Here is a 288,358-nt window from a genome sequence, read left to right as displayed (position 1 = left end):
GGGCGGACCCCCGACGTGGTGCCCAATGGGCTGGAGCCACGCGGCTCCCCTCAAACCCCGACTCAATTGGGGGTGGTGGAGGAAAATAGCAGCCCCTGGTGAGTCGGGACAGGGAAATACAGAGGTTGCTCCCTGGAGGTTATCCTCTGGGAATGAGGAGATGACAGCCCCAGGGGCAGCAATGATGTCACAGGAGGTGGAGGGGACAGAGACGGGGTTGACATCAGGGGCAGGGCAGGGATCCAGAGTAGGACAAGGGCAGGGGTCGGGAGCAGAGTCAGGGAGAGGGGCAAAGGCAGGAGCCAGGTCGTTGGAAAATGGCCTCTCTCGATCAAGCTCAGGGAGCTGAGGGGGTGAGAAGGGGGCCCTCCGTGATGCCGGGCTCTGGCACCATGGCCGGCGTAGTAGCCATGGCATCTTCAGTGGGGTCCCCGCCTGGGAAGGAGGTTGGTTGCCCCATGCCCACGAGGGACAGCCCATGGGGCTCGGGTCCCACCCACACGGCACCGGCCGTCACCTCAATGGGCTCGGCGGCCGACAGCAGGGTGCCACCAATGGCCAGGCAGATGGAGAAGCCCAGGGAACCCTTGGAGGTGGGAGCGGAAGCAGCGGTCAGAGGGAATGAGCATGGAGAAGGGGGGGCCGGGGTGAGGTCGCTCAGATCGAGGCCTGCTGGCAGAGGGTCGTCCTCCCCCTGGGTGACCGGGATCAGACCCAGGGCCTTGATCTCCTCACAGATGGAAGGGAGCTCTCCTTCCACCACCCTGGAGGTCTCCCCGCCAGTGCCCGAAGCGACGCTCACCTCGGGGCTCACAGGGGCTCCGGATGGTAATGGGGCAGGAGAGGCTCCATCGGGGGCCTTGGAGGGAAGGGACTCCGATGGAGGGACGGTACTGCCCTCCCATGCTGCCACGTCTTCTGCAGCCGGTACCGGTGGGTGGAACGCACCCGCGGGCAAGGCGGAGAGCTTGGCATCGGTGCTCCCCTTTCTGGTCTTCTGGGGGGCTTCTGCATCAGTGGAAAGGAGCAGAGCTCGAGAATTCTGCTTGCTCCACTTCCCCTGGACTAGGGCCCAGCCCTCCATGGCATCATCGGGGGGCCGGCTAACAGGGGTTGGGTCGGGGGGGCAGGGGCGATGGCTCAGGGATTGTGGGAGGCAGCGGTGGGGGGTCATGAGGGGCAGGAGTGTGAGAGGGAGGGAAGGGAAGACATGAGGGAGGGAAGATTCCCCCTGGAGCAGGCCCTCTCCCATGCTCAGCAGTATCCCTGCCGCGCCCCCCTCTAGGGGCCCCGCCCCCCTCTAGGGGCCCCGCCAGATTGCAGGCAGCAAAGGCGGGGCTCTCCCGCTCATCTGGGCGTGCTGGGGGAAGCACCCCTTGAGCCCGAGCGGAAGCACTGGTGGACTGAGTAGGAGGAAGGGCAGCTCCAGGAGCCGGGCAGCCCGGGGCACTGGCAATGACAGGGCCGTTGCCCTGCTGGGGCCCAGGGGTCCCGGATGCCTCTCCTTGCCCGGCCAAGGGGCAGTCCCTCCGAACGTGCCCCATCGCCCGGCAGAGGTAGCACCGGGCCTCCTCCATTGAATAATGCCCCCGTTAACAGGACCCCTGGTAGGGGACCAAAAATGACCCCTCAAGAGCCTCTCCATCACGCACCGCCGGCAGCAGTTGAAGCTGCACTTGCCAGCAGAACGAGAGGATTTGACGGAGGGTGGGGTCCTTGCAGCCCAGTGGGAGAGGGCTGACAACAGAGATGGGTTTCCCCAGGGTGGAGAGGACAGGAAACAGGGCGGCATTGGGAAGAAAGGGAGGGACGGAGGTCAGGACCAGGTGGATGCCCAGGTCATCTAGCGGCTCTAGGGCAATGACCATGCCCCCCACTGCCAGGCCCTTCTCCACTGCCTCCTGGGTGGCAGCCTCCTGTGCCAAGAAGAAGACCACTTTCCCGTACATTTTGGAGGCCGCCACAATGGCTGTGGGCCCCAACGCGCACACGTAGGTCTCCACGTGGGGTGAGGTAGGCACCAGGAGGCAACGGACACCATGCTTCCTGGTCATGGTGGGAAAGAGGCCCCAGCCGCTATAGATGGTAGTGGAGGCGGTTGGCAGGAGAGATGACATAGCGGCAGGCGGGGGGGCTGCCGCCACCTGGGCATATGCCCTGGCGGCTGGGGGAGGGACACACGCAGAGCTGGTGGAGAGAGCAGCGGGTAAGGATGCTGCGGCTGGTGGTGGGGCCACGGCAGTGGGGGCAGTCCCTGCCATGGAGGGCCTGGTCTTTTTAGTGGGCCCTTCCCCTTCTTCTTACCCTGGCCCTTCCCACCGGCTGTAGGGGCTCCCCCAGAAACTGAGGGGGCGAGGGACATGGCAGCAGCGGAGGTCACCCCGGTGCCCGCCACTGCTGGTGCCCCAGTGGGGGCGGTGGCAGGTGGTTTGGCAGTGGTGGTTGAGGTAGAGGTTTGGGGGGTGATGGAGGGGAAGGCGGGAGAGGGGCCAGGGTGGGGCAAACAAACAACTGTAGACAGATGCAATCCACAGGGCCCTGGGCTGGAACCCGGAGTAGAGGGTGGGCCTGGGTTCCCCCCAAACTCCCTACTTGATATCGGAGGAGTTGACCTGGACTGTGGATTCCACCAGAGAGGAAGGTGGATCAGCAGAGACTGCGGGCATTGTTCTTCTTCCTTTTCCCCGTGCTGGCCAGTGATGAGGCTAACTGAGTGAACAGCAGTTTTGAGCCACGAAAGTGGCCAAACTGAGAGCTGCTGTGAACCTCTGAGGCGAGCAAATCTGCCAATAAGCGTAGGACCCACTAAGGCAGAGGAGGAACTTTGTCACAGAGTATATAGTTTTGTTTGAAGTAAGGTGTAAGAGCCACATGCTTACAGTAATATGTATAAAAATACTATAAATACAGGTTGTCCCAATTTCTCCTTGTAAGAGGTATCTGCCACAATTCAAGATGGTGTCAGCACCCTGTGATTTTTGTCACGTTGGTACAAGTGTAGGGTGAAGGGTTCAGTAATAGGTCTGAATCGGTCTGAATCTGCCTGAACGCTGTATTTGGTGACACCTACTTCTCCTTTCCAAGCTGATAGTGCTGCCTGCCACACCTGCCCGTCTGACAACTAACCCCCTACAGTCTGCCATTTTCCCACGGACGTTAGTGTTCAAACCAGAACTATGTAAAAGTGACTGACTGCAACATGATATTGTACAAACCCAAATGCAGGACTGTATTTTGAAAATAGGGGCACCGTCTAACCATTTTTGGCTACTAGGTTAGAATTTCAGACTCAGAAGGAGTTACAATTTTGTGTTCGCTTTCTTCCCACTCCCACCCCATACCCCCACCCTGCACACACACCTTTGTCTTGTTTGACTCTGACTCTGGGTTGGTGGTTTTATCTATGCTCAGAAGCAAAATAATTTTCATTTGGTGTTTTGTTTTATTTTTTAACTATTTCTAATGCATTTTGGTCCCTGAGGTTTGGCTATTTCAGGTGAGCTTTGGCGATCTTGTCCAAACTTTCGACATTGAGCCACCACTAAATCTAAAGCCTTATTTACACTGGAATTTTTTTTTGTTTGTTTCAAACCAGGATAAGGAGTATTGATGCACATGTAGAACATGCCTAAACTAAGGGTTTGCATCTGTGTTAGCTACTTTGGTGCAAAATACCCCAGTGTAAACAAGAACTAAAATATTCATTGGCACTACCCAGAATACTTACAGTGAACACTTGTGTTGTCTTGTTTCACCAGTTTGTTTAGTTTTTACAGTATGTTAAATGGAGGAGATGAAAGAGAGAGAGATCAAGCCTGTGGGGTATTCTTAACCATGATCATTTCTGGGTAGCAATCAGTGCAGCTTGAGTAGCTGGTGGTTCCTGTAAGACAATACTCCTTTGATGTTGTGCAACAGCAGCAGGAAGAGTAGGAGCAAAAGTTACTCTTGTGATTTTGCTTCAGTTAAAAGACCTTTATTTTAGGTTTTAAAATATTTTAGTTATTTCTGGGGTTATTTTTCTTTTAATGTGCCTGCCTGGATTTTTTTTCCCTAGTTTCCAATCATCCAAATGAAAGCAGCTGTCACAATCTATAGCAGATCAGCCAAGTCACAAATATCTGAAGGGAACAAATGAATGAACAGGAAAGGAGACCTTTCTCATTTGTCTCCTGTGGCAATCAGAATTAAAATCTTGAGCTAGGTGTCCACCCAGCAGCAAGTTTCAAAGGTGGTCTGTGGGACCTCATTATCCTTCAGATTTACAGCCAATTTTGTGTAGGAAGTGTTTTTTCTATACCATACCTCGCAATGCTCTTCTTTGTGAGGGGAAACCCCTCAGTTTATAGTCAAGTACTCCCCTTCTCTCCCTTGATCTGATATAAATCTAATTTTATTAGTGTAAAACTTTTTACACCAGAAAACTGAGGTGGTAGAAAAAATCATTTTCTCCAAAGTAGTAGTAGTAATTTACTATTTCTAATGTGGTAGCACTGACAAGCCCTCGCTAGGGATTAGGACCCATTTTGCTAGACACTGCACAAACACAGAACAGAAAGACAATCCTTTCCCCTAAGAGTTTACTAATTAATTAATCAAGAGCGTCTTCATTAATCAAGCGTTTTGTTTTTCTTGTCTCCCTTTTTTATTTTTGGACTATTGGCCTAACGTTTAGTCAGATCCTGTATATTGCATACTAACTGCCTGTCATTGCTATTTAAAATCTTCATATTTCCCTTTCAGCCTCTAATATAATTTTATATGCAGAGCCAGTGAGTTTTATTATGCGCAAAATGTGATTAAATCTTAGTATTCATATTTTTTGTAAATCTTCACTCTTACAACAGTAGGTGAAAGGAGGACATAAAACCACACAGTGATGATCCATTTGTGAGACTAGAATGAGAAACAGCCCGGTTGTATGACAGTCGCATCGCACTTCCTAAGATAGCTATCTTCTTACCCGCCTTGGCTTCCATACATAGAGGATGGAAGGAATGTGTAATATAGCAGATTAATAAAGATTACCTCACTCAACACAAAGACAATTTTGCTAACATTTATAAATCCTCATAGCTTCTTTTAATGTGTTTTCCCATTCCCCTCCCTGCCTCTATTAATTGATTGTCGCCCTCTTATCAATTGGCTTGCAGAACTCGAGCCTCACTGCAGTAGGTGCCCTTCATCTCCTCAGGTGCCCTCTAGCAGGCAAAATTTTCCAGTATATGAGAAGTTAGAAACACAACTCTTCTTGATATGGGCAATATCTCAGTAGTGCTGAAATTATTAGTAATTGTGGCATTTAAGTACTATAAAAATAATACTATAGCCTTGTGTTGTTTTCTTTAGTGCTGGTATATGGGCCAGATCCTCATCTGGTGTAACTTGGCTTGGTATCATTTAAATCACTAGAGCAATGCTAATTGACAACAGCTGGAAACCTGGCCCCTAATTTTTACACGTTACCAAGCTAATAGTTATTTCAAAATGATCCACAGATTTGGTTCCTGAGACCAAAGGGTGGGTCTCTCCTTTATAAAAAATAAATAAAGAGTTGCACTTTTTTAAATTGACTTTTCCATTTCAGAATGGAAATCTTCATTTGAATGTTGTTTAAATAATGGTTTTCCATCTGTTTCTTCTTCTGGCTGGTAAAATATTTTCATTTTTGCATGAAATGCTGTCTATACACACACTAATTTACAGTAAAATATTCCCTGTTTTTGGCAATTAAGACCAAGGAGCACATTTGTGACATTATTAAAGCATCATCAATGTACAAATTAGTTACCTTTATCCATTCTCTATCTGCATAATCCTCCTACCCCCGTCCCCATGTTTACAAATCCAAATGAATTCTGTGCAGCCCAGATCTAATTAATTTTGGATTAGCCTTCCAGACACATGTAGTGCTGATCAAAACAATCTGTATTCTCTCTTTTCTGATTAGGGTGAAGCCTGACCCCTTGAGTATGCTATTCATCTTGGGATGTGCTGGAACATGAATATCAACAAGCAGGTTAATCTTTAGTCTGTTATTTTTTCCTTATATACAGCATCCTGGCTTTTGTAAGTAGAAACCTTGGGAATTTAGGCAATGCCAGAGAGCAAATCAGGCTCAGGCAGACCTCAGCAGAGATTGATATATGGCCAGACATTTAATGAATCCAAGATAATACATAATGAAAATAATCCACTGAAATGTCTTTAAAAAGAGCTAGCAATTTTATTCCTATTTGTCCTTTACTCTTTTTTGTTTAAAGGAGCCAACTTGAAAAAATACATCAAAACAGTGACGTCAGCTGCCAGTAAATGTCAACTCAGTAATGAGTTTACATTAGTCACCAATTATTTGGTAACTTATTTACATTTATACGTACTATTTAAAAGCTTTTATCCATATATACTCTGCCATGTATTAACAATTCAAGCTAATAACACAAACCAAAATAAATGTGGAGGCCTCCTCTAAGCCAAGAAAAGGGGAGGGGGGAGGAGGGTGGAATTGCCCCAGCCATGGATCCCAATGCACAAATCCGAGTCCTCTGCCCTGTTGTTGTTGTTGTTCTATGTTTTGTAATGCTAATTTCTCCAATTTTTTGTCATTTAAAATAGGAAAATGTCATATCTTCATTTCACGTAGACATTAATTTAAATATCACTGTTTGATTGAAAACCAAACCAAGGAGCTTTCAGAACTGAGGCTCAGTTCCTGTAAACATGTATGCATGTACTAAACCTGATGCGTGACAGTCGTCTCTTCTCAATATTGCGCTATTCCCATGCATAATGTTAACTTGTGCCTGAGTGTTTGCAGGATTCAGGCTTTAGGATGAAGTTCACCTCTCTGCAAAGAGCATGTACAAGCCTCTATGCACCATATAATTCCTGTTTAAACCTTGAACATGGACCTTATGTGATGCATAGAGCCCTAGAATTTTACAACACTGAGCTCTGCAGAAAGTTGCAGTTAAAGTAATCAAACTCTTTTAAAAGATATATAAACTGAAATGTTTTCAATATTACTGTACAGCCTTTCCTACAATTCCTGGGCTCTCCCTATGCTGTAAATGCTCTTATATAACTGTGGAGTGGGGAGATTTGCTCCTTTGCACACATGTGACCATGTGATTTGAGTTTGTTTAATTTAGAACTAGTGCTTGACCTGAGCTACTCAGGAGTTGGAGCAGCAGCCTTACCCTTGTGTTCGAGACAGCAGGGCACCCTACTGGCACATCTGAGTAGATCTGATCATTGTTCTGAGGTACTGAAGACAGATCTAATACAATGCACTTTGCCGGGCAGGGGTATTTTGGAAGAGACTTTAAAAGACGCTCTGCACATGCTAAAGATTCCATGGCACTTCTTGGAGTGTAAATGTTCTCCAGGGACCTTATGCTACAACATTTCTTCCCCCTCTTGTACTATTGTTTGCAGAATTACCTAGTTCTATGCCTAGCCACCTCTCCATACCTCAGAGATGGCTGCATGTCTGTGGTTCTGTGGCTATAGACCTCTTTGGAGTTAAGGATACAAAATGATTAAATTTCTATGATTTTTTTTAAAATACCCTTAATAGTAAAATGATCTTCTAAAAGATGTTCTTTGCAGACCTTATTTGCTGAGAGAGAGCTCTTTGCCAACAGTAAATCATTTTATTGCCAACAGTAAATCATTTTATTATAGTATTTACTGAACATTCAGGAAGCTTCCCCCGACCCCAGAGCCCCATGACGTCTCCCAAGCACCAATAAAACCTGTTTCCTTAACTGGTCAGTCAGTTTTTTAAATGGGAGAAGTTAGGGGTGGGAAGGAAGTCAGCTGGAATGGGCAATCTGTCCAAACCTCTCTTCCTTCAGGTTTTATTTGGGCTCTGGAGTTGGGGGGGGGGGCGAAGCTACCTGAAGGTACAGTACATACTATAATGAAATGATTTACTGCTGGCAAAGAGCTCTTTCTCCGCAAATAAGGTCTGCAAATAACATCTTTTAGAAGATGGTAATCCCACCCAGAGACTACAATAGTCTGCAGCCTGGGCTGCAGCCGCCAGGAAAGATATAGTGGGTAAGGAATAAATGTTTTGCCTCTCAATGCAGATTAGATCTTGTTGAGCGCCCTTCCAATTTCCCGTTAAACCTTCTTCATTATCTGTGTCACTCAAGCATGTTCCATCGAGGTAGAGGGCTTCTCCGCTCTGACTTAGGGTCACCTGATGGGTCACCGATACCAGCACGAGCCTCTTACCAGCTTCAGGAAGACAGTTGGTGTCAGTGATTGAAGGGCTCCCCCCTCCTTTTTATAAAGCCTGAAGTATCTAGTTTCTAGATCAATGTCTGTTCTTTATACTCTTCTCCCAGCTACATAGAATGTACCATGACAAGGGAGCTTTATTTATCTATCACTGGGGGGGAAAAAACCCATTGAACAGCTTTCTCTTTTGTCCGCCTTGTTAATGAGTTATTCTCCCAGGTTGGAAATTTACTGATTAAACCAGTGATACTGGTGCCTTTGATTGGTGATACGTCAGTAACCCTGTCAAATGAGACCTTGCAGATCTTTCCAGTCTATACCTCAATTAAGCTTTGCTTTTGTTAAACACACAAAGGCACCTACTAGGCAAGAAGCTTTACTTTTCTGAAGCCTCACATCTTTTTCCTGACATTAAAGCTATAGTTACAGCAGGCTGCATTACATTTTGCACAGTGTATACAGAATTGAATCCATCTGGGTGGTGCTGAAACGGGCTGAGCTAGATTTTGTAAGGTATTTTGGCACCTAAATACCTTAAAAATCTGGCCCAAAGGCCCCGAGCCTACAAACATTTAAGCAGGTGCTTCATTTTGCAAAACCGAATAATGCCAGTGTGAACTCAATGGAGCCACTCATGTGCAGAAAGTTAAGCACATGAGCACATATTTGTAGGATAAGGGCCTAAGTGGAAACTGCTGCTGTAAAACTGAAATGAACTGCCAATATGACAGAAAGTGCCCATCACAGCTGTTAGAAGACCATGAGTGAAGTACTTTTCCAGTTTACAGCAGGGATTTTTTTTTCTTCTGAGTTTGAGGTGGCACTTTTAAATAGAAGAAACTACAAAACAAAAAAGGCTCTAAAAGCAGTGTATAGTAATATGATAGCTAAAAATAAACTGGAGCTGGTAGATAGTGGTCATTCTTCCTTTATCCAAGCTATTGTGACCCAGGAGGGATGGCTGGGAGGAATGATGCAAGAAAGAGACTGAATTGTTTGAGGCTGCGCACCGTAAGCCTGCTCATCACTGCCAGGCTTATGCTATTTGAAGTGGCTTTTCTTTCCAGGACTGTCACACATTCTGTCTGCAGTAACTAGAAGAAAAGATGGAAACAAACTGCTTTGCTCTCTTTCAAGAATATTTGTTCCCATCCTCCCACATAAAATAGGAAGACTGATATCCCATCTCTTTGCATGGTGGGCTGACGGATTCGGGTCATTTTATATTACCAAGGATCTTTGGCTATGAAACCATTACAATTAGAAATGTTTTGTTACCATAAAAAATCATGCTATCCAAATTAGGGCTGTTAATTAATCTCAGTTAACTCACACAATTAACTCAAATTAATTGTGATTAATCGCCGTTTTAATTGCACTGTTAAACAATAGAATACCAATTGAAATTTATTAAATAGTTTTGGATGTTTTTCTACATTTTCAAATATATTGATTTCAATTACAACACAGTATACAAAGTAGACAATGCTCACTTGATGTTGTTGTTTTTTATTATAAATACTTGCACGGTAAAAATGGCTGTGATGCATGGCCAGAAAGGGTTAAACATCCTGCGAAATAAATAACCCTCAAAAGACATGTGGAGGAATAATGTTTGTTTTTTGTGTATTTACATATGTATGGGTAGGGTCGACAATGTAATCAACTATAATAATTGATTCAGTATTTGTAGTATTTGTGGTATTGTAGCACTAAGGAGTCCTAGTCCTGGACCAGGACCCCCTTGTGCTAGGTAATGTACAAACACGATCCTAAGGACAGTCCCTACATAGTGCCATAGGTGTACACACCCGGAAAAAAGACTCTGTCCCTGCCTTGAAGTGCTTGCAATCTAAACTGGTTACAACAAGGATGAGCTGAGGAAGATGACAGAGAAGGGGAATGGGGGAGGAATACATAGAGTGAAGGTATGGGGTCGCTTGGGAGGCACAGTAAATGTGTATTCTTTTAATATTATGTATAATTTTTTTTAATCAATACTCTTTAATATTACAGGGACCACCGCTAGATGCCCTGGTGGGGAAAGATCAGCCTTTTCAAACAGTCCCAGGAGAGTAAGACTTGTTCCTGGTGCCTAATGAAAGAAGGATGAAAAGATATTAACACTTCAATCCCCCCATGCTAGATGAATGTCTGTAATGCTGATAGTATCAGACAATTCAATTTTTTTTTATCATAACAAAATGTGCTGGGATTGCAGTAGCTTTACAGCTGTGGCTGTCTCATGAACAACTTTGTTAAACATTCACTTGAGGAACAATTCAGCTCTATGCCACTGGAAGTGCCTTCTCAACTGCAACTATGGCATCGCTACCACAGCATTTTAATATTTCTCTTCCCTTCTTCTCTACTACACAAGAATATTAGCATGAAAACGAGGACTTTGTTTCTTAAGTGCTCATCCATTCCTGCTACTCATTCTCCCACCTGAAGTCCTAATCTGTGGAATCAATGAGTCATAGTGCAAATTAATTTGATGAGGCTGTTTAAGTGCAATCCTCTTTGATGTTATATGCAATAATCTCTCTCTAATTACAGAGCACCCTTATTATTATAACATCTTTTAACACTTTTGAAGTTCCCCCAGGCTGGTAATTCAGCTTCATTGACCAAAAGACAAAGAAATCCACCAGCTGCTTAATCAAAATTATGATGCTGTTGGCTTTAGTCTCCTCTTTAATCATTAAAATACAAATTAGCTCTTGTATTCATTGCCTCCCAAATAGTTTTCTCTTCTGGGCCTTTCTCATCCATTCTGTAGCCTCTCTAACAGCTCACAACTGCCATCTGGCTTCCTCTTGCTGCTTGTCTGCCTTACAGAGAGGATTCCTTCCCAACTTTGTCAGGAGACAGGCCATAGACAGCAGGGAATAATGGCAAGAGGGTTTAGAAGGAGCCAGTTGTGTCTCGGTAGGTAGGTAGACCAAAGAAGAGAGAAAAAGGGTTGTCTCCACCAAGGAGTGCCTCTCTACTGCATATGCTTCACCAGCATCATTCTTTATCTGAGCAAGTGAAAGAGCTGTCTTCGGAGCGTTGCTGAAGTCTCTAGCCATCATGGAAGTGGCACACAAGGTACCAGCTTTATCCCTTCCTTTCATACAATTGAAATTGTCGATGACAAACCCCGGAACAGACTGCATGTAGGCTTTGAACTGGACCCACCCTCACGTTAGTGAAGCTATTTTTGGTACATCAAAGGAGCAACGGTTTGAGTGATGAACTTTTGTTCAGACTGCTGGACAGTTCCTTCTCTCTCTTATTTATAAATGATGCATTCGGAACTTGATAAGATCCTGCTATTTGTTATAACCTGTAAAACTGGGAAACCTGCACTTAGAGTAAATTCTCTAAGTGCAGTCTTCTCCCACACATGGCTGTTGCTAAGGTTCATACATCAGGACTGTTTAGCCCAAACCCAAGATCTTCTGTCTCTAAAGAGCAACTCTTGTCCCCATGTAGGTAGGTGGGTGAAATAAAAAAATCATCTGCATCAGTGAGTGAGCAAAACTGTTGTAATCCTTTCCTAGCAGGAGCAATACCTACCAACAGGAATGGAGTATTTCAGGGCACTAGGTTGGAGGATTTCAGGCAAGCACAAGGCACAGTAGGTCCCAGTCCAGCAAAGCACTTACTCGTGGTTGTAGCTTTGAGTACATGAGAAGTCCCATTGACTTCACTAGGATTCCTAATATGCTTAAAGTTAAGCACATGCTTAAATGCTTTGCTAGAACATGGCAGTTGGATCAACAGGAAAAATTGGTTGTGTTTACAACTGAGCTACTTGAAGTGGAAGAAAAACATAAGGCCGTGGAAACATCTAATAATGAGGAGCAGGGAAATGAATGGCTTTAGTGCTATATACACAGTCCTAGTTAAGGAGAGTGCCTGACTGGTAAACTAGGAACGTTGAAAGAAAGGGAAATATGCAGTTTAATCATACTATACCGAATTATTAGATGTACAAGAAGATTGCAAAAAATGACAGGATCTGTCACTTGACTAAAATCTTGATTTGTCATACCAACATCATTCCGCTCCCACTTTCTAAATACACCAGACAGAGTCCAAAAGTCCAAATCAGCAACAAGAAAAATGAATGGATTTTTCTACAACTTTTGAATATGATAATTTAGTTTGTGGCTAAATTTAAAAAACCAACCCCACAAACAAACACTTTGGATAAAAATACATCTACCATTCCTAATGTTGCTCAGGCTATGTGAATGAGACATCTGAGGCTGTAGCTGGATTAAAACCAGACTTTTGTTCAAAAAAATGCTAAAGATGCAACTTTACAGTCTGCCAAAATGAGTTATTTATAACATCTCTAAATATACGTTGCCTCACTTTGACAATGCTAAGAAAATCTTGGGCTGCTGTACCATAGATACTGAATGAGTGGAATTGGCTGCAGATAACTTGCATTGTATCAAAAAGGCCTCGATTCCTTTATACCAAGGAATACAGAATAAAAATGAATAGAAAGAACGACATCAGGAATCTGCCATAAAACTGGTGTTTCTGGTGATCGTTAAGACATTCACAGATGTTCCCTGTTAGACAGATTTGCTATATTCTGCTGTGATTCTTTGTCAGAGTCGTGCCAAGGCTCAATTCCAGTGCTTCAAAGAAAGATCCCAGAGTAACTCCCACGACTGGAGGTGAAATGAATTGGAACTGAACTCCCAGAAGTATGTGGGGATGTCCTTTCCAATACAAACTTAAATCTAGATCTCTCTTCCGGTTTTTACAGCCAGCAGCCCTGTTGTAAGGTGGAGTGTATGGAAGCAGATTGCTGCTGGGAGTGCTAGGGGAGGAGGTGCCAGAATGGGAGCTGTCACACCTTTTGAAAGTCTGTAGCATTACCTCCCTCTTGTGATGGCCTAGCTCAGAAGGGAAGCAGTATCCGATATTGTGGTTGTCTGTTGCAAAGGTGAATGCGCTTCCCACCCCTTGCAGGGATATCAACAAACCATTCATATTGGCACCAGTTCAAAATGCTGGGAAGGCAAGTCAAGAACTGACTCTCAGTATGATCTATTGCATGAGTATGTGTTCAGCCTACCAGTAAAAGACAGTGGGTCAAATTCTAGTTCCACTGAAGTCACTGGCAAAATTCCCATTGACTTCAGTAGGGCCAGGGTTTTCACCCAACGTGTTTTAAGACAAAGCAAAAACCCGAATGCATAAGCTTTCGCAGCCACTGATATTTTCCCCCTTTATTTTAATTTGACTTTTCTTCTGTCCTTAATGAGGATTCTATAGAACTGCATAAGTATTTTAAGATCAAGTAGCATTGTGCCTTTTAATTGAAAAAAAATTATTGGCCCCTAACTGTAACACGTATATGACTGGAGCTGCTGAAAATGTACTGAACGAAAGCTTTTTTGTTACAAAAATGGTATATTTTAAATTGACAGTGTTTATAAAAAATTAACATACTTTGAAATATATCATAATCTTTGAATATTTTCTTTAATTTTCCCCTCCTTTTTTCTCCTTCTCTTTTCTTTTATCTCTACTCCTGCCTCCCACCACCCAGTCATTTTTGAAAATCCATTGTTTTTAAATGTGGGGAGAAGTAAAGAGGGAAATGGAAGCAAAAGGAACAAATAAAGACTAAAAGATAAAAAATGGGAGGGAAGTAAAAAATGATAAACATAAATTTTCAATGATGAAATTTTTCCCTTGACCCTGTTAGGAGGTGCAGATCCTACCTTTGCATTATAGTTAACATTAAACAGGAACAGGGCTCTGCTGTCATTGAAGTAAATGGGAGGTCTGCATATGACTTCAGTTGGATCAGGTTGAGTCCAAAAGCAGTGAAGACTGGAATTATACAAAGAACTGATTTTTTTTTTGGTCCACTGGCCATACTGGAAAAAAAAAATTTTAATTAATTAATTAATTAATTAATTCAAGTTGACTTAAAACAAAATTTTGAAAATTTGGGGAAAATGAAAAGTTGAAAACAATTTTGGGGGGTTGAACACAATGTTACATTTGATACAAAATGAAACATTTCCATTTTCAAGCATTTAGAAACCTTGTTTTAATTAGTAATTGATGTAAATTTTAAGACCAAAACATTTTGGTCTAAAACACTTCCCCCCCCCCCGATTTTTTTTTAAACAAACAAACAATCTATCTGGCAAGTGCAATACAAATTTGTGAAAAGTCTTGATTGACCTGACTGCACATTTTCTGGTGAACAAAGTTTCAAATGAAAAATTTTGCCCACCTCACTATTTCCTTGAAGGTGTAACAAGAAAAAAAAATCTTTATTTCATTCTACTGACCGTTGCATTACTTTCAGCAGTAAAAGAAAGGAAAAAGAGGGGCTCATTTGAGGTTCTTCTCATATCTGTTCTACAATGCTTGTTCCTGCAACACCTTTTGCCTTTCTGCTGTGCCCTTGTCACCAGCTCAGGATACTTCTCGGCATGACAGAACTTCCTCTGTTCTTTTCTTCCACTTCAAGTGTTGCTGCTACAGGTCAGTTATTATTTTAGTTGTATTAAATATTTGTTAGGTAATATAGTGCTGGAAAAAGGTGCCAGCTTGGAATCTCTAGAGGTATGAAGCCCTCTGCTTATTCACAGAATAGGTACAACCAGCATAACAAGGGGGCAAACTTCACAGAAACTGTCACCAAGATACTTCACAGAAACTGTCTCCAAGATGCTTCACTTCCTGGAAAAGCTCCCATTTTCAGCTATGCCAAGTGCTCCTCTGCTGTAGTTGAAGATCAGAGCCTGTTCTGAACATGGTGCTGCTGATATCACCGCTTGACGTTCCTTTCAATATCCCCCCCACAAAAAAGTAGCAACGCTGGGGATGTCATTATCACACAGCTGTCCTACACTGTGACATTACACCAAGAAATAATACCCTGAAGGATTAGTTCTCCTGAAAGCCGTACTTGAGAGGCGGCTGCTCCTTCTCTTTCTCAGATCATGTAAATGTATTTCTGAGCAAAGAATAAAGTGGGAATGGATTTGATCTTTGCCAAGCAGTTAAATGGCATTGGATCAGGTGTTAAATGCATGTGAAATGCTAGGCGTCTGTCCTTTTTAATACACAAATTCCAAATAAAAACTATAAGACAAAACACAAGACCTGAAATTCAGTAAAATTCTATTTAATCTTTCATTTTACTCAGTGTATTTTATTTCAAGGTTTTTTCCATTCTCTTATTTTCTTGGTGACTCACGTCCTATTCAGAACTGTCAGCAGTTCACCTGGGCATCCCAGCTAAGAGGAATCTAGTATACATGCAAGTTGCAACGGCAGTGTGATAGTTCAATCACTGCTCATCTCAAGTGTGTCTGACTTTAAGCTATTTATGTGACACAGAAAATGTACATCATTGAGTTCTTCACATATACAAAGAGTTTTTTGTGCAGTGTAGGATGTCGTAAAGTGACATATAAGCAGAGCTGGTCAAATATTCGTTGAACATACCATTTGGCTAAGTTTTCCATTTTTAAGCTTTGTTTTAATAGTATTCAACCTGCTCTGTAATTTGGTCAAATACAAGAGGCTTGTCTGCACAAGGACATCTGGGAAAGTTAATCTGAATTAACTGAAAGTGTGAATTTGAAGTGGATTAGCTAGTCTATATTAAATCCTTGTGTAGACATTATTTGGAATTAAAGTGGTCTTGCATCAATTTAGGCCTGGTCTATATTAGGAAATTAGGTTGGTTTAACTACATCATTCAGAATCCACACCCCTGAGTGATGCAGTTAAATCAATCTAACCCCCAGTGTTGACATCATGGTATCAATGGGGAGAATTCTCCTGCCGCCTCTCGGGGAGGTGGTGTACCTATGCCAAGAGGAGAAGGTCTTCCGTCAGTGTAGGTAGTGTCTTCACTGAAGCACTACAGCAGCACAGCTGCACTGCTGCAGTGTTTTAAGTGGAGGCAAAGCCCTTAGTTTGATTCATTTTGGAAGTGAACGAAGATCAACCAGCTTAAGGCCTGATCTACACTGGGAATTTAAATTGGCAAAGCTACATCTCTCAGGGATGTGTGGACCCCTGAGCAATGTAGCTACGTGAACCTAAGCCCCCAGTGTAGACTGTGCTCGGTTGATGGATTACGTATGCTGATGGGAGAACCCATCTGTTAGCATAGGTAGTATCTGCCCTCCTGTAGCAGATGCTGAAGCACTTGCCGCTGTAACATTTCAAGGATAGATAAGCCCTAAGGCCATTTTAATTCTGAAAAGAGAGGTTATGCAAACTTTTATGCAGTTTAACAAATACTCCTCAAATTCGCATCTTTAGTTAATTCAGATCAATTTTTGTGGATGTCCCCATGAAGACAAGTCCTAGTTTCATAACAATTTGACAAATTAATAACAAAATTTGGTGAATAGTTCACTTTGGTGTTTAATCAGCTCTTTGTATAAACTTGGCCACAATCCCCAGAACACCCAGGACAAACCACTCACAACCTATTCTTAAGTGGGGCTGTGTGACAGCCTCTGTAAGTACAATATTGCTTCCTACATGAAGGTACACTGCTATGTTAATCAAAAGTACTACAACTTCTGCTTAGATGAGAGGTTCATTTAATACTGATGAGTCTCAACATTTCCATAAACCTTTTCTCTAACGCAGCAGTGAAATTGGGGGAAAAAAAGTTTTCATGTTATGCTCCAAAAGAACTAACAATAGATCCCCAGGAAATTGAAAGGAAATAGCTAGTTTTCTTTTTGTAATCCATGTAAGACAAAGGGAATTTGCAAGGTACATTTATTGCTCAAAATTCATTTACCACACTCTGTACTTCTCCCAACTGTCTTCACTGGGGTGATTTAGGAGAAAGGATAGTTAGTTTAAATTAGAGCAAAGCTCTGGATTGAAGCATATTCACTTTACGACCAATCTTTCCTGTTATCTTTGTGAAGACCTGGGCAATAACGTGCTCCCAGCCCTGCCTAGATCTGTTATGACTTGCTTAATGACTCTCAAGAGAGGGTCCAGACTATCAGATTCCCTTTTGTATTCTGCCTCTCTAGGCCACGTGGGAGGTAAAATTGGGAGCGTGAGGGAGCAGGTGGTGCAAGGCCTAGCAGAAAATGAGCTGCAGAGTTGGGAAGAACAACGTAGATTGAAGCAATTAATTTTGTACTGCAGTGCACTGTTCCTCCCACTAATCACAGCTGCTCGGAGCTTGCTGTGAAGAAAAAAGGGAAGATGTCCTACCGAGCAGATGTGTGATATTATGGAAAAATCCACCTAGTCTATAAGTGGAAGGTCCGATATTATCAGAGAAAAAAGATAAAGCAATTTAAATTCTAGCTCCAGGGACACATTAACTTTTCCTCCTTATAATCTATATGTTAATAGAAAACTCAAGGACAAGTTTTGTATGTGCTTGTCAGCCTGACTCTTCATCAAACCTGTGAACTATTTTCGTACAAACTCCTTTAGTTTTCAGACTTCAGACATACCAGTTTTTATCTTAATTACTATTACCCAATCCCTTCAGCTTTATGTGTACAAAATATATAACTGTTATTGTTAAAACACTGTCGGGAACAAGATGCGCAAAGTACAGCCATATTCTCCTCTGTTAATCCAGCATAAATCAGGAGTATCGCCAGTAGAGTCGCACCAGTGTAATACTTCTAAAAGGGTGAGGCTTGATTCTGTCCAGGGGACCAACAACAGGTTTATTATTTATTGATTTTTATTTATTTTGTGATAGTGACTTTGAGCACGAGTCCTGGACCAGGACCCTGTTGTGCTAGGCACTGCACAAACACAGAACAAAAAGACAGTCTTTACTGCAAAAAGATGCAAATTATTCACAATGAACATATTTAACTATTGGAATGTATTACGGGGGTGGTAGAATCTTTATTGCTTGGAGTCTCTAACTCAGGACTGGATGTCTTTCTCAAAGATATGGTCTAGTTCAACCACTAATTGATGGGTTAGAAACAGAAATTACTGGATGAAAGTATATTGTTTGTTTTCACCCAGAGGTAAATTTAGAGGATTATAATTGTCCCTGGTGGCTTTAAAAATCTATAAAAGTATTGCAGAGGTGTTGTGCTGGCCCTGTGCACAGGGGTAAGTTTCACCCTACAGTGAGGGAGAGGAGAATCCATCCATATGAGAAATGCAATGCTTAACAATGTGATACACATTTAATGTGTCATTTGGAACTTATTTTCCTATTTGTTATAGCTATATGTTCACATGGAAACCCTTTGCCTTAATCTGAATGTTTCTTTTGGAATGGTTTGGCCCTTGGAGGCAGTCTTCAATGAGCCAGTTTGGAATACACTAAAGCCTGTTTGAATCAGATGTATGGATTTGTTGCTCTCCTTTCCTATATAATGGCCAAGCACAGCTGCTCATGCAGGTTTGTTAGATGGAGGAGACTGGTTATTCTGAACTATATTTCCTGGCTTGTCTGTGCTGCTGGAGATTTGGTGTTTTGACCTCTGTTGTGACTATTGGGTCCAATATTGTAAACTCCTTGTGGTAAGTTCAGGAGGTGGGGAATTGCCAGCTGTCTAGTTGCTGCTCAGTAAACCAGCTTGAATCCCCAGAGGCAGCTGAAAGAGAACTGGATAATGTCTCCAAATTCCCACGAGAGAGAAGAATTTGCAGCCCGGTAATTGAACAACCTGTAACTCCGTAGCCAGAGTGTAAAAGTGAAATCAGAGTTAATATTTCTGATTAAATCTTTTTTTGAATTTCAGTTAACTTTATTCTGACAGAAACAATACTTTCAGAAACTTCTATATTCATAAGTAATTTGAAGTCATCTTGAATAGATAACTGTCTGGAGAAACTGATGGAATAAGAGATGAAAATAATTAAAACTTAATTAAATATATAATGGACACTCACCCATGTTCATTAATGACTGGGAGAGTCATTTTTTAAATAACTGAATTTTGTGAATTTGAGACTAAACAATTGTGATTTTTTTAAATCAAGCATGCTGCATCTCAAAATGTATTTTGTCCATTTTTTTTGACAATTGTAGTTTCATAGGAAAGATAACATACTAATGAATTTATTGTATATTTTGTAAAAGTAGCAAAGCCTGAATAATTTAGGAGCCTTCTCTGCGCCAGTCTGCTATTAAAACTTTGTAGTTTTACTCTGCTTCCAATCAGAGTTTTGGTTTATTTATCTTTAATTGCAGATTAGTGAAATATGGAATATAAGAAGAGTCTCCTGTAATGATAGTTGATTAATTTTCTATCAAACAATATCAGTAAAATAACCTGTAGACACCCCCCACATGAGTAAATACAGTACCAATAGAAATCCATTGTTATCCAATCTGTAAATGGCCATTGCATTTTGGTATTTTTCCACCTAGGATCTGAGGTGCTGAGTGCCTTCAATTCCCATTGAAGTGGATTCTTCACCACTTTTCACTGGTGCAAATAACTACACAAGATGCAAAGTGTGGAAATGCTCCTAAATCAGAGTATTAACATTCTACAATCTTTTTCCAGGTGCAAATTATTACACAAGATGCAAGGCAGTAGAGACTCAGGATCACAATCTTTATGCTGGAACATGCGGTCACTTCACCCTTACCACACAGGAAAAAGTAGTCAATAAAGGTGATCAAAGTATTTTATGTGAATAGGGCCTTAATTATTACTCTAATTCCAAAGATTTATTCAGAAATTTTTTTTACTGTGAACTAAATATTTATTCTACAAGACAAATACTTTTATCTAGACCTACTTAACTGGTAGATACTGGGGTATTTGGTTCTTTCTTTAGGAAGTACATGGAGTATCATAGATTCCAAGGCCAGAAGGGAGCATTATGATCCTCTAGTCTGATCTCCTGTATAATACAGACTGTAGAACTTCCCCAAAATAATTCCTAGAGCATAACTTTTGAGAAAAACATCCAGTCTTGATTTTAAAATGATCAGTGAGGGAGGATCCACCATGACCCTTGGTAAATTGTTCCAATTATTGATAACTCTCACCATTAAAAAAATTCACCTTATTTCCAGCCTGAATTGGTCTAGCTTCCATTGGATCATGTTATACCTTCCTCTGCTAGACTGAAAGAGCCCATTATTAAATATTTGTTCCCCATGTAGATATTTATAGACTGTAATCAAGTCACCATTTAACCTTCTCTTTGTTAAGCTAAAAAGTTTGAGCTCCTTGAGTCTATTGCTAAACGCCTGTTTCCTAATGCTTGTTTTTATCATTCTCATGGCACTTCTTTGAACCCTCTCCAATTTATCAATATCCACCTTGAATTGTGGACATCAGAACTGGACACACTATTCCAGCAGCAGTTGCACCAGTAATACACAGGTAAAATAACCTCTTTACTCCCACTTAAGATGCCCCTGTTCATGCACCCCAGTATCACGCTGGCTGTTTTGAACACACTGCAAGTTCATGTTCAGCTGATTATCCACCATGACCCCCAAATCATTTTTCAAAATCACTGCTTCGAGGAGAGTCCTCCATCCTGTAAGTGTGGTCTACATTCTTTATTCCTAGATGTAGAGGTTTACATTTAGCTGTATTAAAATGCGTATTGTTTGCTTGTGTCCAGTTACCAAGCGGTCTTGATTGTTCTGAATCAGTGAACTGTCCTTTTCATTATTTACTACTCCCCCAATTTTTGTATAATCAACAAACTTTATCAGTGATCACTTTGTTTTCTTCCAGGTCATTGATAAAGATGTTAAATAGTGTAGGGCCAAGAACTGATCCCTGTGGGGCCCCACTAGAAACAGACCCACTTGATGATGATTCCCCACTTACAGTTAGCCAGTTTTTAATCCATTTAATGTGTGCCATATTCATTTTGTATTCTAGTTTCTTAACCAAAATGTTGTGGGGCACCAAGTCAAAGTATATAGCATCAATGCTATTACTTTTATCAAACCAGCTTGTAACCTCATCAAAAAGATATCAAATTCATTTGACAGGACCTATTTTGCATAAACCCATGTTGATTGACATTATTACACTACCCTCCTTTAGTTCTTTATTAATCGAGTCCCATAAAAGTTGCTCCATTATCTTGCCTGGGATCGATGTCTGGCTGACAGGCCTATAATTACCTAGGTCATCCCATTTACCCTTTCTAAAAATTGGCACAACATTAGTTTTCTTCCAGTCTTCTGGAGCTTCCTTAGTGCTCCAAGATTTATTGAAAATCAACATTAATGGTCCAGAGAGCTCTTCAGCCAGCTCTATTAAAACTCTGAGAGGTAAGTTACCTGGCCCTGCTGATTGTTAAAATGTCTACGGTTAGTAGTTTCTGTTTGATATCCCCCAGAGATACTAATGGAATGGAAAGAATGTTTCATCACCATATGATGAGACTGCATCATCTGATTTCCCCAAACACAGAACAGAAATATTTATGGAACACGTCTGCCTTTTATGCATTTGTATTGATAATTCTACCATTTCCATCTCATTACAGACTAGTACCATTGCCCAGATTCTTTTTGGTCATAATATTTTTTAAAAACTCTTTATTGTCCTTAACTCTCCCGGCCGTAGATTTCTCCTTGTGTTCCTTGACTTTGCATATCAATTTTCTAGAAGTCCTAACTTCTGATTTATATTCGTTAATATCAACTTCCCCTATCTTCCATTTGTTCTTTTATTTTTTATAGCTGCCTTGACTTCCCCTCTAAACCAGGTCGCGTTTCTAACCAGCACATCCTCCTTGCTCAATTTTGGGGCATCTGGTAAGGTGTTCTTAAATGATTCCCAATTATCATTTGCATTTTTCTGATTAAACTCTTCCCATCTGATATGGCTCATAACTGCTTTCAGCTGTGTGAAATTGGCCCAATTAAAACACCAAATGTGCGTGCGTGCGTGTGTGTGTGTGTGTGTGTATTTTAGTTCAGTGATCAGTTCTTTAGCTGTAAGGACAAGATCTAATATAGAATTTCCTTGTGTTGTCTGCAACATTTTTTAAGTTAGGAAACTGTGATCTATAATGTGAAGAAATTCCAAGAATGTTTTAGTACTAACAGCATAAACAAACCTTCACCATATGTCACTCAGATTTAAGACCCCCCTGATCACACAGCTTTTTTTCTCCCAACACACTGGAGATAGGCGCTGAAGAAAGCGATCATCCTGTTCCCTAGTGTGATTTGGTGCTCTGTACCAGACACTAGGTAGAACCCCATCTTGATCTTGATCTGTTAGACGTTGATCCATAAGCATTCAGGATCATTTTCTTCCAAGTTATCAGTGTCAAGGAAACAGGTAATGCCATTTTGACCTAGAGTGCCACTTCCCCTCTCCATTTGCACACTTGACCCTTCCTCAGTGCGTTATAACCAATGATTTTTAAAATTCCATTTATGCAAATCATCCCACCAGCTTTCAGTAATATCCACTAGATCAAATTTATGCTCGTAAGTGAGCAATTCCAGTTCCTCTTTTTTTATTACCTAGGCTCCTAGCGTTGGTGTCTAAGCAATTCAAGAATTTCTTCTCCATGTTCTTTGGTTCCTTAATTTCATTCTCAGGATCTTGGATTTAGTGCTAACTGAGCGCTCATTTCTTCCATCTTCCCCCCTGCCCCCGGCACCCTTGCTATTAATTTAACCCTCTCCTGACTAGTGTAACCAGCCTGTCCTCAAAGACATTGGTCCCCCTTCTCTGAGTTCTAGGCCACAGAAAGTGGACCAGTGTTCCACAAAATGAAAGCTCTTGACTCTACACCACTTATCTAGCCAGCAATTCACTTCCAGAATCTTCTGCCTTCCTTTGCTCAGTGGACAGGGAGGATCTCAAAGAAGATTGCTTGGATGATGTTCTTCATCAATATGCTTCTTAGTCTCTGAAGTGATCTAGTATCTGCATGATGCCCTCAGGGGTGCTGGAACAATTTTTATAGTGGGGTGCTAATGATGGGAAACCATGCATTTGGTGGGTGTTATTACTACTTCAGGCCAGGCCGTGTGGCAGCACACCAAGAACCCCTATTTCCAGTACCCCTGGATAGCCTGCAACACAACGTTATTTGTGCCAATATGAACCATCACCAATGGATACTTGGCTTCTGAAGTTGACAGACTATTCCGTCTTAGAGTGACAGTTGATGTTGTGATTCTGGGAAGGCAGCACACCATCCTGTTCTCTACTTGTCCCTTGCAGAATGTTCTTTTGATTGTTCTGAGCACTGAATCTCCAGCAAGGATTGTCTGTCTATCTTGGACTGTGTTCTCGAGAGCCACAGCACTCCCAAGAGCCAGGAAGTTTCAACCTGCCACTCAGTGACCTGCTAACAATTGCCAGATCAGAAACTGAACCCTAACAGAGGATTCCCGTCCTGGAATCCAATTGGCAGAACACTGCGGGGGCCTGACTGGTTCGCAGCTTCTATATAAACCCAGCACAGGAACAGGAAGTTGTCCTTGCAACTGGGAATCTCCCTGCTTAGGACTGCTTCCTCTGCTTGCTCCTGCTACTGATCTCCTGGTAATCTGACCCTGCCTGACTTCTGACACCTGACTCTCCATTTTGCCCTCTGGCTTGCCTTGAATTATGACCTCCTGATATCTGACCTAACCTTACTCCTATTCTGACCACAAGGTGGTGACAGTTGGATGGAGAATCCTTTGTAGATAAAATTAATTTTCTTACAGGTTGGTCCTTGCTGCCATCCAATCATGTCTTGTACATATCTCCATTCCCTTGGACCTGCTAGATATCTTCCATAGTTTCTCAGCTGATGACCTGGTATCACATGAAACTTCTAGTTGTGTGGAATTCCTCCTGCTTTTCTTCTTTCTGGTATCCTCATCTGTCTCCAACTGTGTAGAATGCCACCATGACCTCTTGCCTCTGAAGGTTATGAACTGCCAGCCCTCCTCACTGACTTCATCTCTTGCCAAATCCTTCTGTGGTAAGCTCCATTCTTCCTTGAACTTTACGTACTGTTGTTTTCCAAACTTGGTTGTCTAGGTACTCCTGGGTTTCTGTGATTCTCAGTAACATCTCAATTGCTCCTCCAAATCCAAGAATCTTTTCCTCCAACACATCTGTCAACTTGCACTTCATGCCCAGGAAATCCCATCTGGTCTTAGGCAGGAAAGAGAGCATGACACATATCCACTGCAGGTCACCACCACTGCTCTATCACTGGCAATATTGCTATCACAAGTAGTACTGAGCCTCTCACACTTCCTTTCACAGGTGCCAGCTTCATCCTTGCCTTGTGGGTACTCAGCCCCTACTCTGCCCCAGCCCAACCCTGCTTCTTCCTGCCAGTTCCACCCCCCCTTCCCTGAGCATGCCCCATGCCCGCACCTCTCCCCAGCGCCTCCAGTATGCTGTGGAACAGCTGATCCATGGCGAGTGGGAGGTGCTGGGAGGGAGGGGGAGGAGTTGATCAGGGGGGCGCCGGGAGCCACTGAGTGGGGAGGATTTGGCTGCTGGTGGCTGCTAAGCACTCACTAATTTTTTTCCATGGAGTCAGCGCCTATGCTTCCTCTCTCAACTCTTTCTAAAATTCTCCTGCTAGCTGCTTCAGTTAATGGCTCTTGAGTTCAACTAGCAAGGAACGTTTTTATACCAAATCTTCTCTGCTTAGGTCAGCTCAGCTCCACCCGTCACCACCAGGGACTGATTACCCACTCAGACACTTCAAACAGCTGGGCTGATCATAGTTTCCAGGGCATTAAAAAATTGAGTCAGGCCACAAACATCATAGATTAGTTTTAAAATCACAAGGCTTCATCCCCCCGTAAATATTGACTTGTTTCTCTTTGCTTTCTGGTTTCTGAGCTTCTACCGTGCACTTGGGTCACATTTCCAAACTTTTTTCTCTACAACTATCAGGGCCAAAAATGTACTACTTTTTTAAATGAAAGCTGAGATTCTCACCTTCACTTGCTTCCAGAAACTGGGGCTTTAAGAAAGATACTAAATATTGTGAGACTCAGCAACACTGTTACTCCATGGTAACTGCCATGTCTTGTTTAACTGTTAGTTATTTTACTCTGTTTCGTGTACTATATGTTGGTATGGACATATCCTAAGTTCCCGCTAAGCTGTGCGGCCACGCAGCAGCCTATTAAGCGCCGCGCAGGTGCTAAGTGTTGCAACGGGGAGAGATGCCTTTTCCCCCAGCCCTGGACCTGCCGCAGCACCCATCCCCCAGCCTCCTCAGACCTGCCGCAGATGCGGAAGAGGTGCCCCAACCCAACCCAGCCCAGCCCCAGATCTGCCGCGGCTGCGGGAGAGGCTCTTATGCCGTCCCATGGCAGGGAGAGGCACCTCTCCTCCCCCCCAACCAGGTTCTGCTGCAGAGAGTGAGAGCAGGGGGGAGTCCTCTCTCCCAGCCTGCACCCCAAATCCCTCATTCCCAGCCCGCACCCCCAACACACCCCACCCTCCCTGTCCCAGCCCCCTCCTACATGCCAAACCCCTCATCCTCAGCTCCACCCCAGAGCCCACACCCCCAGCCAGATTCCTCACCCCCCCTGCCCCGCAACCCTCTGCCTCAGCCTTAAGCCCACTCCCACACTCCAAACCCCTCAGCCCCACCCCCACCACATGAATTTTGTTATGTGCACCAATATGGGGTGATGTGTCACACAGCACCTCCATATTGGTGCACATAACAAAATTCATTCCACACATGGGTGAGAAAAATTAGAGGGAACACTGGACATGTCCATTGGAAACCCAAGACTTTTATGTTGGTAAGATGGCCGTTGCAATGATCATGGAAGGAAGATGATCAAAGGGGAAAGCCAAGATTTGGTACCTGGATTGGATATCCACAGAGCATTGAGAGATCAACTTACATGACGGGCATACAGTCATGAGTTTTGGAAGAAGGCTAAAAACTGAAGAGGAGAGTGGCAAGAAAGAAGATTCACATACTATATCTATTCTGTAGAGGTGTATTGGCCAGTTAGGTCCTATGGGGGAGATTTTCAAAAAGTGCCTAAGAGATTTAGGAACACAATTTCCATTAAAAAATCCATTTTTGGAGAATCAGCCCCATATGCATTTGAAATGGAGAGGTGTACAGGGCCATATGTGGAAAGGAGCCTCCTGAGACCTCTTTCTCTGCACAGGTGCATGCTCACCTCACTTTCAAGCACTGTCTCTTTTGCACATAGGATTTGCACATGCAGCACCCATTTAGCAAAACAGAGCTTGTGAGTGTATATTTTGCACACTGCACGTACAAGTGATTGTACTCGATGTGCATGTATGCAAGTGTTCATGCACATAGAGTTGCATGCATACTCATAGAAGCTGCATTTTGAAAATATCCTTCGTGGTATACTATAAATCTTATTCTCCTAACATTCTTACACTAGCATAAAACTGGTGTAACTGCCCTGGTGAAGCAGAATGGTGAATCATGTATTCACTCTTGTTTAAAGTTATCTCATTCCAGATTGGTTGCCAACTGCCTGGCGAAACTGACTCATCTGTGTATCTTGGCCAGTGTTTAATTTGCCGGGGTGTGTGTTTAAAGTCTTGTATTCTGTTTCGGTATGTCTACGCAGCAAAGAGAAACATGCGGTTTGCCAGCTGACTTCGGCTTGCAGGGCTCAAACCAGAGTTGGCTAGCATGGGCCAGCTGCATGTTGTTGTGTAGTCTACAGTCTAGTTTACAAAATTGATGAAAATATTCTAATAGACTAGTAAAACAGTCTATTTGTTGTGTAGACATGCCCTTTTAGCCATGCAGCTTCTATTTACTGAGGTGGGAACCACTCAGCTAATCTGTAAAAAGGTTTTGGCCTCAGCGTTGGAAGTGTTGTATTTTGTTGTGCCTCATCTCTATTGCTTTGAATCAAAGTGGCATGAACTTGAAAAGATTTGTGAAGTGGAAACCGATTTAGTGAGCCTTTTAAAAATATTTTGTAAATTGTTTGATACGTTACCACAGTAGTTTTAATTCACATTTGAAATTTGGACAAAGAAAAGTAGCCCCATCCTTGCAAATACTTCCAGATTTTCAAAGGATAAGACCAACGAGAAGCAAACAATAGTATCGTATTAAAAGCGGGAAGAGAAGACCTACTGTCCAACAGGTGTATGGGCTTTCAATTCCCTGCTCAGTTCTCTGCTCACAGTGTGTGGCACCAAATGGAAAGAACCACAGGTCTAGCAGCAGCCTTAGACTCAAATTTTCAAAAACAACCTCATTTTTTGGATGCCCAACTTAATACACCTTTAAAAAGTCTCATTTTCAGAGCACGGGTGCTCAGCACTTCTGAAAATCAGTGCCCTTTAAGGGGTCCCCAGCGAGGCAGCCAAAAATCACAAGTCACTTTTCAAAATGTAGACTTCAGCTAAACAGTGATGTGGAAAAGAAATATTTTGCTGAAAATTAACTTACTAAATTGCTGTGTTTCCCCTGCCACAGCACTTGTTTTATAAGCAGCACTTTAAATTTCCCTTCTGCTGAACAAGTAGCGTTTTTGGCAATTATTTGCTAAATTTTGGAGGCTGGCTTCTTCAGAACCTCTTTCTTCATAGCAGTAGGAAATTTTATTTGAAAAACTCTCTCTATTCTCCATACTTCAAAGCTTATTTAAATGCAAATAGCAACATTAAATACTTTCTCCCAATATACTATTGTAATTTGAAGACCCAAGTGGTTTCATAAAACTAAACTGATATGCAATTTAATAACTAGGTATTTTCTCTCAGTTCATGACCTTTCTAGAGCCAGGCCTAAATCAAATATTAATATAAAGTATACAATGAAGTATTTCAGGGAAAGAAAAGAGATGGCTGCAGTGGTTCACCAAATCTGTTGCTAACCTGTCAATCATTTTACACTCAGCACATTGAGGTTCCCATATTCTGATCTTGAGGGACTATCGGTTAAGTTCTCCAGTTGCAGTGGTTGCTAGGAAAATACAACTGAAGATATTAGTTTGTACCACATGAGCGAGTAAGTCACTGATGGTCTCAGACAAGACCAGTATTAGAGTGTAGTGGCTACTGACAAAACCCGTAAACCCTGAATACTCATGGGCACCTCCAAACTACTTACAAGTAACCTGACCCATCTGTTTAATTTATGTATATGTTTATACAGCATCCATTTACTTGTATCTAGTCCCCAAAAGAGTACAAAGGAGGTGCAATACAAGAAACAAAACATTATTCTTAGTTCAGCTGCAACAAAACGTTTAGACATTCTAAACTTTAAGACGTGAGTAACAAAACGCTTAAGCACATACTTTACTTTAATCACTTGAGTAACCCCAGTGGCATTGCTCAGGGTTTGATCTCACAAAGCGCATAAGCATGTGCTCAGCAGCTAAGTGACCTGCCCAGACTGTTATAAGGAGTTTATGACTGAGCTGGCAATTGAACTGAGATCGCCCTTGTCCCAGTCCCTTAACCACAAAATCCTGCCTTTGCAATGCAATATCACTGTAGAATTATAACAATTTTTCATACAAATTCTAGCCCAAAGCTCCATGCAGTTCAATTTTATTGCTACCGAGATGAATAGTAGCAGAAGTTGAGGAGAGAGCCTAAAAGAGATAATGAGGGAAGAAAAGGTACGTTCTGGGGTGAGATTTGAATGGAAACTGATCCCATAATGTTTGCTCCAGACAGCAGTTGCAGAGGAGCAGGCTGTCATGCCCACAGTGACCTGTGGGGAGTGCGCATTTTAGTGTAGTCTTTTATGGTGCCAGGAAATTGTGCTTCTAATTTTTCTTGTGTGCTGTGATTTATCTGTTTCACCACTATGTACAGCTGCCTGGAGAATGACAATCTGTCCTTTAGATCACCCTATTTTCCCAAGCCTTTTTACAATTATTTTTCTAATTTCAATATGGTTGCTGTATATTGTGATGGGGGGAGGGGTGCAAACCCCACACTGGGCCTGAAAGGGGTTAAAGGACAATACTGAGCCCCGGTAGCTCCACCCCTCCAGACCTGCAGAGCATGCTCCAGCTCAAGAGGAAGCTTAAAAGGGAGCAACTCAGCTCAGTCAGGGGTAGGCTGAGCAGGAAGATAGACCTATCCTTAGGGCTCCTGGACAAGGGTGCTGAAGAAGCCGCCCTGTGAGGAACAGGATTGAAGGCTGAGGCTAATTGGGGCTGCAGGTTTAGTTATCTCTTCTTTTTCTTTTGTATCTTATATTGGACTTGGGGCTATGGGGAGAGACAGGTGGTAGGAAGTGACCCAGGGAAGGTAACTCCAAGGGCACTCCAGGATGCTGGACACAGTTGACTCTCGAAAGGCCCTGTGTCGGAGCCTGGTGGAGTGGGAGGTCCTGGGCTCCCCAGCCAACTGCCTCTGCTTGCAGGATGTACATGCGCCACATTCCAATCTCCCACTGCCTCTGATGAAATGAGGACAAAGACATTGCAAACCTGAGGTGAAGCTAAACCCATCCTCAGGTGAGGCGGCGGTCTGAAAGGCCTTCCCACTGAAAGGCAATGCTGGATGTGCTACCCACTAGACCACCTGGCCATCTGAGGGCTCTAGTACATACATCTTCCCACATTTCTGGTCTGACATTGTTGAATTTGAAAATATTTATAAAAATCTGTCCTTTTTGAAGTTGTGCATTGTTAGATGAATTGTTCAAATGCTTTGGAGTCTGCAATCTGACCAATCTAAGTATGTCAATTAATTTTGTTTCTACCTACTTGGTCTGTGTAAGAAGTTGGGGGTATGTGTGGGACTGGAAATATTTGCTAAAAGAGACTAAATAAGTTTTCCATGATTGTGGTCTTCACTTCAACTTTGCATCTGAAAGGGGATGGGTTTTCCATCTGTACCCAAGCTGAGTATGTGGTATATGTAATGACCCATCCACTCCCAGTCTCTATTCATGCCTAAGTTAATTGTATCCAGTTTGCAAATTAATTCCAATTCAGCAGTCTCTCCTTGGAGTCTGTTTTTGAAGTTTTTTTGTTGAAGAATTGCCACTTTTAGGTCTGTAATCGAGTGACCAGATAGATTGAAGTGTTCTCCAACTGGTTTTTGAATGTTATAATTCTTGACATCTGATTTATTCTTTTATGTAGAGACTGTCCAGTTTGGCCAATGTACATGGCAGAGGGGCATTGCTGGCACATGATGGCATATATCACATTGGTAGATGAGCAGGTGAACGAGCCTCTGATAGTGTGGCTGATGTGATTAGGCCATATGATGGTGTCCCCTGAATAGATATGTGGACACAGTTGGCAATGGGCTTTGTTGCAAGGATAGGTTCCTGGGTTAGTGATTCTGTTGTGTGGTGTGTGGTTGCTGGTGAGTATTTGCTTCAGGTTGGCGGGATGTCTGTAAGCAAGGACTGGCCTGTCTCCCAAGATCTGTGTGCTAGGGTAACTGATCACAACAGGTTTCATGTCTGAAATCATCATCCATCATTTTTCTTTCCAACCAAAAGCAAACACTTGTGTTTTTTCTTCTACAGACATGCTTAAAACAACATGATGATGTATTGCAGCTGCTTAAATTAAACTTCTCCATTGATGATTCTGCAGCAGAGACATGATTGATATTCATACAACATTTTAATCTCTTGTTTTGACCTTTATAAAAACACACTTTTAAAAAACTGTCACATGATGGCGAAGATAGGCAAATTATATCTGAAAACTTGATGATATTTTCATTCCTCACATGGAATATGGGAGCTGCTTGTGAGAAGTGCAAGCCAGAGAGAGAAAGAACACTTGATATACAAGCACCTTCAAGAAATAAAAACATCTGCAGCATTAATGGAATTCTAATATACCTCAACCCAACTTAAACTGAGCCAATAATGACAGTGAATTTGAGGAGGGGTATTAATTCCAGATACATACTTTGAGTACTGACCTCCACTACATATATAGTTATTACAACAAATGAGCTGTTTGACTCTCACATTGACCTTTATGTCATTTTAATAGAGATCCAGTTGGAGTCCTTTCACTGGGGTCCAGGAGGGAAATTCTTACAAGAAGGAAAAGAATAACTACACAGTCCTATTGCTGAAAGTCCGCCATGAATAAAGGATAGGCTGAGGCCACCAAGGTTCGATTTTTCTACTTTTTATTTAAAAAAATATACGTTCAAATATCCTATAATTAATTCCCTCTGTGATTCTTACCATCCACCCTTTATCTGAAGAGAGGTTTGTTTTTTATTTCATACCAATGTGTCTTGTGTGAAAGAAATGGTGAGGGAAAACATTCCAAAATAACCTGTATTTAAAAAAAAAGTCTGGGAAAGACCGGGTGGGAAGGAGGAGGTGGCTGGATAACTGGTGCTGCCTATTTGTTACCCCTGCCTCCATAAAATATTCTAGATACACCAATAATTTAAGGCAGTACTTTGACATAGACTAAGGCCCTGATCCTGTAATGAAATGCACACCCATGGACCATGCACACACATGGACACCTGGAATCAGTGATGCTCCATGCAAGTATGGATTTGCCTGTGCACATGTTATAGCAAGACTGGGGCCTAAATGAGTGGAGATTATGCTTTCCAGGAAAAAAGGGACACACAAACAAGTGGCAAATCTTAACAAGTTTGTGATGGTGAATGTAATAAAGTTAGTAAGCCTATGATTAAGAGTCCTGTGTTGTCCATCACAAGACATTCTTTGCCCTTTTGGGGACCAAAATGTGATGAGTACAGTAGTGAGGAGGAGAACAGAAGTTCACTTTGCAAATTTGGCTGCATTCCAAATTGGAATTAAAACTGGACATTTTTTAAATTCTGCCCAAAGGAAAAAAGTGAAATTATTTTGGGTTGATTGAATTGTTTAATTTCCATTCTGACTTTTTAAACTTTGGTATTACAATGTAATACAACATAAAACCAAATTTAAAAAAAATCTGGCTGAAAAGTAATTTCAAAATGAAGAATTGAAATATTTAGCTGTAAAAATGTTGAAGTAGGACATTTTAACATTCTCTGAACTCTTTTTTTTTTCCCTTCTGGTTTTCTTCTTAAACAAAATAAAATTGACCCAATTTCACGAAGCATTTCAGTTCTAATGGAATGTAGTTCCATCTACATTTCTCTGACCAACTCTGGTGATTAGTGCTAATGGTGAGATTTATTTTGTGATTTGGACACCATGACTATTAGGAACAGGATTGAAAATCCAACTCGTGCATTTGAAGTTTTTTATTTTAATTTGTCTCCTATTGGCCCCATATTAATGACTTTCCTTCTATCACATGACCCTAGACCCCATTGATAACCATCTTTATGTATTGGACTCTTAAATATTAAAAGAATAGGGTCTATTATGACTTTAATGTAGTCTAATCAGAATGATCTTCTACAGCATTCTAAGTGCTTTGGTATGAGGGAGGAGGCAGTGTTGTCAAACTGAAATTGCATTATGTTTAGTCTGTGGGCAAAGCTTTCACTGTTCCCTATGAGTTGTTTAATTACATGAAGATTAAAGAAGTAGCTGCAGCAGATGCTCTTACATGCCTTGGGTGTTAATGGAAAGAGGAATAAATAAAAAAAATTATAACCATGACATTATTCATCTTTGATTTTGTAGAAAAGCAATTGTTAGCCAATTCTCTGTTTTCATCAACTGGTTTAATGTCGAAAATATTTATGAATAGCAAGTCATGTGCTGAGATAACATCTCTACAGCAGCTAGCTGGGATAAGTTGTTGTTGTGAGGTTTTGGGTTGTGTTTTGGGTTTTTTGTATAAAGAATAATTCAGGTCAGTAAAGATTTTGGGTTTGGTGTTTTTGTGGGTTTTTTTTAACTGTCTTCACCTTTACATTTTTAAGACTTATGGGGATGGTTGAAAATCCCAAAGCAGAATTAGAGCTCTCATAAACAATGCTCCATTAATATTTGAGATGGGTCAAAACCAGATTCTTAACTCTAAATCCTTTCAAATTTAAACAGGATTAGGTTCTGATTTGAATCTTCTCCTCGGGCTTTGGTCTAAAACTGCAATGTTCAAGTCCACACTGAATATGTGTCAAATCTTGTGAGAGTAACTGAGTTTGTGAAATTTCCATAATTCAAGATGGCAGAAATCTCACAATGTCAGCAGATCTCATGAGATGTCTGATATTTTTAGGCCAGATTCTCGTGACAACAGCTTACATGATTTTGGTAACTTTTGATGTTGAACCAAACCCATAATCCTTGGCCCTAAATAAGCCATGAACTTGAACAGGGAATCCAGTTCCAGATCCAAACCATCCAGGCTCTTTTTTGTTAATCTCCAATCTGTAAAAGTATCAAACCAAATATTCAGTGGTTAAAAAGTCCAATAAACTTAGATTGCCTCTGTCCACACAATTTGTCATTGTTCAGAAGTAACGTACATGGTTTGCTGAAGCTCAAAAAGCCCCACGGAAGCATACATTTACTGACTATTCTGCAAACCAGCTTCCACAATTTGCATAAGAGGCAAGATGGTCAATTTGCATAGATAAGGCCCAAGTAAATGTGTGCTACGTTCCTAATAAGAGGAAGCCCTAAAGGTTCAGGTTAATGCCCTGTGCTTTCTTTAATCTCTGGTTTGCTAGCTCAAACAAAGTCTGTATGTATGAGCTGGGACCAAAAGGTCCCTTTTGTTCATCCATTCTTAATATTATCCAATTGCCACTCCATGGTGCATTCTAATGGGGAAAAACAGATTTACATTTTCAATTATAGAACACTAGGTAAAATGGCGAGCATGTATAAAACTGGATTAGACACGTAACTTCATGTGAAATGTATTATTCTGAAATCAGGGCATATGTGACACATCAAGGAGAATTTTCTCTTTTTCTATTAAAGGTGGAATAAGTATAAATAAAAAAAAATTCTCCTCATTCCCCTCACGGCCAAGATCTCTTTGAAGATTTGGAAAACTTCTCATTTGACTGAGCATTTCATGAGTTAGTTTTGCAGGAAAAGTACTGGGCACAAATCAGATTATTAAAGCCCCACTGGGATGCTCAACCAATTGCACTGCCGGATTGTCTGGATATTTTAACCTCTTTTACTGTGCATAAGGGTACCTCAGAGAGTGGGCTTTACTGATATTAGTTTATTCCCATTGAACTATTGGGTTAGTCCTTTTTCAGGTACAAAAAGGAGATAGAGCATTCTTTAAGCTCAGATTTGTCGCTAGGTATTTTGATGCAGAAATATTCTTTATGAGCTGAATCCTTAAACAACACTAAGCATGAAGAGTGGGGAGGCAAAAGTAGCTGAAAGGCATCTTTCCACCTCCCCTGGGCCAGAGCCTGAACTGGTCCCTGGTTAGTTTGAGGAACCACAGGGATGCTCTTATTTACACAGGTTACAATGGTCCCATCCTTCTGCCAGCCCAGGTTTGCTGCTTCCCTATTTAGCCTGTCTCCCTCACCCCAGACAACCCCCATGTCTGAGTGGAGGAGCGAGCGGCCTAAAGCTTTACACCAGCGCAGTGTTTCTGCATGCCAGGGGAATCCTCAGTTGCCTTTTTAGACCTACTATATGAACCCTTTGTTCTGATCCATGAATTTTAATAGGGGATCAAGGAATTGCCCCATGAAGTTAGTTAGTAAATCTATCAGTCCTTCCTCACACCTACAGGAGATGGCTAGATCATTATATATGTGGTGAGTAGGTCAAACTGCCAAGGATTTTGGGTGCTCAGTAGTTCAGAGATCCTTGTTCAAACCTTAATAAATGACATATGAAATATCATTCAGTACTTCATTATTTAATGCTTTTATATTGTAGTAGCACCTAAAGGCCATGGCCAGGTTGGTCTTCATTGTGCTGGGTGCTGTACATTTACATGACAGAACTACCACAGGAAGAAAAATTCTCTCCCTCCAGTCACTGTGTCCTTGAGTAATGTTCCTGAAACTCTTGATAACTGAGTCCACCCTTCAGGAAAACAAAACCCACCATGTCTCCTTGAATGTGCCATACATCTTTCAAGGTCTACACATGTTAATGTATATACATCTTTCATGTCCCCCCATCTACCTAAGCTCAGCCTTCCAGTCCCTCACCTAATTTAGTGAATACTGGTGTAGATAGATTAAGAATATCTATTTCCCCTCCTTTCATAAATGCTTTGAGCAGTGAAATATTTTAAATGTCAATCTTAGCTAGCATTATTGGCATCCAAGTTAGTGCTCATCAAAATGAATCGGGCAGTTCACATCTTAGAGCCATTGTTTCATGCTGTCTGCAAACTCAGGCATACGCTCCCTTCAGATGGTGAAGGTTTTCTTTGCAACTATAAGAGCTAGAAATTGCCTCTCTTGAAAAACAAAGAAGAGGTATCTCCATCCTCTCTCAGCTAGTCCTTCATGCCCCCCATGTTCAGGGGGTACACCCCACTCTTGGGGGAACTCTGCCTTAGAGCCTTCCACTCATCATAAATAACTAAATGACAGCACCAGATCCAATTGTGGGTCTGACACTCATTCTCTGACACCACAATATATATGCCATGTACAATGTGGGGCTTCTCTGTTAGTAGCACCTCAACAGAAGCACTTAGGCATGCACCTCGTAAAAGCACTGACCATATGATCTTTAAACAGAGCCCTACAGATTGATTTTCAGATCCATGACAGAACTGGGATGAATGATGGAAGTGAATTTAAGTCAAAACTTTTTCAGACCTTGGAAAAAGTACAGATTTGGTTTGAAGTCAGGGCAAAAGTTTGGGCCATTGCCTTTCATGTTTTTTGTGTCTGTTTCCTTAACTACCAAAGGTCCACTAACCTGCATTGTAGGGATGTTGTGAATATTAATTAACTAATGCTTGGACAAGTACTTTTAGCAAGTAAAATACAGTGGACCAGGTTCAGACAGCTTTACACAGAATAGTGAATACTGCTTTAGAAGTAGTCCCCCAGAAGTCCGTTGGACTATCTGTGGTGGTGTCAAAAACATACAGCTAAAGGTAGCATAAAATCCCTCCTTTACCTGTAAAGGGTTAAGAAGCTCAAATAACCTGGTTGACACCTGACCAAAAGGACCAATAAGGGAAGAAGATACTTTCAAATCTGTGGGGGAAGGCTTTATTTGCGCTCTCTTTGTTGCTCTCTCTCGGACAGAGAGGGACCAGGGCAGAAAAAAAGTCTCCTAAAACCCTAACTGAAATAAGCATCTAAGGTTACAAACACTGTAAGTAAAGCAAGGAAATGCATTAGATTATCTTTTGTTTTAGCTTGTGAATTTTCCCTGTGCTAGGAGAGAGGTTTATTCCTGTTTTTGTAACTTTGAAGTTGATCCTAGAGGGGAATCCTCTGTGTTATAAATCTTTTTATTACCCTGTAAAATTACCTTCCATCCTGATTTTACAGCGGTGCTTGTTTTCCTTTTTTCTTTGTAATAAAGTTCTTCTTTTAAAAACCTGATTGGTTTTTTGGGTCCTAAAAACCCAAGGGTCTGGTCTGTGCTCACTTGGTTAACCTATTGGTTGGTATACTATTCACAAGCCTCCCCAAGAAAGGGGGTGAAAGGGCTTGGGGTGATGTTTTGGGGAAATAGGAAAAGGACCACTTGGAGTTCCTAAATCTTTGTCTAACTCACTTGGTGGTGGCAGCAGTACCCATCCAACGACAAGAAAAGAATTTGTGCCTTGGGAAAGTTTTTAACCTAAGCTGGTAAAAATAAGTTTAGGGGATCTTTCATGTGGGTCCCCACATCTGTACCCCAGAGTTCAGAGTGGGGAGAAAACACTAACAGGTGGAAGGGTATCAGAATCTGGTCTTACATCGGTAGTGAGTATTTTTACTCTTTCAAATTTCTTATCCCTGGGGTTTTCTGAGTGGGTTTGAAATGTCTAAAGTTGAAATTACCCATCCTTAGTGCAAGTCAATAAGAAGAAAAACAGAAATTGATTTGAATTAGTTCCCACAGTCCTAATGCTTTAAAGGTGGCAGGCTAAACTCATGCCTCACTTAGCTCCATTGAATTTAGTGGAATCTCACCAGTAATTAATTTGGCCTGAAGCTCCAAATGAAATACCTGCTCCAAAATTTTTAATTTAACCTTTAGTTTTTCAAGATACAAATAAACATGGACTCTGACTCGGACTCACGTGAACATCTGGGAACATTTTATAAACCGGATTAGATCCTGATGAGAATTCAAAACTTGAATTATGTCCAAAAGTTCATCTTAATTAGGGTTCACATTCCCTACAAGCAGCCATATTTTATGTTTGTTTTGACATCAGAGATATATGGTTAATTAAGTGTCAGAAAAAGCAAAGGTGGTAGAGGAAAAGAATGACATAAGATATGTACATATGAAAATATGCATATGTATGTGTGCAAAGCTAAATAGTTTCCTCTGCTTTCAAAGTCAGTATCTTACCCGTCATAGAGCTATTTCTTTCACAGACTGCTTTGGAGAGGTTACCTTGGGAAGTTTAATGGAAGGATAAATTAAATTAGTTGAAAAGGAGAATCTTTGTATATTGAATCCTTAGTATCTAGCTTTGCAGATTTCATTCTGAAGGTCAAAGGTGTAACGTAATCTCTCTCTTTATACAAGGTTTATTGGTATATTTTGTGGGGGTTTATTGGTTTCAGTTGTTTCTAAACACAGTTGTCGGAAACAAAACCTGGTGTATGAGCAAGATACAGTTGCTACAGCTGGGCCCCTTAATGCCATGTCAAGATATAAACTTGCCTGAACTTAACAGTTGCAAACACTTGGCTTCATCAGCTGTGGTTAAATTGAGTTAGGAGATTTTAAAAAAGAGGCCTTTAACCCTATTTAACTGTGCATTGAACATAGCTTATAATAATAATGAACTGTGACAGAGTAGCACTTGTCGATTTCATTCCTGCAGTGATTTTAAAAATCTTGAGCTGGCTGCCTAATTGTTCACTGTGTAAGATGCAACATGAGCACTTAAACATGTATGAAATTTGGGGGAGAAGATGCCATGTTTGTCCTGGAGATGCTCCTACAACTATATTCGGAGTTACTGATCATAGGTAGGGACCTAGGGGCTGGTTTATTTGGGGATAGTGGCCTAGACACACTGCTAGATGGAAAGAGCCAGGGAATTGTATGTCACAATGGGAGAAAGAAGGTCAGCCTCAAACTGTTTTGGATAGTTCTTATAAATTTTATGTGTAAGCATCCACATTTCTGGTGTTTATCTGAGTGTCATTAGTGATTATATGGCCTGAACCGAATCTTTCTGAAGTCAACAAGATTCTTTCCAGTGACTTCTATGGGCTTTCAATCCAGTTCTGTATCCCTTTTTATACTGTGGATGTTCCTTCTAAATATCTGGCACTAAAGTGTCCATCTAGCATAGAAAATCGATCCCCACCATCATAGTGGGTTTCTTATATTGCTAATAAATCTCAAAGTGTAGAGGGGAAATGCTAATTGCTTGAGGAGGAAAATAGTACTCTACTGGCCCAAGCAAGCAAGCAATCAGTCCTCCACATTCATCACTGTCACATTTTGAGTGACCCATATATTTCAAGAGAAACACCCAGCTCCTCAGTTACTCTTAGCCTCAAGGAGAATTATCATTAGTAGACTTAAATACCCCACATTAAATGTTATATCTCTGATTCTTACGAAGTCCTGTGAAAGAATTCTTTTGATTATCATGCAAAAAGGGAGAGGCTCATGTTACAGTAGTAAACCTAATAACATCACTCATATTTAAGAATGAAGCATCACATCATAAAATTACCCCCTATTCAGCAATACAGGTCACTCCAATGCTCCATCTTCTGTACTAGTTCCCTGTGGAATACAAAATCATATGCAAAATTTCAATGATCCTGGTATTCAAAGCCCTTAATGGGAGTGGTCCTACTTACCTACCTCCTTCTAAATGACCATAACTGACCACGACAGCGATGGTCCAATGGAAGCATGATCAGCCACAAGAATAAGACTCGTGAGCACCAGGAACACAGATTCCTCAGCCGCTGCCTTAAGATTGTCGAGCTCATTCCTGCAGAATGTCAGAAAAACCCATGTCTGTGCTCAACTCATCAGATGTATGCAGTGGAAAATAAAGTGGGGAGATTTCATATACACAGAGAACATGAAACAATGGGTGTTACCATACACACTGTTACGAGAGTGATCAGGTAAGGTGAGCTATTACCAGCAGGAGAGGGGAAAAAAACCTTTTGTAGTGATAATCAAGGTGAGCCATTTCCAGCAGTTGACAAGAATGTGTGAGGAATAGTGCGGGGGAGGGGGGCGGGAAATAAACACGGGGAAATAGCTTTACTTTGTGTAATGACCCATCCACTCCCAGTCTTTATTCAAGTCTAATGTAATGATGTCCAGTTTGCAAATTAATTCCAATTCAGCAGTCTCTCATTGGAGTCTGTTTTTGAAGTTTTTTTGTTGAAGAATTGCCACTTTTAGGTCTGTAATCGAGTGACCAGAGAGTTTGAAGTGTTCTCCGACTGGTTTTTGAATGTTATAATTCTTGACGTCTGATTTGTGTCCATTTATTCTTTTACATAGAGACTGTCCGGTTTGGCCAATGTCCTTTTCTTTTTGCAGATACAGACTAACGTGGCTGTTACTCTGAAACCTGTCATTATGCAAGGCACTGCATTTAGCCGTATGGAGTGGAAATCCATCAACTTCATGAAAAAACTAGTACAGATACAGAGAGAAATCATCTTTCTTTCCAAATGCAAACAGATGGACATCATACCAAAAGGACTGAAGGTAAAAAAAATCAGTTATAATCTACATAGCACACAGACTATGCTGACAGATTGTGCCACACACTCTCAAAGAAACTGCGGAACAACCTGATCAACATCCTATACAGCAAACAGGGAAAGATTGAGAATGAGCTCTCAGAACTGGATACTCTCATAAAAAAAAAAAAAACTTTCCACACAAACTTCCTCATGGCTGGACTTTACAAAAACTAGACAAGCCATTTACAACACACACTTTGCTTCTCTACAAAAGAAAAAGGACACTAAACTATCTATCTAAACCCCTACATGCCACAAGGGGCCACAACAGCCTTAACCCACCCAGCAATATTGTTAATCTGTCCAGCTATACACTTAGGACAGATTCTTCTGCTGGGCTATCTTGGGACCTCTCCTTCTGCCCCTCCACCCCCACAAACATGATACAGTCCTGTGGTGACCTAGAATCCTATTTTTGACGTCTCCGACTCAAGGAATATTTCCAACACACCTCTGAACAGCATACTAACCCACAGAGACCTTCCTACCAACACTACAAAAAGAAGGATTCTGGGTGGACTCCTCCTGAAGGTCAAAACAACAGGCTGGACTTCTACATAGAGTGCTTCCGCCGACGTGCACAGGTTGAAATTGTGGAAAAGCAGCATCACTTGCCCCATTACCTCAGCCGTGCAGAACACAATGCCATGCACTGCCTCAGAAACTACTCTGACATCATAATCAAAAAGTCTGACAAAGGAAGTGCTGTCGTCATCATGAATAGGTCGGAATATGAACAAGAGGCTGCTAGGCAGCTCTCCAACACCATTTTCTACAAGCCATTACTCTCTGATCCCACTGAGGGTTACCAAAGAAACTATACCATCTGCTCAAGAAACTCCCTGAAAACGCACAAGAACAAATCCACACAGACACACCCCTGGAACCCCGACCTGGGGTATTCTATCTGCTACCCAAGATCCATAAACCTGGGAATCCTGGATGCCCCATGCCAGCTATCTTCGAGACAACACTGACTTCCTGAGGAAACTACAATCCATCGGTGATTTTCCTGAGAACACCATCCTGGCCACTATGGATGTAGAAGCCCTCTACACCAACATTCCACACAAAAATGGACTACAAGCCATCAGGAACAGTACGCCCGATAATGTCACAGCAAACCTGGTGGCTGAACTTCGTGACTTTGTCCTCACCCATAACTATTTCACATTTGGGGACAATGTATACCTTCAAATCAGTGGCACTGCTATGGCTACCCGCATGGCCCCACAGTATGCCAACATTTTTTATGGCTGACTTAGAAGAATGCTTCCTCAGCTCTCATCCCCTAATGCCCCAACTCTACTTGAGCTACACTGATGACATCTTCATCGTCTGGACCCATGGAAAAGAAGCCCTTGAGGAATTCCACCATGGTTTCAACAATTTCCATCCCACCATCAACCTCAGCCTGGACCAGTTCACACAAGAGATCCACTTCCTGGACACTACAGTGCTAATAAGCGATGGTCACATAAACACCACTCTATACCAGAAACCTACTGATCGCTATACTTACCTACATGCCTCCAGCTTTCATCCAGACCACACCACACGATCTATTGTCTACAGCCAAGCTCTATGATACAACCGCATTTTCTCCAACCCCTCAGACAGAGACAAACACCTACAAGATCTCTATCAAGCATTCTTACAACTACAATATCCACCTGCCAAAGTGACGAAACAGATTGACAGAGCCAGAAGAGTACCCAGAAGTTACCTACTACAGGACAGGCCCAACAAAGAAAATAGCCATCACCTTCAGCCCCCAACTTAAAACCTCTCCAACGCATCATCAAGGATCTACAACCTATTCTGAAGGACGGCCCATCACTCTCACAGATCTTAGGAGACAGGCCAGTCCTTACTTACAGGCAGCCCCCCAACCTGAAGCAAATACTCACCATCAACAAAACCACTAACCCAGGAACCTATCCTTGCAACAAAGCCCGTTGCCAACTATGTTCACATATCTATTCAGGGGACACCATCATAGGGCCTAATCACATCAGCCACACTATCAGAGGCTCGTTCACATGCACATCTACCAGTGTGATATGCCATCATGTGCCAGCAATGCCCCTCTGCCATGTACATTGGCCAAACTGGACAGTCTCTATGTAAAAGAATAAATGGACACAAATCAAACGTCAAGAATTATAACATTCAAAAACCAGTCGGAGAACACTTCAAACTCTCTGGTCACTCGATTACAGACCTAAAAGTGGCAATTCTTCAACAAAAAATCTTCAAAAACAGACTCCAATGAGAGACTGCTGAATTGGAATTAATTTGCAAACTGGATACAATTAACTTAGGCTTGAATAAAGACTGGGAGTGGATGGGTCATTACACAAAGTAAAACTATTTCCCCATGTTTATTCCCCCCCCCCTCCCACTGTTCCTCAGACGTTCTTGTCAACTGCTGGAAATGACCCACCTTGATTATCACTACAAAAGGTTTTTTTCTCTCCTGCTGGTAATAGCTTACCTTACCTGATCACTCTCATTACAGTGTGTATGGTAATACCCATTGTTTCATGTTCTCTGTGTATATAAAATCTCCCCACTGTATTTTCCACTGCATGCATCCGATGAAGTGAGCTGTAGCTCACAAAAGTTTATGCTCAAATAAATTTGTTAGTCTCTAAGGTGCCACAAGTACTCCTTTTCTTTTTGCGGATACAGACTAACACGGCTGCTACTCTGAAACATGTCTGTGCTCATAAACCTAATGCAAAAAAAACCCCTTAGTTGCTTGACTTAATTTGCCCACAAATAGTTTGAGAGACAGGAGAAAAACATTAAACATGTATGGTCTCAAATGGGGATGGCACCAAAGAGAAACTTAGATAGAGCTGGGTATGTGGCAGCAGGCATTGCAAATATACCATGGGGGAATGCATACATTTTCTATATACTGTGACTGATGTATAGCTATCAGTGGTTTGCATAATGGTTTTTATGGATAGGGCACCGGACTAGGAATCAGCTGACCTAGGTTTTATTCCAAGCTCTCCCACTCATGTGCTGCGTGACCTTGGGCAGGTTACTGCACCTATCTGGGCCTCTGTTTCCCCTCCAATCCATTGTCTGTTTAGACTCTTTGGGGCTATATGTTTGTACAGCTCCCAGCACAATGGGGTTCTCATTTAAATTGGGTTCTATAGGTACTATTGTACTCTAAATATCACTGTAGCTTAACTACGTAAAATGCATTGAACATTATGTATTTTGATATTGTGCACCTATGTTGTGCTCTTAAAACTATATATTAGACATGATGCTTGGAGTGCTACCTACAGTGGAATGAGAAATGTTGGGCAACCTACTAGACCCTGTTTTCAATTGCTTGTGACTTTTCCAGACTTTAAGAACTTGGGTTACAATTTCCCATGCTGTGTGTCTGCTTCATGCTGAATTTTTAGCAAAGTTTTTAGCAAAAAAATGGTTCAGCCATTTCCATGAATGGGATTAGGGAGAAAATACATTCTTTTGCCCACATTAAAACAAATTCTTACAGCCATTTTGTTGAAATCTCTATAACCTCTGTGCTTTGGAGCAGAGACGTGGAATTTGGCTGGGGTGGCTAGTGCCTAGCGCAGTTCTCAGGAAAACTTGTCTGCATTGTAGGACATGGAACGTTTTCAGTTTGCACCTACCCTTTCATTTTCATGTTAGCCTTGGCATGCACTTAACTTACATGGGCAAATACCCATGTGCAGCCACTAATTAGTTAGGTGATTGCCTTGCTGGTTCACAGGAATGCAAATATCTGCTTTGTGTGCATGCCTGGGGTACCCCTGTGTATATGTTAGCCACATAGAAATGCAGGTGCCTAACTTTGAAAATTTGGCCCTTTAAACCAGATTTGATGGAAGTGGAACTCCTCTGTAATAATTCTGAATACTGTATGTTGACCTGGTTGTTGAGATGTTTACTTTGTGGATATATTGGTTTAGCTGGAAGGTAAAGACTCAAAATAAGCCACTTATCTGCAAACACTTATGGGTTGTTTATAGCCAGCTCCAGGACTGTTATCTTTGAACATTTTACCTCCTCCCCAGCCAAGCTGCAAAACTAGTTATGGACCAGAAGGACCAAAGCCCAGGAACATAGAGACTATTGCTGTTTTAATAAGGAACACTTTTTCAAGAGGGGGATAGTTCAGGGGAACCAGTCTGACACACAGACAGCTAACAGACTCCAACTGAAGAAAATTAGTCCTGCCTAACCTATCAGGGGATGGTAAGATTTTTAGATAGACAAGCGTGTAGATTTAAAATCTTTTTTTCTCTCTTGTGCTTTGTTCATACTGCAAAATAAACAATACTTTGGTTTTAAAAAGGCTATCTGGTCACTGTATACCATTGGTCACAGATTCCTGGAGGGAAGAACAGCAGATGCCAAACCCTGTAAGCACAGAGCACTGTAGCAGAAGGCCCTATGAGTGCAAGAATTGCAGGTTTACACCCCAAGATAGGTAAAGGCATGAAACCTGAGGCCAAGAGGGAGTACACTCAGACCCCAGGAAGGAGACAGAGGTGCAGCAAACTGTGTAATCTGTGACAGCAGGATAAGATTGTGCGTATTAGGTGTAGGATTGTTGTGCGTAGGGCTTCCACAGGAAACTCGGGGAAGGATTATACCACAGAAAGCTCCCTGGTATGCAAGACAATGCACCTTCTTCCACTGTTCCTGGCCCATTGTACAGGCCAGCCTTAAGAGTGGGGCAACTGAGGAGGAGAAGGTTTGACGATAACTTTCATGGCAGCAATGTAAATCCTGAATTTAGGCCTTTGAAATTGAGTTTATTTTTTAAAGCCCAAAGGGTGTGAGGGTGAATGAAATGCATAATTCTGGAGTGAGTTCTGTCATTGTTCCCATTTATGGTTAGGAAATGTGAATCTGTGGTTTAAGTCAACTCAAGAGACCAAATGGAGATATTTTGAGATTATTTATCTGTGATAGAGAAGGAAAATGCTGAATGAAGCAGGTGTTGATATGACCATTTGGGCTTTGTGTGTTTATTTTTTTCCTGCCTTAACCCTGAAAATTACAAGTTCCTTTTCACCACCTCCACCCCTAAAAGGAGAAGAAAGTTCAGCAAACTTTTTATGCAGGCCACCAATCAGCCAATAGTTGCTAACTTTGGGTCACAGAATATCAGGGTTGAAAGGGACCTCAGGAGGTCATCTAGTCCAACCCCCTGCTCAAAGCAAGACCAATCTCCAATTTTTGCCCTGATCCCTAAATGGCCCCCTCAAGGATTGAACTCACAACCCTGGGTTTAGCAGGCCAATGCTCAAACCACTGAGCTATCCCTCCCCCCAAGGAGGGAGGGTCATTTCTTATCAGACAGATTTGAATTAGAGCTTGGGCCTTAGCCACAAAGGTTAGGTTGGTTAGTTCTCATGCTGTCTCTTGGACAGCACAGAGGCCAGCAAAAGCATTACATACTTCCATGATGTCCTGTCATGAGCCATATCTGGCACATGATGGGGGTAGGATACCAATGAGGGATAGGTGTCTGACGTCAGTCAGGCATTGTGTTTTAGGTCCTCTGAAAGGCCTTTTCCATCCTGTTTTTTGGGTCAAATTCAAAGAAGATTCTTGCAGGGAAATTGGTGTAGGCATTCAGAGTGGATGACCCTACCACTGTGTGGAGGATTTGGCTACTCTGAGAGTCAACCCTGTTTCGTAAGAAAATGGATCTCTTCACTTGACTTGAATTCTTACCATTTTGTTTTTGATCATTTGGAGATGATTCATTTGAATCATTTCCAACTTCTTTTCTGTCTTGAGAGAGAGAAGGACCATCTTTCAATCCCATAGGTCAGAATACTGCCACCGAAGCATTATATATCCTCAGCTTCATTTCACTACTTATCAGGGTGTTTGGTTATGAAAGGCATTCTTGATGAGGTGCCCCGTTACTAATGACACATTTTCAGTGTGAGTTTCAAGTTCTTTCTCAATGCTCTCCATATTATCAACAACAAAGCCAAGATAGGCGAAATCGCCAACGACCCTCTCTAGTTCTCACAATAACTAAATAAAGTTTGTACTGCATGGTATACCCACATAGTGTGTCCCTAAGCCCTTGCTTTGACTAAGTAGTCATTGTAGGAATTGCTAACCATACTACAACCTCCAAAGATAACAGGGACTCCAGATTTCTGTTGCTATGCACTTCTCTGACCTTCAGGCAAGAGTTTGCACCTCACTTCACCTATCAGTAAAAGGAAAGTGATATTTGACCCAACCCCCCCACCCCCGCCCCAGGGCTGATGTGAAACTCACTTTGTGATCCTCAGAATAAATGTGTTACTGAATATACATGGCTCTTATTATTAGTCTGACCTAGATCCTAAATGACAGGCGGTTTGATTTAAAAACCTGTTAAGTACTTATATGATTAGGTACTCCATTACCACAGTATCTGAGCATCTCACGATGTCTAATGTATTTATCCTCACAACATCCCTTGAGGTAAGAAGTGCTGTTATCCCTGTTTTACAGATGGGGAACTGTAAAATGGCACAGAGGCTAAGTGACTTGGCCAAGGTCACACAGGGATTCTGTGCACTGTTAATATGGGGGGGTCGACCATCTACAGCATTTAGATGGAAGTTTTTTGGAAATATCCATTTGAAATGACCATTTTGTACTTAGTATTTCTATATCAATGAAAATGCTCATAATTTAGGCCTCAACGCTACAGTAAGTCCTGTGAGGATGAACACGTACATCTGAACAGAGCTCATGGCAAGTTTTTCCTGCATATCAGCTGCATGCTTCCTATGGGCTAAGGAGAAATAATGCATCACAAATATTGGGCTGGATTATAAATTTAAATCTGCTTTGTGTGAGGCACAGCACATTGTTGTGCTACTCCAGGAGCAGACCAGGGCGGGGAATGTGACTGAGAGTCTCAATTCTCTTCCTAGAAGTTATTTGCTACTGGTCTTTCCGAAGAGCAGATTCCTTTCCCACTGGTGTTATATCAGCTGCTCTGGCTCAAGCATAAGGGGCAGAGCCAAAGCTCCCCTCACTCCCCACACACCTCGGCAGAAAGGGGAGTAGTTTTTCCAGACTGCTCTCCCCATTGTTTAGATACTCGCCAAACACAGAGCCCACACAGGGCAAAGGACAGTCTTGCCCATTAGTTGCTATCATGTTTAAACCACATAGACTAGTGGATGTAAAATGTGTTTACAAGTAGTAAATGTTGTGCTTTTCCTTATTTTAGCATGAATGGCATCCATCTCTCATTAAACATGCCAACCTAATTTCACTCTTTTGCTTCACAGACAAATATCACTTTATTATCCACAGAGCTATTATTTTCCCATTGAAAGAGCTCCGAATGTGATTACAGCAAATGTGCTGCTTTTGAAACGCAACAAGTCTTCTCACATTGATAAAACCACTGGGGGAAAAAAATAAAATTCAACAGCGACAGACTCGAGTCATTCCTTTCATCTTCCCAGTGTGAGCCAGCAGGTGCAACTTGACATTCTTCAAACAAACCTCCCCCGCCTCCCCCGTTAGGGCTGAAGAGAGGCTTTGGCAAATACTTATTCTTTGATGTGATATGTACTTGACAAAATTGACAGGGAGAACTGAACTGCTGCTTTGAATGAAACGCTTCTTAGAACACTGGAGCGCGGAAGTGCACTATGCCTTGGCTATGTTGCTAGTAATACATCAAGCAAACTGTGCCCAGTATGTCAACTTAACGTCAAGTCTAAATGTGTGTGACTTCAGAGAGATCTGAAGTGTGACTGTGGCTGCACAATTCTGCTGCTTTGTTTTTGTAACTTGCATCTTTCTCTCTGTCTATCTGTTCCCTGATGCATTTGCAGCATAGAGGGCAGAGAATCGTCTGCGATCCCTTAAATTACCTCCCGCCCTTTACTTTCCACTTTCAAACCCACCCTCAGAGGTTCTGCCACCATGGCCTTCCTCCAGCCAAGTAGGGGGAAGGCTAAATGCAAGGTTGCACTTGGCTCTCTTTGGAGCCTTGGGTGTCAGCCAGAGGGAGGCATTTCAGAGTAATGCAAGGCCCTGTGGGGTACTTAACGCAAAGCAGAAAATCAGGGAAAGTTGCTATAGGAACTGACTGTCAGCAGTGGGGCAAGGTCTCATGCTGTTGGCTGGAACAGGTTCACAAGTGGAATGAAGCCAGAACATCATTCTGTCTTGCAAAGAAGTGCCAGCACATTGTGACACTCCAGCACTCTTAATTGTCTCTCTAAATTCCCCATAATCTAGTATGTTTTGTTTCTATATTTCCTTTCCCAAATATTTTTTTGGGGGGGGAGGCCTGTCAAAAAGTATTTTCTTTAATAGCCCTTCGCCTTCTCCTCTTGCCTGAGTTATTCAGCATGGTAAAACACAGTGTTTCCTGCTTTATAATTCTCACCACCTTGGAAGCAATTGTGAAACTGATGTATTGTGAAACCCCTGAATTGCCATGTTCCATATAAATACATGGAAAGCTGGATAACTGTGTTTGTTCTGATAGATGTTGCTTTCTGATAGTAGAGGATTCTTTAATTTAGCAAAGGCATAACAAGATCCAGTGACTGGAAGCAGAAGCTAGACAAATTCAGACTAGACGTTAGGTGCACATTTTTAACAGTGAAGTTAATTAACCATTGGAACAACTTACCTAGGACTGTGATGGATTCTCTATCACTTGAAGATTTTTTAAATCTAGACTTGATGTCTTACTAAAATATATGCTCTAGCTCAGTTGGGAGTTATGGCTGTGGTGCAGGGTTTTCTGAATGCAGGTTCTTTGGCTTATGTGATTATCATAATGGTCCCTCCTGGCCTTAAAAATGATCATTCTCTTGCATTCATCAGTTCTCAATATGTTGAAAGTTCAACTCCAGCTGGAGACAACAGAAACCCACCAATGATTTCAAGAGAGTTGTCACACCACTTGCCCAATCCTGAATTCCCGGAAATCAGCAGGAGCTGAAGGTACTTGCAGGATCAGCTTCCACTGGATGGTTTCTAATGTACTCCATCTGATTCACGTAAGTAGAAAGGCTCCATTCCAGTTTAGGGTATGGCTGTTGAATCCAGGTTGCTAATGAATGCATCAAAATGTAGAAAGACAAGAAAGAGTGAAGTTTATCAAATCCCTGCTCCCCAACCAGAAATCTTAAGATAGCCAACTACAGCTCAGAAATAAATGTATTAAAAAGGAACAAAACTGTTTTTAAGGAACATTAACCAGTTTTGTTTTTGCTCAATGTTGGTATTACTGTAAGCCATGACTAAGTGTGGTGCAGTGTTCCTCTTTGGTGGTGGATATGCTACCTAGAGTTGATGAGCCTGCTATAGCCTGTGGCAAACAGAGCTGGGTCTCTTAGCTTAGGCAGTAACAGCTGATGCATTAAGATCCTGAAGTCCCATGTTGAATCCCTGCTGATGATGACCTACCATGGGGTGCTGACCTTGTTAAAATGCATACAAAGGCCTGGATAGTGCTTGAAAACCTATCTGATGTGACATAGGCTTTGCCCTTTCACATCAGACCAGGAAGCTGGAGGATCTGTGCCAATGATGCCCACAGACATCTAGGTTGTCAGGAAGTGCCAGCAATGCTCTTCACAGGTTTGTACCTTGACATAAATGGAGTCAATTGGAGGTGATGAGGTGGTAAATGTACAAAGCCCTGGTCCGTAACTTAAGCTCAGTAAGCTAAAGGTGCTGAGCAAGGGATGTCAACGAAACCTGTGTGTGGACATAATCCCAGCAAGATAGAAATGGTAAGCCAGTAATCTCATGAAGGACTGAGCCTTGACATCAAATGAACAAGCCAGAGTTGCTGAAGTAAGGGTTATCAGAGTTTTATCCCTTGACACCAGACCAGCAAGCTACAGGTGCTGCCCCTGTGACATTGGAAATCTTGTACCTTGATGTCGTCTTAGCAAGCTCGAACTGCTGAGCTAGTAACCACAGAGAGGCTTGCCACTTGTCCTCAGACCAACTAACTAGAGATGCTGAGCTGGTACATCACAGAGACCTGTGCTTTCATATCAGAGTCAGCCCAGTGAGCTAGAAGTGCTGAGTCACTTTGCTTACAGACCCCTACGTCTTAACATCAGCCCAGCAACTTACAGCTGTTGAGCCAGCAGCCTTCACAGAAACCTGTGCCTTCGTATCAGACAACACAGGCCTCTGCAGCATCCTTAACTCAGCAGCTTTAGCATACCAAGTTCCCCAGCTCAACAAAGAATGTGTCCTTTCTGTTTCTCCCCGTTCCTTGTTGTATTTGTGTATCCAGAGGAACAGGCAGTTTTGCTTTCATGCCAAAGCAGTGCTAGTAGGTCCTACTGAGACAGTATTTGTTGCAACCCTTAGAAGTAATCTTTCAGATAATTTTTGTGAGTATTAAACACCTAACCAATAGCAGTAAAATGGGGAGGATGATGATAGATACCTTTCTTTGTATCTAGGGATTAGAAGAGCTATGTAAAGAGCTAAGTAATTATTTATTAACCCCCACTTTTTGGACAGATCCCTTAGATCTGATTACTTGCTTTCCAGTAACACGTGGATGGGATTGGGTAGCTTTTCAATAATCTGTGGCATGTAGGAAGAGAAAGGATGGCCTTGTGGTTAAGGCACTGGCCTGGACCCGAGAAACATGTTCAATTCCTAGCTCTCCCACAGGCTTCATTTTGACCACTGGCATGTTGCTTCATCTCTCTGGGCCTCAGTTCCCCATCTTTAAAATGGAGATACTATTTCCTTTCTCCCATCCTTTGTCTGTCTTGTCTAGTGTGACATTATCTGATTAGAATATGACCATGTAGATCATTGTTACAACCACTGTTATATATTTGCAACAAATCTTGTATAAAATGTGGCATGTAAGATGTCTATGAAAAGGTTAGGATTCGCTGATTGTGATTACTCTGTATGTATCACTTTTGTATTTGAAGTTATGAATATTGGCTCTCTACCTGGATTTCACATGGGGTAATGCCCATGAAGTAGTTAGCCAGCACATCTTGGAAGGACTGTTCACAGTGAGTGGCCCATCAAAAGGACAGTTAACTCTCAATGGACTATGGGAGATGTCCGTCTACACTGGGTGGACTGTCATGTTAATGTGCTGTCTGAAATATAGGTAATGGCTTCCTGCAATGACTGAGTGAAATTGGCATGAACATATGACTTGCCCATGTGATTCCAAACACTATCTGGTCACCTGTGATTTCCCCACTAGCTGTGCTGAGGTTTTTGTTTGAAACAATGGGTTTCCCTCCACATGGCAGAGGATATAAATGGCCTTGGCAACCCCTCCAATTTGCCTCTATCCTGCTCCAGCTTCTTTCCTGCCCAAGCCTCTGGGCTATACTAATGGGAGCATTCTACCCAATGGACTGAGGACCTTCCAATGATTTGGAAGCAGCCAGAGGCTTGACTTAAGCCAGCAGTTTATTCCATCCTAAACCAAGAACTTTGCAATTACTGTATGTATTTGATTCCTTTAACCAATTTTAACTCTCACCTTTCTTTCTTTTTATGAATAAACTTCTAGATTTTAGATACTGAAGGATTGCATCGGCATAATTTTTGGGTAAGATCTAAGTTATATATTGACCTGGGTGTGTGACTGGTCCTTTGGGATCAGAAGAATCTTTTTATTTGATGAGACTGGTTGCAAAGAACCATTCACCTTTAAATCCACTGTTTTCAGTGGTAATACAAGGACTGGAATGCTGGAGGAAACTCTTTGTTTTTATGACTACTTGTTAGCCAGTGTGGTGAAACAGAAGTTTACTTTTGATGCTGGTTTGGTATATCCTATGGGGGATTAGCCACCAGCCTTGGGGTGTATCTGCCCTATTTCTCAGCAGTTCATCCTCAATCTGGCATCCTCAGTTGTGACCCAAAGAAGGCACAGTTACATCTAGTTAGACTGTAAACTCAGCAGAACAGGGGATGTCTGCTACTAGTGCTTAGCACAATGGAGGCCTTGGTCTCAGTGCGGGAATCTAGATGCTACTGCAATCCAAATGAATAATAATAATTTATTAGAAAGATGTTTATTGAGCTAAGAAGCCAGTGTAAGGCAATAAATGTTGATCCTTACCTATAATGAAGAGGTTAACAGTCAGTGTTATAACTAAATACTTGCTGCCACATCCCCTGGCTTTGATGTAGATTTCATAGTCAGGCCCCCTGGTTGTTTTATGCCATCGGTTGAAATTTGTCCGTGTGTTTTCAAGGGCTACAGGAATCTGTTGCTCTCCTTCTCCTGCTCATGTCTATCCAAATATATCAGCAGGTCAGAGGCCAGAAAGACACTCTTCAGCTTCAGTTACCTAGGCAACTGCACCCATCCTTTCTCCCTCAGGCGATGGCACAGTGCCCTAGATAGGGTGAGTTATGCATTTATCTAGAGTTGTAGTGACCTGTGACTCTCAGTAACCCATAAAGAAGCTTGGTTCAATGCCACATCTGTCCTCAGATGATGCCACTGCAACAGCAAGAGCATAGGTTGTTCTGTGTAACAGCATCTGGGTTTAAATGGGTGGGGCTAGTGACGGTATTCTCAGTGAGGGCTTCTGGGTTCTATAACTCCCATGCAGCTCCCCTTTAGCCCACAGGTGGCTGAATCTATTTCCAGAGCATTTCCACCAACCACAGACGATCCTACTTAGCACAGAAGGACAAGCACTTTGGGGCAGCACAACCCCTTCTGGAACCAAAACACAGCTTTCCTCTGAGCGTGGTTTGGCTCTGTGCTGCTTGGGCCAGAGCCTGAAAGGCAGTTTGTCTATAACAAATAAGCTCTAAAAGCATCTTAACTTGTGGCATTTCTCGTCCTTTTATATCACCTTTGGTCTTTTTTCTATTTTAAAAAAAAAAATCCAAATCCAGAGCTACCCAGCCTGCAGAACTAACAATCTCCAGCATTGCTGCCAGCAGAGCTTGTCAGTGACAAGTCATGTGAACTGCTGTGGCCAATGCTAAAGCCGTTTAGCTAGCTATTGCTAAAATGTACTCGCATTGGGCCTAATGCTTCTCCAGCCCCATCATTTCTCCTACCATTTATTATTTATTTGTATTAAAGTAGCATTTAGGGGCCCCATCTGAGATTTGGACCCCATTGTGCTAGGCATTGTATGTGAAAGAGTCTCTGCCCCAAAGAGCTTATGCTCTAAAGAGACAAGACAGGACAACATGGGGAGGGGGGGGGGGATTGGGGAAAGGGGAGTGAAAACAAAGGCACGGAGAAGTGAAATGATTTGTCCAAATATACAGAGCCAGGAAAAGAGCCCCAATCTCCCATGTCCTGAACTGGAAGACTCTGTCCATTAGACCCTGCAGAGCTTATGAGTATCGTTAACTGAAAACTCAATACATTATTCGCTCTCCCCTGCAGACAGTTGCATGCAGCTTTGCCAATGAAGTCTAATGAAAGCAGGCAATTTGGAGCAGGATAATTTATATATCTCTGTCACACTGACACATCGACAATAGTATAATGCGGGAAGCGGTAGCCAGCACATCCCTCAGCCCGCGCCGCTTCCCACAGCCCCCATTGGCCTGGGATGGTGAACCGCGGCCAGTGGGAGCTGCGATCGGCTGAGCCTGCGGATGCTGCAGGTAAACAAACCGTCCTGGCCCGCCAGCAGATTTCCCTGACGAGCCACATGCCAAAGGTTGCCAATCCCTGCTATAATATATGGGTAATAAGAAAAATAAGTATTCCAGCTGCACAAACGCAGAGTAACCAGAGTGAGGTGTAGTTCAGCTAAGAATAGATGGAATTCATCTGATATTACAGCAATTTCGTATTCTACTGGTTCCCCCAAGAGGTAAGCTCTACGGATCATGTTGGAAAAGTGTCTACTGCCCATGCAGAACCATCCTACTGCCAAATCGTTGTTTCTAAATTAGAGGGCTTTCGTTTCCACTGTTGCTGAGCAAGTGCCATTAGTGAGCACCAAATTCACTTGAGAAAATTTTAAAAAAAAATGCATACACATTCTAAAACAAGCCAATGGAAGCAATAGGCTTGGTTTATCACTATAAAACTATACATAGTGAGTAAAAACTGACTTTAATGGAAACTAAACAAACTCCCAAAGGGCCTGATCCAAAGCCCATTTTAGTCAACAGGAGCAACTATATGGACTTCAGTAGGCTTTGAAACAGGTTGCAGGATCAGTCTGGGACTTGGATTTATATTTTATTTGGGATTAAAGTACTTCCAAATAATTTTCTACAGCAAAACTATGGTAGAGCTCAAGACCATCTGGCAGGGAGGTATGTGACCATAACACTCATCTAGCAATGGAGCTTCTTGATACACAAATATTTTACACTGACTTACTGCTTTCCTTATTTTTTCAACCACCTCTTGTCGCAGACGCACAAATGTAAGTGGGATTATATACCTGCACCACAGAGAGGGCTGCAGATCAAAATCTCTTATGAGACCCCCACAGTGGTCCTTCCCTTTCCCTAAATCTCTCTCATTTCTCTATTACTATATCACTCTGTAACTGTCTACATAAACTATCACTCTGTTGCAAAACCTGATATGTGGCTGAGATTTGGTTGAGCAGTTTGACAATCGTCAAAGAAATGTTGTAAGTAGCAGCTGTGACCAAGGAATCTCTTTGTGCCAAGTGGCAGAGGGCATAGAGAGGCATAGAGATTAACAGGGATTTGCTGGGTCAAGTATATCAACAATAATTCCCCAAAGGGTGACATGTAAGGTCTCAACCAAGAGCAAAGAGCTGACTGGTCATCGTAATCATTGTCGAATGTATGTATAGATGTCATTTAAGATGTTTATCTATACTGAAAACTTATGTTTTGAAAACCTTGAAGGGCAGGTCACCTGAAAGTGACATGCTTCAGACAGACTCTGTTCAGGCAGGGTGTAATAGATGCTTATGTCTCTGTTTGATCTTTGGGTATTGTGTGTCTCACAATGCAAGTCTATTTGCATACACGAGCTAATCAAGATTGCAAATCTACAGAAAAGCGAACACAGTGGGAGGGTGTGCAGTCTATGAATGAAGATCAAAGGACTGTTTTGATATAGCTGAGGTTGCAGGGAGACAGACAGGTTTCAGAGTAGCAGCCATGTTAGTCTGTATCTGCAAAAAGAAAAGGAGTACTTGTGGCACCTTAGAGACTAATGCTCAAATAAATTTGTTAATTTCTAAGGTGCCACAAGTACTCCTTTTCTTTTTAAGGAGAAAGACTGTCTCCTTCATTTAGGAGACAAGCTGGCAGCATGGCTTGTCTCATGACTGGCAAGAAAACTCTGGAAGGACTCTGGGGTGAGCTTTGCTCTATGACATAAAAGTATCTAGTTAAATAACTAGATGATAAAAATAGATAATTCTACGTTCTACAATGCATGTTATGGTTTTATTTTATATGTAACCATTTGTTTCCAATATTTCTACTTTCTGTCACTCAAATCTCTATCCTTCGGTAAATAAACTCCCTGATAAAAGTGTTGCATGTAAAGCAGAGTTGTGATCAGAGGTGTCACTGCTAAGCTGGGGTGTCCTGCATCTTTGGGAGCAGCAAATCTGTGAATACTGTGAGGATATGTCTCTGCTGCAATTAAAAACCCGCACATGGCCCGTGCTAGCTGAATCAGGCTCACAGGACTCGGGTTAGGAGGGGCTGTTTAATTGTGGTGTAGGTGTTCAGTCTCCGGCTGAAGCCTGGGCTCTAGGACCCTGAGCGATGGGAGGATCCCAGGGCTCAGGCTGCAGCCTGAGCCCAAACTCTAGTCTACACCACAGTTAAACAGCCCCTTAACCTGAGCTCCAGGAGCCTTAGGCAGCTGGCATGGGCCAGCTGTGGGTGTCTAATTGCAATGTAGACATACCCTAAGTGGCCAATGGAACAGGGGCTGGACGCTTCAGAGGAACACTTGGAGGGCTCAGGGGTTGGAGTGTGCCTATTGCTAACCTGCAAAGGGATAGCGGAGCCTGTGCAGACCGAGGGGAATGCTTATGTTGCCCATGGCTGGTGGAGTTGGGAAACTGACCCCTCCGACAGGCACAAATAAGGCTTCCTTGTGCTAAGGGCAGGTGGTAGTGAGGTGCCTCATAACCCTGGGTACGCCTGGGAAGTGTCACAGCAGGAAAATCCCCCAATTGGCACAGGGCTAGTCTATCCAGCAAATTACTGCATGGCAAGCCAGGGTGTGAAACTACAGTGCAGCAGCTTGCTGCCTAGATAATATCCTGTGAGGAAACCGCTGCAGGTCAGTGAAAATTCTGACATGGGGGCATGGCATACTATTATTTCTATAGGTTTCAGAGTAGCAGCCGTGTTAGTCTGTATTCGCAAAAAGAAAAGGAGGACTTGTGGCACCTTAGAGACTAACAAATTTATTTGAGCATGAGCTTTCGTGACCTACAGCTCACTTCATCGGATGCATTCAGCCTATTTCTACAGTTCACCCAGCCACGCTCCGGGACTTCCACTGTCGCAGTGCCCACACAGCCACAAGCTGGTGTGCTGTAGATTCACACCCTGGCTTGCCAGGCACTAACTTGTCATGTAGACCAGCCCAAGGTCCTGTATTTAATCAAGGTTTATGAATTTTCATTTATATTCTGTAGGAAAAACAGGTTTTCAGGATGGAGCCAGCTAAAACCAAATTTAGATAGGCTTAGGAATAAAGGTACTTTGTGCTACAAATACTGATCATAAGCAGCATGTGAGATTTTGGTGGCGTGTGTACATTTTCCCTATTCTAACACATACTCTACTCTCTTCAGGCACATAGCATCATAGAAAGCCTCTCAGTTAGTCTGTGTAACTCATTTACTGGGATGAAATTAAATCATCCAGCCAACTGCTTTTAAAACATAGTCAAGTTTTTTATTATTTACAGTCTAGTGGTTGGAAGTTGAGAGCTCTGGGCCCTGTTTCCCACCCTAATACTAACGTTGTATCTGATCTCAGGCAGATGGCTTCACTCCGTCTTTTCAGAAGTGGCTAGAACTGGTTTTTAGTGCCTCAGTTCTTGGGTACCTGTACAGGGGGTATAAAAAACCCCCATGGACTGGAAAGGGTTAATGACTGCTGTATGCGCAATCAGCCCTGACAGCTACACCTTTAGTGGGTATCTAGCCAGTAGGAAGAGGCTAGAAAGGGGAAGGTCTTGCTCAGGTGTGACAGGCTGGGGAGGAGACTAGACCAGCTGATCACCTGAGAAGCTGGGCTAGAGGCAGGGACTGAGTACAACTGTGGCCTGTCAGAGCCTTCCTGGGAGGAAGGCAGGCTTGATGTGGGACTGGTTGAGTTGATCAGGGTGGTTTTTAAGCCAGGCCATAGCTGGGGTGGAGGGGTGTCTCATCTGAAAGGAAAGATGGGGTCTGAGAACTGAGCTAGTGAGTGGGTTATACAGCCCCCACACTGGGCAACACTGAGTTAATGAGCTAATGTAGGTTTAGGTGGCTCTGCCCTATCACACCTGTGAGATATGTCAGGATTGGAGGGAGGAGTCTGAGAGAAGCCCAGCTCTGTGGCTGACTGATCAGGGATGAGGGCAGACTTTCAGCCCCTGAAGAGAGAGCTGTCGGAAGGCAGGAACTCTGCAGGGGTCTGCTGCCTGAAGGACCCTCTCTAGGGAAGGGAGGGCCAGATACTGACACACCTAGAGAGAGAACCGTTCTCCTCTATTATCTGGGAACTCAGTGTAGGCTCCCAGCCTGACGAGCAGCCTCTGAAGGAAGACCGCTTTAACCCAACGTTGGGATGAATGATTTGTATTAATTCCCTTTGTTTCTGTTTGTTTAACTACCGGGGGTCTGCTGTATATATTGGGGTTGCATTCTTGAAAAGGGCGATGGATACCGAAATGACATACCAGAGAATTTTTCCCCATAAGAAATAATGGAATGGGGGGAATGAGTTCACAACTTCACCACACTCGCCTATGACAATGCTCTTTTTGCCTAAATATGTACAATAACAGTGTACGACAGGTTATACAGTACACATTTTACACATAAAATATTGAATAAAATAATGTAGAAACCTACTACCACTGTTCAAACACATAGAACATTTGAATACAGTACAGTAATACAGTATAAAACAGTGTCAATTATGCTAAACTTAGTAGGGGTGGCAGCTGGGTTTTCTTGAGTTGGCTTTTCCAGGGCTGGCTTTTTGGTTGCAGAAGTCTTTTAAAAGGATTTTATCGACCTCTGCTCTCCTGCATGAATCTTTGAATGATAGAGCTCCCTGTAGCAAGCCACTGCATCATTGAGAGCCCTGGAGACTTTGGCAGACCATTCACAAAAAGGATCACCACACTGTATGATTTCCATCATCTCAGCCAGCAATCCACAGAAACGGGAGAGATTCTTTGTCATCAGACTCCTGACTGCCTGCTCTACATCATCCTCAATCAACTCAGGTTCTGATACTTAGTGCCATGACTTTGATGTATAGATGAACCCTAAGTGTGCTCTGAAGATAGTTTTAGGGTGGTGCAAACTAGATTGTGGAGGATGTTCAGGGTATGGCCACTGGAGTTAGACTAGACGGTTATTCCCTCCAGTTTTCTGTGTGAAAAGCTAGCGGGATACAGGCTGATAGTTAGCAAGGGGGCCTCTTAATAAGAGGGGTAATGGCTGCAGTTTTGTGTGTAGTAGGGGCAGTGTTGCTGAGAACTAAATAATATGGAGATAGAGTAGATAGTCATTATGACCGTATAGGAGCCAGGAAGAAGGTGGATTCCTTAGGGAATAATATTGGTAAAGGCAGGGGTGCTAGGGCCTTGGACAGAGGACCAGTGGAAGCAATAGGAGGGCAAGAGTAATATTGGTGATCAAGGTGCTCTTGAACCTTGACAAACTTCATGGGAAGAGGAATCAAATGAATGAAAGTGTGAGGAGAAAGTGCTGGATGGGGAGCAAAGATTTCAATGCCTTTGGAAATGACAGAGCAATAAAATAGTGCAGAATAGTAGAGGGCTCAACATAGAACTTGGTTGCTGCTCCCCTGCCCTTCACCATGGCCAACAAGTTTGTTGTGTGTCAGTATTTCTTCAGTTGGCAGCCTCTTCTTTTGAGAGTGACGAGTTCATCATTTTACTATGGATTTCTAGACAGCAAATAATTGGGAATGTTTTTATATGAGCAAGATTATTTGGTTAAAAGATGTAGAAAAGCTGATGTTAGTTCTTTGCTGGCACAGTCTATACTGAATCCCTTCCCCGTCAAGAAGATATGAGATACCTGTGTGAAGGAAGATACCAAAACCAATTGGATGGGGGGAAGTTTGAAAAGTGACTTGAAAATGATGGTAAACCACTACTCCTGCTAATGGTTCAGTAGCAATGGATGCAACTGTAATATATTCAGTAGATGAATATATTTCATTAACCTATATTTATTCATGCAGCACAGATTTTACATGCCCTTTTTGCACAGACTATAGTGCTTGCTGCTCCAACTAGCTCAGAAGAAAGCCAGGAGCTCTTATCTATATGTTTGTTTAAGTAACATTGCAGAAGGACTGAAGGTCTTCCTCAAAACACAGAGAACCCTGACAGTAACAGAAACTAGTGAAGTCTACACTGTGTGGACGGGGGCAGATTCTGTAAGCCTGCATGTGTGTGCTGCATTCATTAAAAGGCCTTTTAAAGTGGGTGGATGGTAGGGGGGGAGAGAAGTGCTTGGAGCCACAACTTCACAGATCCTGTGACCTTTCTTCCCTCGAAAATGAATGCACTGCAGATACTGTGGCTGATGCTGCAGTGTCAGAGCTTCAGTGTCTGTGGATTCTCCCAGATCCCCACTGATGTCACCAGCTTCTCAGGCTGGGCCCTGGAGACAGGCTTTGGTTAATAGAGCAGCAGCACAGTCTGATGACTAAAGCTTTGGAGTTTTGTAAACAAACCTTTAGCCAGCTGCATCACACCCAGATTGGTGAAGAAGGATAAAGCCTCTTGCTCTGTGAGATGTGGCTGGAGATCTATTTAGTTAGAGTGCTCCTGGCTTTCTTCTGAGCAAGCTGGAACAGTAAACGCTCCACTGCATGCAAAAGGGGACCCCTAATTAAATACACACCCTATCACTTGGCTTTGAATTTGTCAGCTGAGGTGTTGTTTCTATTACAGTTGAGTCAAAATGGGGACATTTTCCACTCTAGTTAGTGTTCACAAATAAACATTAAAGTGCAACATACTTGCCAGTGTTTACTTTTCCAATGTGAAACGAATTAGTGAGCTCATTCTTTAACAGCTGTCCTTGTCCAGCACTTTCCTATGGAGATCATGCCCTCTGAATGAAAGACCTCAAAATCCTCTAGAACAATAACAAACATACAAGTATGGCTGAATAACTGAGATAATGAGTCATTTGACTGAGATCATGAGGGATCCCGATTTCCCAGACTTCCTGTCTTACGCAAAGCACCTTGACACTATTAGTTTAAGTCAGAAACATACTGTACAATGAAAAGAATGATAGCAACCCTCCAAACTTTCAGACTTGTGGGAGTGGGTCCTGTTAAGAAAAACGTCCAAATGTTCAAGGACCATATCCTGAGCTGGTATAAATCTGTGTTTCATCATCAGTGGTGCTATGCCACTCTACACCAATCAAGGATCCGGCTCCCAATGCTTATACAAATGATCTGATCATCTTGAGCTTGCAAAATTGATCTGAAACCTGAGATGTGCCACCTCTCATGCTAGATAGGTTATTCTAGGGATTTTTTTTTCTCATCCACTTGTGTTAAGGACTCGAACTCAAGAGGGCAGAGTTGTGTGAAAATGGAGAAGACGTTATCCAAATACTTCAAACCTTACAAAAAGATTCAGTTCATTTCCAATCCAAAAAATTGGCAGAGATTTGATGGGGAGGGAGAGAGGGTTTATGATTTTTCAACCACTTCATCCATCTCTGCAAGAGACTCAAATAAATTGGTTAGTCTCTAAGGTGCCACAAGTACTCCTTTTCTTGTATAGCGCACTGTATGTTAGCAGAAAGTCTTGTTTCTTTACATTTGTTATCCATTAATAATCTAGCCAGATGCTGTAAGGAGATGGCATGCAAGTTCTGTAAAAATGAGAACTCTTCCGAATTTATTTCCTACGAGAGAGAACTTGATTCTAAACTGTGCGGATCTAAACACATTTCAAAAAGCATGTTATGTGTGTGCACACACATGTATGGGCTGAGAAGTGGATAGGTTTTCATTACAGAAAAACAGGCTAGATTGTGGCCCCTAAAACTGAAATGCATCTCTTGTGGACATACAACCACACAAAGAATCAACATACACCAAGAAACGGAGGACGTAGCCAGTGTGAAGGGAACAGGTGGAGAACATAAATGGGAGCATTGCTTCAGATGAATTTCTGATGTGCTCATGTTTGATACATCTTTGGGGTATTAGCTGGGAGCCTCAGTTGCTTGTCTTAAAGATTGAGGAAGGTTCCAGAGACACAGAACTCCACAGACACGCTGCTGCAGCAACAGCCAATAAAGACTAATTTGGTTTGGGTTTGGTTTTGCAGGGGGTGTTTGTGCTGCTGCTACTATTTGAGGTGGAAATATTTACCTGAGACAAAAAGCGCTTCAACATACACATTTTCCTGCTTCTGTCAGAGAATTTTTAGTTTTGTTTCTGTGACAAATGTCTGTCCAGGCTATGCAAGTGAGAGGCTACGTCCTGTTTAACACATGCTCCCAGGGCAGCTGATGGACAGAATTGCTTGCCTCACAGACCCTGGGGGTGTGCCAGCCAGAAAACCCAAAAGAAATGGCAGAGATACCTAAAATAACACTTTCCAGATATTTTATTAAGAGGTATATATACTGCCCCATTTTACTGTAACAACGCTGCCCAGAAAATAGTGGCTTTGCTGTGTGTGCCTAAGTACAGAATAATAAAATATGGTTTGTGTAGCATAAAAGTTACTGGGATAACATTCGCACGTACATCATCAGCTGTTTGCACCCAGGACTACGGGTCGCATTTTGTCCACACTACCCTCTTTACTCATGCTCTGGACTCACCTTCTTGGAGTGCTCAGTCCCCACAGCATTCTGGGGACTTGGGCGCCACTAGACCACTTCTGAAAATCCCCTTTGTGCCCCAAAATGGAAGCAGGAGCATCAACTGGCCCCTTATGCCCATGCTGCCTTCTGAAAATGTTGGCATTAAGGTCTGAGCCTGCACTATTGAAGCCTAAGGACATTTTCCTGTTGATTTCAACAGGCACAGGAGCAGGCCATGCCAGGCTGCCTCTAAGAAAGTGTCTGGGAGACAAAGGAAGACTCCAAGGCCTGGAGTTTCCAAGCCAATTGCTTCATTTTAGGGCAAGTTGATAGACTGGTCTAATAACGGGGAAGAAAGTTGGGACCTATAGAGAGGCTGCCCCAAGAGCAGCTCACAGGACCACAATCTCGTCCAGAGTATTCTCTTCGGGTTGGGGGTTGAATCATATTGGTTGTATGTTTCTTGCTTCACTGCTGTAACCGCTTGCTCAGAGAGGTTCAGTTTGTGTTGCTTTCAGATTGTCACCACTCACATTTAAAAAGAAGTAAAAAGCCATAGATCCCAGTCACACACCTGTGTGCAGGATACATACATGTCAGCTGAGCTTCGCTCATGTTTTTGCAGCACAGAAACAATTTAAATCACCTCACAATTTAAAGGCTCATTTCTGACTTAGCCAATGTTTAAATCAAGTTGTTTCTGGGGTATTGATTTAAACCAGCTAAGCTCTTCTAGTCTTTGGATTTCAATTTGCAGGGCAGTAAGTCTCTTAAAAAGAAAGCGGGGGTTGGGGGACTGCAAGAGAAAGCAGAGCTCTGATACTTTCCAAGTCAGCATTTACGTGACTCAGGTTCATTTTGAGGAGAATAATTTAAAGTGGCATGAATAAATAATAGCAGTGAGTTCTGACTGTCCAAACATGATATGTAATACCCTGGGAAAAATTTCTCTACCGTGTTCTAATGACTGATAGTCGGCTTTTATGTTGCGAGCAACTGTAACAAGTAAATCATTTGAAAATAACTGGCATGCTCAGGTTTGTTTAAGCAGCCTTTGTCAAACTGCATCCCCAACTCAATATGAGATATGAGTGCAGTTTACTACATCTGCCAGTGTGATCTCTTTGCCTGCCTTTGTCAGTGGCCATGCAAGAGTGCTCATTAAACTTAAAAGCCCATGATTCACTGTGGACCACACAGCAAAACCCCACGCTTTCATCAGTCTCCCTCCTCATGGGGGGAGGGGGGATATGCATTGGACATCCATTAAAAGCCTAATGAGTTTTGGAAGATCACCAACTGACTCATATATTTAAAAAGCAATGACAAAAAAAAAGTGCATCATTAGTTTAGTTTGTGAATGGAAAATCTCCCCAAGCCATTACTTAATTATACCTTAAAGACTGCTCTTCCTAGAGATATCTATAAAGAGAACCGTTTGCTCTTTTTTCCTCTTCATATTACATCTTGACTGACTAGCCTCTTTTTATTATTATTTAATCATCCAGAAGCGGCGTGCTGCATGCAATCCTCTCTGTCTTCAAAGACTGCTTGTTACTTACATGAGAGAATATCAAAACCATTTCATGAGGCAATTTCATTGCCACAAGAGTTGCTTCTGTTTTCAGCCGGATCCTCCCATGGACTCTTATCAGACTTTAGCAGGAGGTCGGTTGAAGGGTGAGGATCCTTCCCTTTATGATTAAGGAAATGTGATGCTTGTGAAAGGTGGCATATTGCAAGCCCTGGAGCAGGATGGTGAAATTTACCACTGTGCAAAGGGCCAGTACAAGGCCTATGGCTATAAGTGCTGCATAGCTTGCGTCCTGGCCCTCTGCACAGGGATGAATTTAGCCCAGAGTGGAGTCAACTTTATCCACAGTGGAGACAACACTGGCAGCAGCAGTGGAAACCTCCTTCTGTTCCACCAACTGGCTTGTCCTCAAAGGACAATCTTTGTCTATCTTGGACTTCTTGACTAGTGCCTAGATATTACAGTGATGGCTGCAAGTTCTAAAATAAGCTCTAAAAGTAACAGGGAAAGGTAATGTCTTAGCCCATTTAATCCCTGGCCTCTAGTAAAACAGACAATTTTATATTAAAATGCACATATACATAATTTCTCACTGTCTGGCATCACCATGGTAACTAAGGGCCTAACGCTGCTTCCTTTGCAGTCAATGGGAGTTCTGCAACTGGGAGCTGGATTAGGCCCTAACATTTTGCAATATTAACACTCTGATGGTCAAGGATGCTACCCAAGAACTCAAAACGTTTCTAAAAGGGGGGAAGGATATTTTGATTGATCTAAGCTCTTTATGGTCCCCTTTACTGTAGTATCTGAGAACCTCCTGTATTTGTCTTCACATCACCCCTGTAAGATAAGGAAGTAGTATTTCCCCATCTTACATATGGAGACCTGAGTGCCCAGGTCATATAGGAAGTCTGTGGTGGAGCAGAGTTGGCCCCAGTCTCCTGAATCCCAGTTTAGCACCTTATCACCAGATCATTCTTCAAGGAGAAGATGGGGTGGCAGTGGCAATAGGAGGTGGGTACAAGTTAATTGTGTTTCTAATGCTCAGTAATGGACAGTGTTGAAGTTGGAGCTATAGGGTGACGTATTATATTTGTCTCTCTGTTCTCCCCCACTGCTTTGTTTTACAGCTGAGACCTTTAATGTATGGGATACCAGATTTACTCCAAAGGGTTTGTGGGCATGTCGTTCTCAGGTTTGCAGTCTATATAGGATATAGTCCCTGATAAGAACAGATTTAAAAATTTTATTAAGATGATGATTAAAAAAAGTGAACGGTACAGAGTTTAAGCATAGAGGTCCCTGGTTATCAGGGAATAACATACAGATTATCAACGGGTGCGAAGTTCGGTTTAAGATTGGGTGGCGTAAAGAATACATAATCTGCAATATCCCCGACTGGGGGTAAAAGCATGATGGGTCAAAGTACAGGCATTGAGATATGAGGTCATATAATGGCTATGTTCAGGTATGGAGTATAGAGTGGATACGATGATGAGGCTGGATTGACCCTCATTTGGTGAGATTTAATGTTCAGTGAGTTTATGGTTCCAGTTCATATGGTCCAATGGACAAAGTTTCTCGGTCCCTTTCTCCTAGTCGAAGCACGATGTCACTCCAGCTCAGACCTCCTGGTACTGTCAGTGGCCGGTGATGTGTTCAATGTCAATGTCCCTGGACCATTGGATGGTGTTTGAGACCATGAGGCGGAGCATGAGCCGTGTGTAGCATCGACCGATCCCGCAGGTCCTCGGCACACACTCGTTGCAGGGGTCCCAGGCACCCAGCGCTCTGACGATCAGGGTGTCCATCTGTTCATACTACATGAATGGGAATATTCATGGGCTAATGATGGTAATGGGACAGATCCTCAGCTGCTATAAATCAGAGCCACTCCATTGACTTCCATGTGACCACTCGTGCTTAAAGTTAAGCATGTGTTTTAAGTGTTTGCTGGATTGGGTTCTACTGGCTTACATGGGACTTCACCCTCTGCAAAGACAAAGTCCAATAAAATAAGTCCCTCCAACAGTGCAAAGAATTCACCTTCATGAGTCATTTTCATTTGAGATGGAGCCTAACCCAGAGCCCTGCATCTGATACCCTTGAGCTCTGGATAAGTTTAGATTCAGGTCTGAACTTCCCAGTTCAGCCATATCTCTTTAATTAACTTGAACTCTGGGTGTGAGCACTGTGAGCTTTGGGATCTGAATCTAGAGCTGAGGGTCACAGCTCACACCCAAATTTAGTTTTTGTACTAATGGCCAAGGGAGGGTGCCCCCAGATTCACCTATGTCAGCCTGGTGTGCTAGGTACATTCCATGTCCATCAGTGTAATATACTGTGTGGGGTGAAACTTCATGTCTGTGTTGTGTTTCCTGTTTGTTGAGAAAAGCCCAAACAGTTGGTAGTCGTGTGATGGATAGCAGCAATTAAGTGACTGTTGAGATGGAAAGGCTGCTCAGTCCTTGGCAAAACTCTTTGACAAGTGGGAATAGATTAAGCCACAATTTGACAGGACAGCAATTTGTATTGGGCCTATCAGGCCCAGGGATAATTTAATATCCAGTGATTCTACTGTTTCTGATTTCACATTCATTATTTACTTATGAAGGGAAAGCCTAAAAGGTTAAGGCCCCTCAAATCTGGGTGCGTCTCAGAACCTTAACTGAAATGCCCAAGCGGTGTATGTCTGCAAAGTTTAGATGGTTCTTGTGAGATATTTATATCTTGATATTTCAGTACTACTTCCTGTTGTCCCAGCTGGAATGATAGTTACGTGAAGAGGGAGGCTAATCTCGCGGTTAAGTCATAAGGTTGGGAGTTAGGACAATGTGGGTTTTAAACCTTTTCTGTGCCAGTGAGTTACTGTGTGAACATTCTTACCTCCTTTCATCACTCTGAGCCTCGGTGTCCTGAGCTGTAAAATGAGGAAAGTAATATTGCCACACTCAGGGCAGTTCAAAAGTCTGAATGCACTGATACTCTGAAAGTGCATTGAGATCCTCCAATGGAGAACATAATGTGGTAGGTGTGCAGAGTACAATGAAAAAGAAGGGTTTTTTCAAATCTCAGAATGGATTCTGTTTGGTTCAAGAGTAAAGCAAAGAAATGAGTCTGAACCAGTCCTCTATCACTCCTATACTTTCTTCAGAAACCAAAGAATGAAAGATCATATTGAGCCAAAATCTGCTTCTACTTCCCACTGAGTTAAGTGTGTATAAGGGAGGGGAGAATTTGGCCAGGACTCTTGATCATACACAAGTTGCTTAGATCACTGTCATCTCTTTAATGTGCCTCTAATAATACACCAATAATACAATAATCATCAATTACAACTCCTCTAATTGTTTGGGGGAACCACCACTTTACCAGTTGAAAGATAACTATGGTATTTTAAAGCCATTACCACACAGACTTTGCTTCTCTTCAATTTTTTGTTTTCATTTTCTTCTCCCTCCACATTTTTCCCCTGCAACATAACAATCACTCTTTCTGCCCATCAGAGGTTTTCTATTTTCCCCCTCCTCTTTCCCTGATCCTCTTTTTACTTTCCTTTTCACGTGCAGCACAATCTGAGTAGTTTTCAAACAAATCTGAACTTTTTACTCGAGTCTGATTTTTATTTGTGGACTGAAACAAAGCATGTTAACTTGAAACAGACCCTGCCCCTGCCTATGAGGGGAACTTGTAAAGCTTGGAAAGTTCTCATAAGAAAACAAAGCCCAGCAGTCTTGCTTTGTTTGTAGAGCTGATGGAGATCACTGACTCCTAAACCTTTGCCATCCTTTTCCAGCCAAACCCCTAAAAAAAGCAAATATGGGGACTAAGTCAAACAGCTCTGTCCTGCTGAATCGTGAACCAGACTTTAAAGCGATGTTTAGCATCATTCTGCATGTAAACATTAATGGGTCCCATGTAAACTTTCCTGCTGTGGCTCAAGGGAAGAGTGTTAGGAAACAGGGCACAAACCCCAAATTGGTTGTGAATTCTGTACTTAGATTTCACCAACCACTTATCAAGAGTAAACTTCAGGCGCTATAACAGCTTAACATGGAGTCGCAAACAGTCCCCACGGGTACTCAATCTGTTTTACCACCCAGGTAAGATGACTTTTGTGGTAGATGGCAGATCTACACCATAGATCATAGCACTATACTCCCAGTCCCAAAGGACCAGTCACATACCCCTGGTCAGTTGCACCTTAGATTTTGCACCAAAGACAACAGTCATAGTTTAGTATAGAATTGACTATTGTGATACAGCATGGCCAGAGGGTAGCAGGAGAGTGCTAGAAGGGAACCTCATTCCCTGTAGAGGGAAGAAAGTTTGCTATAAATTAATTAAAGCACCTGAAGCCAATTAAAGGACCTGAAGCCAGTCACATGATAAAAACTCCCTGCTTCAATCGGACAAGAGGAGGAGTTGAAGCAGAGTGGATTGGTATTAGAGCAAAGAGCAGTTTGGAGGAGTTGAAGCAGAGTGGATTGGTGTTGGAGCAGAGAGCAGTTTGGAGGGAAGCAGAGGAGGGTTTGGAGAAGTCCTGCGGTGGGCTAAGAAGACCAAGACCCTAGGTAAAGGGACACCTGGTTTGTGCAGAGGGAGGGCAGGAAGCCCCACAAGCTGAAGGGCAGGAGAGGGAAGTAGCCCAGGGGAAGGAACCGCTAGTTCTAGTGGTTTACTGCTATTCCTAGCACCCCTGGGCTGGGACCCGGAGTAGAGGGCAGGCCTGCGTCCCTCCCTCTCCACTCCCCTCCTCTAGGACACTAGTGGGCAGTTAATAGCCCAGTTCAGAGGCAAGAAATGGTGCCCTGAATCGTGCCCCCCCACCCATGAAGAGAGAGCGTGAGACCCATCATAGTAGTGCTGGCAATTTGCCACACTTTCTAAAGATTTATTATATAGGAAATGAGCTTTTACCAGTTTTAACCTGGTAAATATACATACAAATGAGTTAGGTTTTTTTAATGTCTCAAAGGGTAATAAAAGCTTCTATAATAAGTAAGCTCTATATGTCCCATAGGTCTAACCCAGGCTAAACACTGGGGATCTCTTGCTTATGCCTAAAAAACCTTGCCCTTGGGAGTCCAAGCAGCATCGAGATAGTTTCTTGTCAGAGATTGGTATTCCCTTTACCCTGTCCCTGAGTTGCCAGCTCAGCTGATGGGATGAATTAACTTACATGGCTTCTCTTCATGGGGAGAGGGGTGGGGGAGAGCAATCAACAAAGTCTTCTGTCCTCTGATGTTCCGTAATAGTTTATCTGGTGTTGATGGCCCTTCTTTGTTGGGCAGGAGATGTCACCCGCTCCCCCTCCCCCCCCCCGCCCCGTGGGAGACTCATATTTCACCCTAGTTAATGCTTCTCTCCTGCCTGGTGATTTACAATTATAGAGGATGACAATGCAACCACTTAAATATTACCGTGTGACATGGGATACAGATGTTACAAATGAGATTATAAATTGCCACAAGCATTAGGCATTCAATAAAGTCTAAACCCGAAGCACATTTTTATCATTCTAATACCTATTTTAACCAGACTAACACACAGGTGAACCACACTGATTCCACCTGTGTGTGTGTCCAAATGAGGCGTGGGGACCTTGGCATAAGCTGGCACCTGGTTTGCCACTGTCACAGATTCTCAGTGTCTGTATTTCAGTGTAGCCCTTTGGGCTGTAATGGAGCTATGGTGACTTACCTTAGCTGGGCTCTGGCCTTTAATGAGCTGTTAGAAAATCCTGGTTATAGCAAACAATAAAAGTTGAGTGAGAGTGGCCTGCAAGATATTTTGTATATTGCAATAGCACGTACAGTCCCTGTTCATGATCATGTGCAAGGTTCTGTATGGACACATACAGGAAGATGTAAAGCATTTGGGATCTAATTTGAAACAGAAAACAAGTCATTGAGGCAAGCAGTGGGAGGAAGGGTAAGGTTAATGATAAGATCACACTGGGTCATAGGTTAGCTTTGTATATGACTCAAGGGCTGAAGTCATCCATGCTGTGGATCAGTTTGTTTGACTGCTACATGCTTGTTCCTGTAGCTCAATATTCGTTTGGCTGACAAAATGGGGAAATAGCAGCAAACTACACATAAAATATTTTAACCCTTGCATAGAAAGGAAAATGGTATACATTTTAGTTAGTACAAGCAGATCAACAGTATACAGGGTTTGTAATGCTGTTCTGGAAAAATACAGTCAGTCACTTGAGTGGCAACCTACTAGTGAATTTTCAGTTTGTTGGTAACAGCTTAGAGCATCTGAACATCTTAGTATTGAAAAGAAAAATTGTGGGCTTGTTTTACTGACTTGTTCTCTAATTATTTCCACACTCTGAAAGAGAGAGGAACTTCCCAGCTTTAAATGGGGTCTTAGTTAGAATCACTGCAAAAAGCCCTGGATTAGGAGATGGTGCCTCAAAATGCAGGATTATCCCAGTGTCAAGGACATGATGGAGATTTTGTCTAATCCATAAACAGCTATGTACATGAGCAATTTCAGGAATGTAATTCTGCCTCCTCCCCCGTTCTGGAAATGACACTGTAGCTTTTGACAGTACTGACTGAGAAATGTGGTAGAACACTTCGCATGCAGAGCAGTATCACCTAAAAGGAAGACTGTAGAGGAGATGGTGGACTTGGCAGGCAGGGTTCTGTGTTAAATCTAGTTCAATGGGAGTTCGTACATATACCCAGGAGCTAAGGTTAGCCCTTCGCTTACAAATAAAAATGAGCTGGATCACTTTATTTTAATCCCCTGATAGAGATTCAGCCATAGCGCAGAACCACCACACTGTATTTTCTGCGCTGGGGAAGTCCAGCCCTTGACTAGCAAAGATTATACCAGGACAGGCAAGAAGTGCTGTTGTAGAGCTGTGTGGGGAAGATTGTGGCCATGTTAGACTTGATTTAAATTAAGTGACTGCTAATCATTATGTAATAGGCACCAACTTCACACCAAGTTTTGGATTAGCCTTTTGTGTTTAGCTCAGGTGTCTTATTCCATTTGTCTTAGTTTTCCCTATTTTTTGTATGCACTAACAATTACTGTTTTTCACTAGCATAATAGTGGTTTAACCTATTTAAACGTAAAAACTCCTCTAGAAAATAAAGTGGCAAATAACTATTCATAGGAAAAGAAGTCATACCCCTGGACCCCTTTGCTGTTACCTATCATAGGCTAAACCAGTAAGCAATGTGAGTGCCACTGGCTTGATTCTCCTATCACTTGCACTGGTGTAACTCAGAAGTAACTGAAGTTTCACTGATGTAAATGCAGTGTGAGAGGAGAATATCCCTAACACATCATAATTATAGGTCCTGAGAACATCCCTATTACACTGCAATTACTGACACTCCCTCTGCTAAATAGCATTATGGCAATCCACTGTGAGAGCTCACTGCTCTCAGCAATTCTTTTTCAGGCTCTGTCTATACAGAATTACAGAAGTCATCTTGGTAATAGCTTGAAAGAAAATAGACTTGTTCAGTAAAAGATCTCAAAATTGCAATCAGTTCTTGAAAGAGGGAGTGAAATCGGGGTGAGTAACAGATGGTGGTAGCAGCTAATCTTTCAGCCTATTATTTTACCATATGGGGTCTATTCCACAGACATTCATGCTGAAAATAAAACCGAAATTAATCATTATGTGACAATATATTATTTAAATAGCTCTGTGTACAATGAGGGTTTTGTGTGTGTGTGTGTGTGTGCGTGTACGCCTCCATCTAGAAGCCAAATGCAAGAGTGTAGATTGTAAAACAAGATACAACTTCAAGTAGATGCCTTTGTGGTGAGAGTACAGCATGAGTGCAGGGTAGAGGGGCCTTTTAGTTCACATGGGAAAATGAATTCAGTGGCTACCCATTTGAGTCTAAAAAAGGTAACCTATATAGAAATGTCCTATGGATTTCAATAGGAACTAATAACCTTTTGGGGGGGTAGGCTTTTGGGGACCATGCTGTAAAATTGAACAGGGAATAGGAAAATAGAATTCTATAGGATGGTTTATAAAAGAAATTATTATATTATGTGGCCAGATTCACATCTAGTGTAAATTGGTGTAGCCCTACTGAAGTCACTAGTTATGGTAGTTTACACCAGCTGAGGCTCTGTCCCTATAAACTTAAGTCATTTCTATTTAGCCACTTCTATAGAAGCCTTATAGGTTTAATCCCTATTAAATGCTATAGGATTCTACAAGCAAAATACAGCTGTTCTCTCTGGGTATCTTTTTCTCCTGTCTGTTTTAATGCTCTTGTTAAATGTATCACCAAGGTAAGGACATCTAATGGGTTGACTGATCAGAACAATGTACCACCCTTTAGTAGAAGTCTTCATCCAAAGTGGTAATGCTTAAAGGATGCGTAGCTGAGAGAAGCTAAAGCAGAGGAGTCTCCAACAGGCCATTTTGTCAGCCTTATATTGCTCATTCCCTAGAGTGATTCTCCCTTAGCCTGTATGGGTCCTGAAAGCTGCTGGAGCAGCATATAGAGGCAGGATCCAGAGGCAGGACTGCCTTTCAGACCTGGATGAGTGATAAAGCCAGAGTGGATAACTGTGATGTATAATTTGTTGCTACGTATTAATTCTAATTAAACATTATTTATATATAAACACAAAAAAATGGGGGGAAGATGTGAGGAGTGGTACTGTTTACTTGAATTTTATCCTATAACACCCAGTTAAATGACCTTTTCTTTCATTTTTATATTGCTTGAATACTCTGATACCTTCAATCTCCTCCACTGAAGGTTGGGAATAACTCTGTAGACCCAGCACTCCGCTTTCAATAAAAATCTTGCCTTATTTCCAAACCAGGGGGAGAGAGAACTGAGATCCTGAAGAAACCATCAACAAACACTCCACAAGTTCTTCTTTCAGGCGCCCATATGGCTACACATGTATTTCACAGCTTGGCACTATATTGGAACACTGTCTTGCTGATCATGCCAGTCAAGTCCCTTCCTTCATAGTGGAACTCTCAGACTTTAACCTAAATTTTGCTGCCATATTTTCTCCTTACAGAGTGGAGCTGTGATGAAGGCCCTGATCCTGCAAAGGAAACCTCAAGGGTACGTTGTGTGCTGCTGCGGAAGTCAACCATTTTAGCTCTCATTGGCTGCTCAGGGCCAGAGAGAGCAATTTACAGGGAAATGGAATGTGTGTGTTTAATAAAGAAATAACCAATTTATCATGAGTCCACCTACAGTTGTGTGTTTGTGAAACATTAACAGGGGCAATGCTGCCAAATGGCAGTTAGAGTCTGATCCCCAAAGTAAATTGATTCATGGATCATGTGTGGCTAAGTGCTTACTGCTTAATCACCCCACCTGTAGCTATAATCCCAGGCACAGCCTGTGTCCCCATTTTAAATGCTTTCACGTACTCCTCATGGTCATTTAAGGAATATCAATTTGTCCCTGAGCCCATAAGGTGCCCATTCATTGGGTCAGCTACTACATGAGAAAATGTTCATTTGCACTAGTCATCTTTCATTCCTCTGCCTGTGATGGAAACTGCTTGATCATATTACACATGATGAACAAAAACAGAGGAGTTTTGTAGTTGAGGGAAATATAGTTTCATAATTTTTCTATGCTTTTTCATTCATCAGTTGCCATTATCATTTATATTGCAGTAGCACTTGGTGGCCTCAGCCCTGGATGGGCCCCATTGTGGTAGGATTCAAACAAACATGTAATCCCAGCCCAAAGGGCGTGCAGTCTGAGGAAGAGTGTACAGTCACTATATTATTTTAGTAACTTCTCCTCCTGTACTTTGGTACCATCTGTAGAACTGTGCAGTTTTCACTGTATTGTACATGTATGATGGCACTTCACAGCAACAGTAGGAAAAGATCTCACATCTTATTTCTCCAGAAACACGTGCTCCTTCCACTTGTACTGGAGGAGAACTGTGCCATTGTGTGCATTTTGCTCTTTAAGACAATAGCGGCTGATTTTAACCTTAAGAGAGGGTGTGAGTTGGTATAAATCAGTGTAGTTCCACTGAAATGAAGGGAGCTATGCCAGTTTCTGCAACTTTAGGATCAGGCCCCCTCTATATGCGATAGGGCTGGGATTTTCAAAATGCCTTAATGGGACTTGTGTCCTGACTCACTGATTTTTTTCAGTGGGATTTTGGCTCCTAAATTTTTGGGGGAGGGATAGCTCAGTGGTTTGAGCTTTGGCCTGCTAAACCCAGGATTGTGAGTTCAATTCTTGAGGGGGCCATATAGGGATCTGGGGCAAAAATTGGGGATTAGTCCTGCTTTGAGCAGGGGGTTGGACTAGATGACCTCCTGAGGTCCCTTCCAACCCTGATATTCTATGACTCTCATGGTGGGTATTTAAATGGGTGGGGAAAGATAATACACCAGATTCTAGTCTCTTATCCCCCTGTCAATTTAGAGTAACATCAGTATAATTGCTGGAGTTACTCTGACTTTACACCAGTGAAAATAAAAGCACAGACATCAAAATCTGCCAGGGAGCTTTTCCAGTTTCCTTTGGAGATGGATTTATAGTGATTTGTGATGCAGACGGTGAGTAGGGGGTAAGGGAGATATCTTGATTAGCTAGAAGGAGAAAAGGATGGTGATGGTTCTGTGATTTAGATCACAGTGGAATTAGTTTCATTATACTCTATAGGCCTGATTCACCACTATGTTACTCTTGTTTCACAGCAGTATAATCACCCTGAGTAATGGAGTGAGAGAGCAGACCTTATATTTTGTACTGTAGCAGTCAGAAGTGCCTAAGGAGTGGTGTAAGAAATAACAAGACCAATTCATCTAGTAGGTCTATGGAGTCACTCCAGGAATGGGTTTTGTCCATTGACCCAATACAGGTATTTAATGTATTATGTTCTCTCACTTCCTTTTTAATGCTATAGCTTTAATCCTTATAAAACTTCTGATGGTAAACACTGCTTCTCTTCACAGTCCTACTGCTAACGATGAGCTTACAACAGCACTTAGTTAACAAGTTTTTAAAATATTTGTCAGCCAGTCCAAAGTCTGAATTTTGAAATAGCTTTAGTAGGCTTCCCTTCCGAGTGACAAGCTGAGTGTTAACAAATTGGCTGTAATGGGCATTCAGTTGAGGCATTTACTGCAAGTGGAGGATGAGTGAATAATTTAATCGTGAATGCAAATCCCAAAGGCCTGCTACTCTGTGGAGCTCAGCCTGAACAATGAATAGCTAGCAAAGGCCTGGAGTATTTCTGTGGGGCTTAAGAAAGCCAGACCAAAAGAGAAAAGGGAAAAGATAAAGGGCCAGCTCTTCAGCCGGTATATTTAGTGTATCTCTTGTGGTTTCAATGGAGCTCTGCAGAATTACATCAGCTGAGGATCTGGCCCAGTCAGTTTTCTTCAGAAACCGAGATTGAATCTGAGCAACCCCATGGTTCTGAGGGAGATCAGGTCTCCAAACATGGATCTGGATCCAAATGTTACAACACCATAGTGCCCTGAGGCCCAAACCAGTGTCAGGACTTGAAAGAGGAGACTGGTCCAGGGGTTAAGGCCGTAGCCTAGGACACCCTAATTCAATTCCCTGCTCAGCCACAGACTTCTTGTGTGACCTTTGGTGAGTCAGTCAGTCACTCTATGCCTCAATTCCCCATCTGGAAAATGGAGATACTAGTATTTAGTTATAGTAATATAAGCACTTCCCTACCGCAAAGTTGTTGTGACGATAAATACATTAAAGATTATGAGGCACTCAGACACTACAGTAATGGGGGGCCATCTAAGTACCTGAGAGAGGGCCAGTATCTGACTATCCAATACTTATAATAGGACAAACAAAATTCCCCAATCCAAACATGCATCCAGTTTTGCGGTGTTTGAAATCCAGCTCTTGAACTTAGTTTTGCTGCTCAGGTTTCTCCTTTCTCTCCCCCGCCCCCTTTTTTTTTCATGTGATTGCTGAAGCGTACTGGGTCTGATTCTGAGTGGAGTTCCATCAGTGTAAAACCAACCTGCTGGAAAAGGAGATCTGATTCAGGTCCACTGTACACTAGTAAAGAACCGATAATTAGGGGGGAAAATATTGAGGACAAAGTCCAGTTTGCTTGAACAGTCTCTAAATTACAGGAAACATAATTATTCCTGAAAAGGGTACCGCCATAAGGAGGTTAAATATATAATAGAAATTCATAAATCGGGAAATCGCAGAGGGGATCTTGAACTAGGGACATCTGGTCTGAATCTGAGTTCATACCACTTTTACATTGGTGAAACCCCATTGCCTCTGGGTGAGTTACTCTTAATTTACATCAGTGTAGGTGACTTCAGAATCCAGGCCAACGTCACTGCTGCAGCATCCTAGGTGTTCTGGTCAACCATACAGCTCCCTCTAAGTACATCACCACAGCACTGCTGCCAACGCTTGCGATTTCATCATGAGTCTCATGATATTTGGTGGGTTTTTTTCTAAAGCTCCATCTGCAGGAATCAGGGTTATTTCATGAGAAGCTCAGCTTTGACTGACACAAAGTAAGTTTGTAGTCCTTATGGTTGCAGAGAAAATCTTGGAAATGAGAACTCCTAAATGTTCCTACAGCAGAAGGCACACTGAAAACACCTCACTTTTATTATTGTTATATCATGATTCTGAAGAAGTCTCAGCATTTTTGGAGCTTGACTCATGATTTTGGAACCCTTGGGGTTGGCAATACTGTGGTGCTCTCAGATCCAACCTCACAAGTGGTGCAAGAAAAAGCCGAGAGGCCAAAATCTGCTCTTTTAGATTCATAGAATCATAGAATATCAGGATTGGAAGGGACCTCAGAAGGTCATCTAGTCCAACCCCCTGCTCAAAGCAGGACCAATCCCCAACTAAATCATCCCAGCCAGGGTTTTGTCAAGCCTCACCTTAAAAACTTCTAAGGAAGGAGATTCCACCACCTCCTTAGGTAACCCATTCCAGTGCTTCACCACCCTCCTAGTGAAAAAGTTTTTCCTAATATCCAACCTAAACCTCCCCCACTGCAACTTGAGACCTTTACTCCTTGTTCGGTCATCTGCTACCTCTGAGAACAGTCTAGATCCATCCTCTTTGGAACCCCCTTTCAGGTAGTTGAAAGCAGCTATCAAATCCCCCCTCATTCATCTCTTCTGCAGACTAAACAATCCCAGTTCCCTCAGCCTCTCCTCATAAGTCATGTGTTCTAGTCCCCTAATCATTTTTGTTGCCCTCTGCTAGATGCTTTCCAATTTTTCCACATCCTTCTTGTAGTGTGGGGCTCAAAACGGAACACAGTATTCCAGATGAGGCCTCACCAATGTCGAATAGAGGGGAACGATCATGCTGGTAATGCCCCTACTTTTACAGCCCAAAATGTCGTTAGCCTTCTTGGCAACAAGGGCACGCTGTTGACTCATATCCAGCTTCTTGTCCACTGTAACCCCTAGGTCCTTTTCCACAGAACTGCTGCCTAGCCATTTGGTCCCTAGTCTGTAGCGGTGCATGGGATTCTTCCGTCCTAAGTGCAGGACTCTGCACTTGTCCTTGTTGAACCTCATCAGATTTCTTTTGGCCCAATCCTCCAATTTGTCTAGGTCCCTCTGTATCCGATCCCTATCCTCCAGCCTATCTACCACTCCTCCCAATTTAGTGTCAGATTGGTGTGTATCTGGAGTGACTCCACTGAAATATAGAGTGCACTGAGGCCCAGATCCACAAAGATATTTAGGCTCTTAATATCCAGGTTCTAGGTCTGAGATTCTGGCCTCTGGACTTGTGGAGAGCTTCCAGTCCCATGTTTCCTGTATGGCATGTAGCCATAATTACTAAGACATAGAGTTCTCCTTTCCCAGCTCCTAGTTGACTTCTGCACCAAATTGTAAAATCCCAAGGTGTTGGTATAAGTCTATGTAACTCCTCTGGTTTATGTTCCCCCTGCCCCCGCCCCAATCAGCTGCATAGTACTCACCCGATTCCCACAAATGACAGAGGAAACAATTTCTTGGTGTTCACTCTCCTGGGCAATAATTATAATTTGCCTGGAATGCAGTTTATTGTAATTCATCAAACACATTTCCCTATGGCATAATTGTGTAGCACCTACATAAATATTTATTCCTCTTAAACTCTTGGAAAAAAAAATACAGCTGAATATGATGGAGGACAGAATCTTTAAACCCCAAGGTTCTTAAAGGAACACTGCCTTTCCCTCCCCTTGTCCTAGGGCTTGATCCAAACCCATTAAAATTGATCGTAAGACTCCTATTGACTTCAGTGGGAGTTATATCAGACCTTACGTATTTAGATATCATGGCAGGTGCTGGATTGACAGCCCTGCTCTGTTTATACACTAAATAGGCACACCACAGGCAGTGCAAGTTTCCCCTGGTTGCCTCAGTACTGATCTGGAGGGATGACATCTGGACCTCAGAGGAAAATTTGTTCTTCATACCCCTTCAATCACTAGTCTCTCTGATTCCACTGCCAACAAGGGAACCAAGTAATGGTACTTGTGGTGGATTTTGTGATGTGACACCTGTTTATGGGGAGTTGGACTGAGACATCTTAACTCGTTTCACATCCACTATCGAACAGCCCTCAGAGAATAAGTTTTTCGCCATAGACTCAATGGCGACCTGAACTATTCGCTTCCTCTGGAACACTTATTTAATAGGTCCATCCCCTATTCACAGTGGCTTCCTGCAGGGGCCTAAACTAATGGTATTGCACTGAATTTCATGGGTATGTTGGGAGATGCTCTTGGGGTAATAAGCCTCTTGGGGCCTACTACCCCAATTCAGGGACTTTACAACAAAGACAGGCCTGTGGGGAAAGAAAGGCAGCTGCTGAGGGAGAGGAAGCTGTCTGGGGAAGGCAGTAAAAAAGGGTTTGAAAAGCAAAATCCAGCTGTTGCATCTGTTCAGGGCCTGAGACTAGAGCCCCTAAGTGTAGGCTGGATGCGTGTGCTCTTTTCACTTAGAGCAGAAAGAATGCTGGGCATTGTAGTCCCAGCACTATTGGGATTTTAAGACCAGTCAGGCAAGGCATGGTGGGAAGAGGGTGAGATATTTAAGTAGCTTCCTTCACTGAGCGTAGGTAGAGGGGTTAGTAAATTTTGTCTGTAGGCAGGATAAGGTTGTTTAGGGCTGGGGTTTGTTACCTTTTCTTAAGGGAGAGTCTGGGTTCTTAGGAGAAAGTAGCCCCAGGGGAGGGGCTGTGTTGTTTTGAAAGAACTCTCCAGGTGTGATCTTCTGTGAATGTTGGCCAGCTACAGCTTCCCAGAAGCACTTAAAATACAAAAACCCATTATAGGAAAATAAATCAATCATCTGTGCATTGGGGATTGGGTTTTTTCTTTCCATTTTAAAAAATGGAATTCACTTCACAGGCCATTCTTTCTTCGGGATATCCATACACTTTTGCTGACAAGAAGTGACACGGCTATTAAAATCTCTACTCTGCTCATATGGATAGGTGGTGATCCCCATCAGACGGTGACTCCACCACTCAAACAATTATCAAACCATTTTTAAAAAGCCGGGCCAGAACAAAAACCCTGACAGCACTGCAGTCCCCTCTATAAACATCCCTTCCTTTCATACTGGTATCTGGCTAGAACTGGTTGCAGTTTGGGTGAAAAAATTATGAAGACCTTTGATTAAATTGCTGTGGTATTCTTTACCTTTTTTTCTTTCTAGCTGGTTGAAGTTACTTGAATTTTGGTTATATTTTGGATTTTAAAATTTAAATGTATATTTCTTTTTGGGGGGAAATTGTGCGTCCCTCCCCCATGTTTCACCAGCTCTTTATTTGAATGAAATATCTTTTATTTGATTTCCATGTACAAGAGCAAGATTGAAGTGTAGATTAAGGGAAAAGACACAAGGAACATCAAATGTCTGAGAGAGAGCACTGAGTGTCTCCCTCATTCTGTAATATCCTCTGAATCCCTGAGCAGTCCCAGGTCCCTGGAGACTCTTTACATTTAAACATGCAGTTTGAAAATAATGGAATCACGAGGTACATTTGCCACAGGTTCTGTAATGAAATGTTCAACTATATTATACAGTTCCACCACTAGGTGGTGCCAAGTGTAACGTACCTAACCTTGCATAAGCTCCCAAGTGTGGTTCTTGGCAATGCATTAAAGCCGGGGTTCTCAAACTGGGGGTCGGGACCCCTCAGGGAGTCATGAGGTCATTACTGGGGGGGGGATCACAAACTGTCAACCTCCACCCCAATGCCTGCTTGCCTCCAGCATTTATAATGGCGTTAAATATATTAAACAGTGTGTTTAACTTATTTTGGTGGGGAGTGGGGGGTTGCACTCAGAGGCTTGTGATGTGAAAGGGGTCACCAGTAAAAAAAAGTTTGAGACCCACTGCATTAAAGGGTCTTATAGCGAACACATTTGGTATGTCTCTCTGGGAAGCAAGCTCTGCAGCCAGTTCATAGCTAGTACAGAAGCCTGACTTGCTGGTAGCAGCCCTGCAACCTATTGTGTACAAAGAGTACATAACAGATTCTTCTCACTGATTTAACTTTTTATATAAGTGAGGAGAAAAGTGAGATAGTGGCTTCTTCCAGATGCTGCTGCTTTTCAGACAAGTTCTGCATCCCCAGCTGTCTGGCCTACCTAGTGCTAATAAAATTTGAATGGACCTGTGCAGAGACGAGGGGTCTAAATGAAAAGGAAGAAAGTTAAGGGCAACGGGTGGGCCTCAGATTGCCAGCTGCGTTCAAAGCAAATGAGAACCACCACCTTAGGGTAGGACTAGCTGGTCAGTTTCCAATGGCACATTTGTTGTGGACAGAAGCAGCAATGCTTCCCGCACCCAATCTCACCAGAGTGTCTTACCACTGTTCTAAAGGTATCAAAAGTTCATTCAATCTTTTTGGTTTAGCAGTAGGAAGTAAAGCTGAACTTGCTTCCTTTAAACACAGAAACTTTTTAAAGACATTGACAATGTAAAATGTTCCTGTTCTTTCCAGTAATGGCGTGCCCTGTTTCTACATAAGCCTCTTCAAGTGTGGGATCCAGAGCATGTGTGTGCAGCACTGAGGAGGAATCTGAACCAGAGCTCCAGATTCTGGCTAAGGTAGGTCAGAAACATATGGGATGAAACTAGGAAATAGAGAGTAGCAGTGTCGCCAACCCCAAGTGTTCAAAAATCGTGAGTCAGGCTGAAAATGGTTTTAAAACTTAACAAATAAATTTGAGGTCCTTTTTAGTTCTCTTCTGATTACTGAGCCTTTAAGATTCACATTCTCAAGTTTTTCATCTGGAAGCTTGAGGACTGGAAAGGGCAAACAAATATTGTGAGTTATTTTTTAAAAACAACAGCAGGGAGAATGGCTCAGTTTGGAACACTTTAAAACGAAAATAAGTTTCATTTTTTTCTTGAAACTTCTGTGAGATTTTCTGACCAGCTCCACTCAGGGCCATGGTGAACTCGCCCTTTCCTTCAGAAATAGTACGTATCATGCACCTGCAATGTGGGCCAACATGCTTCAGTATAAATAGGAGGAGGGAGATTTGCAGCGTATGCTAGTATTTGCTGAACTGCTGCTTACTAGGAAGCCAGATGCTTGAGAATTATAAGCAGATGCTTTTATAATGCATTTGTCTCTGCTCATTAAGCATGAAAGTTGTTTTACACTCTTATTATTATCATAATCCCGCAGTTACAGTCAGGTAAAAACTCTTCCGTGATAGGAATTTTTATAGTCTCTATTTAGCAGCAGTTTCTTCTATTATACTCATTTATTTTTAACTGCATTTTGCATGGCAAAGATACACTAAAATGTGTTAATGGGGTGGAGCTGGAAACTAGTGTTTAAAAAATGTGATTACTAATAAGGATGATCACTAAACAAAGCTATAGGGCCAAAATGTAGTGGGCAGAGCTCCAGATTGACTTCACCCATTTACATCATCAGAGCATGTGGGTGAAAAGCTTCAGAGGTGATGTAACCAATATAATTGGCATAGTTCAGAAGCTGAAAGCTGCTGATCAATGTTGACCATATACAGATACTCTTCAGTGGCAATTACAGGGCCAAATAAACATTGCTGGATTCAGATAGGCTCAAGCAACATCAGGAGCATGTTGCTGTGAATACTGCTTTTGATTTTGTTTTTTAAGAAGATAGACACTGGTGAATTGAAACAGCGTCCTAGAGACATTTATAAATGTTTTGTTTCAGAGTAGCAGCCGTGTTAGTCTGTATTCGCAAAATGAAAAGGAGGACTTGTGGCACCTTAGAGACTAACCAATTTATTTGAGCATGAGCTTTCGTGAGCTACAGCTCACTTCATCGGATGCATCCAATAAAGTGAGCTGTAGCTCACGAAAGTTCATGCTCAAATAAATGTTTTGGTTACCTGAATCCATGGTCCTGACTTGAGTTTAATTACATGTTAAATAACTAACATGGAAAAACCCTACTTTGATTAACACCATAATCACTATACATGACACATTCAGTAGTTCCCATAACTCAACAGTCTCGTTATGCAAATATAAATATATTTCTTTGCTGGCACACAGCACTGTTTGTAATAAGGGAATTCCTGCTACAATGTTTCTTTGTTTGTTTGTTTTAAAAAAAGGTTTTTTGATGCTTTGTATTTTATTTTGCACAAATACAGCACTAGGAGCCATTACAGACTTCAATAGCCAAACCATGCATATATGGCACTAGTAGGTAATAATAGGTAATATGGCCAGATTTAGAACAGCAACCTGGATCCTTAAGCTTTAGGTTTTATTTGCAAATGCTTTGTTAGACCTTAACAAACCCTTACATTCGCCTAACTTTCTCCATTTTTAATGTAATTCACAAAGCAAGAGCCAAATGTTAGAGCCTCTACTTCATCCTAATAGTCTTTGACCTTGCTACTGACTCTGCTGCTAGCATCAGTTGATATCCTCATTCTTGAAATCCTGTCCTCCCTTGGACTTTGTTGTTCAAGCCTCTCCTGGTTCTCCTACTAGCTTTCTGGTTGTTTCTTCAGCATCTCCTTCTATAAACCACCCTCCACCCAGTTTGCATGGGAAGTTTTTAGAAACATATAGGTGCAGTACCCAGAAAACTCAGGCATCAGAGTCATAGCTTACACAAGTTTGTATCAAGCCTCTTTGGTTGGGGTTTTATTTTGAGAAACAAAAGAGTGAGAGTTTAGATCAGAGTCCAAATTTGTTTAAACCCCTCCAAGTTTGGGAGAGGGTTGTTTTGAGTGGAGCTGAGTCTCCTACAGCCCCAGTGGGTGCCCTAACAACCAGACTATTGGCTATTCTAGGGTGGGTCTCTCTCTGATTTTTCTTCCACAAAATGTCAAAAAGTCTTATTTTAATTATGATACAAAACAAGCTTCCTAACATCATCATCTTTTGTGAGATGGAATTCTTGTTTTCTAGTTTTTATCCGTCTCTAGTGATAAATACTAAAATGTGAGCTCTCTTACCAGACTTGTTATTACCTTTCCTCTGACTGTATCCTGAAGATGAAGCTGCTTTGTCTCTGTACTGGCTTGTTCAGGCGGTCTGCAGTAGACAAACTTTTGGTTGTGAGCTCAGGTTACTCGTCATGTACGTGTAGAGGCATAATTACAAGAAAAAACAATACCCAAGATGCTTTTAATTAACGCCTTAAGTCAGGTATAAACCAGGGCTCCAAAGATGAAAGCCCAGTGATTTTCTAAATCACACATTCCAATGAGCCATAGTTTCAAGGGCATGATCCTTGCCAGCTCATGCACATACTTTGGGAATTATTCTCTTGACTGCTGAGATACTTTTATTATCAACATTAAAGCATATTTTCCCAGCACCAAGATATACTTTCATGTTAAAATTCTTTTAACGTAGTTCACTTTATCAGAACTGATTGAACCTTTTAGACCTGCAAGGATGTGTTTTGCATACTGAAGAACTTAATCCTGTCCATAAATCTTTATGCCTCCATGTTCCCTACATGAGAGGTATTGTCTACATTTATTCAGATGCTCATAGGTTCACCCTGGAAGATTCTGTTGATTTGGCGGGGCAGGGGGGGGGGAAGAGAGTTACTTTTAACTTTAGTTTTCTGTTACAGAGCAGGCACGCTCACTAGTTTCACACCTTATCAAAAGAAGTGTCCATCTTCAAGGTGATGAGTACGTGTTAGTTCCAGATTCAGTGGATGCACTCAGGACCTGATCCAGTGTCTATGGACATCAATATACAGACTTGCATCGATTTCAGTGGGTACTGAATTGGGTCCTCGAGGTTCTAACAACTTAAGGGTTCTACTAGTTCTCGAGGGAAAGTCTCTTTCAAACAGGCAATTCCGGTTTAACCTTTCAAACAAATACACCATTTAAAGGCACCCAGAGTCCATGTTTATCCTCCAGAGTGGTTCAAAGCATTTGGTTAATGGCCTCAACCAATGGTCACACTGCACCTACAATTACAGTACAATATAAAATAACCCTAAATTGTGAACTGAGACTGTACTTCAGAAAATCAAGTCACTGTGCTTGGGGGAAAGCAAGTTTGAAAACTTTGGTCCAAATTACTGCCTTTGGGATTCTGTTACTCTTGCAATGAGTAGTATATCTTAGTATGTTACTCATTGTTTTCAGTGGAACTATTTGAGAAGTAAGGTGCTATGCAGCATGAGTAAGAGTGGCAGAATCTGGCCATTCATTGATATTTTAACAAGGCATGGTTAGAAAGCAGGGAGGTCATCTTTGTGGGCCTGAATACTTAGTGACCTTATGCATAATTTGCTTAATTTATGTCCATGGAAATATTGATATAAATCAGATCTTGTCTAGTTAATATCCAGATGAAGAACAAGTGCGAGTTGTGAGATCATTAAATGAATGCATTTTACTGTGGTGCATATTGTGTATATATAGCTCTTAAGAGAGATTTATATGTCATGCAAGTGAAGATGAAAGAACCAAAAAAAATAAAATCAAGCTCTTTGATTCTAGCTGGTTATTCGGTGAATGTGCAAATAGAGTAGTACCATAAAGTATCATGCAGATTAATGTATTCTTGCATACTATGGCATAGTTATGTTTCCAAGACAGTTTGCTTACATTTAGTGGTAAGTTATCGACCTGAAACGTACAGCAGTGGGAGGGAAGTGACAAGTTCACAAGGGGCAATAAAACTAATGAAATATAACCTGGAATATAATGGCCCAGCTCAGCCAGAAGAGAATCTCACACACCTACTCCTAAAGACCAGCAAACTGAGCAAGTGATGCAAAAACTGTAACGTGCCCCTATAAAAATGAGCAATTACTATGGCAATGTTGTTACAGCACAAGAGTACTAATACTGCCTAGTACAGGTGAGAAAGCGGAATGGCAGCGCCTTTGATCAATTTGGCCCCATTTTAGAATTAATTGCATTTTTATTTTTGGTTGACTGTCAGCAGACATATTGCTTCAATTTTAGGTTTACCCCTGCCCCTCCAACCAGTGCCCCATCCAAACCAGACACACACCTTAATTGACAGGAAGATCTCAGAGGTGCGGGTGCCAATGGGATTTTTTTTATTTGGGATCTGTACGGTGGAAGTGGTTCATATTTGTCTGCTTTGTTTTTGGCCATGGATAGCCACTGCTGACTGTATTGCTAATGTGGCTGCATAGAAGCACTGGCCCCAGTTCGGTTCCCCACTCCCCACGCCAGTGTTCAAGGGAAGGATGGGGATAAATGTGACTTTAAGCCATCTTCGTGTTTAATGTATTTCAGAACAGCCTAGTCCCTGCCTGCCCTCTAGCGTAAATTGGAGTCACCTCAGGGTTACTCCAATTTACATACTTCTTCCCCTGCCCCGCCCCCCCCCATGAACATTGGGAAGTGGAGAACAGATGTAATGCAGTGTACTTCACCTCTGCCCCCTCTCTTCCATTCCTTGCTGCAAGACATGCCCCCTGCATGGGGGATTCAAGCAGGGTTGGTGTAGAGCCCTTAGACCAGTCCTGTGCCAGCTGGGGAGGAATCCATTTCTGTCCTCCTTTACAGGGTGGTGGTGTAAAGGGGCTTTCGTTTAACCATCCTCCTATCTTTAACCAGGCATTAGTGGTGGCTGATGGCTAAGATTACTATAGGAATCTGTTGGTGATACCTTTTCTAATGGATATAGGCTTAGGTAAGAACCAGCATTAATCTTGATTTAATAAATTATTTCAAATGTTTTTACTCCAAATGTGTAAAGTTCCCTCTGATTTTATCCTCTCTTCTTCGTACTTAGTTTGCAGTTTTTAATTGTTAGAACTGAGTAAACCGTTCTCTTAATTTCCTTGGAAGGGAGGAGGAGTTTATCATGAACACTTCAGACACACTGTAATTATTCTAAAGTGAGAAACATGCAACGTTGTCATGAAAGTTTACCAGCCCAGAAACAAAACCCACTTGCTCATCTTTACAGGTATGGTAGTGAATAAAGAATATTTCACTCCTCAACAAAAATACATAGAATTTTGGAAGACTGGTTTACAGAAGTCAGGCAGACAACCCTAAACTATTATAACAAATTAAATGGGGGTTATTTTGGTGACAGTGTAAACAAATTATACTGTGTCTTCCAGAAGGATTAGTCAGTTCCCTTTAACAATCGTTTTGAAGACTGGAGAAGTCACCCTTGATCATCTTTTTCTTACTTTGAAATGCAATTCAGCAAGATATTTGTAAATTGTGGAGGGACCACAGAATAAGAACATTACTGCTCCTGCAGTCAACCTGCAAGTTTTAGTTACTTAAATATAACAAAAAGAAAAGGAGTACGTGTGGCACCTTAGAGACTAACAATTTATTTGAGCATAAGCTTTCGTGAGCTACAGCTCACGAAAGCTTATGCTCAAATAAATTGTTAGTCTCTAAGGTGCCTCAAGTACTCCTTTTCTTTTTGCGAATACAGACTAACAGGGCTGTTACTCTGAAACCTGTCATTAAATATAACAGTGGAAAGCAGACTGCTCATTGCGACAGGCTTCAGTTTTGTATTACTACTGTACAATCATTTAGCTCCACCTTGTGGTTTCCAATCACATAACATCTTGTCTTAAATATACTTCTAAGATTAGATTTTCAGAAATTAGTTTTATGGGTATCAGAAGTACTGTGTGACTTGGTGTTTTTAATCTTAACCTCCTAAACATATGATTGGATGGAATGGTAAAATGAAACATATAATATGGTAAGCGCACCTTAGCAGAAATCATAGAATCATAGGACTGGAAGGGACCTCTAGAGATCATCTTGTCCAGTCCCCTGCAGTCATAGAAGGACAAGTATTATCTAGACCATTCCTGACAGGTATTTTTCTAACCTGCTCTTAAAAATCTTCAATGATGAAGATTCCGCAACGTCCCTAGGCAATTTATTCCAGTGCTTAAACACCCTGACAGTTAGGAAGTTTTTCCTCATGTCCAACCTAAACCTCCCTTGTTGCAATTTAAGCCCATTTCTTCTTGTCCTATCATCAGAGGTTAAGAAGAACAATTCTTCTCCCTCCTCCTTGTAACAACCTTTTATGTACTTGAGAACTGTTACCATGTCCCCCTCAGTCTTCTCTTTTTCAGACTAAACAAACCCAATTTTTTCATGTTTTCTAGACCTTTAATCATGTTTGTGGCTCTTCTCTGGACTTTCTCCAGTTGGTCCATATCTTTCCTGAAATGTGGTGCCCAGAACTGGACACAATGCTCCAGTTGAGGCCTAATTAGTGCAGAGTAGAGCAGAAGAATTACTTCTCGTGTCTTGCTTACAACACTCCTACTAATACATCCCGGAAGGATGCTCGCTTTTTTGGCAAAAGTATTACGCTGTTGACTCATATTTAGCTTGTGGTCCATTATGACCCCAGATCCTTTTCTGCAGTACTCTTCCCTAGGCAGTCATTTCCCATTTTGTATGTGTGTAACTGAGTGGAGTACTTTGCATTTGTCCTTACTGAATTTCATCCTATTTACTTCAGACCATTTCTCCAGTTTGTGCAGATCATTTTGAATTTTAATCATGTCCTCCAAAGCACTTGCAACCCCTCCCAGCTTGGTATCATCCGCAAACTTTATAAGTGTACTTTCTATGCCATTATGTAAATCACTGATGAAATTATTGAAAAACGGACCCAGAACATGAACATGACTTGGTCTGAGTGAGACTTCAAGTGCCCATTGGCATTCACTATGAAAAGTGTAAATCAAAGTGTTATATTACGAGAATCAGATGTCAAGAGTTATGGCATTCGTAGGCCGATCGGAGAGCACTTTGATTTCTCTGGTCACTCGATCTCTGACCTAGGGGTCGCAATATTACAAGAAGACTTCGGAGGCAGACTCCAACGAGAGGCTGCTGAGTTGGAATTGGTTTGCAGACTGGAAACATCTGACTCAGGCTTGAGTGGAGACTGGGAGTGGATGAGTCATTACATGGGGTGGAACTGTTTCCCCAAGTTTGTTCCCCCCCCCCCCCCACCACTGTTCCTCAGACATTCTTGTTAACTGCTGGAAATGAACCACCTTGATTATCACTACAAAAGGTTTTCTTCCCCCTCCTCCCCCATCCCCCGCTCTCCTGCTGGTAATAGCTCATCTTAGGTGATCACTCTCCTTACCGTGTGTATAACAGCCATTTTTTCATGTTCTGTGTGTATATAAGTCTCCCCACTGTATTTTCCACTGAATGCATCCGATGAAGTGAGCTGTAGCTCACAAAAGCTTATGCTCAAATAAATTGGTTAGTCTCTAAGGTGCCACAAGTACTCCTTTTCTTTTTGTGAATACAGACTAACACGGCTGCTACTCTGAAACCTGTCATTACTCACAGCATCCGCGCTCTCTTTCTCTTCTGTCCATTTACTGTACTGAAAACTATTTCTTACTCTTTGTGAAGGGGTTTACAGATCCTGTACTCAGTATAGGTAGAAGGGAAAGGAGACTCTTCCCTGCTTACAGGCAACCAGGCTGACCACACCCCAAAACAGCTGCCAGAACTGCCAATCATGGACACACGCACCTAAGGCTAGGACCAATAAGGAAAACAGGCCCAGCAATAGAGGAATGAGAACAGAGAGAGATGGGGAGGCAGAAAGGCCTGGGATAGTGAAGGCAGAAAAGCCTATGCCAGGCTGCCTCTAAGAAACTGACAGGAGACAAATAAAAATTGCAGACCCTGGAGTATAAGGGCTGATTGACTCATTTTAGGTTACGTTGATGGACTGCGCTGATTTGAGATGAATAGTGGGAGATCAGTTAGGAGAACGCTGGGACCTCTAGAGAGGCTGCCAAAGAGCAGTTGACATTCCTGTTAGCTAGAGCTAGTTGGAAACTTTCTGATGAATGTTTTCTGGTGAAACATGCTGATTCAATAGAATCAAAACATTCCGTGGAAACGTGTCTATTCCATCAAAACTTTTGACAGAAGCCAGGCAGGCAGGTTGGCCTGGATCCCAGAGCACTTCCACTTGCCATTCATCCCAGGAGGGCCCCTCTCTGGGCTGGAAATCTTTTGAAAATTCATTTTGGTTATCCCAAAAAGGAACTTCTCGAATTTTGCCTTCCTGCAGAAGATTTAGCATTTCCAATTTTTGGCAGGTTTGAAATAAAAAATTTACAGAAAAGCACAATTGTTTTTCTGTGATCAAAATTGCACAGCCTGCCCCGCTCTATGGTTAGCACTGAGGTGCTAACACAGCTCTGAGAAAGGGAACGGAATCCTCTTCTGGTTTACGGGGCAGAGAGAATTGTTACAGTTTCTCCCACTGGAGTTTAGCTATTAGTGATACGTAACCCTAAGTGAAGCCAGCCTGTCAGATTCCAGAATGAAGTTGCTTGCCTGGCAATTAAATAGCCGTCATTTTACTAGTAAGTTGTGCGAATCAGATATGATACTCCAAATTCATTACCCAGTCAATCTTCAGAGTGAACATACAGTGAATATGAATATCAACCCCCAGTCAAAAGGGACACTGGCAGCTCCGGTCAGCACCGAGCCATTAAAAGTCCAATCGGTGGTGCTGCAGGGCTAAGGCAGGCTATTCTCTACCTGTCCTGGCACCACGCTGCACCCCAGAAGTGGCCAGCAGGTCCAGCTCCTAGGCGGGGGGCACGGGGCTCCACGTGTTGCCCCTGCCCCGAGCACCGGCTCCAACTACCACTGGCTGGGAACTGCGGCCAATGGGAGCTGGGAGGGGCAGTGCCTGCAGGCAAGAGCAGCATGAGGAGCCTCCTGCCCTCCCCCCACCTCCTAGGAGCCAGACATGCTGGCCGCTTCCCGGGACGCAGTGTGAAGCCAGGACAGGCAGGGAGCCTGCCTTAGCCCCACTGCGCCACTGACTTGGGAGCCACCTGAGGCAAGCCTGCACCCCAAGCCCCAAACCCCTGCCCTGAGTCCCTGCAATCTGGAGCCCCCTCCTACACCCCAAGTCCCTCATCCCTGGCCCCACCATAGAGCCTGCACCCCGAGCCCATATCCCCTCCTGCACCCCAACCCCCTGCCCCAGCCCAGTGAAAGTGCATGAGGATGGGGGAGAGCGAGCCACCGAGGGAGGGGGAATGTAGTGAGCAGGGGGCGGGGCGGGGCAGGGCCTCGGGGAAGGGGCGGGGCTAAGGTGTTCAGTTTTGTGCATTTTGGAAGTTGGTAACCCTAGCTATATGAGTGAGGAACGGGACATAGAAAACCTGAAAGAATGGGCCTAGCCCAGTAAAGGGCTACTGTCTTTAGAACAAGATGAGGTGAAATTCTCTTCTGTTTCAGAGGCAGAAATCTGGCAATGTCCACGGGTTGTTTTCTCACTCCTTCTCCACAAGGCCTCTTACAAGTATTCTGTCTTCCGACAGTGTCCAATGCCAGGTACTCCGGAGTGAATGAACAGAATAGGCAGTCATTGAGTGAGCCACTCCTCACTTCTGGGTGGACAAGTCTTCATAGCTAATACAACGAGACAGTGGTACTGCCAATCCCTTTGCAAATTCATCTGTTAACAAGGCAGTGGCTATGGAGACATAGGTAGTATGGTCCCATTGCTGTCTAGGACATTTCTCATCAGGCTTTGTCATGCTGTTGTACTGTGGGAGCGCCCTGTCATGCTGTCTAGTGTGGCTCACGACAGGGAGTGCCTACCTTAGGGAAGACTGTCAAAAACAGGGCAGACACTCCAAACTGGTGGTATGTTCTATAATTAGATTTCAGTCCCAAGAAACCAATCACTTACCAATGAAGTGAGCTGTAGCTCACGAAAGCTTATGCTCAGATAAATTTGTTAGTCTCTGAGGTGCCACAAGTCCTCCTTTTCTTTTTACCCCAGCGAGGTACTCTAGATTCTACATCAAAGACAACACCTGTAGCCAATCCCATAATGAACTATCTAAAGGTTTATTAACTAGGGGAAAAAATGACTTATTTGCAAGTTAAGGCAAGTAAACATATACACACTAGTGAGTTACCATCTAAATCCTAACAGTGACAGAGTTGTAGCAATCTCTCTATTCAAAGTACCTTTCAGGGCAGACCTAGGAGGCAGGGGATCTCTGAGTTCAGTTTAGAATCTCTGGTCTTTCGGAGTTCAAACAGTCAAAAGATGCAGTTTCTTCCTGTCAGGGATTTTTATTCCCTTCCCATGGAGCTCAAGACAATGGGACGAGTTCACGTGCATGGCTCCTCTTCATGGGAGGGAGCAATCAACAAAGATTTTTGTCCTCTGATGTTCTGCAATGGTTTGTCTGGTGTCTATGGGCCGCCTTTTGTTGGGCAGGAGATAACCAGTCCTGTGGCAAACTAGTATTTCACACTTTGGTAATGCTTCTCTTCTGACGGGGGTGGGGTTACAGTTTCAGAGCAAACACTTAAATATTACTTTGTAATATAGCTATTATAAGTGAGATTACTACACACAGCAACATACAAGCATTTCCTAGAGTCTAAACACTAAATATCTTCCTATAAGACTAATACTTAGTTTTGCTCAAATTAACATACAGGTGACCCGGCCTGGTCTCCAGCTACAAGGTTGTCAGTTCTGAGCTAATGCCTGTAGCCTGGGCAAGAGCTGGCATCTGGCCTGCCAGCCTCAGAGCCCCAACTTCAGGAAGCAGAGAACACCTCACTGTAGAAAGAATTACAGACTCAGCTCTCAAATGTATTTACCACCTTTGTCATTCTGAACCCTAATCTTCACACCTGGGGTAGTGGGAGAAGGAGAGCTTGAGTATTGTTGAGCGTATTGAATGACTTTTAGGACCCCTGCCTCCAAAGGATAGTTCTGACCCTCATCAGAAATTCAGAATCATTACAGTATTTAACTTTCTGTTCTAATCAGGAGCGAGGCCAGCAGTGAGTGAAGTGTGTGAAACTCTAAAATGCTCTGGTTTCCGTTCAGACTAAGATGGTGTGAGCCAATTTTTATTGGATTTGGTTCATGTAAATACCCGAAAAGAATGCAAACTTTTCCTTGTAATGATGCTGTGCACCAACCATACAATTAAGATCAATACATAGCAGTGTTTGAGATCCCAGCTAATACTGAAGTGATTTTTAAGACATTTTTTCATCTTGACATCTCTCACGCAGTACAGTTAGGGTCCATTGGAAGCCTGTACTGGGCATTTCCAGACATTAACCTGTTAGCTTTTTCTTTAAGTTTGCTTAACTCTGAACTTGCTAGGACATAAGGCTTCCTTGTCTATAATTTTTGTTTTCCCCCTAAATTACTAATTAGTTCTCAAAATTTACCCGTTGGTAATTCAGTGTTTGGGAAGTAGAAAACACAAACTGGAGATCACCCCCAACCCAACCACAGTCACTGCAAAGACCCTATGGTAGAAAACGAAGTGACGTTTTATTGAAAACAAGGCAAAGGGTTTTCCAGATGAACAACAAGCATGCAGCTGCTCAGTGTCCCCTGGGACAGGTCAGGAGGATCAGTCCCCAAATGCAGCTTTCCCAGGGAAGTCAGTGTTGGAGATTTTTAGATATATAAATTTATAATTCTCCTCCTCTGCCCCAAGTCTTGGCAGGTAGGAGGGGCAAGGGTCAACCAGTCAATGATCCACAGTGGGGAATGGGGTAATTAGCACTATCCCAGTAGCACAGTACCCACAGCAGGAACCCACAGATATGGCTTCTATGGATGGAGCCAGACTTCAGGGTCTTCAGAGAAACAACAGCAGCAGCACAGAATTTCCCTCCCTGCAAGGCTGTGGGGGTCTCCAGCAATTAGATCAGTTCTACACATGGAGCCAAATCTCAGGCAGTCCACTGCAGGAGAATATCCCTCCCTGAAGGGCTATAGAGAAGTCTGGCACTAACATTCATATTTAGGTGGCATGGTCCCTTTGGCAGCATCATATCAGAGCATCCTTCCCTGCTGGGCTGTACTGCATCATGGCAATGATTGACTTCTGAATTTAGAGCCCAGACTCTCCCCAGTAACAGAGTGTCCATCTCTGCTGGCCTATTGAGCACTAGAAAGCATGGCGGCAGACCTTATCTTCTCCCCAGCAGCAGCGCTGAAGTTCATCCCTCCAAGACAATCTATGGAGGAAACCCAGCAACAAGGTCAATGGAGAGGTTCAAGCCAAGCCCCAAATACTGTTCCCAAATAGCAGATCGAGCATCCCACCATACGGGGCTATATAAGAGTCCAGCAATTAGGTCAATTTCACCTCTAGAGTCAGGCCGCAAGGACACAACAGAGGGTGAACATTCCCCCTTGTGGTCTACATAGCAGCATGGCTTCCTGCAGGAATATATGGCAGTATGGCAAGGAATGAATTGTGCTGGAGGAATCTCAAACTCTCCTCAGCAGTAGATCACTCCACTCTGCCATGCTACATTGCACTAGAGGGGATACAACCAGGATCAAGTTACCCAGGCAAGCAGCATGTAGGGCTATAAAGGAGCATGTGAACGGTGTCCAGTTTTGGGATGGAACCAGGCCTTAGATTCTCACCACCACCACTAGCAGACTATCCCTGGCTTTAAGGCTATCTAGCAACCTTTGCATAGATGTAATTTGGCAGATGGAGTCAGGCCTGAGGGTCTCTGTAGCATCAGCAGAACAACCCTCACTGCCAGGCTGCAATCCAGTCTTGCATTAATGTTAAATTGGAGGATGGAGCCAGGCCCCAAGATCTTGGGGGCAGAAGCAGAGTGTCCCTCCATTGATCTATACTGATACTGATGTTAATGTGGGAGATGGAAGCAGAAATCAGGCTCTCTGGAGAAGCTGTAGAGATTTTCTCCTTGCAGGGCTATACAGCAACCTGACATTGATGTTAAATTTAGGGATGAAGCCAGGCCTCATTGTTTCCTTGCAGCAGCCGCAGCATATCCGTCTCATCTGGATCATGACAATGATGGTCTCCTGGGGTGGCTTTCTGGTCCCTGCTTTGACTGGCCTGGTGTTTCTGGCAGCAGTGCGGAAGAGGAGGTAGTATGGGGGGTGTGGCAGGAGAGAAGACTCACAGAAGGGCTTATGTTCCGGAACATGGAGGTGCAGGAGAAGTTGAGAGGGCTGGGATTTAAGCCCTGGAGGAAGAGGAGACTCCACTAAGGATTGTGGTTAGTGCGGGGGAAGGAGAGGAGCCCCATTTCAGGGCTGGCGTTAGGAGGCAGGTCAGGGAAGGAGACACATACAGGGCTGGGAGTGGGGAAGGAGCCACAGCGCAAGGCTCACTTTAGGAGTTAAACTAGAGGAATTAAGGATGAGGGGGCTGGTGTGAGGGATGGGTGGGAAGGAGCCTCTATGGGGGTGGAACAAGGGAAAGCAATTGGTGTAAAGGGCAGAGGTGGGAATTGGCCACAATGAGGCCTGGTGTTCAAGGCCAGGGAGGAGCCTTTGGTGTCTCAGATCTCCACCTTCAGTTCCTGGGAGCTCTCTCTGACCTGGGAACGCCACCAGGAAGCCAGGCCCCTAACACCATGAGCCTCCTCTTTTTGGGGGTTGGGCTGCCCTCAGGTTCAGTATCAGGCTCCACATAAGCATGGAGCCTCTTGGTGCCTGGTGGTGGGCAGCCTTTCAGTGCACCTCCATGGCAGTTGTACAGTGGCAGGTCTCCAAAGCATCTGTACCGGCCCAGGTGACAATAGGCCTCCCCCTGCCACACCCTGAGAGTTTCCCCACTGCCTCTGCACACGTGGCAGAGAGCAGGGACCCCACCAGAGTTGGCTGCCCAGGAGGAGGGACTGGGAGTTGGTAGGATTTCTGTGCCTGCAGGGGGAGACAAACACAAATGGGGACCAGGTACCAAAATCAGGGCATTCCCAGAATCCCCTTTCCAGTTGGCATTAAGGGGTTCTTGGGTCTCACCAGGCTGTGGTCTGATTAATAATCTTCACTTTTGTGTCAGTAATTGTGTCTTGTGGCGAGTAAAAAGACCCCCAAACCATAGAGCCAGGTGCATCTGTAATACCCTGCCCCCACCATGCCTCCCTCAGTCCCAAGGCCTTATGGGAAGTATGATGCCCCCAATTCTAAGTCTGCCGCAGGGCATTGTGGGCAGCTCTGGTCATTTCTACATGTTCCAGAAGGAATTATGTTATTGACCCCTCCCCACCGCTCCCATAAACAGGGTGAATAGAATCAACAGTCTAATTCACCCAAGGTAATTTCCATGCTCCAGTTCTCCATCCCTTTCTTGCCATCAAGGAGGGAGAGTTGTTCCCATCTAACAACTCAGCCTTTTTGTTAAAATTATACACGTTCCACCTCTTTCTCTCCCCACCCTTTCCGTATGATCTGCTGCCTCATCACATTCCCTTTGGTTCCCAGTGAGGCCTGTCCGATCCTAGAGTTGAGCCCAAGTTCCAATGGATCCAAACTCCCCATGAATTCAGGGATGATCAGGCCCATCTTTATCCATTCCCACATCTTCTCCTTAGCGAAGCCTTTCTCACCCAACATCCCCTTCTGTAGAGAGCTACCAGACTGTTCTGCTCACCAGCTTCCCTCTCATCCCACATTGCAGGGAAAGGGAGGCTTGTACCTTGGCTGCTGTCCTGTGCCAGGAGAGATCCGAGGTTCAACTGGTGAACCACCGCAGACATTATTACAACCCAATTAGAATCAAACTGATCACTTTGGATACAGGAAATAAATTATCTGGGGGAGGGGGCAGTTTTTTCAACCAAGTACCATAGCAACAGAATGGGGTCTGTGATGTCATCATCCCCAATATTCAGATTGTTGTCACAGTGATGGAGGTGGCAGAAAGGGAGAGCTTGAGCCTGTTGGGGATGGAGAGGGGCCTTTGTATGGAATGTGATGAGGTTGGGGGTAAACCAAAGTGGTGGATGGGCTTTCTTTAAGGAGAGTATGGGAGAAAACTGGGTCTGGGATATCTATTTATTTAGCTTCATGCAAATGATAAAGTTGGTGCCTCTGCATTTGCTCTAGGTTCTGTTGACATAATATAGAACTACATCACAAAAAACACCTGGATGCAGGAGTACAATTAATATTCCCAGGAAAAAACTGTTAAAATGAAGTTAAGGTTGTGACACACACATGTGATTCAGGGTAAAATGTATTATAGGGACCGTGTAATTATCCGCAAATCAAGCATTATAAACCCATGAGATTCTGAGATAAATTTAAAGGCAATCCAAACATTAATTCATGGAAATGCCCAGGTAAGATACCTAAACAACCTTAACTCTGACCTGTAGTGCTGCCATGTACTAACTACACAATTTCAGTTAAGGCATTTTGGTATTTGTAGTCGCTCATCAGTTTAATCTGATGTTAAAACTGCATTAGCTTTATCTTCCTGTGTGCCTCCCCGCTCCCGGTCCCCTATGGTGTCACTGATTTCAGGTCAGAGCTGTGGCTGTTTGGGGATCCTACGAGTGCATCTCCAAATCTAGTGTAGTTTCATTTCTTTCATGGTTTTATAATGATTGTTTTGGGATAATCACAGCATCCCGGTAATGTTATTGACCCAAGATCACTCATCGGTCCTCTGCACCTGGCAACATTTTGTGATCCCCCCAAAATGAATTTGCCTAAAATCACACTAATTTGCATAACTGAAGGCACCGAGGGCTTCCACCTAATCCCAGGGTAACTCATGCTTCTGCACCTCCAGCCCCATCTGTGATGAAGTGGGAATTTTGGGAATATTTTTATGATTCCCATGTGCGCCTCAGGCCCCGACTTTCTTCTTTCTGGGTGGGTGCTCCAGTCCTGAGACCCCACCCCCCACTCCGCCCCTTTCCCCAAGGCCTCACCCTTGCTCTGCCTCTTCCCTCCTCCTCCTCCTGACCCTTGCCCACACCTCTTCCTGTCCCGCTCCACCCCCAGCACCTCCCACATGCTGCCAAGCAGCTGATGGGCAGGTGGTTGGAGGGCGCTGAGGGCCCACTATTTTTTTTCCTGTGGGTGCTCCAGTCCCGGAACACCCACGGAGTCAGCGCCTATGCCTCAGTATCTCTTAGTACTTTGCATTGTGAAAAAGGCTTAAATCTGCTCTTGGGACAGAACAGGAAACTTGAGGTGTTTGAGTCACACAGCTGTCTGGGGTGGAATTAATGGGTCATTAAAGGACAGGCTCAAACTGACCTATATAAGCAAGGAGAACCCTAGTTCTCACATTCACACTTAACAACCAACACCCAAGAGGAAGAAGATTTCTTGCCACCTCCCAGCAGGGAAGCAGAGCAAAGGCCCTAGCTGGAGAAGAAAAGGGAAAAGTGTCAGGTGGTTGGAATAAGAGCTCTGCTTTGGGGCAAGACAGGGTTCTACTGGGACTGGCAGGCTTGCAAGAGACTAAAATGGATTCCATAACAGTGTGACTGGCTACACTGACTTGGCCAGTATGGACCATCTTTAACTTTTGCTTCTCTGCTAACCTAAGGACTTCAAGATTCTGTGTGCCAGATAACTAATAAATTGTGACCTTGTTTGGAAAGGCTGCCTGGTGTCACTGCCAATACTCATGGAGAGCATTGCTCAAGTACAAACCACCTGTGGGCGTCTGGTTCCACTGGATTTGCTGCAGGGAGCCAGAGAGAGATCAGGAAAGGATCACTGGTGTCCAAAGACCCAGTTCAGAGACCATAGGCCTGCCCCTGTGGACCTGTGTGGGTCCCACATTCCCATGCCTGATATTACACAGGGGGAGGAAAAGGGAGGAGAGAAACCAACCCAATTTCTCATGGGGAGTGGGTGGAGAAGGATGTAGAGCCTCTGTGAGTTGCTGGGCTCTTACTGTGTCTTCCCCGCAGCTCCCTTATTAAAACAGTATCAGCTCCTTCCTCAACCAAAATCCTCTGTCCCTTCCCCAGAGGAGGATGAAAATTCTGCTTGCCAACTGCAGAAGCTCTGACCGGCTGCGTATACTAAGGAGGCAAGTAAGTGGTGAAAAGCTACCAATCACAGGGGCTTTTCTCTTAGACCAGGGGTGTCCAACCTGAGCCTGAGAAGGAGCCAGAATTTACCAGTGTACGTTGCCAAAGAGCCACAGTAATACATCAGCAGCCCCCCATCAGTTTCTCCCCCGCTCCCAGCGCTACCCACCCACCGGCAGCCCCGCAGATCAGCACTTCCCTCTCCCTCGCCCACCTCCCGATCAGCTGTTTCATGGCATGCAGGAGGCTCTGGGGGAAGAGGGGAGAGGAACGAGGGCACTGCAAACTCAGGGAGGGGATGGGAAGGGGTGGAGTGGGGGCAGGGCCTGTGGCAGAGCCAGGGATTGAGCAGTGAGCATCCCCCCGACACATTGGAAAGTTGGCACCTGTAACTCCAGCCCCAGAGTCGGTGCCTGTACAAGGAGCCGCATGTTAACTTCTGAAGAGCCCCATGTGGCTCCAGAGCCACAGGTTGGCCACCCCTGTCATAGACAGACAGCTTTTTGAGAAAACCCATTGTCTACAGGGAAGACCATAGGGTTTTCAGATCTGGAACTGTCCATCTGTCCTCCATCTTAAAATGCACTGATTCCAACTCCTGGAGCATGGCAAACCAATTTTTAAAAGCACAAAATCACAGATTCAGAACTGACACAATGTCAACCAAACGATTCCCAGCCTGTAACAAAACCAGCTCAGCTCTGGGATGTGACCAGGATTCCTTCCTGGTTTATGAAGCAGCAAGAGAATTGTTAACTAAATTCCAATGGCAGAATCATTAGCGATGATGGTGTGGACATCGAATTGCACCAGTGTCCTCTGCTGTTGCTCCGTTGTGACACCCACATCCTCACACCTCATGTACTAGCGGAGGGAGCGCATGTGTATTATTGTGAGCGTATTGAGTTACATTGGGGGCACCTGATACCAAGGATCCTCACACAAAATTTAGAGCTAGAAGTGAACTACTACAGTGACTCTGGTCAGCAACGAGGCCAGCAATCCAAATGGTTTCCGTTCACACTGGGTTGCTGTGAACCAAATTTTTTTGGAATTGGTTCATGTAAAGGCCCTAAAGAACATGAACTCTGCCCTGTAGTAAGGCTGTGCACCAACTATACAATTAAAGTGGATACATAAGAGTGTTTATGATCCCAGTGGAAATTAAACTGATTTTTAAAGAGTTGTTTTCATATTTTTTTCCCTCCTGGTGTCACTCACTGCAGGACAGAGATAAGGTCCTTTAGGTGCCATCCCTAAGCAGTCTCAGATCTTGATTTCTTTTCAGTTTAACTCAGATCATGCTGGGCATAAGGCTTCTTTTGGAAAGAATTAAAACATGGCTATAAGATGTCTTTCCCCCTAAAATACTAATGTGTTCTCTCAGCCTTCACTCCATTGTAATGCAGTGGTTGTCGGAGAAAGAGAAAACACAACCTAGTGACCTCCCACCCCAACCCCAGTCACTGCAGAGACCCTACAATAGAAAAGGAAGTGACATCTTATAGAAAACAAGATGAAGAGCTTTCAGAGCAAAAACAAACAAGCAGCTGGTCGGTGTCCAAATGGAACAAACTGGGAGAAGAGCCCCAAATGCACCTTTCCTGCTGGGGTCAGAGTTTTGCTTTTTTTTCATTCCTTTCCTCTGCCCCAAAATTTAACAGATAGGCATTACAAGTGGGCAATTCCAGCCGCCACAGATCAGTGTTCCACAATGGGGAATACAATAGTTAGCAGTGAATGCAATGGCAAAACCCCACAGTAGCCAGCTAGGAATCCACATGTATCACTTCCATGGATGGAGCCAGGATGCAGGGTCTTCAGAGGAGCAGCAGCACCAGAGAAGTTTCCTCCCTGCGTAACTATGGAGGACACCAGCAATTAGATCAATTCCACATATAGCGTGTGTTCTCAAAGGTCCAACAGTATGAGAATTTCCCTCCCTGAAGGCTATATAGGAGTCATGGTGTAACATTAATATTGAGTCAATCCAGGCTTCAGGGTCTCTGTGGCAGAAAAACAGAGAGGTGGATTGTATGATACAAAGGCATCAATCCATAAAGGGCATTCCAAACACAGCAGTTGACATTGCCCTGAGAGTGGACCTGAAAATTTGTAAAGCCCAGATTTAACGTACTCCATTCACTAAACATTGCTAAGAAAGCAGGCCACCACACTGTGCTAGATGCAGTGTCCATGTGATCATCAAGTGTAGTCCCATGTTGAGCTGATTGCAGTAATCCAGTGAAGAGATAACAAAGGCCTTGATAAGCATAACAAGATCCACATACAAAAGGAGATGTTGCAACCGCTTAGCTAACGATGTGGAAAATGCACTTGTGGCCACTGATACTATCTGAACCTACAAACTAGGTAAAGACCCAATAGCACCCTTAGATGGCAAACTTTTGTAACAGAAGGGAAGTGTACTCCTTCAAACAAGTGGACAAATACCATCTGTGCTTTCTCTTCTGCTTGCTTCTCACAGACAACCACCGTCACTTCTGTTTTATTGGAATTGAGCAGTGGCCAGCTAGCTTTTATCCAACACTCAGGCTTAGCCAGACATTTGGAAGGTTGAGTGACGAGACTTTTGAATTCCAGTCACACAAATGGGGAGGTGGATTTCATCAGCATGTTGCAATCCAAACAGTCTTACTGCTACAGAGAGAGTGTGTGTGTCTATAAAATAGCATTAACATTAATACTTTTTGCAAATTTTCTTTTATATATATAATTTGCAAAAAGTACTAGAGTTAATGCAACTGTATATTTGTAGTTAGGGACCAAATATTAGGACAAGAAAGTGTCTACAGCCATTTTAACTTGGCTCTGTGGCATTTTCTGTATGGTTTATGGTACAAATTTCTGACTTTAACAGGGATAATGCTAAGGTATGTGTTTAGCTTGAAAAACAGGAGTAGAAAATAATTAGACTGTAAACAATTTGGAGCAGGGACTGCTTCTTGCCATGTGTTTGTACAGTGCCTAGCACAGTGGGTCCCAGTCAAATAAATGTAATACAAATAATAACGATAGCGCAACATAACAGCATTTAATGTTGCTCTGGAATCTATTGTATTTCCTCATTGAGATGATTTTTAGGTTGTTTACCTTTATACTTACAATAACCAAGATTTTTTGCATTGGTAAAACAAAACATTGCCCTAAATTCAATTTTTGGCTAATAAGATTTTGCAGCTAGGTGGAATTCTGCTGTTTCTGCAGAAGTAATTCCTGGGAAGATTTTTCAAAAACACAAAGGGGAATTGGGGGAGGGGGAGGTTCACTTTTAATGGCAGTTTGATGCCGAACTCTCCTTTGTGCCTTTGAAATCTTCCCTTGCTTTAGTATCTTGTAAGTGCCTCATCTGCCTACACACAAAGTCATGGGCAATGTTAGTAGGGGGGAAATGAGTGCACATAATAGAGAAGAAACAATTGGTTCTGGGCGGAGACACAAAGTGCTCCAGGGGTCTGTTTAATATTCACTGTGCATATTCTTGAAGAACTAATGCCCATTTTAGAAGTTTCACTGCCATTGTTTATAAGGCCCTGCAACATACTGTAGGTACGTCTGATTGAATCAATTTCATCCTCTGTTAGCTACAGTATCTTGGGTTTCTGACAGCAGCATCAGTACATCTGAAGTGTTGGCAGACACCAGTTCGTCATTTCTTACCAGATGAACTAAAATACTTTTTCACCTGCCAAGATCAGAGTTCACGGCTCTGCTTCTCCAGCAACAGCCGGTGACATCACTAACACTTAAAGCAGAACAATAAGCAGCTGCATGCATCACCTGCTGATGTTAACTGTGACAACCCCCTGAACTCTAGTATCTTCATTTCTTGTTACAAGTGCAAAGCCAATTTAAGAGTCAAGTCACTACCATAGTACAAATAGGTGAGCAATGAATTTTTCAAGCCCAAGTTGGCTATATAACTGCACTCCCAGCAATGGAAAGATACACACTAGGGGAGTGACATACTTATTCTTGCAATAAATGAAATGAAGTAAAGGTATTAAAGGAATGTTGACATAGTTTAAGATGCATGGTTGAGATTTTTAAGGTAGTGAAGGGGATTTAGCTACCCATCTTTCTTGAGAATTAATGTATTAAATTCTCTGCACTGATTCATAGATTCTAAGGCCAGAAGGGACCATTGTGATCATCTAGTCTGAACTCCTGTATAGAACAGGCCATAGAAATTCCCCAAAATAATTCCAGCTAGAGCATGTCTTTTAGAAAAATGTCCAATCTTGATTTAAAAATGGTCAATGATGAAGAATCCACTATGACCCTGGGTAAATTGTTCCAGTAATTAATTACTCTCACCATTAATAATATATGCCTTATTTCCAATCTGAATTTGTCTAGCTTCAACTTCCTGCCATTGGATCATGTTATACCTTTCTCTGCTACATTGATGAGTCCAATGTTAAATATTTGTTCCCAATCTGAGTACCTATAGACTGCAATCAAGTCACTCCTTTACCTTCTCTTTAGAGTAGATTGACCTTGTGTCTACCAATATAAGGCTTGTTTTCCAATCCTTTAATCATTCTTCTGGTGCTTCTCTGAACCCCCTCCAGTTTATCAACATCCTCCTTGAATTGTGGGGACCAGAACTGCACTCAGTATTCTAGCAGTGGTTGCACCAGTGCCAAACACAGAGATACCATAACTTTTCTATGGATAACTGAGATTCCTCTGTTTATGCATCCCAGGAACACATTAACTCTTTTGTCCACAGTGTCACACTGGGAGATCATATTCAGCTCATTATCCACCATGTTCCCCAAATCTTTTTCTGAGTCACTGCTTTCCGGGATAGAGTCCCCCATCCTGTACATTTACATTTTGCTGTATTAAAACACCTAGTGTTTACTTGTGCCCAATTTACCAAGCAATCTGGATCACTCTGAATCAGTGACCTGGACTCTTCATTATTTAGCACTCCTCCAATTTTTGTCTCATCTGCAAACTCTATCAGTGATGGTTTTATGTTTTCTTCCAGGCCATTGATAAAGATGTAAAATAGCTTATGGCCAAGAACCAATCCCCAAAGGACCCCACTGGAAACAGACCAGAAATTCCACATTTACAGTTATGTTTTGAGACCTGTCCATTAGTTTTTAATCCATTTAAAATGTGCCATGTTAATTTCATATTGTTACAACTTTTTAATCAAAATGTCATGCAGCATCAAGTCAAATGCCTAACTGAAGTCTAGATATATTACAGGGGTGGCTAAACTGCAGCTCATAAGCCACATGCGGCTCTTTTCGAGTTAGTGTGGCTCGTGGAGCCCCTCCAAACCCGTTCATTCTCTGCCTACCAGACTGAGGAGGGGGAGCTTGGGACTTCTACCCAGTGGGGAGGGGGGGTCTAGGGGCTTCAGGCACTGCCGGAGGTGCCTACCGGGGCATGCGGCTTCAGCAAAAGCCCCACCACCCTGCTGCAGGGCAGAAGCCCAGAGCCCTGGCAGGTGAGCCCGGTTCTCAAATTTCTGAAGATTAACGTATGCAACTCAGGGGGGCAATAAGTTTGGGCACCCATGGTATATTTCGTCACCACTAATATCTCTATCAACCAAACTTACAATGTCATCAACATAGATATTAAGTTAGTTCGACAGGATCTATTTTTCATAAACCCATGTTTATTTGCATTAAGTATATTACCCTCATTTAGTTCATTATTAATCAAGTCCTGCATTAGCTGCTCCGTTATCTAGCCTAGGATCAATGTCAGGCTGACAGGCCTATAATTACCCAGGTCACCCTGTTTACCCTTTTAAAAATTGGCATATTATCTTTCTTCCAGTCTTCTGGAATTTCCCTGGTATTCCAAACTTTATTGAAAATCAACATGAATGGTCCAATGAGCTCCTCAGTCATCTCTTTTAAAATTCTTGGATGCATGTTATCTGGACCTGCCAATTTAAAACTGTCTGACTTTAGTAGTTTCTGTTTAACATCTTCCAGAGATACTAGTGGAATGGAATTAGTGTTGTTATCTCCATGTGATGAGTCTGCATCATCTGTTTTTTTCCCCAAATGCAGAACAGAAATATTTATTGAACTCCTCTGCCTTTTCTGCAATATTACTGGTAATTCAACCATTTCCATCCCATAACAGACCAATACAATTGCCAGGATTTTTGTTGTTGTTGTTCCTAACATACTTTTAAAAAATTCCTTATTGTCCTTAACTCTGCTGGCCACACATTTTTCCGTGTGTCTCTTAGCTTCCCTTATCAATTTTTTAAAATTCTTAACTTCTGATTTATATCCATTACTGTCAACTTCCCCTTTCTTTACTTTCTTACATATTATTTTTTTACTTTTCATAGCTGCCTTCATTTCCCCTAAAAAACAGGTTGGTTTCTTAACTACAACAGCCTTCTTCCTCGATTATGGCTTTTGTGGCATTTAGTTAGGTGTTCTTAAATTATTCCCAATTATCACTTACATTTTTCTGATTAAATTATTTCTCCCAGCTGATGTAGCTCATAACTCTTTTCAGCTTTGTGAAATTGGCCCTATTAAAGCACCAAATGTAGATATTACTGGTCTGGAATTTATTCTGCTTGCATATTATAAATGTGATCAAGTCATGATCACTTGTACCTAATCTACCATTAACTTTTAGTTCAGTGAATACTTCCTCTTCATCTGTTAGGATTAAGTCTAATATAGAATTCCCCCATGTTGTGTTTGGAGTTAGGAACTTTTTGAGTTAGGAAATTATCATCTATAACAGTGTTCTTCATTGCAAAGCCCACGAGCCAGTGGCGGCTCTCATTGACCCTAAGTGCGGCTCCCTGTTGATCGCAATCTTCAGTGGTGCAGCAGGGCTGCTGCTAAGGCAGGCTCTCTGCATGCCCCAGCCCCACGCCACTCCCGGAAGCAGCCAGCATGCCCCTGCAGCCCCCAGGGGGAGGGAGGTGGAGCAGAGGTCTCCACGCGCTGTTCCTGCCTGCAAGCACTGCCCTGCAGTTCCCATTGGCCAGGAAGCGGGGAACTGTGGCCAATGGGAGTTGCAGGGACGGTCTCTGCAGAGAGAGGCAATGCGCAGAGCCATGTGCCCCCCCCCACCCTCCTGGGGCCTTAGGGGCATGTTGGCTCCTTTTGGGAGCGGCATGGTGCCAAGTAAGTACTGCCCCCTTCAATGGGCAGGTTCTGAATAGCTCTGCAGCATTAAGACCAGGAATAGCATGAGTACAGCAGGCCCAGCTATGCTAGACCAACATTTCTCTTCCACCACCCAACCTGCATCCTCCCGGGCCCAGCCCCCCAAACCGCTCCTGCACCCCAAGCCCCTCCCAGAGCCAGCCAAAAAAAAGAAAAGAGAAAGATACGTGCTTTGGAAGATGAAAACCGAAAGTTTCAAGAAAAGTGAACTGATGAGTTTTCTTTTGTGCTTAATGAAACATTCATGGAGCCTGTTTATTTAATTTGTCAGTAGACATGGTCTGCTTTTAAGCGCAGCAATTTAGAATGCCATTACACAACAGCGCATGCAAATTTCAGCGAAAATTACCCACCTAAGAAAAAGTAAAATTGAACAACTTGCTGCTTCACTAAAAGGCCAGCAAAAAATAATACAGAGATTGAGGTCCATTGCAGAATGTTTGACAGAGGCATCTTTTGATATCACTTGGATTTTAGCAAGACATAAAAAGGCATTTACTGACGCAGAGATTGTTAGAGTGGCTTCTGCGGAAATCCGGTATGCTGATTTGAACAACAAAAATGCAATCCTCAAGCAATAAAAGGGCTGTAACTGTCTGACACAACCATAATGAGAAGGGTGGAGGAAATCAGAAAAGAAATCCGACAACAGTTAACTGCAGATATTTTGGCAGCACTGTGTTTTAGCATAGCAGTGGATGAAAGTACAGATATATGAGACGTCTCATAATTGTGTGTCTGGGTTCATTTACCCAAAGAAGAATTATTGCCGGAAGAACTGCTGTGTTTAATACCTTTGAAAGTTCAAACAAAAGGGGAAAACATTTTGACTGCCCCACTCAATTTTATTGCTGAGAATAACTTGAACTGGACAAAGCTAACTTCCGTGTGTACAGATGGTGCACCAAATATGCGAGGGAAGGAGAATGGATCAATTGGCCTGATGAGGAAACAAAAGGAAATACCCAAATTCACTGTGTTTCATTGCATTATACACCAAGAAGCAATTGTGGGTATACTAAAAAATAGTGAAATGCAAAGTGTCATGCAGTTGGTCATAGAGGTGGTCAATTTTATTGTTTCAAGAGTGCTGAATCACCGGCAGTGTCAAGCATTACTGGAAGAATTCGAGACAGAGAATGATGACCTGATGATGCACAATGAAGTGAGATGGTTATATTGTGGTAGGGTCCTTGAAAGATTTTTGTGTCTCCTTCCTCAGATTCATGAATTCCTTGAAAGCAAGGGGAAGAAGGAGAAAGACTTAGAAAATCCAGAGTGGATAATTAAGCTGGTATTTTTGACTGACATCACTTGCCATTTGAATGCACTAAACCTACAGTTGCAAGGGAAACAGAACTCCTCATTCTTTTTGCTGATACAGACTAACACGGCTATCACTCAGAAATTTCCTAGTAACATGTTGCATGTTGTAACTGCTTTTCAAAACACGATTACAACATTATTCATTCCTGACACATAGTTTGTTCACTTTCCAAAACTCAGAGCAGTCACCTCAGAAAATCCCAAGCTTTTGAAACATTTCAATTACAATTCATTTGACCAAGTGTTGGGAGAATTGAGGGTGGAATTCAAGTCTTGATTCAAAGACATAATGGAGTAAAAGAAGTTTTTTTAATTTAATTGGGAACCCCTTCCATGTATCAATGACATCTCTGTCACCAGTTATCACAAACATTTGTTCTGACTGCTAAACTGGAGAGTGAAATTGTGGAACTTCAGAAAAATGACATCATGAAGTCTGAACTTGAGACCAGTGTTTATCATTTCTGGAACATAGTCCCTGATATACAATACCCATCTCTGAAACATTGTGTGCAAAAAATGCTGTCATTTTTTGTCAGTACGTATACCTGTGAATCTACATTTTCAACAATTAATATTGTGAAAAGAAAACAGAGGAACAAATTGACCAACGAACATTTGAACTGCCTTACTAGGATTGCGATGACAGATTACAAATACTGCATGAACAAAGTCAAGGAGGAACATGCATGCTTTCGTTCATCCAGTTTTAAAGTAAGTTTTGCATTATTCTGCTCTTAAAAATTTTACTTAGATAGGTGCCTTTTTAATTCCGTATATTTTCCTGGTTATTATTTTATAAAAGGAGTATCATTTTATTGTACAAGTAGACTTTGTTTTAGTTACACGAGTGGCTCTGTAACATTACATCATTAAGGAGTAGTAAGCAATGTGTTAATTTAGTTGTTGATGTGGCTCTCATATTGAAGGTTTTTTTGCCAAAGTGGCCCCCACTTCAAAAATAGTGAAGAGCACTGATCTATAATATGTAGACAGTCCAAGGATGTTTTAGTACTAGCATCATGAGACCTCCACCATATGGCACTCAAATTGAAGTGACCCATGATGTCACAGGGTTTTTTTTTCTCTTCACGTTGTAGATAGGTGTGTAAAGAAGTGGTCATCCTGTTCCCTAGTGTGATTTTGTGGTCTGTAGCAGACATCAACTAATATCCCATCTTGTGCTTTATCTGTTAGGATATTGATCCATAAGCATTCAAGATCATTTTTTTCTGAGTTATCAGTGACTCAGAAACAGGTAATTCCATTTTTGACCTAGAGAGCCACTCCCCAACCCCATTGCCCACTCAGTCCTTCCTAAATAGTTTATAACCATCTATTTTAACATTCCAATTGTGCGAATCATCTCACCAGGTTTCAGTAATACCAACTAGATCTAATTTATGCTCATAAATAAGCAGTTCCAATGCCTGCTGTTTGTTACCCAGGCTCCAAGCATTGGTGTCTAGGCAATTCAAGAATTTCTTCTCTTCGTGTCCTCTGGTTCCTTGATTAATTTTCTTCTGAACATCTTGGATTTTGTGCTAATTGAGCACTCATATCTTCCATCTTTTTACCTGCCCCTTTTGCTATTAATTTACCCCCCTCCTGCCTACTCTAGCCAGCCTGTCTCTGAGGAGATTGGACACCCTGCTACTGCGGTGGAAGCCATCAAACTATACAGCTCACTCCTCCCATAGAAGGTGGACCAATGTTCCACAAAACCAAAGCCCTACACTCTACACTACTTACTAGCCAGAGATTTACTTCCCAAAAGCCTTCTGTTTTTCTTTGCTTAAGGGACAGGAAGGATCTCAGAAAAGATGGCTTGGATGGTCTTCTTTTTCAGCACACTTCCGAGTTCCTCGGCTCCTCACCACCCAGGGAGTGATTAGCCACTGTCAAGGTTCCTTCCCCACTCTGAACTCTAGGGATTATTTCTACCAGCTTAGGTTTTGCCTGCTGTTTGTTACCCAGGCTCCAAGCATTGGTGTCTAGGCAATTCAAGAATTTCTTCTCTTCGTGTCCTCTGGTTCCTTGATTAATTTTCTTCTGAACATCTTGGATTTTGTGCTAATTGAGCACTCATATCTTCCATCTTTTTACCTGCCCCTTTTGCTATTAATTTACCCCCCTCCTGCCTACTCTAGCCAGCCTGTCTCTGAGGAGATTGGACACCCTTCTACTGAGGTGGAAGCCATCAAACTATACAGCTCACTCCTCCCATAGAAGGTGGACCAATGTTCCACAAAACCAAAGCCCTACACTCTACACTACTTACTAGCCAGAGATTTACTTCCCAAATGCCTTCTGTTTTTCTTTGCTTAAGGGACAGGAAGGATCTCAGAAAAGATGGCTTGGATGGTCTTCTTTTTCAGCACACTTCCGAGTTCCTCGGCTCCTCACCACCCAGGGAGTGATTAGCCACTGTCAAGGTTCCTTCCCCACTCTGAACTCTAGGGATTATTTCTACCAGCTTAGGTTAAAACTTCCCCAAGGCACAAAGTCTTTGCCCTTGGATTAGGTAAAACGCTGCCACCACCAAGTGCTTTAACAAAGAACCAGGGAAAAGGACCACTTGGAGTTCCTATTTCCCCAAAATATCCCCCCAAGCCCTTACACCCCCTTTTCTGGGGATGCTTGAGAATAAACAAGATGAGCACAAACCCCTTGGATTTTTAAGACCCAAAAAACTCAATCAGATTCTTAAAAATCAGAACTTTATTAGAAGAACAAAAAAAGATAAGAGAACAACTCTGTAAGATCAGAATGGAAGACAATCTTACAGGCAGTCAGATTCAAAACATAGAGAATCCCTCTAGGCAAAACCTTAAGTTACAAAAAGACACAAAAACAGGATACACATTTCCTCCAGCACAGCGAATTTATAAGCCAAAAAACAAAGAAAACCTCATGCATTTTCTAGCTAGATTACTTACTAACTTTATAGGAGTTGGAGAGCTTGCATCCTTGATCTGTTCCCAGCAAAGGTATCACACAGACAGACAAAAAACCTTTCCCACCCCTCCAGATTTGAAAGTATCTTGTCCCCTCATTGGTCATTTTGGGTCAGGGGCCAGCAAGGTTACCATTGCTTCTTAACCCTTTACAGGTGAAAGGATTTTGCCTCTGGCCAGGAGGGATTTTATAGCACTGTATACAGAAAGGTGGTTACCCTTCCCTTTATATTTATGACAGCCACTCAGAGTCTTCAAACAGCTGGGTTCATCAAAGCTCCGAGGATGAGACCCTCTCAGCCTTTAGCAAGGCACTGATCAGAGCTCCAAGGGCTTACTCAATGGCCCACAGCCCAGCTATGGAGCCTATACACAGAGAACAAACAAACAATCAAATAAACAATCCACAGATGGACCAAATGCACTGCTTACTAAGTCCTGCTATTTCCAGACATAGAGTCTGTAGCTGCAGCTACTCCCTCTGAAACACCCCTGATATGAAAACCTCAACCCATCCTTTTAACATTTGGTCAGCATTAGAGTTGTTTTGTTTCTGTAAAATGCTTCACTGCCAAGCTAGTTCAAAGAGGAATGGTGCATGCTCATTAGTGCTGTAAAGAAATCCGGCAATATCATAACTGCATCATATCATGTTCCGAAGGTTTGTTTCTTGCCATTAATTATTTAAAGAAATGAATTTCTCAAATGGAGCATTTTTGAGATGGTCAGTCATTAATCTTTGTCTACAAAGTTAAATGCTTGTAAAAGCAGCCCTTACTTGAAAAGACAGAACATCAATATTATAGGTGACATGAGGCTAATTCCATTCCCGGTCAAGGGTAGAACACAGGGTCAGTGCTCTTAATTAATACCCACCAGTGAAGGACCATTTTGGGACCAATTCTGATGTTACTCTGGTTCATAGCTGTCTAATTCCATTGAAGTCATTTATTTTGGATTTACACTGATGTAATAGAGGTGGGAATCTGCCCCAGTATCTTGAAAACCCAACTAGATCTCCCTTTGTGGTTGCAGCATGGAGCACTACGTTTTCTTAGCCCAGACCTAGACTGGAAAGGAAGAGATGCTGTAATATTCTACTAGGCTTAAAGAAGCAGAGCACTTATATGAAAGCCCTGGGTCTCAGACATATGGGTAGCATTGGCCCTATTCTCCTTCCATTGAAGTCTGGTGTGAGATGTCTGGCAGGTCTGGCTAACTGATCACATTGCAAAACAGAGACTCTCTCACCCAGTATCTTCTCCTAGCAACTGCATTAATGATAGATGCTTCATAAACTCCTGTGAAATTTAAGTGTGCATGGCTGACTTGGGTGTGCAGGTAAGTGCATTTGCAAGCCTGGCCTTCTATAAACCAAACAAACAATAGGGCTTACTGTGAAATCCACACTGGAGGGGCAAGAGGAAGCACCACATCCGTAAAAGGAGGAAAATGTATGTTGCAAACTTCAAAGACCATTTTACTATTGGGGAAAAAATCAGTAGGAAAAAAACATTAATTACAGATGCCTGGATATTTTTTTTTTTTAAAGAAAGCATTTCAGCTAGTCTTTGTGGAACTGTGCTGGCTTTATATCTTTGAATACCTTTTGAAATCAAAAAGTGTTTGATGTGACTGATACAAAAGTCAGCGTGTTGCCTTTGACAAAGCCCTGGCAAGGTTTATAGTGTGGGATGATTCACTATTACTGTGAGAAAGCTTTAGTGATGTTAGATGTTAAAATTTGCCAGGAGTGTCTTCATTTGGTGAATTTTTTGCATGGATGTCTAAATTTAATCCTTAAAAAGGTGACACGCCTCTGATCTATTACAGAGGAGAAACATTTTGTTTTATCCTTTTCAGCACATTTTAATAGCCAGCAAATACTGCACAGGGAAGAGTTGTATGTGAAACTCCATGAACAAATGCTATATAATCCTGGACATTTGTTATCTACCTTCACCCACTTGATTAGTTTGTTCAGATGCAATTCAGGTCCATAAGGGAAAGAGACCATATTAGTAGAACTGAGCTTCTTAGAGAGCCATAACTTACTCTTTTGAATGAAGTACCACTGTGCCGTTTGTAAATGATAACTTCTATGAAGAAAGGAGTTATAGAAGTCTAAGTGATACAAATGCTAGCATCCTGCTCCCTCTTGCAGAGCCAGCTTGGGCAAGATTTAGCCCCTTACCCATATAACACCACTGTAATCTAATCACTCCTAAAGTGAAGGGAGGAGACCAAATTAACACTTGGGGCATAGTCACTGAGTGGAGAGGAAATGTTGGCTAAAAACATCAGCATAAACTTTACTCTCACAATGTTTTTCCTAAAACATTTTGGTGCAGATTTTTATAACCTGCCCTCCATTCTTCTGCACTTGCAATATGTTGGTACTAATGATAATGATCCCTACCTAGATTCTGTTACCACCTAAAACATGCTAGGTTCTTTCTAAAGTCTGAAGAGCAAATAATTGCAGGAACTATTATTTGTGGGTGCCACTCATGTTATGCAGATATATTACAGGACTGCACCCACTCATCAGATAGTTGGATATCCAAGTGATATGAACTATGACTATAAATAATTGTGCCTGGAAAATTGTAGCCTCCTTGCAGATTGAGAGTTGCCCAGGTCACCTCTAGTTAGGACCTTAAAGTGGTCCAGCTGGATATTCAGTTTCTGTCCATCATTGACAATCTTATGGCACCCCCCAAAGCTTTTAGCGACTGCATGATCACTGACTGTGTAACAGCATTCCTCAGTGAACTCACTTTGTAAGGTGAAAATGACTAATGAAACCTTGGAAAAGGACCATTCTGGTATCCTATGTGTTAGTGACAAATGTAAAATTGGTGCTTGGAATGTCCAAATAGCTAACACTGTCATCCTTGTCAAGCAGTTGAAAAGCCTGTATATTGATATCTGTATCTTACAATTTGAGGTACGGTATTCATTTTTTTCTGTTTAATCAGAGAGCTTTCTTTTCTCCTTTTGTTCCCCTGGTACTTAATTTATTAACACCAAATGTTGTTTTAAGAATTGTAATTTTTTTTTTAAAGAAAGGCTTTTTTTTTTTGCATGATCCAAATTCTGCTTTATTGTACTAGTATAAATCCACAAAAGTCAGTGGCATCGTTCTGGGCTTACAACTGATGCAGCTAGCCCCATTAAGTATATGCTTAATTTTAAGCATGTGGGTAATCCCACTAAAGTTAAACACATACTTAAGCGCTTGTCTGGACCGGGGTTGCTGAGAACAATACTAATTATTATGTATTATTATTTTTTATGGTTTATTATTAATAATGTTTGGACCTGTTTCTTCTGTTTCCTTGAAGGTGGCAATCCTTGGGATAAAATTAAACAATATGGCTGATTCCCAGTCACTCGAAGGTCAATATATACTACTCTGGAGTGCAAAGGAGCCTTAAAGTGGTTGTATATGTAGGTATTAAAGGGCCTTAGTGTACATGAGAATTAGAGCCCACATCTGGATTTCAGGTGCTAGAAAATGTGCAAAATATTGTATGCAAAATGTGAAAATACAGAAGCTGATAAACTTCTCTCATTAATCTTGCTTCTTGCATGTAACGTCAACCCAGTTTAGTTGATACTGGCAATATTAAATCATTAATAAAGCCCACCATTAATCTAGGGAATATGGATTCATATTTGAACAGCAAATGAGCTTTGAGTTATTGAATTTTTTTATACTGAAAATTACCACAGATTCTTAAGTAAGACATTTGATCATCAGAACAAGAGGTGTACAGTTTAAATGAATCAAAGATATGCAAATACACCTTGAAATGAAAAGAAACTTGTAGATTCTCCTTTATTGCATGTTGAAAACATGGAGGCACTTACACATTCAAAAATTCAACAGAGCTTTACATAAGACGAGAATACACTAAAGTATCCGTACAGGAAACAAAATACAGCTAGTGCCCCTATCAGAAACCTGTGTGATTTAGTGTGACTTAACTATTTCCTGTGTTCCGCAATTTCCTGTGTCTCTCTAGGATTTACGAAACAAAAAATCCAAACTTTTTTTCTTGTGTGGTACACATGTTGACATCAGGGCCAGCTCTAGATCTTTTGCCACCCAAGCGAAAAAAAAAAAGGGTGGCTGTAATGCCACCCCTGGAACTGTGATGCCCCAAACACGTGCTTGCTTTGCTGGTGCTTAGAGCCGGTCCTGGTTGACATAAACATCTGTCATATTGACATTCTTATTTCATGTTTCTATGATTGTTGTGGAAGGCAAGGAAGCTGAAAAGCATAAGATCTACTTTCCTGAAGACAATTTGACTTCCTGGGGCTGTTGCTACTAAATTTCAAATGCAGCAATTATTTAACTCGCATGTTTAGATTGACCAATTCACCAAAGCCCCATTTCAGCACAGCATTTAAGCACAAAATTCAAACTGATTTCAATGAGCCCTAAGCATGTGCTTAAGTGCTTTACTGAACTGGGTCCAAATGAGGTAAGTGCGGTGGGCGGTGGCACTTTTTCCGTAAGTATTTAAAGGAGACACATTGGGGAAACTTAAGCAATTTTGCATCATGATGCCACTTCACAGTGGTGGGGCATTAGCTGACTGGTGATTAGCTATTGGAGACTGGCTTCAAGTGATCTTTAAGTTTTCCTTTTACCAAGGACCTGAGACTGGCTTCTATGGGAAACCATAGCAAACATTCATCCATTATACTCATAATGTTATGTAATAAAGTCAGGGTGAGAAGTGAAGTTTAAGAGGGAGGTGGGAAAGCAGCCAACAAAATACAATTGAAAAATTAGGCCCAGATTCTATACTTTGGGGTACATTTACATTGTGCAGTACCTCACACCACAGGGAACCCCATTTATTTCAGTGGGATTTCCAGAGGAATTAAGGTAGTTCTCAAAGTGAGTAAGGATGGCATAATCCATCTCTTGGTAAGTAAATTTCTAATCCTGGTGCACCAAATATATTACAATTTGGCCCTTAGAAAGCAAACCCTGATTCAGGTATTTTGATAGATAATAGTTCTGTAATTGGAGGTGAAAAGTAGTCACTGCTTAAGCCTGTTCTCTCCTTTGTTTGTTTGTTCATGTTGACTAAAATGTGAGAGCAGCCAGAATTACTGGATGTGTGAAAATGAGACAGGGAAGAGAAAGCCCACTCAAAGGAGATTAAGGAAGCCAGAAATGTGTGAACTGGATACTTCCCAGAAAACTCATTCCTTCCTGCCTTAATCAACTTTCCTTGTTAATCTGGCTGAGAGGGGCTATGGCTTTAAGTATGATATGGCTGTAAAATTTGGGGCTTCCTGTAAATAAACAACTCTAGCTGAAATATGGCTTTCAAATGCAGCTGTATCCCTCTCTCTATAGGTCCACAGAAGCAGAAGTGATGGGGATTTCATCCCCAGTTTTGAGGGATTGGCCTGAGGAGAGAACTAGTCTAACAGTTTTATGTATGAAGGAGTGACTACGAAACTCTGGACCGCGACATTCCTCATGAATGGGGAAGTCTGTTTGCTTGCCTGTGAGGTCCCTAGCTTAATTTGGTAAATTCCAATTTGGTGTCCTGTAACTCTGACTGATGTTGCTTCATCTGTGCAACTTATCTGTATAAAACTGCTGGCATTTGTTTTCTGATAATAGCATGGTACTGAATTAATTTAAGTGTGGCAGTGTGTCCCTCTTAATGGAGCTCTGAATCAAACAAACAATCAGACAGCCTTGAAGTTTGAAGTACAATGCTGGGATTCCTTGATGGAAAACATGGAAAGAATTAATGTTAACCCTAAGCTAGTCTATCCCAAGGAGTCATCGAATGTCATCTTCTGTCATTTTGATTTGTTCTGCGGAAGTGTGCAACATAAGTTGAAATGCACCTATAAAAGGAGGTTTCGAGTGGAAAAGTTGGTCCAGTACATTATAAGGATTACAAAGCCACTTTACTAATTTCTTTCTTTTTAAGAAAAGATGTGATATTTACTAAAAGCTTGGGTTTGGATATTGCACCCCAAAATCATGCTGTGATTCAGAAGTCTAGTGACAGGGACCTTGGGCTCATAACTTTAGACTTTTCAAAAAACACATTTTCCAAAACCTGCTAAGACATTTTCATACATTTTGTTTTAGAAACTTAAATGAAAACCGTTTTGTTTAGATTCAAACCTGCTCATAGCGCTTGCAACCCAAACACCACAGCTGTGTGCTAAAGCATCAGAACGAAGAGTGACAGCCAGACTGGCCTGATTTGACTCTTCAAGCTGAGTAAAACACAAAAAGGGAACTGCATCAGTGGTGGAAAAAAAGATGGTTCCACCCAAAAGAAATCTTTAAATCTAGTTTAAAGATATTATCACTGACATGGATAAGAGCATTTTCACAGGATTTTAGTCTTCATCTTGTCTTTTTATCGCCGAAAAAAAGTGGAGTTTATTTTATCTTCCCAAACTACATTAAGGGGATAGAAACATTCCAGTTGAACTCCTTTCTCAGAACATTTTGAGTAAAATAATACAGGTTTCATTATGACATGAGACTCATTACGCAAATTATATCTGAAGGGAGAATGCTAGTTTAAGAATTCATTCATTTCATACGCAGTCAGTGGGCACGAGTGGGATCGAATGTCATTGTGTTTAGAGATGGCTTCATCCAGATCCAGCTGTATGTCGTTGACCTTTACCTCCATGCAGCCATTGTAAAAGGCCGTCAGTAGTGTAGCACCAACGGGAACATCTACACAGAAACCACATTAAATGAATTACGCCAAGACTTCCAACATCCTATATGCTTTTCATATGAGTAAAAGCATGGAAACTTCCCATTTCTCATCAGTCAATGATCCATGGCAGGAAATGACAACTTAATAGGAAACATTTCACTTCCCTCCATAAACTCTTCTTCCCCTTGTTTGAGTGTTTAAGATGATGTTCGCAAACTGAGGAAGGTTTGGAATATTTGCAATATGCATTAGAACAGTGGTCCCCAAACATTTCACGTCAGGCCCCCCTTACTCCTGTCCACATCACCCCACCCACCCCGGGATCTGGGGATGCAGCTCCTGGGAGCGGGGGCGGGGGGTAGGAGCGGGAGGGAGGAAGAGTGTGGACAGGGGTAAAGGGGTCGTGGCTGGGGCTGGAGTCATGGCCGGGCCGAGGGTGGGGCAGGGACGGGGCTGGAACCGCAGCCAGGGCTGGGGCCAGGAGTACAACCATGGCGGTGGGGGCTGGCAGCTGGGGGCGAGGCTGGAGGGCTCTCCCTTCCCACCCCTCGTGGGGGCTGTCTCGGGCCCTGCCTTGCATCCCCACTCTGAACGCACCCAAAAGTTTGGGGACCACTGCATTAGAACCTTCCTCTAATCTAAAAACCTAACAAAATGGAAGATTTTCAAAATAATATATACTTTCTTGATTGGAGAGTGTTAATACCATATTTCCTGGCATCCCCAGTTTTCTTGTCCTGACCTAGTAACAGATGTTTATGTATTTAAAATTCACTGTTAGAGTAATCTTTCTATCTGGCCAAAAAGCTACTCTGGGTTCCAATCCATAGTTCAAAAACAGGGGACCCCATGAGAACTCTCCAGACTAGTTTTGTCATTTCTTCTTTCCAGTGAGTTCTCTGTAAAAGTCCCACTCTTTCCATTTCTAATCTATTCAGACCTATTAAACTAGGCCAATGTCAGCCAATGATGCATTGTCAGCAAACAATACATTTACTTCATTACAAATGCTCAAGCAGGCATTACTGTGAGGCATAGGGTACAACAAAGTTCTTGTGAGGTAGGTTGGAATTGATCCAAGGTCAAAGAGATTTAGGACTGTAACTCACGCACTTGATTTTAATGGGAGTTAGGCATCTAAATACCTTTGAGGATCTGGTCCTGAGCATGTTCAGCAACTAGAATCAACTGGGTTAGTAGCTGATCTCAAGAATGTCATCTAACACCCCTGCACAATGTGGCTATCTCTAAAGAACCTATAGTTGATGATCATCCAGCCTTGCCATGAAGTTTTCCAGTGATTGTGATTCTCCCATTTCCTTTGGAAGCGTGACACTGTAGTGGGGCAGATTGCCCCCTCCCCCCAGTCAAGAAGAGATTAGTTCCTGTGATTCCAATCAGCCCCAACCTGCTGCACTTGTGTGGCTTGTCAGGCCTGGGGGAGGGCCCTTAAAAAGGAAGAACTCAGCACAGCTGGAGTGATATTTTGAAACAAGCAGAGCTAGTGCCTCTAGACGTGGGTGCTGTGTTACCAACTAATGAACAGTTGGTGAATGAGGCCTGCCTGAGCTCTCTGAGGAAGGAGATGGGCTGGTCTGTTTTTTCTGTTATAACCCCCAGGGACTAAGCCTTGGCTTTAGCAATGCAGGTAAGTGGGAGCTGAAACTGCCTTTGGGGCCAGAAAGACTGTTTCCCACTCCCTTGCATGAGGATGAAGGCCCAAAGTTGGGGGTGGAAGTATTTTCCTTTTGTTTGGACTGCTTTATATGCCCTCCAGAAGAGAGTGGACCTGCTACAAAGTATAGTCAAAGGTATGAACCCCATGCTCCAGAACCAAACCCCAGGATTGCTGTTTTCCAGAGAACAATGTATTAGGTAATTAAGGCACCCATGCAAGGGGGTGACCTTGAGACATAGCCTTTGACAGATATATTGCCCGCTTGAGTTTACTCTGCTGTAAGCCAAGGTGCTTAGAGACTCTACTTGCAAAATCCCAGTAGGACTAGTCTTCTCTATTCAGATTGCTCAGCTGCATAACAGACTGGTACTACGGAACCCCACATGCCTCACTGAAAAATAATTTACTGAATTATTTAAAAAAAATTAATCTCTGTGTTACTGAAATTTTGGAGAAATGTAGCAGAGAGAGACATTCCAATTAGAAAAGGAGGACTTGTGGCACCTTAGAGACTAACACATTTATTTGAGCATAAGCTTTCGTGCGCTGCATTCCGATGAAGTGAGCTGTAGCTCACGAAAGCTTATGCTCAAATAAATGTGTTAGTCTCTAAGGTGCCACAAGTCCTCCTGTTCTTTTTGCAGCTACAGACTAACACGGCTGCTACTCTGAAACCATTCCAATTAGAAAAGCCATAAGATATGCATTTGCCTTAAATAGATTTGGAACTTCACAACATTGTTCTCTACTGCTCATTTTGTTTGTGGCAGCACAGGGATACTTTAAGTGCCCTATTTTACTCATCAGTAATCCCTTCACCTTTTCAGGGATCACCTCCAGGGGTTCCTATGATCAAGTTAACATTGTATGGTAACTGTTGGAAAATGTTATCTGAAAACATTTTTTGTCTATGTTTTTGGAAGAGGCAATTACTGTAGTAACTAAGAACATTGGGGGAAAGAAGGTGTCTTAGAGACAGATTTCTTTGTGGAAACTATTGACAACAGCTGACTTTAATGATAATCACAGTACACATTCTCCAAGTGTGAATGTTGGCTCATTAGCCAATAGAGATACTTGATTTAAACCAGCAGCTCATTTCCTACAGCTTTGTTTACACTACAGTTAGCACTGTGCTCAGGCGGGGAGCAAAGGGGCAATTGCCCAGGGGCCCGACAGATTTAAAAGGGCCTGGGGACCCCCGGCCACCGCCAGCAGGGGTAAGGCAGACTTCCTGCTGGCCCTTGTTCCACACCGTTCCCGGAAGCGACCAGCACGTCCCTGCGGCCCTTGGGAGGACAGGGGGTCTCCATGCACTGCCCCTGCCCCGAGCACTGACTCCGCAACTCCCATTGGCCAGGAACTGCAGCCAACAGGCGCTGCGGGGCCTGTGCCTGTGGGCAGTGGCATGTGGAGACCCCCTCAGGGGCCCTCTGCCTAGAAGCCGCTGCCAGAGGGATGTGCTGGTTGCTTTCAGGAGCCACCAGAGGTAAGTGCCGACCCCCTGTCCCCCTCCTGCATCCCTGCCCCAACCTAGAGCTCGCACCCTGCACCCTCTCCTGCACCCAAACTCCCTCCCAGAGTCTGCACCCTGCACCTCAACCCGCTGCCCCAGCCTGGTGAAGTGAGTGAGGGTGGGGGACAGCAAGCGATGGAGGGAGGAGGAATGAAGTGAGCAGGGGGTGGGGCCTCGGAGAGGGTGTGGGACAGGGCGTGGTCTCAGGGAAGGGGTGGGGCAGGGGCCGGGAAAGGGTCTTTGGGTTTGTGCAATTATATGGTTGGCAACCCTACCAGGTGGGCATGTATAAGCCCTGGTTGTGCCAGAAGAGCGCGGTCAGCAGCTCCCTGGGCACCAGCCAGCAGAGGCGCAGCACCGCCCAAACGTCAGGCGGACCATGTCCGTGCAGACGCGGCTTGTGCAGGGGCCCATTGACTGTTCTGCCCTGGGGCCCGGAATTGCTGTCAGTGGGCCTCACTGTGCTTGTAATAGCTGTGATTAAATACTGTGTAAAGAACTTCTTGGAATTTACAGTACTGGAATTTACAGTTAGTGTTCCTTTCTTCAGTTATCTTTTTTTTAAAAAAGGCTTTTAGCTAAAACCTTCCTTGTTCAGAACGTAGTGTGGTTCAAGTAGTCTATTTACTGATCTCTACGAATAAGCATTGGCTTGATCTCTTTGTTTAGATACAGTGGACACAATTAAAACAGTGATGGCTTACCACTCACAGTAACTAGAATATCCTAGAATCATAGAATATCAGGGTTGGAAGGGACCTCAGGAGGTCATCTAGTCCAACCCCCTGCTCAAAAGCAGGACCCATACCCAATTAAATCATCCCAGCCAGGGCTTTGTCAAGCCTGACCTTAAAAACCTCTAAGGAAGGAGATTCCACCACCTCCCTAGGCAACGCATTCCAGTGTTTCACCACCCTCCTAGTGAAAAAATTTTTCCTAATATCCAACCTGAACCTCCCCCACTGCAACTTGAGACCATTACTCCTTGTCCTGTCCTCTTCCACCACTGAGAATAGTCTAGAACCATCCTCTCTGGAACTACCTCTCAGGTAGTTGAAAGCAGCTATCAAATCCCCCCTCATTCTTCTTTTCTGCAGACTAAACAATCCCAGTTCCCTCAGCCTCTCCTCATAAGTCATGTGTTCCAGTCCCCTAATCATTTTTGTTGCCCTCCGCTGGATGCTTTCCAATTTCTCCACATCCTTCTTGTAGTGTGGGGCCCAAAACTGGACACAGTACTCCAGATGAGGCCTCACCAATGTCGAATAGAGGGGGACGATCACGTCCCTCATTCTGCTCGCTATGCCCCTACTTATACATCCCAAAATGCCATTGGCCTTCTTGGCAACAAGGGCACACTGCTGGCTCATATCCAGCTTCTCGTCCACTGTCACCCCTAGGTCCTTTTCCGCAGAACTGCTGCCTAGCCATTCGGTCCCTAGTCTGTAGCTGTGCATTGGGTTCTTCCGTCCTAAGTGCAGGACCCTGCACTTATCCTTATTGAACCTCCTCAGATTTCTTTTGGCCCAATCCTCCAATTTGTCTAGGTCCCTCTGTATCCTATCCCTGCCCTCCAGCGTATCTATCACTCTTCCCAGTTTAGTATCATCCGCAAATTTGCTGAGAGTGCAATCCACACCATCCTCCAGATCATTTATGAAGATACTGAACAAACAAACAAACAAAAAGATATTGAACTAATGTTAGTGCAGTATTTGGTGCATTCTCTACTCTAAGTATAGAGGATGGTGAAGATCAAATTTGAACAGCACCCATCTAGTTTGCTGCTGCTAACTTTATTTTGGTTTTCAATCCAGTGCATACATAGTCAAAAGTTAAGACACGACAAATATCCTTCCCAGGTCGACTTGTAACCCTCTTTTGTGCCTACATTCTATGATACATTCACACCCTCATTACCAGGATGTGCAATAAGACTTGTGGGGAACAGATCTCTTCCTCGCCTCCCACACACTAGGAGGTCGCAGAGGTGGCTGACAATGCAGCCCCAAGGTTGCAGAAGCATCTGCAGTTGTAATGTGCTTCCTCAACAGCAGTGGTTCTCAATCAAGGGTACCCAGAGCTCTTCCAGGGGGTACATCAACTCATTTAGATATTTGCCTAGTTTTACAACAGGCTACACAAAAAGCACTAGCGAAGCCCATACAAACTAAAATTTCATACAGACCATGACTTGTTTATACTGCTCTATAATCTATACACTGGAATGTACCTACCATATTTATATTGCAATTGATTTATTTTATAAGTATATGGTAAAAATGAGAACGTGAGCCATTTTTCAGGAATAGTCGCTGTGACACTTTTGTATTTTTATGTCTGATTTTGTAAGCAAGTAGTTTTTAAGTAACTTGAGGGTATGCAAGACAAATCAGACTCATGAAAGGAGTACAGTCATTCTGAAAGGTTGAGAGCCACTGTTCTACAGTGGTGGGAGGATGGAGAGGATGCAGCAGTTGATCTCTGGTCCCAGATGCCCATGTGCTGGCCTTACCTATCCACTGTGCACTGCCTTGAAGGAACCCTGTACAGCTAGTTTCACTGCCATGCAAGGGGTATGCACCTACCCCACCCCACTCCACCCCCACCAACTCCTGCACTAGGGTTGCCAACCCTCCAGGATTGTCCTGGAATCTCCAGGAATTAAAAATTAATCGTTAGTTAAAGATGGTCATGTGATGAAACTTCCAGGAAAACATCAAACCAAAATTGGCAACCTCCCTCCACACCTCTCATGCAGCAGACTCACCCTGCTCCCACTGAAATTACAGGGAAGGGGGCTGGACATAACATACACCACAGAAAATAGATGCCAATTCAAAATTGCCCATCAAACTTCTAGAGATCTCTTGGGAAGCTAATACTTTGTCTTTCCCTATAGTCCCTTTGGAAGTCAAAAACTTTTACCAAGGATAATTTAGCCTCAGAACCACCCTATGATTTAGGTGTCTCTCCACCCCAGGTTTCAAATTAGCATATGATTTTCCAAAGCCTCATGGCACTGATGCACATCCATAGCATGCCTGCTCAGATATGGCTGCACAAGATAGGAGTTGTAGGGCTGAAAATTCACTTACAAATTGTTTTAACAAAACATTGAATCTTTTTAACTCACTTAACTTTCAAGTTCCCTGCTATCATGTAGGCTGTCCACCACCACCTGAAAGTATTGTCGTAATCCCATTTTCCCTGTTTCCTCCTCCCACCTTTCTCTCCTTCCATTATTTTTAAATGGATGGTTTTTACAATATCTAAAGCTGCTGCAGTTTGTTGAAACTATCAGTAGGTGGCACTTCAGGAGTTCTCATCACTCAAGACAAAAAACAAACAAACCCAAAATACAAAACGAAAAACCTCACAGCACACCACCATTTTCCCCTAGGAATAGGTGCCATAGGGTCACTTCCAAAAATAGACCTTTGGAGAGAAGCTCTGCTGCAGGGCTGTTAAGATAGCTCCTTAATTTTACTATTGAAGTATCCGGCTGCATCAAAAGCTCTACAAATTGACTCCAATACAAGGATAAAAATACAGTAACTCCTCACCTAACGTTGCAGTTACGTTCCTGAAAAATGCAAAACGATGTTAAGTGAATCCCGTTTCCCCCATAAGAATTAATGTAAATAAGGGGGGTGGTTGGTTCCAGGGAATTTTTTTTTCACCAGACAAAAGACTATATATTACACATCTACCCCAATATAACGTGGTCCTCGGGATCCAAAAAATCTTACCATCTTATAGGTGAGACCATGTTATATTGGGGTAGGGAGAGGAACCGCTCCGCACCCCAGCTCACCTCCGCCTCCTCCCCTGAGCGCGCAGCCACCACTCCGCTTCTTCCTCCTTCCCTTCCAGGCTTGCTGTACCAATCAGCTGTTTGGCATGGGAAGCCTGGAAGGAAGCGGGGGGGTGGGGTGGGGGGGGAGAAGTGGAGCAGTGGTGGCGCACTCAGGGGAGGAGGCGGAGTGGAGGTGAGCTGAGGTAGGGAGCGGTTCCTCTGCGCCCTCCCCACCGGTTACTTGCTGCGGCCCTCCCTGCGCCCCCTGCCCCAGTTCACCTCTGCTCCGCCGCCGCCTCCCCTGAGCATGCCGCCACCGCTCTGCTTCTTCTCCCCCTCCCCAAGGCTTGCCGCGAATCAGCTGTTTGGTGCGGCAAGCCTGGGAGGGAGGGGGAGAGAAGCAGAGCAGCGGCGTGCTCGTGGGAGGAGGCCCACAGCAAGTGTGTGTGTGGGGGGGGACGGGGACACAGAGGAACCGCTTGTGGTAATAGGAATTCAGATATAAAGAGGTAAAGCAGCCCTGGTCCCCAGAGCGCTGCTTTACTGCATTATATCCGAATTTGCGGTCTATCAGACCGCATTATATCGGGGTAGAGGGCTGTGTGTGTGTGTACACACCCACACACACAGAGTATAAGTTTTAAAACAACAACTTAATACTGATACACAGCAATGATGACTGTGAAGCTTGGTTGAGGTGGTGAAGTCAGAGGGTGGGATATTTCCCAGGGAATGCCTTACTCTAAAATGATGAACTAGCAATTGGCTGAGCCCTCAAGGGTTAACTCACTGTTGTTAATATAGCCTCACACTCTACAAGGCAGCACGAATGGAGGGAGGGGAGAAAGCATGGCAGACAGACACACCATGAGTGAGAGAGAGATGCGCATTGCTCCTTTACGTATGCTGACCCCACTCTTAAGTACACTGCCTTGTTAAGTAGATCAGCACACTGAGACCGCAGCTGTTGCCAGGAAGCTCCCTCCTGAGCCCTGTTGTGTGTGTGTGTCCCCTGCTCTCTGGAAGACGGGGTAAGCGGGGTGCAGAAGCAGGGGGACACCCTGACATTAGTGCACCCCCCCACCCCGCAAAGCAAGCAGGAGGCTGGGGGAGCAGCTCAAAGGCAGAGGGCAGGAGCAGCACATGGTGGGGGGAGGGACAGGTGAACTGCCGACAACTGATAGCCTGCTGGGCAGCTGCCCAGCAGGCTAACTTAGGGGAGCTGAGAGGGGGGGTTGCTGGTCCATCCTGGTTCCAAGCCCTGCCCCCCACAGCTAGCTCCAACTGGCTGGTCTTCCTGCAAGCAGTGGACAAAGCAGGCGGCTGCCAAATGACTTATAAGGGAGCATTGCACAACTTTAAACGAGCATGTTCCCTAATTGATCAGCAACATAACATTAACCAGGACAACTTTAAGTAAGGAGTTACTGTAGGTAAGTGTTTTGTTTAAAAAACAAAAACAAACACCACACCACAACAACCCAGGATATTGAGTAAGACTAATTCATTCACATCAATGAAAAGAAATAAAATTCACCTGGAATGCCACCTAAGTAGGTAACAATAGGTCTCTTCATTACTTGATCCAGGATGGACAGTTGTTGCTCTTGCTCAGAATTGGTGCTGTATGTTTGTGAATCAGCAGTCAGTTCAAGCAGCTGTTTGTTTACTCGGAGTCCCAGCAGCATTCTTTTGGAGGTACACAACCTCTCTGACTCCAGCCGGGCAACAATAACGTTCTCAATAGTCACAATGATTTCCTAGGCAGCAGAATAAAAAACATTTCACGTACAACTCCAGCACTTATTTTATTTAGTTATGATGCATTTTACATTTGTAAGGAGAAACTGGAGGAAACATTATGGCCAACGTTTTTCAAAATAGGTGTCTGAAATTGGGAAATCCACTGAAGTCAACAGAAGCTGCTGGGTTGTTCAGCGCTTTTGAGAAACCAAGCCACCTGTTTAGTTGCCTAAATTTTATTTTTAGGAGTCTCTCTTTCGGTATTCTTGTTAGAAAATCTTGATCTAGATTTCTGGGGTTAAATCCTGGTCCTGTGGAAGTCGATAGGAGTTTTGACATTGACTATAATGAAGCCAACATTTCACTCAAAGTATCTACTTCAAGCAGGTTAAAAAAGACATATGTAGTCACCGTCATATACATATATGCACATACTGCCTTCTGTCATGCTACTTGCCACAACTGGGAATAGAGGGAAATTCAAGGATAGCAAGACCTATTTATATATTGGCTTTTTTATGCAGTTCATCACTGTTTTATCAGAGCACCTTGCAAACAATTAATTCAGCCTCACAACGCCCTTGTGAAGTACAGTAAGTAACTAGGATCAGTCCCATTTTACAGATGGAGAATGAAGACAGAGTTGAAGTCAAAAGAGCTATACTGATTTACACCAGATGAGGATCTGACCCAAAGTTACTGTGATAACAGTAAGATCACCTGTGAGTTAGGGGAGTTGGAGTCTATTATGGACAAAGCAAGAGGCACTGTTTTGCCAGAGACCAAGGCAAACATCACACCCGTGCCTCTGGATGGGCGAATAGTCAATGTTATGTTTATTAGCCATTCTTTGTCATTGGTAAGATTATCTGTTTAAACAAAAAAAGAAATTAATGAACCCGAAAAACACCTGCTTCAAGCATCCAAATACTGTTTGGTTATTTACAAGCATTTCCCCCCTACAATTTAATCTATATTCCCACTACGAAAAATAAGGCTAAATCTGCAGTGAAAAGGTGAGCTTTACATTTTTAGTTTTCCCCAAAATTTCTAATATTAAACATATAGAAAGAGACATTTTAAGCTTAAGAACATAAGAATGGCCATACAAAGCTTGGGGTTTTTCCTTGCCTTTTCAGCTTCCTGGTCTTTTTTTTAAATTTATTTTTTGTTACCTCTCTCACTGTCACATTCATAAGAGGGCTGTTTATAAGGTTAAGCCAGAAAAAAGCCTAACAGGTTGCTCATAAAATTTTGCTGCTGAGCAGAAGACTGATAGCTTAAACATGCATTTAACATCACACACAGGAATAGTCCCATTGCTCCAATGGGAATTCTCACATGCATAAAAGTTATACAGGTGCTAAAGTGTTTGCAAGCTCAGCAGCTAAAAGGCATGCCCATATTTATTAACTGCTTTTTTTTCATAATTTCACACTAATAATGCACCATGTTACTTAATATCACAATCAGCACCCGCAATGTATCTTGCTCTAATATAATTCCATATGACTCTTTCATTTGGGGCTCAAACCACTCTTAGTGACGTCAATAGCAAAACTTCCATTGATAAAATGGGAGCAGAATCAGACCCTTTAGAGATGGAAAGGACCAATTTGATCAAGTCCACCCTTGTAGAGGTCTTTGCAGAAATTAAACTGATAATGTGCGAGGCCAGAACCGACGCTTGTTACTCAAGCAAAACTCCCTCTGAAATTAGTGGGAACTTTGCCCGAGGGAAGCCCATACTCTTTTGCCATTCATTAGTTCAATCATCGGTCCAGCATAAAGACATGTTGGAGAAGGCCAAAAAATACTTACTATAGTTTATATGAAATTCTGCCATGCCAGTGCCAGGGTAGTAGGACCCTTTCCCCACAGTTACTAAACAATGTTTGCTTTGTTTTTCTTGAATAACTTCTTTTATGCCTGAACTTCCCTGATTCATCAGGTTCCAGGCACGAATGCACCCATCTAGTCGAGGGTTAATCTGCAAGAGAGTTACATTCAGGTTTTTGTGTTGCATACAGATTTGCTCTAGAAACATTGTTAATCAACAGAGAATGAGTTACTTTACATGACAATTTATTTCTGGTGGACAGTAAAGCATAATTATATCAATGCCATAGATTACAGCACTGATCTTCAGAGCTGTCTTGGAATCAAATTGCTGTTTGCAGTGTTGTAAACTGCATGTGGTCCCAGGATATTAGAGAGAACAAGGTGGGTGAGGTAATATCTTTTATTAGATTGACTTCTGTTGGCGTGAGAAACAAAGTTTTGAGCTTACAAAGAACTCTTCTTCAGGTCTGAGAAAAGTACTCAGGCCTGGTCTACGCTCCAGAGAGGTCAATGTAAGCTGCCTTGTTGTAATAAACCATCAATCCAGAGTCTTCATTAAAACCATGATTTATAGTGTCTAGCAAAGTTAGGAATTTACGTTCCCAGGCTTGTCATTTGGAAAGTGTTTTGCAGCTTGCCTTTGAGGACGAGGACTGAAAGTCAGCTTTGGAGTGATTGTTTTGTGATAAGTGTTTGCCCTTGGGTAATATGGTATTTTTGACTTTTAGCATTGGGGGCATCATTGGGGATGAGGTACACCACATTGTGATAGGCATGGATAGGACCAGGGCCTTCCCTAGTGGGGTTTGGGGTCTGGGGAGGAAGTGATAGATTCGTCTCTTCCGGGACCAATTGCACCAGCCTGTGGGGCCTCCCAAAGTGCGGGGCCCGGAGCGGTCGCCTCGATTTGCCCTACCCAAGGGACAGCTCGGGGTAGGACCCATGGATCTTGAAAGATATGTTGTGGTGGGGAGGGGAGTGATCATTGTAGCAGTGGAGATATGTCTGCAGGTTTTGCATCTATTGTTGTGGCAGGGTCTGGTGCTGCTTTAAGTTGAGGAGTTCTTGTCTGTTGGGGACTTGCTTCTGATATGAAGTTAGTGGGTTGTTCGAAGTTCAGGAAAGATTTCTTTCAAGATGTGGTCCCCATTGAGTATGGATTGTAATTGTTTAATGATGCCCTGTATGGCCTCCAATGTAGAGCGGTAGGTGACAACTAGGGGTGAGTGATTAGAGGGGCTTTTTTCCTGCAATGAAGCAGGTTCTCTCAGGGATGTTTGGGTGGCACGTTCCATTGTGTGATCTACTTCTCCAAATGCCCCAACAACTATGTGGATGAAACTAGACAATCACTATGCTCTCAAATGACCTTGCACAGAAAAAAAAATGATAAAAAGATAAAAACACTGTATTATCCAACAGCAAACACTTTTTTCACAAAACAATCACTCCATTTCTGACCTCTCAGTCCTCGTCCTCCTGCACAACACCTTGAAAAGAGGAGCCTGGGAGCTTAAATTCATCACTTTACTAGACTCTAAAAATCATGGTCTTAATTAAGACACTAGATTTATGGCTTATTACAAAAATCTGTAATCCACTAACTCCCCTCCACACTTTATTATCCCATCACTGGAAGTGTGTTAAGGGACCACTTCACCTTGAATAGTCTTTTAGAATATATGTTAACGACTTATGCTAAACAATCTGTACCACTTTGTATTTAGCAGTGACACTGAGTACCTACCTTTTCCAGACCTGTAGAAGAGCTGTGTATCACTCAAAAGCTTCTCCCTCTCACCAACAGAAGTTGGTCCAATAAAAGACATTACCTCACTGGTATTTTGTCACCCTCACGCACTTTGTGTCTCTTTGAACTCAAAGGCATGTACAGTAGCGCAGCTTTCAGTCAGCACTGCTGAGCCAGTAAGCTTTTCCCATTTGGTACCACTGGCAAGCAAAGAACAGACACCTTCAAAATTTAAGTTCAAACATACTGAAGCCAAACTTTTCTCTTCTGCTTGGCCATGTCTGCTGCGCTATAACTAGGGGGCCATAGCTATTAGTATTGTTTGTTGGCCGAGAGTTTGACTCATCAGCCCAAACAACATTTCTAGAATTATTTCACATTGGGTAAGAGAATATTTATTGAGAAGCAGTTAAACATTTTTACCTTTTTGCCTCCCTGTCACACTGCAAACAAAAATGGATTCATTAAAAAATGAAATATTGCAAGCATTTTTTTGTTAGTGGACTGGTGACTTGTTTTCAAATGTAAATTATTTTCTAGTACACATGCAACGTGTTGGATAGACATTCTTTTACACATATGAAGAACAGATACTGTATGGGCAATGGCAATGGAGGCTTCCCTCTTCTAGGGTGGAAAACAAGTTCAGTCTTCCATTCACTTGTTGCCTCTCTGCTGACACTGCCAGTTACTTTGAGGATTACTGGGTCTGTGTGAGAGGTGGCTGCAGGGACCTACAGCTGCTGAAAAGGGTGAGTAAGGTGACTCAGGCCCCCTGTGCAGGGTGGGTAGGGCAGGGCAGGGTAGAAATGAACACTCTCTGCATTTCTTTTACCTTTCCTCAACACTTCCCACCCCTATCCCTCGCCCACACACACAAGACCAAGGCACAATGTGGCACTAAGAAAGGGAACATTTGTACAATAGGCTCCCAAGGTAACTATTGGTGGCCCTATTGCTTGGGAGTCTTAAAATGAGATTAGGAAATGTACTCTCAGGCACAATCTTGCATATGACCCTGGAAAATGGATTAGATTACCTGAGACATCTTTAATTGCTGTGATTCTATAATTGAAACCTGAAAATGGGCAGACCACAAAGCTTCATGTGTACTCATTTTCAAACAAAAATGTCAATGGCATTTTCATTTTCTACCTACATACCTCCCTGTATTTTGTCTCCCCGGTAACCACCACATAAGGAGAAGTGAACAAGAAAGCAGCCTTAATCAGGAGGTATTTTTAAGTTACCGGTTTAATGAGGGTGTCGTCGACTTTGCGAGGTAATCCTGCAATGTACACTTTAGTTTCCAGGAAGCCATTTGTTGGCTTGAACAGATTTCTAGGGCTGTTAATATTCATCACTGCTTCTTTTGCTATTTTTACACTTATACTGTGTTCTAATTCTTCCACTGAGACCTAGGATTAAAAATAATATACAAAATATATAGCACTACATATGTTGAATGTACTGATTACACAGGGAGGAGTAGCGAGTCTTGTGTTAAGGTTGCCTAACATGTCCCGGTATTTAAAAAACAAAAACCCACCACCCAGAACCTGCTTCTCTCTCTCTCTCTCTCTCTCTCTCTCTTTTTTAAATATTCTAATGGTTTGCAGCAGGATTATGAAACTGGGTAGAGGAATAATATTTGAAAGGCAAAGGTGTCTCTTGCTTTCCATAGGAAAGCCTATACTTGGTTGAATGACTGATATTTTTGGAAAAAACACAATTTTTCAGTTTGTGTCACACTTAGTAGTATAGGTGCCAACTTCCCCTTTGCCTGGTGGGTGCTCGACCCCACCCCCTCCACCCCGCCCCGGCCTCACCCCTTCTCCACCTCTTCCTGCCCCTGCACTGCTCTTGTCCCGCTCCCATTCCACCCTTTCTCCCAAGTCCCTGCCCCGCCTCCTCCCTGAGCACGCGGCATCCCCGTTCCTTGCCCTCCCTCCCGGAAAGTCCAAAGTTCCACCAAACAGCTGTTTGGCGGTGGCCAGGCAGGAAGTGCTGGGAGGTAGGCAGCGGAGCGGGGACATGGCGTGCTCAGGGGAGGATGAAGCAAGGAGGGGGTAGGGGGAGCTTTGCTGCTGGTGGTTGCTAAGCACCTGCTAATTTTTCCGCATGGGTGCTCCAGACCCAGAGCACCCACGGAGTTGGTGCCTATGCTTAGTAGACCTCGTTAGGCATTTGCTTCTAAAATTGTTCAGCATTCCATCCACACTGAGCATGCTCCTCTGGATCTCATTCAGCCTGCCACAAAGAACTGAATCTCCTGAGGGAACACAGACACCCCCCCTCCCCCCAAAAAATCATCTACTGTTGATGTTACCCACCAAAATACCTTTTGGTCTAAGGGAAGGTGCACTGGACTGGACACCAGGAAACAATATGGCAGAACTAAATCTCATCCATTTAGGGTACATCTACACAGCAGCTGACAGGGTGCTTCCCAGCGCCGGTAGACATATGTCCAGCTCTGTTCAAGCTAGCATACTAAAAACAGTAGTGTGGCTGTAGCAGCACAAGTTGCTAGCTGCCCAAGTACAATCCTGCCCAACTTGGTGCTTTAAAAGGGCCAATTTCACAAAGGTGAAAACAATCATGAGCCAAATAAGCTGAGAGGAAAAATGTGAATGGATAATTAGGGCTTCTTTAACAAGACTTTACTAGATGCCCAAAAAGCCATACTCAAGGGAGAAGGCCAAATTGGTTAAAAAAAACAACAATTGGCTTAGAAGAACATGAAGGCAACTATAAAAGACTTTAAAAATAGTATGTAATAAATGGAAGAAAGGGGAAGTTGATAGTACAGAATGTAAATCAAAAGTTAGGAATTGTAGAAAATTGATAGGGGAAGCAAAGTGACATGAGGAGAAATCTATGGCTAGCAGAGTTAAGGACAATAATAATATTTTCTTTAGTTAGGAGGCAGGAAGCCTTGATTTGATTGATCAAGCTGCATTGGCCCACATAAAATAACAAGTATGTTTGGAATAACAACCCCATGGACCACTTTAATCAGAATAAACATGTTTACACAGATGATCATGCACTAGGTATTACTTCATAGGGCCCAAGCACCGTGCAGACAGTGGCTGTTTGTATCACAAGGAAATTCGGAAGTTTGCTAATGCTACCACTGTATCTTTCTTAACCACCTTTACATCTGGGATCTTTATGGAATCATTTTGAAACCTTTTTTAAATTATTATTATAAAGTCGCGATTACAATTTTCCCCAACTTCACCTGAGTGCACCAATAATTCACAGGGTATTAGAAAATAACTTACTATATGCCACAGACCATCATTAATGGCTTTGCCACCACTGGTGACTTTTGTTCCAAGTTCATTCTTGAATTGAATCTCAATCTTCCCATCACGAAGTGCAAGCAAGAACCATGCTGTGCTGTCAGAGGATTCAGCATATAGTATAACACCCTCTGTATCATATGTCCGGAAATCAAATTCTGCTGAAAATCTGTCATGGGAGAGGAATCACAATCATGGGAAGAGGATACATGAGACAATGAAGAGTTCAGTGCAATACATTAATAATTTAGCTATAGAGGCAAATATTAATCTCCAAATGACAACTCTGTATCCAAGCAGGTCCAATGGCTGCCTGTGATTAATCATAGGCAGAATCCAGTTCCCTTTACGTTACAGGTGTGTTGTAAGAACAAGTAAATTGTTTGGGAGGTGTTCCAGTACTATGATGAGGAGTGCCATTAAAAAAAAAATCTATCAGAAGTATCTTCTTAAATGAGCTTCATCATCACTGACTTTGAAAGTTCCATTCTTTACCCTTATTTTGTTTAGGGAATAAGATCTGTATGTTGGTGGCATTTGGATGATCATGCATAAATTGTAGTTCCTTTTGTTCTGTGTTTGTATAGCATCTAGTACAATGGAGTCATGGTTCATAACTAGGGCTCCTAGACACTACAGTAATACAAATAATAAATGGTGGTGGTATTATTATTTATTATTATGGTAGAACCTATAGACCCTGTTGTGCTCTGGGGGCTGTACAAACATAAGAGAAGCTCTCTGCGCCAAAGAGCTTTCAGGCGAAATATACAAGACTGAAGAAGGGCTTGAGGGGAAAATGGAGGTACAGAGGTGAAGTGACTTGTGAAAGGCACACAGCAGGTGGGTGGCAGAACTAGGAACAGAACGCAGGTGCCCTGATTCCAAGTTCAGATCTCCAGTCACTAAACCACATTGACTTTCAAACATGGTTCTGTCAAAACTCCTTATTTTGAATTTATAAGTAACTATTTAAGATGTTAGCTGCTAAGGACACTTTCAAACTTTTCAAAAATCTTCCAAGAGAGCATTAATTCCAGGTCACCTTTGATTCATGACACAAGGGCATGTCTTAATATTGATGCTCTAAATCTGAGACACTAAAAATCACAAATGCAACAACTTCTGCTGTTGGCGCTTCTGAAATTGTTCAGACAGTGATTCAAAGGTAACTCTGCATTTTCAAGTGCCACAAGGAGCAAACTTAAATGCCACATAGAGCTTACTAACATTAGCAATAGCTGTAGGACGCTGACATCTGAAAGGGAAATCCTACAAATTGATATTGGCATAAAACAAGACACTGTGCTCCATCAGTGGCCTGGAATATTTTAGGAGAAAGCACAGGAGACCATTAGCTTCCTCCGTACTTGATGAACAGCATGCTACAGCTGGTAATGCCTGCATAAGAGCAGCAGAACCATCATCTGAGGCTCCCCATTTTGATTTACAACTACACACTGCGAGATGCATATTCATTTCTATAACATCATCTGATTTTAAGGACTGACACACTTTAGGGGGGAACCTATATGAAACTTGCCTACTGTGAAATACCACAGACACCGTTTGGATCAAAATGTGCCTGCAAACGTCCCACCAGTGGGGATTCTTCAGAGCAAGTTTTGAGTCAGTTGGCAAGACTGGCCCCGGGGGAACTGCAATACCTCTACATCTCTGCCATCATCTTCACGTCTTTTCTCTTCCCTTCAGAGGGGGCAGCAAGATTCTGTCACTGTGAGACACCATCTTTCTGCCTCTCCTAAGAAATCTCATGCACTCTAAAAACTGCTGAGGCCTCCATCCAGTTCGTATTCTCTCCTCTCCCCCTTGATCCATTTTCCACCTTTTCCCACTCAGTCTCGGGACTGTTTTGATTCTCTTCCTCCCAGGGTTTGTTTCCCTTTTGGTCCGTATATCTCTGTCTTCAACCACAGCAACACAGCTGTTACTGCAGGAGGAATCTGGCTCTTCACCCACTGATGAGCTCAGGCTCAGATGCTGGTGCACTGTATCTGCCACAGACCACACCAATGGGCTGCCTGCTCCACTAAGTAGCTGCATCGGGCAGCTGCCACTGTCTGATGGAAAGGGTTGCTTAAGATCCAGCTGAGCCGATGAGTTACAGGAAGGAACTATACTAAAGATGTGGCTCATGGATATAATACAATCACTAAGTGGTGCTGTAAAGTGGTTCTAAGCACCTCGCTCCTGTCTGTCCACTTTCAAATAACTCCAGCCTCCACTGAGTGCTATTACATGTAGGAAGCTCAGTTCCTTTGTCCTCCCCGCAATGACACAAGGTGTCTTATCCAGTGAGATGATGCTGTGAACTCTTCATGCAATCCATAGTCCTTCTGCCACCCTCTGGGAATTAATGGAAACAAATCCCCAGCACTTTCATGCATAGTGTTATCAATGGCAAATGCTCACCTGGTTATTTCTGGCAATCTAAACCTTAAATACAGCACAGGGATCGCCATAAATTGTTCTGCCAGGTAAAGCAATTCATAATTTTTTTCAAGATTCAGAGGGACACAAACTGGAACAGCCTGGAAATAATGAAAGGAAAAATCACCATGTCATAACTTTTGTGCAGTGATATTTCACAGATTAACCTCAGTTCTTAGTGGCTTTTAGCTTGTTACATTTTTCTTACGCACTTGATACCTAGTATACTTGAGTAATCTGAATACCTCAGTACAAATAAAACAATTTTATTTTTCTACATTATCCATACATCAAAAATGTTGTAACATAGTTTCGTAGATTACAACTTTCATTTGAGTTGGTAATTACATTGTAAGTGTTTAATATTCAAATCAAGGCATACAGCCAAATTACACCATTTCCTTTCAACCTGCATCCCTACCACCTTATGTTAGGATTCTCAGGTCTCTTAATTTAAGCAGTTTGGTTGGGTTGATTGTTGAATGGGTGAAATCTAAAACATCTAGGGTGATACACAAAGTGGTCTTGATTTGAATAAGCACCACACTTTCCTCTGAAGCAGAACTGAACTAATATACAGCATAGTGGCAGGGGAAGTACAATGTCTCTTGATATGGTATCGTCTCAGAACACATGAAAAGTTTGGTCCTGGACACTAGTCACAACTAGTCCCAGGTAAGATTGTGAGGTTAATTATATTCTGCCTATTTAAACTTTTCAGCCTTCACTGGGAAAGGTATTCTTCATTTTCTGGTATACATTGTTGCACAGTGTTGCTGTGTATGAAGTTTGCATACTTTCTGTATTGCAGTGGTAGACAGAATGATGACTGTATATAGGGATAATATATCAGTTTAAATTACAGTGATCACATGTCCCAATATTATAGGGACAGTCCCACTGTACAGGGCGTTGTCTGAAATATTACCTCCCACCCCGTCCCAATTTTTCACACTTGCTATCTGGTCACTCTCGTTCAAATAGGTCAGACATTGTATGGCCATATTGCCATTTTAGCTACGACTCAATGTGCACTGCTGTTTTTATGTCTCTTGTCATGCCACAATGATGTCAGATGTAAAAAGACAGTTGGAACTTATTTTTGACTGAATCCCCTATATTTAATCTCCCAGCAGATATGTCCTACGCAGATGCAGCAGAACCGAAGCAATTGGGTGTGAAACACTACTGTGTGTGTGATACACATTGCACTTGGATAGTCCAACTCAGTGGCTCTCAACCTTTCAGGACGACTGTATCCCTTCAGGAGTTTGTGTCTTGCGTACCCCAAGTTTTACCTCATTTAAGAGCTACTTGCTTACAAAATCAGACATCAAAATAAAGTGTCAACACTGTTACTGAAAAATGGCTTAGTTTCTCATTTTTACCATATAATTACAACATAAATCAATTGGCATACAAATACTGTACTTACTTTCCAGTGTATAGTACATAGAGCAGTATAAACAAGTCATTGTCTGTATGAAATTTTAGTTTGTACTGATTTTGGTAGTGCTTTTTATGTAGTCAGTTGTAAAACTAGGCAAATATTTAGATGAGTTGATGTACCTCCTGGAAGACCTATACGTGCCACCAGGGGTATGCGTAAACCTGATTGAGAACTATTGGTCTAACTCACAGCTAATACTACATTTCCCAAAATTCTTTGGGCTTGGTTCTCATTTAACACAATTTTCATGGTGTAGCAATTCCGTTGACTGTAGTGCAACAACTCATGAATTACAATATTATATGTAAGAATTGGACTTGAATTTTTTTATACACCGGGTGGAGCACTTGGTCTGCAAAGAGGATACATCCTTTTGGGTTTTTCCATGATACTGCTGATAATACAGATTTTTATTCCAACTAAAAGATCTGCAACTGGTTTCTACATACTGGGTCAGCCTCTTTAGCCTTAGTCCCAAGGGTTACTAAACCTGTCTCTCATACAACAGCGTTAGGAGTAATGTTTAAGGGGGACAGAGCAGACTGTCCTCCCACTTTATTATCAGTAGGGAATGGAATTACTCCCTGTGTTGTCTAAGTATTAAAGCTTAGCAACTAAAAATACCAACTTCTAGTAAATATGTTCGAGCACAATAGTGGGCTTTGATCTTTGAAATATTTAAGCGCCCCTACATCATACTGTGGCAAAGATTTGTTTTTGGTGGAAGCTGTTTGAACACACTTACAGGTCCCAACCTGCCTGCTCCTGCCAAAGTAGTATAAAGAAAAGCCTTCATAAGAAAATGCTTTCATTGAAATCCTCTGTAGTCCCACTGTTTCTTCCACTAAAGTGTAAATTTGTAGTTCCTTTTGGATGGGAAATGTGTTTTTTTAGCACTTGGTGAAACTATTCACTCGCTGCTTGGCCCTCTTTTAAAAAAAGGAAAAAAAAAAGTCATGATAACTGAAACTGTGCAAAACAATCAGCTCAAACTGAGCTTTTCCAGGAGTCATTCTGAGAGACTAGGTGGGAAAAGGTTCTCATGGCAAGAAAAATCTGGGAAATATGTGAACATGCTTTCAAAATGAGCTGAGGCTCCCATGTCAACATCTAAGCCAGGGAGGGCATGGGGCTTATTTTGGGGGATGGGTAGAAAAGGGCTAGTTAAAGCAGATTTCTCTTCATGCTTTCTCTTGGAACTGAACCTGGACCGAATGATATCCCTGTCAACTGAACTGCTGGATTTGATTTGTGAAGCATGCCCTGACTCAAAGCCTGCAGCATTTTCCCAGCAATTTTAAAACTGGCTTTGGTACTTTTTCTAATCTACCTCATCCTGTCATAGAGAAACCCCCAACTCTGTAATTTCCCTAGCAAGCTCATATCATGCAGTTTTACCTCACAGTTCCATTTCCCTAGCAAGCTCATATCATGCAGTTTTACCTCACAGTTCTTCCTGTCCTTAGAAAGCTTGAACCCTTTCTTGCCATCACAATAGCAGGAATAGCTTCCTGGAGAATTTACACACTCTTGCGCACAAGTGTTTTCAGCACATTCATCCACATCTGCAATGAAACAGAAGCACATTGCATGAGACTTAGACTGAACAATCATTTAATGTTCTAAAGACAAGTACATTAAGTTAATGCAACAATGGGCAAGACAGTTCTGTACTGGAATGTGAATCCTGTCGGTGGTGGTGGTGATGTATTAAAGGGCTCTCTCCAGCCTGAAATTTACATTTGCCTTCTGGATGAACAACCCCAGCAAGTCTTATATGGAAACCGTGCAGCGAGCCAGGGCAAGGCTGAACTGATATGTGAGAAGCTATAAAGCTGAGCTGCATGGCTGAGGATTACAGAGGAATGCAGAAAAGGAGTTGACATAAATGAATTCCTGCCATCTGTCTATCAGTACTACCTGTTCTGGGCCACTCTCCTCTTGTTCCACCTAGGGTCTCTCAAGCTGCAAGAGTTACTACAGTCCTAACAGTATACATGGCAATTGTGTGGAGCAGAGACAGTCTGTTCACATAAGGCCAAAATCAGTTCTGTACAGTCCCATCTGAGGGAGAGGTATCTCCTCTGACTGATGTAGTAATCTTCCCAAGCTGCAAAGTCCAGACAGCTTAAGTGGAGTCTATGGAGATCAATTTAGGCTGATTAAAAGCAAAAACCACTTGGCTATTAAGGAGCTAAACCTACTACCTTTTTCATGTTGTTGGCTGTGTGCAATAAATAATGTATAAAAGAGAGGTTGTGTGAAAGGCTAATTTAATTGTTACATTTCTAATATGAAAAACATACAAGCTCATGAGGTGAGAGGCTCTGTAGGCATGAGCTAAGGGCGATGTATAAAGAAATTTTGCAATGCCGATACTGAAGTACACTGCCCTTTTGATGTAAATAAATGATAGTCTGCTAGTAAATATATTTTTAAAACATGATTTGGTTTTGTAGCATGCTAAGTTTTTTTTAAAAAATTTAAAATCGCATTTTTAGTTGCTTAAAGGAAAATTCAAGATCTCCTCTTCAAGCTCCACTTTATAAAGTGGTGACCGTAACGTATTGGGTAGAACCAGAAACTAGTTCCCAGGTTTCCTGGCTTCGATTCTAGTATTTGACAAAAAGAAAAGGAGTACTTGTGGCACCTTAGAGACTAACCAATTTATTTGAGCATAAGCTTTCGTGAGCTACAGCTCACTTCATCGGATGCATGCTGTGGAAACTGCAGAAGACATTATATACACAGAGACCATGAAACAATACCTCCTCCCACCCCACTCTCCTGCTGGTAATAGCTTATCTAAAGTGATCACTCTCCCTACAATGTGCATGATAATCAAGGTGGGCCATTTCCAGCACAAATCCAGGTTTTTTTGTGCTGATCACTTTAGATAAGCTATTACCAGCAGGAGAGTGGGGTGGGAGGAGGTATTGTTTCATGGTCTCTGTGTATATAATGTCTTCTGCAGTTTCCACAGTATGCATCCGATGAAGTGAGCTGTAGCTCACGAAAGCTTATGCTCAAATAAATTGGTTAGTCTCTAAGGTGCCACAAGTATTCCTTTTCTTTTTGCGAATACAGACTGATATGGCTGTTACTCTGAAACCTAGTATTTGACACTGACTCACTGAGTGACCTAACACGCCATTTAACCTCTCTGTGCCAGAGGTTCCCCATAATTACATGGCAGATACTTCCTTAGTGTGTTGAAAGGACTAAACAACTAATGCTTGTGAAGGGTTTTGAGATGCTTGGAGGAAAGGCACTATACCTATTAAAATGCCCAATCTTACTGTCTTTGCTGTTTGTTTAGTTGAACAAGGGCCTGTTTAGGAAAAAACACTCTGTTCAGGAGAGATAAAGATGTGTGGAGCTGAAGATACGACAAATCTCTAAGTTAAACTGTAGTGGGCTTAGGTCATTCTTTAAAACAACTTCTATTGTGTTTTAAACCCAGGTTTGATTCACCTTCAGGATTCTGGCAATGCAAGCTGCAGCCCCAGAGCTGGTATGTCTGCTTGGAGGGGAAGGGGGTGCAACAAATGCTAGCTTCCAGCAAGACCTGCTTTGCCAGGGTGTCTGTAGTCGCTGGTGCAGCCACACAAGTGGTTGAAAGGGGATAGGCAAAGTCAGTACCTATCATAGGCAGTTTCTACTGTAGGGATGTTTATGAACCCTGACTGGATTTTACTGGATTTTCATGAAGTGAGCTGTAGCTCACGAAAGCTTATGCTCAAATAAATTTTGTTAGTCTCTAAGGTGCCACAACAAGTCCTCCTTTTCTTTTTGCAAAGACAGACTAACATGGCTGCTACTCTGAAAACTTTCTCTGGAGGGACGCTTTCTTCCACACTCTCATTTCATAAAGAAATGTTCTTCTCTGCCCAGAAAATTTCTGAAGGGACAATGTTCTGACAAATTGTAGATTAGATTGCATGGAGGAGGTGTAATTGGGGCAAGGGCAGAGGAATGGACCATTTTTAAATGGCAGTCTCAGGTCCCAATATTTTGAGAGTGAATCCCTCCAGTATTATATTTGCACACTTTATGAAGAGCAGTCAGACTGACTCAATATCAATGAGCACCCAACATTTGAATGATAGTGACATGAAATGTGGTGATTGATATACCCATAGAAGAGGCTAGAAAGCTGTTTTATACATTGTAGTAATTGTAACAGCCCTGGTTGAGATACCCCTACTGGACCCTCACCAGGCTGCTGTGTTACACCCGCTTGCTAGGCCTGTGTGCCTTGAAGCTCCTCATGATCACAGGGTGGGCTCCAGCTACTATCTCTGGCTGCAGACTCTCTCACGCAGACTGTCTCATACCCCTGCATGGAGGATGGACCCCAAAACCCAGTTGCAGTAGGCCCTTCGCATGAGTGCTGACCCCCAAGACACTTCAGTAGGTTAAGCAAAACCCTTCCCTAGAGCTCAGTCTTGTGAGTAGTCAGCCACTGGTGTATAATTCACCTGTTACAGAAATATGTGATGATTGAAGCAAACAACACAGACTTTGCAGAGGGATTTCTAACCCACTCATTCTTTACTTTAGACAGCACAAGAGATATACAGATCTAGGCAAAACAATGAACACCTGTACACCACTCCTCAGTTTTCTCATCGCCTTTGAGCATTCTTTGGGATTTCAGCTGGTAACTTTCCAGGGTTCCGAGTCCCCTGTATTGACTCTCACTCCACCAGCTTAGGGCTTTTTCTCCCAATTACTGGATCTTTCCCTGACCCCTGCAGTCAGTATCCTTCACCTCCAGTTAATCTGGCAATCAAAAAGCTTCCCTTTTGAGTCCCTCCTCAGACTTTGGGTATGTCTACACAGCAAAAAAACCAACAACCTGCAGCAGAGAGTCTCAGAGCCTGGGTTAACTGACTCAGGCTTGCAGGGCTAAAGAGAGCAGTGTAGATGTTTTGGCTCGGGCTGACCCTATAGTCTACACTGCTATTTTTAGTCCTGCAGTGCAAGCCTGAGTCAGTTTGACCTGGGCTTTGAGACCGGTGTACCCTCTGTGTCTGTAAACCCCCACTCTGACACATCCTGTGTTTTTGTTTCCTTCCACTGCTCCAAACTCTGCAAGCACATAAGATAACTGGATTCTCTAAACTTTAGCCAGCCCATTGTTCTCAGGTGCTCCCATTTGAATGGGAACTGTTTTAAGTTAACAACTCTCTATTGTCCTTGATCTGGGAGAGATGGTAGTAGATGATGGAGGCATTTAATGATCAACTAGAATTTGTAAGTTACATGTAGACAGATTCCCCAAATTGTCACAGCAGCTATTTTTAAAAAAAAGAAAGGAAAAAAAAAAACAACCTTTACCTTCACAGTTCTTTGAAGTTGAATTATATGTGTAGCCTTCTGCACATTCACATTTATATTTGCCAGGGATGTTCTTGCACTGTGCTGTTCCACAGATGTCTGGACGTATCACACATTCATTCCTGTCTAAATTCAGAAGTGTTACTGAGAATAAAGTTTTTCTCATGACATTTCACCCTGCCTCAAGATTGTAAGGGCAAAAAAAAAAGGCGGAGGGGGCTCACAATTCCGGCAGATCTTGCTAGGTTTCACATAGTCTCCTTTGTAAGGGAGACTTCCAGAGGATTCTGCAGGGAATTTTACCTTGCCCCCAGGTGAAGTCTCCTGCATACCTTGATACTCTGTAGGCTGTACTGTGGATCCAAGGAAAAGGGACAAGTGTGTCAGAGGAAAAAAGTAACACAAATGTGTTTACTGTAATGCTTTGCTCATCATTCCTGATTGAAAGCTAGATTGTGCAGCTGTTACTCATATTGGTGAGCCCTCATTAATGGCAGGTAACCTCTCTGGCTTTAGAGGGACTACTTGTGTGAATAAGGGCTCACCACCACGAGGCAGGGGTCCACAGTCTAGCTCTAAAGCAGGGGTGGGCAAACTTCTTGGCCCAAGGGCCACATTGGGGTTGAGAAACTGTATGGAGGGCAGGGTAGGGAAGGCTGTGCCTCCCCAAACAGCCTGGCCCCCTCCCACTTCCCACCCCCTGACTGCCCTCCTCACAACCCATGAACCATCCAACCCTCCTTGTCCCCTGATCGCCCCCTCCTGGGACCCCACCCCCATCCAACCTCCCCGTCCCCTTACCATGCCGCTCAGAGGAGCAGGAGCTCGCAGCCGCGCTGCCCGGCTGGAGCCAGCCACACCGCCGCGCTCCCCGGCAGAAGCGGCAGGCCAAAGTGTTGGCAGGGCGGTGAGGTGAGGCTGCGGGGTAGGGGCCGGGGACTAGCCTCCCCGGCCGGGAGCTCAGAGACTGGGCAGGATGGTCCCGTGGGCCAGATGTGGCCCACGGGCTGTAGTTTGCCCACCTCTGCTCTAAAAGATTAAAAGTATACGAACAGGCTCCATTCAACCAACTTGTGAGCTTGCATTTGTCAGACTGCAGTATTGCAATGGGCTTATATAGGAGTCATGGTGTCATTGATTATTTGTGTCCACAAAAGTACATGCACTAACCAGGAGTCCAGTGAAAACCAGCCTAAAAGTCTGTCCCTTTACATCCTCTCACGATGGTATCCATACCAGATAGTGCAGCTCAACAGAAAAATTTTGACTAGTAAAGAAATGCAATACTAGGATGAGGTAAGCTATTTTCTTGCCAAAATGCCATCAAATTTTTCTACTAACTATATTAACGCATGCCCTTTACCTGGAATTTTATTCCAAAATAAAGACTTAAATCTATAGTCAATAAAAAGGCCTTTGTGCTACACCCAGCAAGTAAGTATAGTGATGCAATGCCACACAAGCCTTTCCCCATATAAAGAGTAGGATGACTAGATAGCCAGTGTGAAAAATCGGGACGGGGGTGGGAGGTAATAGGTGCCTATAGAAGAGAAAGTCCCCATATTTGGGGCTGTCCCTGTAAAATCTGGACATCTGATCATCCTCATAAAGAGCATCTTCAGAATTCATTAATATTTTCCTTTCAAGTGAAGGAAACCAAAACTCAGAGAGTGAAATCCATCCAAAGCCACAGATTTTCACAGACTGGGTTTCCAGCTAAGAATGTTAACTGCCCCTTGCATTCTAGAAATTTGACTTGGGCTATGAAAATGGTTTAAGTCTGGGATTTGTGACCCAAACCCAGGTTTCATTAATTAACTAGCCTGGATTCATGTAAAAAGGTTAACACAACCCTAGATTTGGGCATATCAATTGGAATCAAACATGCATCAGATGGGAGACTTTGGCTCGAAATAGGAGGAGAAAATTTAAAGGGACAGTAGCTATAGTTCACCCTAACTTCTCTAATTGGTAGTATCCAAACATAATTTCCTTACATACAATGGTATTTTAAGTGTATTTTCTTACCCTTGCAGTCCTGTTTGTTTGGAAGCATGTAGTATCCATCATCACAAAAACAGCCGTAGCTTCCAGGAAAATTAGCACACCTGTGGCTACAACCGCCATTTTTATTTGCTGGGTCTTCACATTCATTTACATCTAGAAGATATAACAGAATATAGCCATGTTCACACCCTATACACTATTGTAGTAATTTCTGTACAAGTCATGTCTTGTGAAGTATCATTTAAAAACTCATAATTTCCTGGTCACTAATATCATGGCAGTTGCGTTATATGTGAAGTTATAAACTGAAATCATGACTAAAAATGTATTTTCCAGATAAATTTGGAGAGTGGTCAGATCAGTCCCTTGGAGACAAAAGGCAAGCCGATGCCTCAGCCAGGTGCACACAAGACTGATGGACAATTACCAGCAAAGTGGCCAACTTTGGCAGGGAAGAGGGTAGGGGCAAAAATCTACACCTTAGCAAAGAAACAGCATGGAGTTTCCTTCGACACAGGTGAGAGAACTTTGCTTTGAATCTAATATAGTTTGTTAAGTTAGTCACCAGTAGCATTTTATCTTTATTTTTCTTGTAAACATGTCTGACTTATCTTTCATTACTTGTACTCACTTAAGATCTCGCTCTCTCTTTGTAGTTAATTAACTTGTTTTACTGTTTTATTTAATCCAGTGTGTTCATATTGAATTATCTGGGTAACTTCATTTGGGGTAAAAAGTTGTACATGTAATTCCCTTAAAGGAATAATGGACTCAATGTATCCGTACTGTCTGTTACACAGGGCTTTGGAACGGAGCCCAGAGCTGGAGCATGGAGCAGCTCCGGAGCAGTGGAGCTGCAGGTTTTTGCCTGGAGCTGGAGCGGAGCCGGAGCACAGCTCAAAAGCCCAGTCTGTCCAGGAGAGGGCTGAGCAGTACAGGACATATATTTCTGAGGGGAAATCTGAGACTGGGAGTGTGTTGGGATCACCCTGTGGTAAGCTTTAAGACTGATAAGAGCCAATGTGTAGCTGGCTGGCTGAAGCACATACAGACATAGCTGGAGGCAGTTTGTGAGCAGTCCAAGTTAGAGGCTACAGCAGCAAGGCATTGTGAATGACATGCCTGTCCCCGGATTACAGACCTGGAGTGACACAGCAACTCATTGGTCTGTATTGTGCCCTGGTATGTCACAGAAGGGAAATGGGGAGGGGGAGCCCAAAAAATCTTAATCTAAGAGAGACTATTTGCTGCCTCATTTATCTATTTAAAGATATGGTACTGTTAATAATGCTCTAATTTCAGCCATAGTAACAGTTACTACCACCATAGTCACAAAATGGATTGTACCTTCTTCACATCTCTCTCCTTGCCAGCCTGGTTTACAGACACAAGTGTATCTGGCTTGCCCATCGATGCATTCCATATATCCACCTTCATTGCATGGCACAGGGCTACATTGGTTTGAAATTTCTGTGTGCGCATGGGGGGAAAAAAGTTCATTTTTACACTCCGCCTTTCCATAATCCTATTTCCTTCCTCCTTTCCTCCGATAGTCACCATTCACAAGAAGGAAAAAGCTTGCCACACAAGAAAAAGCATCCACATAGCACATGTCTTTTTATTTATTCTGCCCAGAGGTAAGTTACCTCAAAAGTTACAATGCACTTTGTCCCCTTTGGCAGCTAGTCCAAAGACAACATTACCAGTTATGGATCAGTAACATTTTCCCCCCACCAAGAGAAGACCATTATGAAATGAATGGCTCACGGGAATTGGTATACAGTGCTTGTTATTACTGGAGTACTTGTGGCACCTTAGAGACGAAAGCTTATGCTCAGATAAATTGGTTAGTCTCTACGGTGCCACAAGTCCTCCTTTTCTTTTTGCGAATACAGACTAACACAGCTGTTACTCTGAAACCTGTCATTACTGAGTGCAGACTGGCCCAGGTTGGTAATAGCAGCAAGCCACTACCAAATGATGGCTCTTCAGTGGCACAGGTAAATTAACCCAGAGGTCTCAGTTCAGTTCTTAGTGAGTAGCTGTCTGCATCAATCATCACCCCAGTTGTCTCAGCAGAGGCCAAGGCCTGAAAGGTACAGAGACTAATTCCTTTGTCATGCTAGAGGTGGCACATTTGTGTGCAAGCTTACAACCCTGCTGCCTGCACTGTACATGCTCCATTGACAAACTGGAAACTTCACTTCCCAGTGCTATCCAACTGGCAGCTTTCACTAACTTTAAATTCACTTACAAAAATCAAAAACTGGAGCACGGAGAGGAACCGAGAACTCTCTGTGCATGCCTGCGGGGCAATGTAAAGCGAAGTGCAACATGCCTACCACAGGGAGAACACAGCCTATTGTTTTACCCTGTACTCCCCTAAGTTGGTAGGTATGTTTATATAAGTTCACACATCTGGGGACAAAGGTCTAAGGACTAAGTATAGTACAATAAAAAAGTAGGGCAAAACTCCCTGACTAAAGCAGGTGGATCTATGTTGACTTTAATGGAGTACATCTATTTTCACCGGGTGAATTTGGCCCTAAGTCTGTAAACTCACTTTTGATTAAATACCATAATTTAAAAGATTCATTCTTCTGGCCATCCCACACTTCAGGTCTATGGTTTCCTTTTCCTCACCCCTTCCTCACCCCCCAACTCTAACCAGTTACTTATATTTATGGAGCTGATACACTCCTATGATCTTATTTCACTGTAAAATACTAATTGTGGTAGGGATGGGAGTATTTTGTATTATCTGTTGTTGTATGGTATGAAGATTGTGTAAGGTTGTTTAAGACATCGCTGCAAATTGAGCAGGTGGATTTAGCCAACCATGCCAGATTGCACTGATGTTTATCTTTGCTAAGAAGGCTTGGACTTCAATAATAGCGAGTGGCTTACAGACCAGGTTGGAAGTGGATTGGCAGAACGCAATTATGCTACACACTTGCCCACATTATGCATAGCTGAAGCCCAGTTAGTTCATATGAAAGTCAGGGGGACTCAAATTAAAAATGAAAGGATAAAATGAGGACACATGGCAAAGTTAGATGTAGGGGAAAATTTTCAAAAGCTCCTGTGTTCCATTTTCCAAAGTTCCAGGTATTTAGGCACCTAAAGATGCGGATAGGAGCCAGTGGGATTTATCAAAGTGCTTAACCTATGTAGATGCTTTAGAAAATCCTATTAGGCACCTAAATATCTTTAAAAATCTGGTCACTAAGTACCTAGACCTCATTGAAAATCAATGGGTCTTACATTCCTGCATGCCTAAGTCACTTCTGCAAATAGGACAGAGGCTTCTAAGGGCCAGATTTATAAGGAAATGTAGGCATCTATAGATGCAGAGATTAGATATGTACTGAAATTTTCATAAGTGCCTAAGTGTCTAACTCATGGGAGTTGGGCACTTGTGAAATCCCAGTATGCGCTTATCTGTAACTTAGGTTCCTAAATACTTTTTAAAAATCTGGCCCCTGGGCTTTTGAAAATTGTACAGGTTATCTTTTTACTTTTTTTTTTTTAAAACCACTTTGTTTTGGAGTTTGCTACTTTGCCATGTGGAACCATATGAGGATTAAAATTAATATCTAGTTGTCCTCATGGGAGAGTGTTCAGCAACATTAAATGTTCACACACCTCTGTAGCATCCTACCCTGCCCTGCCCCCCAAGCCTCCAATGAGAGAGAGAGAGAGGGGGGGAAGGGGGGGAATGAATGAGAATACACTTTAATTTGTGACTGCAGGCATGTTAGCAGAGTAATCTAGAAAATGCTCATCTGTGGCAGCGAGTAGTGTAATTATTAAGGATTCTTTTTTGCCCTCATTTCCTCTCAAGGACAAACATAGGGATGGGTGTTTAAGGATAAATATATATTCAGACTGGAAACTCTTTCAAAATACCTAGGCAGGGTGCTGTGCACTTGTGCACAAGCAGAGCAGGCTGGACACAAGTAGAGGAATGCGCTAAATTTGGTAATGGGCTGATGCAAAATATTCCCTTGTGATTTTGGAGGAATTGTGTCCTTTCCACAGCTCTTCTGGGGTTGCACAGCGATGTGCTGTTTCTTACTGTACTTCTGAGGGAAATTTGTGCCACTGCACATGCACAGAATTCATGTGTCCTGCAGAATTTTTTTTTCTGCAGAAAATACTTTCTGCCCTAGAAGTGTTGCAGTTCTGCCTTTCTCCCACCAGAGGCCACTGTGGCATCAGAACAGCCAACAGCATGAACGCAGCAGGTGGGCAAAAGGCAGAACTGAGGCACTTCTGGGGCAGAATGTATTTTCTGTGGAGGGAAAAAGGTTGTGTGCGCGTGCAGTGGCACATAATTCCCCCAGGAGTAGAAGTTCATCACAGTACCTGGCCCATGGAGCCAGATTAGGACAGACAGAGTGGGGCACACGGGCTTGCTGGGGGGGGGCGGGTGTCACAGACTGCGGTTGAGAATGGCTAGTGGTTGGGGGACAGACTCAGGAGCTAGTGGGGTGACAGCATTGAGCCAGGGGCTGAATGGGAGTGGGGCTGCAGGGACACATGGAGATGGGGCAGGGGGCTTCAGGGACCCATCAGGATGGGGGTGTGGGATGTGGGGACAGGGATGGATGTGCCTGACAAATGGGAGAGGTTTGGGATCAGCCAGGGTCTGCATGGGGGAAGCTCCCCAATCCTGCCCCTCTCCCCCCCAAAAACCTGTTCCATACTTCTCCCATCCACACCCAACAACCCTCCAGATTCACTCCAGGCTCCTTCCCTCTCCCTCAGCACCTCTGTCACCCCTGACACCCTCAAGCCTTTGCACTGCATCTGATGGGTGCAGGAAACACAGTTCTGTATTGTAATTTAAATGAATTACTCCAAGTTCTAAATTAATATGCCTAGTAAGGAATCTATTTGTCAGGTTTTTTTACCAGAATCTTTTTTTTTTTTTGGTCTGTATTGTTAGACATACTTGCTGACAGATATTTTGAAATAAATTCCCAAAATAATTGAAACTGTCCTGATTATATTGTGTTATTTTGACAAATGAAATTTGCAGAATTTTAAAACATTGTGTGCAGAATTTTTAATTTTTTGGTGCATAATTCCCCCAGAGTATTACTCAAGAGTGAGAGTAAACTCTACTATTTTGAATGTAATTTTACTTTCTAGATAACTGTATTATGAGTTAAAATACTAGTTTCTTTTTTCTTACTAGGTGAACTGCTCTGTAGAGGGGGCAGGATGTATGCTTAAACCCAAATCAGTATTAGATACACCATAACTCTGTTTCAGTACTGTTTGTGAAATTTATATCACAAATTCTTACCTTTAACACAGGTTCTCAGATCACTTGAGGAATCTGGAACAACATCAGTAATCCTGAAAATCCCTACTCGATGGGAGCCGAGGCAGCCTGTAAATACAGACCAACACAATCTGCTTATGGGCCAAACACCCATTTAAACTGAAATCATCACAACAGAAATTAAGCACTGCACCTTCAAAGAGCCTATTCTCACAGTTTGAGCTAGAAAACCAGTCAACACATTAAGGACACCTGATCACAGCCTCACATTCTGAATGGCTCAGTCAGGTTCTAACTGTACAGAACAGCTTGTGAGCTACTGGACATCAGAATTAAAAAGAAAAACACCCAGGTATTGCTGCTGGAGTAACTCAACTGATAGTATGCAATTGGGAAGAAATCCCTCAGTATCATACAAACTCTATGATAAAGTACAGCACACAAGGAGGTGTGGGTTTTGTGGGTTGAGGGGGATTGGTACTTACTTAAATATTTGGGATAAAAATATTCCTGTAAAAAGAATGAGAGAAGTTTAGTAAGTTTCAAGATAATTGGAATTATTATAAACTGTTAACTAGACTTTTACTGAACAGTATTTGTGCTGTAATTGAAAAAGGAAGTCCATCAATTATCATTTTTATTCATCTGTGGAGTCAGCTAGGAATAGTCTATAAAACTTGCTTTTAGATTCAAGCACAGGCCTCCAGATTACCAGAGGGAGGGAGGGGCAATAAAAAAAATAGGTGAGGAATCCTCTCCCTTTATGGTTCTGCTCTCCAAGTGGGAGATTAGGATTCAGCAGGGAACAAGCACTTCTCTCCCTGAGTCAGAGAGCGAGAAAGGACCAGTCTGTCCCTTGCTGAGTCAGCACTCACTATGGAGGCCCCAAAATCAAGAGGTGCAAAATTGTTTCTTGTATTGCTTATGCCTAAAAGTCCTGTACAGACTGGCAGTCCGAGTCAAACATTACCGGCAGATAAGATCTAAAAGAGAAGTAATTTAGACTTTTCAAAGGAATCTTGACCTGTCTTTTTGTAGACACAAGTGCCTGATTTGCAGGTGCAGTCAGATATTTGGACACCTAGAAGGAGATTTTCAAAGGCATAAAGACAGGTTTCAGAGTAACAGCCGTGTTAGTCTGTATTTGCAAAAAGAAAAGGAGTACTTGTGGCACCTTAGAGACTATAAATTGGTTAGTCTCTAAGGTGCCACAAGTACTCCTTTTCTAAAGGCATAAAGGGCAATTAATGGGAGCTGGACACAACTGTCCTTTCTGCCTTTGAAACTCTCCCCCTTATATGGCAAGATTTTCACCCAAAATTAATTCTGGAAACAAAATTGCACCTAAAAATGACAGGTACTAAAAATCTAGCTTTGAACATGTATTTATATTTAAAATGAAATGGGAAAATATTTTGGCTTTTTATTTAACTAAGTGGTAAATTTTTGTGTGTTAATTTTTTTTAAAGTAAAAACTATACCCTAACACTGAAAAGTAGCCCAATAGCCTGTGCTATTTGATCAAAGGTGGATCATGCAAACAATACAGACTTTATTTACAACCAAAAATAAGATTATTCATTTTCTAATTTTATATCTACTGATTAACATCCATTCTGTAATACAAATTTAATGTCTCAAACATTTAACAATGTAGATCCAGTGTGCTGTCCATGAACTCAGGCATTGAACTCTTGTATTTAGAAGAAAGTCCTTCAGCAAGGGTGCCCAATATCTTTATGATAAAAATAGCTGGACCAGCAATTTGTTAGGAGAGAAAGGACCATACTTAAATGTTTTGTTCTGCAAGTGGTCTCTTTGTAGAATTCTCATTTGAAGCCAATGGGTTTTCCATGCATGGAGTGCTGGGAAATTTGTGCCTTAAATAGAAAAAAAAGAATGTACGCACAGCCATACTTTGTGCATCGGTTCTGTCTTCCTTAATAGGTAATGCACACTGGCTGGCACTCTGCACATGGAAGAATTTCACTCTTGGTCTGAATACTTTTTAGCCCTGCTATATAGAAACCTATACATTTCCAGGTTTTTTCTTCCTCCTTGGCACAAAACTGTTCTCCAGTTGTCAAATGCTCATCAAATTCTTACCGTTTCAGGATTATTTTCAAATATTTCTCTGGCTTCTTCTTTATTGCACAGCTCTTCAATGCATTCTCTTTCTAAATTTCCCTTCTTACTTTCTTCCATAAAAGAATTGGCTCGACGTTTCCTAACCAGGAACTCGGAGGCATACTGCTGAGACAAAACTTTGTAGAACCAAACAAACATTTTTCACATTGTACAGCTCAGCAATGTGGCAGGGTAAAAATTAAGTTAGAGTGAGGTGCTAGAACAAAAATCAGAATTGAGTTGGTAGTCATGCTGTAGCCATGTGCACCATTGCCAGGCAATGTGGGAGAGAGGAAGGATATTTCAGGATTGCTTTGTCTGTGTGTTAGTTGCCAAATATATTTATATATATACATTATATATATATATAAAATCCTGATTGACATTTACAAGGGTTCTTAGATCTCTTTGTACAAAGCCATGCCCAGAGCATCATTTAAATGTCACTGTGTTAATGGAAAACATTGTTTTAATCCTGGGTATTCTAAAAAAAGGGAGAGATTTGACAGGCAGGATGAAAAATGATACAGAATCTTACAATATGTTAGAATAAACTGTTTTAATTAATTACATAGAAGTAAGGTATTCTGTGAACCACTTATTTTATATGAGGCCATAAGTGCTTTTTTTAAGTCAAGACATGCCTGCTAATACTTCTAAAGTAAATACTTTATGAATACTTCACAACCTAAGGTGAATAACCCAGTACACAATGCAAAATCTCAGAAGATGATGCCAGTGGCACAGCTTGAAAAATGTTTGCGCTGATGTTGTGAAAGGAAATTCATGTCCCTCTACAAATGTTAGTGGAGATACTTACAGACAACCTACGTATTTTACAGTTGTAATGCTGCATGTGTATCACTATTTACTTTTTGCACATCTGTCTTGCTATTACTACTGACTTTTAATTTTAAATGTGTTGTGAAAAAATTAGTTGGAGAAGATTTTGTTGTAACAATAATCACTATTCTACTGGGACCTGATTCAAAGTGGAAAGACTCCCACTGATTTCAGTGAGTTTTGAATCTGGCCCTTAATATATTCTGCACATGGTACTGCAGATAGAGCATCTAAATTAGACTAGGGTTTTTCTGTTGCTATATTTGTTGTTGACTAGGAACAGTCAAAAAGAAAGATATGGATGAACAGACCTGGAAAAAGTCCAAGGTATAGGGGTTAGAGGGTGAGGCTGACATGTTAGCTGATGGGCACCACAGTTCTATACCTGCATTGCACTAATTAGCATTTTCATAATTTACTCTATCAGATTAGAATGAATGTATGAAACCTGCAGTGCATAATCAGACAGGCTGTCCATAATATTCATCACTGTCCTGTGAGCATCAGTTCAGGCAGACGTAACTCATGGTCTGACAGAGGACTGTATTCACTATCTGAAATCCTGACGCACTAGCGTGTATTATGCCAGCAATGGGGAGCATCCTATTTTTTATGCACTGCTAAATGGACTAACAGAGGAGTGAAACTGATATGGTGTATTAGCAAGAGTGTTGCGTACCTTCCCACTGGAATATTTATCCTTTGCTATGGATTGCTCCTGGGTGGCATGCCTCAAACGCAATACTAACTCATCTGCATGCCTCAAACACAATACTATAGCTAGTCTATTAAATATAAGGAATGCAACTGAGGGGCTCACAATAGCTGCATCAGTGGATATCATATCAAATTGTAGGCATCTCTCACAAGAACTTCCTCACTGTATTTCTTCTGTTTGTTTGTTTGTTTGTTTGTTTTTTCAAGGGCTTGTGGTTTACACTGAAGATTTAAGGTTGTGTAACTGGCTTCTACCTCACCTTAATTTTAACAAGATATTAAGGGCAGGATTTCCAAAGGTGCACAGTGGACCGGCTGTCCTACACCTCTGAAGTATGAGCCAGACTTTTCTGTCAGCGATCAGCTAGCAATTCTGGCTGGCATGGAACTGGCCACAGTATTTTATTTCTTCCACCTGTATAGTGATCCATTTGTAAATGTTACAAGACCAGTGAAGAAAAATCCTGAAGGGTGAAAGGATTGCACATACATAACTGTTAAGATGATGGAAAAGTTTTCCCCATGAAGGAAAGTTCATGTTGTGAAAAAACATCCCGCAGTGTGAAACCTTTATGCTTAATCTGTGCCACCTTGTATTTAACTCAGCCACTCTGGTATCTTTCTCCAGACCTTAAGAGGAGCTCTGTGAAGCTCAAAAGCTTGTCTGTTGTACCAGAAGTTGGTCCAATAAAATATATTACCTTGCCTATCTTGTCTCTCTCTAATCAAAGATGACCATTTGAGCCATCCATAAAGATAGAGTGGTGCAGCAGCTTTGCACGTAGAGGGACAAAAAGTATTGGCTGAAAGAGATCAAGACTCAGTAATAACAAAGTTGTGTATGTTAAGAATAATCACAGAGGGCTTTAAAAAGTTTCATGTGGGCAGATTCCCCTTAGCAACAACCTTCCAATTCCAGTAACCGCTACTGTGTAAATAAATTGTTAGGTAATGCTAATCCACTGCAACATTGTAATCCAGGCACTACAGCATAGCTGTTGTTGGTAGCCCTTCTATACACAACGGTTCGGTTAATTTCTTTTTTAATATATTTATGAAAATGTTCCCTATTACTTTTAACAATGACAGATTGTTCACTTCCACCAAAAGGCCTGATCCTACTCCCTTTGAAGCAGAAAGGAGTTTTGTCACTTCTCTTTTTGTGATTTCCTGTGCTTCCTCCTCCCCATCCCCCAATATTTTTATTGGAGTGCAAGGAAAGTGTGTTAGTTTATCTGCTGAACAGGCCTTTCTTTAAACGCATTCTGCTGTTTCATTAAAAAAAATCCTTATCTCTATTGCATGTTTGATTACTGGAACTCAAATTATCTTGTGACTCTTTCAAATAAAAAGTGAATATAATAGGCCTGATCAAACTATAACTGAAGTCCATTGAGAATCTTGCTATTGATGTCAATAGGAACTAGATGGGCCATACTTATCTAACAATTATTTATCAGGTGCCTATTTAGAAATAGTACTGTTGAAAGAAATAAAAACACAGGACCAGATTCACCGGTTCACTCCATTTAAGCTTCTGGGGCTGCAAAGCAGCCACAAATCTGGCTTAAATGGGCTGGTTAAGAAGGGTTTACAGTTGTTTTGTGTCACCAAAGGAGCACAAAGCAACCGTAGTGTACCTGTGATTTGGCCCACAAGCACTAATATATATATATTAAACATAGTGCTGCTGCAGAAAATGGAGCTAAATCAGTGATGTGGCTGCCATGTAGCAATTAACTCCTTACTTCCAAGAAAGAGATTTTTATTAAATGCATTAGTAATATGTGAACCAGTAATGGAAGCCCTACATACAGAGGATTTCCCATCTCCAGGCACATGAAAAAATAAACATCTTTTCATTTGTAATTCTTTCATTAGGCTATGCAAATTAGATACATGTTTTTATATGTAACTGAACATGTGTAAATGTATGTTTAGATCATGCCATTTCGATCCTGACTCTTGAAAACTGGTCCCAAAATGTCTTGAAGAAAAACATTGTTTTCTTTTGAACAAGTTGTACAGGTATTTGTTGTTACTCCGTTTAGCACTGACCGTTTACTTTTTGTCATCCAGTATCCCAAATTAAATATAGCCACTGCCCTGAAGAATTTACAGTCTACTGCCCAGTCCTGCCATAGGACCAGTGCAGACATACCCTCACACGACTTTGGTGAGGCTCTACGCAGGTGCAGTCTGCTCATGTCGATCTGACTACAGGGATGGAAGGCTTTAAAGGCAGAGGCACAGACTGCCTCATAGTTAGGGCTCTACCAAATTCATGGTCCATTTTGGTCAATTTCACGGTCATAAGATTTAAGAAATCATAAATTTCATGATTTCAGCTATTTAAATCTGAAATTTCACGGTGTTGTAATTGCAGGGGTCCTGACCCCAAAAGGAGTTGGGGGGGTGGGGTGTGTCGCAAGGTTATGGTCGGGCGGTGTGCGGTGCTGCTACCCATACTTCTGTGCTGCAGCTAGCAGTGGTGCTGCCTTCAGAACTGAGCGGCCGGAGAGCGGCGGCTGCTGGCCGGGAGCCCAGCTCTGAAGGCAGAGCCGCCACGAGCAGTAGCGCAGAAGTAAGGATGGCATGGTATGGTATCATAGGTGCCGACTTCCTCCGGGCCCGGGGGGTACTCAACCCCCGGCTCCACCCCAGGTCCCGCTCCCACCGCCCAAGCCGCAGCCTGCCTCTTCCTGCCCCTGCTCCTCCCCAGGCCCGGCCCCTTCTCCCAAGTCCCCTCGCCGCCTCTTCCCACCCACACCCTGCTTCTTCCCCGCCTCTTCCCACAAAGGTTCCACCCCCTCTCCTCTGAGCATGCCCCATCCCTGCTCTTCTCCCTCCCAGAGCCTCCTGCATGCCACGAAACAGCTGATCGTGGCAGGCAGTGAGTGCTGGGAAGGAGGGGGAAGAGTGGATCGGCAGGGCCGGTACCAGGCGAGAGGCGCTGGGAGGGAAGAGGGGAGCTGGCTGCTGGTGGGTGCTACGCCACCACTAATTTTTTTCCTTGGGTGCTGTAGCCCTGGAGCACCCACGGAGTTCATGCCTATGTATGGTATTACCACCCTTACTTCTGTGCTGCTGCTGGCAGAGCACTGCCTTCAGAGCTGGGCACCCAGCCAACACCTGCCACTCTCCAGCCGCCCGGATCTGAAGGCAGCGCAGAAGTAAGGGTGACAATACCATGACCCTCCTAAAATAATCTTGCAACCTTCCTGCGACTACCTTTTGGGTGAGGGCCCCCAATCTGAGAAATGCTGGTCTCCCCTGTGAAATCTGTATAGTATAGGGTAAAAGCACACAAAAGACCAGATTTCAATGGGAGACACCAGATTTCATGACCCGTTATGCATTTTTTATGGCCATGAAATTGGTAGGGCCCTACTTATAATGCATGTGAATGAGGATGCTAAATTAAGGTTGCATGAGTAATGATAAGTCTGGCATTACTTAAATTTTGACTGCTTGACTTTACACCCTTAATGTTTTTAATGTAATGTTTTTTTCCCCGAAGGTCATACAAAATAATTAAAGGTCCACAGAAGGACATTTGGGAGATCCAATTTACTTTTTTCTTATAATACAAGAACAAGAGGAGCAGGACTGGCTGAAATTTGCGATTTTTGGTTAGCAGGAAATTTAAATATTTCAACATTTGGTTTTGTTCCAATTCAGAATTAAATGTTTTTTCTTTTTTACGTTTCCAGTGAACCAGAAATTCTGAATTTCATTTGTTTTGGCAATGCTGACCGAGGGCATTTCTGAAATGAAATATGCTCCCAGGGACCCCAGTAGCAGTTGATTAACAAGAATCATGTTGACTTTAGTTTCACCACTGCTGTAAAGCAGCGTTGGAACTGACAATAATCATATCAAGTTCGATCAGCAGCTGCCAGGACTCCCAGGGTCTGTGGCCCTGGGGCAGAGCACATAGCACAGTTGTCCCAGAGCCACCAGCCCTGGAAGACCTGGGGTCCCAAGCAGCCCACCAGGAAACCAGGCAGGTTTCTGATGGAACCCTGGCTGTGATTCAATGAATGTTTGGCAAACCCGAGATGTTTTCACAAAACATTTTGAGTTCAACTAATTGGCACTTTCTGAGGATGCTTTGTTTCACCAGAAAATTCCCAACCAGCTCCAAAGAGGACTGTTGATTAAATTAAAATTCAGCACATTTAAATTCAATAAAAGGATTTTTTGATGCAGGTTGTAACTAATCCTCCAGTGCTCAATGCTGCAGGATATTATTGAGAAAAATATTTTAGTTAAAATTGATTAGCCACTTATATGAATTTGAACAGCATAAGTAGTTATAGTACATATAACAACATTTATAAGGGCTGGCCATCCTCATGCTTCAAGGTGTAAACCGATCAGCAGCCATACACAAAAGCAAACTTTCCATGATGGTTACAGTATTACACAATTCTCTGCCATTGCAGGATGAATTCCCTGATATTACAGGGGCCTGGGGCACGGGAATACTTGGTCCCTGCTACTCTCTGCCTGTGGCACATCATAGTTCAGTCACTTTAAAATGTCAGTTGTTGGGTTTAGGCAGGTGCTGGGTGGTTGTGGTGGCATGTGAGATAAAGGAAGTCAGACTAGATGGTCTGGTGGTCCCTTCTGGCCTTAAACTTAATGAGTCCATGACAACAAGATGAATTATTGGGGATGCTTTTGAAAGCACCTGGCATTGGTAGAGCCAGAACTGGAATACTAGCCTACATGAACCACTCGGGGTTTGCACTGATATGGCAATTTGAATGTTATGTTATTGGAAAGATAAGTGGGAGGGTAATATAATGGGGGAGTAAGGGAAGAGAGAAAACTAAGGAAGAAGGCATGAACAAAGAAGAAAAAGGCATGTGAAAAAAGGGGTTTCTTTTAGGCTTTGCACAGAAATAAGGTAGAAAATGAGCTTTCGTCATTCTCTAGCATTTAAACAAAAGGTTGAATGGTAAATATTAGTTTTTTTCTGACTGTTTAATCATTAAACCGGTCACAAACATGCTTACATTTTAAAGATTCTAATTCTGCTAGTGCCACTAATTACTTCCCTGTGAATGGTCTTACTCTGGCACCAGCAAAAAAGTTCTGTTTGACCTGAGTGCAAACTGACCCCTCCCCCATTGCCTCTAGAATATTTTTCCTCTCTCTACATTAACAAAAGGCTATTTGGACGTGCCTTTTCAGCTAATCCACATTACCAGTAGCATCCTGCCTAATTTCAAAGCATCAGCTTTGAAGTTATGCTGCCCAGGCAACCTTCAGACCACAGTTATTTGACTGAAGAAAACAAATGAATAATAAGTCAAATGTAAAAATTGTACCAAAGCACTTTCTCAACATTAGAGTTGTATTAACAATTCACTGGAAATAAGTAATATTCAAAATAATGACCATGAGCAAAGAAGGCCCCCAACTTGAATTCATTTAGAGGCTACTTTAGTTACAGGACTGCATTTGTTTTTAGTGCTAAAAATGTCAGCAACATCAACCTGTTTCTGCCACAAAAGTGACCTCCACATTTAGCTAAAGCAATGTGCGGGGAGTCTGGTTTGCTCACCCATATTAATGCATTTTGAAGAAAAAGAAAAACAAAAACAGCAACGCTGAAGCTCAAAGTTCAGGAATTGCACAAAGATGATAAGGGGGTCTGTTTCGTCTGTAAAAAAACGAGGGGAGAACTTAGACCTACCACTGCAAAAACTGGAACTCTTGTCACATTTTCAGAACAAACCCCCTCTCCTTCTGATGCCTGGGGCAAAACGAACTTGACACAAATGGGGGCTAAAGGCCTAAATCACTCTGAATTCTGCTATCTCAGTGACACTGGATCTGTCCCCAGGAGAAAACAGGCAAGCAGCAAATTATTTCCACAAACCTACAAAGCAGTAATGTTTTTTCTACGACTGCAATCTAGGAGCCTGACAGATTAATAAGACCGCTGCCACCATCGCCTTGTTATGCACAGTAAGTTTCCAGGTGCGGTGCATAACAAGGGCTAAGGGAAGGAGCAAAAACCAATCTGAACTATCCGCAGAAACAAGCAAGTGTGAACTTTGCCGAAGTTTTGAAGCTGCTGAATTTACTTACATGTCCTGGCCTCTGAGAGAGCAATCACCACAACAAAACAAGTGTGGAAACCGATGCAGCGCCTGTCTAGCAGCTTCATCCTTACAGAAAGCAGCTGGAAGGGGCTACCAGGCACGTGTGTCTGGTGCGGGGGAGATATGGACAGACGAGGCGCCTTGGTTAGTACAGCGCCTCTGTTTGCTTTGTGCCTGCTGCAGCTTCTGAGTGAAATAGCAGCACCGCAGCAGCAGGGGATCTCGTGCCGGACTCCGGCCGTCCTGGAGAGCTAGGGGAGGGAGTGACAGTGGGGGGGCTGGACACTTCCAGGAAACGTTCCGGAGTGTTTCTCATGGAGCATAAACAGGATGCTCGGGGCTCCAGGGCAGCCAGAGCCAGGAGGCTGCTGAGCGCCAAGCGCTAGTTTACAGCTGCCCGGAAAACTTGCGGGGTAGGAGAGAAAGAAATTGCAAAAAGTAAAACAATAGCCTCCAAAAATTCACTCCTGGGCTTCTTTAAAAGTTCAGTTTCGTCAACATTTTCTGATCTTAGCTCTCCCACCCAGATCTTAACTCTCCCACCCAGATCCAGAGAGGGACGGACACCCCGCCCCCGCGCCCCGGGGCACCACACACCAGGTTCAGCTCAGGCAGACGCCAGGCACAGATCCCCAGCCACAGACACCTCTTAGGGACACTAGGCACAGCTAGGGTTGCCAACTGTGGTTGGACAAATGCCTGGAGATTTCATCACATGACAATGTTTAATTAAAGATTAATCTTTAATTCCTGGAGACTCCAGGACAATCCTGGAGGATTGGCAACCCTAGGCACAGCTCCCCAGCCCGACACCTCCCTGGGGACACCAGGCACAGCCGCCCAGCCACAGACGCCCCCTCATGGACACCAGACACAGCTGCCCTGCCAGACACCTCCCCGGGGACACCAGGCACAGCTCCCCAGCCACAGACACCCCCTCAGTGACATCCGGCACAGCTCCCCAGCCAGACACCCTCCCACCTCCCCCCAGGATACCAGGGACAGCTCCTCAGCCAGACAACTCCCAGGGGACACCAGTGTGACAGCCTGTACTCTTGTTTTCACCCCTTCATAAGATTATGATACATTTTATATAAAAAGAAAAGGAGTACTTGTGGCACCTTAGAGACTAACCAATTTATTTGAGCATAAGCTTTCGTGAGCTACAGCTCACCTTATCGAATGCATACCGTGGAAAATACAGAAGATGTTTTTATACACACAGGCCATGAAAAAATGGGTGTTTATCACTACAAAAGGTTTTCTCTGCCCCCACCCCACTCTCCTGCTGGTAATAGCTTATCTAAAGTGATCACTCTCCTTACAATGTGTATAATAATCAAGGTGGGACATTTCCAGCACGTCCCCTAACGCCCCTACTCTACTTGCGCTATATTGATGACATCTTTATCATCTGGACCATGGAAAAGAAGCCCTTGAGGAATTCCACCGTGATTTCAACAATTTCCATCCCACCATCAACCTCAGTCTGGTCCAGTGCACACAAGAGATCCACTTCCTGGACACTACAGTGCTAATAAACGATGGTCACATAAACACCACCCTATACCAGAAACCTACTGACCGCTATGCCTACCTACATGCCTCCAGCTTTCACCCTGACCACACCACACGATCCATTGTCTACAACCAAGCTCTGCGATACAACCGCATTTGCTCCAACCCCTCAGACAGAGACAAACACCTACAAGATCTCTATCAAGCATTCTTACAACTACAGTACCCACCTGCGGAAGTGAAGAAGATTGATAGAGCCAGAAGAGTTCCCAGAAGTCACCTACTACAGGACAGGCCCAACAAAGAAAATAACAGAACGCCACTAGCCGTCACCTTCAGCCCCCAACTAAAACCCCTCCAACGCATTATCAAGGATCTACAACCTATCCTGAAGGACGACCCAACACTCTCACAAATCTTGGGAGACAGGCCAGTCCTTGCCTACAGACAGCCTCCCAACCTGAAGCGAATACTCACCAGCAACCACATACCACGCAACAGAACCACTAACCCAGGAACCTATCCTTGCAACAAAGCCCGTTGCCAACTGTACCCACATATCTATTCAGGGGACACCATCATAGGGCCTAATCACATCAGCCACACTATCAGAGGCTCGTTCACCTGCACATCCACCAATGTGATATATGCCATCATGTGCCAGCAATGCCCCTCTGCCATGTACATTGGTCAAACTGGACAGTCTCTACGTAAAAGAATAAATGGACACAAATCAGATGTCAAGAATTATAACGTTCATAAACCAGTCGGAGAACACTTCAATCTCTCTGGTCACGCGATTACAGACATGAAAGTTGTGATATTACAACAGAAAAACTTCAGAAACAGACTCCAAAGAGAGATTGCTGAATTGGAATTAATTTGCAAATTGGATACAATTAACTTAGGCTTGAATAGAGACTGGGAATGGTTGAGTCATTATACAAAGTAACCTATTTCCCCTTGTTTATTCCTCCCCCCACTGTTCCTCTGACGTTCTTGTTAAACCCTGAATTTGTGCTGGAAATGGACCACCTTAATTATCATACACATTGTAAGGAGAGTGATCACTTTAGATAAAAGAAAAGGAGTACTTGTGGCACCTTAGAGACTAACCAATTTATTTGAGCATAAGCTTTCGTGAGCTACAGCTCACTTCATCAAATGCATACTGTGGAAAATACAGAGGATGTTTTTATACACACAGACCATGAAAAAATGGGTGTTTATCACTACAAAAGGTTTTCTCTTCCCCCACCCCACTCTCCTGCTGATAATAGCTTACCTAAAGTGATCACTCGCCTTACAATAAAAAGAAAAGGAGTACTTTTGGCACCTTAGAGACTAACCAATTTATTTGAGCATAAGCATTCTTGAGCTGTAAATTGGTTAGTCTCTAAGGTGCCACAAGTACTCCTTTTCTTTTGCGAATACAGACTAACACGGCTGTTACTCTCCTTACAATGTGTATGATAATCAAGGTGGGCCATTTCCAGCACAAATCCAGGGTTTAACAAGAACGTCTGAGGAACAGTGTGTGTGGGGGGGAGGAATAAACAATTGGAAATACGTTACTTTTTATAATAAATCAACCATGCCCAGTCTCTATTCAAGCCTAAGTTAATTGTATCCAATTTGCAAATTAATTCCAATTCAGCAGTCTCTCGCTGGAGTCTGTTTTAGAAGTTTTTTTGTTGAAGGATACTCACTTTGAGATTAGAAATCGAGTGACCAGAGAGATTGAAGTGTTCTCCGACTGGTTTATGAACGTTATAATTCTTGACATCTGATTTGTGTCCATTTGTTCTTTTACGTAGAGACTGTCCAGTTTGACCAATGTATATGGCAGAGGGGCATTGCTGGCACATGATGGCATATATCACATTGGTAGATGTGCAGGTGAACGAGCCTCTGATGGTGTGGCTGATGTGATTAGGCCCTGTGATGGTGTCCCCTGAATAGATATGTGGGCACAGTTGGCAACGGGCTTCGTTGTAAGGATAGGTTCCTGGGTAAGTGGTTCTGTTGTGTGGTATGTGGTTGCTGGTGAGTATTTGCTTCAGGTTGGGGGGCTGTCTGTAGGCAAGGACTGGCCTGTCTCCCAAGATTTGTGAGAGTGTTGGGTCGTCCTTCAGATTGGTTGTAGATCCTTGATAATGCGTTGGAGGGGTTTTAGTTGGGGGCTGAAAGTGACGGCTCGTGGCGTTCTGTTATTTTCTTTGTTGGGCCTGTCCTGTAGTAGGTGACTTCTGGGAACTCTTCTGGCTCTATCAATCTTCTTCACTTCCGCAGGTGGGTACTGTAGTTGTAAGAATGCTTGATAGAGATCTTGTAGGTGTTTGTCTCTGTCTGAGGGGTTGGAGCAAATGCGGTTGTATCGCAGAGCTTGGTTGTAGACAATGGATCGTGTGGTGTGGTCAGGGTGAAAGCTGGAGGCATGTAGGTAGGCATAGCGGTCAGTAGGTTTCTGGTATAGGGTGGTGTTTATGTGACCATCGTTTATTAGCACTGTAGTGTCCAGGAAGTGGATCTCTTGTGTGCACTGGACCAGACTGAGGTTGATGGTGGGATGGAAATTGTTGAAATCACGGTGGAATTCCTCAAGGGCTTCTTTTCCATGGTCCAGATGATAAAGATGTCATCAATATAGCGCAAGTAGAGTAGGGGCGTTAGGGGACGAGAGCTGGGGAAGCGTTGTTCTAAGTCAGCCATAAAAATGTTGGCATACTGTTGGGCCATGCGGGTACCCATAGCAGTGCCGCTGATTTGAAGGTATACATTGTCCCAAATGTGAAATAGTTATGGGTAAGGACAAAGTCACAAAGTTCAGCCACCAGGTTAGCCGTGACATTATCGGGGATAGCGTTCTTGATGGCTTGTAATCCATCTTTGTGTGGAATGTTGGTGTAGAGGGCTTTTACATCCATAGTGGCCAGGATGGTGTTATCAGGAAGATCACCGATGGATTGTAGTTTCCTCAGGAAGTCAGTGGTGTCTCGAAGGTAGCTGGGAGTGCTGGTAGCGTAGGGCCTGAGGAGGGAGTCTACATAGCCAGACAATCCTGCTGTCAGGGTGCCAATGCCTGAGATGATGGGGCGCCCAGGATTTCCAGGTTTATGGATCTTGGGTAGTCGATAGAATATCCCAGGTCGGAGTTCCAGGGGTGTGTCTGTGCGGATTTGATCTTGTGCTTTTTCTTTTTCGGGAGTTTCTTCAGCAAATGCTGTAGTTTCTTTTGGTAACTCTCAGTGGGATCAGAGGGTAATGGCTTGTAGAAAGTGGTGTTGGAGAGCTGCTCTTGTTCATATTCCGACTATTCATGATGACAACAGCACCTCCTTTGTCAGCCTTTTTGATTATGATGTCAGAGTTGTTTCTAAGGCTGTGGATGGCATTGTGTTCTGCACGGCTGAGGTTGTGGGGCAAGTGATGCTGCTTTTCCACAATTTCAGCCCGTGCACGACGGCGGAAGCACTCTATGTAGAAGTCCAGTCTGCTGTCTTGACCTTCAGGAGGAGTCCACCCCAAATCCTTCTTTTTGTAGTGTTGGTAGGGAGGTCTCTGTGGATTAGGATGTTGTTCAGAGGTGTGTTGGAAATATTCTTTGAGTCGGAGAAGTCGAAAATAGGATTCTAGGTCACCACAGAACTGTATCATGTTCGTGGGGGGTGGAGGGGCAGAAGGAGAGGTCCCGAGATAGGACAGCTGCTTCTGCTGGGCTAAGAGTATAGTTGGATAGATTAACAATATTGCTGGGTGGGTTGAGGGAACCATTGCTGTGGCCCCTTGCGGCATATAGTAGTTTAGAAAGTTTAGTATCTTTTTTCTTTTTAGAGAAGCAAAGTATGTGTTGTATTTTGGGGGGTGGGGTGGGGAGAAAACCTGGATTTGTGCTGGAAATGGCCCACCTTGATTATCATACACATTGTAAGGAGAGTGATCACTTTAGATAAGCTATTACCAACAGGAGAGTGGGGTGGGGGGAGAGAAAACTTTTTGTAGTGATAAACACCCATTTTTTCATGGTCTGTGTGTATAAAAACATCTTCTGTATTTTCCACGGTATGCATCCGATGAAGTGAGCTGTAGCTCACGAAAGCTTATGCTCAAATAAATTGGTTAGTCTCTAAGGTGCCACAAGTACTCCTTTTCTTTTTGCGAATACAGACTAACACGGCTGTTACTCTGAAACCTGTCATTTTATATAAGGTATGCCTTGTGGTGTATCATTTGAAAACACATAATTTGTTGATTATCAGTGTCCTGGTAAAATATGTGTGGCAACCTTTTATGCAAAGTTATAAGATTCCTGCGTATGATATAACTAAGACATGTTCCTGAACTTCAAAGTCTGGGGAGCGGTCACAGACAAGTTGCCCAGAGACAGAAGTCAAGCTGACACCTTAGTCGGGTGTCAACAAAATCAAATGCACCATCACTGGGTTAAGTAGCCATTTTTTGGCAGGACAGAGGGTGTGGGTGAAAAATCTACATCTGGTCAAAGAAACAACAGCTTGGGGTTTCTGTCCACACACACTTTCTGTCTCCTAAACCTCCCCTGGAGCTGCTTCTTGAAGAAAAGACAGCACTAAAAGAAGGGAAAGCAGACATCCCAAATTAAGCCCTTTCTCTTTGCCTATGGCATCCGCAACACCTGAAGAACAAAGGAAGCAGCATTGAACTGGGGCATTGAAATAAATTCAGCCGGTAAGACTGTTCAAACAATGGGTGAGAGCTTGAACTAATTTAGTTTAATTTAGGCATTGTGTGTTTTATTTTCTTGTAACCAACAAACAGTTACAGTTATGCTTCATTACTTGTAATCACTTAAAACCTATCCTGTAGTTAATAAACTTGTTTTATTGTTTTATCTAAAGCAGTGTGTTTGGATTGAAGCATTTGGGATAACATGGGTTGTGCACATCATTTTCTATGCATGAAATGACAGACTTTCTATGAGCTTGTGCTGTCCAGGGGGGAGCTGGGCAGTACAAGACACACATTGCTGGGGGAAAGTCTGGGACTGGGAATTTGCTGGCGTTGTCACGCGGTGTAATTCAAGGGTGGGTGGCTATAGCACTCCTCCAGCGTAGCTGGGAGCCACGTAATTTACACGCCGAGGACACCGGGGTCCTTCTCCAGGGATGGAGCGAGCCCCGCACCCCCACCCCAGCACTCTGTATATGTGCGCGTGCGTGCCCCCGCGCCGGGGGCTGGAAGCTGGAGTCTCTCAACCGCCCCAAGAGTTCTATCCCCGCCCCCGTGACACAATTGGTTGCCCTTTCTCCTCGAGCAACAAAAATCCCCCCCCCGCTCCCGATTGGCTCTCCCGCAGTTCCGCCCCCTCGTTTGGCTACCATGGTGGCCCCGCCCCTTCCCGGTCACCAGGGGTGACCATCCTAGTTACGTGCCCCTTCTGCCTCGCTTGTACCGGTCTCCGTGTGGCCCCGACCCCAGCCAATGGGCGAGCGCAGGGAAGGGGGGGGTGTGGGGAGATCCGGTCACGTGCCACCCCAGCGGCCGCGTTGGGCCCGGAGGAGCCGGTTCTGAGCGGAGCTACCGACCCGAACGCGGACTCCCCGCTTCCGGGGCCCTCATGGCGGGGGCAGGGCAGGGCGCGGCGCCGGGGCAGCAGCAGCCGGCGGGCGGGGCTACAGGCGCCTGCGCGGCTTCGTCGCTTCGCCCCGCCGCTGAGCGCCAGGTAACGGGGCGGCCGCGCGCGCCCGGCTTGAGCCTCTCAATGCGCCCCCCCCCCTTCCCCGCCCGGCGCCTGCCCCGGCTCCCCTCGCGCCTGCGCGCCGCCGTTGCTGTCCCGGCCGGGGCTGTCTGGGCTGGTTCGTGGTGACCGCGGGCCCTGCTGCCCCCCCCCCCCCGCCAGCCCCTCGGGGGCGCTTTCCCACCGGACAGGCGCCGGAGCCGCGTCCCGGCTTCACGCGCGGGGGGACGGGGGGAGCTTGGCCCTAGACCCTGGGGGCTGCTGCCGGGAGCGTCATGCCGGGGCTGGGCGTTGCGGCGCCTCATTCCCCCCGGGGTGGTGGGGGCAGCCGGCCTGTCTTCCTGGCCAAGGGCGGGTGGCTCCAGTCCTGGAAGAGAAGTTTGTGGGCAAAACGTTGGGCAGACTGTTAAGTCTGCAGTGAGACAAGGTGGGTGAGGTAACATCTTGTATTGGAGCTTACTTCTCTTGGGGGGAGAGAGAGAGAGACAAGCTTTGGAGCTAGGCATTGCTTTTCTCACAGGTGTGTGTGTTTGGGGGGGATGAGCTCAGTGTGGCTCCAAAGCTTGTCTCTCTCTCACCAACAGAAGTAGGTCCAATAAAAGAAAATATATCTTCCCTACCTTGTCTCTCTAGTAGTCTGAAACTGACCTGGCCGGGACAACAGTGCAAACAATATATGAACTCTCTCGACAGAGTAGAGTGGATCTTTGGTATCACCCGGAAGACCATCTCTTCCCAGGGTGGAAGAGACCAGTACACTAGACCTGTCTGCAGGGTAGTGGCTGGACACTGCAACAAGGATGCATGGATATGTTTGTGCAGTAACTTTGCGTTACAGAAGAACAACTTTTAGTGGTTCAACTATCCTTCATAGTAGCTCTGTCTGTTACTGTCTCATAGCATAGTAACAGGTTTCAGAGTAACAGCCGTGTTAGTCTGTATTCGCAAAAAGAAAAGGAGTACTTGTGGCACCTTAGAGACTAACCAATTTATTTGAGCATAAGCTTTCTTGAGCTACAGCTCACTTCATCGGATGCATAGTGAGCTGTAGCTCACGAAAGCTTATGCTCAAATAAATTGGTTAGTCTCAAAGGTGCCACAAGTACTCCTTTTCTTATAGCATAGTAGTGTTCCTTCTTATTCTGTACATCTGTTAAGTTAGTTTTCGCTGGTAGGAAGAGTATTAAATTTTTTGCCAAAAAGCTTTTACTGTTGAAACCGCCTTGAATTTTTGTTCAAAATAAAATACAGCTAAAATAATCCCATCCCCTCTTCTAAAATTCAAATGTAAAGACAAGTCAGGCAGGTATGTGATAAATATACAGCCAAATGTGATTAAATTAAAACACTTCTTGGGGAGAGGTAGTCTTTTTTTTTTAATTAGTTTATAAGTGAGTCATCAGACTGTTGTCTTGGATGAAAATTCCGCACCCTCAGCTTACATCACCACAGCAAAGTCAAAAATTGTCTGGTAATCTAAGATATGATGGTGGTTTACCTAGAAACAGTTTTGCCCTACACTGTGAAGATACAAAAACATGTGTTTTAGTTTTGTTCCACTGTGTGACTTTGTTCATAGATATAGTATTTTTTCCTGATAATGGTTTGCCTACATTTATATCTCATAGGCTTTGTCCCTGAAAGTGAAAGAAAGAACCGCATATTTAGGTTCCAGACCTTTGTGATTGCTCCTAGCTTTGCTGAGCAGCAACAGCAGAGTGAAATTAACAAGATTCTGCTCTGTTTTGTCCTTGACATTCAAACCCTGTAGGCAGCAGAGAAGCCATCAAGAACTACTGCAGTGGTTCTCAAATGTTTGTATTGGTGACCCCTTTCACACAGTAAGCCTCAAGTGTGATACCCCCCTCATAAATTAATTTTTTAAAATAATTAACACTATTATCAATTCTGGAGGCTAAATGGGGTTTGGGGTAGAGGCTGATAGCTCGTGTTCCCCCCAGATAATAACCTTTCGACCCCCTGAGGAGTCACGATCCCCCGTTTGAGAGCCCCTGAACTACTGGTTTCATGGTACTCTCTGGGAAAGCCATAAGCAGTAGCAAAAATAGGTGATGTAGTTATTGATGGGGGAGGAGGAGAGAGACTCTGAGATGACTATTTTACTGAAGACTTCCTTCCACCAGCAACCAAGAGGCTAGGAAAGGAGTGTGGTTGTAGAGGCACTCGTTCCACCCCTGGAAAGCTTTGGAATGTTCGTGGTGAGAAATCTGTCTCCAAGCTGCCAGATAAGCTGCTAAATTTTGAAGCCTCATTAGTCAGAGGCTGGCATTAGAACCAATATCTCTGAGTAGATTCTGAGGACAGTTTCCTGGTAGCAATCCCAGCATACTTGTGCTTCCCAGAAGCTGGCAATGGAGATATGGGCTTCTTTGCTGCTGCTGAGTCTAGTGGAGAGAGGAATGGTGGTGTTAGGAAGGGTGGTTCCCATACCCTTCCATATCAACCACTAGATAATAGGAAAGCTACTATGGTTAATTATTAGTTGTGGTATGCTTTTTCTGTCCCAGCAGCATAAACTTGAAGGGACACTTAATTTAAAAATCACACTTGTCTCCTACTGTTGTTTATAACACCTAAGGTCATTCTACCTTGAAATGAGACCATTTTTAATTTTTTGTTTACTTTGCATTTGACTGCTCATTGTGTATAATCAAGTTTCATAGTGGTAGCCCTGTTAGTCTGTATCAGCAAAAACAATGAGGAGTCCTTGTGGCACCTTGGAGACTAACAAATTTATTTGGGCATAAGCTTTAGGTATAATCAGTGGCCTTCGTTTGGGTGTTTTACATAGCAACAGAGGAGAGAGAAATATTTCCCCATCACTCCAGAAAACAAACAGGGAAATGGGATTGTAAATCCTACAAAAATTGGCACTGGCAAAGCATATGGGGAAGAGGAAGCATCTGAGACTACTCTTAAGTCTCCAAATCTGGGTAGATAAGCAATCAGAAGCCTGACCAATTTGAAAGTTTACATTTAAAAATAGCTCCATCTCCTTTTCCCAAGGCCTATGTGCTGATGCTCCTCCCATGAGGATTTTAGATCTTGACTACACTTGGAATTATCACTGATTTCAGCCACCAGCATTGCTGTGTGATGGGTCATCCAAGAAAGCTGCAATTTGTTCCGTGGGGTTTGTCTCTGCTTGAAAACTGGGTAAATCCTACTGGTGCAAGTTGCAGATTTCCTCATCTACAGTAATTTAGCACTGCACAGATGACTGAAATAATGCCTAGGGTAAACAGAGCCTTAGGATAGGGACGGTTATAAGGGGGATGGCCCTTTCCAATAAGGGAAAGAAAGTTGGCTTTGGTTACGCTTGGGGACTGACTGTGTTCTTTGTTTTGTTTTCCTCATTGCTACTAGTGACGAGACTGCACCTGAGCTGGTGCTCTCTGCTCCTCCACCACCTTGTCTCTCTCACTGGAGTTCTCTGACCTGTCTACACACGATTTCAGTAGCTTCCTTGGCGTTGGATGGCTGGCAAAGAGGGATGTTTAGTCTGATGGCCAATTGCTGTAACTGGTTAAAAGGGTGGCAGGAGCCTGTCAGGTAAGATTAAGCAAATGAGAGTATTCTGTTTCTACAGTGGCTTTCATCCCAAAGAATCTCAAAGATCTCTATGTATTGTAATATATGTCCAGGGTTACTCTGTACTACCATTTTGTCTGTCTTTCTTTTCTTCTTAGCTACCCTTTGATAAAACCTGATTTTTTATTTTATTTTATTTTTTTTACATCAAAGACCAGAACCTAAGTTGCATAATTGTTTTTTCTTTGAGAGAAAATCAGACATCTTTTTTGAGTTATAAAAAAGAAAACACAAACCAATGATCAGTTACTCAGGTAATTTGTTTCTGACTGAAAGAATTCGTGAAGTTCAACATATTTACCTTTCTCTTTTGTGTGGACTTATGTTGGGAATTGGGACAGAGAAGAGCAGTGACTTAAAATGTCTAATGTATGGCTGTCAAACTCATTCTGGATTTTGTTTTTAATTATTGTCTGTTGGTAGGGATATACATTTAAGGGTAGATATACTACCCTTTATCTACATCAGATGTTATATCATTGAGAGTTTTGAACAAGATCAAGGGTAGAATATGGCCTTTATGAAATTTTAGTTTTAATTATCATTATTTAGCTGTCCTATTGTTGCAGTCTGGTAGAGTAGTCTCACATTTGGAACCACTGTTGTTTCTCCTCTCGGTTTCTTTTCCTTCCACATCTTCCTTCCTGTTTTTTTTCTCCCCTTTCTCTGGACGGAATTGCTGACACCTCCCAGAGCCATTGTTTTGGATTGTCAGTTTCTAGACTCAGGAGAACAATACATTTGTTTATGTTTGGTGTACCTTGGAAGAATTTCTTGACAGCCTTGAGAGCTAGAAACTTAGTTTTAAAAATGTGGATTCTGCAGAATCCAAGCTTGTCAAATGGGCCACATGAGTATGTTTAGTGGTGTCACAAACCTCACCCACTTATCTGACAAACACTTGCAGACTTTTCTACTTATTTCACTTGATTCTTTTGGTTGCTGCTTATTGCCACCACTGGAATTCATTGTGATCCTGCTCTCCACCTCTTGCACTACCTCCTCTTGTTCTTCTGGAAGCCCTGAAGAAATTGGTGTGCAGCTCACAAACTTAGCCTGTCACAAAATGCTACCATATTCTGAAGGAGATTGGAAATAACCATGTTTTATTTAGTGTCCCCCTTAATTAGTGGAATTTGGGGACTTGCCACCCAAAGTATCAGTTTTACCTATTTTTAAAATGAGATTAGAGAAGGTGTTGGTTTCAAAAGCTTCTCTTTTTTGTCTTCTGTTTCACAAATCCCTTCAAGCTCACTTGAATTATTGAGAAAGTAATGAAAGTATATTTCCTTATTGCTGTATTTTAAATAATCCTAACCTTGGAGAGAGAGGGGTGTATGTGACTTTAAAAGGGCTACAGCACAAGTGACGTATTTGTTGTATTGCTCATCAGTAGGAACTAATACCTTCATTGTGGCCTTGGGGATTTGCCTTGGTTAGACATTGATATAGCTATACCAATATGAACACATAGCGTACACAGGCAATGCTGCTGTTCGCTCCTGTAGAGCGTAAGTTACTCTGCTTGCAACTGGGATAACTTTCCTTGTCTGCAGTGGAGTATTTCAATGGTGCAGCTACACTGATGGTTGCAGTATGATCAAATCCTCAGTGTGGATAGGGCTTTAGTTTTAGTTTGCGTTGAAGGAAACGGGGGAAATGGAAGTTATGGTGGTAGTTAAAGAGAATATAACCATGCCAAAAATATGGAATTCAAATAGATGGAACCTGGGATTCAATTTCCAAAAGACAAATACAAATTAAAGGCAAAATCATTAAGTCTTATATGTATCTCTTCAAGTTATATTATCATCCAGTATTAAGCTTATCTCTTTATTACTGCACTCTCTGATCAGCTGGTTGTATGTTAAACACCAAATAAACAAGCATAAGTCTCTCTGGTATTGGATATTTTGAAGCCTATTGGTTTTACAGCTTGTGGTAACTTTGTTATTTATGCATTCAAATACTTGTAAAAGTCCAACACAATGTTCAACTAGGAAAAAAAGCCTTGAAATACCTTTTTTTTTTTTTCCGCCCTTCTGAAGGAAGGTGACACTGGTGATGGTGGGACTTGATAATGCTGGTAAAACTGCTACAGTGAAAGGAATCCAAGGAGGTAAGCAGTAAATCTTATATGAAGTTCTGAACTAAGCATTTTAAGACTAAATATGCTGGTCAACTCAAAACCTCTTTTTAAAATGACCAACTTAAAAAAAAATCCTAAATGATATGACCTCAATTCTTACATCTCTTTAAAAGGATTTAGAAAGGGTTTTTATGCTCCTCTGTTTAAATGGATATTCCAAACAGGGTAAAACTGACTGTACAAAGAAAAGAGTGAAACAAATGACACAAAATTGCTGTCAAAAGCAGAGAGAGACACACTGTGGGGAAAAGATCTTCTTTCAGTTTTAGTATTCTTAGGTGTTGTGGCAGCTATGACAATGTCCTGGACAAACTTTATTGAATTAAGTTTAAATATTTTAGGAGTTGATTTTATTAAAAATGAAAATGTCAATGTCCTATTGAGGGATTGTGTGTATTTACATGGGGGAGGGGAGACCACAGCCCCCCAGGAACTAAAAACGGGGGAGGTAGGGAGGTGCTTTGGCACACTCACTCAGGGCACACCTCCTCCAGATAGGCAAGCCTCTTTCCAGTGGTGGAAGCTGTGCTTGTTCAAACTGAATTCTCCAGGAACCAACAGTCAGAGGAATTTTGGATAAATAGCCTGAGTTAAAACTGACTCAGGGCCTTCTTTCTGATTCAGCAAACAGAAAGGGCCTCTAATCCAGATGTGGCTCCCAGGCCTTAAGGAAAGGTAGCAAGTGTATCTTTGGCCCCTTGAGGTCCCATAAGACATCAGCTGGTTGTGAGCTGAAGCTGTGATGAACTTGTGACCACAGGAAAAACCCCTGTGTTGGGTTAGGAGGACTAATAACCAAACAGAACCCTTTTTGGAGTGAGGGAGTGATCCTTGGTAAGCTCATTAGCATGCGTGTCGGTTCTTTTATTGTTTTTAATGTTTTTCTCTGTAATGCTTTCACCTTAAGAATAAATATGCTTGCTTATAAAGGGCTGTGTGGTAACTTAGAACTGTGGCAATTTTATTGTGTATTTATCTTTGGAAAAAATGGCAAAACAGGCCTCTCTAGGCTGAATATCACAGCACAGTCAGGGAACTGTACAGCCTTGAAGTTCCCCCATCAAGAGGGAGGGAAATGTGAATCCACTCGAGAGGTTATAGCTGAGGAGCCTGGCCTGTTGGTGCTCCTGCTGGGCCATAGAGTGGAATGTGGGTGCAGTTGCCCTGAACTATAAGTGTCACTTGTAATTACATGATGTACAACACTTTGAGACAGAAGTGAATTCCCCCTTCATTCTACCCACCTGAGTTTGTGGTGTCCCTTATAAAAATGACTTTTATTTGGGCCTCTTGCTTTGATAATATAGGCCCCAATCCTGCAGTTGAATCCATTGTAAAAACCCCAGTCTTAGTCCAGTGAGTCAAGGGATCTGAAAGGAATTAGGCCCCCAGTTCCCATTTAAATTCAGTGGAAATTTAGCACATAATTACCTTGGGCTTTTTTAAAATTCTAAGCCTAAATTTTCAAAGAGGTGAGAACCTAGGTGCGTGCACCCTGTTCATCTGTGTGCACCTGCATCTGGGGTTTGTGTAGCTATGTATGCACAATTCATGTGTGCATCTGCTCTGGGTGAGGGTGCATGCTCATGTTTGATGGCCATGCATGTCTCTTAGAATATGGGTAGTTTTTCAGTAGTTCATTTTCTGGCACATGCAATATATATTTTTCCTGATAGGGTAAGATGCTGTTTCTGTTAGAGAAGGAGCTGACTATAAATTGCTAGCTTTTTTACAGAAAGAGAGAGAAAAATTATCCAGAGTTCTTTTAGGACTGAAATTCTGTCTCATAATTTTGTTTGAATTATTGCAAGGATATAAAGTGTTTCTTCTGGTTAATGAGACATTTCACTTATTAGCATAGGTTAGAGAAATCAATAGATCTGATTTCTTTGTACAGAAATTGCTTTCTGATGAAATATACTGCAATGTGCATACATCAGTAAACTTTATGTAAAGTCAATGTTTTAAGTATAACCTGTTTTATGATATTGACTGTCGGTATAATTAGGAAAGGAATCTGAAGAAGGAAATGGTGTGTATATAACTTAAAAGATGGTTCTAATGATACATTTTTATATCCTCATTTATAACCAGGAAAGCACCAGCAACTTCCTAGACATTTTCTACAGCAAGAGCTCATTTGGCTTTGGAGAGAATTTTCTCTTTCCCCTCTCCACTGACTAATGCACATGCATGCAGGCCATAATTGGAATCGGATAAAACTGGTGCTTTTAAAGACAAATGTTTGGTGTAACTTTGTGTTTGAGGAGATGGAAGGTTTTTCCAGCTGTGTACATTTAATTTAGCATCTAGGATGTGCTATGCAATATACTGACAGGTATGAAGGCAAACTCTGCCCCAAATGCTAGTTGCAGGTCAGTAAATCAATGGATTTATCAGGTGTAAATGAAGTTATGAAGACTTCCCCCCCAACTCTGTCCTTCTGGATCATTTTTTTTTTTTTAAAGACCATGAATCCATAGTTGATATTTAATCTGCAATTATTTCAGCACTGATACTAACACCTCCATCAGCAAAACAAACTAATTTGACCGAAAAGTCCTCTTCCAGGATAAACTTCTTCTAGAAAGATGGAACCAAAAGTGGACTAGATATTTCCAATATGGGGTTCCATATTAAGAGACTCTGACTCTGTTGAAAGTTTCTTAATACTTTGTTGTGAAAACAGCTTGACCTAGAAATGTCACATTTGTTTTTCTCAACTGACCTCATGGAGGAGAGTGCATTCGATTAGTTTTCAGGGTTGATAGTAGCTAATTGTTTAGTTATGCTTGGGGGTCATTAATACTATTGGATGGTGAACATAGTTTTAATTGAGTGCATTGTTGTAATGCACACGTATTCCAAATATATGCACCTTAATGTATTTCGACTCTCAGAACTCACAAGACCTGGACCAGCCAGCACAGTGGGCAAAGACTTGCTATGAGGCATCTGCAGCCAGGAAAGTTTCACAGAAAAGACTGTCCATCGTAGTCTGGGCCCTCTGTACTTCACGGTACAATGGGACTAAATTCTGCAGTGGCAGCCTCTAAAATTCTGCAACAACATTAACATGTTCTGCAACCATGAAAAATACCCTTAGCTCTCACTGTGCCTCCCCCACAAACACACACAATTATGGCTCATAGTTGAAAATACTCAGCATAAAATGTCTGTTATTTTTGAAGATGGCATTTTTTTCACTATACTATACATTTTTCCATATATCCTGGCAGTGCAGCCTGGGTCTTGGCTCCTATGATTTTGTCTATGTGGTCTGGCTCAGAATTGCCATTCCCTGGTGTGTCAGTGAGGGAGAGTGCTTGTACCCGTTCCAGTGGTTCATCTTTCCAGTTTCACAAGCCTCAGCTGCTGCAAAGTTCTTCAGGCTCCTGCTTCTGACTCTTCCTGCTTTCTTTCTGCGAGCAGGACTCCAGCTGTCACTCCGTAATCCTCTGTTGCCTGGTTCTATGTAACAGTGCACAGAAATCTAATTCGCTCCCTCCAAGGGAGGAGCTGGAAAGTGAGAAGAAGGCTGTGATAAATGAAGTGGGGGGTAGCTCCCTTTTATGGACATCCAGCCAGCCAGTTAACTATAAAATCCCTCTTGGTAGCTGTTCTCTACTTGCTTTTCCTGTAAAGGGTTAAAAAGTCTGACTGCATACATAGGTAAAAGGAAATGAGTGGGCACCTGGCCAAAACAGCCAATGGGAAGGCTAGAAATTTTAAAAATTGAAACAAGACTCCTTTTTTGTGTATCTGTGGTTGTTCTCCCAGACAGCAGGGACAGGACTGGACTATGCTGTAAAAGCTTGCTCCAGGTATGAAAAATCATTACATCGTACCTAGAAACTACTCATTTGAAACCCCAGATATGTAAGTAGATCAGGAAATGTCTAGGAAGACGCAATTAGGTTTATCTCTTTTTTTTCTTTATGGCTTGTGGACGACTCTGTGTTAATTCCTAAAAGCTTTTGTTTTGCTTGTAACCATTAAGCTGGACCTCAAGAAGACCATTCTTGATGCTTAATTATTATATTTGCTCTTCTTAAATCTAACAATAGTTAATATGTTCCAGATGTATGTTTTCTTTTTGTTTTTAATAAAATTTACCTTTTTTAAGAACCAGTTAGGATTTTTGGGTCCTAAGAGGTTTGTGCATATGTTGTTTAATTAGCTGGTGGCAAAAGCTGATTTCCTTTGTTTTCTTTCTCAGCTCTTCCCCAGGGGGTGGTGGTGAAAGGGTTTGAGGGTACCCAACAGGTAGGAATTCCCAAGAGTGCCTTCCTGGGTCTAAAGGTTTTTTTTTTGTTTCTCTTCACTTGGGTGGTGGCAGCGTCTAGCCATCCAAGGTCAGAGAGAAGCTGTAACCTTGGGAGTTTAATACAAGCTTGGAGTGGCCAGTATTAATTTTTAGAATCCTTGCGGACCCCCACCTTCTGCACTTGAAGTGCCAGATTGGGGAATCAGCCTTGACACAGCTGCAGGCTGGTCCTAGCAGGGCAGGCAACACATTCTGAGCATGTGACTACAGCAAAATGGCAAAATCTATGACATCCTGGAAAAATACCAAATTCCACTGCTGCAAAAACTTCCACAAAGCCTTGTTTGAGACTAATGGGGTAATTCACATCTCATACTGCTATTGTTTCACACTCTTCTGTAGAGTTGGGCAGACATTTGGTACATCTCTTTAGGCTTGGTTCTTTTTTTTTTTCCCCAACGCTGTCTCAGCAACCCTAAGGGCTAAGTTTTTGTAATGAAATCTGAGGTTCATGAACACAATTCTGTGGCAAGGATTAAATTTGGTGGAACACATCAGGGCCTGCTCATAACCCATTAATTTGTTGTGCTCTGTTTTTTATTTTAAAGTTAGTTTAACACCATATAAATAGTGCACAGATGATTAGACTTGTACTTACATCTTATAGAAATCCATAATAAATGTGAGTCAGTCACAGGTATTCTTACACTGTTTTTCACCTGCTCCTTGTATAGGTGGTTTTTTGTTTGTTTTTGTTTTCTTTTTTTAAAGACAAGATAATTCTCATACAGAAGCACATGTTCTTCTGGAATTAACGTTTCAAACTTGTTTTCCTGGGGAGAGGGGGAAATGTAACCTAAAACATGTAATTAGAAGTGTATTGGCCATTTTAATTGTATGGGCTTAGACTCTGAATTTTGACATACAAATCATAAAATAAATGAAATTGTTATAGCTAAACGAATCTTTCAGCAAATGTTTTCTTTATGATTTGGCAGAGTCTCCTGAAGATGTAGCTCCAACAGTGGGATTTTCTAAAATTGACCTTAAACAGGGAAGGTTTGAAGTCACTATCTTTGACTTAGGAGGTGGAAAACGAATACGAGGCATCTGGAAGAATTACTATGCTGAGGCATATGGGATAATATTTGTTGTGGATTCCAGTGACACAGAGAGAATGGAAGAGACGAAAGAGATCGTGACTGAAGTTCTAAGGCATCCTAGGATATCTGGGAAGCCTATATTAGTGTAAGTAACACGAATAAATGTTTTACTACTAATCTATAATTTATTAAATGTTGTATGTATTCAGATTAGTACGATAATTCTTCCCCCTCGGCCTTACCTCTTTTAGTATCGTTACATAAGAACAAAATAATGGCTGCATTTGGTCAGACCAGTGTTCCTTCTAGCTCAGGATCCTGTCTTCTCACGGGCTAGATGCTTCAGAGGGAATGAACAGAACAGGGCAGTTTATTGAGTGATCCATCCCCTGTCATCTAGTCTCAGCTTCTGATAGAGGTTTAGGGACACCCAGAACATGGAGTTGCATCCCTGACCATCTTGGCTCATACTCATTGATGGAGCTATCTTCCATGAACTCACCTAATTCTTTTTTTATCCCAGTTATACTTTTGGCCTTCACAAGATCCCTGGGCAAGGAGTTCCATGGATGACTATGCATTGTGTGAAGTAGTACTTCCTTATGTTTGTTTTTACCCTGCTTCCTATTAATTTCATTGGAAAACCCTGGTTCTTGAGTTATGCGAAGGAGTAAATAACACTTCCTTATTCACTTTCTCCATACAATTCATGATTTTATAGACTTCCATCATAACCCCTTTAACCGTTTCTAAGATGAACAGTCAGTCTTTTTAATTTCTTCTTATATGGAAGCTATTTTCCACCCCAGTCAATTTTGTTTTAATGGTTCCTAATATTCTGTTCGGGGTTTTTTGATAACCGCTGCGCATTGAGCAGATGTTTCCCGAGCACTATTCAAAATGACCCCAAGATCTTTCTTGAGTGGTATCAGTTAATTTAGACTCCATCACTTTGTAGGTATAGCTGGGAATGTTTTCCCATATGCATTTATCAATATTGAATTTCATCTGCCATTTTGTTGCCCACTCACTCAATTTTGTGAGATCTCTTTGTAACTCTTCACAGTCTGCTTTGGACTATCTTGGTTGATTTTTTTTCTGTTGTCTCCAGATTTTGCTACCTGACTGTTTACCCCTTTTTCCAATTCATTTATGAGTATGTTGAACAGCACTGGTCGTGTTACAGAGCCCTGAGGGACCTTGCCATTTGCATCTCTCCACTGTGAAAACTAACAGTGTTTCCTGCCTTTTAACTAGTTACTGATGCATGAGAGGACCTTCCTCCTTAGCCCATGACTGCCTACATGGTATTACAGTTGCTGTACTGTATTGTGGTGTTACTGACGTATTTTTACACATCAGTCTAAGCATCGTGGTGTTAGGGGGCTAATTCTTTTTTTGAGCTTATTCAGAACATTGATCTTTCATCTTGAACTGAGTGTCATGAATACTCTAATTACATTTGTGGCATTTGATCCTCTTATATTTAGTCCGTTGTAAGTGCAGTTTATTCACGTTTGTTTCAGTAAAAGTAGAGAAGTTTAACAAATAACATAATATTTTTGTACTTAATACTTCGGTAGTGTTTCCATCGATACAGTAGTTTCAAGGCAGTTTGGTGTGGTATATTGTGTGAAAACATCAGTACAGGCTTATGCAGTGATAACATTATTTTTATAAATGGCTCTTTATATTTTATATTACCAGTAGTGCTGGGCATAGTTTTTCAGGTGAATTTTTCTCCAAAATCTGCACATTTTGGATTCACTTCAGTGAATTGTTTTGGCTGAAACAAAAAATGGTTCGTTTTGACACTATCCTAGTGAAACACTTTGATTTTTTGTGGTTAGATTCATAAGGGGATTTAGGCATCATTCACAAAACCACTGGAAGAGGAGGTAGTGATGGTGGTGCTGCCTATTGAGTTAATTTAGAAGGAATAAAGGGGACTAAAGAGTCAAAGGTGTTAATATAACCCAGCCACTGCCCAACATTAGATAGGGTCAAACATGATTCAGGGTTTGGTACACAGAAACCTTAGCCTATTTAATACCATTACAGCACAGAATTAAAAATCCCTTTTTAACCTTTTATTAAAGATATAGAAAATGAAGAAGAAACAGGGAAAGCATTTGAAATGTAAAGTATTAAGTAAGAATTGCATTTTAAAAACATCCTTTGTTTCCTTTCTCCTAAACTGCAGACGTTTCTAAAAAGAGGAAAAACCCTTTTCTGACAGTCTTTGATGGTATTAAAGATGGTGATAAATCCTTTTCTCCAAAAAAAGGATAGTTAGTTGAGCTGGGTTGGAGCTGTTGTTGCTGTTCTTGTTAAAGTTGGATTCCATTTCCTAGAGAAGAAAACAAGACAAGCACACACAAAAGGAGAGAGAAAAGAACAGCAAAGATGAAAAAATGCAGCTTCTGTCTCTGATGTTGACTTTCACTTGCAACCTCACTGCTGGAGAAACACAGGCACAGTACATAGTGTTATCAGCCATTTTGACCATTGGGAAACTTGTACCACCAGTGGAGGTGGCAGTGTTATCTGGTTCCCTCTCTCTGACCTTTTTTGGTTGGGACCTCATTCACGGTTAGGATGAAGCAGGTCCAGGGTCCTAGGAGACAGTAGGGATGGCAGCTCACTCCTTCCCCTTCTCTTATATTTGTCAGTCAGCATCACATTAGCCAGCTTTTTCTCTGCTAATTTTCTGCTTACAAAAAGACACTTTGAGAACCCCAAAAGGGAGTGATGGGCAGAACAGCCTATCTCTTCACTATGTTGTCCATCAACTAGACCTAATTTGTGATATTCCAGTGTTAGTTCTTGTTTATCAAGCATGATCTTAACACAGTCCTTGAGTTATACCATAGGCTTTTTTGTTTTTAACTAATCTTTTTGTTTCTTCTGCACCTTTTTACAGGTGCTTATTGAGATTTCTTACGAACGTCACACTTTCATTTTCTACAGTTGAGCTCACTGTTAGGATAAACTTCTAGGCCCAGTAATCACAACATACCTCCTCCACCCATATGCACAATTGTCCAGTTGCTAGGCACTCAACTGGGATGGGGGAGCCCTGGGTTCAAATCCCTTCTCTGGATCGGATCTGTTGCATCCCAGTGAGTATCCCAACCACCAGGCTATGGGGTATTCTGGAGTGGGACACTCTCATTCTGTTGAAGCTTTTCTCTTAGTATAAAATATTTGAATAGCCATTGGGCCGGGGTGAGGAGAAGATAGTGTGACTCTATATTCAGGGGTTAGGGAGCATACCTGGGTTCCAGTCCCTGTTCCAGAGGTGAGTGCCCTAACCACCGGGCTGTTGGTTATAAGGGGTACCGCTGCCTCTTCATTTGTGAATCTAGCCTTTCATTTTATTTGCTTTTAAAAAAAAATGCCAAATGCAAAACAGTGCATTCAGTCCAAACTGAATCTCTTCAATTTTTTTTTTTACAACTGCCATTGAATAAAAAAAAAAAAAGTTATTTGCCCAGCTCTAATTACCAGTAAATGTAAGCATTCATAAGTTGTGCGTATCTAACACAAGGTGGTGCTACTGGTACATGATCAGAAAAATCTAATTAGAGAGAGCTTACTTTAATAGCAGTTGGGATTTGTTTTTGCTTTGGTGCCTATGCTTAATTTTAAAAAAAAGTTGAGGGTTTCAGAAGGTCTAGCAACGATAAGAACATTACATTTTGTTTGAATATGATTGACTTCTAAAATTCTACTTCTTCTAGAGTTTTTTGTTAAAAACAAATATTTGAATAACACCAGAAATAACAAACTTTACTAATTCTATTTTTAGAATAATTGTGCAAAAATAGTACTGTACAACAGCTCTGTCAAAAGAAACTTGGAAGTCACAAATGGTAAACTAGGACAAAACCCATGTGTGGCAGGCACAAGATGGGATTTTATAATACCATATATATACAGTGTATCAGTTTAGCCTTACATAACAAATGTTATCTACAAGGTTACCATGCATATAATTTGGAGGGGAAGCTCTTTGCTTTAAAGCTTAAGTGCTGGGAAGGTGCTAGTGTATGAGACTCCAAAAGTGAAACTGACTAGTCTGTCTTGATCAAGTTAAGTGAAGTACAGAAAGCAAACAGCATAAATGTTGAAAAGTAAATTGGGTTTTTTACTTGTCATCTTTATTATCTATGATGGTGTTAGTGGTACCAGGAAGACAATAAATCTATTTCTAAAAATATTTTAACCAACAGTGTTTTTAAAAATGAAATTGTGACAGTTGATGACTGTGTAATCTCTCTAAATGAATAAAAATTGTTCAGCTTTCCGTTATAAAATCTCTAGGTGCTGATCCTGTAGTTGGGAAAGGTGGGGTTTTTGTGCCCATACAGAGCCCCTGTGACTTCAGTGGACTTGACAAAGGCATATGGTCCTACCTGCATGGATCTAATTGCAGGGTCAGCACCATAATCATCATGCAGTGGGCTAACTCAATCTTCAAGTTTGTTGAAGTTGTTGCTTTTTAGCTGATTGACAGTACAGGATTTGTGGCACGCTGCCAAAATTCATGTTGTCCATAAATCCTAGTCCTAAAAAGGGATTCACCCATGCACAGCCCCATGACCCCACACGAGTCGGTGGACCTTTTTCCAGGATTCGTGCAATATGTTCTCTTTCTCTGTTCTTTTCTTGTACTAAGATTTAGTAAATGATGCACTGACTTTTAAAGATAAAGTTCTAGAAAGTAGAACTTTATGGCTCTAGTACAGTATGTTTAACTGTTAAGAAAATGTGTTTAATTTTTTTTCTACTCTATTGAAATTAAGAGAAAAAGCTACACACACACGAAAAACAAAGTATCAGGTGAATGATGACATAACTAAATGGAAGGAACCAGTCTCTGGAGTCACAGCTCAATTCCACTTCATTTTCAGCATATGTGTGCTGAAGAGTGATGAGAGTGGTTGAGATCTGATCACTGAATAGAAAAAATAGATATTAATGTTTCTTTTTAAGCATGAAATACCTATTGGAGATTGAGCTAAGTGCCATCATTTTAACATGGCTAGCACTGTTTTGATCTGTCTTTCCTAAATTATCATGTACTACGTAAGATTATTCACTCATACAAAAGCAAATGCTTGTGTTGTTCATACGTTGAAGTATTAGAACGTACATAGGACCGTCTCTGATTTTCTGTACAGCAAGTAAGTCTTATTGCATGTCCGTAATCTGTTTAATAAGGAATCTGCTTATCAATTATTGTATGCAAGGCCATAGAAAACCATCCCTCTTCCAAGGAAGCTGTATCCCTTTTTTAATCAGGCAATCACTCATTTTGGCTGTCCTGGTTGCAAGTCTAGCTGCACCTCTGCATTCTGTGTTCCCTCTCATGTCTTAGGCCTTGTGCCTTATCCTCTCCTGGAGTGGAATTCCACAATTCTCCCACTCTTAGATTGGGCCCTGGGATATAGCACCCTGTTTAATCAACCATGCTTATCTAGACTGTCTGCCTGAGCTCTGACACTTGTAGTTCTTCCTTTCAGGAATCTGACAGTAGTGAATATAGTGACCGTATCCCCTTCTTAAAACAAAGTACTGTAGGAATAGGAAGAAAGCATTTAGAGGGAGGATTTTAAATGTCTACATGCATGTCAGTCATACCTAAGGCTTGTCATCCCTGATGCTAACCTAATTAGGCCTCACTTCTGCGTGTCTCCACTTGGTTCCCCTGAGCAACTACCCCCCTCTCTTCAGAGAGACTTTCTGACCTGCTGTACTCATTTGTTCTTCTGCCTAGGTTGGCTTGTGGCCCTTCTAGACAAAATTGGATTTGCAGACTGGCTAAGGAGGAGGTAGACTCTTTAAAACTAACAGTCCTTAATAACCTTCAAGTGTTTGCTGAAAGGTGGCTTATTTTGAGCCTTGCTTTTGTTTCCTGCATTATTTTGTTTATAGCCCCCAGTTAAACAAAACCAATATAGTCATACAGTAAATATCCCAGTAACCATGTTAACGTAGAGCATTCATAAATTATTAGAGAGCAGCTCCAGTTCCATCAGTGTCGAATAAAAATTGCATGGGGAAGGAATGATGGTGGTAAAGGCACAGAAATGGAACTCAGCTCAGGTTCTGGTCTCAGCTCTGCCACAAACCTCTTGTCACCTTCAACAAGTCAGTGTAGTGCCTGATCTTCTTTTTCTTTTTAATAGAACCGGTGCAATTATATGTATTCAAATACCGCAATTGTATACACACAGTATTTGTAGTTACATGGTGAGTTATGCGCCTAACTGGTCATGGGTGCATGAAGATGCCTGGCTTATATATGCATAATCATATGGTGGTTTGAAAATCAGGCTCTTAAATGTTTCTTCCTCCAGTTTGCTCATCTGTGACATGATGATAGCACCTCACTTAGAAGGGTGATGCCGAGAGTAAATTAATGTTTGTTAAGCGCAATTAGACTCTCTGATAGAAGGTGTTGATTACAATCAATGCAGGAATAGTTTTTTTTTCACAAAGAATTCCATCTTTGCGGCTGCCCCAGAGCAGCCCTGTTCCCAAACATATGTTGATATTGGTAAGTGCAACTGGATGATAGATTACGACTAAAATTAAAATGTGTCCTTCCAAAGAGGGGGTCAGTTTCATGTCCATAAAATTGCCATGCTGTAGCAGTCCATAGGTCCATCTAGTCCGGAATCCTATCTCCAACAGCAGTTAGTTCCTGATACTGCAGAGAGAGGTGCAGTAAGAAGGCAGAAACGTGATAATTAGCCCCATACACAGGGTCTCAAAACTCTCTCTAAGAACTGGAGCTAGGATATGCCCTGAAACACGAGGGTTTATATCCCTTCCAGAATTTTTATCATTAATTATGATAATTCTGAATATTCTTGTTATGCATATACATGTCCACTCCCTTTTTGAATGTTGCTAAATTCTTGGCTTTAGTTAATTCAGGTGTAATTGAGTTTCTTATTCTAACTTTTATCAGTTTTGATTTGCCACCTTCTAATTTCATTGTCCCCTTTGTTTTGTGATATGAGACAGGGAGAGCACAAGTCCCCGACCACTCTTCTCTCTACCACTTATTATTTTATATGCTTATATCATATCCCCTTTTATTTTATTCATTTCCTAAAATAAGCAATCCCAATTTTTTAAACTCTGCATATGAGGATTTTCCCATGCCTGTAATCGTTCTTGTCACCATTCTCTGAGCCCCTCCTTGATTGCTGCAATATCTTTTTGAGACCGGATAACCAGTTCTGTATGAAGTATAGGGTATTCCAGATGAGAGGACACCACTGATGTCTATGTAATACAGCTGGATAGAGTTTCTAGATCTGCCATCTCCCTTTGCATTAACTGATATGTCTGAACTTCTATAAGAGCTTGTCCAAATACAATTCCAGTCCATGTCAGGTAAAATAAATGCCAATTGAAGTGTGTCCTCCATTTTATCACTATAGCTGTGGGCACTCAGTTTTTCTGAAAATCAAAACCTGGGTGTGTCAAGTTGAGTGTACAGAAATTCAAAGTTGCACAGTCGGTGAACACTTTTGGAAAGGCGGTAGGTCAGTAATTGTGTTGATGCACAAGAATAAGTAGAATCTGGTTCCTGTAAAATTGAGCAGGGCTAATAAGTAAAAAGCAGTAAAAATTGTGTATCTCTTTTCCTCTATTACCATTAACAAATATAACTGAATACACACAGGGAACAGACCTTCTGGATTAAATGGTTCCTTTGTTATTTTTAGATATAATTTTTTTTTTTACTTGAGCTGTACTTTAAGAAACCATGACTGCAGTGTATTTTTGATTTAGTGTAATTGGCTTTTGTTTTAGCATAAAAAAATCATGCTGTTCATATCTCTGGGATATAGTTTGTGAGACCTGATAGATTTCCGTTAAGTGTCTAAATAAAACTATATTCAAGGTTCTTTTAAGCTGTTATGTGCTGACATTTTGGCCCACTGCTTTGTGCAGTGGTTAACTTTGAAGTTGCTAGTGTTTATATATGAGCATCATTGTAGCAGTAAACAATTTACAAGCTCCCCCCACAACCTGCAGCTACAACGCAATTGATGTTCCATTGGGCGCTTTCAGTTAAAGGCCCTAAACTATAATCCCATTCTAGTGGAAATAGGGCTTAGTCTATTTTTCCCCACTTAAAAAGCACAATGCAAGATCTTTGGGCAGATATTTCCCAGGTAATGGAGCTATAGAATGGCTCAGTTACATTCTACCTGAAGATGACCATCAATGTGAAATCATTCAGATTAGTAGCTAAATTAGGGGAGAGAGAGAGAAATATGAATGAGACACATTGTAAATTCTGTGAGCCTCATTCATATGTTTCCTAGACATAGCTGTATGTATTAGAAGTGCATACTGAGAGCAGCATATGAAAGACTGATCCATGGGACATCATGTCTTTCATAAAATCTGCAGATATGTTGGCTGCTGACACCTCGTGCAGTACTGTAGGATCCTTCAGGTGGAAAGAGCATGAGTTGAAAAATGGTGGGGGGGTTTTCATTGTAATTTTTAAAGAGTGTTTTTCAATTTGCTGAAAAAACCTTTCACTTTTTGACAGTACCAAAAAATGGTTAGTGTTTGGGGTTTTTTTTTAAAAAAAAATCTTTTTGGTTTTCACACACAAACTTTTAATCAGTTTTTTTTAAATTTTTGTTGAAAAAACAGAATCTCAACCAAACGGAGAGGTGTGAGTGAAAATTTCCATTTTGACTGAAAAGCCATTTTTTGTCAACGTTTAAATGAAAATATTTTGAGCAACTTTGCTGAAAGGCTCTATACAAAAGTGAAAATATTTTCTGGATCTGTTTCATGTCACCTTAGTTTTGTAAGGTGTGTGAGACATTATGCCCCATATTCTTCATAGAGATATTATGATGTGATTATGGCATAACTAAGATGTATTTTATGCAAGATGGGTCAAGTGAGGTATCATTGAAAAGGTTGTGATTTACTGAATATAATTATCCTATTTGTTTGCATGTATCACTTCTGTATCCGAAGTTAGGAATATTGACTGCATCAATTACCAGTGGGTTTACACCAGGGGAAAGCCCACAAGACAGAATGCAGTCTGTCTAGATGGCTCGCTGTGAGGAAGAGCCATTAGACAGAACAATAGGTCTTTGAAGAAGCTAAACTCCTCCCTTCCTGGAAAGGCTTCCTGAGGACCTTACAATTAGTCTTTGAGTTATGGCTGTAGGGTCATGTGATCAAGTTACCTGTTACTGAATCCATCTTGGAATATCAGTGTTTTTCCACTGACGGGCATGGGAACTAAGTTTGGAAACAAAGGCTTCCCGCCATATGCAAAAACTATTTGAGGCAGGGGAGTGACCTCAATGTGGGTCATTCTTCACTGTCTCCCCGCCCAAGATGACTGCTGGAAACATCTAAGAAAAAGGCTGGGGAGAGAAGAGCTGAGCCCAGGCTGGAAAGGTGTCCGGCCTATGAAAGAAATACCTAGAGTTTTAAGCTGCAAGCAAGAGCAGCTTGCCTTCAAGAACCTCTGCAATCTGCCTAAAACAACATTTAAGTGAGAATTTCCTAGTTATAACCAATTTCTTTAGGATATTGAGCTTAGCTTGCATGTTTGTTTCATTTACTAGGTAATCTGCTTTGATCTGTTTACTATCCCTTACAATAAATTTAAAATCTACCTTTTGTTGTTGATAAACTTGTTTTGTTTTGGTCATAACCCAGTGTGTGGAATTCATAACTGGGGGGCAAAAACCTGTTGCATGTGTGTCCCCACATTGAGGGAAGGAGTGAATTTCATGAGCTTACGCTGTACAGTTCTCTGTGCAGCGTAAGACGGTGTAATTTTCAGTTTGCACTCCAGAGGGGGGTGTGCACTTGAGTATCTGGGTAGTTCCTTTGCTGAAGCCTTCCCATGCATGGGGTAGTCAGAAAGCCTTTTTGCATGTTACAACAGCTGGGTGTGTCCCTACGTGTATGTCTGCTGGTGAAAATGTGAGACCGAGAGCGGGTCTGCAGCTTGTCACAGCAGAGCACAGGCTGGCTCAGTGTTACACCAGTTCCAAGTGGCACTCCAGGGGGAACCCGTCAGAATGTGGTTATCAGTAATAATTATGTCTTGGAGTTTAATGTCCTTTTAAGACATCTCTCTCTAGATCCTGTTGGCATCTGCTTTTTATTTTATCCATAGCTAGAAGTAGTATCTAAAGACATTGACCTACTACATTTTCTTTGCCATACAACACTACTGCTTAATTTGCTAAGCTTGTTTTGCTAACGTAGGTCTTGTAAGAGTGTTGGAACACTTAAATGGCTAATCAATATTTTATATGCAGTGAATAGCAGTGGAAAATAAGTTAGAGTAATAGAAAGTAAGACTTGTGTTCATGTGATTCATATGGGTCAGTTCTCTCATCGATGTCGTAGCAGTTTAAACAGATCTCTAATGCTAATGGTTTTTCTTCTTTTGTGCATAAATTCCCCTGTGCTCTAATTGGGAGGGAGGGTCTAGATCTCATATTATGTAGACAAATATCCAGCCTGCTGGCATTATTAAAAATGATCTTCTCTCTCTAAGTGCTTGAAAGCATGGCAATGAGAGTAAATTTCATAAAAATGTCAGTGATAGCCCTTGAGACTTATAATAGATTGCTGGGTAGGGCAAGGGGAAATGTTGTATTTTCAAGGCAGAAAGTTATTTTTCTTTTCTGCGATCTATTTTGTTAATGAGGGACTGTAGCTGCTAATGTATCAAATAGTTGCATAACACAATCATGACTGTCTAACGCACTTTTCTAACCAAAATGTATTTTCCTTGTCTGTTAGCGTTTCTGTATAACTCTGCGGCTATAGAAAGCCCATTTTATGTTCTAGTAAACTGCCCTAACAAGATCTTGTGTTTTTATTAGTTGTGCACATATACTTCAAGCACCTTGGCTAACCAACATAAACGATCCACATCAAAGTCTCACAATGTCTATATACGTTCTACTTTCATCAATTAATAGCAGCCTTTGCTTGACAAAATATGACCAGGGATCTTTACACATTTTGAGCCCTGTGCCTGTTTTTTTTCTTTCCTCTCAAAACCTTGGCAATATATTATATATTTGTCTTATTGTGTTCTAATACGGACAGCAGAAACAAAATTCTTTCACTATTTAGTTCCTCCTAGATGGAAAATTATTTTCATAGCTTGTTGAAAACCTGGGCTTTATTCCATATTAAAAAATAGAAGCGTTTTTTCCTTTGAAGTAAACAGTGTTTTATTAAACATCCCTACAGTGTTAGCAGGAAGAGCTGGACTGATAACACATTTCTTTCACAGATAAGAATGCAATATGTACATCTATAACACATGGGATCTTGTGGAAACAGGTGGTGGTTGTTAAAATGTGCACTTCATGAGAATAATATTTTAGGCAGGGTTTCTTGAACTTTTGTTTGGTTCAGTCCTTATATTTAAATAATTAAGATATAGACACATTAATTACACATCATAGACACATACATTCACTCTGGACAGAAATATAATTCAAACATTTTATAAATGGAGAAATGTGCGTGGTTCCCCTCTCCAGTTGGTAACACTTTTGATTTTTACCACGATTCTAGCTGTATATGATGTTTTAATTTAAAGCCTCAGTTCCTGGAGAAAAGTGATTAAATAGATATCTCAGCTTGCAAATTAAAAAAAAATAAAAAAAAAAATTGCTTGCCCTCATAGTTGTTGAGAAAAGCCTAAAAACATGGCTCAGATGCAAGCTGAAGGCTCAAAAACCAGAAGGCAAATAAAAATAACCTTAAACTTATTTTGTTTTTAAAAAACATAACTAAGCCACTCTCAGGGTTTTTGGGGCCCGACACATGACTTCTGAATGTTTGGTGTTAGCAATACTGTTAATACTTCCCAGCACCACTGGCGGAACCTCCTATGACCTTGCCTTTATATCACACTGGTCACTGTGATAACCCACCAGCTCCACTGGACAACCTCTTGTAAAGCAGGATTACTCTGGGTTGGTAGGATCAGAAAAGGTGATCTTTCCACTTCATCTGTGTTTCCAGTGTAACACTTCTACCACAGCCTAACAGAAGCAGAAAAACTGCTGAGAATCCCTAGGTACTACTTCTCTAGTTCTGCCAGGAAGAGCCACTTGCAGGGGCACAGAGAGGATATTTTTTTTTTTTTTAGTGTGAGATGCACAGAGGTAAAAGGAAAGAGCCCTCGAGGTGGGGAGAGTAAGCAGAAACAAACTGAAGTGTAAATGGAACCCACAGAGCTGCTCCAAAAGTTCTACTGGCAAAATGGTAGCCTGCGAAATTTGAGAATCATCCCTTTTTGTTATCTGCAGCGTGGACAACACCAGCAACATATTGTTTTACAAAGGTTTCTCTTTCTATACCTGGCTGCGAGTCTAAACTTCTCTCTTGATGTTTGAACATAATCTTGAGTATTGTTTACACCCATTTCAATGTTGTTGATGATTTCTCCTTGTTCCTCCACCAGAAGCGAGATCTGAATAAAAAATTCCTTCAAGTCTTTGATATGGTTCTCCAGATTGACCAATTCTTTGTGTCTTTGTTCAATCTCTGATAGTTGAGCTTTAGTGATTTTGACTTCAGTAAGCAGATTTTCATTGAAAATCTCCCATTTTCCTTGTTGAAGCATATCGTTCACTTCTTCCTCGGAGACCTCTTTCCCAACCACGTCAAGCTGGCGGACAATGAATGTCTTGCATTTCTCCTGCTTGGCTGTTATAGCATCATTGTATGAAAGCATGGTGTTTTGGAAACGCAGGAAAAGGAATGCATGCTGAGATGTAAGGATTCTTGCAACAGCGGAAGATGGCCCGTGTTCGCTTTCAGACTTCTTCACTGTTTTTGACAGTTCATCCAAGCATTTACTTACATGCTCTGCTTGAATTTTTATTTCTCTTGTAATGTTGGACTCCTTTTTAATAACACTAAACCTTCTCATTGAGGACATGAGGTTTTTCTGCTGCTGACCAAACTTTTGAACATCTTCTGCCAAGTTACTAATCTCGTCCTGAAGTCTCTGGATTTCATTTAGGTGCCTCTCAGTTATGGGCTCTTTCTCATAAATAATAGCTTGCTGTTCAAACTCTACTTGGTAGTCTTCCTTCACCCCAGGCACACCGCTGTTCTCTTCAGCTAGCTGCAGTTCTTTTGCTCGCAGTTTAAGTTCTTGAAGGCGATCTTTCATTTTTTTCCGTCATGCAAGGAACAGCAGGCTAACTTTGTCTTTCCTTATGAGTTGAAGTCACTGTAATCCTAAATGTAACAACAACAACAACAACATCCCTGTTTAGCAATTATCTGCACACAAACTGGCTATGCAGATGGCAGAGAGCTGTTCCTGTGCACAGAGATAAGATGTCAAAAAAGCAGCAAATGGGAGAATATGAGCATCTGACTAAATAAACCTTGTATCTGGTGATTACAGCTATTTGATAAATTGCAGTTAACATAAAACCACAAGCCTTTGACTTGAATCAAACAGGTGCCAGTTAAGAGCATATCCCAGTGTTTTCAGTGCAGAATTTACTCCCTAAATGTACACTGGCCTGAAGTCCAAGATGGGCTGTTCAGTCCTGGGACAGGAGTAGTTTTATTATTTGGTATCTAGAAATTAAAATTGATTAGAAAATGAAGGTAGGGCATGTTTGGGAAGAAAATTGTTTGAAAAAAATTATTAAATTTACGTTTTAATATGAATTCTTGGAGTGTGAGGTGAAATTCCTACTAGCATAGCTCTGAATTTGCAGGATTAGAACAGGGGTTTTATACCATTCTCAGCTTCCCAATGGGCATCACAGCCCTTAATTTCTAGTCCTGGGATGTTATAGGCTAGACCTTTAAAAGTGAAACATTTTTGTTTGGAAAAGCTATTTTAGGCCTTTTGTTTAACATGGTTTAGAAATCTCTGCCCCCCCCAACCCCTCCTTCAAGGCCTGTATAGTTAAACTAAGGGTAGCTACTTTTAAAATTCCTTTATTGTTCTGTAAGTTGTATTTGGTGCATACAGCATTCATGGTAGTGTAGTTGGAAGATTTTCTCTGCCTTTATTAGAATTACAGTAGAACCTCAGAGTTACGAACACAGGATTTTGAAAGGGAATGAAACCAATGTCTGACGACGCAACTTTAACAAAACAGCACTCTTGGAGTGAAGCTTTCTTTGAATGTTTAGCTTACACTGTCTTTGGTGTGCAATAGTTTTAAAGTATTTAGTTAAATGTTATACTGTACGGGTCATTACATGGAGCAGAGCCCCAGATGGCTGCTTGTGTTGCTTGTGCTTATTGCTGGCTCACAGACTCATGGGGGCTTTCAAATAGTGGTAGTCTTAAACAGGGTGGTGAAAAACCTTGTATGGGCTGGTATCTCAAATGTGGAATTGACATGTTTTAATGTAGTGACATTTTTGTGGCTGTTTCAGAGCTACTGCTGTTAAGCCTTCTTCTCCTCTTCCTACCCCTCACCCCCCCATCAAAGGAGAAAATAATTGATGGGATTGTTTTTGCAGTAGAATCTCCGTTCCCAGCTACTGCTCTGGAATAGGACTTGGGGTAACTGTCTAGTTCAGGATTTTTGTGCAAGTACAGCATAATACGAGAAAGTTGTATAGTACCTGATGACCTTATATTTGGAGCTACTAGTGTAAAATTCATTTTAATGTCTCAAAGCTTTAGTCAGCCCAGACATTTTTCCAGAGGACATCTACAACATGACTCTGAAACTCTTCTGGAATTAAACATTGATTATACTAGGTCTGAGACAGGAGGAATATATTAAAATTATAAACCGAAGATAACTACACTTGGGAGTGTAAATTACACAAGCATCATTAAATGTGAAGTTAGTGACTTTTCAGTGCTTTCTTTAACAGATTCTTTATATGTTGAATGGGAAATATATTCTACATATAAAATGGAAAATAAATTGTTTATATCTAATCTAAACAAAGTTAGGATTTTCTTTAATGTCTAAATTTGTTCATGTTGATTCCAAACTGCTGCTTTGTCTATCAGGATAACGAGTTGTCAATGTAATACGTCTACATTAGATGTAACAGAGCAACAAATTACCAAGGGTAGATCACTTCTGGATTAAATTATGTTTATAATCTTTTCTGTGAATGATCAGGAACCATAGGTCTAGTCAGCAAAACAGGTATGTACATTTGGAATGTCAACTCAGATATCAGCCAACTAGTGCTGTAGTACTGTTTTTATTAAAGTTTGGCTAGTAGAAATTTCTCATCATGTGCACTGAAGAAAAACACAACACTCCCCCACTCTCCTTGAACTCAAAAATAACTAATGTTTTGCTCAAATTTTCCAAAAAACTTACCATTTGGCAAAAAGCAAGAATGGAAAATTTCAAAGTAAGAGGTAAAGACTGAAGGAAGAGAGGAGCATGTGATAATGGGGTTGTAAAATCAACTTCTGTGCGTCCTTAGCTATAGAGGTCATTACTGCCTGCTGTGACAAAGGATAAATGATGAAAACTTATTGTAAATTGTTCACTGGTCCTTACATAATTATACACATTACCATGACTACAGTCATGGTTTGTTGTTTGGCTCTGAAATCCTTTTCATTGCGTCTACAGAGATGATCCAAATGTTCTAACAGTTAGCATTTTGGTAGGTTTACTCTCTGTTACCTTTACCTTTAGGATAAACTTCTCACTAGTGGCAAAAATGGAGGATTTGTGCAGACTGGGACACTACATCTCCCTTCCTATGGACTTAATAGGGGGAGTTCAACTGCATCCTATCTTGAAAATTTCCCACCGCTCTTAATTGAAGTCTACATTTTGCACAAGGTTAATCTTCAGATGAACTTCACCAATTAGATCAGAACACATTAGAATATATGAAGCAAGTTACATTACAGAAGGGCTTTAAAAACGTTATCAGAGTTCACCATCATACTGCCAAGATTCAACTCTATAACCTTCAAATAATTCAAAATTGCTTAGAGTTACTGCATAAAGAGTTGCCTCCACAGTTAGTAAGTGTAAACTAGTGGAATGTAGTGCCATTTTGGCTGTTTTTTTGGTGGTGATAGGATAACTTTTTAATATACTGATGTTTTTAAAAAAAGTGAAGATCTTTAACAATCAAGTTCAGTGTGTTTATATATCATCGAAGCAGTGACACACGTAATGACAGTGAAGGAGTGATTCTTATAAATTGTCAGTATGCAACATACCTTTTGTACATATTTACACAGTAGTGTGAACACCTTAAATAATAGTACAGTTGTAGTTTCTCTGATCCCTAGTCTACACTTAAGGTCCCTAAATACATTTTTGCATAATGAAAAGTTATGAAACTAAACGCTTGGGAATATATTTCCAACAAACTTAAATATGCCTGTCCACAGGAAGATTTAACAGGAAATCAAACCCAACCATAAATGTAAACTGTGTTAAGACTTTTTGCTGCGGGCCATAAGTAATTGGAGAAGAGATAGATACTGTATCCTTGCATTGGTAATCTTCCCCTGCTCTCCTTGTTTTTTCTTGGTTTTTGCTGCTATCTTATAGTTTTTTGTGATACAATGTAATAATTTTCTAAGAGCCAACAAATCCACCAGTGTCAGTGTTTTGGTAATGTACAGAGACTTAAGTTCAGGCAAGCCTGTTAATCTACTGGAAAACATTATTTTGCTCAAAGCAAAGAAGCCCTTGCATGATGTATTCATGTTACAATAATTCCTTAGCATTGCTAAACTTACTGTACATCTGCCCATAGTAGAAGACGTGATTTGTTAGAGATAACATTCTTTTGAAATGTTTCAGAATTGCTTGGCACCATTTAGACTGCTTCAGGGAAAGTTCAGATTGGGGCATGTGAAAGTAATCAGGAGTGCTGAATAAAACTTCAGAGAAGTGACCTGAAAATCTGTTTTAGCATAACCTAACACGTCTGTTGACCCGTGTTAATTTAGTATGATTTAAGAAGCCTATAATTAAAAGGCAAGTTATAAGGGCACACCATTGGTGGTAATGGGGTGGCAAGATAGAGCTTTTGTGAAGCTGAATGATTTGCAGTTAATTGTTGGAAAACTTTAAAACAAGCAGTCACCATGTTACCTCTTCAAAACCAGTTATAACCATATTAAAAGTTGGCTGCCAACTCTGTTAGTGTAAACATGCAATAGCAGAAAAACACTGTTTTTGGATTTTGTATGTGTTTTATATATCTTTAAACAACTGTCTTAGTTTCCAAGTATTTGAGTGACATTATCTTCAAATTGGTGAACGCACACTTCTTTATAGGAAAATGTAGTGATAGTGTATGAATGTCCTGGGACTGTGTACTGGAATATTCAGAATACCAGTCTCCTATCTTTCCCCATGCACTCACAGACTGAGCAATTAGTGTTCAAATATTAAACTCACAGAGTTAAGAGGAAAACACTTTAAATAGCTGTTAATAATTGGACGACTTTGTGCTTTTACTTTACAGTCTTAGTGGGAATGGAATTGAAACTTAGTTCCATATCTTACATCCTAACAGCCTAGTCCCTGCCTGCAAACACTGCTTGCCAATTAAGCTTGTCAGTGTGTTGGCAACTAAGAAAAATGCAGAGTCAGAAGTTTCAGGTAAATACAGTTGACAAGTTGAAGTGGGGGATAGGCAGATTGTGTAATTGCTGGTAGTCTCATTTATGCTGTGGCTCAAAACAAGCGGTGTAAGTGCTCAGTATTTTCAGTCAAACAGTGCAGCTTTAAATGGCTGTAAACACAGTTGGTATCCATTTCTAACATGGTTCCAAGCTATATTACAACTGTGTTCAGAAACAACGCTATAGACTATATGAGAGAGAAGAACCCTGCATGACAGTCACTTTTGAGCACAGTGACTGGGAGCAAAGTTTTAAGAGTGTAGTGTGGTCTAGAGTCCAAGTCGTCATTCTTAGGTGTCTCATATTAGAAGTGCAAGAATAGGTTCAGTGAGATGTGCAACATTTGAAATGCCTATAGTTAAAATACTTTTTGCTCCACATGGGAAAAATTATATTAGATCTGAATTTTCAGTTTGTTCAGCAGCTTTGCTTGTGTATTTTCTCACAGAATTGGAGAAAAAATTGTTATGCTTTCAACATTTTTCTGTAAAATCTTCCAGTGACGTTATCCCAAATGCTGCATTAAAGTAGATACAGAAGAAAAATTAAGTGCAGGCATAGGTTTTCTTTTTTTAATTTAAAACACCTTGCTTACGGGATTTTCAAGCTAATTTTTTTGTTTATAAAATGGTAAGCAGGCTTGATGAATCTTTACTCTATTAAAAAAAAGTCACTGCTTTAAAATGTTAAACGAGCTGATGTTCATGGAAAAATAGCTATTCTTAAATTGTATTGGAACGGGTCACATTTTCTGTTTCTATGCCAAATTCAGTCCAGTTAGACCAGCTTCTATTTTTAAAACGCTGCATTTGTGCATATTGTAAAAAATGAATTATTCACGATAAACACTCTGGGTATCTCTCTGTGTGTGTGTTATATGTTGTGCAATAAAAGGAATGTAGCAAACAGAGGGACTCTGTGAAGGTTGTTCAGCCTGAAAAAACATACTCGCTATGACAGGCTTTATATACTGAAGGTTGCTATAGTGTGTTAAACTGCACTGCTTATTTATAGTGCAACATCGTTGTCCATTGTGTTGAAAAAGTAACCAGTAGCAGGCAATAATGCTTACGTTAAAAATGCTGATGCTTGAGGCTTACGTTAAGAATGTGATGTCCAACTGGCACAAAGGAATTGGGATCATACTAGAGCGAGTGCTTTGGGGGCTATTTGTCCATACAGCTGTCCTAGCTTGCTGCAGGTAGGCTTTGCCACTGACTCCTTATAGGGTTGTTGATAGAGGGTGCCTGGAACAGGACTCTGCTGTAAGCAGAGAGGGGTGTATTTAGATACTTGGCAATTAGCATGAGTAGGTTTTGAGGAAAAGTGATGGTATTGGGTGCAGTGTGTCAAACTGGGAGTCGGAGTAGAGGACAGGTTTGAGGGGAAAACAAGGAACAAGCTTTAAGAGCTGGAAGGACTAGTGGTATTAATGAGGGGGTTGTTTGAGGGGGGTTTGGGTGGTTCTGGATGTGACATACAGGGAAAAAAGTGATTTCTTTGGACATAATGGTAAGGATTTTAGGATTTCTGAGGGACTGGTAAACTCCAGGAGAGGGAACTGCAGAATTTTGTGAAGCCATTGTGTTCTGGGAAGCATGAGAATTACTGTAGATTGCTAGCCTTGAGATGTTGGGTGGAGGAGGGGATTGTGAGCAGCTGAGATAGTACAGGGTTGAGAATGGGCTGAAGCTCTAACATTAGTGGAATGGGAAGAAATGGTGGCTGTTGTGAGTTATAGTCTGTGTAAGCTTTTATGCCTTCAAAGTGCTCTATAACAGCTGATTCTCCACATGTTCCTGTGACGTAAACATCTTATTGCCTCTATTTACAGTTGGGGAAACTGAGATAAGAAGTGAAGTATCTTGTACACATTGAGTCATTGGCAAAACCAGGATTTGGATTAGAACCTGCAAGTTCTGGATCCTTTATTTTAAACATTGCCATAATAATAATAACAATCACAATTCCCACGCATAAAGATAGCATTTGTGCTGTATCTCACTGTTTCTTTGGGTAATGGAAAGTGAGAAGTGCATGCAGTATGGACTTCCAGAACTCAACACTAACAGCCTGGAGATGGCCTCTTGCTGTTAAATGAACACTGCACCTGGAAGTCCAGACTGACAAACCACTCTTTTACTAACTGCCGAAACAGGCAAGCTGTGTAATGGGAGTGGATAAACTTAATTAGAAACCAGAATGGAGCTTTTTAAAGTTTCTAACGTGGCTTTTACCATAACTAATATCCTAACTTTAAAAATGTCTTAATGTTGTCAGTGCCTCTTTTAAAAAAAACTGACAGGGTTTTCAAAATGAGTAATGGAGATGCTGACCTTTTTTCAGTTCATTTGTGGCTACAAAATGGAGTAGTTGCACCTTTACTTGATTGTTGCAAATATAATACCACAACTGCAAATCACAAAACTCCCCCAATGAAAATTAGGCAAACCTCCGCTGCAGTGGTGACTATTTTGGAAGCTCAGCCACTGCTATACTTCGAGGGCAATAAAACCGGGTAGCATGGGAGATGGGTGAAATCAATGCATTTAATTTCTGTAGCATCTGGTAGCTACCTAGACCATTCAAGGCTTGCTCTTCTGACTTATACAACTGGAGACTAAAAATTTACTCTGTAGATTGCCAACTAGTGCTTGGTCCCATTTCACAGCTGCCAGACCAGAATGCTGACATTGTAACCATGAAACAGAGCTTTACTGTCATGTGAGAGAGCTTTCCAGACAACTTTCAGTATTTTTATCAAAAGAATGGCACGGTGCAAAGAGCACACATCAACTGTATGCTGACTCCACAATGAAGTTCTCTATGCAAGTGCAGTATAGCAGAGGCAGTAGTAGTGTAACTTTCTGTACTGCTCTGCCTTTGCGGGTGAGAGAGATCTTAAACCTTCATGATGAACCAACCCATGGCCCCTGAGATGCTACTGCTAACAAAGCTGACAAGTTTTTTGTTTTTATGGACACAGTTATATGAGGAAGTAGACTAAACCCACCAATTCTCTTTACATTGGCCACCCAACTAGCTCTTGGTATGATCTGGGTCAAATAGAATCCAATGAGCTACAGGTGAAAGGCTTTATATCCCATTACCCAATTTCTACAAGGCTAGAGCTGGATTATTAAGTCTTCAGTCTTTTGTCTGTGGAAGGTTTCCAGTTCCTTCTCCTTTATAACGTGTTTACATATAGTTTAAATCCTGTGCATAGACATAGGAAAATACCAGTTACAATCTATTGTCTGTCTGTCTGCCCACCCTTCAGCCTGAAGTTTGGAATCCTTGTGTTGAACTCAGAGTTCTCTCTGGATAGAGCCTGTTTGTTTCAAAGTCATGAGTCATGATTCAAATAGTACAGGGTGGAGAGCTTTGAGAAAACACTCCCAGTAAATAGGAATAGGATTCAGAAGTGAGGCAGGAATGATTCACAGGGTAAGTTGTTCTAAGTGAAACGAGTTAGAATTCGCAAAAAGAAAAGGAGTACTTGTGGCACCTTAGAGACTAACCAATTTATTTGAGCATAAGCTTTCGTGAGCTACAGCTCACTTCATCGGATGCATACTGTGGAAAGTGTAGAAGATCTTTCTATATACACACAAAGCATGAAAAAAATACCTCCTCCCACCCCACTCTCCTGCTGGTAATAGCTTCTCTAAAGTGATCACTCTCCTTACAATGTGTATGATAATCAAGGTGGGCCATTTCCAGCACAAATCCAGGGTTTAACAAGAACGTTGGGGGGGGGGGGGTGTAGGAAAAAACAAGGGGAAATAGGTTACCTTGCATAATGACTTAGCCACTCCCAGTCTCTATTCAAGCCTCAGTTAATTGTGTCCAATTTGCAAATGAATTCCAATTCAACAGTTTCTCGTTGGAGTCTGGATTTGAATTTTTTTTGTTGTAATATCACAACTTGTCTGTAATCGCGTGACCAGAGAGATTGACTTCCGCAGGTGGGTATTGTAGTTGTAAGAAAGCTTGACAGAGATCTTGTAGGTGTTTGTCTCTGTCTGAGGGGTTGGAGCAAATGCGGTTGTATCGCAGAGCTTGGCTATAGACGATGGATCGTGTGGTGTGGTCAGGGTGAAAGCAGGAGGCATGTAGGTAGGAATAGCGGTCAGTAGGTTTCCAGTATAGGGTGGTGTTTATGTGACCATCGTTTATTAGCACTGTAGTGTCCAGGAAGTGGATCTCTTGTGTGGACTGGACCAGGCTGAGGTTGATGGTGGGATGGAAATTGTTGAAATCATGGTGGAATTCCTGAAGGGCTTCTTTTCCATGGGTCCGGACGATGACACGTACCAGATCTCTATCAAGCATTCTTACAACTACAATACCCACCTGCGGAAGTGAAGAAACAGATTGATAGAGCCAGAAGAGTTCCCAGAAGTCTCCTACTAGAGGACAGGCCTAACAAAGAAAATAACAGACCGCCACTAGCCGTCACCTTCAGCCCCCAACTAAAACCCCTCCAACGCATCATTAAGGATCTACAACCTATCCTAAAGGATGACCCAACACTCTCACAGATCTTGGGAGACAGGCCAGTCCTTGCCTACAGACAGCCCCCCAACCTGAAGCAAATACTCACCAGCAACCACATACCACACAACAGAACCACTAACCCAGGAACCTATCCTTGCAACAAAGCCCGTTACCAACTGTGCCCACATATCTATTCAGGGGACACCATCACAGGGCCTAATAACATCAGCCACACTATCAGAGGCTCGTTCACCTGCACATCCACCAATGTGATATATGCCATCATGTGCCAGCAATGCCCCTCTGCCATGTACATTGGTCAAACTGGACAGTCTCTACGTAAAAGAATAAATGGACACAAATCAGATGCCAAGAATTATAACATTCATAAACCAGTTGGAGAATACGTCAATCTCTCTGGTCACGCGATTACAGACAAGTTGTGATATTACAACAAAAAAAATTCAAATCCAGACTCCAAAGAGAAACTGTTGAATTGGAATTCATTTGCAAATTGGATACAATGAACTTAGGCTTGAATAGAGACTGGGAGTGGCTAAGTCATTATGCAAGGTAACCTATTTCCCCTTGTTTTTTCCTACACCCCCCCCCCCGACGCTCTTGTTAAACCCTAAATTTGTGCTGGAAATGGCCCACCTTGATTATCATACACATTGTAAGGAGAGTGATCACTTTAGAGAAGCTATTACCAGCAGGAGAGTGGAGTGGGAGGAGGTATTTTTTCATGCTTTGTGTGTATATAAAAAGATCTTCTACACTTTCCACAGTATGCATCAGATGAAGTGAGCTGTAGCTCACGAAAGCTTATGCTCAAATAAATTGGTTAGTCTCTAAGGTGCCACAAGTACTCCTTTTCTTTTTGCGAATACAGACTAACACGGCTATTAACTCTGAAAAGAGTTAGAATTGTCATTAGCATGATTACTTCAAGTGGTAGCCTAAGAGAGGAGCTGCACTAGAAATGGCTACAAATAAAACTAAGACATAGAAAGATTATTATTATATTTCTAAGTATATCCTATACTTAGAGGTGGTGGAGTTGGCGGGGGGAATCTTGAATTGGATAAAGTTGATTCTCTTTAATCTCCTTCCAAATGCATGTATACAAACTCTTCATTCCATCCCCATAGCAGGTGGATGGTACTGCAGCACCTTACTTCAAGGCATATCATGCCACCAGTTTTTCATCAGGTATGCATCTGATGAAGTGAGCTGTAGCTGACGAAAGCTTATGCTCAAATAAATTGGTTAGTCTCTAAGGTGCCACAAGTACTCCTTTTCTTTTAGCAAATACAGACTAACACGTTTTTCAGGATAACTCACTATTTTAAAAGGGGAGTTCTGCTTTAAAAGTGAAGGTACAGAAGGCCCAGTTTGATAGGTAAAGTAGTATAATTCACTGTATTTGAGAAAGAAATACCAGTGCCAATTTATTGGTAAGTACAAAAAAAGCACTGGTGGATTATGTGGCTGTCACACTTCTCAGCAAATCCAGAACATACTGTAAACTGAGTCTGTTGTTTTGGAAATAGAAGGTAGGAGACTACTTATAGCTAAAAATCAGTTTTAGATTAGCTAGTTTAATTTTGTAATATTTTACTTGGTTAATATCTGTTAAAGGTGTTCTGCAAAGAGAGGAGATGGGAATCAAAAGAGGCTTGCTTTCTCGTTCTGTCATAATATATAAGGAGGACTGAAAGTGTGAGTTTTTGTATGTTTGTTTTATATGTTAGAAATACCATCAATATAGTCTTGTCTTCTATGACCTTGCCAGAGATTTCATTGGAAGACTAAAAAATTGCAGGGGAACTTACTAAGCCCTTAGTTGAAGGGGAAGGGATGTGGAATCTAAAGAAATCTTTTCTCTCAACTCTAGGCTGGGTGTTTGAGTTAAATAGGCATAAATGAAAAACACAGTGTAAACAGGAAATAAAAATCCTTTCCTGTCTTAATTGCTGAGGTTTCACTTTCTTGGTATTAGTCGGAGTAAGTCATTCTATTTGTTGTCCATATGGCCTTGCAGGAAGAACAAGGTAGAGAAGACCAGAATTTCTAACGTTATAAACAACAACAAAACCAAATTGAACACCTTTTAAAAAATAAATACATAAATGCATTTATTTTAATTATGAATTATTAATACAAGTAATAAATTCAGGCTGCCTCTATATACCATGAAGTGCAGAAAAGCATAACCGACTTGCTTTTCCTTTGCAGATCACTGTTATGATCAGATCTCCTCTGTGCATACACATGCACGTACCTCTCCTTTGTTTTTCCCATTACATATGGTAAGAATCTTGGTTAATACACTGCCTTGGCGGAGGGGAGAGAGAGACCAGTATCCGTGATCTGTAAATGAAACCACTGTTGCTCATGGAAAGCCATTCCTATTGATTTACTTCTGCTATTGCTAGCATTTCTGATACTGTACATTTTCTGAATTTGTGGTACCCTTCACTGTTTGTGGTTTTTGATGGGCAGTATTTTAGAATTTTGGGAAGTACAAAGGCTTTAGAATCAATTAGAGAGAATCACATTTGAAGGCAATACATGATTTATCTTGTGAGGTCAAATTGGGTCCAAAATTTTAGGTTCTGTAGTCACAGGCTTTTACAAAAATTATTCCACATAGAAATGTTTTTAAGATACTACTTAAAGAAAATCCATTGGCAAGATAGGAGTCAATAAACCCCTTCAGTATTTACATTTCAGCATTGTACTTATGCATGAAAATCACTGGATCTTGAGCCAAGCTGAGAGACGGGCAAAAAAAGAGAGAAAAGTAAAACTGGTTTTGTAAAATTCTTTCATGTATGATGGAACTTCAGATATAAATACAGAAATGTGCAACATGACATTAATGTGAAAGTGTCCTCTTTCCATATTTGGATTAATCCACTAAACCATCTGTTGGATTTCAGAAACATGTAGCATTCATGTTTCTGTGGCTCAGGTGTCTTAAATTTTAGAAATAGGCAAATCAAGGAGTAAGTTATTTTGTATTATTATGAGACATTCAGATTTTGCCTATAGGTGAACAGAACTTTTTACTGAATGCTCGTCTGTGTATCAGCAATACTTTTCTTAAATGCCAGATGCATGATGTCAGTACTACTAAATGTGCACAAACACGCCCTTTCCCATGACTCTTCAAATAAAGTTCAAAAGCTCTAGTCATCATAAAAATCCTAATTGATCTAAAAGTTTTAGTGCTTTGACTTTAACATATGCAGAAGTAAATGTTAATATGCAATCTTAAAAGAAACCCAAGTATCTTAATATAAAATTAAAATAAAATAAGCGTGCTCTTCTGTGTATGCAGTTTTTCACTTGGTAAACTTAATTTGACAAACTGAGTGAAGCACTCTGCTGGTTTATCACTTCAGGTATGTTTTCATGTATGCCTCTCGCAGTTTTAAAACATGAACCTTCCTAATTAACGATTCTACTGACTTGAAACATTACAAGCAAGTCCTTTCCTTTAAGGTAATTCTGGCAGACTTCCAGAAAAATACATTTATGCATTAAAACTTGTCTCACAAATTAGCATCCATATACATGAGCAGTAGAATTGTTGAGAGCATATTTACTAGTAGCACTGTCAAATTCTGAGCAGGGGAGACAGCCTCTATTTGTGTATCTTCACACTTAGTTATTTCATTTTAAACTGTACTGCAAACTGTTTCTGTAATATTTGCAACTGTTAATGCAAAATAAAACCAACTGTTTACCTTATAATGCTGTGCTGGTGGCAGTCGTCTTTTGTTTTGTTTTGTTCTTCGGTGCTGGAATCCTACTTCTAAGGGTGAAATTCAGTGTATCCTGAAAAGTATGACTTTGACCATTTGCTTAAGTAATGTGTCTTGAGTGCCTTTCTGTTAAACAGTTTCTGCATGCCTGCTCCTCCTGGTGCTTAAATAATGGTCTGGAGGGTGCATCTCAGAGAGCTGTGGTATGAAAAGCTGACTCCTTGCAAGTAGTACTACAGTAGAAGAGCAAACTGGTTACTTTACTCTTGAGGAATCTGGTTCTGCCAGTTGGAGACTCAGCCTTGCGTTAGAGGAGGTTCATTTTATTATAATTGACCAATAGCAGAAAGTTCCTGTGACTAGCTTCTTAGACACATTATTTGTAGGCTGGAAGTACAATATTCATTTAAAACAAAATAAAAACCAAAAACCTCCTTGAACAGGAATTGAAGTTCTACATTGAAGCGGGGGAGGAAGGCTCACTGACCTATTCGCAAAACTAGTTTGGAAGCGTAGGCCCCCCAACAGTGAGTATTTTAAGTCTTTAACTCAGTTCATAAATTGAGTCCAAAGATAACACAGGAACATGTTTAGGCTTGTCAGAATTCAATTTTCATTTATTTTTTATTTCAATGGATAATATCAGTGTTTGTTTATAAGATTTTTTTTTCTTTTTATCAATTTTAAATTTTCACAGCTGTGGGAAATTATGGGGGTCAGATAATTATTTAATGACGAATTAAAAAAGTTAAAGCTTATACCCATTTAAAACCCAAATTGTCAGCATCACATGTCAAAGTGTACAAAGTAAATATGCTTCAAACTAAATTCTCAAGCAGCATTTTTCTTACTTTGCCCATCTGTAAGTTTTGATTATCATTAATGGAAATATTTTTTCTTCGATTTGTGTATGATGAAATCAATGTTTGCCAACCTTTACCAGTAAAAATCTATTCCCTCCAAGCATTTGTAGGTTGTATCATCTTAATCAGTTCTCTTCACCAGTTGTCCTCTTCTCTGGATCTTTACCTTGTCCAACAGAGGTAAATACTTAGTTATTTCACTTCTTATGTAATTGTTACTTATGCCAGGTATAGAAGCCTCAATACTTTGTCCAAATATTCAGAGTTTAAGGCCAGAAGGGACCATCAGATCATCTAGTCTGACTTCTTCCATGTCACAGGTCACCAACACCACCCAGCAGCTGCACACTAAATCCAACAACCCATTTAGACCAAAGTATTACAGTGTGATACAACGTGTTCCAGAGGCAGAGAATAGGTGGAGGTGCTGAGGTGTATCAATGCTCAAGGCCCTTGCAATGGCAGGGAAAGTATTATGTGGGTATATCTCACTTGATCAAAACAAGTGACCTGCTCCCCATGCTGCAGAGGTGGGAAAAGAGGTGGAAAATAGTGAGGATTCCTAAGGTTAGGGTCCCTTGTCTATTATGCACTTGATTCAGTGGCCTGGTTTACAAAAGCTCTGAGCATCCAGCAGCTCCAAGTGAAGTGCACTGGGAAATGCTGGGTGGCCAACATTTCTGAAAATGAGACCGGATGTTCAGGTGCAAAATGACAGACTTAGAAGCCTAAACTTAGGTACCCATTTTTAAAAGAAATCTTGTCCTCAGCAATCTCCTTCCTTTTAGTTGTCATGGCTAGGCTTATGTCAGTGTGTGTGGGAAAATAAGTTTCGCTTCATATTTGATGTCCTTGGTTGACTGGGCTGACCTTAGGTATAAGAATAGTATTTCTGTGAAGCTACCTTTTAGATACTCCTCAAGGGGTTGTCAATGAGGACGGGACCTACTTTAACATTGAAGCTAGAATTTTATTTCTCTATTACTATAAAAGAATGTTTACATTTGTTCGTCCTCTGCTTTCTAAATATTCTAGATGGTGTCCTGCAACCAGATCATCTCCTGCCAGCTTTTGGGACATTGTAGTGTTGTGTAATAGCTGTTTACCATACCCAGGGTGGCACTCACAAGATTGTCATTCCCACATGCTATTCGCTCCCTCTCCCCCACCCCTCCATTTTCAATTTACATTCAATTGAAGAATATCTTTTGTGCAAAATGCCCCATACACTGTCTTGTTTAGAAGCCATGTGTGCAAATACACCTTGAGCTACAGTCTCTAGGCAAAAGTTTAGCTCCTAGCTTGTACGTATGGTAGTGCTTTGGGGTCATGGATCATGGGTCTCTTGTGCTTGGAGCTACACAAACACATAAGGAGATACACTGAATAGTTTATAGTCTAGTTTTAAGGTCATGTCTATATGTGTTCCCAAGAATCCAACTGGCAAAGGGTTCCATGTTTTGTAACAGTAACTGTTCTCAGCCCTGACACACTCACTGTACCAACACACTGCTTTCACAGTATTTATCTGTAAAGAATATCATGTGAGCTAGCAAGTGAAAGCCGAGGACATGCTGATCGTTAATATGGTGGAATGTACTGACAGTATGTAAAGAACTGTGTGTATTTATACTGACATAATGTTTTAAAAGTCTATAACAAGGGAGAGTTGACAAACAGGTCTTCTGCCAGACCAGATCATGTGTATTCAACTATCCCTGTCTCCAGTGTAAATTAAATATTGTAAGGTCAACACAGGTTTCAGGGTAACAGCCGTGTTAGTCTGTATTCGCAAAAAGAAAAGGAGTACTTGTGGCACCTTAGAGACTAACCAATTTATTTGAGCATAAGGTCAACACAGAGTCCTATTTACATGTGAAAGTCAACAGGAAAAACAGGTCAGCGGAGAATGTGAAACAAACCAGAGTATGGAAGACACCTTGGAGCCAGCACCCCAGTAAGGAAATCACAAGGAGTCATCCTGACTCTGGGGACAAAAACAATGGACTTTGGGGTCATAAAAGGAAGGAACCAGGACCCTTCTTTTATTCTGCACGTGAGTGGGTAACTTGGCAGTTTATTACATTCATGAAAACAGGATCTCAACCAACCTGGGTTGAAACACTGCAGAAAAGGCTTAGGTGAGATAAGACTGCTTCAGACAAGGATTGCAGCCGCTGAGTTGTAGTCTCTAGAAATCATGTTCTACATTTGTTTTATTTGTAACCTGTTGTTCTTATTAGCCTTGCTCACTGTCTCTTAAATCTTAAACTTCGTTAATATACTTGTTTTCACTTTAAATTGATTGAAGTTCTGCGTTACGTGAGAGCTGATACTCCGTTGAATCAAACAAGCTTTTGTATGTATGCTATTCCCTTTGCAGTAGTGAACCTTGTAATTACTGTGAGTTCTAGTCAGAGGGGCTAGACCAGGGGTGGGCAAACTTTTTGGCCTGAGGGACACCTCTGGATATGGAAATTGTATGGTGAGCCATAGAATGCTCACGAAATTGGGGGTTGGAGTGTGGGAGGGCTCCTGCTAGGGGTGTGGGCTCTGGGGTGGGGCTGGAGATGAGGAGGTTGGGGCACAGAAGGGTGCTCTGTGCTGGGACAGAGGGTTCGGAGGGTGGGAGGGGGATCAGGGCTGGGACAGGGGGTTGGAGCTTGGGAGGAGGTCAGGGGTACAGGCTCCAGGTGGCGCTTACCTCAAGCAGTTCCCAGAAGTAGCAGCGTGTCTCCCCACTGGTGTAGGCATTGCCAGCCAGCTCTGCATGCTTCTCCATCCACAGATGCCACCCCTGCAGCTCCCATTGCCTGTGGTGGCAGTGCTTGGAGTGGGGGCAGTGTGCGAAGCCCCCTGGCTGCCCCTACATAGGAGCCTCGGGGGGACATGCCACTGCTTCCGGGAGCCATGCGGTGCCATGGCATGCGCAGACTGGGGCCAGCCCCCGACCCCATTCTCCGGGTGGAGTGCTGGAGCAGGGCAAGCCCCAGACCTTGCTCCCCTGCGGGAGCTCGAGGGTCAGATTAAAACATCTGACAGGCCAGATGCGGCCCGCGGGCCGTAGTTTGCCCACCCCTGGGCTAGATACTACAGGGAAAAGTCTTCATAGAATATCAGGGTTGGAAGAGACCTCAGGAGGTCATCTAGTCCAACCCCCTGCTCAAAGCAGGACCAATCCCCAGTTTTTGCCCCATTTTCCCTAAATGGCCCCCTCAAGGATTGAACTCACAACCCTGGGTTTAGTAGGCCAATGCGCAAACCACTGAGCTATCCCTGGGGTTTCGGGTGTTGGATGCACCTATTGTTAAACTGCAAAGTAAAGTAGGACTGGCAGAGTCCTGAGGGGAGAGGTTGAGTGAAAGCAGTGCACTTGTTGCTGTGTCGGTCCCAGGGTACTAGAGAGACAAGATGGGTGAGGTAATTTTTTATTGTTGGTCCAATAAAAGATATTACTTCACCCACCGTGTCTTAGTGGGTGAAAGGCAATTGGAGTACAGGTGCTGACAACCAGCTACCACAAGAAAGACTCTTTCATGAGTGCAGGATAACAAGGTGAGACTCAGTCCTGGGTGTCCTGAGAAAGCATCACATTATACTAAACGCTGTGCTGATACAGTAATGTCGGGTGGGGGGGGGGCAGGGGGTGATTTTTTTTTTTTTTTTTTTTGGTTTTTTTTTTTTGGCAGCCTTTTTTATACGGGCGAAAGCCCTAGTGTAGATGCAGTTATACTGGCATAACCGTGCATGTGCAAGTAGAGCTCATTTTGTTTGCCAAACCAGCAAAGGCGTGCTGGTGTTGATATAAGTTGCATCTATGCTAGGAGGGTTTGCTGTATAGCTCTATACGGAAAACCTTTTATGTAAACCCAGTGTAAACCTGGGCTAAGACAGAATTCAGTAAGTCAGTGGGTGACTTTCACATAATTTAAAAAGGTCTTAATTTAAAGGGTGCACTTTCAATTTAAAAATCATATGTTGTAAGTATTGTTGTACCTATGCACTCAACGTTCCGTGTCACCATTTATGCTCTTTGTTTACTTTTTTTTATGCTTCTCGCACTTGAACAATGAAAGTCAAGTCAGTTGTACTTTTAGGTTTTTAATGCTGCTGTGTTTCAAGCATATCAGGGGAATGTTGATTTGTTTAAAAACTGTTTTCATTGGAAGCTTAGTGTTCCTTTAAATATTTTTCTTAATCTCTGTCTAAGATATTGACACTCATCTTTACAAGGAGATTTCTTTCTTGTTTATGAGCAAACGAATGTTCGGTCACAATGAAGGAAAAAATTAACAGGAAACCAAATTTAAAATTTACCGTTTTAAAGATTTGTTAATGTATAATGAAAGGTCTCTACACACCTACAACAGAAAGAGGAGTAGCCACTCAATTAGAAAATGACCAATAAGTATACCCCTCCCCCCGAATCCCAGCTAGAAATGGTCCTTATTGCATGACAAAATTTTGTGTATGAAGATAGACTTTGCATGCTCTGAACATCAACAGATTTGGGTTATTTTGAAGGAAAGGAAAGAGTGCCCTTCGCAGCTGAGGTCTGCTAATGGAGAATACATACCCAGCCAACAATTTCCTTTCTTTCAGTGGGATCCTGTCTGAATGCCTCCACCAACCACAATTAGAATAGTGTGGTGAGAGGCGAGAATTGGTCTGTCATTTTGGGTGTCATGTTAAAACTCCACCTGGAAACCAGTGCAAATCATAAAGCACAGGTGTCATACAAAATGGTGCATGCTCACCAAGGGTTAGTCTACACTGGCACTTCATTGGCAAAACTTTTGTCATTCAGGGGTGTTTAAAAAAACCCACACACACGCCCCCGAACAACAAATGTGCCGGTCTGAACAGCACTTCGTTGGAAGGAGAGCGCTTCTGCCGACAAAGCTGCTGCCGCTTGTGCGGGGTGTAAGTTGTTTGTCGGCAGGAGAGCGTTCTCCTGCCGACGAACAGCAGCTACGCTGCATGCTTTTTAGTGTCAAGGCTGTAGGGGCATAGCCATATCGTAATGTAGCCATAGTCCAAGAGGGCTGTCACATTCTGTACCAGGTTCAGTGCACTTTGAATTAAGATGCAGTAATCAAGAGCACACTGCAGTAATCTAATCTCAGAGTGACAATTGGTGAATCATGGCAGCAAGATCTGTGTCTAAACATATCACAGTTTCTGGCCCAGGCATGGGTGGGAGATGCTGTGGATCCAACAGTACTTCCAGACTGAATTCTTGTAACAAACTGTAGAAGTACACCCTCAGTTAAGGAAGCAGTTGTAATTGTCACCTTATTTCCTGGTTACTTTCCCCAACCTTCCAGCATCATCGCAATTTTCTCTTGGATTTAACTTCAGCTTCTCATTCATTTCCCAGTCTTCACCATATCTTGAGTAAGGCATTTAATAGCACTGGCTAGATTGGATAAGAGAGGAATAGAGCTGGGGGTCATTTGAGCATGCTGAAAACATTGTTGGCTCTATGCACCAATTGAACAAGATGTGGGAGCAAAATGGAGCCCTGTAGAAACTCTCATATGAGAGCAGTGGGTAGTTCTAAGTTATTGCTTTTCTGTTGCCTCTGGCATTTCCCTGATGGGAATTAAATTGCCAAATTGCAGCTCCATCTGTCTTTTCTGTGGGTTTGCAGACAAGCCAGCTACACCCTATAATCAATGGTATTGAAGGCAGCTGAGTCTATCTGTAGCCGTATTGCTCTTAATCCCTCACCAGGTGATCTGCCAATTCTGTCTAGTGCAGCACCAGTAACATGAATAGTTCTGTAACTAAAGTACGTAGATTAACAAAAGCTGGCAACCTGCCCTTAAAGAGGTGCTGACAGTTTCTGCCAACAGTTGAACCAGTTCTTAAGCACTGGCTTTCTCCAGTCAGGAATGAAATGGGTCCAAAGCACAGGCTATGGTATTGGCTATGGAGATATGGTATTTGGCTCCTCAAATGTAACAACAAACAAATGTAGTGTCTTGCCTTTGTGGAGGTGACAGTTGTTGGGTTTTTTTTTTCAAAAATTCATATACAAGTTTCATCGCAATGGGAGGATTGTGAAAGACTTTTTGATGGTGCTCATTTCAAAATATAATTACTTTTAATGAAATATATTAAGGAGAGGGGGGTGTAATTTTCAGACTTCTTGCTGCTATGCAGTGTTCTTTGCTGTTGCTGGTTTTCTATTTAGTATAGAATCATAGCAGTTACAGAAAGTTCAAAATAACATTACTTTGATTTATGCTTGTATCCCAAAATGTTCTGCATCATCTACAAGCACAGTAGATAGTTACTGTCGCTTTCAGGAGGAGGAAAATAACGCCAGGGAAATATATTGCTAAATGGCAATCTCACAGTTGAAAGATTTGCCAAGGAGCAGTATTGCCATGGTGGAAGGTTTCAAGAATTATTAGTTTTTAATTAAAACAGGTAAAGGGAGGGAAAATGCCATATTGTGTTGCCACCGATCTTTTAATAGCAATGTGGTTGCTCAGAGAACTATTATTCGTTGTACTGATGTCATCAGACTATTTGTTCAATCCTTTTGGAACCAGAGGCATTCAAGAAAAGCTAAATAAGTGGTGGTTTTTTTTAAAAATTTGCCAATTTAACATGTTAAAGTCCCACTAAATAACCTAGGAAATCTTCCAACATTAAAATTTTAAAATGAATCAGTGAATTTGTGTGACTTGCGTTGTTTCTTGTTGTCTAGTTTTACAGAAGATAGTTTGGATTACATCTGTGTCTCTGCATTTGTTTTTTTAGTAAGCAATAATCTATTTGTGTGACTGTAGGTGCCTCAGAAAACTGTCAAACAGCTGATTGCATGTTTATCTTAGTTATGGATCTGGAAAAAGACGACTAAGAAAAAGGTCTCTCTTCAATAAATGCTTTTTCTGAAACATTTAAAGTTAGGATTATTTGCAAAGCTCAAAGTGTTCTCGCGTGCTTCTCTGCATACTGTTTCACTCAGATACAATTATGGTAAAATTGAGAAAAGTACATCACATTATATAGCAGGGATCAGCAACCTTTGGCACGCGGCTCGCCAGGGTAAGCCCCCTGGTGGGCCGGGCTGGTTTGTTTACCTGCCACGTCTGCAGGTCCGGCTGATCGCAGCGCCCACTGGGCGGGTTTCGCTGCTCCAAACCAATGGGGGCTGCAGGAAATGGCGCGGGCTGAGGGATGTGCTGGCCACTGCTTCCCACAGCTCCCATTGGCTTGGAGTGGCGAACCCCAGCCAGTGGGAGCTGCAATCTGCCGAACCTGCAGACATGGCAGGTAAACAAATGGGCCCGGCCCGCCAAGGCGCTTACCCTGGCGGGCCGCATGACAAAGGTTGCCTATCCCTGTTATATAGTATTACAATTTTCAAGAGGTTTTAGTATTTGTGTATTGGGAAGATGGACACACATTGACATGTAATGATGGCGCATTTAATGGAAGAAAATGGTGGGTAATGGGGTAAAACTAAACCAAGCTTTTGGAGAAAGATGATAGGTATAGGCTGGTAAAGCAGATACTTGTAGTCTGTGGTCACACAAGCTGATTTCAAGAGAAGTGAAATACTTCCAAAAGAGTGTTTGGCCTCTGAGAGTGTCCCAAATTTGGGACATGCAGAGTCTGTTAGTTAGTTGGTTTCTGTGGTCTTCCCCAGCAGATTTTGCAGTATTTTCCAAAAGGTTCTGCTTATGAAAATTATTACAAGTGCTTTTGGTTGTAAAAGGGGCCTTGACTAAAGCTGCATGAATAGTGATTCCTGAACAGGATTTGGTCTTTCAGTGCGGTGGCCATCATCTTCCTATGCAAATATATTTGTATCTTCCTCTCTGCTGCCCTGTATACCTAGGACATCCTCCTTGAGTTGATCCTTAAGGCCTTACATGAAGTATGTCTTTTCCCTGTCTTGTAACATAAGAACAAAGGGACCTTCGATTAAACTAAGAGGTGGCAAATTCAAATCTACTATAAGGAAATACTTTTTTCCACACCTCTGATTAGACTGCTGAACTCCATGCAACAACATCCTGTGACAATGACTGAGCAAGATTCAAAGTGGGAGTGGATGTTTATATATAGAACAAGATTATTCAGAATTATAACAGTGACTGGTAACAAAAAGAGAATTAGAATGGAGATAAAACATCATTTTCAGGTTGTAAGCGCCAATCTCTATTAGAGAAAAGACAGAGACCTACATGTGGGCTCATTATCTTGCCTCTGCTTAGTATGGGGTTTCTTGCATCTTCTCTGCAGCATCTGGTGTTGGCCATTCTTAAAAACAGGATATTGGATTATATGGATCATGTCTGATCCAGTATGATGATTCCTATATACCTTCTCCTTTACGTCTCTTTGCTGCAATGTGTATAAGAAATAGGCCAATTTGATGGCACCTTATTGAGAGTAGTAGGTGCTTTGTCAGTTGTATGCTTTTGATTGTATGCCTCCCCCTGCCCCCCACACTTTGGGTGTTGCATGTATTTTGGGCCCCAGATTCTACGGACACCTTCATGCAGACACAAGATTCTGTCCATGCGGAGCAGCTTGCAGGATTGAGACTTAGATTGTACGCTCTCTTTGGAGAAAGGACTGCCTTCCTTTGTACAGCTTCTAGCACAATAGGACCCCAGTCCAGATGAGAGTAGCTGGGTACTGCTGTAATACAACTATAATTCCTATTGATAGTTATGAATCTCTAGAGTCTTATTAGTTTTCTTCCACTGAGGAAGTAAGAGTTGGAGCTATCCCTGACTGACTGCAATCATCTAGATTTCAAGTCATGGGCCTTCAGTAGGTGGAACACTGGAGTATAGGAGGACCTGGAATGGTCTCAAGCATGATCTAGAGCAGTGTTTCTCAATGACCAGTCTGTGGACCAGCGCTGGTCCCTGAGATCTCTCTGACACAGTTTAGGAAGGCAGCAAGCCAGTCCTTGGTATCAAAAAGGTTGACAAACATTGATCTAGAGCAGAGTTACTCAAAGTGGTTGTCTGTGGACTGGTGCCAGTCCGTTAGCCATTGGCTGCCAGTCTGTGCTCACATTGGGGGGAAAAAATTGCCAGACCCCACATCAGAGAGCTTGAGAAGCACTGATCTAGAGGAATGAGGACGGGAGTAGAAGTCGGAGTCCTGAGTTCTAGTACAGAGACTGCCACAGATTTTACTATGTGGCCTTGAATAAATCACTTCGTCCGTCAGAATAAATCACTTCATCCCTCAGCCTGTTTACCCGTTTGTAAAACGTACTTGCCTAATTCATGGGTGCATTATGTGGACTGATATTTGTGTAGTTCTTTGAAAGTTTAAAATGTATGGATTAATAGTTGCTTTTTTATTGAGTAGATAAGGACACCAGAACCATAATTTTTAAACGAGTAACAAGCTAGTTTTCGCTACTTTCCCTCTCTCCTGCTCCCATCCATCCCAAATTAGTCTGAAATATATATATGGAGTTTGTTTTCTGAACTGGCCTCTAACCTGCTTGACTCTGGTTGTGGATCAGAGTGGTAAGTGCCTTTACTTGCCTTCTCACTTTTGGTCATCTTTTCTTTAGGCTGGCAAATAAGCAGGACCGAGAAGGAGCGTTGGCAGAAGCAGATGTAATTGAGTGCTTATCGCTGGAAAAGCTTGTCAATGAGCATAAATGTCTGTGTCAGATTGTAAGTATATCTTACTGTACTTGATTTATTCGTATAAATGTAATGCTTAGGAGAGGTGATAATGTGGTCCTGTAATCCCAGCAAAGATACAGCATGTTGGTCTGCAGTACAAACAGTTCCAGGTCTCACCCTGCCTTTGTGCCCCTTGCCTGTCCAGAAGGAATCCTTTCTAGGGCCCCATCTGTACATGAGCTCAGGCTGAACCAGTTTGAAATCATATTAAAATTATTCTTCTTTGAGTGATTGCTCATGTGTATTCCACAATAGGTGTGCGTGCTCGCCACGTGAACTGGTGCCAGAAGGTTTTGCCCTGACAGTACCCGTAGGGGAGCGACCCCTGGAGTGGTGCCTCCATGGTACAGTATAAGGGGCGCTGTGCGCTCCCCCCACCCTCACTTCCTTCTTGCTGCCATTGAAAGTGCGACGGAACTGCTCTGCTCCAGCTTTGCTGTAGCTTGTCCCCAGAACTGCTTGTTCATTCAGTGTTGGTACCTGTAGTTGGTTAGTTTAGTTCAATTCAGCCAAAGCGCCTGGGCTGGGGCATGCCCTGCGCCCCGGGTTTTAAGTCATGCAACACTTGTAGGCGATCCATGCCAATGAGTGATCCGCACGCAGACTGTTTATGCTGTTTGGGGGAAACCCATCTCAGCGATTGCTGCGAGATTTGCAAGTCCTTTAAGCCTCAGACCGAGAGAGAAAGGGACATTAGGCTCCAGGCTATTCTGATGGAGTTGGTGCTGACCCCGGCTCTGGAGCGCCACTCCAAGTCGGCACCGGGCACTGCGGTGTCGGTGCACGGTGACCCTTCAGCGCCATCAACTAGATGGCACCGCTTCTCGTCTGTGGAACGCACCAAGAAGCCTAGGAAGAGGCCGCCTTTGCCGCAACACAGGAGTAAATCTGGGACAGAGGCTAGACCCATGTCAGGCATGGTCAATCTTAACTGGCCCGTAGGCCTCCGACTCAAGTCTAGCGGAGTAGCGCGGCCCATTCGGAGCAGGCTTCCCCAGATGTCCGGATGCCCTCCACACCGGAGGCCCTGTAAGCGGCCCGGGATGTTACATCCAAGCTGGTACCAGGAGCACTGCTGATGTCGGCCATGCTCTCCAGAGGCAAGCTGCCGCTGGGATCTCTGCAGTCACCCCCGGCTCGGTCCCGGTCGAGGGAACATTCCTGACGCCGTTTGCCACCCAGCAACTGTTGAGAGCAAAGTCCATGTGGACAGCCCTCGACGCCCCCCAGGCTGGCTGTCTGGGTTCCGTCCGATCGGGACTCTCTGCACCACTCCACCTCGAGGAGCGAATACCGGCGGGACCGAGGCAGACGACGCCAAAGTTCCGAGTCTGCTTATAAGAAGTCTCAGGACTATAAGAGGTGCCCGCAGAGGCCATCTTGGCCTGCCCCTCAGCCTGGGTCCTCCAAGGGCAAGCAGGCAGGGAAAAGGCAGTTTTGATGGGATGCCAGGGGGCGCCCTGACAGTTCTCATCTGGGATCCACCCTCAGTAAAGCTTCCCTTCTCCAATCGGTTGTGTGCTTTCCTTCCGGAGTGGTCGCGGCTAACCTCGGACCTATGGGTCCTCAACACCATCTCCCGGGACTACACTCTCCAGTTTACTTCTTCCCCACCCAACTCACCCCTCGCACGAGGCTCTGCTTGAATAGGAGGTGGGGCAGCTCCTGGGCCTAGGAAGCAGTGCCGGAGGAGTTCAAAGGCGTGGGATACTACTCCCACTATTTTCTTATCCCGAAGGCCAAAGGGGCAGCTCAGGCCCATCTTGGACCTGCGAGGCCTGAACCAGTACATGGTGAAGCTCAAGTTCCGCATGGTCTTCCTAACCTCCATCATCCCCTCCCTGGATCCCGGGGACTGGTACGCCGCCCTCGATCTGCTGGACGTGTACTTCCATATTCATACATTTGAGGGGCACAGATGCTTTCTCCGTTTCATTGTGGGGCGGGAACACTGCCAATTTACTGTCCTCCCATTTAGCCTGTCCAGCTTTGGTTGGCCTCAGAGTTCTCCCAGGCCAGGGACAGGATGGACAAAGTGCTCACCTCCCTAAGGAGGTGGTCCTCCCCGAGAAATACGTTCAGGGGCAGGGCCACGTCACTGGAACTGGTGTCTGACGCGTCGGACCTGCGATTGGGGGGGCCCCACATGGGGAGCGTTTAGACCCAAGGTCTGTGGTCGGCTCAGGATTTGACCCTACACATAAATGTCAAGGAGCTCAGGGCGGTATGGCTGGCATGCATGGCCTTCCGCTTGCACCTGGAGGGCTGGGTGGTCAGGGTCCTCACGGACAACACCGCCTCGATGTTCTACATCAACAGGCAGGTCGGGGCCAGATCCTCTGCCCTCTGCTGCGTAGCCCTCAGGCTGAGGCACTTTTGTATAGCCCACGACATCTGCCTACAGGCCTTCCATCTGCTGGGCGCTCGGAACGTGAGGGCGGATTGTTTGAGCATGGACGACTACTTCTCAGCACGAGTGGTCTCTCGACCCAGAGGTGGTGCACAGACTTTTCCAAGTGTGGGGAACTCCTCAGGTGGACCCGTTCGCATCTTGGCAGAACCATTGCTGTCCCCGGTTTTGCTCTGGAGGGGGCTGGGACGGGGAGCTGTCTCAGATGCCTTCCTCCTGTCCTGGTCAGGCAAGTTTCTGTATGCCTTCCCCCTGTTCCCACTGATTGGCAGTGTCCTGGAAAAGATAAAGATGGACAAGGCCTGGGTCCTCCTGATTGCCTTGGCATGGCCCAGGCAGCATTGGTACGGGACCCTCACGGGCCTGGCGGTTGCCCCGCCATGGCCGTTGCCGGCCCTCCCAGACCTGCTATCCCAGGACCAGGGCCGCCTCCTCCATCCCAACCTAGCGACATTCAAACCTCATGGTGTGGCTGCTCAATGGTTAGGTAAGGAGGAAAGGACGTGCTCGAAAGCAGGTGGCCCTCCACGCGATGAGCCTACTTGGCAAAGTGGTCTTGGTTTTCCAGATGGGCGGACAAGTGGGGAGTCTCCCAGTGGCCAGCTTATTCTGGACTACCTCCTTCACCTTAGAGCCCGGGGCCTGGTGCCCTCGTCAGTGAAGGTGCACCTGGTGGCCATATTGGCCTACCATCTGCCGGTGCAGGGCCACATGTTATTCTCCCATGCTATGACCGGCTGATCCCTTACGGGATTGGATAGTCTCTTCCCATACATTCGGCCCCCAGTCCCACAGTGGGATCTGAACCTGCTGTTGGCCTGCTTCACAGGTTCCCCATTTGAGCTGCTAGCTACATGCTCCTGGTCGCACCTCTTGTGGAAAGTAGCCTTCCTGGTAGTGATCACGTCAGCTAGGCGGGTCTCGGAACTCAGGGCCCTGACCTCCGAGCCCCCGTAATTGGTGTTTCATAAAGATAAGGTCCAGCTCCGTCTACACTCCTCGTTCCTCCCGAAGGTGGTCTCCGTCAATCACATGGGTCAGGACATTTTTCCCGATCCTCTGCCCCAAGGCCCATATGTCCAGTAAGGAACGCCACCTCCACACGCTGGATGTGAGACAGGCTCTGGCTTTTTACCTGGAGCGGGCTAAGCTGTTTAGGAAGTCCTCGCAGCTCTTCATCGCCTCGGCCGAACGCATGAAAGGTCAGCCGATCTCCACTCAGCTGCTCTCTAACTGGATCACCTCGTGCAGCTGTACATGTTATGACCTGGTGGGAATCCCTCCACCACCAGTTGTGAGGGCACACTCAACTAGGGCGTAGGCCTCATCAGCTGCCTTTTTGGCCCATGCCCCCATTCAGGACATTTGTAGGGCTGCCACGTGGTCTTTAGTTCACACGTTCACCTAGCACTACGCGATAGTCTCCCAAACCAGGGAAGACGCCGTGTTTGGCAGGGCCGTACTCCATCCCGAGAGTCTGTGAACTCCTACCCACCTCCAACAGAAATAGCTTGGAATCACCTATTGTGGAATACACGTGAGCAATCACTGGAAGAAGAAAAGACAGTTACCTTTTCCGTAACTAGTGTTCTTCGAGATGTGTTGCTCCTGTGTATTCCACATCCCGCCCTCCTTCCCTTCTGTCGAAGTTGTCTGGCAAGAAGGAACTGAGGGTGGGGGGAGCACGCAGCGCCCCTTATACCACTCCATGGAGGCGCCACTCCAGGGGTCGCTAGGGGCGCTCCCCTATGGGTATTGCTAAGGGGAAAAACTTCCGGTACCAGTGCACGTGGCAAGCATGCACACCGATTGTGGAGTAGACATGAGCAACACATCTCGAGCACCAGTTATGGAAAAGGTAACTATCTTCTCATGAAGAAAAGGAGTACTTGTGGCACCTTAGAGACTAACCAATTTATTAGAGCATAAGCTTTCGTGAGCTACAGCTCACTTCATCAGATGCAGTGGCAGTTTCCACGATATGCATCTGATGAAGTGAGCTGTAGCTCTCAAAAGCTTATGCTCTAATAAATTGGTTAGTCTCTAAGGTGCCACAAGTACTCCTTTTCTTTTTGCGAATACAGACTAACACGGCTGTTACTCTGAAACCTATCTTCTCATACTAACTTGGTTTAAAGATTGTTTGGTCAGCCAGTATTGTTAGATCCAAACCTTGTTAAAAACAGAAGAGGAAACTGGGTTCTAACCTTGGATTCTTATTAGGTTTTAAACACAGTTTTTTCAAATAAGATTTTGGCCCCATATTTGTGCTCTCACCTAACCTTCTTTAAACGGAGTTACCACAAACTGGATCTTTTTGTGAAAAAAATTGGGGACGGGTTGGTCTTAGTCCAATTTGCCAGTAAAGAAGTGTTCACAAAGAAAATAATCACAGCCAAGGCTATGGCTATCTCAGACATAATTAGGGTCTCAAATTTACCATGTGTCCACATTGGGGCTCAAACTGTGTGTTTTCAAAACAGTGCTTCAAAAGCTGAACAGATAACCATTGAACATGGGCTAGCAAATCTTGGTCGCTACCTAGTGTAACTGACACAAAAACATCAAGGGCCACTGGTTTGAATTCCACTACCAATCCCCTGAGCCATGTAGGCCTACCTAGTTATATGTTTTCTTTCAGTGATCCATTTTGAATCAGAGTAGTATAACCTGTAGTTGAGTTGATTTCCTGCTCTTCCCCCTGCACCCACCCACCTACATTGCCAAATTGTATCATCAGTTTTTAAAGTGGAAACAAAAGCATTATAAAGTAAAATTACCTTAGTTTTAAAGCTAATGGCAGTCAGATTATTAATGAGTTACATATTGTTACAAGAAGTTGCAGTGAATGACGGCATATTTTTTTTGGATTTAGCATCAAGATCACTTGATGTAACGAGGATTTGACTTTATAACACTAGCTTTGATAGTGTGAAGTCTTTTTCACATAAGGAAATATTTGTAGGGAAGATACTTTCAAGTGACTCATTGCACTGCTATAATCTCTCCAAGAATGAGATCTTCCATCCTATTCACTTTTCTCTCTAGATTGTTCATCCTTCAGTTTATCGTCTAGTTTATATATTTGGTACTGTCACGTAAAGCAGTTCTATCCATGCTGCAGCTTTGATCTACAGCAGGCCGCTTCACCATGTTCTTCAAGAATCTAACTGGTCTACACTACAGAGTTAGGTTGACATAAGGCAGCTTACATTGAGCTAACTCTGTAAGGCTCCACACTAAAATGTCGCTCCCGCCAATGTAAGTTGCTCACTATTCTGACTTAACTCCATCTCCACAAGAGGTATAATGTTAAGTTGATGTAGTTAGGTCGACGCAGTGTCCATATAGACAGTTTTCAGAGGAACAGCCGTGTTAGTCTGTATTCGCAAAAAGAAAAGGAGTACTTGTGGCACCTTAGAGACTAACCAATTTATTTGAGCATGAGCTTTCGTGAGCTACAGCTGTAGCTCACGAAAGCTCATGCTCAAATAAATTGGTTAGTCTCTAAGGTGCCACAAGTACTCCTTTTCTTTTTGCATATAGACAGTGTTGCTTACATTGTCTATTGCTGCCTGAGGCTGACAGCTGGAGTCCTGCTGCTGCCTCCTAGTGAGGGAGGAGAGCCAAAGCTTGGGCGGCAGGGCTCAGGCGGTCAGCCCTGGGCCGCAAATGCTCCACAATGCCCCAGGCTGTCAGTTAAATTGGTGCAAGTTCTCCTGGTGAGGACGCGCACTGCCATCAGAAGGAGCATAATGTGGACATTAAATATCAAATTAATTGCTGCAGTGGTTGTACGTTGACTTAAGTCGACTTAATTTTGTAATGTAGACATGCTCTCCAGAGAAAATTCTGATAACAAAAATTAGTAAAGAGTGCAAAGACAACCCCCCCCCCCACTAATTTTGCCAAATACAGTTGCACTTGAATGGCTTATGTAGCAAGACACGCAAATGCAGAGAACTCACTGCGTATCCTGAAGAACCGGAAGTTGGGATTTTTCTCCCTTTGTCTCTAGGAAGTCTGAGACTTAGCCTAGATGTTTTATCTTGGCTCAGAAGGGCTTTCCCGTCGCTCAAAGGATAATTCCCAAACAACCAACCTGTCTCCAAAATTAATTCAGTAAAGGTTGGATAGAGTGTATGACTAGATTAAAAAAAGCTTTGTTTCCTAGCAACATAAGAATTGCCATACTGGATCAGACCTGCAGTCCATCCTAGTCCCTTACTCCTTTCAGTTAGAGGTGATGACTGTGAAATCTATGATTAAATGTAAAATGCCTGTTTTAATTTGGCTGCTCTCCAGAGTCATGAAATGAGTGTAGACTCTCACCGTTCTGTCTGGTGCAGGCTTTTTCATTTGTAGAACTTTGACAGTATATCTTACTATATAGGTCAGGGGTGGGCAAACTTTTTGGTCCGAGGGCCACATCTGGGTGGGGGAATTGCATGAGGGGCCATGAATGTAGGGCTGGGGCAGGGGCAGGGGGTTGGGGTGTAGGAGGGAGTGCGGTGTGCAGGAAGGGGCTCAGGGCAAGGGGTTGGGGCGGAGGAGGGATGTAGGGTGTACGAGGGGGCTCAGGGCAGGGGGTTGGGGTGCAGGAGGGGTCCGGGATGCGGCAGGGGGTTGAGGTGCAGGAGGTGTGTAGCTGGGGGCTCAGGGCAGGGGCTCAGGGTTCAGGGTGCAGGAGGATTTGGGGTGTGGGCTCTGGCCGAGTGCGGCACTGCTTACCTTGAGCGGCTCCAGGGTGGCAGCGGCATGCAGTGGGGCTTAGGCAGGCTCCCTGGCCCTGCGCCCCTCTCAGAAGCAGACAGCACCATGTTCCTGCAGCCCCTTGGGGGAGGACGGGGGGGCAGAGGCCTCCATGTGCTCCCCTCGACTGCAGTTCCCTACCCCGAAGCTCCCATTGGCTGCAGTTCCCTGTTCCCGGCCAAAGGAAGTGGCGCGGGCCCTGCAGCACCATGGGGGTGGCAATCCCGCTGGCTGGATCCAAAGACCTGATGGGCCATAGTTTACCTACCCCTGATATAGGTGGTTTGCACTCTATATTTGGAGCATAAGAAAGCAAAGAAAAACAGGGTCTTTAGGAAACTTCTAAGACCGCACAAGCCTTGACTGTTCACAAGTCTGTACACGTTAGAGACAATTTCTGGAGGAATACCTATAACAAGGACACTTTCTCTAAAAGCGTTAACAGAATGTTTTGTAAAGATCTGAAAAACTACTGTAACCTCTTTCTCAAAACTCTGAAGTGGTCTAAGCCAGTGGCCCCCAACTTTTTCTGTTGTCCTTGCCCCTTACCAGTGTTCCCTCTAATTTTTTAGGTCCATGTGTGGAATGAATTTTGTTATGTGCACCAATATGGAGGTGATGTGTGGTGGGGGTGGGGCCCAGGGGTTGGGAGTGTGTGTGTGGGGGGGGGTCAGGGCTGAGGGAGAGGGTTCTAGTGCAGGGGGCGGGGTGAAGGCTCTGGCTGGGGGTGCAAGCTCTGGGGTGGGGCTGGGGATGAGGGGTTTGGGATGTAGGCCCCCTGGGGCTGCGGCAGGGAGAGAGGACTCCCCCGAAGCCCTTTCTTGCCACAGCAACTTGAAGCCAGGTGATAGGCACCTCTCCGCAGCCACAGCAGCTCTGGTGGGGCTGTGCTTGGCAAGGCCAGGGGAGGGGCTCCGCTCCCCACCTGCGCGGCCCTTTATAGCCAGCTGTGCAGCTTAGAGGGAACTTAGCCCCTTGCCCGCAATGGAACTTGTCTGTGCCCTCCACCCAGAGCTGCGGTCAGGAGCCACTGAGAGCGGGGGCTGGGCGCATGATATCCTGAAACGATACAGTGCCTGTTTTTTCAGAAGTACTGAGGGCCCATAGCACTGACGTCAGCAAGAGCTGCAGGTGTTCAGTATTTCTGAAAATCAGGCCCTTAATGTCTCCATTTAAAACTCTTGCTAAAGTATTTAAGATTATGGATTCCTACAGGGAAATGTCTCCTCCTACATTCCATTATCTCTAACAGAACCAGGAAGCTAACTTGTTTCCTCTTGCTCAACTTTAGTAGTATGTCACAAGTTTCTGTGAAAGACATGCCCTAGTTTTCTAATATATGCCATGCCAAGATAGGAATTAAGAAGTGTTTTCTCAATAAACTTTTCCAAAGAGGTTTTTTTCTCAAAATGCACAGAGCTGTCAGCTCTGTCTTGTTAGATCAAAGAAATTTACAAACTGAGAACACTGACGTACTTGTAAGGACTGTATTGGCCCTTCGTGTGTCAAAGAATGTATTATGGAAGCTAAGTGTGGTAGGTCTTATTTGTCTTTTTTACAAAACACACTACATAGTCGTTTTCACTTCCTAGACAGAAAAGATTGACTTCTGTGCAACTTGATATGGTCAGTCAAGAGCATCTTCATCCCTTATAAAAGTCATGCTAGTCTTGGGGCACAGTGTTTTCCCCTTAGCTCAGAGTGTTGACAGTTTCCAACATCATTCATTTTATTATGCAGAAAAAAAATGATTTAAAGAAAACTCACAATGAAACTTGCAGATATCCTACCAACAAGCAAGTGATTTGTAACCCCCAATTACATTTAATGTATTTACCATTATAGTATCTATTAATTTGAAAATACTGTCACTTCCTATATCCAGATATAGTCTCTGTGAGACTTTGGAGTTAGTTACTGCCATGCTGCAGAAAGCCCTGTAAACAGCTAATGAGGGAAACCAAGTCAGAGGATATGATGGTGCTACCTGTTGATCTTCTCAGTGATTTGGCTCTACCATCAGATGCTGCAGCTTTCACTGGTAAACAACATGCTGATTTAAACCTAGGAAGGTGAACACAGCTCTCTAGAGTGCAGGAGCATATAATGATAGAGCCAAACTGGGATTGTGGTGTAGTAGGTCCTTAGCAGGTAATATTGTTTTCTTCTGTAAGTTGTTTATAAACTCCATGCACAGTTTTGGTGCTTTATGTATAATTAAAAAAATAGTGATCAAAGGCATGAACATTTGGTTGGTGATATAATCGCGGGAGAATAAACTACTTTATTATGAAAACAATTAATGGAAAACTTTTTTCTTTCATTTTTAAAGTAGCATGAACAGTTTAGCTGTTATGCAGAGGAAGGCTTAAGGGGTCAATCAGTCATTAGAGAATGGATCGACTTCTGAAGTTGCTATATTTGGATTTGCAAGGAAAAGATGGAATGCATAATTTAGACTACTCATAAAGCAGTGCTATTGTGAGAAGAATATGGTTGGATTCTCATGGTACTTGTGAGTGGGACAGAGGAATTGTGTGCCCATCTTTATTGACTCTAGAGAATTCTACTGTTACTGGAGTGGGACTGGAAATAAGGAATTTGGATGAAACTCATGATTTACATGTTGGCAAAAAACTCTTAAATTTACAAGATATTTTAAATGTGTAGTGCTTTAGCTGAAACAGTATTTTGAATACATACTAACCATTTGCTAAGACTTCATTGTTTATAATTTAGGAATGTGATCAGAGATATAATTTATTCTTTTTCCCCTTTACTTTCTCTATTAAATTTACAGGAGCCTTGCTCAGCTGTCATGGGCTATGGGAAAAAAATTGACAAATCTATAAGAAAAGGTCTGTATTGGCTGCTACATACTATAGCAAAAGATTTTGATGCCTTAAATGAGCGCGTACAAAAAGACACAACAGAGCAAAAAGCATATGAGGAACAAGAGAAGCGAGAAAGAGCTGAACGAGTAAGGAAGATACGAGAAGAAAGGTATTCTACCTTCCTTGGCTTTCTTTCCTCCACATGAAGGGGTTCCATGAATAAAACCGTCATGTTAACGATTCGTTGTGGAGAATTCTCTGAAAACATCCACTCAGTGTTCAGCAGCAGTCAAAAAAGTTAACAGAACGTTGGGAATCATTAAGAAAGAGAGAGATAATAAGACAGAAAATATCATCTTGCCTCTATATAAATCCATGGTTCGATTACATCTTGAATACTGCATGCAGATGTGGTTGCCCCATCTCAAAAAAGATATATTGTAATTGGAAAGGGTTCAGAAAAGGGCAACAAAAATAAGGGGTATGGAACAGCTGCCATATGAGGAGAGAGTAATAAGACTGGGACTTTTTAGCTTGGAAAAGAGATGACTAAGGGGGGATGTGCTGGAGGTCTATAAAATCATGACTGGTGTGGAGAAAGTAAATAAGGAAGTGTTGTTTACTTCTCATAACACAAGAACTAGGGGCCACCATATGAAATTAATAGGCAGCAGGTTTAAAACAAAAGGAAGTAATTCTTCACACAACGCATAGTCAACCTGTCGAACTCCTTGCCAGAGGGTGTTGTGAAGGCCAAGACTGTAACAGGGTTCAAAAAAGAACTAGAGAAGTTCATGGAGGATAGGTCCATCAATGGTTATTAGCCAGGATGGGCAGGGATGGTGAGTCATCCTCCCAGCTGTAGACTTTGTTATTTCTGACAGCAATTGGGGGTTCAGATTTAACAGTTATCATGGAACTTTCATTTGGCTATTTGCATCAGGTAAATCTCTTGTCATGAGATATTTGTATGTATTAATAACTCAGGTGGAATTCTGTTTCAATCTATACTTTAATAACTTCCCAGATTGGTTACTGCAATTCCATTCAGACAGGTCTCCCCAAGAGTTCCCTCTAAGTGCAGTTACTTCAGAATGCATCAGCCAGAGAATTTATTCACATCAGTTTTAATCAGCACTACACCTGTTCCCAGGCATTGCCTTGGGTGTGCGCTGTTCAAGTGATTATAAATTTAAGTAAACAACCAAAGTTCTCATGCAAGGCTTTAATTAGCCAGTTAGAATTACCCATAAAGGACTTCTGTGAAATGTAGTGCTGTAGTACCAATGCTGAGCTATCAGCAGTCCCGCGTTTACCTTAGTATTAATCCAAGGAAAAGCCGTGCTAGATAAATTGCAAGGATTTAATGTAGTACAGGCCCTTTCTACCAAGCATCTGCTCTAAATACAGATAACACCCCAATGTACTGGCCAATACTTCATTCTTCCTGAACTCATGTCAAAGCCCAGGTGAAACAAGTGGGCCCTGTAGAAAGGATGCAGTGAAAATGGACAAATATGGGCTAAAGCACAGCAGGGATCAGAAGACATTCCAGAGCCATTATTCAGAACATCCTGCTAGCAGCCCTGTCTGTAGCTTGTAGAGGGGGAATCAGCCTGTAGCTCTGCTGATCATAACTGTGGCAGCATGTTGTGAGGAGGGAGGCAGTTTCAGGTAGCCTGGTCCCAGGCCATTTAGAGCTAAATAATTGATTTTATGGAGTTAGTTTTCAATCTTTCTTTTTTTAGGTTAGCTTAAAACTCCATCAGTTTGGAGTACAGTATTCAAAACACAAAGACAACTGTAAAAAAAACAATCTAGCATGAGTTGGGGGATGAATTAGTTGACCTAATAAGTGTTCTAATATTTCTGATTCTATTGCTTCAAGATTCTTCTGTTTTTTAACCAAAAAAATAGAGAACAAAGGGAGAGAAAAGAAACTGAATGTGAAGGAAGAAATGTACCTAAGGAGGTTGACTCTGAGCCAATTTCTAGCAACCCCTTCCAGCCAATATCTACTGTAATCACTGAGGTAGGAATATTTAGAAATGTCAATCATATTGGACCTACAGTTAACAGAGGTATCTGAGCAATTATACAAATCTGGGCTCTTGAGAGTTTTGTTCATCTATAAAGTTGCATACACATTGTGATAGCTTTCATCATGAGAATCTTGGTTTCTTTTGAGTGTTTGTTCTTGTCCATTCCATGTTACCTGTGTAACATGCCACATGCACTGTTGCTGGAGATTTTACCCTCAGTGGTATCTGTCAGGCCGGCTCTAGCACCCTCTGCAGCTGCGTGCTTATGTGTCGCTATAAGGGGCACTGCCAGCCACGTACCCTCTCATTTACTTTTTACCGCTCATGACAGTTGCTGGAACGACCCCACTTGCTCTGGCAAGGCTTTCTTGTCAGTGGTTTTTGGACTCTAACTTCATTCTTAGTTATCATAGTTCAGTGTATATAGTTTTTGTAATTAGTGTTAGTGTACATAGTGTAAATATGTAGTTCCTGGGACTCCTTCACCCCAAGGCCTGGGCATGCCCTGGTGCCCAGGCTTCAAGCCTTGTACCTTCTGTGGCAAACCTGTGCCTGTGAGTGACCCACGTTCCAGCTGCTTGAAGTGCTTGCAGGAGACTCACTTGAAAGACAAGTGCCAGATGTGTCAGAACTTCAGATCCTGCACTAAAAAAGACAGGGACATTAGTCTGACAGCTATCCAAATGGAAGCCGCCCTCATGGATTCAGCACCAAGCACACTGGCGTCAGCGTGAAGCACTCTGGCACTGAGCTCTTCCCAGTACCATTCACCATCTCCAGTGCCAAGGAAGAAGCAGAAAAGGCAATTCACCGACAGAAAGTGCTCACTGGTGCAGAAAAAAGGCAAGCGGAGGAAGGCAGCACAGTGAGACCCATGCCAGGCTACTCTTCCTCTCCTGGTCCTGTGATGGCACCGTCGACTCCACGTAAAGCATTGAGTCCAGTGTGGGACCCTCCTCTGACACCTGGAAGCCACTGTGGTACCAGTGGTCTGACCGATCCATAGACCCTGGGGGCTTTTCAATGGGACATCTGTCAGTTCCAGTGACCGGAAGTAGGAGGGAACAAGGAGCGTCAGGATTCTTCCCAGCACTTGGCCCCCTGGCACTCTCTAAGGAAAAGCCATCCCTGATCCCGGTGTCAAGATGACCTTATGTGCAACCTAAAGCCCTTCACCAGTACCCAGCCTATCTGCCACTGGACTTCAGTTCCAGTCCCCCTGCCGGCACCTGACCAATGGGCCACTGGCCTATGCCATAGCCTTACTGGAATCCCTGAGGGTTTTCCCCAGTACCAGGTCCTACCTCCCATCGCTCCTACTTGGTGGTTTCCAAGAGATGGGCTACTGCTCCTTCCCACTTGGCACCAGACCCCGACTGCGATACCGACCCCGATACCAATGTTCAGGAGTTGGCTCAGGTGAACATACTTGAGGAAGAGGAAGGAGCCCCTCTGATGCAAGCTACCTCCTCATCCTCCCTAGACGAGGCTGTCCCGGGACCCAGTAGCCTGCTTCCATAGGATGACTTCAGGGCCCATCAGACCTTCTGAATCAGGTGGCTGTGGACCTGGGTCTCGAAATTTGAGTAGCTCAGAGGCATCACACAGCCTTATTGATATCCTGGTGGCAGCAGCTCCCTCCAAAGTGGCCTTACCCATCAATGAGGCAGTAATGGGACCAGTCAAGTCCCTGTGGCAAGCTCCTTCTCTGTCCCCCACCTCAGAGAGGGCAGAGAAGAAGTATTATGCCCATGGTTCAAATACATGTACTCACACCCTTTCCTCCTCAGGGTCCCTGGTGGTGCCTGCAGCAAATAGGGACAGGCAGGGCCAGTCGAGTGCAACCCCCAAACAAAAGGACGCTAAGAGACTGGACCTTTCTGGAAGAAAGGTTTATTCAACGGGTACCCTTCAACTGCATCTCTCCAACCAGCAAGCTTTGATGGAGAAATACGATTATAATCTATCAGACTCCTTGGCTAATTTTAGGATTCCTTACCCCAAGATTCAAGGCAGGAGTTTGCTGCCCTCATGGAGCAGAGTAGGAATGTGGCCAGGACCTCTCTCCTGGAGGGTCTGGATGCTGCCGACTCAGCAGCTAGGATAATGGCCTTCACTGTCACCATGAGGCGTTATTCTTGGCTCCAGTCCTCCGGGCTTCCTCACAGGGTCCAACGGTCCATCCAGAGCCTCCCCTTTGAAGACTCCTCTCTTTTTTCGGAGCAGACAGACGCGAGACTTCATGGCCTAAAGGACTCGAGAGCCACCCCATGGTCTTTAGGCGTTTACACTCCATCAGCTTCTACAAGAGTAAAGGGAGAGGTTATAAATGGCACCAACCACTCCCGTCGGGCTCTCAGAGGTACTCTGGGGGGCCTAAGAAGGCTTTTTAAAGGTGTGTCAGAGGGCACTGTGCCAGTCACCATTTCGGATCTGACTCCCCTTTTTGTTTTGGACTGTCTGTCCCTATTCAGCCCAGCATGGTCATACATAACATCAACCCATTGGGTCCCAAGTACAGGGACAGTCAGGTATACCCATGAGTTTTTATCCACCTCTCCCTCCCATCGCTCTTCAGGCACCCATCTCATGAGCAACTCCTCGTCCAGGAGGTTCAATCTGTCCTACAGATGGGGGTTGTGGAGGAGGTTCCACAAGACTTGAGAGGGAGGGGGTTTTATTCCTGGTATTTTCTAATCCCAAAGGAGGCCTCTGGCCCATCTTGGACCTGCATCACCTCAACAGAAACTGAGGTTCCGCATGGTCTCCCTGGCTTCCATCATTCCCTCCCTGGATCCAGGAGACTGGTACGCCACCCTCGACTTAAAGGACGCATACTTTAACATTTCTGTCGTCTTTGGCCACAGAAGATTTCTCAGCTTTATAGTTGGTCAATACCATTACCAATTCACTGCTGTTCCCTTTGGCCTATTGGCAGCCCCCCAAGTTTTCACAAAATGTATGGCGATAGTAGCAGCCTTCGTCAGACGGTGAGGTGTCCAGCTCTACTCGTACCTTGACTGGCTGATCACAGGTTGGTAGCAGGCTTAAGTACAGAACAGTATCAGCATGGTCCGAGCCACCTTCCGATCGCTGGGTCTGTTGGTAAACGAGCAGAAGTCACTCTTTTCTCAGTTCAGAGAATAACATTTATTGGGGCGGTGCTCGACTCAACCTAAGCCAGAGCCTTTCTGCTGGAGGCCTGATTCAAGCCCATGTCAGACCTGATATCCAGTGTCAAGGTCCACCCAATCACGACAGCTCAGGTTTGCTTCAAGCTATTGAGGCACATGGCAGCATATACTTCAATCTCGGATGTGTCAGACTTAGAGTGGGGAGTCGAACTCAGAACTCAGGGCCTCTGGTCCCAAGAGGAACTCTCCCTGCACATAAATGTCAGGGAGCTCAGGGCAGTACGCTTAGCATGCCAAGTGTTCCTTCCCCAGATCTCAGGCGAGGTGGTGCAAGTTCTGAGAGACAATACTGTGGCCATGTTTTACATCAACAAGCAGGGTGGGGCTTGATCTCTGGCCCCGTGTCAGGAAGCCATCCATCTGTGGGACTTCTGTGCAAAGCACTCCGTTCATCTTGAGGTGTCCCATCTCCCGGGAGCGCAGAATGTATTGGCTGATAAGCTCAGCAGTTCCCTTTTCTCTCACCACGAGTGTTCCTTTCACCTTTGGTCATCAGGTTCATCTTCCAAAGGTGGGGGCCTCCCCAGGTGGACCTGGTTACTACCAGGCAAAACAGGAAGTGCCATCAGTTTTGTTTGCTGCGCAGGCACAGCCCAGTCTCCCCCTCCAATGCTTTCCTCCACCCATGGACAGATCTCCTATTCTATGCCTTTCCCCCGATCCCCTTGGTTCACAAGGTCCTCCTAAAAATCAAACGGGACAAGGTGAGAGTTATTCTGATAGCCCTGGCATGGCCATATCAACACTAGTTTGGCATGCTCTTGGAGAGCGGCAACCCCACTCTCTCTCACTCCCACTCGATCCAGATCTAATTTCACAAGACCGTAGCTGGTTGCTTCCCCAAACCTCGTCTCCTTGCACCCAACTGCGTGGATTTTGCATGGCTGAACCCAGAAGAACAGGCTTGCTCGGAACAGGTCCAGCAGATCTTTCTAGGTAGTAGACAGGCTTCCACCAAGGCTACCTACCTGGGCAAGTAGAAGCATTTCCTGATTTGAGCTTCTCAATCCACTCTCTCTCCATCTCAATCTTCCCTCCAGTCTATCTTGGTCTGTTTCCTTCACTTAAAGCAGCAGGGCCTGGCTCTCATATCTATCAAGGTACTCTTAGCAGCCATCTCAGCATTCCACCCTCCAGTGAACAGCAGGTTTGGTTTTTTTTCCAGGCGATGACCATACGGTTTCTCAAGGGGCTGGAGAGGCTGTGTTCTCAGGTCCGTGAGCCGACCTCCCCATGGAACTTAAACCTGGTTCTGTCAAGACTCACAGGTCTCCCCTTTAAGCAGTTAGCATCGTGCCCCCTGCTACTTCTCTCTTGGAAGGTTGCCTTCCTAGTGGTGATCACCTCAGCCAGAAGGGTCTCTGAAATCCAGGTCTTTATGTCAGAACTGCCTTACTATACTGTGTTCTTTAAGGTCCAACTGTGCCCCAATTTGGCTTTCCTACCAATGGTGGTATCACAATTCCATAACAAGCAAGCCATTTTCCTACCAGTCTCTTCCAGAAACATCACAAGAACTCTGAGGAATGGCGGCTTCACTCGGACGTTAGGCTTGCCCTTGCTTTTTATATTGAGAAGGACAAAACCCTTCTGCAAGTCCACACAACTCTTTGTAGCAATAGCGGAAAGGATGAGAGGGCTTCCTGTGTCCAACCAGAGGATCTTGTCCTGGATAACTGCCTGTATTTGGGCCTGCTATGAGCAGGCGAATGTCCTGCCTCCGTCCTTCTTAACCGCTCACTCCACACAAGCCCAGGCTTCATCGGCAGCATGTCTCACGCAGGTCCAAATTCAGGACATCTACAGAGTCGCAACCTGGTGGTTGGTGCATACCTTCGCATCCCACTACAGCATTGCCCAAGGCAGTTACAGAAGAGTGTCCATGAACTCTGAGCCCACCTCCTGGGGTACTGCTTGGGAGTCATCTAACCTGGAATGGGCAAGAGCAACACAACTCAGAACAAGTTGCAAAAGGTTAGTAAGTGTTTTTTGTGTGCTGTGAAGTTGTATCAGTAATCTAACAATAAAGAAATATCTTAGTACCGGTTTAAGAAAAATATTTTGTTTGCCATGCAGTTTACTGCAGAATTTTCAGAATAAACTGTTGCAGTGTTCAGAAGAAGCCATTTTCGGTTTCCCATTTAATTGGAATCAGCTTCATTCACTCTTTTTTTTTTTTTTTTTTAAATTTTTGTTGCAAAAGTGGGGTTTTATTTTGGCTTTATGGGAGCTGTTTCAACCATGTGCCCCGGTCATATAGGGTCCATCCCTTACTTAACCGTACAGACTTGCGGCATAATACAGTATTTTTGGTTGGTTTAGAGCTGTTGGAATGGTGTGTTAGTTATGAAACATGAAAACTGTATAAATAGTTTTCTTCAGACACATCCTTTTAATTCAAATAGTCATCAGATTCATATTTGGTGTACCATATTTTTCTTTTTTAATTTAAGATATTGTGCTTATAGAAAAAATAGTGAGCTCTGATAAATGTAAATAATCAAGGCTTGGTCCTACTCTCCAGTACAAGCATCCACACGATCATATCGTGTAAAGTCAGCTATGTGCACAATGACAGATTTCACAGGATCCTACAGTACTGCACATCTGTGGGGCGGGGGGAGAAGAAGAGTGCTACAAGTGCTGCAGAGCTGCTGATTATGTGAAACTTATAGAGCAGATACTCTATCAAGTCTGCATTACGTAATCAGTGTTCCACCAAGACAAAATGGTGATTTGCAAGGTATTTCAAAAGGTGTGTGTTTTTCAAAACAAAATAAACGAATAGAAATTGAAGTTAGTAAAAGTTTTTAATTCTCTGGCTTGGGGTATTGACGCTATTTGTACTTTTATCTTTTTCTCGCATGGCATTTAAAAAAAGTAAAAAGAATGAAAACACATTTTGGTCATGAAGCTGTATGCAGCCATTCCTCCCTAAACTGGTTACCGCTCAGAAATCTAAAATCACTTCTAGAGCTTTTAGTTGTTCATTTTTCTAGGTTAAATCTTGAGCAGCATCTTGTGAACCTTGGGGTTTTATTTCCTCTTTTGCACATTCTTGAAACTTGTTAATTATGCTACACATGAAATTTTTTTTTAAAAATGGTCTCTGTGTCTTACCCCCCTGTGTTTAGGATCCTATTCCTATCTTTTTAGAGCAGTCTCTGACACTAAATATTAAGATGATGTCTTGTATTACTTTTGCTAGAATGAAAAAAGAATTGAACAAGAGAAGAGGCAGAGGATGGAGATTGAAAAAGATGCCATTGCCTTGAAACCTAAAGCAGAGCAGGAACAAATGGACACACAGAGCCTGACCAGTAGCTGTAGCCAAAAAACAAATGATTATAGACTGATAGAAACATACAAATCTGCACTCGCACAGCAATTGGAGCATGAAGAAGAGGGTGACCAACAAACCTCAGAATGCCTTGATTCAGGTGATAACTCCAATTTGAATATAGCCACTTACTGTCTTAACTACCATTGTTATATTTAATTTGATTCTTATTTTTCACCCAACTCTTCCCTGTGTCTGTATGACTTTGTGCATGCCACAACACAAATAACTGAAAGATACAAATGCACAATTATGTTACTGTACAGAGGAATGTCATAATTCAACCAAGAATTAGTGTATTCATCAGTCTTATCCAGTTACAATCGACCCATTTTTACCAGTACCTTCAAATCCATACCACACCTTGCATTAATATCAATGAGTTGTACTCACCTATCTAAAGACAAACTTTGGATCTTACATGTACATACATGATTATTTACAGTAATAAGGTTTAAAAGTCAGTTGTGTGTGTTATATATCATGTCAGGACTGCTGTTCATTGCATACAGAATGAAAATACGTAGAGCAGTCCATCCCAATGCTTATAGTCATCAAAAGGACACATCTGTATAGTATAGTAGAGTTCATTCTTAACAGTAAATGTGTGGTCCATGAACTATTGTCTTTCCATTTGTTGTAGATACCAGTAAAAAGAAAACAAAGAAACTGAAGTTAAAAAGGAGTCACAGGGTGGAACCAGTCAATGCAGAGGAAGCTGTTCCCAAAAATCCGACCCCACCTCCACCTCTTCCACCAGGTGAGTTAAATACCTTGTGGTAATAAGTGTGCCAGTTCATGAAAGCTGGGCCCTTAAAAGACTTGGCTTTTTAAACATGCAGAGAAAAACCGTTTTCACCCAGGATTATGCCATCATAGTTTGATTAGTTTCTTTTGAGAATTGCCCATGTAGATCCCCACTTTTATGAGGCTGTTGAGCACTATCATTCTGTCAGTAGGCTTTGCCTAAGTCTCTCAACTCACAAGGGCAAGCTAACCTGCAGGGTATATTTGCTCAGTTCCTAGTTAGGGGTTGGGAAAATTGACCAGCATGGCTGTAGAAGAGTAATATATACTATGCTTCAATAATTCCCCATTTAGATGTAATTTATTTGGTATAACTACATATATCAATAATAACCCTTTATAAATTGTTAATATTACTTAAATGTAACGTGTGACCATTCTGATTTCTTGCTCGTCATATTGTGAGCTTCTTTAATAGGAACAGCTGGAGAAAACGCACAATCACTTGCTTTCCAGAAAGCCAAAAGAAGGCCCAGTGACATCCTTCCAAGAAAGCTCATAATGTGCTGAGTAAGAAAAATCTGATTATTAATATGTAAAGCTGCCAGTAGAAAACTTAATCTTTTGAACTCCTCACAGATCTTGGAAATCATGCACCTTGGTATAACTTGAACATTACTTCTATGACAGGAAAAAAAAAAATGATGGTACCTACAGCAATTAACAGGCAGGTACAAAAATATTTCAGAGATGATTTAGATATCTTGTCTTACAAATGGCTAGTGTCCTGATTTTCAGGATGATCTGCTTCTCCTATCTGATTGAAGTACACTGTTCTTCCAGCTTTTAATTTGGGTAACTTTTTCAGTAACTACATCTATTGATGGAATCTCTTACAGTGTATGCAGTTAGTATTAGATTGAAAGTGTAAAACTGGGGAAACAGGGAAAGTGTTTTGTCTGTTGCATTAACAAAAGTTCAAGAAAATTCAGTAAGTGCAACTCTCTAAAATATTAAGATATTTTTCACTGCTGCTTTACGTTGCATTTTAAATAATATTTTGTTTTCAGTGGATTCACTAATACACCATATATAAAGTATTCCTTCCCCCACCTCCTAATACTTTCTTGTCTCCTGAGGAGAAAGATTCCCCCTCCCTCCCAGCTTTTCTTCAGAGCCAAATATTTTGACAGTGGTACTTTTTTTAATGTGTTTGTTTTTCTTTAGTTGGCTGGGGAACCCCCAAAGTTAATAGACTTCGAAAACTTGAACCTCTTGGTGAAACCCGTCATACTGGTAATTTTTTTAAAAAAAGAGCACTATTCGTTGTTCTCTTATACATTCGTTCCATTCTTCACCTTTTTATTTCTTTAATACCTTCAACCAAAAACTAACCCTTTGCTTGTTGAAAGCATCTTTTAGATTTTAAGTTCTTTTTTTTTAATGTGTGTTCTCTTTATTTCCTTTTCCCCCAATAGGAGTTCAAAGCATGTTGTGTCATAAATCATTTGAGGATGTTTGTACAATAGCATACACCTACCTCTTATGATATACCATATAATACTGCAGTAACAGGGCCCATCCCTAAACATTTCAAAATCAAACACTTTTTTTTACTTCATAGTAGTCTAAAACTTTTTTAAAACTTAGAAGTAAATCAAGTATACATTTCAGTTTTCCATATGTATTGGCAACATCCTGAATGTGAGGAACTATAATTTGACAGTTCCAAAATATTTTAAAACAAAACTGCATTTAATTTAAAAAAAAAAAAAAAAGGTAACTTGTTATGGGCATCATCCATGTGTACTGTGGCATAGATCTGGATACATTTTATTGCCAGAATGAAAATTAAAGGCATCTGTGCACCTTTGAATTAGATAGCTTACACTGTAATAGGAAAAGTCCCTGTAAACTGCAAATGCTGGGAGGATTAAGCTTAGTAACTTGTATTAAAATGTAGGAGATTCCTGGTTTTAACTTTTCCTCCTTGAGCTGAATTATTATTTCTCTTAATTCTAATAACAATTTAAATATTTATTTAGGGCAGAAATAATTTCAGTATTCTTTGTTTGCATAAAACATCTCCTTTTATGGCAGACCCTGCAAGAGATGTTTTCTATATTGTCTGGTATTACAGCTTGTTCCCAGTGCCATACAGAGGCTTTTATAACGTACGTTATTTTTCTTACATGTTAGTGTTTTTTCAAATTCTGATCAAATGGATATAAGTGAAATGAGATTTTAAAAGAAAAAATTTACTTTCTACAGGAGACACTGTTACGTGCAATAAAAGAAGTAATCTGTAGTTTATATTAATCAAATCTTATCATAAAACAATCTTACTCTTCTTTTAAGGAGTTTAAAGAGAAGAAAGAGAAAGAAAAGCCAGAAAAGAGGTAGGGAGGGGAGGGAAGGGAAGGGGTCATATTCTTTGCTTACATCTGATTTGCTCATAAGTGAGACTTTCTGGTTTGTGGCTAGAGCACGGGACTGGAAATCGAGACCGAAGCTCTATTCCCAGCTCTGCCACTAGTTGTGTGTGACCTTTGACAAGTCACCTAACCTCTGTATTCCTCAGTTTTACCATCTGTAAAATTGTGATAATACTTTAAAAGCACTTTGAGATCCTTGAATGAAAGATGCTTTGAGAGGAACTCCTATTGACTGGAGGTATCCATTGAAGATTATGGGAGTTTGGATCTAAGCAAGGGCAAAAACATTGTTTACCCTTGTTCTCAGGGATTTATTTAACTAGTGCAAAATTTTCCCAGTAACTAACTCTGTGAAACAACTTCTTAAATCCTAGAGCAATGAAATCCATTTTGTTTTGTGATTTCAGGTCCTTTTGTCCCCAGCTATACATAATATTTGCTGAAGTTTAAAAATTGAAGTTCTTCTTCGGGTATGTTAGTGTGACTCCCACTTTAGGCATTCTGGTGCATGAGATCACATGGTTAACAGTGTCTGTTGGGGCTACCATGGTCCCTGTGCTGCCTCATGCTCCCATGCTAGGGCATAAAGGGCGGAACGGCTGTGACCGTCCTTCAGTTCCTTCTTTTTGCCTATGGCAGCAAGACGGAACCTGGTGAATGTTCAACCCACTTTTAAATCATTTCTTTTCAACCAACTTTGTGAAGAAATCTTTACTTTCATGCTCCCGTCATTGAACATTTTTTTAAAAAGCTACCATCTAGCCCTCTCCTCTGTACTTTGCACTAACAAAGTACTCTCATGGCAGATTCCAAACCTTCACAGTTTAATCCCTTCCCAACCTGTGACGGATTCATCCCTGTTTTGATAGGTATAGTTGATGTCTATTCTGTCTGAGGGAGAACCATATTCCTAATAGGTGTTCAGTATCCAAATGCTTCTCCCCAGGGACTCTCAAGTCTAGGGATGCATGACTGAAGCTACACCTACTTGAGCAATCCATGAGGCAGAGGAGATGACCACCTCCAAAGAGCAACTGAAAGAGTTATCATTAGGTAGTGCTCTGTTGAGCAGACACCATATCATACTCCTGGGGGAATTTTGCACCACTGCACATGCACAGAATTCATGTCCCCTGCAGATTTCTTTGCTTCCCTGCAGAAAAATGACTTTCTGATGGTGAAGCAAAGGGAAGCCACAAGAGTGGTCATGCAACCCTCTCCAGCAGTATGTTCTGGGTGCCCAGGGCAGCCAGCAGAATGGTAAATCACTGTGAGGCAGGAGGCTGGACTGGGAAAGACCTGGCTGGTGTCTCCTGCCCTGCGCTGGGCTCAGTTGGTAGTCCCAGCTGGGCTGGACAGAACTTCCTCTTCCCCTGAGCAGCATTCAGAGTTGGTCAGACCCACCCCTAGATTTCTCCCCAGGCTGCAGGAAGCTCTGCAACTGCCCCTGCTTCTTGCACCCGTCGCTCCTCAGCTGCAGGGGGAAGGATCACTGTCCAGAACCCCCCATGCTGAGCCCCACTCCCCCTGCACCTGGACCAACCTGCCAAGTCACCCGGACCCAGATCTCCACCCCACCGAGCCCCAGCTAGCTGCACCTGGATTCCCCACCTGTGAGCCCCACTCCCCACAGTATCTGAACCCCCACACTCAGACCCCCTGCCAAACTCTATCTCCCCCACCCCTAGACACTCACTGAGCTCCAACCACCTTCACCTGGACTCCCCTGCAGAGTCGCATTACCCTTGCACCCAGAACCCCCCAACAAACCCCAGTGCATCCAGATCCCGTCCTGCACCCGGATCCATCTCTGAGCTGCCTGCACCCAGATTGCCCCATACTGAACCCTCTTCACCCACACCTGAATGCCCCTACACTAAGTCCTTCCACACTTGGATCCTGTCGGGCCGAGCCTGCCTGCCCACACCTCGCGCACCTGGGACAGAGGGGCAGGGCCTTGGGGTGGTTCTGAGGCAGGCCCGGTCCTTGTGCTGTGTCAGGGTTGGGTGCAGCCTTACTGCTGAGTCCATGGCCTGGGGGGAGAGGGAAGGGCAGTGGAAGAGCTGCAGAGTGATCGCCCATCTCGGTGCAGCCAGTGGCTTGTGCTCCTCAGTGCCATGCTGGAGCCTCCACGTTTATTTGACACATAAAATGTGTAGAAGTTTGCAGAATTTTAAAATATTGTATGCAGAATTTTAATTTTTTTGGCGCAGAATGCCCTCAGGAGTAATATCACAAAGTCCAGTAATGAAAGAATGGCAGGAAAGATGATGCCAAAATTGGCACTGGTTATATTGACATTGACCAAGTCCTTCAGTACCGGTCACCACTGCATTGATGCCAGTGTTGACAACCCCATCTTTGGCAGCGGCGCCTCTGGCTCAGACAGTGTCATCATTGGAGCCAGCACTGGTGCACCAACAGAGCGGTGAGACCAAAAGAAAGTGGAGCTCAAACACAGCTCTGAGCATCAGGAGACACCATCCCATAGGGAGGAGAAGCATCTTCACTCCTCCAAGGTCAAAGAGTCTGAGGAAGGAGCAAAATGCAGTAAACTAGTATCAATGAAGGCACCAGCACCAACCACCCTGCCAATTACAAGCCCTATGTATGCTTTCTCAACTGTTGAGATCCCCTCTGGGGACATCATTTGTATCAGGGTAGTACCCAGCACCAGAACTGGATCTGAGCCCTTACTCCATGGCACTGTCATTTGAAGGGTCTTACTCTTCACCATCTCTGGTTTACGCCTGCTCCATGGTGTTGAGCAGAGATGGTTCTCTACTTTCTGAGAGCCAACCCTACAGCTTGTACCAGAGATCCCTCTCTCAGGGCACTGCTGCAAAGGAGGTATGAGTGGCATTGGGCCAACAGCTGCAACTGGCCAGTACCTGTATAACACGTCGCCCTGGCCACGCTGGCCTGAATGGGGGCTGCCATCTCAGGTGTCTCACAGCAGCTTTCCCTCTTGTACCTCCAGGAAGAGGAGGACTACAGGCTCCCTTGTGACATCACTACCCAGACCACCAACATCAGAGGTAGAAAAGTCAAAACTCAACAAAGGCAAGCCCAAGAACAAACACCCCCAAAAACTGGACTTTTATGGGTGCAAAGTCTACTCATCTGCCTGACTGCAAGTCTGTGTGGCAAACTAAGACGAGTTGTTTGCCAGATGTAATTTCCTGACATGCAAAAACAGTTTCTAGAACAGCTCTGTGGGCAGCCATAGATGCCTCTGGTATGGCCACAGTTGTGACCATGGCTCTTGATATCTGAAATACCAAAGGAGATCCAAGACACCATATAGGACCACCTGCTCGAGGGAATGAGCTCTTCAGCAAAAGAACGGACAAAGCACTCCAGTAATTGAAAAATTTAAGGGCCACCCTGGGGTCACTAGGGATTTATACACTACCCCCTCTAGGAAGCCCTACAAATATCAGCCTGAACAGAGAGACAGGAGGCTCACCCCTGTTTTTAGGGTAGATATCGGGTCTACCCACCGCAGAAACCATTGCAATACTTGAGATCATTTGCCTCCTCCATCGCCCCCATCACCCTAGCAGCTAAACAGCAGATTTGACAGGAATGTCAGGAACCACCTCAGAAATGATCAGGAGACAGCAGCCATCTTAAGAAGCCACATTGCCTGTTCCATCGGGCTTGGTCTGATATCGCTTCAGACAAGTGGGTGTTGAACATCATTGCCCATGGCTATCCCATTCATTTCCATATCTTCCCCCCTACCTATTTCCCTTTCTCATCCATCTTCAGTACTGAAGTTTCTCAAAGTGTTATTACATACTTACTCATAGGTCAGAAAACCTACCCCCTGCCTGGGAACTCAGTATAGTCCCCCCGAGGCTCATAGAGTTTCCATTTTATTCTCTCTCAGAATGCTCTTGCATCACTTTGCTCTGAATACTGTCTTCCTAGTGTTCTCACTTCACCTAGATGAGTGAGGGAGCTTCAAACACATATGGCTGATTCTATCCATACAACATTCCGTAGCGAAAAGGTGGTGCTGATACCCCTGCCCTCCCCCCATAAGTTGCTTCCTTAGTTGAAATTCTGAGACTGCCTTAAGCAATCAGCATTCCAGTTTTCTTCCCAAAGCCATACTGAACTGTGAGAAAAGAAATTACATACACTAGAGGTATTCAGGAGTTTACTTTATTATGTTTCGAGGACTGAGCTGTTCAGACGGTCACCCTGTCTATATCTAGTCACAGCCAGGGTTTTCTAAAGGCCATGTTGCAGGTAATGAAGGATATAGCAATGTAGCTGTGTTCCCAGTTGGATGTTGTACCTCTTCCAACAAACTGCAAAGCATGCTAAACCGGAGCATAAGCAGCAGTCCACCACTTGCTTCACAAGTATGCCAATATCGGAGATCTGTACGGCAGCAACAAGTAACCTCCTTTGTCAAACACGGTGCCTTGTAGTCAGCAGCTAGATCAGGTGGAAAGGTCGGGAGAGCAGTTCTACAGTCGCTGTTGGACTGATACAGTTGAAACTCTTCATCTCCACCATCCTAAGGGGATACAGCATGCCAGTCACCTGCAGTGTGATCTGCACTGACAAACTCAAAGAAGAAAGGTTACTTAACAGACAGTTACTGCAAGTTCCTTTAAGATGAGGTAGTCAGTGTGGATCTCACAACCTGCTCTCCATCCCTGTTTTTCACAGTCTTGAGCTAGCCCAGGCTTTGAATTGCAAGGGAACTGGGGAGAGTTGCAGGTGCTGCACCCTTTATGTCCTCTCATAAGAGTACAAGGAGGCAATGGACACTGCTTTTCAAATAATCCCATCTCATGCACATGAGGTACATGCACACCTACAGTGGGATCCACACAAACTGCAATATCTCAAAGAACCACAATTACTGTAGGATGAGAGAATTCTTTTTGCGGGTGCTCTACTCAGGCCTGGTCTGCACTGGGGTGGTGGTGGGGGGTTTGATCTAAGTTACGCAACTTCACCTACGTGAAGAACGTAGCTGAAGTCTATGTACTTAGATCTACTTACCGCTGTGGTTGGTCAACAGCTGATGCTCCCCCGTTGACTCCGCCTGCGCCTCTCACTCTGGTGGAGTACCAGAGTCAATGGGAGAGCGCTCGGCGGTCGATTTATCACATTTAGACTAGATACGATAAATCGACCCCCCGCTGGATCGATCGCTGCCAGTCAATCCTCCTGGTAATGTAGACAAGCCCTTAGAGTAGTTCTGGGGCCTTTTAGCCAAGAAAAATCCACTGAAAATAACCAATTTGTTAAACTTCAAACAGCATCTCGTACTCATGCACAGTCATAACTTTATAACATGTTTTTTTACCCAAGTCACTTGTAAAGAATGTATTATAAAAATTTTTGATAGGTCAATAAAGCAAGCACATCATATGGGAATCTAAAGCCTCCATCCCCTTAAATGTGACTTCTGTGGCTTTAGTTTCTGTCTATGCTCATGAAATACCACAAGTGCTCCCTTAGTATTCCTATTCACTTTTGTGTGAATCTATGTTAGTAAGAGTAGGAGAGTAATTTGAAGTATTTGTATCTATCTTTTTAAAAATGTTGGACTATTTCTAGATGTGTAGTAGACACATAGTACAGTGATGGCAATATAGAGAGATCTAAAAATCAGTACTGTGTACTATGCAGTAAAAGAAACCTGCAAGGCTCTGGTTATAATGCTGTTTGAGTGTTATCAGAGAATAAAATTTTTACTTACCGCTGTTGACTTACTATAGTAACATACAGTAAACATGATGATCAGGTTATTTAGGATCTGAATCTTATCATTCTTCCATCGTTCTTTGTGGAGAGTTGTATGAAGGATGTTTAGGCAGAGCCAACAGGCAGTATAGCCAGTTATATGAAACTTTAATTAAGCAATTATTTTAACTAAAGTTTGAAACTTTGCCAACTATGCAAGTTACTGTAGCACAACACTTGTAAATGAATGTCACATTATTCCTGATGAAGGATGTATTTGCATAAATCATCTCCTATTTTATCTGCAGGAGCTTAAATTGCCTTCCAAACCCAATCTTCTTAAAATTCCTTTTTAGTTACACTTAGTGAGAGGCTGACTATAACAGAAGCCTCTCAAAAGCTTTCATTTACCCTGTTAGGATTCAAAATGGTTCTGTCAATGTTGTGCTCCTGATTCTCTTCTCACCACTGCTGTAAAATGGTAGTAACTCAATGAATTTACATCAGTGTAAAACTAGTCTTCAGTAACCGATCTTATCCTAAGTACAATGGGGAAAAATAAAACCCTGATCTTGCTAACATGTATACATGTACTTAAGGAGTAAGACCTGAATTTACTTGCCTTTGTTAGTTCTAGATCCTAAAAACTGCTTCACCACAGGTCATTATATTTATAGATAAAAACTCTTGTAAAGGCATATCTTTTTAATGTGAATTGGAATATATATTCAATGTTGTGAGTTTAAAAAAAATTTGAAAATTTGCAATGGCAAGCTATAATTGGTTTAAGATTTACAGTTCCATTGTCAATACTACTGAAATTGAGATTCAAAGGGTTCAAAAAGTTGCTTGTACATTTTCCTGTTTTCCACCTGTTTCTTGTTACCAACCATTCTTGACACTTTATTTTATTTTTAATATTTTGCATATACTAATTCGCATGCAAGTTTGTAAAAATAACTGTTTATGTAAGGCAGGATCTCTTTCCTTGTTTTGTCATGCTTGTAACTTGGTGCTGGAAAGCAAATTTTCACACCTGAAAACCCATTGCTGGCAGCAAACGCATTGCACTGATGGCTAAAAATGATTACAATATCCGATTCAGAGGGCTAGCATGATTATTATAAGAACTAAAATATAAGTGGTTTCAGATTTTTGGACACATACTCACTTAGAGGAGAATAAAAGAAGAGTTTTCAGTCAAATTCTATCAAATTTTATGTATGTAATTCATTAAACGGCACAGTTGAAAACTACAAACATTGAGGAGCAATGCCATTTTGACCACACCAGCAATTCTAATTTTTATACCTTCTTCTTGCAAGGTCTGGGTAGCACTTGCCAATTTCTGTCACCTATGAATTATTATTAATTTTTATTATTATTTTAAGTGGTGTTATCTATTCAGTTCTGTCTTCTTCAGAATGTGCAGTGTTCAGCATGTTTCCAGGACTTTACATAGCTGAGACCAGAAGATCTGGTCTATGCATCTTCCTGAAGGAACTGAGCAGTTCCTCCAAGGAAAGAGAAACAAAATAAAGCCTAGCCATGTAATCTAACCACCATATATTGATTTTTTTTTTAGTTATTGTTTCCAAGTTACTCTTACAATCCATTAGTAGGCTTACTCCAAAGTACTGATTTCTTAATATGTATTGTTCAATGACTTGGAGATTTTGAGCAAAACAACCACCAAGATGAGTGATTTTTAACCTGGACACTGTAAACATGATTACCCTATAATAGAAGTTATATGAGCAAGGAAACATAATAATCAAGCATAAAATAACTGCCATTTTTAATTCATATGAAATATTTATATCTTACCAGAGCAACATGGCATACCTGTAATTTGCCATAATTTTAGGTCACCCAATCAAGTCATTCGATCATTCGAGCATGTCTATGTGAGTTGTGATCCTATGTCAATATGGTCAGAAAATGAAAAATGAACTTGGTAATAGCAGCACATGTTTATGAAGTTATTTTTATTGGTGATGTTTAGACCAAGAAAGCAGAAATACACACGCACGCTGTAGTGTCAAAATTAAAGATTGGGGTCTACATTTTCCAAAGTAATTAGTGATTTCGGATACCTTAATGTCTGGCTGCCCAAATTGAGACACCACTAGAACACTGGATTTTCAGAGAGTGGCCATTCAGTACTTTCTGAAAATCCGGCCCTGTTAAGGTGTGTGAAGTCAAGTGCCCAGAATCACTGGTCATTTTTGAAAAATTAGGCCTAATTTTCTTTACTAGAAGAGGAGTCCCTGTCCCTGATTTTGCAGTTGCATAATTGCTAGACTTAGTCAGGCCTGTATATGCCTGCAGTATTCAACAGTGCTGTGTTTGGATGTTTTTCTAAATGGTTGGTCCTACAAACACTTTTTATCGGGTATAATGCTTAATAATGTGATTAACCCCATTTAAATCAATAGTACTACTAGCATTAGTAAATGCTACACAGGGTAGTAATTGTTTGCAGGATCTGGCCCTAAAATTGTGGTCTGCCTGGTTTTTAAAGCAGCAAGAATTCAACAGAATTAATCTGTCCTTTTGAAAAAGATGATGTAAATTCGATTCTAACATGTTTTTTTCTGGTATGTTGTTTATGTAGATTTCTATGGAAAGCCGCTACCTCCATTGACTATACGGCAGAGACCTAACAGCGACACCCATGATGTCATTTCTTAACCAGATCACATTCTACATTTTTAACTTAATCACAAAATTATAACAATTTTTCCTACTTGGATACTGTTTAAAGAGTTGCTGTGAGATGAGACAATAAGAACCCATTTTCTTTTCTGCCACGGGTTTGTTCTACTGGACTGGATTGATGAGATTTTCTACTTGGCTTATTAGTTACTGTTCACATTCTCACCAGCTCTTCTTCAGGGGTTAACAGGGACATGGAGAACAGAAATGTTTGAGAGCACTTGCAGGCACGTGGAATTTGGGATCAGGTTAGTACTGTTGGGTTTCATATTGGGGTTTACTTGCCAGACTATATAGCTATAACCCTGAAGAAAAACACCTTCAAGACCAAATGCAAATGGATTGGGTGTGCACATCAAGACTGTCATTCATATGTTGTGTAGTAATCCATATCTCTACAGCTAATAATTTTAAGGCATTTTGTAAGATGTGTGCATGTTGGAGTGAATATAGAGAATTATATGCTACAAACGTTAACTATATTTTTATAATTTTTTCTAATATTTTATTTGGGAATTTGATTTAACATTAATGCCTGTTACTCGCCATCAAAATGGTGTCTAGAAAGTGTTAAAAATTTGTTGATAGCTTTACCCATATGAATATATTGACTTTTATGTTTACTTTATAATAGCAATACATTTTGGTTGGGATTTATGTCACCAGTTGCCCTAATTATTCATATATTGCCCTTCTCCCAGTCTCTGGGGTTTTTAAGATAAACGGATTTTACACATAATTATGGTATTTGAATGGACTGTCTAAAAGTTTTCTTCTTATGGATCATTTTTTTGTTAAATGGGAGTTGATATGCATAGTAAATATGTTTTCAAATATCTTAATTGAATATTATATTATGTGCTATAAGATAGAATCGCACACAATTGAAATTTTGAACTCATTTCAACTAAGAATTCTGGTGAAAAATCAAATCAGTTAGCATACATGTCTGTTTAATGTGTTCTATAAAACACTAAAAATGTCATATTGAAAATGTAAAAAGCAGAGATTTTTAAGCCAATGTAATGAGCCTAATTCTAACCTTCCAATTAATGTGCCCCTCTCATATTTATTTTTTTAAAAGGGAGTGGTGTGTTGGAGGAGAGAATTGGATTTACTGTACTTCAAATGTTTTGATATAAGTTTGTATTCTGTTACATTTGGGAGAATAATTTCTATACCATATGTGTACGTATAATTTTACTACTTAGTTGCTGGTGACTGGAAAACCTTCCCTACAACGTTATAGTGAGGTTGAAAGCATTTGTGAAAAAAGCACAGGTCCTAAATCAAAGGTTTTTGGAATAGGCAGGCAATGGTGACTTTCTATTACGCTACCAGCTTCCCATCATCTCATACTAGCAAAAAACACTAGGCCGTGATAATGCAGTGAAATATATTCATCAGCTACCTTAACATTTGAAAGCATTGCATGAGGTTTTAGCCACATGACTCTTGTTAAAGTCAATGGGAGTGACAGCTAAAACCCCACACAATTCTTTTGAAATGTAACCCTTACTTAATGGTTTAAAATATTAGTTTGTTTTAACTAAAGCAAAACCGTCACTAACATTAAGGATGTGTATTGCATTGGGAAGAGAGAGAACTCAAATTCAGTGAGTAATGGGTATGTATAAAACCATTTGAATGTGACTGGAAATAGCAGGAGAATACTTCCCTGGTAGTGGTAACAGGGTCTGGTATGGAGACAGGGTTCTGTTTTGAGTAAATAATGATACTATTGTGATGTACTTTGGCTTGCTTTCAATAAACATGTCTTAATATTTAGCATTCTTTCCTTAAAAGTTTACACGCATAATCCCATTAATCTTACCATGTCATACACATACATGTAATTAGTTACCTTGTCATACACATTCCTTTGGTTTGAGGGGTCTATGTACTGTAGTTTGACACTTTTTTCAGTTTCATCTTGACCTTTGAGTTTTTTCTTTATCTATATGCAAAACAAATTAAATTAATGAAAGTCTTTGTTTCTCTTTTTAAAGTGCAACTAAAAAGAAAGCTGGCATGGAAATTAAATGAGAAACTGAAACTTAAAACAATGATATTTCTCATATTCAAAATTTGTTTCTACTGTTAAATTTATATTGTTATGAGACCAAATTACTAGAAATATTTTTCATACAGTTTTATATATGAAAGTGTACTGTAATTGACAGCATTGTTTTTCTCATTATTTTATACTACATCAGCTTTTTATTTGTTGACGGTCACTGTGTATAGAATAAAACTAATGTACAGCATCTAAGTGTTTTCTTTATTATATATTAAATACTTTTGGGGGGCAAGTACAGAAGAACCTCATGAATTCTTATTAATGACTGTGGGAACCATTTTGCAATTTGCATTGCTAAATACCATGAATTAGTGAGAGAGTGAACAAATTAAAAAACAAACAAAAAAAAAACCCAGCCACAATAAGTACTTCATGTATTTTGACAGTTATAGATTTATATTTATATTTGTCGTATATTATAAAAAAATACTATTTTAAATACTTCTTGAGGCCTCACTAGTGCACTTAACTATTAATCTTTGAGTCAGTAGGAGGTACTACCAGATTTGAGCAAACTATAAAATTGGGCTAGTGAAGTTCTGTATTTGTCTTAAATTGTGTGTTTGAGATTTTATCCTTGTGCATTTATCAATGTATTCAACTCTTAAGAGCACTTGCTCTTAAATATATGGATGATTTGCACATGCAACTGTTCTCTTAGATAAAGTCGCTATCTATGTAACATTTTAACTTCTTTATGGGACATGCGAAAAGATAGGTGAGAGAAGACCCCCACATAGCTTCATAACATATGGGAAATAGTGGCTGCAAATGCTAGATTAATGTTAAAATATAATTAATGATTCAAAAGGCAAATCAATCTTTTTCTTTAACTCCTTTCACCCTGTTCCAAATAAGGGAAGGGGAGGAGGACACAAAGTTTACTGAAATACACTAAAAAAAATTAAGCAAATAATATTTAGAACTTTGTGTTCTAAAAGTGCAGTGCAATCATTAAAGCTTCACGTTGTCTACAGCCACATTTTTCTGATTTATCATTTTTCATGTACATTTACAATAAGTGAGAGAACCCCACACTTAACATGGGAGCAGGAGAAAACTGGATCTGAAATAATGGATACTCATAACATTAGACACCTCACCCTGTTGCAGCCGTTTATGGTGGCTAAAGGGGACAAAGAAATCTACAGAGGTCCCAGAAGATTTCACACAGGGTGAGAACTGCAAAAGGCAATTGTAGATAGTTGTGAAATCAAGAGGATGTTGGGGGTGTCAGTTGCAAAGGCTGCAGCATTGCAGAGATTCTGAACAGCACTCTGCCCCATAAGACAGCATGAGGAGGCTTGGGGTAACTTAGACAGCCCTGTAGGATTTAAAGCCATCTTAGCCCCCACCCCTTTGGGCTGTGGTTCTGTGCTGGGCTTCTTAGAGGCACTGCACAGAATCTTACCATTGAAAGGTACACACAATGATAACTTTACCAGCTGGAGATTATTCTGTACTTGTTTTTCTTCTCTCTCTCCATCACAAACATATATATATATTTTTTGGCCTGAAAGCCGTGCTTCTTGGCCTAGTGATGCCACTTCAGACAGCGATGATGTTCAGTATGATAACTTCAGGGTGCTTCGTTGCTAACTTTGTGATAACTGTCTCCTTGGCTGCCACCTTTGGAGTTCATTCAGCTCAGGATACTGTTGTTTCCTCAAAAGGAAACACCATCCTAAATTATTTCAATAGAAATGCCATTAATGAGATTCATAGAAGTGACTAGAAAGCTAATAATAAAAGTTTCCATTAGGGCAGAGACATGTTCAAGTTTTTTTTTTTTTCCCTGCTGTTTGGATACACTTTGCTATCTTACCTAAGATCACATTGGCACTTACTAGAGGGTGATCTGTACTCCACAACAAACTCCTTTAGGAAAATAATGCACTGTGGCAAGCTGCAAAGCACTGCCTGCTCCCCAGTGAATATGGTGCTGACTTCACTCCCCTTGCACTGGTTGTGAGGAAAGATTATAGGATTGTGACTGTTTCACACAGTAACACCCCCCACCAACTGTCATAAAAATGGATTGATCTCTAACTGGGAAACTGTAGCGTGAGATTTTCGAAAGCACTCAGCATTGGCCTAACATTGACTTCAGCTTGAGTAGAGTTAGACAGATGCTGGGCACTTTTGAAAGTCACATACCTAGGATGTTTATATAAACTAAACTGTTTGTGCTTGGTTGACTGCAGTGTCCCGTATGGCCTCTATTTTGAATTTCCTCTCTTCTTGAGAAGTGGAAATCCAGACGCTCGGGTTAGAAGTCCTATTACTTTTAAAATTTGGCATAAGTTTATATGAAATGGATGTTTGTGCTCCAGATTTCTAAAATAAATATCCATGCTTCAGCTCAGCATTTATTCTGTATAGAGACAATCATAGGCACCGACTTCCCCTCTGCCCCATGGATGCTCTGCCCACCCGTGCACCACCCTCATCCTGCCTCAATTTCACCCCCTTCCCCCAAGTCCCTTCCCCTGCCCTGCCTCTTTACCACCTCCTCCTCCGAGCGCCCTGGATCCCCACTCCTCCCCCTCCCTCCCGGAAAGTCCTAAGCACTGCCAAACAGCCATTAGGCAGCGGGTGGGAAGCTCTGGGAGGCAGTGGAGCAGGGACACGGTGCGCTCAGGAGAGATGGAGGGGTGGGGGCAGGGGAGCTTGGCTGCCGGCGGTGCAGAGCCCCTGCTAATTTTTCCCCTTCGGTGCTCCAGCCCCACAACACCCACGGAGTCAGCACCTATGGAGACAATGTTGAGTCACTTATCTATCAGCCTGGCCCACTACTGGAGCATGAATGCTCACATTTTATTAAAGTTATCAGTTTAGAGCCAGATTTATTCATTCTTGTATGAATGGCCAAATAGTTTTCTGTGCCAAAAAATACTGTAATGCTTGAGAAAATGAGGTGCCTCTCACTCTTGACCGCTAACGTCTGCTTTACACATCTATTTCTGTATTTTCCTGTTCCTTGGAATGTGGCATATTTTGCAGGCTTCTTGGAAATTGTTTCCTAATCGGCCTTCCCCGGATACAGTGTACTATTGCACATAAGCAGTATCTCAAAATTTATCTAGCCCCAACACATTCATTATTCAGTGGGAGGAAGAAATATCTTGAAACTTTCAGCAACTTCCCCATCACGGGCTCTAGGAGGATAGCATTTATTTACATGATCTTGTAATTTTAAATTTTGGATAGCTTTCAACTAAAGCTTTAAATTTGCTACCCGCTGCAATCAAGATATGTTGGATATGATTCAGACTTTCAGTAACATCTGCTGGACTCTTGCTAAATCTAACCTCATCTGACCATCCAGGACCATGCCCACCTGCAGGTGTTATACCTAACATTGAAGGCCTGTGTCTTAGCTTGTAAAGGAGAAACACCAAGGTCCCAGCATTCTACTTTGCTTCAGGGGGAAGAAGAGAAACCCCACAACCCTTGCAGCTGGACTGTGCAGAGGTAAAGAAATCTGCACTGGCACAATGTCATGCCTTCTTTGGAGAGCATGGGAGTACTCTCTGAGGATTCAGGTGCACAGTTACGGAGGGGTGGCACTGCCTTTGGTATTTTTGAATGTTGACCTCTCTCTAGTCCAAGATATCTGGGCTTGTGCCCCTCTTTCTGAAAATGCTAGAGGCTTTTGAGAGCTAGTCCACCTCGCTTCTGCTTCCCTGAAATGGAGCCCGGAATCTTGAAAGAAGCTAGTTTGATTTCTAGTCATTGTAGGGGACATTGTTTAACTTTTCATCCAAAGTAACCCCCCCTAATCAGTTCTGCAGATAACTTACTGTACTGTTTATGGTGTAGAAACTGTTAGTATTAATAGCTGTGGCTTGGTTTTTCAAAAATTGCAGAGCTCAACTTCCACTGCAGTCCATGGGCCACCAAAGGTTCTGCTAAAAAGTTAATTAGTAAGATTCCAAAAAGTCTATTTTTATAAAGCAAAAGTAATGTATTTTAACCAAATTGCCTTTCTAACATCCTGAGAACTGTGCTGCAGACTTCCTGGTTTCTGCCACAGTGAGTGACATTAGCAGCACCACACACTAATGGGCTGGTAAATGTTTAGAGTGGGATGGTTCTTTCAAAATGTTTATGGTATTTGTTTGATAAGTAAGGTAAACAGGAGATCAGTTCTGGCATCAATTATTGGCTTTAATGGAGTTACAATGCAAAGAACTTGGCCCTGTATGTTTCACCATGAGTATTTTTATCCACGTTCAGTATCTTACAGAAGTTGGCATTTAATTAAAAAAAAAAAATCCCCAGACCTTTTGCAGTTGATATTTGAGAGTGTATATATAAAGCTTTATTTTGACTTCTGTCTCTTTCTCTGGGGCTTGGTTTGACTAATCTTAGACAAGCTTCTAAATTTGGTGACAATATTTTGTAGGAGGCATGCTCTTAGTTTTTTTATAAAGCTAGCCTCACTAATGAAAAAGATGAAAATAAAGGAATTCATTGTGAAAGTAATAAATTTGAAGGCCAAGTACTGTACCAGACGAATTCAGCTCTTTAAAAATAGATAGGATTGATTTTAAGAGGACTTGTTTAACCTATACTATTTAGTATTTCCATCTTGCTTGTTCTTGTTGGTTGATTTTTTTTTTTCCCCCTGAGGCTGGATTATCAACATACTGAAAACATCCTGGATTTTCTGGTAAATGGGTTGTATTTTTTTTTTTTTTTGGCTTGGTATCTGTAACCAGCACTCATTTTAATGTACAGTAGAACCTCAGACTTCTACTCTCAGAGAACATTTCAGAGTTACGAACAATCTCCATTCCCAACATGTTTGTAATTCTGAATTTTGAGCTAGGGTTGGACTAGATGACCTCCTGAGGTCTCTCCTAACCCTAATCTTCTAGTATTCTATGAACAAGATGTTATAGTTCTTTCAAAAGTTTACAGCTGAACATTGACTTAATACAGCTTTGAAACTTTACTATGCAGAAGAAAAGTGCTGCTTTATCTTTTTTTTTAAGTAGTTTACGTTTAACACAGTACTGTACTGTACTTGCTTTTTTTATTTTTGCCTGCTGCCCCATGGTATACTTCTGGTTCCAAATGAGATGTGTGGTTGACTGGTCAGTTTGTAACTCTGAGGTTCTACTCTACACTATCTCATGAAACACCAGAAATGGAAGCTGAGCTGTGGCAATGTGAGGCCAGAAACTTCAAAGGGCTAGGAGCTTTCCTAGGTCTGATTGGCCATGAGATAAGGCCTCAACCTCACATTATTCTGTGTGCTCCCTTGCCATCGCTACTTGCACCATGTCAATGTAGGATGTTAGTAGCCACTTATTTTTGCAAGAGACAGGTCTTTTAAAGTTATAGGGCTGAGGTTGCCACCATGATCCCCCAGTCGCTAGGATTGCTGCTGAAGGGCCCTCTGTTCCCAAGAGGATCTGGTGCCACTGAGGGAATCAACAGAAGCAGACACAAATGAAGCTATTCAGGGAGACACCACAGAGTGAGAGCCAGGTTCCAGAGGTATTTTTGGAGGAGGATAGTGGAGGAGGCAGGATTGCATATTGTGGGGAGATGTGTTGCCAACTTACCGACTTTGTCACTAGATTTAATGACTGTTTGGTTTCCTTAGTGAGAAAATAAGTGTTGAAGTGACCACTGACAAATCTAGTGACTTTTACTGCCAATTACAGTGACACTCAGAGAAAGAAGTCACCAATATGTATAGTCACAAAATCATTCACAAGCAGCTCAATAGTGTTAATAAAATCCATTCCATGCTCCTCTTACGACATTCTGTTGCACACTACATCATTGTCATTACAGCTCACTTGAGCATGTCCTTGGAAGGAAGCACATTCTAGGGCTCCTTGGGCTGATATCACTATAATCTGCAGGTGAGGAAAAGAAGTTTGTGGAGGCCAATTAAATACTTTGCTAAAGCCAGACGCACTTTGGAGACAGCAGCACATTAGCTAGGGCTTGTTTTTACCCAAATGTGTTCTTTCTTTGTAGTAGATAGTACACTCTGTGATGCAGGGAAAGATGCCTAATGAAGCAGGCTGGGAGGGGGAGGCAGGTTAGCCAGTGAGGAGAGCCCCATGGCTGGAAGATGGGGTGGGATGAGACTGGACACTGTGCCCCCAGGAATTAAGCCCTTACTACAGGATCAAAGGTGAAGCTAGCCTGATTTCAGTTCCCCTTTACTCCTTCCCTTGGCTTGGCCGGGGGTTAGCTGCCCAGCTGTTCTGAGAAATGAAATCCTGGAAGCAGGGGGGAAGGGGTCCAGCTAACGGATTTTTGTTTTTAAATCTACTTTCTTGGCTTTCTGCAGGGCCGAGCGAAGGTCCTCTTACCCCTTGTTCTGGGCCCTCCCTTTCACTAACCTGTCTGCTCAAATCCAGGCTGGCAAGAAAGGGAGGCTCATCTGAAATTAACCAACCCTGGCCTCCGCTGAAATTAACCAGCGCTGCAGTGTACAATGTGCCCTTTACCATGAGCAGAGGGCGCCCTCCTGGTGATGACAGCCTACTGTTTCAGAGTAACAGCCGTGTTAGTCTGTATCCGCGAAAAGAACAGGAGTACTTGTGGCACCTTAGAGACTAACCAATTTATTTGAGCATAAGCTTTCGTGAGCTACAGCTCACTTCATCGGATGCATACTGTTGTTGCTTCTGGTGTGCAACACAACGTAGTAAGAGGAGCATGGAATAGATTTTATTAACACTGTTGAGCTGCTTGTGAATGATTTTGTGACTATACTCACCTGTGTGTGTGTGTATATCATTCTCTGTTGAATTTTCTGGAAGTTTTTCTGTGACATTTTTGACTCTTTTTGAGTGCTTCAACAGCTACATCTAGCGACCTTTCAGGGTTTGTCTGGTGATTTCCTGCTCTGTGGAGTTGGCAATCGCGACTGATGGATTGAGGTGGTGGAGAGGGAGCGTCTTTGCCTGTCGGGTGGGGAATTCCTCCTCATGTGACTTTGGAGGGAGAGGGGAAACTGCCCTGTGACAGGTTTCAGAGTAACAGCCGCGTTAGTCTGTAGTTGCAAAAAGAAAAGGAGTACTTGTGGCACCGTAGAGACTAACACATTTATTTGAGCATGAGCTTTCGAGAGCTACAGCTTCATCCGATGAAGTGAGCTGTAGCTCACGAAAGCTTATGCTCAAATAAATTGGTTAGTCTCTACGGTGCCCCCAGTCCTCCTTTTCTGTTTGCCCTGTGAAAATGAGCGTGGCAGATTTCGAGAGCAGGACTGAGCGTTGCTGTGAGGTGCCGCTTTCTGCGAGCAAGGGCAGCAGCTTGGCTCGGGCTGATGACACGCGACCGGGCAGCTGCGTGTGCAAGGGCGCCAGGAGGGGAGGCGGTCAGTGAGAGGGCCTGTCAATCCGCCTGGGCAGCTCGGTGCTCCCGCCTCAGCAGCGCACCGCAGCGGCCTTTCTCGTGGCCGGCCCAGCTCCAGCAGCAGCGAGGTGGCGCCGCAGCCCTTGAGCGAGCTCAGCTGAGCGCCCGGCCCGGCCCGGCTGCGTCCTCTCTGTGGGGGCGGCGCTGTTTGGCGCTGAGCCCCGCCCGCTCTGCGACCCCCCCCCCCCCCCCCCCCCCCCCGCCAGGGCGCGCAGCAGCCGGCCACGCGGCCCCTCCCCCGAGCGCGGCCCACACGCCCGGCCCGGCGCCTCTTCCCCATGCGGCGGCGGCTGCTGCGCGCCCCAGCCCGGCTGCGCCGCCAGCTCGCTGCCTCCTGTGGGCCGCGGGGGGCCCCTTCCCTGGCCCAGGAGCGGGTGAGAGGCGGGGGCCGGGCCTCGGGAAGGCTGCTGCGCGGGGTGGGCCAGTGTGCGGTGGCAACAGCCAGCTCCGGAGATTGGGGAGGGACTCGGGCCCCCTTGCCCTTGGGAAAGAGCCCTTCCTCCTGCCCCACTGCGCCCCCAAGCTTGCGCTGGGGCCGGGCCGGCGGGGCCGCTGAGCGCCGGAGGGGGGTCGGCCTCCGCTCTGCAAAGAGTCCGGAGTGGAGCGCGGTGAGCGGGGGAGAAATGGCTCGACCCGAGCAACCCCCCCCCCCCCCGAGCTGTTAGTGGGCAGGCGGGGGGCGAGGGAGGAGAGCGGCAGCAGGGTTCAGCACCGCTTCTTCCTCTCCCCTTGGCTCGCCCCACCTCTCCCCTCTTCTCCAGGGCTGCTGCAGTGAGCGCTCCCTCCCAGGGTTGCCATCTCCACGGCTAGACTCGCGCGGAGTATGTTATTTTTTTTATTTTTAAAGCGCCAGTTCCTGAGGTTGTGACAACCTTGGTGTTCATTTCCATTTTTTTCCCCCTGGGCCTTCAAGATTAGGGCCCTACCAAATTCACGGCCATGAAAAATGCGTCGGGGACCATGAAGACTGGTCTTCCCTCTGTGAAATCTGGTCTTTTGTGTGCTTTTTACTCTCTACTGTATAGATTTCATGGGAGACCAGCGTTTCTCAAATGGGGGTCCTCACCCAAAAGGGAGTTGGCGGGGGGGGGGGGGATCACAAATTTATTTTACAGGGATCATGGTATTGCCACCCTGACTTCTGCACTGACTTCAGAGCTGGGTGGCCGGAGAGTGGTGGCTGTTGGCGGGGCGCCCAGCTCTTGTCAATACCGTACCATGCCACATAGGTGCCAACTTCCCCTCTGCCCCGTGGGTGCTTGGCCCCACCCCTGCCCCCAGTTCCCTGCCCCGCCTCTTCTCCACCTCCTCCCAAAAGCGTGCCGCGTCCCTCCGGAAAGTCCTAAGCGCTGCCAAACAGCTGTTAGGTGGCAGCAGCAGGGGGGCGGGGGAGCGCTGGGGAGGAGTGGGGACGCAGCACGCTCTGGGGGGAAGAGGCGAGGAAGGGGGAGCTTGGCTGCCAGTGAGTGTGTAGCATCCACTAATTTTTCCCCATGGGTGATCCAGCCCTAGAGCACCCACGGAATCGGCGCCTATGCTATGCCACCCTTACTTCTGCACTGCTGCCTTCAGAACTTGGCAGCTGCCACTGTCAGGCCGCCAACTCAGGGCCCAGCTCTGAGGGCAGCAGTGTAGAAGTCAGGGTGGCAATAACATGCCATCCTTACTTCTGCGCTCTGGCTGACGCTGGGCTCAGAGCAGGCAGCCGCCGGTCTCCAGCTGGCCAGTTCTGAAGGCAGCAGCGCCGAAGTAAGGAAGTACTTTGAGCCCCCCTACAATAATACACCCTTGTCCCCCACCCCAACTCCTTTTTGGGTCAGGACCTCTGCAATTATGACACTGAAATTTCAGTTTTAAATATCTGAAATCATGAAATTTACTATTTTAAAAATTCGATGACTGTGTAATTGACCAAAACGGACCGTGATTTTGGTAGGGCCCTATTCTTGATTGTTTTCAGAGTAGCAGCCGTGTTAGTCTGTATTAGCAAAAAGAAAAGGAGTACTTGTGGCACCTTAGAGACGAACAAATTTATTTGGGCATAAGCTTTTGTGAGCTACAGCTCACTTTGTAGCTCACAAAAGCTTATGCTCAAATAAATTTGTTTGTCTCTAAGGTGCCACAAGTACTCCTTTTATTCTTGATTGTGGGATTAAGCTTTTATATTGTGATCTAAATGTGCGTAGGGGCCTTGGAAAGCAAAGAAAAAAAAGCCCCAACTTTGTTGTTTGAAATGGTGGTGGGTTTGGTAAGCCACTCTGATGAATTTTTAGAGTTTGACTCATGATTTTTGAATGCTGCATGTCGGCAGAGCTGGGTAACAGGGAGCTTTCTTTAACATCACATGATTTTTCTGAGTTTTCCTGTGTGCAGTAGAGAGAGGGCAAGGGCTCATCTACGTGGGAAAGTTATTGGCTTACCTGTACTGGTATGATTATATTTCTATAGTTCAGGAGTTCGCAAACTTAATTTCGCTGCCGACCCCCTTTTGACAACATGATTACTGCATGACCCAGGAGGTTGGGGGGTAGATCCCGGCCCTGCTGCGCCGGGTGAAGCTTGGGCTTCAGATTCAGCCCTGGGTCCCAGCAAGTCTAATGCTGGCCCTGGCAACCCCATTAAAATGGGGTCCCAACCCACAGTTTGAGAACCTCTACTATAGTTACAGACTCATAGACATTAAGGTCAAAAGGGACCATCATGATCATCTGGTCTGACCTCCTGCACAATGCAGGACACAGAACTTTACCCATCCACTCCTGTAATAGACCCCTGACCTCTGGCTAAGTTATCGGCGTCCTCAAATCATGGCTTAAAGACTACAGTTACACCGAATTCACAGTTAAGCAGTTCAAGTTATACAGCATCCACCATTTACCAGTGTAGCTCCCTGAGTGGATAGTCTTCTTGCAGAATAAGAATGTCCACACACAAAGTCATACTGGTATAATTATTATAGGTATGCTGGCAAATTTCCCTGTGTTGACAAAAGCCCTGACAAAGGAGGTGGAGGAAAAGCTACTTGAAACTAGTGGTTCATGATTTTTTTAAGCCAGTCTTATGGTTTTGGAGGGCCCTGACTTTTGATTTTTTTATTACTGAAGGAGTTCTGTGCCAAAAAATAAAAATTATGCGCACAATATTTTTAAATTCTGCAAAGTTCTGAATATTTTATTTGTCAATACATAAATGTGGAGGCTCCAGCATGACAGTAGGGAGCACTGGCCAACTGGCTGCATTGAGATGGGAGATCACCCTGGAGCCCCCACCTCCCCCGGTACAGGGACTCAACAGTGAGGCTGCACCCAACCCGGACACAATGCAAGGGCTGGGCCTGCCCCTCTGTGCCAGGTGCACCAGGTGTGGGTGGGCAGGCTCAGCCCAGCAGGATCCAAGTGTGGAGGGACTTAGTGTGGGGGGATCCAAGTGTGGGGTGAGAGGTTTCTGTGTGGGGGGCAGTCTGGGTGTGGGTGGCTCAGTGGGGGATCTGGCTGCACAGGGGCTTGTTTGGGGGGTCCGGGTGCAGAGGCAATGGGACTCTGCAGGGGATCCAGGTGAAGGAGGTTGGGGCTCAGCAGGGGGGTCTGAGTGTGGGGAGATGGGGCTCAGTGGGGGCGTGTCTGGATGCTGGGGGAGTGGGGCTTGATTGGGTGGGGGTCCAGGTGAAGCTGGTTGGGGCTCAGTGGGCCAGAAAATAGAAAAAGTGGTCTTGACATTTTTTGGTGGTCTTCACTTCTGTGTGCTGTCAAAAATATTCCAACCAGCTCAGATATTGTGGGTCCCACTCCTGCATAGAGTACCCTTTGGACAGACCCACATTGACTTCAGGGGCTCTGCGTAGGCCCAGAGGTCCACCCACATGCAGGACTGGGGCCTTAACTTTTAACATCACAGAACTAGCAGATTAAGAAATGTAGGTGTATCCCAGCTCCTGTGTATCAGGCCACTTCTCTCTGCCTGCAATTTGGTCCTAAATTATTGCGTCTAAAATCTAAACCAACTGACTGCGTTACAGAGCTTTTGTAAACAGTAGCCAGTTTTTATAAATAACTGTGTTTTTATTTTCCTCCTTATATACTTCAGGGCTCCTATGCTTAGCTTTTTATTGGGTACTTACAAGTATATTTCTACCCTGAAAAGTGACATTCTAAAATGACGATGTGGAGGTCCATATGCAGTGTGCCACTCTGATTTTAAATAAGACTTACTTAATATGCAAGTAAATTTCCCCCCCCTACATACCAGCCCCACATATGTACTTTATGTTTTAAGGAAGAAAAATCTATAACAGTTTTCAGCAAAAATATAATTGCATCATTGCTGAAAACAAGTACAACCCTTTCTAGTGTAGATAAATAGCCTGACAGTCAAACTCTTTTCTTTTGTATTATCACCAGTGATAGAGATTCTGCTGGTGTAATTATGCTCTCAACTATACCTGTTAATTTCAGATTATATTTTCAGATACACATATGCAGCCCCGTTACACATCTCTGTAAAATAATAATAATCTGCACAAATTGGTTATGTTGGTTCCATAATTCTGTCAATTTTCCTGCTTAAAGGTGATCTACAAAGTGTGGGGGGGGGAGGGGAGGAAGGAGAAAGAATATGTTGGTGCTGGTTTTTATTTTTGTATCTTTATGAGATATGAAGAAGACCTGAAAAAAATGAATTTTTTTCTTCAGTTTATTTTCTTGGCTTTTTTATGCCTTAGAATTATCAAGTTTTGCTTTCTTGCTTTTTGCTGGAGGTCTCCTTGCTGAGCCACAGAACTGGAAAGAGAAGTTTTCATATCTGTTAATTGAAGGTGCAGGAGTATTGACTCTTTAGCCAAGAGATTTTTCCTCCTAATTATGTGTTAGATGTTTTTGTTAACGCACATGCTTAACGAATGCGCACAAACAAAAGCAACATTGTAAACAGGCTGTCTAAAAATCCCTTCTTCTCTCAATCGCTCAAGCTTCACTGCCATAGTAGGTTTGATTTACTAATCCAACTAGTTCTCCAGTCATCCGTAGTCTTCCAAGGGAAATGGAACACAAGACCTCAATTCTATTTAAAAAAAAAAAAAAAACCACCCCAATCCTTCCTCTTTTAAAAGCACTTTTCCTTCCAGCCTTTTAGTCCCCTCTTTATATAGTTTAAAGCAGGGATTGGCAACCTTTCAGAAGTGGTGTGCCGAGTCTTCATTTAGTAACTCTAATTTAAGGTTTCGCGTGCCAGTAATACATTTTAATGTTTATAGAAGGTCTCTTTCTATAAGTCTATAATATAGAACTAAACTATTGTTGTATGTAAAGTAAATAAGGATTTTAAAATGTTTAAGAAGCTTCATTTAAAATTAAATTAAAATGCAGAGATCCCCCGGACCTGTGGCCAGGACCCAGGCAGTGTGAGTGCCACTGAAAATCAGCTCGCATGCCACAGGTTGCCTACCCCTGGCCTAAAGAATACTTTGGGTGGAATTCTGCACCAGAATTCATGTCCCTGGCAGATTTCTTTGCTGCCCCGCATAAAAATGCTGGGGAAGCAAAGGGAAGCTGCAAGAGCGGTCACGCACCCCTCCACAGCAGTGTGGGCATGTAGTTTCACACACCCCCAGACCAGCCCGTGTGGAGGTAAATCACTACAGGGAAGCACTCATCTGCTAGTCCCGGCTGGGCTGGGTAGGACGGGACTTCCTCTTCCCCTGCAAGGAGTGGCTGAGGAAATGCAGGAAGCTCCGTATTTCCACCCCTCTCTCCCCCCCCGGCACTTCCTGCCCCAATCGCTCCTAAGCTGCAGGGGGAGGAGTCACTGTATGGGGATCTGCTCCCCCATGTGCCCAACCCCGATGCATCTGGACCCCCCCATACCCAGACCCCCCCACAACAAACCTCAACCCCTCACACCCAGAATCCCCCTACCAAGTCCCCCAGCCACATACCCCATTGAGCCTCACCCCTAGCTCCCAGACCCCCCCTGCACCTGAACTCCTCTCCCTCCCCCGGCTAAGCCCAAGCCCCTGCATCCAGCCCCTCAGCACTGCACCCAGACTATTCTCCGCTGAGCCCTCCGAACTTGAACCCCCACCCAGACAAGTCCCACCCTCCTGCACCTGGGTCATCCTGACAAGCACCCCACACCTGGACCCCCACCCCACTGAGCTCCAACCAGCTGCACCCAGACCTCCCCACTAAGCCCCCAGTATCCGGACCCCCCTACTGAGCCCATTCCCAACACCCAGACCTGCCCTGCTGAGCCCGAACTACCTTTACCTGGACCCCACAACTAGTCCCTGTGCATTAGGGTTGCCAGTTTTGGTTGGTTGTATTCCAGGAAGTTTCAACACATGACATAATCTTTAATTAAAGATTAATCTTTAATTCCTGCAGACACCGGGACAATCCTGGAGGGTTGGCACCTCTACTGTGAATCCAGATTCCCCCCACACCCAGATTGCCCCACACAGAATCCTCTTTCCCCACACCTGGATCCCCCCACACTAAGCCCCTCCACACTTGGCTCCTGCGTAGGCTGAGCCTGCCTGTCCCACACCTGGATGTGTGAGTGTCTGTCCCTCTCACTTGCTATCTTGGTGCATCTGGAGCAGGGGGACAGGGCCCGGGGTGCTTCTGGGGCAGGCCCGGCTCTTGCACTGTGTCAGGGTCAGGTGCAGCCTCACCACCAAGTCCGTGTCCTGGGGCGAGGGCTGCAGGGTGGCCTCCCACCTTCATGCAGCTGGTGGCCTGTCCTCCCCACTGCCATGCTGGAGTCTCCACATTTATTTTTTTATGAATAAAATACGCAGAATTTTTATATTTTTGGCACAGAATTCCTGAAAAAAGCAAAAAAAGAGCACAAACCCAGTGTTTTCCTTTGCAGAACTTCTTTAAATAGCTTAATCTGGTACAGAAGACCAAATAGCTACCTCAGTGGATTAATTCTGTAGAATGAGTCCCTAAATATTGCTAGGAATTTTCTTTGTGTATGTAAGTAAAACAAACAAAACGAACAGTTGAATTAATTCTACCATTCTTATTCACTCCTAGAAGAAAGCAGTTACTATAACTCTTCAAAGCAGGATTGGATTCCATATGACTTGCACAAGGATGCACTTTAACATCTGTCTTTTAGTTAGATACGTTGAGAGGGGTTCCTTGGCAGGGGTGCTAATTTTCTAGGGATATAATCTCCTTAATGATGGTTTGTTTATTTTGCTCCTGGTATGTTGGCGCCCCAGGATCCTTGTAATTTATTTGGCAATCACAGGGACAGAGCATCTTAAGCATACAGTTTGGATGATTTGTTCACAGGTCAGGAGAGATGGTATTCATACATCATATTTTACAGAGGGCTCCAAAATTCCTGTTGCCAGCCCTGAAAATATGTATACCATGCCCATCAATGGGGTACCTGAGCACCTTAATGTCATTATTAATCCAAACAGATGTATTTAAAATCTGATGTACTGCAATCTTAGGCTTATAGTTTTTCATGGTGACTTTTTCCCCCTCCCTCTAAGCTGAAATCAGAAGGGAAGCCTCAAAAGCAGATCTGCCAAGTTGTTCTGGATCACTTTGAGAAGCAATACATGAAGGAGCTGGGAGAGGCATGGAGCACAGTCAGGTTATTTTTTCTCTTTTTATGACCCCATAAAATAACTGCAAAGAACTATATAGAATTCATACAAACTGGAAATTGTGCTTCTGATTATTTTATGGAGAAACTAGGATACCAGCATGGAATGATAGATGAGCACTTGTCTTTAGTAATTCTAGTCAAGCATCTGGGAAATGAGGGAAAGTGCAGGAAAGATCACATCGCCTGATGTAGAGATACAGTTTAGGTGACATGACCCTTTTATTAACATATGGAATCTTATCTTTTCATTCTTGATGGGACATTATTCCACTTGCACAAATCCCCTCAAGGAATTGAAAATATAAAGGCTGGATGCCTTATCCATAACCATAACTCACTTAGTTTCCGCTTAGTTGTGGAAAGAAAAAGAGACGATAGTATGAGCTGAAAGCTAAGTATTAGTCATAGCCTTGAATTGCTTCATCAGTGAGTGTCATGATGACCTTCAAGACAGACTTACAAACTGGAAAACAGTTAAAATGAGGGACTATTTCATAACAAAATAGCTTTTATTATTTTTATCTTGAACATGTCTGAATAATGTCAAAAAAGCAAAACAATTGTGAATACAGCCAGTTTTAAGAGAAATAAGATAAACAATTCCTTCGTCTCTCTGTAACGTTCCATAACAAGTAAAGAGAAATAAATATATATTTTTTCCTTTTCTCCTCCTCCCTCCTGATTTCCTTTTTTCTTTCTGTTCTTTCTTCCTTCTCTTTCCTCCTCACAATACTTTGGGCCAAATTATGGTCTGGCTGAAGTCAATGGGATTTTTGCTTTGACTCCAGTAGCACCAGGATTTGGCCTACGGAAAACCCTTTATGTGTTCAAAGGAGGGGAGATGCATCAGCGAGTTTCATATTTTATATTTCGGTAGCAATTTACTGAAAAATGAGGAAACAATAATTATATCAGAGACGGTGACCAAAAAAAGATAAATGAACTTCAGAAATATTCACCGGTACAAAAGAGGAATCACTCCAATTACAGAACGAAAAGTAACTTGATTTATCATTAATTATATTTATTTCCCTGGGTACTTTTCTGAGCTCTGCTTTATTAAAATAACATTCTCTCACTATTCAGCTTCTTCTCCTGCTACATCCTGTGGTGAGATCATTATTCCTATGTTACAAACGGCAAAACGGAGTCACATAGAAATTACGTGACATCCCCAAGATATTTCAACAGAGCTTTCACAGATTACACAACTGAAGATCTGCCCCTTAGAGGTAGAGTTGGAGAACATTATTTTCTAAATTGGCAGGATGGCAAAACATAATTAGAATATAGTTCTCATTAGATAGTTTTCTAGTACCATGTGGACAGGGCCAAGCCACGATGGGATAGTGCTGCCCAATATTTTAGAGTAAGTCAGAGCTGCTTATCAGATGCTTTTTGTCTCTGTCCTCATTGGCTAGTCACATTGTTAAACCACATCCTTCCGAATTGTTTTCTAACAGTTTTCAAAGAAGATTGGGGAGCCTAATATATAAACAGATTTGCATTTGATTTATTTGCTAACTTTCCCTAGTATTAAAAGACCATCTGTAATGTTTATTTTTTGTTTTGTTTGCTTGTTTATTTTCAGAAAACTTCTTCAGAGAAGATTGTAATGGATGTTGGATGAAGTGTGTTGATTTTAGTGCCCATTTGATCTGCTCTTGGAGTCACTTTTTAGTTTTATGGATTCAGCTAGTCAGTATCAGTCAGATCAGTCCATTGTTTGACTTATGTCTCCCAAAATGTAAATGCTAACAAAGCCCTGTTGGTTTTATTTTTTTCAAAGAATGCAAAAAGGATTCCAAATCAGCAAACACTGTTATCCTTTTCAGTGAAAACCAAATGCATTAAACTCCCCTCCCTCCCCCAGCCCCCGATTTCAGACATGAAAATTTCGTTATTTGCAGAGACCATTTACTATGTGACAAGTTTTAGTATGGAGCAAAATACCTTTTATTTCTGAGAGCCACAGTATTATACATTGGTTATTAAAGAACACATGAAGGGTTGATTTAAAAAAGCAAGGTGAAAGATTAATTGGGAGCAGCATTAGGGTTTTTTGTTTCTGTCTTTTTTACAAATGAGTTCACAGCTTCTCTATGTTTGTACACTCCTGAGTTCCTGTATATAACAATAATGGAGGTAAACCAAGTATCCCTATTTATCCTTTCTCTTGACATGAGAACAAAGGGATATTTCATGAAATTGAAAAGTAACACATTTAAAACTATAGAAGGAAATTCTTCATTACATAATTCATAATTAACCTATGGAAATAGGCTCAAACCACCGGAACACACTTAAAATACCATAACTGTGGGCGAGCACAAAACCTAGCTGTGGTGTTTGCTCTAATTCCCTGAGATGAAGGGCTTGCTATGTTATGGAAACTTAACTGTAACCTGCCACTTATTAAATATAACTCTGCTTTGTTTTTCCTTTTTAAACCTCCAGGGAGGTGCTCACATCACCATTGTGCTGGCAATATGCTGTTCTGCTTAATAAATTCAGCTTTTCCTCTGAACTGAAGAACAACTTGCGTTTGAAGGGGTATCGTAGTCTCTTTCAGGAAACCTTACCCTATCTCCCAGGATCATTAAAATGTTACATCAGTAGAACTCCTGGAAGATTCCCTGCACAAAAACACCAGATTGGTAAACTCAAGGAATATTATCTGCTGAATGCTGCTTCACTTCTGCCGGTGCTGGCATTGGAAATAAAGGATGGGGAAAGGATTTTGGATATGTGTGCTGCTCCAGGCGGTAAATCAATAGCTATGCTGCAGTGTGCCTGGCCAGGTAATGTATTTTATTGTTGTGCCAATTAAAATACAGAAATCAGGTTCCAGGAGCAGTTATCAAAGTTATTAGAAGGCATGTTTGTGTATGTTGTGAGATTAAAATTTAGTTTAAAAGGGACGCTGTACTCAGTAGATTCAGATTGTTGAAATCAGAATATTGTGAAGTCAGTTTGTCCTAGTATTAGTAAGGACAAAAACTTGGACATGTGACTATGTAAATGGGCTTCATATTAATGCAGATTGAAAAACCAAATGGTGCTGCTTTTTCTTCCTGTCTAGAATGTACTCTGTGAATCGTGTACTGCTGCCAAGCATGTTCCTGTAACTGTAAATTAATCAGAGTTCTTAGTGCAGGAAAACAAGCTTTTTCCAAGTGTCAAATATTTTTACATCTTTGTGATAATACGGTATGTTAATTGCACAGGGTTGGCTGGACAAGAACATAAAGCAATCTCAGGGTGTGTAGATGGTGCATAAAAGGGATGGGCCCAAGTTCATTTAGCAGAGTGAGAATCTTTGGAGGAGGGAGTACTTGTGCCGGGGGTTGTTCTACACCTTAGCTGTAAGGTGATCAGATTGTTGGCAAAGGTAATTAATAAGCTTTAGGAGGACGATTTCAACCGAAAGAGAGTGCGTGTTATGGTATACATAGGTCATATCCACAGCCTGCTATGGTTCTTGTGGTGTCATGAGGGACTAAAGGCAAGGAAAATGAATGGGAGTATTGAGTATCTAAGGGCAAGAGCAGGAGGAAAATGAGATTCTGTTGCTTGGAGCAATGCCTGTATACAGCAAGGTTTAATCTAAATGGGTAATTGTCATGGCTATAGGACTAGAAATAAAAAAAGCAACTGTGTTTATGTCAGTATAAGTAGGTTACCAGCCTCTGGTAGGTGAGGAATTGAAATGCTTTGGGAACATAAGATGAGGACCAAGCTTGTGATGAATTAAAAAAATGACATGTATCCTCCTCATAGCAGTAGAAAGATCTCAGAAAAATACTCATACCACTGCTCTTTGAATATGGGTTACCGTTTTAAGTTTGTTTTACTGTGAAAGTTTTCCACTCTGTAGGTATTTATTACTAAATATTTATGGATCACCTTTTAGGAGCATGTTGAAAGTTTATAAAAATCCGTCAGTGTGGTAGAATGTGCAGTAATATAAGCACACACATTATAATCTCTGACAATCCCAGGGAAATACTGAAACATCCGTAATTGTAACTTCTAATATGGATAAAAATTTAAGAGCACTGATTCTAGTTAATTTGTGTTTAGGTCATCTTCGCTGTAATGAGTATGATAGTCTGAGATCAAGGTGGCTGAAGCAGACACTAGAATCCTTCATCCCAGAGCCCCTGATGAATTTAATTACTCTCTCTGAACTGGATGGGAGACAGATGGGAGATCTCTATCCTGAATTGTACGACAAGGTAGAACCATTATGTATTGACAGGCTGATGGAATTAAAATGATACTTTTATTGTTCTGTTCCTTCCTTTCCTACTGTAACCTGTAATCTGTAGCTGTTTGACCATGTCCCGTGAAATGCTCATGAAGGGAAGATGAAACTTTTTATTTTAATGTTAAAACTTATTCTCCATTTGATGGTCCTTCTGATTTGTCTGGGAGGAGTCTACTGAGTTGACCAGATGTTTTCTGCATACCTTAAACTTTGAACTGTTGAGACTTCGTGCATGTGTGTTTGAGCATATGTTACATGATGTTGCTTATTGACTCATCACATTGAATTATGAATAATGCACAGCAGTTAGTACTCTGTAACATTTAAATAGGTGAATAAGCAAGGGAGATCAAGGGTGGGAGCTATTCAGGTGATAATTATAATAATATTCATGGTGCAGTAAATAGGGTGTGGTTGGTCTCAGAAATGCACAAAAACAGTAAAATGTTTTAAACTGGTTGTTTTTTCACGCTTCTAAAATGCAAAAAATGATGCTGTAAATTTTCTACAGAAATTATATTCCAATACTTTCGAATAGGATGCATTGCACAGATAGTTAACTTCTTTACAGGTAATACTTTTGTTCATTCTTTTACTCATTGGCTGTACAGGTACTGCTGGATGCTCCGTGTTCAAATGACAGAAGTTGGTTATTCTCTTCTGATATTCAGCAGGCTACACTTAGACTCATCCAAAGGAAGGAGTTGTCTGCTCTACAGGTTCAGCTATTAAGGTGAGAAGTGGAAAGAAAAGCTGTTAAAGAAGCTTTCTTGTGATTAAATTAAATAATATTGTGGCAAGATTCGGTATGTGGAGCAACCAAATCCAAGTTTCATGTACAGTACTCCTCCTACTCTGTAAGTGCAGAATGTGCTACAGTCTGTAATATTGTTAAATTTTAAAGTTCAATAAGAGTTAATGTAGAATCATTTAAATGTAGAACTGCAATACAAACACCAGGGTCCAAATTATCAACTGACGTACAGTCCGTGCCATTCTATTGACTTCATTAAGAGTGCATCTTCATTTAATACTTGCCTCATTTGCAGAATGATTCAAAACACCCTGCTATGATACAGAAACAAAGACAGAGGGAGCACCTAAAAAGTTCATTGTGGCTTTAGAGGTATTTTTGATTCTGGCCGTATTCCCCGTTTTAAGCAGAGGTTTAAGTATGGTTTATAATTGTTTTTAAAAAACATTTTATAATGCCTGCTTACCCGGCAAGAATCCATGTCCACTTTCAGTGAAGTGGTCTGAATCCATGTCCAATCGTGGAAATTCTGATCAGGCATTTTTCTCTGTTACTTTTCAGCAGAATTATCACTTGAAGTTCACTTTTAGGCTAATTTGATGACAAACACGCCAGTCAGTGATGGTTACCACTAGAGTTGTCACACTAGATCTCTGATTGTTCTGCCTCTCTGTTTGTGTTGTTTGGACGGTTTCCAGGAGGAGCATAAGGGCACAGTGTTGTCCACGCTTACATACACGAACTCAGTAGGTTTACCCCGTGTGAGCGCATGTGTTTGTAGGCTTGAACCATAAGTTTTTAGCTTGTCTGCTGCTGCTGTGGAATTGTTATAGCTTTGCAGGGTTTGAGGCACATGCCTATAAATAAGAGGTTAAACAGCAATACAAATTGTAGTGTTTATGTAAAAATTTGCAATTTAATCGAAATCAGGCTTGCTATACATTTTACTTGAAAAGGAATTTCATTCCTCTACAAGGTTATATAGGCCAGCAGTATAGAAAACTGAAGCCCTTTCTTTATCCAGAGCATGAGAAACAGCAATGCAAGCTTCCCCACAATACCTGTGATACATGGGGTGGAGAGTAGCTCCCTTTGATGGACACCCAGCCAGCCAGTTAGCTGTAAAATCCCTCTTGGTCTGTTCTCTGCTTGCTTTACTTGTAAAGGGTTAACAAGCCCACAGGTAAAAGAAAAGTAGTGGGCACCTGACCAAAAGAGCCAATGGGAAGGTAGAACTTTTTAAAATTGGGAAAGAAACTTTCCCTTTGCTGTTCTCTGGGCTTCAGGGACATGGAGCAGTAATGCTGTAAGCAGCTTTAAGCCAGTTATGATTATAGATCAGAGGTGGGCAAACTACGGCCCGCGGGTCACATGTGGCCTGCGGGACCATCTTGCCCGGCCCCTGAACTCCTGGCCTGGGAGGCTTGCCCCCAGCCTCTCCCCCACTGTCCCCCCTCCCCTGCAGCCATGCCGCCCTGCGGTGCAATGCTCTGGGCAGGGGGGCTGCCGAGCCCAGCCTGACCGATGCGCTGTGCTGCATGGCGCGGCTGCCTGTCCTGGTGCTCCAGGCAGCGTGGCAAGGGGGCAGGGAGCAGCACGGGGGGGGGGTTGGATAGAGGGCAGGGGGTGGTCAGGGGCGTGGATAGGGGTTGGGGCACTCAGAGGGTGTGGAACGGGAGTTGAATGGGGGCAGGAGTCCCGGGGAGGCAGTCAAGAAGGAGAGGAGGGGTTGGATGGGGCGGCGGGGGGCCGTCAGGGGACAGGGAGTGGAGGGTGTGTATGGGGCAGGGGTCCAGGAGGGGGCAGTCAGGAAGGAGGGGGGGGTTGAATGGGGTGGTGGGGGGCAGTTAAGGCGGGGAGTCCGGGGGCTGTCAGGGGGCGAGAAGCGTGGGGGTCGGGTAGGGGGCAGGGGCTGGGCCATGCCTGTCTGTTTGGGGAGGCACAGCCTCCCCTAACCAGCCCTCCATACAATTTCAGAAACCTGATGTGGCCCACAGGCCAAAAATTTGCCCGCCCCTGTTATAGGTTATCAATTTATACCTGGAACCTACTTAGCTGGAGCCGCCGATATGTAAGGAAAATTAGGAAATGTCTAAAAAGATGCTATTAGGGTTATTTCTTATTGGCTTGTGGATTCCTCTGTGCTAACCCCAGATGCTTTTGTTTGGTTGTAACCTTTAAACTGAACCCCCAAGAAAGCTATTTTGGGTGCTTGACTTTTGGAATTGCTCTTTTAAAATCTAGCAAAAGCCAAAGTTCCAGATGTATTTTCTTTCTTTCTGTTTTTAATAAAATTCACCCTTTTTAGGAACAGGATTGGATTTTTGGTGTCCTAAGAGATTTGTGCATATGCTGTTTGATTAGCTGGTGGTAACAGCTAATTTCCTTTGTTGTCTTTCTCAGCTCTTCCCCGGAGGTGTGTGTGTGAAAGGGCTTGAAGGTACCCCACAGGGAGGAATTCCCAAATGCTCCTTCCTGAGTCCAAGGGATTTTTTTGCATTTGGGTGGTGACAGCGTTTACCAAGCCCAGGCCAGAGAAAAGCTGTAACCTTGGGAGTTTAATACAAACCCGGAGTGGCAAGTGTTAATTTTTAGAATCCTTGCGGGCCCCCACTTTCTGCACTCGGAGTGACAGAGTGGGGATTCAGCCTTGACAATACCTTTCAGATTTGGTTTGACTATATTTTGTTGAAAAAGGAATAGTCCTGAAAGTTTATTATTTTAGCAGCAATTTAGTTTTTGCCTCTAACCACATGAAAATTAATATTTTTTCCTATTGGTTTACTATTAATACAACTGTTGTCCTTGTATATGTGTGTTAGAAAATAATTTTTAAAAGATTAAACGAACAATTAAATAATGCAAGACAGTATAATAAAATGAACATGTTTTGGAGCTGGGTTAAAGAAGAATTATTTTTCTTTCCAAAAAATAGTTTCTGCAGCTGTGTATTGTTTTATAGCTATTGATCAAACACTAAACTTTTAAATGCGCACAATGATTCACTTCAGAAGTATCCAGCTGTCAAGGCAAATTGAGAGAGGAATAAAGTAACGGTTTTTTTTTAAAGAGTGTTTTTTTATGGAAGGCTCCATAGGAACAGTGTAAGATACTTTTGCATGACTTCCAGAGAAAAAAGGCCTTCCAGAAACCTATGATTGATAACAGAAATATGAGTGTCTTATTGCAGTAATGCATCATGTCACCCATTTCCTTTGAAGAAATCAATCACATTTGAAACACTGACCTCCTTCGGTTTTCTCTTTTCAATATTTGACATGTAAAATCTAATTTGTGAACTTCTAGCAAAAGGAAGCATACATCATTCACTGAAATTTTCCAAATTTGTATAAATCATTCTGGATTATAATCCTGATGTAGAAAACTCTTGACAGCAGGAACCTGGTTTTTAAAAGCAAGCCAAAAAAGTGCCTGTCACCCCCAATTATATTGAATACAGTTATCCCTAAATCCACAAGAGAAAAACATCACATCTGCTGAATGTGCAGTGAACTAGCTTCAAACAGTAGCAGCAACAAACATTTGGATTTGTGAGGACAATATATTTTTGATCTGTAACTTCCAGTAGAAAAATATTAATATATCTTTCCTTCCAATGGGCTCAATCAGACTGTAAATTCAACAACATATGCACTGTAATTTTTCACTTGTCTGGATTTTGGAATTTAGAGAGTAAATCATTTTTATTAGGCTCCTGTTGTCAGGGGCATGTCAAGGATTAAGAGCCTAATTCAGCAAGGTAGTTAAGCGTGTGCATAGTCTCAGTGAGTTCAGTAAATGGTTTAATAATGTTTTGGATTTCTATAGTATCTTTTATCTCAGGATGCTTTACAAACACTAATGAATTCTCACAACACCCCATCAAGAAAAAGGATGAAACAGTGTCAGGGAGAAGCTAAGTGACTTGTGCAAGGTGGGTCAGCAATTCAGTGGCAGCAATAATAAGAGAATACTGGTCTACTCATTGTCAATTACTTGTTCTGACAGCTTGTGTGTGACTAAGATTGTGGAACTGAGTTCAAATCCTGTCTCCATGGAGACTTTTCCATTGATCTTGAGCAAGTTGTTTAAAGTGTCTGCCTCAGTTTCCCAAATTGTAAAACAGGGATAAATACCTACCTGCTTCAGAGATTTTATTAGGATTAATTAGTTCTATGTAAAGGCTGAGCATTTACATTGTTTAGCGGTAATTATGAACTATAGAAGGAAAGAGAATAATAATAAAATGGATGAAATGCAAATGAAATAAATTAATACTGTGAGATCAAATTTGGCCCAAAATTTGTGATTTTTTTTTAAATCAACTTTCAAATTAAGGTATAGAAATGCAGAGCCAAACAATTGTAACTCCTCCTTGTAGTAACAACTTGTAATGACCATACAATTATGATTACTGTATAGTAGTGTTTGCAGGCCCAGATGAGAGAACTGATTTTTAAAGGCAAATATGATTTTCTCCCCCCCCACCCCTTTTTGCTTTATGATGTCATTGCACAGCAGAGCTAAGGTTGTTTGGGCCAAAATTGATTGGTAATCCTTTTAAAAATGTAGCCAATGATCAGGATTTCAGTGCATTTTAACTATATTGGAAGTTTGAAGAGTCTGTCTTATTCAGATTGTTCGAAAAATGTTTTGACAGAGAATGCTAAATTTCTTAAAGGTCTTATTTTAATTTTAAGTCACTCATTGATTTATTTGTAAACTTCTGGAAAATTCATCTTGTATTCAGGATAAGAGCTGAAATTTTGGAGAGGACACGCTGTATTCTTTGTATGTAATGAAGTGTTTGAATTGCAGTGCACTATTCAACCTTAACTCTGGAACTGTGACAGGTACTCCATAATATGTATTTTTAGTATTACTGTTGTGCAACGGAAGTGCTGTAGTGCAGTATTGTGTATGTGCCTGTGTGTGTGTATAACTTCAATGTTAGTAGGAATGTTGGTAATCATATGGTATTTTAAATGGTTTCGGTTAGCCTCTCTTTTTGGAAGCCAGGAGGTTACCAAAACCACTTGTACTTCTTGTTTCTGTAAGTTTGCATACACATGCTTTCACTTAAAAGAGTGAATTCAGAAAAATAGGGAATTAATAGCATTAGGTAAATGCAGGTACAAATAGGTAAATGCTGCACAAGCTTCCTCACAAAGCTTCTGGTCTGTGTTACTCTTGCTGCTTCAGTCTTAGGCTTCTCCTGAGCAGAGATTGCTAAATAATGGCTTAGAGATCTAAACAAATGGGTGGACTAGGATGAGTTCATCATTTGCCCATGTGCCATAAGATAGGATTTTCAGCACCGTTCTCCAGGTGAATCTCTAGTACAGTAACCTAATATACCACCTAACCTGCACTGTCCCCTTGAGTCCAGCCTTTTGAAAATGTTCTTTCCTCTGAAAGAGAATGAGCAGACTACTGCTTTTCAAAACACAGCTATTATATGTTTATCTGCTTTCTCCAGCAGTTGAAAAATAGTGATGTGGTCTCACTGAAGAATTTATTCATTTTTAATGAAAAAGGGCATTTAATATGTAGTAAATGTTGTACATTACCAGATATATTTCCCCCCTCAAAATTTCTAGGTTATTTCCACGTTTCCATTGAGGTGGTGAATTTTCTTAACAAGATTGGAAATAAACTACAGTGCTGCTTTCCACTCATTGTCATTTTTTATCATGCTTTCTGTTCAGACAGAGGGGAGATGGATTTTCTGTCTCTATGTGAATAGGTAAAATACTTTATTTTACTAGAGCAGCATCCAGTAATGCAGAAAAGGTTGACTGTTTTAATTTCTGATCTTTTTTTCTGGGAGTTATAACTCACTCATTTAATTGCATTGGGCAGTACAAGGTACACAGATCACTAAACCCGGTCCTAACTAAGGTGAGTATTTCACCTGATGCTTTATTTAAACTTAAGAGAAAAACTGTTTTTTTTTTCACTTTCACATTTTTTGTAAGCCTCTTGTTTTTTAAAAAAAGTCTTGCTATTTGTTGCTGCCTTCTAGTGTTTTGTACAGAGATTGAACTCTTCTTTCATATGTTGCTAAAGAGGGTCACACGATTTCTCTGATTACATGTACAGTAGAACTTCAGAATTACGAACACCTTGGGAATGGAGGCTCTTCGTAACTCTGAAATATTGATAACTCTGAACAAAACATGGTTCTTTCCAAAGTTTACAACTGAACATTCACTTAATACAGGTTTGAAACTTTACCACGCAAAAGAAAAATGCTGCTTTTAACCATCTTAATTTAAATGAAACAAGCACAGAAATATGCTTGTCAAATATTTTTTTAAACTTTCCCTTTATTTTTTTAGTAGTTTGTTTTACACAGTACTGTACTGTATTTGCTCTTTTTTTTTTTTGTCTCTGCTGCTGCCTGATTATGTACTTCTGGTTCCATTTTAGGTGTGTGATTGACCAGTCAGTTTGTAGCTCTGGTGTTCATTAACTCTGCGGTTCTACTGTATCCGTTTCACACCAGCCTTTCCTTACAGTTAGTTGTCCCTCTTTGATCAGATGATGGCTATGGTCCTCATGCAGTAAACCACTTAAGCATGTCCTTAATTTTAAGCAAATGAGTAGTCCTCTTGAAGTCATCTTTCACTCAGTTAACCAGATAAGGTCTTATCTCCAGTGGGGATTTGCTCTTATTTTAGCCATCAGCGAACTGTCATCAGTGTATCTGCACCAGCACAAACCCCAGTGTAGCCAGGGTAAAACTACTATAAGTGACAATTAACAGCAGTGAATTTACTCCAGAAAATAAATATATTTCACAAGGTCTGTATCTCAGTCGTTTGAGTAGCTCAAGAGAGTAGCAGTTGGATACAGGGCTCTTCACCTTTAGCCCTTCCATTCAAGTCCAGCTGAAGTCAGGAGTGACATCAAAGCTACTGTATTACTGTCTAAAGGCCGTTCAGTGATGTGTTTAAATAGGAATTGGTTAATTTCCTAATGAACAAGTGTGTGTTTGTCACAAAAATATCATAATTGGCATTAATTTGGCACTACTGTTAGTCTCAGCAGAGAGGCCAAGAACTGAACGCATCTGGAGGGTGAACAAAATGTATGGGGTACATCTACACAGCAATTAAAAGCTTGGGAACCCTCCCACCTTGCGGGGTTCTAGAGCCTGGGCTCCAGCTCAAGTCTGAATATCTACACCACAGTTAAACAGCCCCTGAGCTTGAGCCCCAGGAGCCTGAGTCAGCCGGCACGTGCCAGCCGCGGGGTTTTAATTGCTGTGTTGATATACCCATGGGTGTCAGCGGTGGTGTTTCAGTGCATGGATAGAGCACGTGGGCAGGATTGTACCGTGGAGTTTTCAGTCTCCTGGGGTGTCAGTTTGCTGCTTTTCACTTGTCCTAAGTTTAGTAGAAAAAGAGAAAAGAATGGAAGGTTAGCATCTTTGTTTTTCAGTATGAAAAGACTGAAAAATCTAGTTTATCCTTATAAACTGTAAGTTTCACTGTACTTGAAAACTGACTGCATAGCTAAGTGGATACATATGAATTTTTCTTATAGAAAATCCTGACATTGATCATTATAGAGAGGGATTTTCAAAAGCCGCTATGTGACTTAGAAGCATAAATATGAGTGTCTTATTGCAGTAATGCATCATGTCACCCATTTCCTTTAGAGCTGTGGACCCTGGAAGCCCAGGGTCCCCGAGCAAGCTGGCAGGAAATCAGACAAGTTTGTGACAGAGCCCTGCATGTGTTTCATTGGAATTTTGTTGAAACTGAACATTTTGTGTTTGACACATTGGCATTTTCTGAGGAAAATCTGTTTGTCAGAAAATTCCTGACCAGCTCTAACTCCCTTTGGGGCTTTTTAATATCCCACCTGTAGTGCTGCCTGGAATAATTAGGGCTGCAGGATGAAGTCCCTAGGAGATTTTGTGAGTCTTTTGTTCTCCCTTCCCTTGTTGAGGAAGTGCTGCTTGGGCTGTAAACGAACATGGTGTTTTTTAATTAGGGAACTAAGTTGTTGGCATAAAAAAGAACATTCATTCAGCTCAGGCATTTGAAAGTTTGCAAGAGAAGAAGCCATTTCCATTACGATTACATGACTAGAGTATTAAAGTTTTGTGACTGTGGCATATGTGGAATGCCTCCTGCTGGTAGGGGCTGTCTTGCTAAAAATAGCACTGCCACTTGTAATGATGGCAGCATGGAAACCCAGAGTGGGAACTTGCAAACCAGGTGTGACATTTAATATGGAAATAAAATATCTGAATGTTACACAGCTGATTGTTACAATTCTGATGGTTAAACCGGCATGCGAGCAAGAAGGAAACAGGTAGTCGGCCTCTATTACAGGGCTTCTGTATTTCTGGTGTTATAAATGACATACAGTAGCTCTCTGTTAGCAAGAGGATCATCTCCAGGCTTGCCTCAGAATAATAGGGGCCTGTTGTCTTTCAAAGTGTTCAGGCTGCTGGGGAAAACAAAACAGGTGAGATTTTCCTTTTTAAAAAAAATTACTTGATATAACTTCTTTTTTTATCTTAATTATTGTTTGGAACAGCATTGTCTCTATATGGCAGCAAAGCTCACTGTAATGAGGAGAGAGGAAAGCATCATGCTTGGGACACAGAGAGAATACTTGTACTGATGTCACGCCATCCCCATGCCTTGCTGTCATCACAATATATTGTGAATTAGGTATTGTAGACACACGGAATTTCCCTGGCCTTGACAGCTTGATTTTGGAAAAACTATGGGATATAACTGACATGACTCTGGGGAGGACTGGGCTCAGTTTGATTTTTAAAGAAATGGGGGAAGGGAATGCATGGTCTGATTCATCTCAAATGAGAAGGGGTGTGGATGAATTAAATGTGACTTCAGATTCTTTGCTGCATGAATGGTTTAGAAGCGATTCCTTGCTTTTTTTTTTCCTGATCAAAACCAGAAAAATCAATTTTCTGCTTAGTGACCAAAAGATGGCACTGTTGAAATGTTACATTTTTTGTAACTTGCCCTGAAACCCATATAATCTTTCTTTTAACACTGAAAATGGTTAAATTAGTGATATTAATACTGACCCTTCCAAAAAGATGTAGAACATATAATCATGCACAGAAAGAGCCATCTGGGGACGTGGGATTGGTAATACGAAATATTATATTGTTTTGATATCCACTTATATGTCTGTTTTATAAAAGGCTGGGTTTGTAATGCCATTTTTTAAAAAAAGGGATAAAATGGCAGCCTATCACATTGTTTAATTTACTTTTAGTGTGAAATGCCCACCTTTTGGCATTAGATAACGCCAAAGTTTTTGTGACATTTAAGTATTAGAGTCATTGAACGCATGTCTCTACAACAGATCTTTTTATTTTTTGAGATACTGAAGTAATCTTATTGCTCTGTTTTTCTTTATTTCTAATTTAATTTTTAAGTGTCAGTTTCCTCTCCTGTTACATTTAATGTGAATCTTGAGACTTCGACCAAAGAAAACATTAAGTATGTGTTAGAATACGATGTAGTTTTTCAAAATCACATCCATCAACCCTGCACTGGCAGGGGGTCAGATTAGATGACCTTAATAGGTCTTTTCCACCTCTGGCTGCTGTAATTCAATATGCATGTTAGTAAATCTGTCTCGAAAGAGATATTCAGTAAAAAATGAGTGACAATGAATTCTTTGTAAATGCATAATTTCTACCATAGAGGAATTTACACTCCTCTTAATTGCATGAGAGTTGTACCTGGGTTTGCTAAACATCCATCTGAAAAATGGTATACAGCTATGCCCTGACTATTACATATGTCTGTCTTGGAAATATTGTAATTTATTTATCCAGCAAGGTTGATATCACTATTTAAGCCATGCATAGTGTGGGCAAGCATCACACAAACTTCCACAGACATATCTGCCAGTCTCCCTCAAATCTAATTTGCCATGTCCCAGTCCTTTAGTGATTGAAAACATGATTAAATGGTTGTGAGTATTTGATATCACAGTGGGTCCCATAAATTGTACTATTACGATATCTTGTAAAGTAACATATGACACCCAGGGAAGGATTTATTTTTGCCTCTAAACATTTTATTTTCTTCCTCAGTGCCTCTCTTCCTTCCTTCTCGGCTTGTTCTCCTCCTGTTATAAAACCTAATGGCATCTTTTGCAGCTTCTCTTCCTATACACCTACAGATGTGCATTATTTACCTGAAAGTGGTAGCTACCTGGAAGAGGATATCTCTGAGTAGGCCTGGAAATTGTGAATGAAGCATGTTAAAGGATAAAATTGAGCCTCAGCAACTTACCATGCTACTTTCTTTAGCATCCTAAATATAGGTACATTTCCATGCTCAACGGCTTGTTAGCCTCTGAAGCCCCAAAAAGCTGGCTCTTCCGAAGTAGTGTAATTATTTTAGGCACCTACTTGGCAAACTAGGAAGCTGCCTTTGCAGGCTGCTGTGCAGGTCATCTTTTGATAGCAGTGATTTGTTAGTAGGCATTTAAATGTTAGTGCTATTAACAGTTTCTCTTGTCTATAGAACAAAAATGGGGATATTACGTGCAACAAAAGTACTACAGAGTCTCCTGTTAACAATTGCCCGTCCTTGTTAATAAGCAGTCACAGGTGTCTTTCTTACGACTTTTTAAACAAATAGTCTTACAGGAATGTATATTGGATTACTTTAAAGTTTAGGTCAAAATAAGGCTTAAAGTAGCAGTTGCTCCTGTACTGAACTAGGGCTTCAATATAAAGAAGTAAAGCTTCAATTCCAAGCCATTTCAATTATGTGCAAATTTATACTACTTTTAATCTGGTATGGTGAATACATGAACTTGGATTTAAATTTTTGAAAACACAATTAGTGTAACTAGTTTTATATTTTAATAGTTAAGTTTTTACTAAAGGTTGACTTATGATGTTTTAAGAAATATAATTAAAGGAAACTGCATTGCTGGGAGCAAATATGATCGCAGTCTGATTGTTTTAAAGCAATGTACTTTAATTTCATTTTCACCAAAGTATTTTTAGGGCCCTCCAGACATTGCTTCCATTTTAATCATACATTTTTAGAAATAAGTAGTAGATGTATAAGTGAACTATGCTATTATGTCTGTAGATTTGGAGCCCGTTTCTTAAAGGTGCAGAGCACCTCATGACAGGTGACAAGTGCCTTCGCTGCCTTATCTTTTTTTATTTTTATTTTTGATCAGCCATTGATTGTATCAGTAGATGAGGGCACTGAGCATCTGACAGGACTTGATTTTTAGTGACTGAGTTCTCTGTGAGCAGTGCTACCTCCTCTCAAAATACTGTGCTGTAGTGTCAGACATTAGCCTGAATTCTGAGGAGAGACTTTATCACAAAGTCTTTTGGATTAGAAGACAGTCCTACCAACTGAGCCTTAACTAACTCCTTTCAGAAAGATAAATTGCAAATGCTAGAATGAAAACAAAGCAGAACAGGCAGCCAACAGAGGCACTAAAGCACCTGGTCTAACTTGTCCTTAAGCAGGAAAGAATATTACTTAATTTACAGCACTCCCCTCAACGTGCTTATTTGTGGAGTCAAATGTGTGTTGCTGGCTACCTGCCCTGCTTTCCAGTGAGCTGTGCTCCACTCGTCCAGGTGCACTCTGGTGGCTTGGCTGGCCTAAACATTGCCCCATTTCTTTTACAGACAATAGGATGGTGAGAGAATGGAGACAGATGCAGAGAGAAGAGGAGGGTGAAGAGGCAAATGGGTGGGGTGAGAGAGAAAGGACAGAGAAGTCGCAATGTGTTTGGCGCCAGCACGGGCGCTTCACGTCCCTATTTTCCTGCTAAGAATGATGTGCAGAAATGGCAGGTTTGCTAGCACTGCATTAGATTAAACTACAGGAAGCCATGTGTTCGTTCTGGCAACAAATCTAAATAGGATTTGTGGGAGGAAGGGAGTGAATATTGCACTCTGAACAGAAAGGAGGGTTGGCAGGAATACTCAGCAACACCCACTCACTTGGGAAGCTGAACAGAACTTTACTGTAATAACAATCACTGAAAGAGTTGCTCTCTCTGGTGCCTCCTTCGCTTCCTTGAGCAGGGCTTTCCTTTCCTTGCAGAGCTCCTCTAACCCTTGACTTATCCTGAACCTGGTTTGGATTGGGCTTCTCTTTACTGAGGTTTCACCAATAAAGGGGGAAACTCCCCCAATCAAGTTGAAAGCCCGTTCTTTTCTTCAAGGTCCGGTTTCCTTTCTCCACCTGTTCTCATTCCGAAGTGGCATTACTTTTCTGCCAAGTGGGAGCTGCCCTGAACAGCTCCCCCCATTGGTCTAGAGTGAAATTATACCTCTCATTTTAACTTCCTCTTCAAACAAAGCATCTAGCTGAATAGTGTTTTAAGTATGCTCCTAGGATATAAATATCATTATGTTTTGTATGAAAAGCCAGGAAACCAAAAATATGACTTTATTCTTCCATGACACTACAAGAGCAGTATTTTAAAAGAGAAATGGTTGAAACCCTTTTTCCCCACGTTGTTATAACTGTTTCTTAGAGACATCATACATCGCTTACTCCCACTTTTTCAAAATATCTTCTGCGGATTAAATATATATTCTAATATGACCTATCCCATCAGATCTCAAAAGTGAAGCACGGTCTGGTTAAGCCTGTTTTGCAGGAGATCTCTGGAAGGAACTCCATGGTGTTACACAGGATTAGGTGGTGGCGGCGGCAGCGTTCTTCCTACTGGATCACGACTGAGTCAGTAGGCCAGCGTGGTCCTAGAAAGTGCTGTCTCTGCAGGTGCAGTCTTCCAGAGGAGCTATAAAACTGCGTCCTGACCACTCAAATGCATTAATATTTGCATAGCCCTCTGGAAATGTTGAGGACTTTGTTCCACGTTGACTAATTGCATTCAGCTGCCTTTTCAAATGAGAAGGGTATGCTTCAGTAAACTTGCGTTTAGTATTGCCAACTACTGAAGTGGGCACTTTTCACCCAGAGGTGGCCATATTCCAGTAGTGACTGAAGTGATCTGTTTACATATCCGTTTCTAAATCATTCTTAGGATCCTTTCGGGTGAAAATTGCTAGAAGAGAGATGGTTTTAGGACAACAGCTTTACCAACAAAAGTCACTCTCTTAAACATTTAAGGATGCTAGGTATGAAGAATGCTACAGGATTGGAAAAAATAGGTTGTATTGTAGCATGGCTTTTTTCCCCTTGCTCCCATAACATTTACTCTGTGGTAGTTGAATGTGCCTCACAGATCTCCTTTCAGCGTTTTAAGAAATTATTGTGTTGTATTTTCCTCCCCCTTAATAAGATGTCTGCTTTAATTGAAAGCAAACAGGGTCCCTATTTCTTTTTCTTGTGTTTGGAGGTTGAAGAAAAATAACAGATGCCATTTGTAACATTGAGATTGTATGTAATTGCTATGGTTTTATTTTTGTCAACAGAGCGATTGTGCATTTTAACGTTTAGCTTTCATGCAATTAGAGACATTTGATTAGACAAAGCATTTGCTGATTAAGGACCCAATCTTGCAGCTGTTAAATACATGGAAAAGCTTCTGGATCAGCCCCAAAATATGTTACTAAACAGAGTTATTGACCCATCATAGGGAGATTGTAAGATGATACAGTAGTAGGGTACCTTTCAAGTAAAGCAGGAAGTCTGATTTGCAGAAATGCATGCCAAACTGCAAGCCTAATAATTCTGTGCTGTTACTCCAGTTACATGTTCATTTTGGTGTCTGCATGTGCAAATGGCCAGCTAGGTATTTAGCTGGCCATTTGTATGTTCTGTCACCCAGTTTGTATGCACAATCACAACACTTGCAGTTGTGCATGCCCATTAGAAAATCAGGTCCAAAGAGTACTGGTTAAGCGTTGGTAAGATGATCATTCTGAAGTACGCTTGGAATCATATATTAAAATGCTACTTGTAAATTATTATATGCCTTTAAGAATATCATAGGGTACTTTGAAAATACACACTTAAATGAGAGAGCAGAACATAACACAGGTAATTATCTGATTATCAATGAAATGCTCAGTTATGACAATTTGATGAAGGTTTATTTCCTGTAGGTGTGGTGTTTTTGGGGGTTTTTTTGGTGGTCCCCTCCTCCCCCATTTGGTTATGTTTAATAACTCTGAGAGATCTAAATTTGGGTTTTTTTGGTTACTTACAGGTCTGCCATTAAAGCCTTGTGTCCTGGAGGATCTGTGGTCTATTCTACGTGCACTCTCTCGAAGGCAGAAAACAGTGATGTAATCAGTCATATCCTAAACTCCTGCAGTAATGTTCTGCCTGTAGATATAAGTGAACTGGCCAATGTCATTTCCGATGAGTTCACTCTGGTTGCTGGTGTCCAGCCACATGAACTTTTAGTACTTCCAGCAAGGGGGAAAGCATGGGGGCCTATGTATGTAGCTAAATTAAAAAAAACGTAGTCTAGGTGGCATTTGTAAGCCATATTGACAAATTCTTATTTATTTTTAATACACTGTACTCATGCATCTGTGCCAAATATTTGTCCAAGTAGCCTGGATTTAGAGTTGTGAACTGGTATACCAGATGCTGTCAAACGATCATTAAATTTGAGGTTTAATTTGTGACTAGGACAATATCCAGTATGGCCCAAGCCTGCAGTTATATCTGCTTGCACAAACCTCTGGCATCTGGACCCATGTGGAGCCCATTAATGTATAAGTCTACAGAGGCAAATGTATTCCAGATCATGAAGCTTCCATAATATCTTATTTATATATTGTTTCATCTTGAATATTCCAAAAGGACTTAACCTTCTATATAACGACATGGCAGAAATGCATCTGCTTTTGGGGTGAAGGGCAGCAGCCAACTCGCACAGACCTTGCTGTACGGTGAAGAAGAGAGGAAATTTTGGCTAGAGGCCATCAGACACAACATTCCCTATCCTCACAAAGTAATGCCTGAGGATTTTCGGTGCCTGCCTGAGGTGGACAGGACCTTCGCCATGGTCTTATGTGACTGACCTGCACAAAATAAACCTGCACAGAACTTAACTACTCTTTCACAAGAGGATGCAGAGTTCTTTCACCTCTGCTGGCTTTGAAGTGGTCCCAGGGAGTCAGTATGTCAAACCTGATGCTCTTGCATTCCTGCTAATGAAAAAAGAAACACAAGTTGTTTTGTTAAAAAAAAAAAAAAAAGTCCTAGAATACTTTCATAATGAAAATTTGTTGACAGGAAGACAGATATACAATGTAAGGATTTAGTCTACAGAGACATTTTGTACATCAGGGAAGCAGTCGAAGTACAATGCACACATTTTATATTGTTTTCTATAAAGGAAACTTTAACCTTTTGCTTATGAATAACTGTTTCAGGGGTCAGAGAACCCTGAAGAAAGGAAAAATTATCCCCAGTGTTTTCTTGCACTAGAATATGATGGAGAGTAAACAAGGGTAAACTGGATCTCTTGGGGCATGAAGGAAGCAGATGAGGGTGTCACATGTTACACTCCATAGGACAGGATGAGAGACCCTGGTCCAGTAGATGCTTATTCCTAGATTCCAAGGCCAGAAGGGGCCATTGTGCTCATCTAGTCTGACCTCCTGTATAACACAGGCCATAGAACTTCCCCAAGATAATTCCTAGAGCATAACTTTTTGAACAGCATCCAATCCTGATTTAAAATTGGTCAGTGATTGTCATAAATATAAAGGGAAGGGTAAACACCTTTAAAATCCCTCCTGGCCAGAGGAAAAATCCTCTCACCTGTAAAGGGTTAAGAAGCTAAAGGTAACCTTGCTGGCACCTGACCAAAATGACCAATGAGGAGACGAGATACTTTCAAAAGCTGGGAGGAGGGAGAAAAACAAAGTGTTTGGGTCTGTCTGTGTGATGCTTTTGCCGGAGACAGAACAGGAATTGGAGTCTTAGAACTTAGTAAGTAATCTAGCTAGGTATGTGTTAGATTATGATTTCTTTAAATGGCTGAGAAAATAGCTGTGCTGAATAGAATGAATATTCCTATCTGTGTGTCTTTTTTGTAACTTAAGGTTTTGCCTAGAGGGATTCTCTGTGTTTTGAATCTAATTACCCTGTAAGGTATCTACCATCCTGATTTTACAGAGGTGATTCCTTTACTTCTATTAAAAGTCGTCTTGTAAGAAAACTGAATGCTTTTTCATTGTTCTTAAGATCCAAGGGTTTGGGTCCATGGACCCTATGCAAATTGATGAGGATTTTTACCAAACCTTCCCCAGGAAGTGGGGTGCAAGGGTTGGGAGGATTTTGGGGGGAAAGACGTGTCCAAACTCCGTTTTTTTTTTCAGGAACCCAGATAAAGTTTGGTGGTGGCAGTGGAAATCCAAGGGCAAAGGGTAAAATTAATTTGTACCTTGGGGAAGTTTTAACCTAAGCTGGTAAAAGTAAGCTTAGGAGGTTTTCATGCAAGTCCCCGCATCTGTACCCTAGCGTTCAGAGTGGGGAAGGAACCTTGACAGTGATGGAGACTCCACAATGACCCTTGGTAAATTTTTCCAATGACTAATTACTCTCTGTTAAAAATGTGCAGCTTATTTCCAGTCTGAATTTGGCTACCTTCAACTTCCAGCCATTGGATCATTTGATACCTTTCTCTGCTAGATTGGAGAGCCCATTATTAAATATTTGTTTCCCAGGTAGATACTTCCAGACTGTAATCAAATCACCCTTTAACCTTTAGGTTGAGCTGCTTGAGTCTGTTACTATAAGGCATGTTTTCTAATCCTTTAATTATTCTCATGGATCTTCCTGAACTCTATCCAATTTTATCAATAACCTTCTGGGCACCAGAACTGGACACAGTATTCCAGCAGCTGTCACACCAAATATAAGAGGTAAAATAACCTCTCTGCCCTTGCTCGAGAATTTATGCATCCAAGGATCACATTAGCTGTTTTGGCCACAATGTCACATTGGGAGTTCATGATCATTTGATTATCTACCACACTTCCCAAATCTTTTTCAGAGTCCCAGCTTGCCAGGATAGAGTCCCCCATGCAGTAAGTATGGCCTGCAGTCTTTGTTCCTAGATGTATACAATTACATTTAGCCATAGTCAAATGCATATGGTTTGCTTGCGCCCAGTTTACAAAGCGATCCAGATCACTCTGAATCAGTCAGCTGTGCTCTTCATTATTTACCATCCCCCCAGGTTTTGTGTCATCTGCAAACTTTATCAGTGATAATTTTATGTTTACTTCCAGGTCATGAATAAATATGTTAAATAGTTTGGGGGAAAAGATCAATAAATATGTGAAATAGTGTAGGGAAAAGAACAGATCCCACTGGAAATACATCTGCTCAATGACAATTCCCATTTTGAGATCTATCCATTAGCCAATTTTAAATCCATTTAATGTGTGCCATGTTAATTTTACATCTCTCTCTCGTTTTTTAATCAGAATGTCATGAGGTACCAAGTCAAACACCTTACCGAAGTCTAAGTATATTGCATCAACCCTATTACCTTTATCAACCAAACTGGATAACCTTTTTTATGATATTACAAGTTAGTTTGTCAGGATCTATTTTCCATAAATCCATGTTGATTTGCATTAATTATATTACCGTTATCAAGTCTTGTATCAGCACATTCTTGGCACATTGTGGAATCAAGAGCAGGTAATGTGAGCGTGAAAATGTTTTCGCACTAGGCAGGCATGCATAGGATGCATTGAGCACAGATCTCCAGCACGCTAGTGCCAATTACTAGTCAGCACAGTCTACAAGAATGACCTCCAGCAAGACAGCAAACAAGCACGGAACAAGAAGAGTCAGTGATCAAACACATCATTGCCTCCACCCCCAACAAAATCCCAAGTCCCTATGTTCTTCAGTAACATACCGCCTGTCTTCCCTGCACGCTACATGTCATTTCACCCCCACAGACAAGTGCTGTAAGTACCTCTATGGTAGTGGATTATGCAAGCATTACAAACATTCAGTAAGAACTGATAACACTTTAAGAAAGACTGATTAGAGGACACCTGTTAAACTAAGGTGATAACAAAACACGGAATTTTGGAGAGTTTTCAGATGACAGTGGGATTGAGACAAGGCAGGGTGCTGAGTCCGTCTCTCTTCATAGTAGTTATGAATTTAGTAGTAGAAGAATCATGCCTGTGGGGAGACAGAGAAAGTGAATGTATGCAGGTGATCTGGCACTTTTGGCTGACAGCAAAGAAGAATTTGGTAAATATGGTATCAGTGGGCATCTGTGTTTGAAGACCATGGATTGAAGTTAGATACAAAAAAAAGTTATAGAAGTCGGGAATATGGAAGAAGAGTTGTTTGACCTGAGTTGTTCCAACAGAGAAGCTGACGCAGAAGAATGAATTTGTGATATACACTTAGTGCCACTGGAGGGAGATCTGAAACATTGAAAAGTAGAACCCAGCGTGCATGGGCAGACATGAAAAAGGCGGCGGGAGTACTGTGAGACTGGCCATTAAGTAACAGACTGAAAGGAATAGTGTACACTGCTTGTGTTTGTGTCTGCAGGCTCTGTGGTTTAAAAACATTGTGTCTGACAGAGATGGAAGAAAAGAAGATACAGGTAGTAGAAAATAGACTAAGCAGAATGGCAGGCAAGTGGGGGTACACAATGTATATGGAAGAAATTAAGGGGCAGATGAACTTGGGACTCTCCATGATAGGTTGGAGTCCACATTTGAGGTGGGCTGGAGATGTGTTAAGAATGAGAGAAGAACCACCAGCAAAGAAAGCATAGGAGGAAGAGGACTGCAAGAAGGTCTGGAAAAGACCAAGGATACAATGGGGAAAGGCTTGCAAGAGAAGTTTGAAGAGAAAAGGACTGGAACTCCAAGACCTAGAAACCTGTGCAATTCTTATAATGCAACCTACTGGAACATCTGAGAATAGGAAAAGGCAAGTTTCACCCTGATTTGGGAGAGGAATAAAATAAATAGAGGAAGCCACAATAAAGGAAAACATTCCAGTGCCAGCATGGTCCCCAAGAAGGTAAGCTGGGATGCCATGATGCGAATGGGAGTATTGCAGTATGATGCGAGGCATACTGTTCAGTTCCCGCCCAGTGGCACTGTAGATGCCTTGAAAGTGTTAAATCACAGGGCTCTCAGTTATCGTTTTAGAGGGAAATCACATTCCTGCACATCAACTCACCCCATTGGAGACTAAGAGAAAAAAACTTCTCCTGCATTGCCAAGCCAACACCCTCTAAGCTTAGCCTTGAGGGCACCCATCTAGAAACTGCTGTTCAGTCTCCTTGACCATTGGACCTCTTTGTAGAGACTCTCTAGAGTTAGTGGGAGGGAAATGTGAAGGTGTTTTCTGTGATGTGGGCACCAGTCTACAAGGAAATGGAACCACCACACCCACATACATCCAAACCAGCTATCAACTGGTTTCGGATTTGGATCACTAGTGATTTACTGGGATTTGAATCCATAATGTATAAATGAATTTCACGTCCCCATAACCATCTCATTGACAGGCAAGGAATTTCGCCCACCCTCCTCAATGGGAAGAGTGAAGACAACTGTCTGCAAAAGCTGCATCTACTCATTTCTCTCAGTTGGATCTCTCTCAATATTAAAGCTCAGACCTGCTCTTGGATTAAGAGGCTCTGAGCACAACACTAAGAGCAAGATCAGAGGCAGCTACGGCCCCTGTGTACGTGAGCCCATGGGTGTGCGGGGTCTTGTCTTGCTCATGGTGTGAAGTGTTTGCTGCCTTCGTGGACTTCCATTTTGGAGCTGTTAAATTCAGTTCAGTTCCTCTCAGATGGCAGTCTGCATGGAGGGGAGGAGAAATCCTTTCAACTCACTCTCACTGTGTATTTCCCGTCTGCAAACCATTTATACAGGCCCAGCACGTGCCAGGTATATAGCAATTCTGCTTATGGCTACTCCACCCCATCTCATTTTTCTATCTTAGTTTCTTTGAGTGAATAAAATAAAGAGCAGCTATGGTTTTGAAACAGACAGGGCTGAGCACAGCCTCCATTTTCTCATAATGGAAGAAGGAGCTGGCAGACGGCTAGAACCTAAGTGGGATACTAGAGATCAGCCTCAGTATTCAAGACTTGGGTTAATCCTTTAAATACTTGCTAATCCCCAGGTGCTTGGCACCGTGAGGACTGGCCAATTTTTCACTCGCTCTCTGGCCTAAATGACTCTCTGAGAGTGAGCAAGTGTGGGAGATCCAGGATCCAGTTCCCCTGCTCCAATGGGTATTTATCCAGAGTGCAACAGCTTCAATAGGAGAGGCTGACCCCTCCCCCCCCTCCCCCAATGTCACAATATTCTGTATCCCAGTGGTAAGAACACTGACCGGAGAGGTGACAGATCCCAGTTCAGATCCCTTCTCCCCCTCAAGCAGAGGGAGACTTTAACTGGGGATCTCCCACATCCTGGATGCGTACCGTAACCACTGGGCTGTAAAATTTGTGAGGGAAGAGGTCCTCTGGCCATTTTGTGTAAACTTGCCTTAAAGGGGATCCGATTTGGTAGGCAGCCTCTAAGTTCGCTCACTGGATTAGGCCCCGCACGCTACTTAAGCAGCCAAACACCTATTGTCTCCTGGTTGGTGAATCATTCTGGTGCTTAGGTGGGAGATGGACACCTAGAGGGAGGCAGCAATGCCGAGGCCCAGAGGCAGAAACCTAGGGAACTTTTACTGCAAAAACTTAGGTGCCAAGTATGTTTAGGCACTTACAGGGTTGAGGGGGTAGGAGGGTTGTACATCACGGTGCCAAAACCAGGACTTAGGCACCTAAACTAGGCACTTAGGCATCTAACTTCTTTTGTGCATTTAACTCATCAAGCCCAAAGGAACCTTGTGTAAGAAGCAGGATGCTGTTGGTGCACTGGGAACAAGTGGATGCTCAGCAGCATGGGACTATGGAGATGGGATGAGTCTTATTCAGGAGAGGGGTGGGGGAAACAGGTCCCAATGCATGGGAGAGGCGAAGCAAAAGAAACTGGAGTGAATTTACTTTGCTCACATTCCTAATGTGGAGTAGCCTATTGTGGGGCTTGAAGCATTGGGAAAAGTCTTCTCCCTATTACCCTAGCAGGGGCTGGTTTTGTCCATGGCTTATCTGCTAGTCAGTCAATGTCCTGAGTATCTGTTACATACACTACTGAGTGCTCTAAAAGAAGAGGTATTGCAGACGTGTGAGTGTGAATGAGGGAGACAGTGCCCCAGGCAAACCCAGCGCTGTCCGGTTGAAGGTGGAGGTGACAGGGAACACCCCCGACCCCAACCCACTGAGATAGGCAGTGAGGAGTCCTGTAGCATAGAAGAAGGTGATAGTCTGCCAGGGGGGAGCACTAAAATAGGAGAGCAGGCCTTCCCAGAGGGGAAGGGGAGTGGAAGCGATCTGCAGGGAGCAGTGTGGGGGGAAGAGTCTTTGAACTATCATGTCAATACAGCTGGCTGTGGGTGACACTGCACAACTGGTTGAGCGTTACATGGAGGCTGCATGGTCTAGTGGTTTGAACACTGGGCTGAGAGGACAGCTGTGTTCCATCCTCAGCTCTGGGGAAAGAATGGGGTCTTGTGGGTTAGAGCAGGAGGCAGGGCTGGGAGTCAGGACTTCTGGGTTTGAACCCTTGCTCTGAGAGAAGCTGCAGGAAGTGGAAGGCTGGCATGAGGGTAAATATGCAAATGATTCATGCATATTCACTCCTATGTAAATTAGGACATTGCCTTATTTGCATGCCTCTCCCGGTAGCTAGTGGGCGGGCGGGAGGGAGGGACTGGGCACACCCATCCTCCTTGTGCCTGTATCCATGCTCCCAGATGTACTCCATGGTCCAGCCCATTATGGTGCACACCAGCTCTGGGACCTTGGCACAGATAGCCTGGGAGTAGAGCCCTGCACGGATACAAAATTTACATCCATGGATACCCGCGAATATCTGCAAATTAGTGGGGCTCTCGATACAAAATATGGATCCTCATCCAATCTGTGATCCGCAAAAATGATCCGCGGGTATCTCTGGATGTGGATATAAAGCAGATATCCATGGATTTGCAGGGATTTACCTGGTGGGAACAAGGGGTGGGGTAGGGTGACTGGGTACAGACTGTGGGAGGGGGGCTGGGAGGAAGTGTTTCCAGTTGTGTAGTTGATTAGTTCTTTCTTTCTTTCTTTAAAATCATACATCTTTTTTAGTAAACTGCTTTGAAAAATATTCTGCTCAGTAATGGTTAGTTTGAAAGGTCCTTTTCCAAGGTCTCTTCACTCCTGACTTTTTTATTTCCAAATAGGTCCAGAAATCACTGGTTTTCTGTAAGATCTGATTTGTATGCAGAGTCCATCATCTTAAGCAGGGACTATTCCAAGCTCTGGCGAAACAGGTTTCTTTTTTGCCAAGTTGTTTACTGGTAAGAACGGTCTTCTGTTTACTGCAAAGGTCAGCGACTGTATTGACACGAGCTTTTAATCTCCCCCCGCACCCCCGATTATCAGAATATGAATTGAAAGGGTAAATTATGATGAAAGGCCCTTAAAATAGTAGGTTCACAGACATGTCATTTAGCTTTGACATTCAGTTTGTGGCATAATGCAGTCTATCCAGCAGGCTATAATGCAAGTAATTGAAACAAAACCAGAATGATTAATAACTGCAATAACTGCACGCTGTTCAGCGTTTTGTTACATAATTGCAGTCATAATGAGCACTACAGACAATCTGGAGAAGTGGTTTATTCACTGTGTTATGAAATGTTATGTGAATTAGTGATGTCATATCTGGTGTGTAGGGAGAGAGGATCCCAGTGTTATGCCATGCTGTATATACCAATTTCACAAAGCTCTCAAATTCATGAGCAGTGTCTTTAATACATAATATATAACTACTCTGAATGTAAAGGGACAAAGTCAACTTGCTATTATTGAAAAATAACTCAAGAGCAGTTTTTAGTCCTGCACCCCCATGAATTCCTCTGCCAGTTTTTGTGGTTTTACAATTTCATATTCCTGTTTTTTAAAATGTGTTTTCTCTCCCCCCGTTGCCTTGTGAAAGACCAGGCAAACAGGGGAACCGAGGTGACTCTACAGGGACAAGAGTAAAACTGACTGTACGCAGAGTGC

At 42.5% G+C, this 288,358-nt stretch overlaps 4 protein-coding genes across 25 annotated transcripts; 2 read left to right on the top strand and 2 right to left on the bottom strand.

Moving 5' to 3' along the window:
• Positions 1–113,193: 113,193 nt before the first annotated feature.
• Positions 113,194–158,420, bottom strand: PROS1 (protein S). The gene is given in 15 exon segments (XM_073305611.2): positions 113,194–116,122; positions 124,639–124,861; positions 125,565–125,713; positions 126,666–126,834; positions 129,687–129,854; positions 131,727–131,916; positions 134,181–134,299; positions 137,092–137,213; positions 140,992–141,117; positions 143,020–143,151; positions 144,346–144,468; positions 148,313–148,399; positions 148,777–148,801; positions 150,398–150,555; positions 158,084–158,420. Coding segments are annotated over 15 exon segments (2,295 nt in total). The 3' UTR covers positions 113,194–115,955.
• A 6,579-nt stretch (positions 158,421–164,999) lies between these two features.
• On the top strand, positions 165,000–245,403 carry ARL13B (ARF like GTPase 13B). Of its 11 annotated transcripts, XM_073305509.2 has the most exons (13): positions 165,000–165,316; positions 168,719–168,904; positions 170,992–171,062; positions 176,358–176,607; positions 212,832–212,937; positions 222,912–223,114; positions 224,863–224,977; positions 231,390–231,621; positions 232,165–232,281; positions 232,908–232,999; positions 233,496–233,564; positions 234,627–234,667; positions 243,036–245,403. In XM_073305509.2, the coding sequence occupies exons 2-13, from the start codon at positions 168,846–168,848 to the stop codon at positions 243,082–243,084; spliced, it is 1,404 nt and encodes a 467-aa protein (XP_073161610.2). In that variant the 5' UTR covers positions 165,000–165,316; positions 168,719–168,845; the 3' UTR covers positions 243,085–245,403. The 11 variants fall into 11 exon arrangements, with proteins under 11 accessions (XP_073161610.2, XP_073161685.2, XP_073161618.2 ...); XM_073305517.2 differs by lacking the exon at positions 234,627–234,667 and having other exon boundaries at positions 165,001–165,316; XM_073305535.2 differs by lacking the exon at positions 234,627–234,667 and having other exon boundaries at positions 165,002–165,316; positions 232,908–232,995; positions 243,036–243,126.
• STX19 (syntaxin 19) lies at positions 186,619–202,654 on the bottom strand. The gene is made up of 2 exons (XM_073305598.2): positions 202,386–202,654; positions 186,619–189,761 (listed from the first exon to the last, which is right to left on the bottom strand). Exon 2 carries the CDS (start codon positions 189,691–189,693, stop codon positions 188,812–188,814), a length of 882 nt encoding a protein of 293 aa, XP_073161699.2. The 5' UTR covers positions 189,694–189,761; positions 202,386–202,654; the 3' UTR covers positions 186,619–188,811.
• Positions 245,404–252,841: 7,438 nt separating the features above from the next.
• NSUN3 (NOP2/Sun RNA methyltransferase 3) lies at positions 252,842–280,494 on the top strand. Of its 12 annotated transcripts, none has more exons than XM_073305467.2 (9): positions 252,930–252,982; positions 260,996–261,232; positions 261,321–261,466; positions 261,826–261,865; positions 262,692–263,035; positions 264,318–264,472; positions 265,116–265,237; positions 279,434–279,522; positions 280,059–280,494. In XM_073305467.2, exons 4-9 carry the CDS (start codon positions 261,861–261,863, stop codon positions 280,256–280,258), a joined length of 915 nt encoding a protein of 304 aa, XP_073161568.1. In that variant the 5' UTR covers positions 252,930–252,982; positions 260,996–261,232; positions 261,321–261,466; positions 261,826–261,860; the 3' UTR covers positions 280,259–280,494. The 12 variants fall into 12 exon arrangements, with proteins under 12 accessions (XP_073161508.1, XP_073161498.1, XP_073161518.1 ...); XM_073305476.2 differs by lacking the exon at positions 252,930–252,982 and adding an exon at positions 260,130–260,219 and having other exon boundaries at positions 261,112–261,232; XM_073305448.2 differs by lacking the exon at positions 252,930–252,982 and adding an exon at positions 260,131–260,219.
• Positions 280,495–288,358: the final 7,864 nt, after the last annotated feature.

Source organism: Lepidochelys kempii, chromosome 1 (genome assembly GCF_965140285.1).
Source record: "Lepidochelys kempii isolate rLepKem1 chromosome 1, rLepKem1.hap1, whole genome shotgun sequence".
NCBI lineage: Eukaryota > Metazoa > Chordata > Testudines > Cheloniidae > Lepidochelys > Lepidochelys kempii.
The sequence above is the reverse complement of the archived record's forward strand: the minus strand, read 5'-3'. Positions and strand labels throughout refer to the sequence as shown.

Coding starts and splice junctions, on each gene's coding strand:
- ARL13B (XM_073305509.2), top strand. CDS start 168,846: ATGTTTAGTCTGATGGCCAATTGCTGTAACTGGTTAAAAGGGTGGCAG. Junction 233,565..234,626: donor TGGTGAAACCCGTCATACTG/GTAATTTTTTTA, acceptor TCTTCTTTTAAG/GAGTTTAAAGAGAAGAAAGA. Junction 234,668..243,035: donor AAAGAAAAGCCAGAAAAGAG/GTAGGGAGGGGA, acceptor TTGTTTATGTAG/ATTTCTATGGAAAGCCGCTA.
- STX19 (XM_073305598.2), bottom strand. CDS start 189,693: ATGAAAGATCGCCTTCAAGAACTTAAACTGCGAGCAAAAGAACTGCAG.
- NSUN3 (XM_073305397.2), top strand. CDS start 252,887: ATGCGGCGGCGGCTGCTGCGCGCCCCAGCCCGGCTGCGCCGCCAGCTC. Junction 252,983..260,115: donor CTTCCCTGGCCCAGGAGCGG/GTGAGAGGCGGG, acceptor CCTCCCTCTAAG/CTGAAATCAGAAGGGAAGCC. Junction 260,220..262,691: donor GAGGCATGGAGCACAGTCAG/GTTATTTTTTCT, acceptor TTAAACCTCCAG/GGAGGTGCTCACATCACCAT.